The sequence below is a fragment of the Ambystoma mexicanum genome, chromosome 2p, assembly GCF_040938575.1.
Source record: "Ambystoma mexicanum isolate Mex_15411 chromosome 2p, UKY_AmexF1_1, whole genome shotgun sequence".
NCBI lineage: Eukaryota > Metazoa > Chordata > Amphibia > Caudata > Ambystomatidae > Ambystoma > Ambystoma mexicanum.
Genome location: NC_090923.1, coordinates 927,187,841 through 927,476,198, shown reverse-complemented (window position 1 = coordinate 927,476,198; position 288,358 = coordinate 927,187,841). Strand labels below are relative to the sequence as shown.

Below are 288,358 nucleotides of genomic sequence, written 5' to 3'. Positions count from 1 at the left end.
AGCGAACCTGGGGGCTCTGTGATCTGATCTGCGTCATTGACCCTCTGTGATCTGGGGAGAGGGCGGGGAAACAAAGGGACAGTAACTTCCTCTCGTGACCTGCATGAGGGGTTGCAAGAGGAAGTTACAGTGACTGACAGAAGTGCCAGCCAGCCACAGCGTTGATGAAACTGCAAGATCCAGTTTGAGTGATGCTAGGGCTGGTTGACACTTCTGTCAGTCACAGCTTGCCTGAATTGAAAATGGTGGGCACATCTCGCATCGCAGCTGCGGCCGTGGCGGAATACGGTTTCCTGCTGTGGCATGGTGGGACCAGGGGGCCCCATCAGGGCTCAGCTCAGCCCCACATTTTGGAAACTGCCGGGGCCTGGCCGCAGCTGGCCCCCGGCCCAATTAAAGCACTGTCACCCACTTTTATTCATCCACCTCCGCCACGTCCCCGGGAGCTGCCATGTTTTTTTCCTTTATCACTTCCAGCCCTTACCTGTGCCCTTCCCCGCTCCCCAAACTTGTAAGGCATCCTGCACCTCTTCCCCCATCCACATACCTGCTAGCCCAGAGTGTTCTGCTCTATTTGCTGCGCTCAAACCTATCTTTGGTGCCCGCCAAAAAAATTCAAAATGGACTTGGAGATTGGGCTCCCACAATAAACGCTGAACCTGTCTTCTAAGGGAAAAAGAAACTATTTGCACCCCAGAGGGAGCCCGGGGATGCAAATAGTGATCACCCCTCCTTTAGGAGTTCATACCAGACTGGAAATGGGCCTGCCCCGAGGCCCTCACTTTGCTCTGACATGCCTAGGTCCTGGCTGGCTAGTGACTGGGCTGGCGGGCTATTAACAGCCCAGTAAGCCCCTGTAAAGTGTGGGGCATACCTCTATTGTCAATTAGGTGGGTTCTTTCCATGGGGCCAGGTGCACATACATGTAGCTCTCCAGACATTGATGAGCAACCTCCAACAAGGCCGGCCTAAGCACGGTCAGCACCCCTGAGGGAGGGAGAGAGTGGGGGTGTCAAATTAAATATAGCACCACTGCAAATCTAGCAGCGGCGCTGTATTTATTAAGTGATTAACTCCCCGCTCCGAGCTGGAGCGAGGAGGTATTGCTTCAATAGCGCTGCGGCTGTCAAACCATCATGGGGCTGCCTTTCAAAGACTGTCCCATGACAACCATGCCCTATTGTGATAAAATGCACCCCGCTCTCGTTGAGAGCAGGGTGCATTTTATTTCAATAGGGCGCCTGCCGCGCCTTCAACCGCTGCGCCAGCTTGGGGGAGCTCATGAAAGATTCCCCCGAGCTGGCGTGGCGGGGGGCTAATGGCAGGGCGCCCAGGCGGTTGCCCGGGCGACCCCGCCCTAAGGCCGGCCCTGGCAACCTCCATGCATTTGTTTGAATTCTGGCTACAATCTTTCTTTTCATCGCCCTTACACACTCGATTAAATGAGTTTAGCTCTTGCCCTAGATATTACCCATTTAGTTGGGTAAAAGTATCATCTGTCATTAAGAATGCAATGAAGATATCCTGTAAAAGCTGAAACATTGGGCTGGTCCACGCGTACGTGCACAACAAAAACAGTCTGATAAATGTATATATCAACCTTAGATTCCGGCGAACTGCACCACAGGCTTACGTGTATACATTGCAGGCTGACCCAGAAAGAAAGAAAGAAAGAAAGAAAGAAAGAAAGAAAGAAAGAAAGAAAGAAAGAAAGAAAGAAAGAAAGAAAGAAAGAAAGAAAGAAAGAAAGAAAGAAAGAAAGACTACATAGCGATGGAAAATGAGAATAGGGAAATACATATTTTACCCTGTGCGACTCCAGGACTAAAAACGAATTTCTCTTCCAACATCTACGACAAAAAGCTTTAGGCATCCCCATTCAGGACCTTCATTATAAAGTACACCATGAGCTAGCTCAACCGATAGCAAACAGTTTCCTTATGTGTGACTGGCACACATTGACAAAAATGAACCAATCGGTAATTACCAATCAAGAGCGTGAAGGTGACAAGTAATTAACAAATTGGTTTGCATTTGTCATTTCTTATTCCCGTACTCTACACATGAACAATAACAATTCAACAAGTACGAAAATAGAGGTCCCTGTCACATGAGGATGCCCTTAGAAAGACAGCATCTTTTCCCGGCTGGTGTTGCCATGGCAACCGACCAACTAGAGCAGTCGTGTGGATTCATCGCGTTGACAGTTATTTTAATAATCTCCTAAATAATATTGAAAATAATAATTGCTATATCTGTTGAAATTGTTTATTTAACCATATTAGTTTTACTGTGTATTTCTAAATGTTTTGTTTCTGTTATACGTACAGCAAAATAATGCTAAAACACGTTAAAAATCAACATAAAACGACAGTGCATTAATATGATATGCCATGCTATGCTATGGCTCACGAGGACTCCCCCCTCATATATATGATGTGAAAAAGGGGTCGAATTGTTTTTTTTTAAAGTCTGTATTTTCGGGTGGCGCAGTAAACTCGGCGCAGTAATCACATAGATACTGTCTCACTATGCCATGTTCTGCTGCTTTATTTTACTTTCTGCCCATCATGACCCCACTAATCCTACAATCAGGGGTCAAGTCCTAAAAATTCAAGGGGGGGACTCATCAACAAATGCAATGGGATGTGACGTCGCCAGAAATTAGCATATCAAAGTGAAATATGCGCTTTCCATTAAATTAGCTTTGCATAACCACCCAAATTGACCAGGAAGAATGGCATTTGCCTTTCAGAAAATCAACACACACACAAAACCAAGACAGGATATTTTCTTCTAATAGCGTTTTTTGAAAACGTTGAAATGTGTGCATGTTTTAAACTCCAAGAACCAATACAAATGTTTTCCCTGGGACTTGCAGTACCGAAATGCGATATTTCACCTTTAGTTGTTTGTTATTTTCGAACAGGTTATATACTGCAGTGGTGAAGTGTCCGGCCTGCAAACCTGACGACTGTGGTTTGATCACTGAGGTCTGCTTCAATTCCTAAATTCAAAGAGGACATCAAATGTTTCTCTTTTAGCTGGGGGGGTCTGAGTCCACCCTCTGAATAAAGTGGGGGGACTCCGTCTCCCGCGTGTACCCTCGACTTGAGTCCTGCCTACAATTGATTAACACATCCTTTGGAGATGCATATGAGTCAACATCACAAGCTGGCATCAGCATACTTCTACTACTGAAGAAACACACCACTGAACAGTAAATGCAGGTGAAATACAGACCAGTCTGTGTTCCGTAGTAGAGGTCTCCAGGGTGATTTCCAATCAGGACTCCATACCAAGAAAGGCACTGAAACTACCTTCGAGAAAATGTGTGAAGAATTGCTCACAACCAACCAGGACCAATTCCAACTAACCTCCTTCATCTCGCCACTGTGCCTGATGCCCCAGAACACAGACTCAGAACAGTGGTGGCAAAGGACCAATGAATGTAATCTTTGTAGGCCTCCCAGCCCAGGACATCCACCTGAGCGGCTCCCATCCAAACCTTGTCGTGCGCAAGGACCACTGCCTTGTGCACAAGCCAGTCAGTGGATCCGCTCTGAGCTACCTAATCGTTCAGCCAGCTAACCACACTTCACTGCCAACAACAAACAGTTAACCATCCCAGCGTTATGCAAATACCCTGGTGGGAAACCCATTGAAGCTTAAAGATCTCTCCCAACCAGAACTTGGGCTTATAATTCTGAACCTGGAAATCAAGGAAGGTATATCCCTCCACATCCATGTAGCAGCAATATGTCTGCAACATGATATCCATCATATCCTCTTGTTCCCCGTCTTTGTGCTCGTTTTCCCCTCTTCTTGTTCTCCCAACTACTCACTTGGAAGCTGGCGTTTCTCTTTCACTGTGTTTTGAGATGCCTAATAACTGTGATATTGGGTTTCCTGTAAAGGTCCTGGTGACTGGGATTAAGTACTGAAAAGATCATTCTGGGTGTGATGGAAAGATGACGATGCGTAAGGGAGATTTGCAGGCTGGTTCAAAAAGAAATTACCAAGAGTAACTCTGAGTTACTCCTGGAGAGAGATTACTCCTGACTTGCGCTTCCCTTTCCAGGACAAATTCAGGTGTAATTCAGAGTAACTCAATGTAACGTCTTTCCAAATTGAATAGTTTCTCTCCAGGCGTACGTCAAGTGTAGATCAGGGCTCCTACCAACAACTTCATTGTGCATCTGGCCCTTTGGGTTGTTGCGTAAGTTGATGTTGAATTGGTGGAGAGATGTTCTTCATTCTTCTGGTTCTTTTTGTGTGGCTGAGCCATAGGCAGCTCTGTCGGTGATGGTGAAGAGCTTGATGGTAAAATGAACCTGAACATGGAGCCAGTCCAGTGGTCACTGCATAGAGAAGGAAGAGAGGGCTGTCTTCTCTCCTTAAGTGATAACTTTGAATCCGTCTCTTTTACAGTCAAAAGGTCAACATCCCGGTTTATGTTGAGAATAGTGGGGGCCAGGGGGACTGCGATTGCAGTGAGGAGGAATAGATGGATTTGTCATAGCAGTTTGGCAGTTTGTATAACTCAATTCTGTTTATTTTCCCTCTTAAACAGCATCATGTCTCATAACATCAATTCTCTCTTTTGTTGTTCATAGATAAATGTAATTCTTTTTATAATTTGTGAGTCATATCTTCCAATATGATCCTCATTTTGAACATAATAGGTGCCATCACATATCCACATGAATCATTTAAATCCATTCAAATTCATCATCTGCTGTAACCTCAGATCACGTCTTGCTTTGCATTTGTCATCAAATGTTTATATTTAAATGACCTCAGAGCCTATCCTCCTTTTACATATTTTACAATTATTGTATCCTCAATGATGTAATCCTCTTACCAATAATTGTATCCTTAAGTGTTGTATCTCCATCCTCGTTTACAGGTTTGCCAATTATTATATCCTCTATTCTGTAAGCCTCATTCCAATTGTTATAATCCTCAGTTATTTTGTCCTCAAGCTTTATATTTGTGTCCTCTCAATAATGTTCTCCTCAACATGTGTTTCACCACTGCCCTGTGGATCATCATGATGGTAAGTGTGTTCTTTTGATCAGCTAGATGGTTGGTGGTGCTCATTAAAGATGTACTCTTATATTTGTTTTTTTAGATATTATTATTTAATATTCTTCATTCTATAGCTAACAGGTGGAATGTCTGTTACACCAGCGTCTTCTCACCCGATTTACATGGTCAATTATTTGTGGATGGATTGACTTTGAACAGGAAAGCCTGATTCTGAGCAGTACTGAACGACATGATGTCATCAGATGTTGAAATCAGGGATGCAGAAGAGGACGGCATTTTCACCAGACATAGACACTACTCTAAAGTAATCCCACATTCACTCGTAATTCGGGTGAAAAGATGCTGGTGTTTCCTCTTGATGATGCACAGAGCAGTGGTGAAACAGATGTTTTTAACGATGAGGACAAATTACTCAGAATGATAATAATTGGAAATCGGACAAAAGAATAGAGGATACAATAATTGCCAAACTTGCAAAATGAATTTGAGGGTAACAAACCAAACCAAAACAAACATCATTAAGGACAAAATAATTGGTGAGAGAACAAAATAATTGAGGATACAATTATTGGACAACTTGGAGGATAGGATCGGAGGGCACGGAAATATAAACATTTCATGACAAATGCAAAGGAATACATGATCTGAGTTTATAGCACATGATGAATTGATTTAAATGATTCAAGAGGATATGGAATGACACCTATTATGTTCAAAAGGAGGATTAGATTGGAAAATGCGACTTGCAAATTATAAATAGAATGAAATTAATCTATGCACAAAAAGAAGAATGAATTGATGTTATGAGACATGATGCTGTTTAAGGGTGAAAATAAACAGAATTAAGTTAAACAAACTGGCGCCTTGTGTTTTATCCAATCATTAATAACAATAATTATAGAACTAAGTGGATGTAGTTCTTGGAAACATTTGACATTCATTCTAAAATTATAAGGGTAGCTCTAAAAGGCAGCGTACCTCTGCACAGTGAGAACATTATTTTTAGATTTGGGATGCAATGATCGCTGTTGGGTTGATTCTCAATGCTGTGGCTTTTTTAGTGTTGTTGCTGGGGTAAAGTAAGGTAAGTGGTCTCATATAGCGCCTTTCTGCCAATATTGTTGGGATATTGGGGAAGTCAGGAGTGGAGGGCTGTGGTGTTGGTGAGTGCAAGTCGGAAGCACCAATCATTCATTACCTGTGTGCCCATATGGATTCTTCTGTGCTTGGGTGGCTGAGATGCACGCAGGTGGCCCAGATGGGCCTGAGTTGTTTTGGTTAGTGAGGAGGGATGGCCCTAGGATTTGTGGGGCCCTCAGCAGCAAAAGATGTGTGAGGCCCCTTTATTCACAGAACATTATGTCACAAGATTAGTCATTAATATCCAGGGGGAATCAAATAAACTGACATTCAATATCTGAATTTTAACTGTTTATATTACGGTTGTACAATATCAGGAGTGAGGCTTATTTTGGAGTAGCTAACTGAGTGAGCTGAATCATTTGTAGAGATGGGTACCTCAAAAGAAAGTACTGTGACGAGGAAGAGCAGGTCAATAATTAATGAAGATCCCCATTAAGTAATCCGAACATACCTAATATGATTGCACTTTCCAAGGATGTAAGGGCAGGGATTGGCCTTGGGCCTGACAGGGCAAAGAGCGTTTGCTACATGATGTGTAATCGTGACAAAGCCTATTTATCTGAAAGGCACTGAGGCAGAGTAGGCAATTCTGCAGGTCTTCAAATGTCATCAATAGGGCTCAAGTCCAGAAAAAACTGTGGGGCTCCATTAACATACGCACAGGCACTGTAAAGCAAAATATGCACATTTAATTCAACTGGGCTTTCGTAATAGGACATTTTTAATAAAAATGAGCAGTCTTTCACAAAATTAATGAAAATCCAAAGGGTTTTTCTTAGAACACAGCTGGCAAAGTATAAAAGGTGACTGTACACCTTTTAAGCCAAAAATCTATGTAGAAATATGCTATTCTATGGAAAGAAAAATACCAATAAAGATGTATGCTTTAAAGACACTTTCAAATGGTTATGTGGGTTGGTGGGTTCAAATCCTGGTGGGCTTCACCTTGAGCAAACAAGCTTTTTTTTACCTACTGGTCTCAAAAACACCCGAGAGGGATAGAGTCGTACTGTGAAGAAATTGGACGAATGCTGTGAACCCATATGTAATCGCAACTTGTACCCAGAAAATCAGCACAGGGCCAGCTAGAACATCTTCAGACCAGCAACCTCTCTTCCGACATGCATGGACATGGTAAATCACCACAACACATTTGTCCTCTGATCCTTTCCCCTCCTAACACGACGTTTGGTTTTCAACAATAATCTATTTTATAAATCGGACTTCAAAAGTACACACATCATAATTATAATACTCCATAAATATATGAATCCTTATCCAAATATGAAAAACAAAAACAGCACAAATATTGTGTCATGTTCATCCCATCTTGAAGACTACAAATACCAGAATGCAATTCCACAAAATTATAAAAAATGGCCTGTAGGTTGTCTTTTAAGTTTCCATGGGGGGTTTTGAGCCTTCGCAATCCTGAGAACTTTGTTGATCGTCCTTATGAAATGCTCAGCATCCCTGTTTGCTTGGTGCCATCGAGGGTATGAGGTGGTCGGCCAAATACCTCACAAACTCTCTACTGTGGAACGGGGGCCATTGTCACTTTTTATGGATTTGGGTAGCCCGTGTGTCGCGAATATCTTCTGAAGTGCCAGCAGCATCTCTTCTGTGGCTGTTAAGGGGGTTACCTCCATTTCTGGATAGCGGGATTAATCGTCAATTGCCACGAGGAGATAGGTCCCTTCCTGTACAGAGCAGAAGTCATTACTAACTGCTTCTCATCGTGAATTGCCACTCAGGGCTGATTTGTTTGGTGCAGGTCTCAATGGTGCACCTGCTTTGCACGGGAGGCATGCCCACACAACTGCTTGCACACGGGCATCCACCTGTGGGAACCACACTCAGTTCTGTATTTGCGCCTTTGTTCTAATGATGCCTTGATGACCTTCATGTGCGAGGGTGACAATCCAGTCTTGTAAACCCAGTGGTACTAGGATGCCTGTGCCCCTGAGTAAGAGTCTTTCACTTGTGATGGACAATTTGTGGTGAACCGTGAACACCCTGGCCAGGAAGCTGCTGTAGTACAGTTGTGGTTGTTCTGCAGAAAAGAGTTCCACCCTCCTGCCAGAATCGCAATTCTTTACCAAGTCACAACATGGATCACTGTTTGTTGCTTCCACCATGTCAAATGGACTGTCTTTGGTTTCATTGCTTGTATGATTAGACAGATGTGCTCTTCTTGAGTCTCCCGGACTCTGTTTTTTGGCTGCTGTGGTGGCCTGGGAATGCCCGTACAGGAAATCTGTGGGATTGTCCACCCGTGCCTGGTAAATGATGTCAAAATCATATTGCTGTAACTGCAACAGCCACTTCCAAATCCTTGCCTGGGGTGAGGTGCCAATCAAGTGAACATGGGAATGTTCTGAACTTCCATCTGTACAGATACAGGTGAAAGTGCCTGCACCCCCACAGAACGGCGATGGCCTCTTTCTCGATGTGAGAGTAGCTTTGATCCCTGGGGGTCAGAGCCCAGGATACTTATGCCACTGATTGAACTTCACCTGTGGGGGAGTTTTGTACCAAAACAGCTCCAATCCAACAGGCCTCGCGTCCACGTACAGATCAGTTTGCAAACGAGTGTTGTAGTACACCATGTTGGTGCTGGAAGACAGGGACTCTATGATGCCCTGAACCACTTCTTGACAGGCTTTGCTTCAATCTGATTTAGCGGCTGATGTCAGGAATATGGTATCGGCGTGCATGATGAGGGCATGTGGAATTGCCTGTGGCTGGAGCCACCATGCAAAGGCTAACAAGCCTTGGAGATGCAGCACATTGGGGCTGCAGACTACAGTTCCCAGGAGGCTGAGTGTGGGCACGTGTGCGCTCATTGGACACTACTTAAAGCCTGTCCCCGTCTGTGCCGGTTGTTGATGACTGTGGTTCATGGTACGGGAATGCTTGGCAGTGCGAGCAGGACATGGAGACCCAGAATGGCGAGTGAAGACTCCGTTCTCAGGTGGCGGCTCTGCAGAGGTATGCCTGATGGCTCGTGTTTGGCAATAAAGTTGCTCTGCTTCAGCTATGCTACCTGTTCAATGCTGAATTTTTCCCACCTGCGAGTCCTTGTGAGGCTCCCAGGCTACAGTTAAGTACAATACATTGCTTCACCATGTTTTTTCAAAATCAAAACATGTACTCGTGTGGCAGTAAATACAAGTTAAACTATCAGCGGGTCTTAAGCACTGCCTGTTTGGCAGAGCAGGCTGCTTTATCACCTGCATACTTTGTATTCCTTTCATGCTTTATGTTTTTGTCATGCTTTGCCAAAAGGCTGTGAGTTCATTTTTCACCAGGGAATAATCCCTACTCTTTGTTCCCTTAACACTGCTGTGTGCTTACGCTTTTATGTATGTTGTATTGCATGTTCAGTGTTCGCGTGCAACAGCCTTCATGTTCAGAGTGTCTACATGTTTAAAGAATGCTGTACCAGTGTATCATGGCTTGATAATTATCATGTTTAATGTAGTGCATGTTTGTTAGGTATACAGGTCGGGAGCTAGGTAATGCGAATTAGGTTAGGTGGTCAGTCTGTATAGGAGGTTGAATTGCAGTGTGTCCGCAGTGTATTATGGTTTTTTTCCTAAACTTCCACCAACCTATCCAATAAAGGTACCCTAAACCTCTTTCCAGTTCTCATAAAATCCCCCAACCCATCCACAACCTCTCCCTAATCCATCTTCCCCTCATTGGCCGCCTTGTGGTTACCTATGTTTTCTACATCAGGAATCCGTGCCAAGCAAGGAAAGAGGGCCAGTTCTGTTCAGCTTCTGTGGTTCACAAGGGAGTGTTGATGCTCCTCTTCCATCTGGTGTCTGACACCCAACTTGGTCAGGGCTCGCAGTGGTTCTGAGATCGTGGGCAGGTTGTTAACAAATCTCCCACCGTATGTTGCCATCCTCAAGAAACTGCGCACTTCTGTGGGCGTTGTGGGTGGGATCGCTTCCTTGATGTCGGCAACCTTGGGGGCGTCTACAGACACTCCCCTTGCTGTTGAACACATAACTGAAAAATGTCAGCTCTTCATTGAGGAATTTGCACTTTTCGTTGTGGATGGTTAAGCCAGCTTTGTCTTACAGTTCGAGGACTGCTGCTAGTCGGTGCATGTGCTCTGCTCTGTCATTTGCATGGATGAAGTGTGGGGTGTAATCAAAGGCCCCAAAACAATGGAAATGAAGGGCCCACTAAAAAGGACCTGCTAGCATGTATAATTAAAACTTCACACTGAAAACGGGCCTATTAAGGCAGACAATAGGGTTTCTGCAAGTAACCCAAGGAAAGGGCCATGTGAAAAGGCCTATCAGTTATTACAAAAGGAATACCAGCATTTTAATTCCCAGTGGCAGAAGAAATGCAAAGGCCCCTTTCACATGAAAAACATGATTTTTAAACACTGACACCAAAACAGCTTTGCATGTGTGTTTGCAGTTCAAAGCAAAACATGAGAAAAATGTACCCCTGCTAACAAAAAGATGTCAGGAAAAAGTCATGCTGTGTGTTGACAAAAAGTAATGTATATTATGCTTCACATGCATAATACTGGCAAACACTTTGTTTCCCTAAGAAATATCCTGTAGGCCCAAAGCAGACCCTTTTGCTTGCTGTGGGACAAACGTCATAAAGCACTCCCCCACTGAAAGCCTGCCTTGCATCCCAGCTATTTAGAACTGCAATAAAATGTGGCATGCCTGTAAAGTGTTGAAAACCAGGTGTTCCCTAGACTTGCTGTATCTGAAGGCAGTTCTGTTCAGAGCAAATGGCTCTAGCTAGTGCATCCCAGGTATTTACGATCTGCAAACAACCAACTTCAAACAACAAGGAAACAAAGAGACAAATGGCCTGGGGGAAGCAGAGCCTCAATTTTCCCAACATGAAGATGTACTATTCATTTAAAAGGACTAGTATAACTTAGGCCTTTTCTCAGCTACAAAATGTCATATTTATTTGATTGAGAGGTCATTTTTTAGGTAATTTCCAGGTGATTTTGGTACTATAAAATGCATCCACTAGCGACTCAGGGAACTGTAATGGCCATCTAAAAGGGGTTTCTGGCTGATCTGAAAATGTTCCAAATTTGAGAGTTGGCGAACGAGTGCAGGGTAAAATTAGGAATATGGATAATAAATTGCATGTTCCTAACGATTATGCTTTTTGTAAAAACAGTGGAAAATTACCAAGTGGCCATGCAACATGGTGTGGACCTGGCTTTGTTTTATTAAATTCCCCCTGATTAGATAAATCGGAAAATATATATATGATGGCAGTTACTAGTAAAATTATCAAGTTTTGCTACATAACTAGTTTATACGAATAATTTGAAATGAGAACAAATGGGGATTGCAAATGGAAGCTGCCATATGGCTGCTCCAGGCTCCTAAGCTAATCTTTGGAGAGAGGATGGATTTGGGAGGAGAGGAGAGAGAAGGGTAACTGTCCAATCCTGTTTGTGAGAACTCTTGCAGGGTACTCCCCAATTGTCATGATGCCTACCTCCAAGGAGCCAGGTCCGACCCAGCGACCCCAGAGGCAGGCATCATTTTCCCCAGGGGAGTGCCCTTTGGACGCAGTCCTCGCGCCTTAGGCGCCAGGCTCATGTTGGACCTCTGTCCTGGCGCCTTAGGCGCCAGGCTCATAAAGCTAGACATGTGTTCAAGTGTTTTAATGTGCACTTACCTGATGCAGACCATGCTGCCACATCCAGGCCCTCTTGAGGCCTGAATGGAACTACTTTACCTGTGGGACTACTTTCCACCCGGGTGTGGTCGGGGAAGGATACACACTCGGGACTTCTTCCAAAGCTATTTAAAACACACCCGATCAGCAACTCACGCTTCGTGTTGTTCTGCTCCTCGCAGCTGGACGCTCACCGTGTCACCTCCTGCATCTGGACTTCAGCCACACTTGTCAGCATCCTGGGTCACCTGCAAAGGGAGACAAGAGACCTTACCAGCTAAATCTGCACCACGGAGACATCACCGACGATCCTGAAAGGGAAGACATTATTTTTAAAAGCATTTCGTTACGATCGCTGCAGCGCTGCATTTCACTCACCTTTCCTGGGTTCCTCCATCTTCAGCAGCGATCATCCGGATACACAGCCACTTCCCAGAGCCTAGAGAAAAAGACAAGAATAAGAGGTGAGAGAAGGAAGGGAATAAGACTTACCTGTTGGGTCATTCCCATTTCATTTCGGGTCTTGCCGCTTCCAGGCATTTTCCGGACCCCGGCCCCTATGGGGAAAAAAGACAAAGACATTGAATGAGCGTATGCAAAGACAGTTCCCGAGCGCTCATCCAGAACTAACCTGCCATTTACTGGAACTGGAACTGCACATTTCACTTCGGGTCGGTGCCATATCTCCGGCATTCCGAACCCCGGCCCCTAAGGGGAAAAAAGACATAAGCATTAGCGCTTGCTGCAAAAAGACAATGAACATTATTATTAAGCTTGGACTTTTGAACTTGCAACAGAACTTTTACAGAGCCTTACCTGAATAGTCAAGCTTACCTGAACTCCAATCAATCCTCAATTCAGTGAAGTAACTGGGTTTCAACGCGCCCCTGCATCAGAAGCAGGATGGAGAGCTCATCCTTCCTGACCCTAAGGTGAGACTTCACGGGGAATCGTGGAAGGGTATCGTGGAGGGTTGGAAGAGAGTGGGAGACGTGAGCATAACTCAGTCAGTAGGTAATACTCCCTTTTCACGCACAGGGGAATATTCCTGCGAGCCGGAGAAGCCAGAGTAGAGGGCCTTCCTGTCCATCTTCAGAGTCCGGCGCTTCACCATTGAAGAAGCATCAGCACTCGAAGCCAGACCTGCGCCTCCGTGGGAATCAGGTGAGCGTTACACCAATATTGTAAACTTGATGGTGAGAGCTGCTGAAATGTACTATCTGACAGCCGCAAGTAATCACCGAAAGAGATTGCATCTGGGAGGAGCTGTCGATTGCTAGGGAGGCCTAAAAAAGTGGACTGGACTCTATGGTGAAGAGCTGGGGACCATGCTTGAGAGTGGCGTGAGGAGACCCCTGCCCTGTCCTTCCAGAGCGTCCTGACATTCAGCTGGCTGTCCTGAACTTTAAACAGAGGTTTTCCATGTAAGTAGAATGTATCCCTTTGCAACCAAAAGGTGGGGACTGGGGGTCTGCTGCCTTAAATCCTTTCTCTTTATAGCGGGCTGGATGGGGATGAGGGGTTACTGTGTAGATCCTTAGCCTATTTAACTAAAAATATGAATGTAATGAATTCCCCTTGGCAGAACACCACAAGGTAATTTAAGTTAAAAAATTGAAATGAACAAAGCTCATTTCCCAGTGTGTGCTGAAAAATATAGACTGTAATTTAATGGGGTAATCCTATGTGTTCAGCTTCCCCAACACAGGCCTTTAAGTGGAGAGTGGTCTGAAATCCAAAATTCTCCAATCATCCCAATTTTTACAATCCAGACTTCCCCAACATAAACCAAAGAAGGGGAGGGGGTCTGAAAAACCCACTGCTAAATCACCCTGTGTTTATTTTGAGAAAAAAAGTGTGGGTGAAATCGGTATACAGTGATTATAACAAAATACAAATAATGAAAAACTTTAATAACAAAGAATAAATAATGAAACAATGTCGAGGTTTAGGTTAAACGTATATATGGGGGTGTGGTAAGGGTTGTAAAGGGTGTGGGGTTGTTGGGGGGGTAATAAAGCTAGGGAAACAGAGGGATGAAGGGGGGCACCCAAATTAAAAAAAGAGAAATAAAGTCGACATGTTTTAGTTATTTTTTATTCACAAAAAAAGTTTTTGTTATTAATGTATTCATTGTAAATGCATGGAGCCGTGAAATCATAATTTCAATATGAGTATGAGTCGGAATCATTTATATTGCGCACCTAACGAACCCAACCGTATCTGGGTGCAGTTGGAACAGTAAAAGGTATGCTAAAAAAATAGATGTCTAATAAAGGTTTCTACCAGGTTCCAAGTCCTGATGATAAGAGCTACCAACATTGTAGCCAACCTTCCAAGATTATTTAAACAAATAAGCATTTAGGGCTTTCCAGAGGAGATTGAGTGTTTTTAATGTCCAAATTTCCATTGGAAGCTTATTCCATAGCTTTGGGCCATAGACTGCAAACCTATGGACTCCCCTAGAAACGCAGTTTGGGGGGGAATTTGCAGACACAATTTGTTACAGGACTGCAACTGTCGTTGTGGTGTGTACTGAATTCTTTTGTCAGAAAGATAGCTGGGAGCGAGCTGGTTGGCACATTTGAATAGCATGCACAGAATTTTGAAGTCGTTGCGCTGCTTCACTGCAAGCCAGTGCAGATTGCGACACAGGCCTGATATTGTGGATGATTTTGAAACTCCAAATAGAAGTCTAACACCCACGTTCTAGGCTGTTTACAAACTCTGAATTTGAGTAATGGGAATGCTTGGCATCATGGCATTACAATAATCCAAACGTGAGTAACATATGTATTTGTCCAAATCTGTACACAAACCTGCTAGCCTTTTAAGCGTGCAGGAAAATTGAAATTGCACAGCATTGCATGCGTAATTGTTTTTGTTTTTGATCAGTTTAATTATTTCTTTAAGTTTAATTTCTAGAAAGTAAATAATTGTGATTTGTGTTCTTTTCAACCCACTTGTGTGATTTATTTATGTTGAGAGAAATTTATGTTGTGGCACGGATAAAGTGATGAATGACATTTTAGTGCAATTTTCTTAACATCTAATTCAAATAAATATAAATATATTTCCTGTACACCGGCCTGGTTCTTGGTAGCTCAGGGGGAGGGATCCAAGGGGCATGATATGATTTTTTGTTTTAGATTATTTTTTTGTACATTTTTTGCATGAATTGGAGATAGGGCTGAATAAAAGAACTGACATTAACCGTTTATTGTTTGACACTTCGCTTGAGGAGGAACTCCCTGTGTTGAGGGAGGGTGGCCTCTCAATAAACCGTTACAGAGTATGTCATAACTTATTTTTTTTATTTTTTATTTATTAGGTATTTATAATGCACCTATACAGCAAATGGTGCTTCAAGGTGCAACCAGACAAAAAGAGGGGGAGGCAGGGAAGAAGACAAACAAAAATTTCCTACTATGCCTTGTGACATTCAGATTGTGCAAGTGCAGTAACACGAAATGCAGGGAAGTGGGGAGGAGAGGGAAGTGCCAGTCAGAGCGGAATGCGCTAATGCTAAGGAGATAAAGGAGGTGCAGGTTGGAGGGGCGAGTGCGCAATTGGTGGGTAGGGGAGGAGGAAGGGAGGAAGAGGGCCCCTGGGCTAGGCGAGTGCCAAGGGAAGGCCAGGTGGACAAGTGCCAGTGGAATGTAGAGAGTGCAGGGGAAGGAAGGTCCACGCGCTAAGTGCGAAGGAAGGGGCTGGATGGGCTCATTAGGGGTGCAGGCCCAGCCAGGCTAGTGCAGAGGTAGGGGGGAGCCTGGTAGGTCAAATGCAGGTTAGGTGGGTCAGTGGAGACAAAGAGTTGGGGTAGACTCTTTGAGGTTGGCCTGGTGCCCTGTATGAATCAGACGGAACCAGGCAGCCAGTCAATGAGGGGGATATTAGCAGGGGAGGGGGAGAAGGAAGGAGGAAGATAAAAGGAGGTCCTTGAGAAGCTTCCGGAACTTAAGGAGATGCGGCTTGAGTCTGAGAGGGGCAGGGAGGCTATTCCAGAGGGTGGCGCCGGATGAATGAGATCTAACCCCTAGCCTCTGTTTGGAAAAGCATCTGATCTGCAGAGAAGACTGAAGGGCTCTAGCAGGGAGGTATTTAGGAAGAGAGAGTTGGATGTAGCGAATGCCTCTGAGGAGGTGCAGCTGGAAGTGGGACTTCTTGGCAAGGTCTGTGATGTGAGGAGAGAAGGAGAGAGAGAGAGGAGTCAAAGATGACATCAATGGTTTTTGCCTAAGACGAGGGTGAGGGGAAGGGTCACATGGAGGCCAGCCAGGGAGTATGAGGGAAGGAGGGACCTGGGGTCTCAATGAGAAGGATCTTAGTCTTACTGGCATTAAGGCATATATGGTTAGCAGCATAGCATGCCTGAATAGCAGTCAGACAGTAGGGAATGAGAGAAGAAGTAGAGGAGGCAGTTGAGGGAAGCTTGAAGGAGAGCTGCGTGTCGGCCGCATAACACTGGAAGTGAGGAGAGAAGGCAGAGAACAAATGGGCTAGAGGGGCAAGGTATATGTTGAAGAGCCATGGTGAGAGGATAGAGCCTTGAGGACGCCACAGGTGGAGAGTGTGATGAGGAGAGAAAAGGGCATAGTTGAACCTGGGATGGTCAGTCAGAGAGGAAGGAGTTCAACATGTCAAGTGCCAGGTTCGTGACGACACTGACATTTAGGACCCCCGGGAGACCCTGTAAGACTGTTTGTATTGTCTGCTGGAAAACTTCAGCCACAGAGGAGATGCCAAAATGTAACCTTTTGTATCTCCTCAGTCCCAGGTGCGCCGAGAACCTCATGATGTATCTCAAGCCTTTATGTAGTTTGAGCTGGTGGTAAACTGCGCTTAGGTCTGTCTTGAAGAAGCCATTGCAGACCTAAGTGAGGTCTGCAATGTCCTCATCCAGCATTGGGGTGATGTGTCTCTCCCGGATGATGGCAACGTTCAGGAGACGCATGTCAATGCATGTTCGGGTCTTCCGTGGTTGTTTGGGTTAACTGGTTATGACCATGGGGGAGACCCTGAGTGTGGGTCCTGTTACTTCCTCAATTATTTCGGCCTTTTCCAACTCGTGCAGTTCATTTACAAGCAAATCCCTCATATGGAACAGCGTTCTCTTGGGTTGCAGTGACTGGGGCTGCATGGTTGTGTCGATGTATAGCTTGACCACCCTATCTTTGAGACACCCGATCCCCTGAAGTAAGTTGGCGTGTTTTGCTAAAAGATTGTATAGGTAGTCAACATCCATGACATTGCAGGCACATTTTATTAGCCCCATGTCATCCACTGAACTCCAGCTGAGTAGGTACTCAATGCCGGCATCAACGACATATATCTTTGACTGGATCTTTGTGCCTCTCTTCTTGCTAAGTGACATGCAAAATCACCCTACCACAGTTAAGGGCTTCCTACTGCAGTATGCATACAGCCATGTGTTGGTGTTTGTCAGTGTCGGCTTGGATTAATCTGTCGTAGTGTGTCGAGGGTCATGACATTTTCTGAGGCTCCGGTGTCAATGGCCATCGTTACGTCTTGCTCAAACGATAGTATGCACCAGGGTCGTCTCTTCCTCTTTGCTTGCCTCCCTCCTTCCTTTAGCATGGATATCAGGTGGATCTTCCCTTTCCTTTTTCCTGGCTGCTGATTGCAATCGTCGCCATCGTTCTGTCGTCCTCGTTTTCAGATTCAGCCAAAGAGGAGTTGTACTCGGCCCTGGACTTGCTGTGCTTTGGCCTGTTTCTTTTTCTTTGATACCGTCCTCAGGGCTGGTGATGTTGCTTTGCTGGTTTACCAGAGGACCAACATACCTTGCATAGTTGTCAGGGCTTCCTCCTCCTGATCGCTTTGGCAACAGTGGCGACGCAGACACCCACACAGAGTCTATGCTCCTTAAAGATGGTGCTTGGTAAAGGCTGTTCAGAGAACCGCTTGTAGTGGTCTAGCGTTTCTCAAAATGGACACCTATTGTGGCTTCGCTACTCTTGGCCTTGGCGCTCCGTAGTTCGCTAGATTCCTTGCTTGCTACCCGTTCCTTACCTTGCTTCTTAATTCTACCTGCTTCCCCTCCTGGTTCTCACTTGTTCCGTCATCCTGCTCCATTTTGTCTGAACTCTGATTCCTGCTGCTCTGCTGCTGCCCCGTTCCTGCTTCCCTTGCTGCTAAGACCTCCTGGACCTTTTCCGCTAGTCTTGTTGCTTCTGCCCCCTGGAGTCTCCTCGCCCTCGCTACTTGCCGACCAGCTGGATACCATCTGCTGCACTCCGTCCTCCTACACGCTGGATACCATCATCTTCTTGAACTGCCCTCTGCTAATGGAGGACACAGGGTTTTCCGTCATTAGGGGTTTTTCCCCTTGGGATTTGCCCATAGGGTGCCCATTCCTCACATTATATTACCGGGGCAGTGGACGCCTTTTGAGGCATTTATCCACAATCACGTTTAGCAGACTCCTGAGACTTTTTTCAAGAGACTCTGCTTCACTCAGTTTAGTCTTGGGTTTGTTACTAACCTCACAGTGCCTGACAGTACATCACAGTAAGCAACACCCGGGAATAAAATGGAGAAACAAATGCAACAAGTCTTGGCTGCCTTGCAGGATTTGACCCAGGAGGTATAACACTTGAAAATAGAAAATGCCACATTGCATCAGATAGTAGCAGCAGGAGTAGCTCATGCTGAATTACACCCCGTAGCCTTTACCTCTGGGAAATTCGAAAGCAATCCTAAAAAGATTAAGGAGTTTCTGGAAGTGTGTGTGGTGCAATTTGCCGTCAAACCCTTGCTTTTTGCCACTGACAGATCTAGAGTTAGTTTCATGGTCTCCAATCTGGCAGGGGGTGATTTTGGCTTGGGCCACCCCTTTGGTGGTTACAAACAACCAAATACTGGGTTCATGCCCAGCTTTTGTGAACAGTCTGCAGGCCATGTTAAGTCGTCAGGAGTTAACCATCTTTTCCCAGGAACATCTCCTCGATATTCAACAAGGGTTCCAAGACGTTCTATTATACATAACCAGCTTCAAGCAAAGGGCATTGGAAACGGCTTGGCCAGATGATGCCCTGATAACCCTTTTGCATCTGGGTTTGTCATAAGAATTGAAGGATCAGGTTTCAAGGGTACCCAGACCTCCTAATTTACAGGAAATAATAGCCTTAGTCTTTCAGATTGATTTTCCCTTACAAGAGCGCTATGCAGAATGACAAAAGGGAAGGTCCTCTAAACACTTTGACACAGTTCACCCAAACATCCGACAAACACCAGAGGAAGAACCTATGTAGATTGGCACAGCCAGGGGCCCCTTGACCCCAGAAGAATGAAATTGCAGAAGACTATCTACCTTTGTATGTATTGACAATCATTTGGTAAGGGAATGTCCAGTAGCTCCGTCTAGACAAGTGAGCAATGATAAAAAGGATTCCTAAAGGGAACTAAGGGCTGAAGAGAATTAATTTGTTCCCAAGCTGTTAAACCACAAGACACTCTGATGATGGTACTAAGAGTAGAGCTATATTTCCAGGATCACCTTGCCTCCGATGTCCCTGCCCTCATAGATTGTGGAGCTGCTGGGAATTTCTTAGATGACCAATGGGCCTCAGAACATCAAGTCGGAAGAGAACCACCTCCCATTTTGATTTCGGTGGAAGGTGTGGAGGTACCCCCTTGTCTTCAGGGCCCACAAAAGAACGCACATCTGAATTCCAACTGCATATTTCCTCTCACACAGAATCCATCAGATTAGACCTGAAAAAGGCTGTACATTATCCCATAATAGTGGGTCTCCCTTGGCTCAGACAACACAATCCCTTCATTAAGTGGACGGATGGCACTTTTTTTGGGGATCGGAATACTATGTCCCACATTGTTTGGGTCAGGGAGCTATTGGATTCCACACTCACCTGGACATCAAGAAAGAAAGAACCATCTTGTCTCTGCAGGTACTACCCCCAGAATACCATCCCTATCAACAGGTACTTTCTGATGAAGAATTTAAGGAACTACCTCCTCATAGATCTGAGGATTGTGCAATCAATCTTCTACCAGATTCTCCAGTACCCTTTGTAAGGATGTATACTTTGTCTGAACCAGAGAAAGAAGCCTTGAAACAATATCTACAAAAAAACAATTGCAACCAATTGATTGCGGAATCTAAATCCCCTGCAGAAGCCTCAATGTTTTTAATTCCTAAGAAAGACACCAAGGAATTATGCCCATGCATAGACTACGATGGACTTAATAAGATCACTCTCAAGGACAAGTATCCACTTCCCTTAATACCTGACATCTTGGAGGCTGTATGGGGTGCTTCCATCTTCACGAAAATGGACCTTGGAAGCGCGTACCACCTGCTCTGGATTTGTAGTGGTGACTATTAGAAGACTGCCTTTTGTACCCCAATCGGCCACTACGAATACCACGTGATGCCCTTTGGTTTGGCCAATCCCCCAGCAGTTTTCCAGCGATGCATGAGTCACTTTTTGCAGATCTCACTCTGCACTCAGTAGTCATTTATCTGGCTGACATCCTGATTTTTTCCAGCAATCCTTAAGAACATCAACCCCACATTGCTGAAGTCCTCTCACATCTTTTACGGAATATCTTTATACCAAATTAGGTAAGTGCCAATTCCATCAGGCTTCAGTGAGTTATTTGGGGTTTAATCTCTCCTCATCAGGTGTTGCCATGGATCCTAGAAAGGTACAGGCCATTCTGGAATGCAAAAAACCTCATTCCATTCTGTGAAAGAAATCCAAAGATTTCTAGGCTTTTCAAACTTTTATCGCAAGTTCATACCTAACTTTTCTAATAATATTGTTCCCTTGACCGTCCCCCTTAAAAAAGGGGTGCCTTTTCATTGGAACAATGCTGCCACAGAGGCTTTCCAAGAATTGAAAGAACATTTCATACAGGCTCCCATTTTGCGATTGCCTGATCAGACCCTGGCGTTCATCCTAGAAACAGATGCCTCAAATTCCACAGTAGAAGCAGTCCTGAAACAAATATTTGAGGATGGTTGCGAACATCCAATTGCATTCATGTCAAAAACCTTGTCCCCTTCTGAACAACTACACAGTCCTAGAGAAGGAGGTTTTGGCTATCAAACAGGCCTGTATTGAGTGGCGTCATCTTCTCTTGAGATCAGGATACAAGGTCACAGTCAGAACTGACCACGTAATTTGAAGGTTCTTCAACAACAAGAATACCAAAATAGCCGACAGGCCCAGTGGGCTTACTTTTTTTGCTTCCTATGACCTTCGGTTTACCTTTCTACCAGGTGTGTAAAACCAAATTGCTGATGCTTTTTCACACATACACGTTGAAACTGAAAGGAAAATGCAGAAGGAGGAGCTACTACATAAAGCATCATTCTTATTCGTGATCTGCACATTTCTACAGAGGATCCGCCGTGTAACTGAAATTCCTGAAACCTCGGAACAGTAAGTCATAAAGAGGAATGACCTTCATGAAGAGCAAGGGTTGGTGTTTCATGGACAAGAGCTCTATGTACCCACTTCCTCTTGGCAACAGGAAGCTCTACGGATGTGTCATGATGCAAGAACAGCTGGTCATGGAGGAGTCTGCGTCGCATCGGAGAATGTCAATCGCCATTTCTGGTGGCCTGGTGTACAACGGGACATCTGAGATTACGTGGCTGCCTGTAACTGTCAAATGCACAGAGTTCATCACTTACCTCTAACAACACCTCCTCGTCCTCACCTATCCCACTAGAGCTGGTCTGTGTCTCCTTTCCTCTTCTCCTCCCTTGCGGTCTCATCTGCCTGTGGTAGAGGTAAGGTCTCCCTCAGAGGGAAGCCACTATGCCTGCCTACGGGGATTGGTGGGCTAGCGGCCTCTTCTCCAATAAATCTGGAAAGGGGAAAAAGCCTATTAAGGCAGAAAAAAAACCTTGCTGTCGTCATGAAGATATGACTGTGTTGGTGTGACTTAATTCCACCCAAATGTCCAGATGCAGGTGAAGGACTCCAGGATCGGAAGAGAAGGAGCGCTGAAGAAAGGAAGAAGCCTGGAAGTAGAAATTCTGTATAAGGTAACAGCCGGGTTCCCCTCGTTGAAATGATTGGAAAGTCTCTTGGAAGAAGAAGAGTGACAAGCAACCCTTGTGGTGCAATGGGAGGCCAGGCTGTGGGAAACCGGAAAGCAGCGAAAAGGGAAAGGAAAACAAAGAAGGAAGTGCCGCGCTAAGAGAGAAGTGCCTGGAACTAACAGCCAGAGACGGATGCCCCAGAAAGCAGCATACCTTGCAAGAATGGAGGAAAGAAAGTAGAAAGCAGGGAAGAAACCAACAGAATAGCAGCAGAACTGCAGAGAGCAAGAGAGCAACCAGAGCCGAGGGAGAATGGTGCCAAAAGGGGCAACAGAAGAGCAGAGCCAAGCAAGATAGAAAGCAAGAAAGCTCGGTGTCGAGCGAACAAGGAAAACTAGTGCCTTACCCAATAGACAAGAAAGCAGCTGGGTTGCAACAATCTGACCACTGGGTGAATAGTGAATAAATGCAGCCCAGCAGTGACAATGTTGGAAAGAAAACTAGACCCATAAGCACTTTAGGAAAAGAGTGTACTGTGCATATCAATGGAGCCGCGTTCTCCATCTGTTCCATAAGCACCACCGGGGGGAAAGTGTGACAGTAACATTTGTCAGCAAAGTAAGAATCCCGCAAACTCCCATTGGTACAGCCAGCCTTCCCTGCTGGCCCTTGGCAACACATAAGTACTGACTTTATTGCGGATTTACCCTTATCTAGTAACCAGACCACTGTAATGGTCACCATGGACTCTTTCGTCAAAATGGCCCATTTTACGTCACTACCACAGGTTCCCTCAGCTCAACACATGGCTACCTTTTTTCTCCATACCATTTTTCATCTTCACCAACATCTTGTCTGACTGAGGGCCACACTACACCTCCAACTTCTGAAAACACCTGTGCAAGTTGATAGGAGTGCAGAGGGCTCTGACCTCTGGATACCATCCGCAGTCTAATGGACAGGCCGAAAGGTTGAACCAACAATATCTGCACTGTTTTATCTCTGCTGCCCAGGATAATTGGGCTAAATTGCTTCCATATGCAGAGTTCACATATAACAATTCACTTCATACCGCTATTGGTATGAGACCTTATTTCTGCTCATACAGATTTCATCCAGTATGCATGCCTACGGTTATCCCTTCAGATTCTCAAGTACCACCTGTCAACGAACACATTGATAAGATTCAGGACGCCCAGGCTCCAGATCCACAAGCCTTACAAGAAGCCAGGGCTATCGGTAAACATCACGCTTATTGCAGACATCAGACAGCTCTGGAATTGAACGTAGGGGATTTGGTTTGGCTCTCCTCTCGCTACTTACACCACCATTTGGTGCCATCCAAATTATCACCATACTATTTCCAACCCTTCAAGATCCTTCAGCTGGTGGATAAGGTCACTTTTAGGGTTCAGCTACCCCTCTCTAGAATTCATGCAGTGTTTCATGTTTCCCAATTGAAACCACATGTCTCTGATCACTTTGGCAGACAGGACTCGAGACCTCCAGCTCCTCTTGACACCATCTCTGGACGCGAATACAATTTCGAAGAATTATGCGACTCGTGTTATTGCAGAGGTCACTTACAGTATCTTATGGAATAGAAGGGGTATGGACTTTCTGGCTGTACCTGGGAACCAGTCTCAGCAGTTCACACCCCACTCCTCATGTGCCGATTTCATAGATTCCACCCCTGGAAACCAGAGTCCCACAGAGGGGGCATACTGTCATGGCTTCGACCTCCTGGTTGCTTTGGCAGAAGTGGTGATGCAGACACCCACACAGAGTCTAAGGTCCTTCAAGATGGTGCTTGGTAAATGTTGTGCAGAGAACCGCTTGTATCGATCTAGCGTTTCTCAAAATGGACGCCTACTGCAGCGCACTGACATGGTTGGAGAACAGCAGACCGGGTGCATATGCAGAGATCAAGGTGGGTTCCTTGCGTCACTTCGATACTCTTGCCCTAGATGCTCCGTAGTTCCCTAGTATTCTTGCCTGCTACCTGTTCCTTGCCTTGATGCTTAGTTGTACCTGATTCCCCTCCTGGTTTTCACTCATTCCGTCATCATGCTCCAATCTGTCTGAACTCTGTCTCCCGCTGTCCTGCTGCTCCCCCGCTCCTGCTTCTCTTGCTGATCTGACTTTCCTGGACCCTTTCCGCTATTCTTGTTGCTCCGGCCCCCTGACGTCTTCTCTCCCTCTTCATTGCTACTTACCGACCAGCCAGATAACATCTGCTGCACTCCGTTCTCCTACACGCTGGATAACATCACCTTCTTGTACTGCCATCTGCTAACAGAGGACATGGGGTTTTCCCTAGGGCTTTTCCTGCTTGGGCTTTGCCCATAGGGTGCCCACTGCTCACATTATTTTAATGGGATAGTGGATGCCTTTTGAGGCATTGATCCACAATTATGTTTACCAGACTCCTGAGACTTTCACGAGAATCTGCTTCACTCAGGTTAATCTTGGGTTTGCTCCTAACCTCACAGTACGTCACAATAGTGGTTGAGGTGGCTGCATGCACTGTACGTGATGCCCTGTGCCGGGCAGTTTAGTTTTTCATGGCACGGCTAACCACACCACTCGCAGTCGTTTGGGCCTGGTATCCTTTGGCATCACATGGATGTTTGGCTCATCTCCCTGTCATCCCCCCTTGGCAGTGGGCGATTGGTGATTGATGCAATTGTGGGCGCTGGTGTAAATTGGATTTTCTGTGGAATGGTGTTCATGTGAACTGCCCTGGTGTTTGAGAGCTCATTCCGACAACCATATATACAGGCTAGAGGGATGCTATTTCCACTCAGTATAATTCTCTGTAGCTTCTCAGAGTGCATGTATTTGATGATATGGCACCTGATCTCCTTTTCAGCGTCCTCAAAGTTCATGACAGGGCTAACCAACGCAGTTGTGTGTGGTATGCATCAAGGGTCTCTGATTTGTTCTGTACCATTGTGCAGAATTTTAATATTTCGTAGTCTGGGATATGTTGGGGCATAAAATGATTGGTAAGGGCATCTTTTTCTACCTTGTACTCATCTGCATCCTGTCCATGTCGTAGTGAGTTGAAGATATGGAGTGTGTCATCTCCCATGTTCAACAGTAAGCGGGATCTTCTCTTCCTCAGCGCAGCTATGTCCCTGCAATCCATGGCCATCTTGAATTTCTGGATCCACAGTGCCCATCTGGGCCCAACAGATCATAGGTCCATCTATGGGTCAAACAGGGCCATCGCCATTCCCAGGCCACCCTGCCCACATGCTGGGGGATTGAGGCTGAATACTGGTGCCAGCCTGACTGGTGTGTATGGGTCTGGCATGACTGACATCTTCTAGATCACTGATCTGGGAAATTATACTCCAGTGACTCTTATATTCAATGTCTGGTGTGTGTTCCCATTTATTGTGCCTGTTGGGCTACTTCTGGCAATGTTATGGGGAGACACTGACTGTGGAATGCTGCAGCACCCTGTGAGACAGCTGCCTTGGTGCACACGTGAGCTTCAAGCTTCGTTTTCCACAAAGCTAAGATCAATCAAAATTGTTCTCCCTCAGCCACGTGGCCCATGTGCCCATTTGTTGCCAGTGTTATGTGGAGCATAACACTCCTGTTAGCTCTGCCCCATGTGTGTGTAGACCCAGAATGATGTCAGCCTGCAGGAGCACTGAAATAATGCACAGCCAGCCGGATCATTGCTAGCATGTGTGAGAAATATGTTAATCCGCATGGTGGGTGTACACTTACCTGGGCTTTTCAATTTTTGTTATATGAAATTGAAATATGGTAGATAAACCTCCGTAAATTCTTTCAGGCTAATTCCCACACATTTTTCTATGCTCACTGCATGACAAAAGAATAGACCCATGTACTCTGGGTGGACACAGCCTACAGGCGCCACCCGCCCCCTGTCATATTTAGTTGGGATATGGCAACCAGGATTACACCTGTCATCTCAGAAGGGGGAGGGCCAATCCTTTCTCCTTCCATGGTCAGCCTAATTAACTAACAAAGGCTCCATGGATCCGCCCTTTACCTTTGTTTAGGCTCTGCTGCTGGTGGCAGCTTTGCATACTAATCAGAGTTAAAGTAAAAAGGCCCATGTAGGGCCTGGCAGCAGAGTTTAACAAAGGCGACAGGAAACCCCAACAACCTTTCATATGCACTGTGTCAACCTGAAGCCAGATCCCACCTCTCAGTATCAAGGGCAGTGACCTGTCATGCCTGGGACTATACGTTACTACAAAAAAGGTAGACAGTATTTATCAACAATTGAACCTCAAAAACACTTAATTCACATTAATTCAAAATATTATTAAAATACTTCAAAAAAATCTCATATGAGAGATCACAATACAAACATTTTAAAATACTCATAAAACAAACACAATTGGAAAAGAGCTACCAAGACATTCTTCAATTTAAAGAAGTTGGATGTTGAATGCATCCACAGTATTGAAAAAACAACATTTGAGAAAAAAATTATAAATATACCTCTAAATGTTGTGGCGACCCTAAATTGGTGTCATCTTCAAACACTGACAGGGTAATTCACAGAATTTCGCAGAAAAGTGTCACAAGCGGTTGGCGCAGAGTGTCCGCGTGCGATTGTCTGCGCCAGGCGCGTGCGCCAAAACCGATTTCCGCGCACAGCGTATTCATGGATTTTAGGCTCCCAAACCAGCCGTGGCGCAGAGTATCGCAGCGACCCTGCAGCAGCGCCAGTAACGCCCCCAAGAACGCCCTTGCGCAAGGAAAAGCCATCAAAATCGCTAAATCATCGCAAAGGGCTGCGCTAACCCTGGACCAGTTTACAGGGCTGCCAAACAAGGAACGCAAAGCGGGTAACGTTCATATCAGGGGTACGCGGGAAGTTTTACATGCGATTAGCCAGGGTACGTGTATGACAGGGGTACGCGTGAAGTTTTACACGCGATTAGCCAGGGTACGTGTATTACAGGGGTACGCAGGAATTATCACACGCGATTTGGCTGGGTACGTGTATGACAGGGGTACGGGTGAAGTTTTACACGCGATTAGCCAGGGTACGTGTATTACAGGGGTATGCGGGAATTGTCACACGCGATTTGGCTGGGTACGTGTATTACAGGGGTGCGCGGGAATAATCCCACGTGATTTGGCTGGGTAAGTGTATTACAGGGGTGCGCGGGAATTATCACACGCAATTTGGCTGGGTATGTGTATTACAGGGGTGCGCGGGAAGTTACACACGCGATTAGGCTGGGTGGGTCCTCACAGGTGTTCCCTGTACACCCTCCACGGCCCCTGCAGGCAGCCCACAAAACAGGGGACTACCCTGCACACCTGCTCATGTCTCCCACCCCCCACCCCCCAGCAGTGTAGGGCACCCTCCACCAGGCCCCCACCCATGTCTCCCACCACCCCCACCCCCCAGCCACCATGGGCAGCCTCCGCCAGGCCCCCACTCATGTCTCCCACCACCCCCACCCCCCCAGCAGTGTGGGGCACCCTCCACCAGGCCCCCACCGATGTCTCCCACCACCCCCACCCCCCAGCCACCATGGGCAGCCCCCACCAGGCCCCCACTCATGTCTCCCACCCACCCCCACCCCCCAGCAGTGCAGGGGCAGCCTCCACCAGGCCCCCACTCATGTCTCCCACCCACCCCCACCCCCCAGCCACCATGGGCAGCCCCCACCAGGCTCCCACCCATGTCTACCACCACCCCCACCCCCCAGCCACCATGGGCAGCCCCCACCAGGCCCCCACTCATGTCTCCCACCCACCCCCACCCCCCAGCAGTGCAGGGGCAGCCTCCACCAGGCCCCCACTCATGTCTCCCACCCACCCCCACCCCCCAGCCACCATGGGCAGCCCCCAACAGGCTCCCACCCATGTCTACCACCACCCCCACCCCCCAGCCACCATGGGCAGCGCCCACCAGGCCCCCACTCATGTCTCCCACCCACCCCCAGCCACCATGGGCAGCCCCCACCAGGCTCCCACCCATGTCTACCACCACCCTACCCCCCAGCAGTGCAGGGGCAGCCTCCACCAGGCCCCCACTCATGTCTCCCACCCACCCCCACCCCCCAGCCACCATGGGCAGTCCCCACCAGGCTCCCACCCATGTCTCCCATCCACCCCCCCAGCCACCATGGGCAGCCCCCACCAGGCTCCCACCCATGTCTACCACCACCCCCACCCCCCAGCAGTGTGGGGCAGCCCCCACTAGGCTCCCACCCATGTCTCCCACTACCCCCACCCCCCAGCCACCATGGGCAGCCTCCACCAGGCCCCCACTCATGTCTCCCACCCACCCCCACCCCCCAGCAGTGCAGGGGCAGCCTCCACCAGGCCCCCACTCATGTCCCCCTGCACCCCCGCCCCCCAGCAGTGTGGGGCACCCTCCGCCAGGCCCCCACCCGTGTCTCCCACCACCACCACCCCCCAGCCACCATGGGCAGCCTCCACCAGGCCCCCACTCATGTCTCCCACCCACCCCCACCCCCCAGCAGTGCAGGGGCAGACTCCACCAGGCCCCCACTCATGTCTCCCACCCACCCCCACCCCCCAGCCACCATGGGCAGCCCCCACCAGGCTCCCACCCATGTCTACCACTGCCCCCACCCCCCAGCCACCATGGGCAGTCCCCACCAGGCTCCCACCCATGTCTCCCATCCACCCCCCCCAGCCACCATGGGCAGCCCCCACCAGGCTCCCACCCATGTCTACCACCACCCCCACCCCCCAGCAGTGTGGGGCAGCCCCCACTAGGCTCCCACCCATGTCTCCCACTACCCCCACCCCCCAGCCACCATGGGCAGCCTCCACCAGGCCCCCACTCATGTCTCCCACCCACCCCCACCCCCCAGCAGTGCAGGGGCAGCCTCCACCAGGCCCCCACTCATGTCCCCCTGCACCCCCACCCCCCAGCAGTGTGGGGCACCCTCCGCCAGGCCCCCACCCGTGTCTCCCACCACCACCACCCCCCAGCCACCATGGGCAGCCTCCACCAGGCCCCCACTCATGTCTCCCACCCACCCCCACCCCCCAGCAGTGCAGGGGCAGACTCCACCAGGCCCCCACTCATGTCTCCCACCCACCCCCACCCCCCAGCCACCATGGGCAGCCCCCACCAGGCTCCCACCCATGTCTACCACTGCCCCCACCCCCCAGCCACCATGGGCAGCCCCCACCAGGCCCCCACTCATGTCTCCCACCCACCCCCACCCCCCAGCCACCATGGGCAGCCCCCACCAGGCTCCCACCCATGTCTCCTACCACCCCCACCCCCCCAGCAGTGTGGGGCACCCTCCACCAGGCCCCCACCCATGTCTCCCACCACCCCCACCCCCCAGCCACCATGGGGAGCCTCCACCAGGCCCCCACTCATGTCTCCCACCCACCCCCACCCCCCAGCAGTGCAGGGGCAGCCTCCACCAGGTCCCCACTCATGTCGCCCTGCACCCCCACCCCCCAGCATCCAGGGGCACCCTCCACCAGGCTCCCACCCATGTCTACCACCACCCCCACCCCCCAGCCACCATGGGCAGCCCCCACCAGGCCCCCACTCATGTCTCTCACCCACCCCCACCCCCCAGCAGTGCAGGGGCAGCCTCCACCAGGCCCGCACTCATGTCTCCCACCCACCCCCACCCCCCAGCCACCATGGGCAGCCCCCACCAGGCTCCCACCCATGTCTACCACCACCCCCACCCCCTAGCCACCATGGGCAGCCCCCACCAGGCACCCACTCATGTCTCCCACACACCCCCACCCCCCAGCCACCATGGGCAGCCCCCACCAGGCTCCCACCCATGTCTACCACCACCCCCACCCCCCAGCAGTGCAGGGGCAGCCTCCACCAGGCCCCCACTCATGTCCCCCTGCACCCCCACCCCCAGCAGTGTGGGGCACCCTCCGCCAGGCCCCCACCCATGTCTCCCACCACCACCACCCCCCAGCCACCATGGGCAGCCTCCACCAGGCCCCCACTCATGTCTCCCACCCACCCCCACCCCCCAGCAGTGCAGGGGCAGACTCCACCAGGCCCCCACTCATGTCTCCCACCCACCCCCACCCCCCAGATACCATGGGCAGCCCCCACCAGGCTCCCACCCATGTCTACCACTGCCCCCACCCCCCAGCAGTGCAGGGGCAGCCTCCACCAGGCCCCCACTCATGTCTCCCACCCGCCCCCACCCCCCAGCCACCATGGGCAGCCCCCACCAGGCTCCCACCCATGTCTCCTACCACCCCCACCCCCCCAGCAGTGTGGGGCACCCTCCACCAGGCCCCCACCCATGTCTCCCACCACCCCCACCCCCCAGCCACCATGGGGAGCCTCCACCAGGCCCCCACTCATGTCTCCCACCCACCCCCACCCCCCAGCAGTGCAGGGGCAGCCTCCACCAGGTCCCCACTCATGTCCCCCTGCACCCCCACCCCCCAGCATCCAGGGGCACGCTCCACCAGGCTCCCACCCATGTCTACCACCACCCCCACCCCCCAGCCACCATGGGCAGCCCCCACCAGGCCCCCACTCATGTCTCCCACCCACCCCCACCCCCCAGCAGTGCAGGGGCAGCCTCCACCAGTCCCGCACTCATGTCTCCCACCCACCCCCACCCCCCAGCCACCATGGGCAGCCCCCACCAGGCTCCCACCCATGTCTACCACCACCCCCACCCCCTAGCCACCATGGGCAGCCCCCACCAGGCCCCCACTCATGTCTCCCACACACCCCCACCCCCCAGCCACCATGGGCAGCCCCCACCAGGCTCCCACCCATGTCTACCACCACCCCCACCCCCCAGCAGTGCAGGGGCAGCCTCCACCAGGCCCCCACTCATGTCTCCCACCCACCCCCACCCCCCAGCCACCATGGGCAGCCCCCACCAGGCTCCCACCCATGTCTCCCACCCACCCCCCCCCAGCCACCATGGGCAGCCCCCACCAGGCTCCCACCCATGTCTACCACCACCCCCACCCCCCCAGCAATGTGGGGCACCCTCCACCAGGCCCCCACCCATGTCTCCCACCACCCCCACCCCCCAGCCACCATGGGCAGCCTCCACCAGGCCCCCACTCATGTCTCCCACCCACCCCCACCCCCCAGCAGTGCAGGGGCAGCCTCCACCAGGCCCCCACTCATATCTCCCACCCACCCCCACCCCCCAGCCACCATGGGCAGCCCCCACCAGGCTCCCACCCATGTCTACCACCACCCCCACCCCCCAGCCACCATGGGCAGCCCCCACCAGGCCCCCACTCATGTCTCCCACCCACCCCCACCCCCCAGCAGTGCAGGGGCAGCCTCCACCAGGCCCCACTCATGTCTCCCACCCACCCCCACCCCCCAGCCACCATGGGCAGCCCCCACCAGGATCCCACCCATGTCTACCACCACCCCCACCCTCCAGAAGTGCAGGGGCAGCCTCCACCAGGCCCCCACTCATGTCTCCCACCCACCCCCACCCCCCAGCCACCATGGGCAGCCCCCACCAGGCTCCCACCCATGTCTCCCACCCACCCCCCCCCCAGCCACCATGGGCAGCCCCCACCAGGCTCCCACCCATGTCTACCACCACCCCCACCCCCCCAGCAGTGTGGGCAGCCCCCACCAGGCTCCCACCCATGTCTCCCACCACCCCCACCCCCAGCCACCATGGGCAGCCTCCACCAGGCCCCCAACCATGTCTCCCACCCACCCCCACCCCCCAGCAGTACAGGGGCAGCCTCCACCAGACCCCCACTCATGTCCCCCTGGACCCCCACCCCCCAGCATCCAGGGGCACCCTCCACCAGGCTCCCACCCATGTCTACCACCACCCCCACACCCTCAGCAGTGTGGGGCACCCTCCACCAGGCCCCCACCCATGTCTCCCACCACCCCCACCCCCAGCCACCATGGGCAGCCTCCACCAGGCCCCCACTCATGTCCCCCTGCACCCCCACCCCCCAGCATCCAGGGGCGCCCTCCACCAGGCTCCCACCCATGTCTACCACCACCCCACCCCCCAGCCACCATGGGCAGCCCCCACCAGGCCCCCACTCATGTCTCCCACCCACCCCCACCCCCCAGCAGTGCAGGGGCAGCCTCCACCAGGCCCCCACTCATGTCTCCCACCCACCCCCACCCCCCAGCCACCATGGGCAGCCCCAACCAGGCTCCCACCCATGTCTACCACCACCCCCACCCCCCAGCCACCATGGGCAGCCCCCACCAGGCTCCCACCCATGTCTACCACCACCCCCACCCCCCAGCAGTGCAGGGGCAGCCTCCACCAGGCCCCCACTCATATCTCCCACCCACCCCCACCCCCCAGCCACCATGGGCAGCCCCCACCAGGCTCCCACCCATGTCTCGCACCCACCCCCCCAGCCACCATGGGCAGCCCCCACCAGGCTCCCACAAATGTCTACCACCACCCCCACCCCCCAGCAGTGTGGGGCAGCCCCCACCAGGCTCCCACCCATGTCTCCCACCACCCCCACCCCCCAGCCACCATGGGCAGCCTCCACCAGGCCCCCACTCATGTCTCCTACCCACCCCCACCCCCCAGCAGTGCAGGGGCAGCCTCCACCAGGCCCCCACTCATGTCCCCCTGCACCCCCACCCCCCAGCATCCAGGGGCACCCTCCACCAGGCTCCCACCCATGTCTACCACCACCCACACCCCCAGCCACCATGGGCAGCCCCCACCAGGCCCCCACTCATGTCTCCCACCCACCCCCCAGCCACCATGGGCAGCCCCCACCAGGCTCCTACCCATGTCTACCACCACCCCCACCCCCCAGCAGTGCAGGGGCAGCCTCCACCAGGCCCCCACTCATGTCTCCCACCCACCCCCAACCCCCAGCCACCATGGGCAGCCCCCACCAGGCTCCCAACCATGTCTCCCACCACCCCCACCCCCCCCCACCCCCCCAGCAGTGTGGGGAACCCTCCACCAGGCTCCCACCATGTCTCCCACCACCCCCACCCCACAGCCACCATGGGCAGCCTCCACCAGGCCCCCACTCGTGTCTCCCACCCACCCCCACCCCCCAGCAGTGCAGGGGCAGCCTCCACCAGGCCCCCACTCATGTCCCCCTGCACCCCCACCCCCCAGCATCCAGGGGCACCCTCCACCAGGCTCCCACCCATGACTACCACCACCCCCACCCTCCAGCCACCATTGGCAGCCCCCACCAGGCCCCCACTCATGTCTCCCACCCACCCCCACCCCCCAGCAGTGCAGGGGCAGCCTCCACCAGGCCCCCACTCATGTCTCCCACCCACCCCCACCCCCCAGCCACCATGGGCAGCCCCCACCAGGCTCCCACCCATGTCTACCACCACCCCCACCCCCCAGACACCATGGGCAGCCCCCACCAGGCCCCCACTCATGTTTCCCACCCACCCCCACCCCCCAGCCACCATGGGCAGCCCCCGCCAGGCCCCCACTCATGTCTCCCACCCACCCCCACCCCCCAGCCACCATGGGCAGCCGCCACCAGGCTCCCACCCATGTCTACCACCACCCCCACCCCCCAGCAGTGCAGGGGCAGTCTCCACCAGGCCCCCACTCATGTCTCCCACCCGCCCCCACCCCCAGCCACCATGGGCAGCCCCCACCAGGCTCCCACCCATGTCTCCTACCACCCCCACCCCCCCAGCAGTGTGGGGCACCCTCCACCAGGCCCCCACCCATGTCTCCCACCACCCCCACCCCCCAGCCACCATGGGGAGCCTCCACCAGGCCCCCACTCATGTCTCCCACCCACCCCCACCCCCCAGCAGTGCAGGGGCAGCCTCCACCAGGCCCCCACTCATGTCCCCCTGCACCCCCACACCCCAGCATCCAGGGGCACCCTCCACCAGGCTCCCACCCATGTCTACCACCACCCCCACCCCCCAGCCACCATGGGCAGCCCCCACCACCAGGCCCCCACCAGGCCCCCACTCATGTCTCCCACCTACCCCCACCCCCCAGCAGTGCAGGGACAGCCTCCACCAGGCCCCCACTCATGTCTCCCACCCACCCCCACCCCCCACCCACCATGGGCAGCCCCCACCAGGCTCCCACCCATGTCTACCACCACCCCCACCCCCCAGCCACCATGGGCAGCCCCCACCAGGCCCCCACACATGTCTCCCACCCACCCCCACCCCCCAGCCACCATGGGCAGCCCCCACCAGGCTCCCACCCATGTCTACCACCACCCCCACCCCCCAGCAGTGCAGGGGCAGCCTCCACCAGGCCCCCACTCATGTCTCCCACCCACCCCCACCCCCCAGCCACCATGGGCAGCCCCCACCAGGCTCCCACCCATGTCTCCCACCCACCCCTCCCCAGCCACCATGGGCAGCCCCCACCAGGCTCTCACCCATGTCTACCACCCCCCCCCCAGCAATGTGGGGCACCCTCCACCAGGCCCCCACCCATGTCTCCCACCACCCCCACCCACCAGCCACCATGGGCAGCCTCCACCAGGCCCCCACTCATGTCTCCCACCCACCCCCACCCCCCAGCAGTGCAGGGGCAGCCTCCACCAGGCCCCCACTCATGTCTCCCACCCACCCCCACCCCCCAGCCACCATGGGCAGCCCCCACCAGGCTCCCACCCATGTCTACCACCACCCCCACCCTCCAGCCACCATGGGCAGCCCCCACCAGGCCCCCACTCATGTCTCCCACCCGCCCCCACCCCCCAGCAGTGCAGGGGCAGCCTCCACCAGGCCCCCACTCATGTCTCCCACCCACCCCCACCGCCCAGCCACCATGGGCAGCCCCCACCAGGCTCCCACCCATGTCTACCACCACCCCCACCCCCCAGCTACCATGGGCAGCCCCCACCAGGCCCCCACTCATGTCTCAAACCCACCCCCACCGCTCAGCCACTATTGGCAGCCCTCACCGGGATCGCACCCATGTCTACCACCACCCCCACCCCCCAGAAGTGCAGGGGCAGCCTCCACCAGGCCCCCACTCATGTCTCCCACCCACCCCCACCCCCCAGCCACCATGGGCAGCCCCCACCAGGTTCCCACCCATGTCTCCCACCCACCCCCCCAGCCACCATGGGCAGCCCCCACCATGCTCCCACCCATGTCTACCACCACCCCTACCCCCCCAGCAGTGTGGGCAGCCCCCACCAGGCTCCCACCCATGTCTCCCACCACCCCCACCCCCAGCCACCATGGGCAGCCTCCACCAGGCCCCCACTCATGTCCCCCTGCACCCCCACCCCCCAGCATCCAGGGGCACCCTCCACCAGGCTCCCACCCATGTCTACCACCACCCCACCCCCCAGCCACCATGGGCAGCCCCCCCAGGCCCCCACTCATGTCTCCCACCCACCCCCACCCCCCAGCAGTGCAGGGGCAGCCTCCACTCATGTCTCCCACCCACCCCCACCCCCCAGCCACCATGGGCAGCCCCAACCAGGCTCCCACCCATGTCTAACACCACCCCCACCCCCCAGCCACCATGGGCAGCCCCCACCAGGCTCCCACCCATGTCTACCACCACCCCCACCCCCCAGCCACCATGGGCAGCCCCCACCAGGCCCCCACTCATGTCTCCCACCCACCCACAGCCCCCAGCCACCATGGGCAGCCCCCACCAGGCCCCCACTCATGTCTACCACCACCCCCACCCCCCAGCAGTGCAGGGGCAGCCTCCACCAGGCCCCCACTCATGTCTCCCACCCACCCCCACCCCCCAGCCACCATGGGCAGCCCCCACCAGGCTCCCACCCATGTCTACCACCACCCCCACCCTCCAGCCACCATGGGCAGCCCCCACCAGGCCCCCACTCATGTCTCCCACCCGCCCCCGCCCCCCAGCAGTGCAGGGGCAGCCTCCACCAGGCCCCCACTCATGTCTCCCACCCACCCCCACCGCCCAGCCACCATGGGCAGCCCCCACCAGGCTCCCACCCATGTCTACCACCACCCCCACCCCCCAGCTACCATGGGCAGCCCCCACCAGGCCCCCACTCATGTCTCAAACCCACCCCCACCGCTCAGCCACTATTGGCAGCCCTCACCGGGATCGCACCCATGTCTACCACCACCCCCACCCCCCAGAAGTGCAGGGGCAGCCTCCACCAGGCCCCCACTCATGTCTCCCACCCACCCCCACCCCCCAGCCACCATGGGCAGCCCCCACCAGGTTCCCACCCATGTCTCCCACCCACCCCCCCAGCCACCATGGGCAGCCCCCACCATGCTCCCACCCATGTCTACCACCACCCCTACCCCCCCAGCAGTGTGGGCAGCCCCCACCAGGCTCCCACCCATGTCTCCCACCACCCCCACCCCCAGCCACCATGGGCAGCCTCCACCAGGCCCCCACTCATGTCCCCCTGCACCCCCACCCCCCAGCATCCAGGGGCACCCTCCACCAGGCTCCCACCCATGTCTACCACCACCCCACCCCCCAGCCACCATGGGCAGCCCCCCTAGGCCCCCACTCATGTCTCCCACCCACCCCCACCCCCCAGCAGTGCAGGGGCAGCCTCCACTCATGTCTCCCACCCACCCCCACCCCCCAGCCACCATGGGCAGCCCCAACCAGGCTCCCACCCATGTCTAACACCACCCCCACCCCCCAGCCACCATGGGCAGCCCCCACCAGGCTCCCACCCATGTCTACCACCACCCCCACCCCCCAGCCACCATGGGCAGCCCCCACCAGGCCCCCACTCATGTCTCCCACCCACCCACAGCCCCCAGCCACCATGGGCAGCCCCCACCAGGCTCCCACCCATGTCTACCACCACCCCCACCCACCAGCAGTGCAGGGCCAGCCCTGGTGAGCTGTCCCAGTGGGTCAACGCGGTCAACGAGCCATGCGAGAAGACGTGCAGACTCATCATGAAAAGACTGCAGGTCAGCTCGCATGGCCCGTTGACGCAACGCCACCCCACCCTGGACAGGCTCAACCTGGTGCATGATAGCCACATCCGCAGGGAGAGGAAGGCCTGGTGTTGTAAGCCAATCCCCTCCCTGAGAACGAGTCTGGAGGTAGGCATCCCCGCTGGTGCAAGATGATGCAGTGACAGGAGCAGGGACAGGATTGCACACAGGCACCTCCGCGGCGGCCTGTGCTGCCTCCTGTCCCTGATCCTGCACTGCACCACTAGCACCAGTGGAATCCCCACCTCCAGACCCCACCTCTGTCGCTTGCACGGCCTCCTCCTCCTCCAAACCCCCCACCAACCTGGATGACTCCGTGTCATCTTCCTCCGTTGGGCCCTGTGGGGTCCCAGCTGCCCCTTCTGCTGCCGAGGAGTCCAACTCCAACCTCTGCCTCTTGGACCTCCCCTCGGCAGCTGCGGCCTGGGACACGGCACCAGACTCCTCACTCCCCGACGAGATCAGAACCTGGGAGGGGATCCGGGCCTTGCGTCTCCGGCTGGTGGTGTGACCCCTGCCACTTTGCTCCACAGCACCTTCTCCGCCCTCTTCATCAGTTGACGCTGCAGACAGGGAGAAAGAAAACACAGGCATCAGGGCACTGTACAATGGGCTCATACACACATGACAGTCATACATGAGTGGCATTAGTAAACCTCAGACATGGCATCACAATCCCCAACACACATGTCATTTCAACTTGCACACATGAGCCATACCACAGCCATATTGCAACAGCCAGCACCATCCATTCACATACAACAGCATGAGCAGCCAAAGGTCATCCACACATCACATGCAACATAGGGAGTACACTACACATGCACACACACCACCAAACTTGCATGCATGTGTACACCTCCGCCAACTGTCGCAGTGTTCCGATCGACATCCATGTCACACCTGACAATCATTCCTCCACATCCTGTGCCATGCAAGCCCACACACACAAGCACCATCCATGTGTCACACATGAGACCCCTCGCATGTGTCACCCTCACGGCCCTGTACACCCCCCCTACTTGCCCACATAAAAATACATGTTCAACCTGCACACTCCTGGCACACCACACGCAGAGCTTACAATCAGTATGCATGTACACTTACCGCTCGACTCCAGACGGGTCTGCCTCTCAAGGACCTGAACGTGGAGCGCTGGGGATATGCGTTCCAGGAGCCTCATCTGCTCTTCCGACAAGTGGCCCCGGCGCCCCTTAGCATCCGCTGCCTTCAGGAGGCGCCGGGCCTTGTTGAGGGTCCTGGACCTGAAGTCCTCCCAGCGCTTCCTGACACGTTCGTAGTCGCGGACTGCCACCTCCTCCGCGTTGATGGCAGTCACGATGTCCATCCAGATCCGAGTCCGTCCTTCCTTGTCGGCGCGCAACCTTCCGAAGAGGGCATCATACTGCCCCAGGACATGCTCCACCAGGACACCAACTTCGGTGGCAGTGAAGCTGGTGCCCCTCTGCCTCCTTGGCCGGGGGTTGCCACTGGTGCCAGATGTTGCAGTGCCCGACATGGCAACCCCAGAGGCAGGAGTGGGTGGGCAACTGGGTCCTGGGGCTGGGCTGTGGGGCGATGGAAAAGCAGTCGGGAGTCTTCGGTTCCAGCAGGGGTGGTCACAGCAACAGCACCCCTGGCTGATGTGCAGGCAGCAAATGGCAGGGCACGTGGGCAGCAGGCAGTCAGGCAGCAGCAGATGGCAGGTGGGAGCGTGCTCAGGGCTCTGGGGGGGCAGTAATTCGGCCTTCTGGGCAGGAGCCTGGTCTTCCGTGTGTGAACGCGTGGCCAGCTTGATACGGAGTGATTTTGCACGTGAAAATCCAGCACGTCTGCGTGTAATTCGAGGAAAGGCCCTTAGCGCGTAAGTGCGTCAGCACACGTCTGTACATTTATTGGCCCAAAGGCCACCAGCGTATGCGCGTCTATGAAGTCACGTGCACGTTGAATATGGCACACGTTTGAAATGTTGCGTGTTAAAAAAATGAAAGACACGTCTGAGTGTCAAAGCGTGTAATTGGTGGAAATGGCCCTAGCGCGTACACGCGGAATTGACAAAGCGTGTAATTGGTGGAAATGGCCCTAGCGCGTACACGCGGAAGTGACGCTGGACGTGTGGGCCTGCATAAAAGGTACGTGTAGAACACCATTTCCTTGTACGTGCTTTTCGTGGAGAGCGAGTGGGTGAAATCTGTACTTCTTGTCGTTTCACACACGATTTACTTCACGGCGTTTCAAGTTCGTACTCCCTGTTACCTCTGACAGCTTTTTCTCTTTTTTCTCTTTTTCTGGTTTTCCTGGGCCTGTTCCCTCAAACAGCGTTCGCTTCTACTGTTGTCCTGTCTCCTCAGACAGCGTACAAATCTTCTTTTGGAGGGGGTGTTGCCAACGCGCACACGCGCTTCTTTTTCACGCTCTTTTTCCTGGCAGACGGTGAGTCACGCACGGATCTAACATCTGTGCTTGCCCCGTGTGTAGCCTACCCCTTCAGAGGTCATTCTAGGCTGCGTGTGACACGCATATGTTCATTCTTGTGTTACTGGGTGCCACAGCGTAGTGCAGGTTTTTTTTTCCGCACACGTGGTCTAGGAGGGGTTGCGTGCACGTCATCTCCCTTTTTTGGGCTTCCTGTGCGTTGCGTGACCCGTCATCTTTCCCCAGGGGTCACATTCAGCCTTGCTAGAGCACTAGGGTACAATTACCATCTGGTACCCAACCCCTTTGACCCCCAATTGCCCAGGACAATAGTTTACAGCCACTCCCATACGCACATTAACATCAGTGCCATGGTTGGGAGGCGAGGAATCCGTAAGGGTGGCAAAGGTGGACGAGCCACAAGTGGTGGCCGTGGTGGATCCGTTAGGGGACGTGTGTTAGGCGATCCTCAGCACATCAGGCCTCCCCACATCAGAACACTGCTCACATTCCCCAAACATCTCCACCCCAGCTTCGAGGCTCAAGGGATTCGGTGAACCCACAGAACCGAAGACACCGTACCTTCTTTGGTGTACGGGCTCGTTTACAGCCTTTCCTGCACTGGCAACTGCCTTGGAGGATGTATCGCAGAAGGAACGGCGTTACGTCATCACGTCGGTCACGTGATACAGTGTGGCGTTCCTCACGTGACCTTGGTGGACGTCACATGGCCCAGAGACGTCACATGACCCAGGGACACACAGTATAAAGAGCTGAGAGGCAGGACGATCATTGCTTCTCAGCTGGCTTCGGACCCTGTTTGGCGTTATTACTTGCTCCTTGCTACCTCGACCACGGAACTCTATCTTGGACTCTCTTGGACACCCCTTTGTACCTTTGCCTGGAACTGTTTACCTGTTGCCGGATTTTTGGACTGCACTTTGACTTGTCTTTGGATCATCCCTGAGTATCCTGCTGTTCTTCTACGCCCAAGTCAAGCCCTATCTACAGGTGGCCTACCTGGATCCACGCTTACCTGCGGTTCTACCACTCCAGGGACCGCTGTATCTTGTTGAGCCTCGAACCTCCCTATTAGGTTACCTGGGTCTCCCTTACACCAGATAGGTAAGACACTTTAGATTCTTTTGTTTACCTGCCTGTATTGTGATTGCCTGGTGCTTAACCTCATTCCTTCTTGACAGCAGCATCGGTGTTCCAGAGGCTCCGTGGATCTGGGAAGACATCTCTCACCTGTGGCCTCAAGGGTCGCACAGCGGGTTTCTATTTTGTTTCCCTGTGCGTCACTTGGGGACGGAGGTCTCATCGGTCTACACGACACTCAAGTCAGAACAGACTGAGAAGCCGTATAGTCGTGTTAGACGATGCAGGGATCCACGGACGAACCCATAACTGCTCTAGTTCAGGCAATTACAATACTAAGGGCAGATATGGCCGCCGCAAACACAGTGATCCATCAAAGGTTGGATACCATACAGAGCGTTCAGCATTCTCTTCCTGCAGACCCTGAGTTTGGAGATGGCAGCTCCTCCACTACGCCCCCTCCCTTGGCTGCTTCTACAGTCCCGACTCCAATAATCCTCCCAACTCCTTCCCCCCTGGCTGCTCCTGAACGTTACCAGGGTGATCCCAAGAAATTCAGAACCTTTGTTAACCAGTGCAAATTACATTTCTTATGCAGGCCGTTGGCCTTTCCCACGTCCACTGCTAAGGCCGCCTTCGCCCTTTCCCATTTAGCTGGAACAGCTGCCGCTTGGGCTAATCCCCTGTTAGAAAACAATAGCCCAGTTCTTTATGACTTTGAATTGTTGGTCCTAGAAATGTCCCGAGTATTCGATACTCGACACAAGGCACAGTCTAGGGATTTGGAGTTGTTAGAATTGACTCAGGGCAAAAGAACTCTGATAGATTACATCACCCGGTTCAATCAGCTAGTTGCGGAAACATCATGGCCAGAAAACAAGCGGGCGGTGGTCTTTTATAGGGGGTTGAGTAACACCCTGAAAGACGCTTTAGCAGTGATCCCTTCTATGCCTACTCAGTATCAGGAATTGGTTGATCTCGTCCTGCAGGTAGATGCACGCCGATCGGAGCGTAGAGCTGAATTGGGGGCCTCATCCTCTCCTACTCTTGTTAATACTCCCGCTTCCGGTACTGAAGAACCTATGCAAGTGGGAGGGGTACGCAGTCCTATTACAACATCTGAGAGGGAACGTAGAAGGGTATATAATGCATGCTTTTACTGTGGCACCACTGGACATTTCGTGAAAGAGTGTCCTCGACGTCCCAAGAAGAGTCAGGTTTTTCGGATGGCTCGACCTTAGAACCGGAGACCAGGTCGAGTTTCCCATCTTCTTCTCTGGGAACCCCTCTTGCCTTTGCTCGTGTTCAACCCATCTCCGTAAAGGCTACTTTATGTCCCTCTACTGGCCTTCTACATGCAGTCAATATCATTATTGATTCCGGTGCCACTGGTAATTACATAGATATTGATTTGGCCCATTCCCTCAATCTACCCTTAGTGGTAAAAACACGACCGGAACATGTCCAAGCCGTAGACGGCTCCGCATTGGTTTCTGGTCCTGTTAGACATCAAACTGCACCCCTCTTGTTGAACATACAAGACATACACACAGAAACCTTATGTTTTGATTTGATCACCGCACCTCAATTCGGTATCATACTAGGGATTCCCTGGTTACGTGAACATAACCCACTGATCAATTGGCAAGCAGGCACTGTACTCTTTGAGTCCGATATTTGTCAGAATTATTGTCTCCCGATCCATCAAGCCCCTGACACACCCTCTCGGGTCTTGGGGGCCTTAGCACAACTCACACTGACAGTTGACGATCCAGAAGTCATACAGTCCCATACTGTTGGGGGGTTGGTGTCTGGGATTCCGCCAGAATATCGGGCTTTCGAATCAGTTTTCGATCGAGGCTCGTCTGAGGTACTTCCTCCACATAGAACTTATGACTGCCCAATCGAATTGCTTCCTGATTCCACTGTTCCTTCGGGCAGGATCTACTCTTTGTCTCCTTCGGAGGAACTGGTGTTAAAAGAATATGTACAGAACGCCCTGCGTTTAGGACACATCCGCCCCTCCACTTCACCAGCGGCAAGTCCTATCTTCTTTGTACCCAAGAAGGAGGGGGATTTACGTCCTTGTGTGGATTATCGGCGTCTTAACGCGATCACCAAGAAGGATAGATATCCCATCCCGTTAATCACTCCACTCTTAGATCATTTAACACATGCTTCCATCTTTACCAAACTTGATCTACGCGGCGCATACAATTTGGTACGGGTTCGCGAGGGAGACGAGTGGAAAACTGCTTTCTGTACTCGTTACGGCTTGTACGAATATCTTGTCATGCCCTTTGGCTTATGTAACGCCCCGGCCACGTTCCAACGATTCATGAATGACATTTTCAGGGATATTCTGGATGTGTACATGGTTGTGTATTTGGACGACATCCTGATCTTCTCTCGTGATCTGGATGACCATGTAAAACACGTCCGAGAAGTATTAACCCGTTTGAGCAATCATTCCTTATTTGCCAAAACTGAGAAATGTCAGTTCCATAAGACATCTGTTGAGTTTTTGGGTTTCCACATCACCCCTGGGGCGTTATCCATGAACGAGTCTAAGGTCAAAGCAGTCTTGGATTGGCCAGTACCTCAAACACTCAAGTCCTTGCAGGCCTTTTTAGGATTCGCCAACTTTTATAGGCGTTTCATTTCTTCCTTTTCCACGATTGTAGCCCCACTCACGGCCCTGACTAGCCCTCGGGTACCATATCAGTGGCAGAGAGAACAGCAGGAGGCCTTTGAAACTTTGAAAACTGCCTTTACTACCGCACCGGTACTCCAACATCCCAATCCTGATCTCCCGTTCATAGTCGAGGCAGATGCCTCTTCCTTTGCCCTCGGGGCGGTATTGTCACAAACATGTCCTAATACAGGCAAATTACATCCAGTGGCATACCACTCCCGTAAGTTTTCCAGTACTGAGTCTCATTATACCGTTACGGAAAAAGAACTCTTGGCTGTCATGGACGCTTTCCGTGTTTGGCGTCATCATCTTCTGGGGGCTAAATATCCTATCACAGTATACTCCGATCATCGGAATCTACAGGATTTGGCCTCTCTGAAATGCATTAATAGCAGACAGGTCCGATGGCATCTTTTCTTTTCCTCTTTTGATTCCGTATTATGCACCGTCCTGGAACGGCACATGGGAAGGCGGATGCATTGTCACGTTCCCCGAGGGGGGGTTCAATTGCCTACATTCCCCGACACTGTTCTCGGAAAGAGTCATGTGATCTGTCTTTGTACTCCCTCATTGTCACTGATAGACTCGATTCGATCCTGGACTAGCGATCATTCTGACCAGTTGCGAGAATGGGACCCAGTGTTTTCTGATGGGTTACCGTTCGTACATGAACGCCTGTTCCTTCCCACACCTGACACACGGAATCTGGCCCTTGAGTGGTCTCATGACGCTCCCTTTAACGCTCACCCCGGACAGGAGCGCACTTTAGATCTTCTCAAGCGTTGGTGTTGGTGGCCTTCTATGAAGCGCGATGTAGAATGCTATGTTAGATCATGCGCAGTATGTGCTCAGGCTAAACATCAAAGGGGTCGACCAATAGGGTTGTTGCTTCCGCTTCCGGTACCTCCCAGGCCCTGGCATACGTTGACGATGGATTTCGTTACCGATCTCCCCAAATCGAAGGGCTTCGACTCCATCTGGGTGGTGGTGGACACGTTCACTAAAATGGCCCGTTTTGTTCCCTGCAAAGGTATCCCTTCGGCTCCTGTATTAGCGGATTTGTTTTTTGAACATGTGCTCATGCTATTCGGCCTTCCTTCGGTCATCATATCTGATCGAGGGTCACAGTTCACCTCTCGGTTTTGGAGATCCCTGACGAAGCTATTGGGCATTGATACCAGGTATTCTTCGGCCTATCATCCTGAGACCGATGGACAGACCGAAAGGACGAATCAATCTATGGAACAATATCTTCGTTGCCTTATATTGCAACATCAGACCTCTTGGTTGGCCGCTTTACGGCTTGCGGAGTTCGCATATAATAATGCGGCTCATTCAGCCACTGGTTATTCTCCTTTTTACGCCCTCTATGGCCAACATCCCAAGGTCTTGCCGGTCCCTGATGTTTCTGATTCTGCGAACCCTGCGGCCACGACATGTCTTAGGGATCTTTCTGCCTTACACGCTAGTACAGTGGTTCATCTCACTGAAGCAAAGGCTGCTATGAAGGCCCGTGTGGATGGCAAACGTCGGGCTGCTCCCCCTCTGGTGGTGGGTTCCAGGGTCTGGTTGTCTTCCCGTCATCTTCGCCTAGTGGGTTGTCGGAAGTTGCTACCTCGCTTTGTCGGTCCTTATGTGATATCGAAGGTTGTTAATCCGGTGGCTTTCCGTCTAGTGCTTCCCAGCTCTTGGCGCATCCATCCTGTGTTTCATGTCTCCCTCCTCAAACCATGTCCCGACTCTGTCCGTCTTCGTACCCCTGTTGCGCCGGTGTCCTTGTCCTCTCCTGATGTTTTTGAGGTGTCGGCCATTTTGGGCTCCAGGTGGTTTAGGGGGGGGATCCAGTATCTGGTAGATTGGAAGGGTTACGGCCCGGAGGAACGTTCATGGGTTTCCACCTCTGACCTGAACGCCCCTCGCTTGGTAGCCCGTTTCCATTTGGACCATCCATCTTGCCCACGGGGTCGTGGGCCGTTGGGGAGGGGCTATGTTAGGCGATCCTCAGCACATCAGGCCTCCCCACATCAGAACACTGCTCACATTCCCCAAACATCTCCACCCCAGCTTCGAGGCTCAAGGGATTCGGTGAACCCACAGAACCGAAGACACCGTACCTTCTTTGGTGTACGGGCTCGTTTACAGCCTTTCCTGCACTGGCAACTGCCTTGGAGGATGTATCGCAGAAGGAACGGCGTTACGTCATCACGTCGGTCACGTGATACAGTGTGGCGTTCCTCACGTGACCTTGGTGGACGTCACATGGCCCAGAGACGTCACATGACCCAGGGACACACAGTATAAAGAGCTGAGAGGCAGGACGATCATTGCTTCTCAGCTGGCTTCGGACCCTGTTTGGCGTTATTACTTGCTCCTTGCTACCTCGACCACGGAACTCTATCTTGGACTCTCTTGGACACCCCTTTGTACCTTTGCCTGGAACTGTTTACCTGTTGCTGGATTTTTGGACTGCACTTCGACTTGTCTTTGGATCATCCCTGAGTATCCTGCTGTTCTTCTACGCCCAAGTCAAGCCCTATCTACAGGTGGCCTACCTGGATCCACGCTTACCTGCGGTTCTACCACTCCAGGGACCGCTGTATCTTGTTGAGCCTCGAACCTCCCTATTAGGTTACCTGGGTCTCCCTTACACCAGATAGGTAAGACACTTTAGATTCTTTTGTTTACCTGCCTGTATTGTGATTGCCTGGTGCTTAACCTCATTCCTTCTTGACTGCAGCATCGGTGTTCCAGAGGCTCCGTGGATCTGGGAAGACATCTCTCACCTGTGGCCTCAAGGGTCGCACAGCGGGTTTCTATTTTGTTTCCCTGTGCGTCACTTGGGGACGGAGGTCTCATCGGTCTACACGACACTCAAGTCAGAACAACGTGGTCATTACTTGCAGGGTGACCCTGTCCCCCGATGTGTGGAGGACCAGTCAAGGGCACCCATAATCCCCCTCCCCTGCCCCCCCTGGTTGAGGCTGATGTGGCTGACACCATCCATGCTCAGCCCTTGTTGGACCAGCCCATTGTGGCACCAGACCTGGCTGACTCCATGGCTGACTTCCAGGTCAGCAGGCCTATGACACGTGCGCTGGTGCACGTTGATGTCATCAGGCCACGTGGATCAGGGGCAGCAAGGTCATCTGCTGCCCCAAGTAGGCAGGGTGGAGAGGCTGCAGGGGCAGCTGCGGCTCCATCCACCCCAGCTCTCACACACCCAGCCAGGACAGTGTCGGTCCTAGTCCATCCTGCTGACATTCCCCCTGACACCATTACACTTGAGCCAATGCCTGCACCAACTCCCATGCTGAGTGTGCAATCCCACACTCCTGATACAGAGTCCACCAGGGCTCCTGCCCCTCGTGTCCAGAGCAGCGTAGGACACTCAGGATCACCACCACCTTCCAAGCGGAAGAGGAAGAGTGCTCGTCCAACACAGGCTGATGCCCCAGACACGGCTACACAGTCCGGCCCGTCGAGGAAGCCCAGCTTCACGGATGCCGAACTGAATGCACTTGTCGAGTATGTGTCCGCACATGATAACGAAATGGTCATTGTTGCAGGATCCAAGACCACACTTGCACAACGCCAGGCACACTGGCAGACCGTTGCGGACAGACGTTGCGTAAGTGCCCTTGGAATCGTGAGGCGCACAGCCAATGATTGCTATAAGCGCTGGAATGACCTAAAGCGCAGGGCAAAGAATAAGCTGGCCTCAAGTCATGCCGCAACTCTAGTGACTGGAGGTGGGTCTCCAGTAGAAGACATGGAACTTACTCCACATGAGTCAGTCGCTGGGACCTACGTCACGGAGGAACAGATTCAAGGCGTGGGAGATCTGCCTGATTATGAGGCATCGTCCGGTGAGTGCACATGCATGTGTGTGTCATCCATGTGCATGGTGTGTGTGTGAGGGCTTCTGTTTGTGTGCCAGGTGAGGGTGTATGCGCCTGAGTCGTTTGGGTCACCCATGTGCTTCATGCAATACATTCTGCGCAGCAGCATTTGGCCATAGCAGTATCCCTTCTGCCAACAGTAGACATCTAGCCCAACAGCACGCCAGTTGCCCTTGAAGTGTCACCTTGCCACAACATTGTTGCTTATTTTTCTCTGTTCATTCAGGCAGATTGTTTGCATTGCACCACTTTTACTAGGCATTTCTCAGTCCTCTAGTCACATGTCTGACATGGCTTTGGTAAAGTGGAGTGACTTTATTACCTGGATATCATTTGTTTAGACATGTCCCTGAGCAATCGGACCATTTTGGACTGGCAGCTCCAGGTGAAAAATCAGACCTGTTTGAATTAGAAAAGCTATTACATGAGGGAACTGGACTGAATGAATGAGTGCTGCCCTCCTCTCCATCTTCACTCAATAGCAATGGTACATGCCATCTGTGTGATGGCATGTGTATTTCACCTGGCAATTACAGGCCAATGTGTGATGCCACTGCTACGCAGCATGCAAAAAATGTGTTCATCTTCCATCTTGGTGTCATCAGTGTGTGCCATTTGCCTACCCTTCATACGCACTGAGGGTGCATGCATGGGAGGGTTTTAGTCATGTGGGACATGTGTCAATCAAGTACTGGTTCTGTTGCTTCTCAGCCCTCATTGTGTGCCATGGTGCTAATGCCTGTTTCCATTTGTTTGCTTTTATGTCTTTGCAGGGGAAGACGCACCTGATACTGCTGGGGTTGTGGAGATGGTGCAGACCCAGGAGGGGTCTGAGGGCCGACCGACCACCAGTGAGGGACGTGGTGTGGTGGTGGGTGAGAACCCACAACTGCTGCAGGTCGTGCTCTCAAGGGGTGTCTCTGGCTGCACCTCCCCCGAGCTGTACTCAGGTGTTGATTCGGATGATGAGACCTACGTGCCGTCACAGGTGAGTGTTTCTGGGAGGGATTCTGTTCTGTCCGACCCACCTGCACCAGGGTCAGAACCCTCAATGGGGATGTCAGTGTTGGCAGCTACGCCTTTGGTGGTTACGGATGCAGGGTCACACTCCGCAACATCTTATCCTGTTCCTGGGCCAGCAGATCAGAAGGGGAATGCAGTCCTGCAGCCTCAGGCATTGCCGGCACAGCAAGACGCAGTTCGCCTTGCCCCAGACAGGTGTGGTGCCCGCCGACGTGGTGGCCGTACGCCACCTGGCAATACCGCATGGGAGCAATCCATTTACGGTATGGCAACCCAACAGGGAGCATCATCAGAGATGATGGCTTAGGCCATGGATAGGGTGGCCACTTCCATTGTCCCCCCCGAAGGGCTGATGGAGCGACTACAGCAGGCAACCGACTCCATCTGCCAGTCACACAGGGAGGACATGTTGGCGTCCAACAGGGACAGGCGGGCGGCACTGGCGACTCTGCAGGAAGCCATCTCCGTAGAGTCCCAGGGCCACAGGGAAGCCCTGAGGCTGGAACTCCTTCACCTCAGGACGACTCTTGTTGAGCTAGGGCCTTGCGTGGGCTGCCTCCCATAATGCCACCACCTCCGGATGCAGCTGCACAGGGTGAGAATAGCGACAGCAGTGATACTCCCACAATAGGGTAGCCGTGTGGGCCATGAGCCCATGGAGGTGTTTTTTTTTCGCAAGATCCACACATGTGGGTTTTGGTGTGCACCCTGTCCTCGGACCTCCTGGGTGGCCTCCCCAACCCCCCCCCCCGGCCCATTAATGGCCATTTTTGATTTTTTACTTTTTTTCTTTTATTTTTTTTGGGTTTTTTTTGGGACAGTGTGTTGCCTTGTGTGGCTCCCGTGGGCATACGCTGCATTGTGGCTGGGCACATGCAGGCTTGTCATGTATTTGGTTCAGATGCTTGGGTTTTTGTCACAGACACCCCTCCTGCTTCCCGTTTCCATGGGCTTGCAAAGGGTGTGCCCAAGTGACATTGACGTACATGGTGACATTGGACTCCCACTACATGTGTGGGTTGTCTAGTCAATACTGTGTATACATTCCTAGTGCATATTGCTGTTGTGTTGTACACTGCATGTTGCATTGATGTGTAACTCATCATCCATGTCTACCTCCTAATTTGCAGGTCCTTTCCTCATGTCTACACAAGGCCCTCCACTTTGGAGATGGAGTCCATGTTGGCAGCAGTGCACCTACAACTCTACATGGCGGCAACGCTGTACAGTTGGAAGTGGTGGGAGTGCAGGCATTTCCAGGTGGTGAGACTACTAATTCCTTACATTCGTAATGTCATGTTAATGGTAGTTTTGAGGGTCAGTAGCTGATAAGTGTTATTGCTACATACCTGCTCAAGTGTGTTGTTGGTACTGCATTACTGTGAGCATTTCAGGTGTCGCGAGTTTCAATTAGGGACACTGTACTTTGTGACACTTGTGTCATGTTGTGGGGATTACTTTGTTTACCCGCACATAGCATGACATGGCATGGTGTGTCGTGTGGCGGTGCTGGGGATGGGTTGGGTGACATGGCACTGTCCTCATGTTGCATTTTGCAAGTGGGTATTCATTTTAGCTGCATGAATGTGTTTTTTCACGAAACTGCATTGGTGGTGTCTGTGTAGGTAGGGATGCACACATTGTAACACTTCCAGGTGAACAATCTCAGGCTGATATGGTTTTGACGGTTGATTCTCCAGACATTCAGGATCAGTGTCACGTTGAGTCATCATTGATTGTCAGATGGTATGTGCCAGGGCAGTGTGCACTCCACAGGGGTGTGATTTCTATGTGAAGTAATTAGCCACTAGCTGTGTACGGGCTGCCTCCCCCGTGCCCTTTCCCCTCCCATGCGCAGCGGGCGTGCATGTGGTTGGGGATGTGGGGGCACCACCATGTCCACGGCCAGGCCCCGGCGTGTTGCAACGTTGTGCAGAACACATGCTGCCACTATGATCCTGCACACTACTGGGGGAGCGTATAACAGCTGCCCGCCAGAACGGTCAAGGGAGCGAAAGCGTGACTTAAGCACTCCGAATGTGCGCTCCACTATGCCCCGGGTTGCAATGTGGGCTGTGTTATATCTTACCTCGGGTGGCGTGGTGGGGTTCCGAATTGGCGTCATCATGTGGGGGCTGAGAGGGTAGGCACTGTCCCCTGTGGAGGTGGTGATGGGTATCATTGGTGGGGTTGTGACCTTGCTCAGTATCTGACATGCATGCATGTGCAGTGGCATTCATACTCACCAAGCAGCCATGTATTGCCATGCCGCCCAGCTTCTAGGTCCCGGTTTAGGGTGGACATTCGGTAAATGAAGCTGTCGTGGGTGGACCCGGGATAGTTGGCATATACTGAGGTGATGATTCCCTTGGCATTACATACTACCTGCACGTTGATGGAATGCCAATGCTTGCGGTTCCTATAGATGTGCTCAGATGCCCTGGGGGGACGTAGAGCTACATGGGTGCAGTCGATGGCACCTAGCACTTTGGGGAATCGTGCCACACCGTAAAAATCCAGGGCGGCAGCATGCCTTTCTGCAGGTGTTCTGGGCAGGTATATGTGCATGCGGACTGATGGGCGTGCAGTGATGATGTTCAAGACCTGGTGTAGGCAGCGTGACTGCGTGGCCTGTGACACCCCACCCACTATGGCACTTGTCCGCTGAAATGATCCAGTGGCTAAGAAGTGCAGTACATTGAGGACCTTCTCCAGGGGGCTGAGTGCTTGGGACCACAGGGTGGGTGATGTGAGGTCATCCTCCCACTCACTCACCAGGTCCAGTATTATGTGTGGTGGAAACCTGTACCTCCCATACACCTGGTCATCAGGCATCCCGAAAAGGCTGGTTCTGGGTGTGAAAATTCTGGCCCTGACTATCCTCCTCCTTCTCCTTTGGTAGCTCACGGCCACTGCTGCTAGGAACGGTATATTCATCCTGGCGTCTGAGCTTGTTAGTTTTTTGCGCGCAAATTTATGCGTCGCGGGTCGACGTATGCCTGCTTCCTACTGGCGTACGTGTTTCTTTGCGCGTGTTGTAGGCGAGCGTGTGAAACTTCCCGCGCACCCCTGAAATCCAGTACCCAGGCCAATAGCGTGTGGAAATTCCCGCGCACCCCGGAATACACGTGCGCTGATGTACTCGCGTGTGTAAGTGCCCGCGCACCCCTGAAATACACGTACATAGGCCAATCGTGTGTACGCGCACTTTTGTCCAATTACACGCGATGACACTCTGACGTGCAGTCTTTCCACGTGTGTTCCGTCATCACGTGCTATGAGGGAAACACCCGTGCGGGTCACGTCACAGACGCGCTTACGCGCTGAGGGCCTTTGGTCCAATAGAATCGCGTATGCGTGCTGACGCGCTTACGCGCTAAGGGCCTTTCCTCGAATTTCACGCTGACGTGCAGGATTTTCACGTGCCAAATCACTCCGTATCAAGCTGGCCACGCGAAAACACACGGAAGACCACGCTCCTGCCCAGAAGGCCGAATTACTGCCCCCCAGTGCCCCGAGCAGCCTCCCAAGTGCCATCTGCTGCTGCCTGCCTGCTGCCACCGTGCCCTGCCATTTGGTGCCTGCACATCAGCCATCTGCAGGGGTCCAGTTGCTGTGTCCACCCCTGCTGGAACAGAAGACTCCCGACTGGGATAACATCGCTCCACAGCCCAGCCCCAGGACCCAGTTGCCCACCCACTCCTGCCTCTGGGGTTGCCATGTCGGGCACTTCGACATCTGACACCAGTGGCAACCCCAGGCCAGAGGGGCAGAGGGGCACCAGCTTCACTGCCACCGAAGTTGGTGTCCTGGTGGAGCATGTCCTGGGGCAGTATGATGCCCTCTTTGGATCGTCCCGCGCCAGCAAGGAAGGACGGGAGAGGATCTGGGCCGACTGTGTGGTTGCCATCAACACGGAGGGGGTGGCAACCCGCAACGTCCAGAAGATCAAGAAGCGCTGGGAGGACTTGAGGTCCAGGACCCTCGTGAAGGCCCGGCGCCTCGTGGATGGGGGCCGGGGCCACATGAGTTCCATCCAGATGAGGGTCCTGGAACGCGTACGCCCAGCGCTCCACGCCCATCCTTGAGTCTGGAGTTGAGCGGTAAGTGGCCAAGCATTGCTGTGTGAGACAGGGCATGTTGCGGTGTGCTGGTTGTCTGATACTTGCCTGTATGTGTGACATAGGCCATGTACGCATGTATGTGTGCAGGGACATCATGGTAATGCATGTGCGACCAGTGATGTGTGAACCACATGGTCGTTGCATGTGTTTAAATGCGACATGGGGAGCCCTATGCAGATTTTACACATGAGAGCATGCCAGTCTCTGTTCCTGGACATGGGTGGGGGTGAGGGATGGGTGCTGATGCCAGGTACATATATGGTAGCCATGTCTGTGTGCCTGACCTGCGTGTCTGTGACTTGTGAATGCCATGGATGCATGACACATGTGTGTGACAATGCACAGATTCACTGATGCAGCCTAGTTATCCTTGTATCCGCTGTGTTTGGGGTGTATGAGGCCAGATGGATGTGACTGAGGTGAAGTGTGTGCATGTGATAGGCATAACCCATGATGCATGTGAGTTCCATATCATTGTATGTTTCAAGAGTCCATTGGACATGTATGGAAATGTCCATGGCATGCACCATGCCTGTTACTGTGTGTGTTTTGCCTGGACTGACCCATGTGTTGTGGAGGGACATGATGGAAGTGTACTTTGACAGTGGTACTCATCTGCTATTGCTTCCTGTCTAGGGGACCATTGTACAGTACCCTGATGCTTGTGTTCTATGTCTCCCTCTACGCAGCGGCTAGTGAAGAAGAGGGCAGAGACGGCGCTGTGGAGCAAGGCGGCGGGGATGCCCCCACGGCTGCAGCGAAAGGGGTGGGTGAGCCCCCACAGGGGCCTGCTACGGCGGAAGACGGTCAGGAGCCATCCAGGTTGGTGGTTTCCACAGAGGAGGAGGAGGCCGCCACTGAGGCACACATGGGGCCTGGTGGGGGCATCCCTGCTGGTGCAAGTGGTGCAGTCCAGGGGCAGGGGCAGGAGGCAGCACAGGTCACCGTGGAGGGGCCTGTGCATGTCGCTGTCCCTGACCCTGTGAGTGCACCACCATGCACCAGCAGGGATGCCCCGTCCCAGGCCCGTCCGCAGGTAGAGGGGCTGTGGACGAGGGGACCCGTGGCCGTATGGAGAAGGTCCTGATTGGGGTCGTGATGCGCGCGGGTGCAATTTGTGATGACGTGCGTGCTTCCCGGGCCCAATTGGGATCTTCCATGTTCGGGGGTTTCCTGCATGTGTCGGCCAATCTGGCGGCCCTCTCCTCCTCTGTGGAGGCTATACGCCGGTCGTTCTCCTTGCCGTTTTCCGGCCCAGATGCCACCAGGGCCCCCTGTGGACCTGCCCTGACCAATGCAGCCAGCTCGGTGGGGATCCCATCCCTGCCACAGTCGGGAGTCGGAGGTCCAGCAGGGGTGGACACCACAGCAACTGTACCCCAGCAGATGGAGGATGTGCCGGCATCATCAGGCAGGGCACGTGCACAACAGCGTCGGTGGATTCCATCAGCCTGGATGCCGTCATGCTGGCAGAGGCAGTTGCGTCGGAGGCAGCAGCAGAGTCAACGTGGGAGGCATCATGGCTCGGGGCCATCTACATCGGAGGGGCAGGCATCGGCCGGAGGGCAGGAGGACCCAGGACGGGAAGTGTCTTCCGTGTGGCTGCGGTTGGGCCAGCAGATAGGTGCGGAGTGGCGGCGGGCGGAAGAGGCGCGGCTCACGATGGTCAGGGCGGAGAACTCCATGCGGAGGGCCCTGAGGCGGGCCGAGTGCCTCGAGGCAATCCGCACGGGGTTGGAGGAGCAGATGGCGTCGTCCCTGCGGACCCTCGGGGCCATGGAACAGGACCGCCTCCGGGACATCGAAGAGGAGTTTGATGATGCCCTGGCCCAGAACACCACGGAGTGAGCTGCTGGACTTGCCCGCCGCCTTTGTATATAGTTCTTTAGTTTTAGGTTTCCTTTGTTTCTTCTTTTGATTTGGAGTCGACGGACACTGCTCCACTTTTTGTATATAGTTGCATTTTAGTTAGGGTTTTTTGTAGGTTTCCTTTGTTCAGTTGGGCTCATGGACCCTTGGATGTTTTGTACATAGTTCTTCATTGGATTGTTTTATTTTTTTGTTTTTATTTATTCACCATGGAGCAATGGTCTTTGCATTTATTTTTCTCTCTCGGATTGATTTTATTTTTAATGTGACTTTGGACAACATTTTTTTGGATTTGGATTTGTAGTTTTAATTTTTTTGACGGACATGCAGCTTATCTTTTTTTCATTGCCATTGTAGTTAGTTTCATTTCATTTGCATTCCATTTTTTTTAATACAATTTTGTTTTCATACTTCACTGTGTGGTATCATCTCATTGGTTTCATGCATGTCATGTTGGGTGTTTTCCCATTCAATTGCAACCATTGTGTGTGACGGACATGGGTTCATTTGCTTTATGAACATTGGGGGTGTAACATGTAATTTCCATTTCCATGTGGGTGAATGGGTTACTTGGTAAGGCTTTTTGGCTGTGGAGGCTGACCATAACGCACATGATTGGGGATTGTGAGGACCTGGGTGCAGGGGGACATGTCTGGGGGCCTGGTGGAGGGTGCCCTGCACTGCTGGGGGGTGGGGGTGGTGGGAGACATGAGTGGGGGCCTGGTGGAGGGTGCCCCCGGTGGCTGGGGGGTGGGGGTGATGGGAGACATGAGTTGGACATGAGTGGGGGCCTGGTGGAGGGTGCCCCTGCACTGCTGGGGGGTGGGGGTGGTGGGAGACATGAGTTGGACATGAGTGGGGGCCTGGTGGAGGGTGCCCTGCAATGCTGGGGGGTGGGGGTGGTGGGAGACATGAGTTGGACATGAGTGGAGGCCTGGTGGAGGGTGCCCTGCACTGCTGGGGGGTGGGGGTGGTGGGAGACATGAGTTAGACATGAGTGGGGGCCTGGTGGAGGGTGCCCCTGCACTGCTGGGGGGTGGGGGTGGTGGGAGACATGAGTTGGACATGAGTGGGGGCCTGGTGGAGGGTGCCCTGCAATGCTGGGGGGTGGGGGTGATGGGAGACATGAGTGGGGGCCTGGTGGAGGGTGCCCCTGGATGCTGGGGGGTGGGGGTGATAGGGGACATGAGTGGGGGCCTGGTGGAGGATGCCCCTGGATACTGGGGGGTGGGGGTGCAGGGGGACATGTGTGGGGGCCTGGTGGAGGGTGGCCCGCACTGCTGGGGGGTGGGGGTGGTGGGAGACATGAGTGGGGGCCTGGTGGAGGGTGCCTCTGGATGCTGGGGGGTGAGGGTGCAGGGGGAATATGAGTTGGACATGTCTAGGGGCCTGGTGGTGCTGCCCCTGCACTGCTGGGGGGCGGGGGTGGTGGTAGACATGAGTGGGGGCCTGGTGGAGGCTGCCCCTGCACTGCTGGGGGCCGGGGGTGATAGGGGACATGAGTGGGGGCCTGGTGGAGGGTGCCCTGCAATGCTGGGGGGTGGGGGTGATGGGGGACATGAGTGGGGGCCTGGTGGAGGGTGCCCTGCACTGCTGGGAGGTGGGGATGGTGGGAAACATGAGTGGGGGCCTGGTGGAGGGTGCCCTGGATGCTGGGGGGTGGGGGTGCAGGGGGACATGAGTGGGGGCCTGGTGGAGGTTGCCCCTGGATGCTGGGGGGTGGGGGTGATGGGAGACATGAGTGGGGGCCTGGTGGAGGGTGCCCTGGATGCTGGGGGGTGGGAGTGATGGGAGACATGAGTTGGACATGAGTGGGGGCCTGGTGGAGGGTGCCCCTGCACTGCTGGGGGTGGGGGTGGTGGGAGACATGAGTTGGACATGAGTGGGGGCCTGGTGGAGGGTGCCCTGCAATTCTGGGGGGTGGGGGTGATGGGAGACATGAGTGGGGGCCTGGTGGAGGGTGCCCCTGCACTGCTGGGGGGTGGAGGTGATGGGAGACATGAGTGGGGGCCTGGTGGAGGGTGCCCCTGGATGCTGGGGGGTGGGGGTGATGGGAGACATGAGTTGGACATGAGTGGGGGCCTCGTGGAGGGTGCCCCTGGATGCTGGGGGGTGGGGGTGCAGGGGGCCATGAGTGGGGGCCTGGTGGAGGGTGCCCCTGGATGCTGGGGGTGGGGGTGCAGGGGGACATGAGTGGGGGCCTGGTGGAGGGTGCCCCTGGATGCTGGGGGGTGGGGGTGATGGGAGACATGAGTGGGGGCCTGGTGGAGGGTGCCCCTGGATGCTGGGGGGTGGGGGTGATGGTAGACATGAGTTGGACATGAGTGGGGGCCTGGTGGAGGGTGCCCCTGCACTGCTGGGGGGTGGGGGTGGTGGGAGACATGAGTTGGACATGTGTGGGGGCCTGGTGGAGGGTGCCCTGCAATGCTGGGGGGTGGGGGTGATGGGAGACATGAGTGGGGGCCTGGTGGAGGGTGCCCCTGCACTGCTGGGGGGTGGGGGTGATGGGAGACATGAGTGGGGGCCTGGTGGTGCTGCCCCTGCACTGCTGGGGGGTGGGGGTGATAGGGGCCATGAGTGGGGGCCTGGTGGAGGGTGCCCCTGGATGCTGGGGGGTGGGGGTGATGGGAGACATGAGTGGGGGCCTGGTGGAGGGTGCCCCTGCACTGCTGGGGGGTGGGGGTGATGGGAGACATGAGTGGGGGCCTGGTGGTGCTGCCCCTGCACTGCTGGGGGGTGGGGGTGATGGGAGACATGAGTGGGGGCCTGGTGGAGGGTGCCCCTGGATGCTGGGGGGTGGGGGTGCAGGGGCCATGAGTGGGGGCCTGGTGGAGCGTGCCCCTGGATGCTGAGGGGTGGGGGTGCAGGGGGCCATGAGTGGGGGCCTGGTGGAGGGTGCCCCTGCACTGCTGGGGGGTGGGGGTGGTGGGAGACATGAGTTGGACATGAGTGGGGGCCTGGTGGAGGGTGCCCTGCAATGCTGGGGGGTGGGGTGATGGGAGACATGTGTGGGGGCCTGGTGGAGGGTGCCCCTGGATGCTGGGGGGTGGGGGTGATAGGGGACATGAGTGGGGGCCTGGTGGAGGGTGCCCCTGGATGCTGGAGGGTGGGGGTTCAGGGGGACATGTGTGGGGGCCTGGTGGAGGGTGCCCTGCACTGCTGGGGGGTGGGGGTGGTGGGAGACATGAGTGGGGGCCTGCTGGAGGGTGCCCCTGGATGCTGGGGGGTGAGGGTGCAGGGGGACATGAGTTGGACATGAGTGGGGGCCTGGTGGTGCTGCCCCTGCACTGCTAGGGGGTGGGGGTGGTGGTAGACATGAGTGGGGGCCTGGTGGAGGCTGCCCCTGCACTGCTGGGGGGTGGGGGTGATAGGGGACATGAGTGGGGGCCTGGTGGAGGGTGCCCTGCAATGCTGGGGGGTGGGGGTGATGGGAGACATGAGTGGGGGCCTGGTGGAGGGTGCCCCTGCACTGCTGGGGGGTGGGGGTGATGGGAGACATGAGTGGGGGCCTAGTGGAGGGTGCCCCTGGATGCTGGGGGGTGGGGGTTCAGGGGGACATGAGTGGGGGCCTGGTGGAGGGTGCCCCTTGATGCTGGGGGGTGGGGGTGATGGGAGACATTAGTGGGGGCCTGGTGGAGGGTGCCCCTGGATGCTGGGGGGTGGGGGTGATGGGAGACATGAGTTGGACATGAGTGGGATGAGTGGGGGCCTGGTGGAGGGTGTCCCTGCACTGCTGGGGGGTGGGGGTGGTGGTAGACATGAGTTGGACATGAGTGGGGGCCTGGTGGAGGGTGCCCTGCAATGCTGGGGGGTGGGGGTGATGGGAGACATGAGTGGGGGCCTGGTGGAGGGTGCCCCTGCACTGCTGGGGGGTGGGGGTGATGGGAGACATGAGTGGGGGCCTGGTGGTGCTGCCCCTGCACTGCTGGGGGATGGGGGGGATGGGAGACATGAGTGGGGGCCTGGTGGAGGGTGCCCCTGCACTGCTGGGGGGTGGGGGTGATGGGAGACATGAGTGGGGGCCTGGTGGTGCAGCCCCTGCACTGCTGGGGGATGGGGGGATGGGAGACATGAGTGGGGGCCTGGTGGAGGGTGCCCCTGGATGCTAGGGGGTGGGGGTGCAGGGGGCCATGAGTGGGGGCCTGGTGGAGGGTGCCCCTGGATGCTGGGGGGTGGGGGTGCAGGGGGACATGAGTGGGGGCCTGGTGGAGGGTGCCCCTGGATGCTGGGGGGTGGGGGTGATGGGAGACATGAGTTGGACATGAGTGGGGGCCTGGTGGAGGGTGCCCCTGCACTGCTGGGGGGTGGGGGTGGTGGGAGACATGAGTTGGACATGAGTGGGGGCCTGGTGGAGGGTGCCCTGCAATGCTGGGGGGTGGGGGTGATGGGGGACATGAGTGGGGGCCTGGTGGAGGGTGCCCCTGCACTGCTGGGGGGCGGGGGTGATGGGAGACATGAGTGGGGCCTGGTGGTGCTGCCCCTGCACTGCTGGGGGGTGGGGGTGATAGGGGCCATGAGTGGGGGCCTGGTGGAGGGTGCCCCTGGATGCCTGGGGGTGGGGGTGATGGGAGACATGAGTGGGGGCCTGGTGGAGGGTGCCCCTGCACTGCTGGGGGGTGGGGCTGATGGGAGACATGAGTGGGGGCCTGGTGGTGCTGCCCCTGCACTGCTGGGTGTTGGGGGGGATGGGAGACATGAGTGGGGGCCTGGTGGAGGGTGCCCCTGGATGCTGGGGGGTGGGGGTGCAGGGGGCCATGAGTGGGGGCCTGGTGGAGGGTGCCCCTGGATGCTGGGGGGTGGGGGTGATAGGGGACATGAGTGGGGGCCTGGTGGAGGGTGCCCCTGGATGCTGGGGGGTGGGGGTGCAGGGGGACATGTGTGGGGGCCTGGTGGAGGGTGCCCTGCACTGCTGGGGGGTGGGGTGGTGGGAGACATGAGTGGGGGCCTGGTGGAGGGTGCCCCTGGATGCTGGGGGGTGAGGGTGCAGGGGGACATGAGTTGGACATGAGTGGGGGCCTGGTGGTGCTGCCCCTGCACTGCTAGGGGGTGGGGGTGGTGGTAGACATGAGTGGGGCCTGGTGGAGGCTGCCCCTGCACTGCTGGGGGGTGGGGTGATAGGGGACATGAGTGGGGCCTGGTGGAGGGTGCCCCTGGATGCTGAGGGGTGGGGGTGATGGGAGACATTAGTGGGGGCCTGGTGGAGGGTGCCCCTGGATGCTGGGGGGTGGGGGTGATGGGAGACATGAGTTGGACATGAGTGGGATGAGTGGGGGCCTGGTGGAGGGTGTCCCTGCACTGCTGGGGGGTGGGGGTGGTGGTAGACATGAGTTGGACATGAGTGGGGGCCTGGTGGAGGGTGCCCTGCAATGCTGGGGGGTGGGGGTGATGGATGGGAGACATGAGTGGGGGCCTGGTGGAGGGTGCCCCTGCACTGCTGGGGGGTGGGGGTGATGGGAGACATGAGTGGGGGCCTGGTGGTGCTGCCCCTGCACTGCTGGGGGATGGGGGGGATGGGAGACATGAGTGGGGGCCTGGTGGAGGGTGCCCCTGGATGCTGGGGGGTGGGGGTGATGGGAGACATGAGTTGGACATGAGTGGGGGCCTGGTGGAGGGTGCCCCTGGATGCTGGGGGGTGGGGGTGCAGGGGGCCATGAGTGGGGGCCTGGTGGAGGGTGCCCCTGGATGCTGGGGGGTGGGGGTGCAGGGGGACATGAGTGGGGGCCTGGTGGAGGGTGCCCCTGGATGCTGGGGGTGGGGGTGATGGGAGACATGAGTGGGGGCCTGGTGGAGGGTGCCCCTGGATGCTGGGGGGTGGGGGTGATGGGAGACATGAGTTGGACATGAGTGGGGGCCTGGTGGAGGGTGCCCCTGCACTGCTGGGGGGTGGGGTGGGGGAGACATGAGTTGGACATGAGTGGGGGCCTGGTGGAGGGTGCCCTGCAATGCTGGGGGGTGGGGGTGATGGGGGACATGAGTGGGGGCCTGGTGGAGGGTGCCCCTGCACTGCTGGGGGGCGGGGGTGATGGGAGACATGAGTGGGGGCCTGGTGGTGCTGCCCCTGCACTGCTGGGGGTTGGGGGTGATAGGGGCCATGAGTGGGGGCCTGGTGGAGGGTGCCCCTGGATGCCTGGGGGTGGGGGTGATGGGAGACATGAGTGGGGGCCTGGTGGAGGGTGCCCCTGCACTGCTGGGGGGTGGGGCTGATGGGAGACATGAGTGGGGGCCTGGTGGTGCTGCCCCTGCACTGCTGGGGGTTGGGGGTGATGGGAGACATGAGTGGGGGCCTGGTGGAGGGTGCCCCTGGATGCTGGGGGGTGTGGGTGCAGGGGGCCATGAGTGGGGGCCTGGTGGAGGGTGCCCCTGGATGCTGGGGGGTGGGGGTGCAGGGGGCCATGAGTGGGGGCCTGGTGGAGGGTGCCCCTGGATGCTGGGGGGTGGGGGTGATGGGAGACATGAGTGGGGGCCTGGTGGAGGGTGCCCCTGGATGCTGGGGGGTGGGGTGATCGGAGACATGAGTTGGACATGCGTGGGGGCCTGGTGGAGGGTGCCCCTGCACTGCTGGGGGGTGGGGGTGGTGGGAGACATGAGTTGGACATGAGTGGGGGCCTGGTGGAGGGTGCCCTGCAATGCTGGGGGGTGGGGGTGATGGGAGACATGAGTGGGGGCCTGGTGAAGGGTGCCCCTGGATGCGGGGGGGTGGGGGTGATAGGGGACATGAGTGGGGGCCTGGTGGTGCTGCCCCTGCACTGCTGGGGGATGGGGGGGATGGGAGACATGAGTGGGGGCCTGGTGGAGGGTGCCCCTGGATGCTGGGGGGTGGGGGTGATGGGAGACATGAGTTGGACATGAGTGGGGGCCTGGTGGAGGGTGCCCCTGGATGTTGGGGGGTGGGGGTGCAGGGGGCCATGAGTGGGGGCCTGGTGGAGGGTGCCCCTGGATGCTGGGGGGTGGGGGTGCAGGGGGACATGAGTGGGGGCCTGGTGGAGGGTGCCCCTGGATGCTGGGGGGTGGGGTGATGGGAGACATGAGTGGGGGCCTGGTGGAGGGTGCCCCTGGATGCTGGGGGGTGGGGGTGATGGGAGACATGAGTTGGACATGAGTGGGGGCCTGGTGGAGGGTGCCCCTGCACTGCTGGGGGGTGGGGGTGGTGGGAGACATGAGTTGGACATGAGTGGGGGCCTGGTGGAGGGTGCCCTGCAATGCTGGGGGGTGGGGGTGATGGGGGACATGAGTGGGGGCCTGGTGGAGGGTGCCCCTGCACTGCTGGGGGGCGGGGGTGATGGGAGACATGAGTGGGGGCCTGGTGGTGCTGCCCCTGCACTGCTGGGGGGTGGGGGTGATAGGGGCCATGAGTGGGGGCCTGGTGGAGGGTGCCCCTGGATGCCTGGGGGTGGGGGTGATGGGAGACATGAGTGGGGGCCTGGTGGAGGGTGCCCCTGCACTGCTGGGGGGTGGGGCTGATGGGAGACATGAGTGGGGGCCTGGTGGTGCTGCCCCTGCACTGCTGGGGGTTGGGGGTGATGGGAGACATGAGTGGGGGCCTGGTGGAGGGTGCCCCTAGATGCTGGAGGGTGGGGGTGCAGGGGGCCATGAGTGGGGGCCTGGTGGAGGGTGCCCCTGGATGCTGAGGGGTGGGGGTGATGGGAGACATGAGTGGGGGCCTGGTGGACGGTGCCCCTGGATGCTGGGGGGTGGGGGTGATGGGAGACATGAGTTGGACATGCGTGGGGGCCTGGTGGAGGGTGCCCCTGCACTGCTGGGGGGTGGGGGTGGTGGGAGACATGAGTTGGACATGAGTGGGGGCCTGGTGGAGGGTGCCCTGCAATGCTGGGGGGTGGGGGTGATGGGAGACATGAGTGGGGGCCTGGTGGAGGGTGCCCCTGGATGCGGGGGGGGGGGGGGTGGGGGTGATAGGGGACATGAGTGGGGGCCTGGTGGATGGTGCCCCTGGATGCTGGGGGGTGGGGGTGCAGGGGGACATGTGTGGGGGCCTGGTGGAGGGTGCCCTGCACTGCTGGGGGGTGGGGGTGGTGGGAGACATGAGTGGGGGCCTGGTGGTGCTGCCCCTGCACTACTAGGGGGTGGGGGTGGTAGTAGACATGAGTGGGGGCGTGGGGGACTTGTATACCTCCAAGATGGGAGCTAACTGTTTTTCCGGTGCTATCGGGTACATGTCTGGTTTCTACCGAATGCATAGTCCTCAGAATACAACCAAGGAGAAGCCGGTGTGAATTTTTAGAATTTTCTCATTCCAAACTCCGAAGACCGGCTCGATGTTCTTTACTGTTTCGAACTGAACGCTAAGGTGAGAGAAATCGATCTCAATTTGAGAGTTGCTATGAATGGTAGTGGGGCATACTACAATTCCTGACGTGTGACTTATACATTGGGGTTCTCTTGTATACATCTTGCAGGGGCGCATCGCCGTGATACAACTAGCGGGTTGCAATAGCCCAAGGAATGCAAACTAGAAAATATCATTGCGCCGGATGGTGGATTTACGGATTGAATGAGATTTGGATCTGAATTAAAGAGAAAAAGGTATGAGATGTGACTGCATGACAAATCAATATATTATTACTCTCTGGGAGAGAAGTTGTAATGATAACACAGAATGAGTATTAGGAACTAGTTGTACAGAGGTAATGTTGTAATGTGAAGTAGCCCTCATCAGAGGCGTTAGTTAGATGCTTTATGACGAATTAGTACACCCGTATTCCCCATGTGAGAAGGTGTATCTATAAGAGAATGTGGGCATATGCAAATAGTTAACATACCTAGGTATAAATAGTGATAGCATGGTTTTTCATTGTAGCCTACGTCTGAGGCGTGATTTTGACGCACAATGACCACATGTCCGACCTAGAACTACCACAATAATCACGCAACCCCTGAAAGCTTTGCACAGTGTACATCAAGTCCCAGTACAGGAAACAACACCATACAGGTAAGATTGATGACTTATAGAATCAGAACCTTTTTAAACGTGATGCCCCATTTAGAATTAAAAACTAGAATTAAACAGGATGCAGTTGCTACATAGCCAATGCCTTATGAACTTTTTCACAATGAATAGGAAAAAGTCGTTAACCCCGTTTTGTGACATGTTCCATGACACGATCTGATAGTCCTTATGCAATTAATTTTCAGGTTCATACCGATCGACATTGAGAGTCCATTTTGATCTTGAGGTCACACCCAGTTCAGGATTATGAACCAAGAAGGAGCCACTGTACCAGCTAGAATTGGTAATTGATATACTGCTTGTAGCTATGACAACGTAAAATTGTCTTGAGAATTTGGAGCAAACAAAGCTCTTCCTAATTTTACAAGTTTTTTATCAACAGTTGTTCCTCGCAACCTGTGACTAACACTTCAATAGATGAAGACACCTGAATACTGTCCCATTGGAAGTTAATGTTTAGTGACCCCTCCTGATGAATGTCCCAGAACTACCTAGAGGACAGAAACATGTTGAGTTTATTAACTTAGTGTTTGAAGATGACACCAAATTAGGGTCGCCACAACATTTAGAAGTATACTTATTATTTTTTCCTCAAATGTTGTTTTTTCAATATTGTGGATGCATTCAACATCCAAATGTTTGTATTGTGATCTCCCATATGAGATTTGTATGAAGTATCTCAATAAAATTTTGAATTAACGTGAATTAAGTGCTTTTGAGGTCCAACTGTTGATAAATACTGTCTACCTTTTTTGTAGTAACGGTCTTACGCCCACAAAACCAAGGTAGACGATCACGGAACAGTGATCACTTTGAGTTTTCCTGTTTGTGTAAACATGGGACTATATGTTCACAGTAGGCAAACCCGCAGGTGCACCCCATGAGGAAGGTTCGAGAATGTGGTTGGCAGGAGAAAGGAAATCTGTGCTTGCTGCAGCTTCAAGGAAGTTCTGTCACTTTAATTAATCCGGAACCACAAAGAGCTCCATTAACTAGAGAGACCTTTCGACCCACAACAGACAGGAAGATGGGTGGGATTTAGTATTACATGTTTTCACCCCTTTACCTATTCTGTTGCTAAGCACTCTGGTTATGACCTCATGCATACAGAAGATTGTTTGTGGGAACCCAAGATTGGTTCACTAAGGTAGGCCTAACCTACACCAATCACTGTGGCACATTTGGCTTCAAAAGAATTCTGAGTCCCTCTTTTCGGTAGATCATCTGAAGACTTTGCAAGGAGTAGCAAGAAAAACTCAGCATTGGACCCTTGCTGAAGGTGCAGTCTGCCTTACATTTTCCGCCAGTGAAGGAAGGCCAGGACAGCCACAAGGGAAGCAAGATGCCTCCCCTAAACATCTCTCAGGGAACAGAGGGAGATAATGAATCTAGAGGATCCTACAGCAGCACCAACACTGGACCGGGACCCAGCCAGCACACAGCGTGCTAGGATCTGCAGCAAGCTTCCTAAGTGGGAAGTGCCAGAGAGTCTCTGAACCAAACTAAGGACAAGTCAGCTGCCTGCAACATTCTCCTCAGCTTTGGCCCATCCGACTTAAAGGATGATTTGAGCCCAGTGAAGAAGCTAGGCGGAGTGCATCGACACGCGTCTACCGACATCCATTTTAAAGGACATTTTCAAGGCAGTCGAGCCCCTTGAGCTGCAACCAACTTCACTGTTATATTTGTTACGCTCCAGTTGCTAATGCCAAACCGAAACGCCTCAACCAGTGCTTCAGACCTGCCGACCAGCATTGAGACAATGATTCCTGGGTCGCCGTGTAGGCCAACCTACAGCCGTCCATCCAGCCTCGCTCGCCAAACTGCCCGGCGCCTAATAATTGCAGCTGTCTCCCATCTTGAACTCTATTGCAGAAACTGCAAAGTGCCCTGACATCGACTCGACCCTGTCAAGCACCAAGAACTTCTACAAGCACAAGGTACATTGTGGTTCTGTCCCCCTGGACCTTCTCTGAAGGCCTCTAGTGACATTTTATGGCCCATTGCTCCCTTTTTGTTGAAGTCAAGTATCCTTAAACTATTGCGATTAATTACTTTACCGACTACCGTCCTGTCAGTATCCAGAGTGCCTCCCTTTTCCTTCTTGAAACTGTCTCTCCTATGCATTCCATACAGGGTGGGTTGTATTTCGTAGTGTGCTACAATTGTCTGTTGTGATAACAATAAAGTCGATATTTTTATACAACCTTGATTGGACAGTCCCTTTTATCGTTGGGTAATAATTGTATTTTCGCTGTATTGCAAATAACCAACGATCCACGACCTTGGGGACAAAAGCCTGCCGTTCAGTACACGTTACCAAAATTCGACATGGAGGTTCATAATTTGCTTGTGTTTCCAATCTGTTTGGATCTCTTCTGGGGTACTAGAGGTGTGAGTCTGATTGATGGTTTAGAAACCGATGTTATCCCTTTACCACTGGTGCCCGGAAAGTTGATTTGTCTGGTATGAATACAACAGTCCTAACTGTGAGGCCCCACAGGTCTGATGGGCTTCTGGGGAGGTGGGTGGGAGATGTTTGTCTCTAGAAGCACGTCACAGGGGGTTGGAAGCTGACAGCATGGCCTTGCTAAAACAGTTACAAAAAAAAGCCCTGTGGCTGTAAGCAGCCCATGCCTCCTTACTACTTATACTCACGGCAGCAGGTAGCTGTGTGGCCTTCAAGAGAGCGGGGCCTGGTGCCACAGAACAGACCGCCCATGCCTCGGGCCAGCTCTGTTAGTGTTGTGAGTGAGGTAGAGTGTCACTGGATGGTGTTCATTGGGGGAAGGAAGTGAACTATCCAGAATGTGTGGTTAGTTGGTGCACAGGAGAGGCCCCTATACACTGTATTTGCCAAGGCTTAGGCCAGGCCTTTTGGGTGCCAGCCTGTCAGACTACTGGTTAGTGTTACTACAATGTTAAATAGGGCTGGTGAGGACTGAGAGGGTTGTGGCGAGCTGCAAGTTACTGGCCCATGCTTTACTTATTATCTAATAATGCTTCAATCTCCAAGATGTCGAAAGAGATTCGGTAATGTAATCGTTTATAGTAATGGATGAATGTAATTAGACCTGTTTTTATTAATTCCAAAAAAATATGTTCTCTGAAAGTGTCTGTAATAATGTAAAGTTTAATGATCTCTTTAATATTAGCAATCCCAGCGTCTGTCGGCACGCTTCCTTCTCATCAAGGCCAATCAGAGAGTCCATGGGTAAGGCTCTGTCCAATGAGGAGCTCGGTGGGCGAGTCTTCTCGGAGCCGTGACGTCAGGGTCTGAGCCCTCGCTTGCTCTCTGCCAGGCACTTGCGAGGGATGCACCACCCGCACCCGCCCCAGGCAGCAGCAGCAACAGCAGCAGCAGCAGCAGCCGCCTCCAGCTCCAGCTCCATCCGCGCACTGCCTAACGGGCTCCGCCTCCAACCGTCCCTGAAATCTGTTCTCTCACTACCCCGAGCCTTCCCCCACCCTCCCCGGCAGAATCCCGACTCGCAGACCGCCCACAGCATCCTTCTTTGTACGTCCTGAGCATCCTGCCTCCGCCAACCCTTTGTTATTCCGACACAGGCAAACGGGCCTGGGAGACCCTTTTCCGGGAAGCCTGCATTCCCTCTTTGGGCTGAGTTTGAGGGCTTTAAGGGCAGCAGGGGGGAGTTGTGGTTGATCGGAGGCAGCGTGTGCCTCCTCCCTCCCCCTCCCTGGTCCCTCTCCCCTTCACCGGTGAGTGTGTGCATGTGTGTCTGAGAAAGATGATGGCAGGAGGCTCCGTGCACCAGAACGGCATCTTCTCCACCTCCGGCGGCAGCCCCCACCAGCAGCCCCAGCAGCCCCCGCACATGGACTCCGAGCCCCCCGACTCCAGGAAGAGGCCCCTGGAGACCCCCACCGAGGCCACAAGCACCAAGAGGACCAACACGGGCGGTGAGTCAGTGATGCTTCTGGGAGACGAGGCTGTGTCCCTGTTGAGAGGGCTGTGATCCTTTCTACGGGGTACCTGTTTTTTGTTGTTTGCTGGGTTGTCGTCGTCTGGTGTGGGGGTGCGGGGCCGCTTGTTGTTTAGGGGTATCTGGGTTGCTTCTCTGCAGCGGGCATATGTCATGCTTCTTTGTGGGGGTGGCATGGCCCGCTTCTTTGCTGAGAGATAGCTCTGGTTTTCTGTGTCTCGGGTTATCCTTCGTGTGGGGGGGGCTGTTCGGGGGAGGGGGGGGTATATGTATCAGTGATGGGAATCTGCATGCGAGGGTGCTGGGCTCCTAGCTTTCTATCAAGGGACCCCTTTCCATTGTAAACACATGTACAAAGAGAGGTGTCAGATCCCCCAAGAGGAAGAAGACAAAGGAGATAGCAGCGTATTGGGGTGACTGATTGGGGTAGTCGTGTCCCCGCTTCTCGTAACCCTTGAAGCCCCGAATAAAGAAGGGAATATGTATTTGGCAAGATTTCGCTGCGTGTGTCTCAGTGTTTGCATTAGCGTGGGTGCTGACAGCGGGGCCCGGCGCAAGGCCTGCACACTGGGGCCCGGGCGGCTGACCAGGGCCCATGGGACAGGTTCCCAGCAGCGGGGCCCGTGGCTTGGAGGGGGGGGGGCGTCTTCTGTTCGACTTTAGAGTTGTCCTCTTCCGGCAACCCAGTTATGGTGTTCTTCGGGGAGGACCATCTGGAGTCAGAGGCAGCGGTGGCTCCCCCACTTCCATTCCGCTCACGCACGGAGGCACGTGCTCCCGAAGCATGAATGTTGCAGGCGCATGACTGCGAAGGCATTGAGGGGGGGGGGGGGGCTCGCTGTGTCTGTTTGCCTTTGAATGTGTCATCTTCACGCCGGTGGCGATTAGCTTGTCATTGGAGGCGAGGGGGTATTGTTCTTTAGGCCACCGCGGACGCATAGATTGAACCCCGCCACTCACCACTTTTTGGGGTACACATATGTCATTGTGGCGCAGACAGTGGAGGACCCGGGCGACAATGGCAGGCACAGGTTTCCCACACCCTCGGTATATGCATGTTGTGTTTGGTATAACGGTACGGGCTCACTGCATGGTCAACCAGTGTGCATTTGGGACATGTATTTGTAATGGCAACCGGGCATTCATTACCCAGGCGGTACCGCAGTGGGTGTCTGGTGTGTTACCAGCATCCCAGCGTCTGGTGTGTTACCAGCATCCCGGAGTGGGGGGTCCTTCTCGCTGCGTTTTCGTTGTCTGTAAGGTGTGTCTGTGGTCCGTGTACTCCCGTGCTGTCCCGCCGTCCAATGGGGCCGGGGTTTGGGCTCAAACGCAGGTGTCAGCAGCGATACTATGATGGTGGGCCAGGCTGGCTCCGGGTGATGGCGCGCGGCCTCTGCCGAGGCTCGGGCGAGAGGCTGATGGGAAGCGGCTGACGCCGGGAAGGAAGCAACTGCGACACTGGCAGCCAGGGGTGATGATAACGCAGGACTAGATGGAGGCACGTGAATGCACACACACGCACGTACGATATGTGGCGGCGCAGGGCAATAGAAAGGGGCTGTAACGAGAATTGGGGGGGGGGGGGGTTGAGAGGGTCGTTCGGTGTAGGGGAATAGGGCCGAGGGATAAAGGGATGAGAATGGACGTCGGCATTGGTATACATCATGGATGCCAGTGGGATGCGAGAGGCGGCACGGATGGCGGCACGACACAGCCTGACTCTGGGAGATGTAGTGCGATGAACCTTGAGGAGTAGTAGGCTGCATAGCTGTAGGGATGGTGTGTGGAGAGGTCCGCTCCAACGTGTTTATTGTATTTATTGGGCAAGTATAAGGCGCTAGTACAACCGGACGGTGTTTCAAAGCGCCACTGAAACAAAGCTGCAGAAATGCAGGGGCCAGGTCGGGACGGTGCAGATGGGGAGTGAAAGATACGGCCGGAAGCTCAGGGGGTGCAGTGAAGCGACTGAGGGGCGCCTAAATGAGGTGGGGGCGATGCAGAATGGAGGCTGGTAAGGTGCACAAAGGAGTGGGGGGGAGATGCAGAACGGAGGCCACTGGAAGATGTCGGAGGAGCCCGGGGCCATGCAAAATAAAGACAGGGTCAGGAGCGTGGAAGGGGCGCTCGGGCGCTGCAGGAAGGAGTCGGAGAATGTGCAGGAAGTGGGGTGCGGAGAGAGATGCAGGATGCACGGAGTGACAGCCTCGCACAATGGCCCACTAGAATAGCTCCTGGCAGCAGGAAGCGCCGCCTTGCATTGTCCGGCACATTGCCTGCCGCGGCTGGGGGCGCGCTTGCCACAAACCCGCAGCACAGGCTCCCTGTCCCTTTGTCCACCTGTCCCCTGGCTGCTGCCCTCTGGGCTATGCCAAGGTTTCCCTGTCAGGGTCCTTTCCTTCTCCCTCCTTCTTCATATGAATAGATAATGCCCACGTCGTAATGAGCCCCCTAGAAGGCGCTGGCCATTAAACGTTGTATTTCGGGGTAAGGGGTGTGGGGGCTGCTTTTTTAATGTCGCTGGGAACCTTTGTTCTGGTCGTGCGGACCCCGCTGTGTACACGAGGGCCCCTCTGCGCTATTAATATGTAAAGGCTTTTGTTTTAGAAGGAAACTTGTACGATGCGTGTCTCGGGTTGAGCAGTCGGCGCAGTGGTTCACGTGCCTTGAATGTTAACGACCCCCGCATAGGCTTTGTCATTGCTTGAGCCCCGTATGTTTATCATGTCGAAACATATGATGCGTCTGTACATACACAACATGCATTTCTGCAAAACATGTAGCCACTTGCCGACTCCCATGTGCTGAATCGTGTGTTATGCAAAACACCTGGTTGAAATAATTGCATTTAAATTCTTAATTCTAAAAGTCTCTCTGGGGAGAAGGGATGTCTGTGCACAGAAGAGGGTGTCGTGTTCAGTACCATGTGATGCAGTGCAGAAATGCCGATCTCGCCCTCTCATTTTTAAACCCTATCCAGTATCGTTCGCCTTGTGCAGTTTTTATAGTTTTGTGGCACGTGCATATAAACGTCATTACGTTTTTTTGTTTGTGTAAATTGCATCAGTGTATGAAAATAGTGTATCTGAAGAAAAAAAAAACTACCGGGCTTCTATTTCAAGACTGCCCTGCGTATAGGGGCGAGTTATTAAGTGGGGAGACGGCCAATCTATTCAATGTCGGTGTTTCCGAAAGCTGAACTGGTCTTCTTGGCAAAACTGTTCACATGCCATTGCAGGGGAATTTAGAGGGTTTCGTTTAAAGGCCGAATAGATTGTGTGTGTGTGTGTGTGCTAGCCTGCATGCATCCCCTGTCTGCGGCGCCCTCCCCCCGCCCCCCTGCCCGTCACGCCGGCCAATATGGCTGGGAAAGTACGTCTGCTAGCCGCTGGGTCCATACAGGCGCTGTAGGGACCCTGCAGAGGTGCGCAAGCCGCTCGCTCGCGGCGGATTGGGTGGAAAGGGCTGCGCTGTGCTCGAGGCGAAGGAGCGGGAGCCCTGGTGCGTGCAGCGTGTCGACGGCACTGCCGCCAGGCGTACGTGGCTCGTGGGGCAGCCGCTGGGTGTGCAGGAAGAAAAAAAAGAGAGAGAGAGAGAGAAAAAAACCCACCTCCCATTGTCTTTGGCCCCCGTCTGACGGTGGCGAGGAGGGCTCCTTCATTATGTAGGTGCGAACTGCGGGCTTTTGTGACGATGACAACAATAGTCGATTTCACACCAGCTCCGAATACGCCGCAGTCGCTCCGCGTCTTCGCAGCCGGCGTCCACTGAGAGCCAGAGGGGTCGCCATGCCGTCCAGCCAGAGCCCAGCGGGCGAGCCAGCAGGTGCGTCCCTTTTCACTAGCGCGGCGCCCCGGGGGAGTGCTGCAGTAGTGCGGCGCGAGCGCGTTTCAGGACGCTCCCTGTGGGATCAAGGGGCGGGGGTGCGGGATTCCCCACCCGTTCCCCCCATTTTCCATCTATCGTTCTGTCCCGTCGTCAGCCAGCGCAGGATGGCAGCAGATGCGTTCCGGGGGGTGTTTTGGGTGTATTTGCTGCGAAACGTAGGGGTGCATCGAGGTTGAGTTTTCGTCTGTGAGAGGGGGTGTCGCATCCAACTCTACCCCCGTGCTCCCCAGGTGGGTGATCCCACCCCACCGAGTAGCCTCTCGTGAACTAGCCTCCAGTTTTTTACGCCCTAGTGGGCTTTCATTCAGTTGGCTGCTTTATATTCCAAACCAGCCCTATTTGTGAAGCAAAATGGTTGGCAGGTCTCTTTCTGAGACAAGCCTGACTTGCTTTGCACGATTGCATCCCCCTGGTATGCCACGATTTCCCGCCTCCACCGGCGCGAGTACAGCCCCCTCTTCGGAAGAATGATCACAATTTCAGGGTGAAGGGACAAAGAGTTACCAGTTGTCAAAAAAACAGGTCACCGGTAAGTCAACCAAGGTCCCCTTCCATATGACGGCTCTGCCTAATGTTTAGCGGAAAATTGTGCTTGAACTTTTTTCATATTCATTCATTTTCTATGGTGGGTCTGTCTAGGTTGTGTGTGTGTGTGTGTGCGTTGGAGCTGCCGAAGGAGCAGATTTGTGCGGCGTGACTGAAAAGAATTGACTGGAGCCAGCTGTCTTGGTTTCTGCTTAAACCGCAGTACCTGGTGACATCATCTCACAGTCCTCCGGCGGTCCACCACCGGGGTCTGCTGCCAGCAATGCCTACCAGAGCCCATCCAATCAGAACAATTCCTAGGAGGTCCTCTCACCGGACCTTGCCCTGGACTGGATTTCTATGGTTCGAGAGCAACCAAGATTGAAATTATTCCATATAGGGGTTACTAAAAGTAGTACTGGTTTTAGGAGAGATGATGCTCCGGGAAGAGAGGAGGTAGCTTTTTCTGTGAACTCCAGCTCTGGCCCATTGCTCCCCGGTGGTACTTCAATGATCTTATGACGCATGGTTTGACCTCAGTACTGACCTACGTGACGTGCCATTTTGGAATCTGATCTGCTGTACGTCCTCATGTCATTCGGAATCATGATGTGTTGATGTGACTCAATCCTGCTGCTTTTGTGGCACTGATATCAACAAAAAGCACTGCTAATTTCAGACCTGAGCGGTGGTACCCCACCGCAGCTACTCCAGTCGCCTGAGTCCATATCCTGCTCTGATGGACCTGGCTTGCTTCACGCCCTGATTCCCAGTGGAGTCAGACAGTGTTCTGCCATTGCAACTCTTTCCTCCCGCCCGGCAACATTTCCTGCTGTTCTGGTACTACCTCCCTCGCGTCACCATCCAGACCTCCAGCACCATTATGATCTCGGCCACTCTAGCCATGTCACTGAAAACTTGAAGCCTTTTATCCAAACGATCTTTGATTTGTTTTCAGACTTTTCTCATCACTTACTGCCAGCAGTTTAACAGTGTGCAGGCCTCAAAATGTGCACTCGTCACTTGCCATTTGCAAGTGTAGTTGACTTTTGGTGAGCAGGAAGTGGTGTAATATGTTCAGGTGGAGAACTGCGGGGTGGATTATTTTTTACGCTGGGCTAGTACCTTGTAGCTTGGCATTTTTACCCCTGCCCATAGGCCGGAGAACCGGGCTGCTGGGCAGTTGTGCTCCTGATGCGCTCTTTAAAACAGTGGAGATGTTTTGAAATGTGATGTCTTGTGTGTAAATCTCTTCCCAGAGGCCAGCATTGGCTTGGTCTGCATCTCCTGCTAGGCACTGTCCCTGGTGGGAACGCTTCAGACACTCTAGGGGCCATTCTGTCGAGCTGTGAAATAGCTTGCACACAATCTGGCCCCGCCAATGTAAGGGCACCGAGCTGCAACCCAGAAGAAAAGAAGAGGTCCAATACACCAGAAATGACTGTATTGTTGGACCAACGTGGCACGGATAGTTTGTCTAATGCTTAATCAAGATAGCCCTAAAATCATGGTGTCTAGCCTTACAAAACGGATATTATCTTTAGAGCTGTGTACAGAGGGGGATGTTTTTTAATCTGCACTCTGAGACTGAGTGGCTGGCTTCTAGTGGCTTCACTCTCCCCACCCTGCAGAAGCACATTTGAGTGGCCATGCTTCACACAGCCCTTGCCTGCCTAAGAACCCCTCTGTTTCAGCAGGCAGGGAGGCATTCGTTCCCTCGCCCTCTCTACGGATTCGACATGGTTTGTTTTAGACTGATGTTCTCAACGCGTCTTCCCAGTGTAAACCACATCCTGCATGGTAAAGGGTCAGCGTTGCTATTGTCTTTCAGGTACACCGGGAAAGACATTCTACCTAAGACCGGCCTGACAGAGATGCTACTTCACTTAGGGGGATAGTCACTCAAGCTGGGAGATCCAGCAGGGCTGCCACCTGAATTGGTTAATCATTGGAAATGGCCCCTCTGCTCATTCCTGGGTTTGTGTGTTGCGGCAGGGGTTAGTGTTGTTGCATCTGGCTGAACTGATTTTCCTGACAGTAGCCTGGGTATGGCCACATTGGGTCATCATTTCACTACTACGTTCACTGGGCCTCATTACACGGAAGGCTGTAAGGGTTAACGGTCACCGGTAATGGTACCGGTGACCGTTTACCCTTACCGCCTTACTACGAGGTCCCTTTGCGGATTGGAGACTTTAACGCCTACTTTTTATCAGGCGTTAAAAACCAACTCGCAAAGGGACCAGGGTGCTAATTACGGTACCGCAATTTGCGGTGCCGTAATTAGCACCTTCCCCATTCCCATTATGCCCTATGGGAATGGGGAAGGGCAATGGGGGAAGGGGGAATTACCGCCCCGCCAACCTTGGAATAGGGCGGTAATTCCCCTTTCCTCCAAGGCGGTGCCGGTATTTTACCGGCATGGAGCAAGGTGCTAATAGCATCTTGGTCCACCGCCTACCATGTAATGAGGCCCACTGTCTTTTGTTTCACTTTTCATAAAAGTGTAGGAGAAATTTTGTTGGTGCGATCCTCACCTCTGACATAGATGCCGATGCTTGTGCAAAAACTGGTTTGCCCCATATCTAAAAAACAAACAAAAAAAAAAAGACGTGTAAGGGCTGCTGTTTCACTGTCCACAGGCATGTAGCATCTCTCTAAACCCAACGTAACAAAATCCGAAACATGCACTCACCCGGCTACAGTGGAGGCTAGGCAGACCAGAGCTGTCTTGCTGGAACAAGCCCATGCAAGATTCATGGAGACGCATAACACCTGCGTTACGAGCCCATGGGATTTCCTCAGCCAATGGCGGACTGCCTTCACCTGTTTCAATATCCATTCATCTATGTGCGTTTGCGAGCGGCCTGGCTCGTAATCTCATGCCCTACAAGATGTTTGTGGTCCATTCATAGAGAGAATGTCATCTTGGGTGAGTTTTGACTCGCTCATTTGCTTAATTGATTTGTTGATTCAGCCGTTCACATGTCAATCTTTAGTAGGGCCATACACATAGCAGAATACACAATAGTGGTGTCATTCACTTAATGAAGTGCGCTAATACTGCGGGAGAGCATTATAATGGTCCGCCTCCTTGACACTGGTCTAGTTTAGCTGCAACCCCATCCTAACATCTGAGGCACTGTCCTGGATGACGTCCAGACTCACAGGATCATGCTAATGGTGACCATTTTCAACCAGCCATTTGGTACTGATTTAGTTGACTACAGGAGTATGAAAGGGCGAATTAGCTCAGCCAGGGCGTATGCCTGTGAGGTGCTGATTACTTGGTGAGAATTCCACCCATTGGGCGCTGCTAGATGTTCTAGTTGAGCAGAGTGATCTGGAATGAACATGCCTGTATTGCTTAGATGAGATGTCCTGGAGGGTTCCTAAAATGTGGCTTATACCAGAAGGCAAGTGGTGTGCTTGAACAGATTCACCGAGACACAAAGACTGATTGCTTCTCTGCTCATGGAGTCAAGCATACCTGCGTTTACCTCCATGTCAGATGAATTGGAATCGATAACTTGGCCATATTGATCCCTTGCGCTGTCTCCAGGCTGAGGTATGCGTGCAAATGAAAAGGGGATGGGGAATAACCTTCAGGCTGTCAATTACTCCTTTCTCACCAACTTGGTTTCCCTTCCTCATCTTCACTGACCTCCCACCATGTTGTGTTATCTTCAAACTGCTTTTTTAAATTTTTTTCCTTATATGATGACAGGGATAGGCTGCAAAACATGGGGCCTCTGTTCACTTTGCATCTTCAAATGCTTTTGGCACTGGGCTATCGTTTCATAGCTTTAGCCTCTCGTTCAAGAAAGTTGAAATGTTCCTGTATTGTCAGTGCATATCATATATGACGACATTCTCTATTGAGATTCATCTTGCAACATTTAAACTAGGGGTCTGGCATCTGCTGCACTCCAGATCTTTTGGACTGCAACTCCCCTGATCTTTAACCATTGACTTCGCTGGCTGGGGCTATCGGGAGTTGTAGTCCAAAATATCTTACTGATTGCAGTAAATGGCAAATCAAAGTTTCACTGTACATGCCTGGCCTTTGTGTGGCAGCATTGCACCAAATACGAAGTGCACATATGGTGACATGCCTATTTTTTATTGAAAGGAACAGAAATGATTTTGTCACTAGTCACCCTGGGGTGAGTGCATTTCTCTTAGATCAAGTATGTACCCTACGGAAGGTCTAGTGGGAGTTTTAGAAACAAAGCCACACAAATTAAAGAATGACTACTAGATGAGTGCAACACCGTCATGCACGTCCCCACGGTTCAAGATGCACTTATTTGAATGGAGAATAGGATCTGGATGGAAAAACGAAATATTTTTGGCATGTCCTTGGAAAAAGAGAATACACAAGGTAAACATTTTTATAGGATTTCCACTTCACCGTCCACACTTTTTAGCAACACCACTCTTTTGATGCAAATCCTACACATTGTATACCTGTGAAATCTCTCAGACATTAGACCACTCCTGGATTAATAACATATCCCCATTGCAGGATTCCTTCCAGCTAGGGTGTAGATCAGATCACAAAGAAATCCAAACTAATTTAGTACAAAATGAAGTATTTGGATGTGAGTTAAATCGATAACTGGCTTTTCCCCCAAAAATACAATTCCGAATTGCTATTCCATTGGCCCGGAGATTTCTTTTGCCAACTGGAGATATGTTGCATATACATTGTTTGATCAGGTATGGTGATGTTTCATCATGTCGGTCCTTGCGGTTATGGGCTAGGGTATGCAGCTGTCCTTGGATGGGAGGGACTGCCATGGACCCTAGTAAGTGGGCAGACTGAGGAGCCTGATCATGGAAAGTCACACAAAGGACTATTCATGCCTCTGGATTAGGCAGGTGTCATTCCAGCACTGCAAGAAGACGGTCGCTCCTCCCAGAGAAGCAGAGTGAGAAGCCACGAGCTACTGCAGATCTATTCAGCAATGTCCAATCAAGAGTTGATCCCATATATAGTGGGTACTCATCCAACCAATGGCCATGGGCCATCTCATTCATACAGGGGGTTTTCCCCGGGTGTAGTCTACCACTAACACGAACTGTCAATTGGCATTCATCCTCACCGGAGTTGTAATCTGAAGAGGCATATTAAGAGGTGTGACATTCCTCGCGGCTTGGCTGGTGGCATTTTCCATATTCCCACTTGCAGAGCATTGGGGTAATGATGAGACATTACATTCTGCTTAGTCCTAGTTGGTGACCATTCTGTCTAACCACTTTCTTCCCCACTTAATGATCTCTGTTGCTTGGAATGTGTGGGGTTTACCCCCGAATTTCATTCCATTGGTATAATACATTCAGGTCGCAGTCACACTTTTTTTTCACAAGGGGAAACCCAAGTCCAAACTGACATGCCGTAAGGCTTTCAGTTTAGAGGCCATGACCGACAAATGTTATGTCCTTGTTCCCGAAACAAATACATTATCGAGCATAAACATCTGCACTGCAGGGGTTTGACATGAGTGATTACCATCTCAAAAAAGGAAAATGTGTACACCTCTGAAAGGCAGCACCAAAATGGACATGCAAAGACAGGTCTTAGATTAAGGCAAATCCCTGACATAAATATTGCAGATCCCATGCAACAATTCAAGCCGTTCATCAGAACAACAGCAGCAACATATTCCAGAAGAACATAGCTGAGGATTAACTGGCTTTCGACATTCTAGGTCAGGGGTGTGCAACCTTTGGTCCCCTGATGTTTTTGACTACAATTCCCATCTGCCAAAGCCAGTGTAGCCAATGGAGAAGGATCATGGTGGTCGTAGTCAAAAACATCTGGCGATCCAAAGATTGCAGACACATATTCTAGATGCATCCAGCGGCTGTAGTGTATAATTCCTTTTATTTCAGAGTCTCATATAGTCTAGCTCAATACTATTATCTGTGTATTAGCTGAAGTTCACAGGTTCAATATTTCGTTCATCAGTAATTGATTACACGAGTGGCCATGACAATTGAATTGGGTAGTGATGACAGCTTCTTTATACAGTCCTAGGCCTTATCACGATCACTGGTTGTACATGCCTTACATTATTCAACACATTGATATGTACAATGCTAGTGGAAGAGCTATGCTCTATGATTTCTCCTGCTGGTAGCCATACAAGGCTAAACTACAGTCATCCAGAGCATGGAGGATAGCTTATGGGCAACATGTTTGTCTTAGAAGCAGACACAGGTTCGAATCCCGCCTCGGATATTATGTGCATAATAAAATATGACTGAATGTATTGGTGGAAAGGCAGATATATGAGGCACATGCACTTTAGGTGATATACTCTTTGGAACGTGCTCAGGAAAGTTTCATCACATCAGTGTATATAGGCCAACTTCATTGTACATTGACTTTACTTGCGTCATTAAGAATGGTTTTCAGTCTTAGCCCCCACAATGCCGCTCATGCAGAGGGACGAGAAGGACTTCAGTATAACCCAACGTGAACCCACGAAGCCATATATCCACTCTTGAAACACTTGATTCTTTTGAATGTTTGGAGAATATACGTTTCCCTAGGAGAAGATGAGTTATACATTCCCTCTATTTATTTCTTAGGTATTTAAAATTTGGCTATACAGAATGTGTTTCAAGGCGCAACAAGAATGGGGGAGGGGGTGGATAGGGGGTGACAAAAAAAAACGGCCCGACTAGGCCATGTGACATTCAGATCATGCAAATGCAGTAACACGAAGTCTGGGGGAGTAGGAGGGGAGTGGCAGTCAGGGTGGATGGTCCTATGGGTTAAGCGAGTGCCAGGGGAGGCCAGGTGGACAGAGCCAGCGGAATTGCATAGAGTGCAGGGGAAAGAAGGTCCACATGCTAAGTACGAGGTACAGGGATGGAAGGGCTCAAGGGGTGCAGGCCCAGCCAGGCTAGTGCAGGGGGTCCGGAAGGGCAAGTTTAGATTTGGGGGGGTCAAGGGAGACCAAGTGCAGAGGTAGACTGGATGAAGAGGGCCTGGTACCCTGTAAGAATCTGAAGGAACCAGGAAGCCAGTCAAGAGTCAGAGGGGGACATTAGCAGGGGAGGGAGAGAGGGACGGAGGAAGAGAAAAGGAGGGTCTTGAGAAGCTTCCAGAACTTAAGGAGATCTGGCTCAAGTCTGAGAAGGGCAGAGAGGCCATTCCAGAGGGGTAAGCCACTGCGGGGTCGAAATATCAAGCCCCTACTCTCAGCTTGGAAAAGCGTCTGATCTGCAGAGAGTTGGAGCTAGAAGACGGACAGGTTCTAGCATGGAGGTATTTAGGGAGAGAGAGTTGGAGGTGGTGGGGTCCCAGGCCGCAGAAAGCCTTGTGGATGATGCAGTGGGTCTTGAACTTGATCCTCACAGCAACCGGGAGCCAGTGGAGGAGTTAGGCAGATTGAGAAAGAGGCTGTTGCAATAGTCCAGCCTGGAGAGGACCAGAGCTCTAGGGACATTGAGTTTCTGGGGGAAGATGAGGAAAGGGAGAATGCCCCTGAGGAGGTGCAGCTGAAAGTGGTCCTTCTTGGCAAGGTCCATGATGTGAGGAGAGAAGGAGAGGGAGGAGTTGAAGATGATACCAAGGTTTTTTGCCTCATAGGAAGGGGATGGGAGAGGGCCCATGGAGGGCGGCCAAAGTGTACCATGGCAGGAGGGAGCTGGGGTCCCATTGAGAAGGATCTGTGTCTTACTGACATTAAGGCAGTGATCGCTAGCAGAGCACCATGCCTGAATAACAGACACAGAGTCAGGAATGAGAGAGGAAGAGGAGGGGTTAGAGGAGTGAAGCTTGCAGGAGAGCTGTGTGTCATCTGCATAACACCGGAAGTTAAGAGAGAAGGCAGCGATCAAATGGGCTAGAGCGGCAAGGTAGATGTTGAGCCAAGGCGAGAGGATAGAGTCCTGAGGGACACCACAAGAGGAGAGTGTGATGGAGGAGAGAAAAAGCCCCAGGTGAACCTGGGAAGGGCGGTCAGAGAGGAAGGAGGACAGTCCAGAGCCAGGTCCGTGATGCCTAGGGTATCATGGAGCCGATTGATAAGGGTGGCATGATTGATCATATCAAAAGCAGAGGAAAGGCCAAGAAGGATGAGAACAGAAGGAGAGTTGGAATCAAGATTAGAGAGCAAGTCTTCACGGGTGTTCACAAGTGCAGTTTCCGTGCCTCTGGCAGTTCTGAATCCAGACTCGTGGTCATGGAGACAACCAACAGATTCAGTGTGGTGGATAAGCTGGGAGATGGCGAGCTTCTCCATGAGTTTGCCCTGGAAGGGGATAATGGAGCTAGAGCCGCAGTAAGCCGGACAGGAAGGTTCAGCAGAAGGCTTTTTTTGAGGAGAGGGTGCACAAGGGAGTTCTTGAGGAGTAATGGGAAGGATCCAGCAGCAAACGAGTGATTGCAGAAATCAGCCAAGGCTGGAGCAAGGGAGACAATGTTGTCCTTGATAGTTCTAGAGGAGCAGCGGAGCACCTGTTTTGATGGGACTTTCATAGAGCCGACCTGTCTAGAAACCCCTATTGATATACGATTTTGTAGAATGGGATATTGCTTTGCTTCACACCTCTATCCACCAAAGACACTGGTCCTGAAATTCGAGCATTATTTTTATTGTCATGTCTTAGGGTGTATGTTCGATATCTAAAGGCAACCGGTTGTTATCATTATATGAAGAACTTTCGTTGATGGTAAATGCAGAAATACTTAAAGCAAATGATACATTTTTAAGTTGCAGAAATGGCACTCATATAGGTTGAAAATTGTGAAGAATGGAATGGGACACAGGCAACTAATTGGGAGGAGGGGAAAGAAGGTATTGCCAAGCTGTGTACATCAAGCAAGGAATCAAACAGGATACATGTGCAAACTTTATTTTTCTGGTTCACAATAACAAGTCATGTAATTAACAATACCTAACATAGAAAGGGTGGTTTGGATGCCCATCCTATTGTGACACTCAGAAGTCAGCCCTTTATGCAGCTCAAGACACCTATGGATGAACCTTCTCCTCAGTCGGAGAGTGTGTGTTTTGGTCTCAAAAGGCCATTAACTGCAGGAGAAACTACCAGACAAAAGTAAATGCCGAACCAAAATATTAGTGTGAACTGGTTAAGGATTTTAGGTCCCCATCCCTGTACATGTAGTCCAGGTTCCATGGCCGAGTGAAAAACAGTTCCTATGCGATTTTCTGCAAAACATGCTTTCTACCTAGGAGTAGAAATGTTGTGACTCTGCCACTTATCCATTCAAGCTAGATTGGCTTTAAAACCCCAGGTGGCGAATGAGGAGAGGAGGGCTGGGTGGTTAAAAAATTGCACCACCCAGTTATATTTGGCCTTATATCTGACATTGACTAAAGAGGCTGGATACAGAGGTTGTGCTGGTGCGCGGTGCGCATAAAGCTGTTAAGGTGGCGAATTTGCGGTTTCTTTCATTCAATTTGCTTTGGTCGGAATTTGAAAGGACTCTTGCACCTAACTAAATCATGCATGTTAATGACATCTTCCAAATCGGACTGAAACTGTTTTTTTGATATACCCCATCCTTGATTTCATTCAGTCTATAAATCAGCACTCTTCATAGAGAAATCCAATTGGATTTCATGGCTTCAATTTGAGAAATTCAATTACTAATTTTATATGAAGGACCCTTGCGGCCTCACTCCCACTTGTAAAAGCTTGAGTCAGTATTGGAATATATATTAAATACATTAACTTTGGAGGGAATGCCATTCTAGGTTCACTGTGCTACAGTTGTGGCAAAAATGTAAGGCTGTCTAATAGGTACCAATAAGTATGCAGCAATTACACCTTTACTAGATTAAAACAAGCATGTACAAATGTATTCTATAAAAAAAACATCTCATATATTCGGAATTGTGCTAGTTTATGTAGGCCCAGGATTTGTCCCAATGTTGAGGCAGATTGGACCTGTATATAATGGAGGCTATTCCAAAATGTAATTTTGCCGTCCAACACTAACCTATGCACCCAGTGCCCTGGTTCCTGCATTTTTCTAAACACATTATTATATAAAATCATATGCTGCCCCTTGGTGAAACTAGGACTGTGATATGGCTATGAATGTTCCCAGTTTTGTTGAAACCACTAGCTTTCAGTCTTTGCCAGACAAGGTTTATTTTGGTTCTTACCTGGACGGATGCTTGTATGTTGGTTCCTGTTTCTCCATGGTTGTCCTACACAGTTGTCATCAGAACATGGGGATTTGAGAGACTAGAGAGCTGTAGAAGATCATTCCCACCCGAATGATATATCAATGAGGGACCTGGTACTCAGCCCTGACTACCCAGGAACCGCAATCAAACCAAACAAAAAACGCCACGGCTGGAATACTTACGCAGAGGCCAGAAAGACCACCATTGTTCAAATCAAACAAATTATGAAAACTTAATTACAAGTAAATCAATGAGAGCATATATATTTACATCCTAAAATACATCTTTATTCATTACACAAACTTCTCAACAGATCACCTTACTTTAAAAATGTGGCATTTGGGAGTAGTGTGCATAAAGTTCAACAACAACACATTTCATCATTTTTACCACCATTAATTCTCGTGGAATGTTTTACAACAGAATAGTCTGTGGGTGGTTGAATGGATCATAAACGGCAATCAAGCATATAAAAGCGTTGACATGGTGTGTTTCGGCCTAACAAGAGCCAATTAATGGAATGCTCTCTTTAGTGTAGCGGCTTTCATCAGGACAGACTGCTTTTTTATTTTTATAACAATTACTGGGGTCACCCAGGTGTGAACTTGCAATCACAATTATGATCAATTAAAAAATCTGATCTATTCTATTTTTCTTTCTACATTTTTGGAAATTAATGATGTAGAGTCCAGGTATTGGCCAAAGGAAGGATTAGTCTGGCAACCATTATTTAAAGGGGAGTCCAACTTTCATATTTTCTATGTTGCACATGACGCCTCAGCCTCAAATATGTGTAACTAGGCTGACACCATCCTCAGGGGTTTAGTGATGATTTGAGGGGTGGGCTTTTTTCTGTAGTGCTTGCAATTCCCCCTATTCACTGGGGCGCACATATTCTGGTTAAATATGTGTTCCTAGTAACATAGTCTCGATTAAATCCGTTGGTTATTTAATAAAGCAATAGAGGGGTGGGAGGTGTTACCGGTCGCAGGGGCTTTAACCTAGCCCTGGGGGTATTTCCCGACCGGTAATCCCCCCACCCCCGGAGGGTTCTATTGCTATTAGTATCCCGGCATGTTGTACTGGGTTGCTAATAGTATTTTTTTACTCGAGTTGAGAAACGGCGTGTCAACCGTTTCTCAAATCGTGCAAAAAAGAGCAAAAATATGTGTCCGCCAGGGCCATTCTCCCTTTCCATGACGACCATTAGAAAGATGGGGAAAAAAGAAAACACAGAAAATGGCCACCACGGAAGTGGGCAAAGGGACTACACAGCGACATGATGAAGAAAGGTATGGATCTCCGAGGGATGCGATGCTGCGAGCAATGACTGGTGGGTATTTGTCAGACTGGTAGGAACCCGGTGAGGGCCAATCAGATCAATTGATACAATCTGATTGTCCCGCACCCAGTTGTACTCAGCCCCCCCCCTCTGGCAAGTAATTCAAATAAAACAACAAACATAAGACCATAACCCTCAGTGTAACATGCACACTTGTGTAAAGGCCATGCGGAAAAAGAGCAATTTGCATGTGGTAGAATCGAATCCGCGACTAGGTGTTGTCCAGACTTCAGTAGGGTGTGCTATGGCAGGAGGTGCCCTTGAGTGTCCACCCTCCTACATTGAGCGCCATGTAGTAGGCAGGCAAGATTTCCATGTAGACTAATTGCATGGCGATTCGACTCCTCAGCCGTGTGGAGGTACATGCTTTGGCACTCATGCCCACACTCTTGGATTACTTCACAGGGAACCAGTCCTGACCTGTGACCCCTTTTGCAGCCCGCTGTTCTGCCTGATCCACCCGCTTGCTTTCTATATCCTAAATGTGCTCTCAGCAAGTTCCACTTGATGCCGTGTTTCTATTGCCATTCTTTGGAACTTTTCGTGCAATGAAGATGGACATTTTGACTCCTCATCTAGAGGCACATTGGTCTAACAAAGCATCGCACAGGCCTGCCGTAGATGTGTAAAGGGATACATTACACATCTATGTACAATACACTGAACACACAAGTAAATGAAGTTCCAATCACTCACGATTTCTGTTGCCTGAATGAATGCGCCCAACCGGGCCTATTCACTATGGTCATCTAATGCATTTTACTTCTCCCTATATGACACATCTGAAGTGGGTGTAAACCAGGGCTGGACTGGGAACTAAAAGAGGCCATGGAAATAATTTTCAAAGTGGCCTCATATTACACATTTTCAGCAAGTTAACCATTTTCCTATGGGAACATTTGGAAATACCACACAAAAGAAACCCAGGATGCAGAGGGTTACCGGGACATCTCCAGAGTTTCCCATAGGCCAACCAGCCCCCTGCTCTGCAAGGGAAAAGAATCTGCTTATTGATGGCATTGTGATGGTCTGGGGTTGGCTCTTGATGCCCCCCATATGCAAACTGCCGCTACTTGATGCGTTCACCACAGCTCCACTTCTCAACCCACAGCACCTTCCAGGGAGCCCAAGTTATTCCTCCTGTAATGAGCGTCTCCTGTGTGTCTAGTCATATTGACGTTGGGTACTACGGTGTTCCGGCCATGCTTTGATCACACGCCATTTTGCTCCCTTTGATAACAGTTAGTTATATTTGTTGATAACAGTATGTTTATATCTGTGTGTGCATTTACTGAAACGTTGCAGGATATTTTTAAGGCAAACGATTCTCGGTGTGAGTGCTGCTGTGTTCGGCTTTCTGGCGGTGTAACAGTGTGCGCACACCAGTGTTAGATGCACAGGCAGTGTTACATTGAGCGCGTCAATGTTCCCTACTCACTAAATGCGGAACACTTCAGTTTTAAACAGACTGTTTTTCTAACATTGAGAGTGGAGCAGTGTTAGCACACTGACTGCAGATTTGTTCCTCCGTGTTTGATATGCGCTACTGTCTTCTCGACAGTGAGAACGCTTCACTGCTGTACAACTGTTACACAGTGACAGTAATACAGTGTTCTGTTGACTGTAAGACAGTGGGAATGCTCAACTGTGGGATGTGACAGTGACGTTTCTCCATTGTTCTATTGCCTGCCACAGTGAGGGCAATCCAGTGCCAAAGGTGGCTGCACCATTGTGCTAAGGACTTTTGTGTGTTTTGGAATTCCATGGTTCTGTTGGCTGTGACAGTGCTCAAGCGTTCTAATGCTGTGGTGGTGAGGATATGCACTGTTCTACTGCATATGACCCTGAGAGCATGCCAGAGTTCTAATGACCGTGTTAAAGCCCCCTGTTCACTGTGAGGAAACTCCAGTGTTATACCGGCTGTGACAGTAATAGTACTAGGCCATGACATGTCTGCTCTTGTGGGGCCTTTTGTCCCACGCGGTCGTTTCCACGTGATAGTGCAGGTCGTTGGCCACAATCCTCAGCTGCGACCGGCCACAATCTGTTAACTGATGAAATGAAAAGTCCCATGAAGTGAACTGTCTCGAACACCAATTCTCTTCAGCATTTTAATTAGTGACAGCTGAGGTGCAGCCTCTCCATAGGGCCAGAGTGCACGACAGAGGTAATGAGAGAGCTGAAGCCACAAGTGTAGCCGCAGCTGTTTTCTGGAGAGACACACTCAGCAGGCTTCTTGGAGGTGAACATTAAGTGACCATCCACTTCCTAGCTCCATTCGTCTCTTTTCTGGTGCTTTGTTAGCGCCACCAGAAGGGCTGGCCAGGTCTTCAATCCTCAGCTTGTGCTTCGAAACTCCATAGAAGGTGTGAAATGCCTCCAAGGGATCGAAATAAAGATGTGATGAGCAGGATCTTGAACCAGCACCTGGCTATCGGGCACCATCCAATAGGCAGGAGGCACTGCGGGGTAACAAGGAGTTAGTAAATGGCAAATCTAACTTCCACGAGATATGCACGGGATGTAACCTTTTGGCCATTATCTATGACTCATACTACCTCCACATCTGTTCTATGCAACTGTACACTCATAACCAAACAAATAAAAAGTAAAGGTCACATTGATCTGTCTATATGGCGCCACTTGGACGGGGGAGTCAGAAAGTAGTTATCTCTTGGTAGCTGGTTGTGCCAAGCTAACTAGGTTCTTTTGGGCTGCAAGCAGCTTAGGTTGAGTTTCTGTTAAATATTGAAGGCAATGGTGACAGCGAACGTTTGTCAGACCACTCCAAATCAAGCCGTAAAATAACGCATGGAGCATTTCTTTAAAAAACAAATTAGACAGGAAATGTCTTCAACCTCCCGCAGCCTCTGCAACTGCGACCCAAGGGGGAATGTATCGCATCATAGAAACATGCTTCATGTCTGCAAGTATTTGACTGCCTTTTTAGGCACAATAGGAAAAAACAAGGCTGATCTGTGCAGAGCCACCAGGCCACTTTCTAGGGCGTCTGGAGCAGGAAGTGTGCATGGAAAGTGCAGACAAAGAAACGTCTCTAGCAGATTCTGAAGGACACTTTTCAGGATTTGCAGCATCAGAAGCCACCATGGTAGGGAAGGTCAGCGGGTAAAGCACCCCGTGCAAATACGTCTGTGTAACCTATAGGTGACGAGTTGTAATCCTTTTAGAGTTCCCTTCTCTTGGAACCGTGCTGAATTGCTGTGAAATGGGCTCTATGTAAACAGTGTATGCTGATAAGCAGGGAGGCAAATGTTTGACTGCATCAAAAGCTTCAAGATCCACACACTTTGCATAGAGGTGCATATTCTCCTGTGGTATGTGTAGTGATGTAAAATAGCCCGTCTAAAATGATAACTTCAAAACAAATCTGTGCAGCGCTCGAGGTACTCCTGCAGTCATATTAATTATTCACTGCACATGGAAATGCAATAGGCCACGATGGACTATCGTACACAGCAGGGCCCTCAGAGGTCGTGCTGATGTTGAGATAGGCTTAAGCCTCAGAGGGTGTCTAGGCGATGCTCTGTCTTGCAACAAATAGAATTGCAGCAGAGAAAGGACAGATCTGTCCCCCAAATCCCAACACTAACCTCTGAATTCAAGCTCATGTGGAGAGAATCCGCTGCCTTTGAGTCACCATCACCCTCCAAGCAAGCCAACGGCCTCAATGGGCGTTATTCTGCTCACGCTAGTAGGAAATCGGAATACCTTTCCCATGAGAGCATTGCACAACATTGGCCCGACATAGTTATGGAAGATTGGCTCGCTGTCGTGACTACCGAGTTCCTGTCCTCAGCAAACTCAGCACATTAACGAACAGCAGGACTTCAGTAAGGTGCTGGTCAGATCCTATGAGTAGAGGGAGCCAAACAGCAGCACAACATAGAAACAACCCCAAAATTGCAACAATCCATTCTGGCATTCAGGGAAAAAAAACCCGATAGCTGTCCTCAAGCAAGAATTGAAGGCGTGTATCCCAGCCACCCCCGACAGCAATGCCATGGAAGTGGACGTGTGAAACATTGTCCTCCCACACTAGACCAACCACTGGCCACAAGAGCTGAAACCTAGACCGCAGCAATTCGGCCAACCTCTTGCATTTTGAAGAAGCAGGCAGGAGAAATATACCCTGCTCAACAAAAACTCTTAAACGAATACATTAAAAACCTGTTCCACCTCTTCAGAATCACCCTCCAAAACACCAGCACTTCACCTCCCTTTAAGTCCAACAGGCTCCTCGTGTGTCAACAGGGCATGTTGGTTGTGGCATAGGGAAGGAAAGGGACTGTTAGGAAGGAAGTAGTAGTGGGATCTTTGGCGCGCGGCCTCCGCACAACCATTATGTTTATATTTGCAGAGAAGGCACCACGCCTTGAGGCGATTTAGTTGCAATGATGCACCATGAAAAAAGCATACACTCAAATTCAGAACAGCAGCAACGTATATTTGCAGACATTTATTAAGTGACTATATTTTATATCTGGGAAGTGCTGGCCATATTAAAGGAGGGCACTAAATTCTCATTTTGTGACAAGTGTCTGAAGCAAAAGATATGAAATGGTGCAGGCCCCCATGACGTATAACGTAATAGAACAAACATGGACAGCATGTTTTCTGTATTTTGCCAGAAAATCTGTATGCCACTTTCAAAGCTCTCCACAGAGTGTTGAAAAACTCGTTATTCTACATACAATGTTTATAATGGCAAGAGAGCAAACGGCGGCAAACAAATAAATAACGAGACATGGAAGCATCAACAAGAGAACTCGGTGAACTGGTAGGATAGCGGCGTGAAGAGCGCCCATTTTGAAGGGCTTGGTGTAAGCTACAGGTTACAGCAGGGGCGTTGCTAGGGGGGGGGGCTGAGGGGGCTATAGCCCCTGATCTTTTGGTTGTAGCCCCGGATAGAATCTCAGGAGCTACAGCCAAAAGGCTAGCTAGCCCCCAGTCCCAACAGTTCCGACAGCAGCTTAGCCCCGGGTCTTTTCCAGACCTAGCAACTCCCCTGGGTTACAGCTTTAGATCCTGGCCTAGCCGAATCAGACCCCCTTGTGCAGTTAGATAGCGCGCGCCCTCGTTTCAGTTTAGGGCACGCTCATGGTGAATCGTCTGTTACTTGTGGACGTCTCAACCCACATCTTGCTGTGTGCATATGTGGAATGCATGATTTTGCGACCTACGCAATAGATGCGCAGAAATACATTCTGATGTTTCTGCAGCATTGAAACGGCCTGTGAGGGACAGGCAGCATGCAGCTTGGGGCCAGCACAACTCAATCCTGGCTCCCGCCTCTCCGACGGCTTCCTGAAACATGTGCTTCCTGTCCGGGAACAATCGCCGGAAGGGAAGCTCTCTCTATTTCAAGGGGGGCTGGCAGCTGCGTTTCTCTTTGCACCACGTCTCCCCCACCCCTCCTGCCTGGCCCAGGCCCTCGTCAATTGTTTTGTTCTGCCCTGAGTATTTTATGCAGCTCAAACATAGCCAATTGGTATAATAAGCGAAATAAGTTTTGTCACATTTTATTCACATGATCTTTCCATGAACTTTCTTTTCACTCAAATCCTGTGGCAGACGGTGCAACTTTATCTGTTCACACACAGTGGAGTAACTTTGCTGAAAATGTGGTGGGGGGGGAGGGGTGCATGACATTTAAATGAAAGGGGCCTCTGCCAAATGAGGGGAACAAAATGGTGTGACACAAAAGTTGTTGGGGGTGGCGGGGGGAAAACACCCATGCCCCCCTAAAACTATGCCCATGTTTGCAAAATACAATAGAGGTTTGTGTTCAGGGCTACACACATTGCATAGAGGAGCAGGTGTAGGACAGAAGTGGCTGTGTCTGATAATTATTAAAGTCTGTGAAATGAACACCTGTGTCCCCTTGCAGCTCCCTTCTGCCAACAGCCACTTGAACGTTCCACTGAGGGCTAAAAACTCAACCCTTTCGATTTTCTGATAGGCCGGCCATCTGCTGCCCCTCTGCTGGGGCCTGCACTCTCCACCTAACCCGAGGATGGCATTGACAGCACATTATTTTTATATTTTCCTGCTTCATATTAACCACCATGATATCTGGTGTCCAGTCACAGAACGCCCATAATATCACTTACACAGTTTAAATCCAGGGTTGACTTGAAGTAATTTCCCGTGCCTGCATGTTTGTTTTAACTACAGAGTAAAAACATAAATCTTGAATAAAAACTGATTTGGTTGTATACTATATCAATGTTTGTGCTGCACTGAGTGAGGTTAAGTGCTCGTCGTTCTAGGTGTTGGTTAATATTAGACTCTGAGTTCAGACACTAGGGGTTTATGCTTACCATAGAGAGACCAAATACTTAATGCACATAATGTATTAAGCTATTACGAGACATGTAATGTCACTGCAGGGACACAGGTGTACTGAGCTATCGCACAGTGAGTTTAAGTTCAGAATATCATTGCATATACAAACAAGCACTTGGGTGTCACAGTAAGAGAGTGCATGCCAATAAAATGAAAGGATTGTAGGCATCCCGCCTCTTCCTTCACAATTCGCCTCATAGACCCCCTTATAGGGGGTGTAGCCTTAACAATCGTGAAAGCAATTCTGGAGATAGCCCCCACCCACCCTTGCCCCAAAAACATGGAACATAAGAAACCTTGCAGCTGAGTCCCTATTTGTTTAGTCGAGTCTCTAGAATTGCTTTCCCGAACGTTAAGGCTACACGTATTATGGGAATAAATGGACCTTGAGGTAGAGGACTCCGTTTTGGCAGAGGTCACAGGGTCCACCATAGGAATACACTTTTGAAAGCCTCACCCTTAAGTTAGAAAGGGTTTAGGGGTGTTGTCTGTTTCTAGATTAAAGCGCAGAATCTCGAGAAACGGAGGTCCTTGGAGGAAATTGGTTGAGAGCACTTTAGACCATAAGATCAGTCTTCAGTCAGGCTTCCTTCTAAATTGAGGGTAATGTAAAGAGGCAACGTGCATATGACCACCCAGGTCAATAAAGCATAGAATCTATTGGATATGTTTAAAAGTTAAGGGGAACACCTTGCAGACAATATTGATACCCCGAGGTGTAGCAAATCTCTAAATCCACACAGAGCACCAGGGCAGCTGTCTAGACCCTACGACTATGTGTACTAGGCCAGACTAAGAAAACTCTATCACCATCTCAATGTTTATGGAAATATAAAAAAGAGTATGTCTTACCTGATACTTTGGTATTTTGTAAGCCTTTCAAAATTGTTAAGGAAAAGATTTGTAAAGGAAGAGAGTGAGGGATTAGGATTAACTGCAGAGCCAGAAGTGTATTGAACTGTCAAATCATTGCACAGAAGGACGCACAGACGGGAATCGAAGGAACATTGTGACGTCTCTGCATGGATACAATTTATTAAATGATCACAGGATGAAAAAGTTGGATTATGATGTCACTGTAGGCGGGGCGGGGGCAACGTCTACAGCACTGTGGCTGGAGAATATAGCAGGATTATGATGCAGGAGTAGAGACAAAAGTGTATTATGTGTTCACAAATATACATTGGACATGATTGGCCTGATCAGGTAGCAGCATTATGACATTACTGTAGTGACGATGTGTATTGGTCTTTTGCTGCAGCAGGTGAAAGGGGTATGATGTCACTGCAGGAGATGAGAGGGTTTTGATGAGAAGTGTATTTAACCCTCTCAGGAACAGATAGCTGGATTATGATGTCATCATGGAGACAGGGGTGCATTGGGTTGTTACAAGAAGAGAGATAGGAGGATTACGTTGCGGCAGGGGCAGAATAGTATTGAGTAGTCACAGATACAGGTAGCACGGTTATGATTCCACTGCAACTAGAGATGTCTTTTGAGCTCTTACAGAGGAGAGATAGGGGGATTGTGTCATTGTATGGATATAATGGCACTGAGTTGTCACAGGGAGAAAGCTGAGGTTTGTGCAGGGGTATAAATATGTTGGATTGTTTTAGGAAGAAACACAGGGAGACTATGATGTCACTTCTGGGGCAGTGGTGTATTTAGTTGCCATGGGAACAACCTGTTTATGATATCATTGTAAGGACAGAAGTGCATTGTGCTATGACAGAAAAGCTCACAGTGTTATGATGTCACTATAAGGACAGAGGTGTATTGAGCTGTCAAATGAAAATAGTGAAGTATGTTGCCATTGCAGAGACAGACAATGTGCAATTGAAGCAGGCGATTGGCTATAATGATTTCTCCATACTTCTCTTTTCTCAGTTAAATTATTTTTATTAATATTTTAATCAACATAAACTCGAGAATAAATAAATTGATTAGAGAGAAAATGTCATGCAACTTGTTCCAATAGTAGGGGAACACATGACATAAATCGTAGCCTCAGAAGAAATTATTGTCTATGAAACAATACTATAGAATTGAAAATATCCATTAAAATGGTTGAGACTTACAGGGGAAGACCGATAAGACAGACTCAGAAAGAAATAAGGAAAGAGACAGGCAAGGGGGGGGTTTCATACTCTGAAGCAAAACAAATATTTTACATTAAATAAGTGATAAAACACATTCCATTTGCTATAAAATTTAGGTAAATTCCTAGACCACAAAGCAGGCGATTTTATGGTACGAACCAATGGAATTCCACCAACGATTTTACATCAAGTTCTGCGCATTTTTCCAGTTGGTCGCAATAAGATGAAAGGCAACATAAACAAAAAGGTTAAACAAATCAGGTGAAGATATAGACGACATGAAAGGATTGTCTAAAACACCAATCATGAAATTACCTAGTGATAGTGGTTCTTGAAATGAGAATATATTTTGTAGGCAGTTCCAGATTTGTCCCTAAAAAGATAAGACATATTTACATTTAGAATGTGGGAATTCAGCAGAAGGGGTTTGGCAAGATTAGCAAACATTCTGCGTGGAGTTGGAAACGTTAGCAATCCTGACAGGTGTTGGGTAGGCTCAGTTAGCAGCAACAGACGTCAAAGCACAGTTCCCAAATGTGTTTAGGAATTTGTGAATTCCAGTCTCATTCCCATTACAAAGTAATTTTAGAGGTGGGATCATTTGTTTCTTTGGGTTGATTAAAGATGGAATATCAGTTAGAAGCATTAGTGGAGGGGGAACGCATTACAAATTCAATATATTTTGAGGGAGCATTTTGGCAATAAAAGGCAATAGCTTTAGTGACTAGGTTTACAAGAAATAAATAAGTATTGTAATGCATATCATTGAGATTGAATCGATAACACAGTTTTGGGGAAAGGTATAGGTGAATTATTATGGAAATAAATATGTAACTCGAAAGATTCCTGCAGAATACCATCTTTGCAAGACATCATGTTTGGGTTTAAACTGGAAGAATTTATTCATCTGTAGAAAGGCGGTGGTGGAATCTTGGACGAGGGACGAGCAAGATATTTGGCTACTCCCTGCATTTTTCAAGTAATGTAGAAGCACGTGTTTCTTAATACCAGGCAAAGAGGATGTTTGAAGGAAAGGAAATGAAATAGAGAGGGGGACAAGAGACTTTGATTCTAATTTCATCCAAGTAGGAGCATTTATCAAATGAGATTCATTAAATTGAAATAAAATGATTTGTAGTAATATAAAGGATTTCTGATATTTAAGAAAATCTGGAAATGTATCCCGAACATTGTCTTTATTAGTTTTAAGTTTATTAATGCAATTTTGGAAGTTGTATTATTTCATAAAAACATGTAGATAAGGTTGTCTTTTTTTTAAATGAATACAGATGATGATAATACTGGAATCATCGAAAAATAATAAAGAATTATAGGTCCTGTTTACTGAATAAAAAGTAATGTTATTGAGCACAGTTCATGACCCCCAAGTGCTCCATGATCTCCAGAGGTAGCAGGAACAATAAAAGTGCCCAGAGATACTCATAACATATTAAGTTAATTTAACACAGGCAGCTCCCCTGGCCCAGGTCTGAGATTATTTATAAAGTTGGACTGAAGGACTTTGAATTTTAAGACAACCACTAGAATCCTCCAGTCTGTATTTAGCATTTCTATTTGGGGGTTAAATCTGCATATGGTCTGGTAAGTACCTTTTAAGATGGCAGTAGTAGTGCTCTGCAGCCTCCACCAAAGACAATTCAAGGACTTGCCTTGTTCACGGGGTTATTTATTTATTTAATGTATTTATTTTTGACATTGTAGAGCGCAGCAAACCCAAAGGCACCAAGGCGCTAGTTACAGAAAGTGCAGCTTAAGAGATCAGAAAGGCAGGGTGCATGCGTACAATACAGGATATAGTCCTGAGACACACAATACATAATGATCAAATGATTAGGTAGAAACTGTGTTACAGGTCTTGTGAGAAGAGTCATGTTTTGAGGCATTTGCGCAAGGTCCAGAAGGAGGATTCAGCTTTAAAAGATGGTGGGAGGGTATTAGATTGTTTTGCGGCCACTACCAGGAAGCTATGACCCCCTGCTATTTCCAGTTTTAATCTTGGGATGGTGAGGAAGTGTTGGTGAGTGGCCCTGGTGGGTCTTATAAGTTGAGGTTTAGAGAATTTGCTTGTCGGATAAAGGGTGCAGTATTGGATAGGCATTTGTGCGTTAGTGTGAGGGTTTTGAACCAAATGCACTTGTGTATGGGCAGCCAGTGGACATCTCTTCTAGCAGGTGATATATGGTCTTTTTTGTGTTCGAAATTAGTCTGAAAGAGGGAGCAGAAAGAGAAGCAAACAGGACACTAGGAGATTAGATGGGGGCAACATGAGGATAGAAAAAGAAATGGAAGAGGGGGCAGAAACACAAGGAAGGAGCACAGAAGATGAGAAGAAAGAGAAAGGTGAACTCAGGATTGGAGAACTAGGGGGAAAAAGACTGAGACAACTGAGGAGTGAAGAAGAATGATGACACTCACACAAATGGAGAGAAAGGAATGTGGAGTCTAAGGATGGAGCCAGAGAGGTTGGAATAAGGGTGCTTGGGAGTGGAACAGGAGAATGCAAAGTAAGGGCCACTCAAGGTTTGGGAGGAGAAGAAGGGATTACAGGGATAATAATGGGGTGCAGAGTACAATTCTAGAAACAATTCTAAACAGATATTCTTCATAAAGGAAGTAACTGTTGTTCAGAATGCAGAATTTTGTTTAGGTTTTGTGGCAGATTATGTGATAACTGTAATGGCAGAAATGTGCAACTGCATAATAGTAACTCCCAATGTTGGACTCCGGTCCCACCAAGGGCATTCAACCAAACAGCGCTTTGGAACCATAATTATGGTGAAAGGAACTATACAAATGACAAAAATTATGATGATGATGATTCATGAAAAATGTCAGGATCACACCTGAAGATAGGATTATCATGCAAATATGTAAATGCACATAATTTGTAATCTTCAAAATGTATTAATTAAGGAAGCAGCAGTGAAAGAGGACCAATCAGACTGAGATCAGGAGCCGAGGCATGTATTGAATATATTGTGCTTGTATAAATTAAGATGGTTCTGTTAAATTATGAATTGTCTCTGTGGCGCTAAATGACACATGGAAATATTGCACACAGTGCTTCCAAATAACTCCTGGTGGCATGTTTCGCTTTTTTTTAATGCAATATGTATAAATAATTTGTTAAGAGGCCCTTCATATTCAGGTCCCATGGGCCTGCGTAACTTGGAAGCCCTTTATCAGTGGTGGGCGAGGCTCCCTAGGAGTCATGGATGGCCCGGATTGTGTGCCCTGCATACCACCTTCTCCAGTCAGTTGGTGTTGGGATACTGTAGATAAGTTCTGTGCCTGGGGCAGTTAAAATGAAGACCACCCGCCACCACCACATCTCTTCTCGACCAATACTGCAACATCACAAATGCCTCTTCAAAGGTTTGGCATGTATATTCTCAGAGGATGATCGTTTAACAGCTGCATGGCCTTGGGAACAGCCAAAATAAGCCCCCAACTCCATCGACTTATCAAGAAAAAGTCCTGCTCCCCTGAAGGCTGTAGTCTTCAAACTTTGGGGCTTTCCCCCCTAAGTGGGCTGGAGGATGTCCACGGGGCGCAAGGCTCTTTAAAAAGAGAAAACAGCAACTGTTTTTAACAGAAACTATAAGCAATTCTGGGATTTGGGGAGGTTGACCAATAGTATTTTACTGACGGGGAGTGGGCACACCATAACACATTTTTGAAAGCACTGCCTTGTAGCCAGTGCATCATTGGTAGTATCTGATTTAAATCATGATCTTACTGCACTACGGCACAGGATAGCCTGTGGGGCCTACGCATATTCTTTGACGGGTTATGTGATTGAAAGGGGGCTCCCCTGTATGAGACCACACAGAGCAGCAGGGCAGCTCTCTAGACCCTGGAACCATGTGGACTAGGCCATACCAAGGGACATCTCTAGCACGTGCTACCTTTGGATGGAATAAAAGCAACCTTTTCACAGAGTTCTTAGGGATCTGACCACAGAAGTGGGATTATGCAGGTTTATTACAAGAAAGTATTGATGAACTAACCCTTAATGTCTTAATAGAAATTAAACCGATATGACTGAAAGTATACATTTTTACATCGGAAAATCTTCAACAGTTGAGTGCCCCGCTACAGGGTGCAGTATAGATAAACAATAACAGTCGTATTTCCTCCTGGATGAGCTTGCCATGTTGATGCCGTCGTCATGGTTTCAGTGTAATGCCACTCGAGAGGTGAATAATGTCAACCTCAGTGAGACACTGAGTTTTCAAGTCAGAGACTAAGTCGCCTGTTAGCGGTGCAGATAACATGAGAGACCCAGCCCTACAAGACACATATTGGTAAGTAGGACTAAGTACTAGTTGAAGATGTATATTTGCTACTTCATTATTCCTATAATATCTTTTTGAGGACGACGTTTTACAGTATCCTTAACCTACCCAGCCTTACAGATAAGGGATGTGTCAGCCACTTTTACTCCCTAGAAATTGGCAAACACTCCAAAAAAATTAAAATAGGTAGTACAAATACTCCCAACAAAATATACGAAGCGTACACATTGGACCTTGTGCCCATGCTTTCACCCACACATGCTCCATGGATACGTTTGGAACAGTAGTGCCCCTAGTACCACAGGTGGAAACTAGTGGTATTACTGCCTGATTGGAAGAAGTAAACGTGTATCTTTTAATGTGTATGAATAAATAGGTGCAAAGGAAGAATTATTACAAAAACATCCGTTTTCCAGTTAGAACATATTTTTACTCGCTTTTAAAATACTCCCATTGGGAATTGCACTTATATTTTTACTCCCTAAAAAATCACTTTACGCCCTACTTCAAAAAATAGGGAGTAAAATACTCCCACTTCAGTCTTATCTGGAGTACTGAACCTACCCAATACCATCTCAGTGTTTTTCCCTTAAATTTTCCGTGCATGAGATACCTTGGTATCCCCTTTCTTTTCATCTGTTTGCACACTAGATGTTGTGCTTTACTTGCTCTCTGTGTTTGGATATTCTAATATTTTCCACCCACCACGCAGACCTTTATCCCTTCTCTATGCTTCCTCCACTGGTTTTACTAAGCATGTTGCCTTCTCCCTTGAGCCAACCTTCTGTGTTCCTTAGTTGAGCCTAATATCACTGTAGTGGGCTCAACTACATTAGCTTCAGGCTCCACTTAATAGACAATCCTGGCTACGCCTCTGCAGCTGAGCTGTTTTGGTTATCAAAGAAAGTTACTTTTTAGCCTCACTCACTCTTGTTCCTCATTCGATAGGAAGGACAGACTGGGCTACACGGTCAATGGTAAACTGAGCCTTTCTTCGCTGTCTGTTGATGTAGTGGCGCGTTCAGAACTGTCTCTGGTATGCTGGCGTTCGCTTATTTGAATTTTTTCAAATGTATTTATTTTAAATCTGGCTCTTTGCTCATTCTAGTCTCGAAGCTCACTTAAATTAATCTTAAATGCATGCACTGCCGAATCTATGAAAAGAGTTAGAGATGAGGCATGAGTCGCAAATATCTGATGTAAGTCTTCCGATGGTTCTTAGTTGGCCAACCGCGTTCAGGTTGGCTCTGTCCTATTTAAATGGGGACCTTGTGTCAGGTGGTGATCTGCCATAAGCCTCCTTTTCGTGCTTGCTTCATTTTTAGACAGAATACTCCTGTCCTCCTTTCTTTCTCTCTGTTCTCCTGGAGCCATATCTTAATTCCACCCCAGTTTTACAGCTATTTCGCCAGCTTGAAAAGACCTCTACACCTAGATGTTCTCCCCACTGCTCGCTCCCCGGCTTAACCTGTTGCCCTTCACCTCCCTGGTGCCTACCCTCAGTGAGGAGCTGTCCCAGATTAAAATCAAAAAAGCTCAAGAAACTTGTTGCCTAAGAGACATACCCAAGCCCTCGTTAGGCCCTGCCCACAAAAGAAATGTGTTTACCACGTGATCCTTAAAAATGCAAACCATGTGGGTGTTTATTGTATGGAAACGAAAGACAATACCAGTTTGTAATGACTTGGGACTCACCTCTCCAGTCATCCGTCTCTCCAACTTTCTCATATCCCTCCACCCGCTCCAGCTCTCTAATTTCTCACAGCCCTTCTGACTCTCTCATATCGCTTCCACTCTGCAGCTCCCCTTTTCACTCTTCTCCATCTTTCCAATTTCTCTTAGTATTCTACAGCTCTCCCATTTCTCCCGCCCTGCAAGTCCCCATTTGAGCTACCCTCTGTCATACATGTCAAAATGTGGCATGTCAGAAGATGCACCTCCAGTCCTGTTTTTTCTTGACCTTCATTCTGGGACTTGTATTTTTACTTCTTATATTAGAAATAAAGAACCACACGCCCACTCCATGGCCCAGAGTGTCTGGACTGAAGGCACATATCCAGAATGACATGAGGCGTTTTGGCATGTATATTCCAACTGCATAAGCCCGCTGTTATGAGCCTGACCTACTAGACCTTCATGGACAGAGGCTTGACATGCTACTTGGTGTGTCCCAGGACCCCAAAACTACCAGCCTTTCCGAGACTTTGGCCTTGCATGTTGCCTGCTCAGTTGTAAGGGCCAGTGGCCTGTCAGTTCTCATGACCCCCTCAAGCCTCTAGCGGGCCTTGCGGCCGGTCCATGGACCAGCTGTGACTTTCAGTGGTAGCTCTGCCGAGTGTATTTAGCTGAAAGGTTAAACAGCTTAATGGCTTGATCAGACTATGAACGAGGCGAAAGCACAATGGATTGGGCTAATCCCACTTTTAATTACATTCCGGCGCCCATCTGCCATGCTCCGCCCTGGCAATCGCAGGTGAAATGGAGAGCCCTTTCCAGAGCGGAGCCCCTCACCCTTGTCACTATCCAAGTCTGCAGTGGCCACCGTTCTGTAAATGGAACATCCTCAAGGACATGGAGACCCCTGGGACACAACGAGGAGAGGCGGTGAGGACCCTAAAATATACTGCATGCCAACACACACGCACACTCATCGGAAAAGAGGAGGAGGTTTTTATCCTTTATTTCCAATTGAATGTGGGATATTTAGGAGGTAGAAAATAAAACTAAGAAAGAAATCAGCTCTTTTTTATTACCCCCAAATTTATACAGTTTTCGCGTGTACACCGAATCTGGCCCGAAATGCAATGCGGCATAAACAGTCGAGCAAATGCATTTTACAGGGAGGTGCAAACTGTCTGGCAAACTCACTGTGTGAATTTACAGGTGGCGGAAAAAAGGTGATCTTAAACGCTGGCGCATCACCCGAATGGCATCATATGTATGAAGATATTGGCTGGTTGTGTTCACTTGAAAAATAAAGCTTTAAAAAAAAGAATAAGTGGCTGCAGCAAAACATGAGATAAAGAAACTAAGATTCATAAATGATACTGATCTCCAACCTTCTTCCAATATAATCCCAAACATTCTTTAATTAATGAAAGATGCATACCGGCTATCCCCTTGCAAGCATGTACACATGCTAATGAGGGAGTATACAGTATCCAATTGGACAATTGACACATTCCAGAAAAAAATACCAGGGAAATAATTTATGAGGAAGAGCCACAGGCAGAAAATGTAAACATGTTTGGAATAAAACGCAGTGCAAGTTGATATGTGTGAAGATAGAAACACTGATACCTATGCAGAGCCAAACACACATAGCACTGACTTTTTACTCTAGTCGCATGCAAAGAGAGTGGGTGAAATGTGGAGCAAGAACGAATGTGGCGAAAGAGCCAGACCATATCCATTACTCACACCAATAAGCCCACTGGTAACACTATGTAGAAAGAAGGACATGCCAAAAGGAACCCGTGCCCGGGTCTCGATTGCACTTCTGGGGACGCCGTGAAGCTCAGATAGTTGCTGTGGGGTACTGTAGTGAGGGGGATGACATAGAGGTAGCATTCGATGAAGGCGAGGGCACCCCAGAAAAGTCTGCCAATCTGGAAATGAAGTACCACACGGTCATAACAAAAATCAATACATATTGTGAACCAAATGAAGATCATTTATTATAATCCACCTATGCAGGGGACATGGCTTTATGAAAGCAGTGGAGTAACTTTGCTGAAAATGTTGGGGGGGGGACATGACATCTGAAGAAAAGGTGCCCCAGCCAAATGAATGGGGACAAAATGGTGTGCCATGACAGTTGGGGGGACAAACACCCCTGCCGCCCCCCTAAAAGTACGCCCATGTATCAAAGTACCCTGATTTTAGGAGGCATATACTTTGGGATCTGCGTGCTGTAGATAATAGCCTCATTATATTTGCGGTCCAACGTGGACACACACCATTATATTCAATGCTCCGATTTGTGCTGCCGTTGCCAGTTGATATCCAAGAATTCCTAGCAATTATTTCATCAGCTAGCGCAGGAGTAGACTGAGTCAGAGAATTGCAACACTGTGACTAATGTGGGCCAGTAGTGAGGACATAGTCCGGAACCTAGTAACTTAATTAACTCTATTCTAGTCCCAAAAAGGAACATGGAGAACGTACCAAAAGGGCAGCTAGAGGAAATTAAAACATACAACGGTTAAGTGGGGGAATCATGGATCTACTTAGTATTTCTCGCAAGGAGTCTCCCCGCCAGACCAGCCATTAGCATCTACAGAAGCACAGATTCTTTAGGATAAACGTGGGCGGCAACGATGTCAATACAACGTCAAGAATCTGCAGACCCGTTGAAAGAGTCTGAAGGCGATATTCACGCATTGACCGAGGAAATGAGGGGATGTGGAGTCCTGGGGGGGGGATAGAGTTAGAAGCAACCGAGCTAACACAAACCATGGAGCCAGGAAAGGCACAAACAGAGGAGGCAAACTAAACAGGGGTTCAGAACATGAGGGTGACGGGGGACCCTACCAGTCATGCACCCAGCACTGGTAACTGGCATTGAGCAATGCATCACACTGCAAGCGTTCACGCTGCACACGGCAACGTCATTATGCTGTTAAGCTTTTGTAATGCATAGCCTTAGGCACCAATGTCATGACGTACCACCTGGAAATGTGTTATGCATTCCTTATATGTGCTGTCTTTTGCAATGCCAAGATGTGATGTTCTCTTGCAAGGATGCCTATTGGATCGCTGAAATATATTATACATTGCCCAACTAGTGCTACAGCTCTGCAATGCACTCTTGGTCTTGACGTTGGACGGTGTGACCCTGTTTTAAATGAACACCTCTGTTACCTGTATTTCGAAATAGAGAAGGGTCACAAGCCCTGCCCACCCGCAAACCTTTGCATTCTCTGTCCGCCACCAGCCTGATGCAGATGCATTTAGAAGTGTGCTCTGGGAATCCACTTGTTCCCTGTTTCGTACAAGGACCCTCCAAGGCTTGCACAGCACCCTGGGAGTTCCCCCTCATATCGCAAATGGTACATGTTCATCTATTGTAGCAAACATACGTCAACTCTTTAAAGTTTCCGGACTGGTGTGAGGGTACATTTATTTTATATTATAAATTTTCTACACAATAGTAGCATTGGTATTCATGGTATCCAAAGCATGCGTATAGTGCTGCCTTCAGCAGGGATGATATTAATTTCATTTATTTACACTGCCATCACCCTCCTGTATACATTCTTGAACCTGGCCTTAATTAAGGCTTTCTGCCATTCTATTTTTTTGGCTTGAGTTTTGTCTATAGGAATCTCTATTGAGATATTGTAAAAAAAAAATAATAAAAGTGTTATCTGATATTTTTGTGATTGGACACAGGACTGTATGTGATGTGATATGATATGATATGTTATTTATAACAAGCTTAATACCCAGAGGTTTCTAAGCGCAGACGCGGGTTTCGAACCTGTGGTGCTCCGTATCATCTTGCTTCTAAGGCGAGGACGTTTCCCACGAACTATCCTCCCGATATGGGGATTATGGGGGATTATGGGAGCCTCTGTGCAGGGGTATTCATCTACCAAGTAAGAGCCACCTCCATGCTGACATGTGTGGGTGTTATGACTGCGGGAAAATCTCGGAAGAAGAGCTGCTTTTTAAAACCTAATTTAGAGTAGGAAAAGAAAAGCAAAGCACTGCGAGTGCAAGGTTGTGGGCCTGGCTATTGCTCTTCAAAGGATTGAGCTCTTTTTTGGTCTGTCATTAGTCCCCATGTTTCATTTGGAACAAGACTCCTGCCAGAGGTTCTACCAGAACTAGCCTCTATCAGCCTCCCTCTTGGGTGGCATTATAAGTTTAAAGTAAGATATGCTTTCTGGTGTCCGACTAACACAACAAGAGGCAGGGGGCCTGGTGTTCCTCTTAAACTGGAGGGCCTCTGTCATAAGCTATGCAGGGTTGCCCATCCCTTATCACAACTGGCCTTGAATCTATTTGTTCATTGCACTGCCCATAACTGTACCAACGAAAATGTCAACGACAATTACGGCACGACGCAGTGATCAGATGGATCACTTTTGCCCGCAAACCTCCTACCCCCGCCCCACTTACCTTTACTGTGGTGCACTAATGTGTGCGCCGCCAACTCCCTTGTGTCCCTGCGGCATCAGTTCCTCCCACTTACGTGGGGGCTGAGCTGATGCGGCTGGTTCCTTTTTTTGGTCTTTTTCCTGTCCCCCGCTTATTGTAATAGTAACTGGGGCGACAACCCAGCAACACCCGACTCCCGTTACTGCGGCCAAGGAGAGCAGGGGACATCCCCGGAACCCACGCTCTGCTTGGGTGCAGTAATTGGAGCCAGGATTTTTGAAGTGCGAAAAGACACAGCTTTCGTACTGCACCACATTGTAAAGTCGCAGTAATGGTACGATTCCCTGGTCTTCCGTCAGCAGGGAGAAGGAACAAAATCAACAGTTCCTTGCTCCTATGGGCGTGTTCTTATATTTCCTTGCTCATTAGCATGACCCCATCAAATCACACAAAATGCCCCACTTCTGGAACAAACTTCAGGTGCAGTGCCACCTATCTCAACACTAGGGAACAACAATAGTCCATGGGGTGTTGGTAGTGGAGAGGTTTCCCTCTCATGGTTCTGAGGCACTCATCGCCATCCCCTTCTTTCCCTGACTCCCTTTGGAATTATACAGGGTTCAATCACACGGAGCATACATGACATTATGTTGGTGATCGGAACAGGATAGCTGACGCAATTCTGCACCCCTGTTACGTTCTGCCGTACGATTAATTCATTGACTTAAATGTATGACGTTGGACATTATCAACATTGAAAACAGACTTTGTGACTGATAGCACTGTGCAGTGCCGGGCTGAGAAGAAAAGGCAAGTTTTGTTTTAAAAATAAAAATAATAACACCAATAGCACCCACATAGTTAACTACATGGGTGCTAATGGCGATTTGCCCCTCGGCGGCGGGCAGACCTTGTTGGTAACTACACTGCCATCCTTGTTAAGGGGCCCTCACTTCGCTCGGCCCTTAGCTTGGGTGGCAGGCCATTACCAACAGGTTCGGCCTGCCGCCTCTGGGCACAGAGGCGTTGCTAGGGTGGGCTGTGGGGGCTATAGGCCTCAGGTCTTTTGGTTGTAACCCCGGATAGAAGCTCAGGGGTTGCAACCAAAAAGGCTAGCTAGCCCCCAGTCCCAAAAGTCCCAAAATTAGCTTAGCCCCAGATCTTTTCCAGACCTAGCAACACCCCTGTCTGGGCGTATTACCTCATTAGATGTCCTGCTGAAATACTTGCAGAATGGAACAGCAATCATTTAGACCCTAAATTAGTGGGTGCCTTGTCCTCCAAGGGAGGTTGATAAAGTTGAAGCCCTGGCATTACAAACATCAGGACCATCTAAAACTCGGGAAGAAAGCCAGGGGAATATACATTCTGAATATAAGGGATTAATGCCCAAGAAAAGAAGATGTTGCCCATTTACTGGCAGCACAACCTTAAATCCTATGCATACAATTGGGAGAGAAATTGAAACTGAAGTGGTCAGCATGCAATTTCCTGAAGAAGAAAAATGGACTTTCTGCCTAATTTATGGGGGATTTTAGATATCAGAATGCCAAGGCACACAAACAAGGTTCATATCCTGCCATAATTGCAATGCAAAGGTGCACTGCTTGGGGCATATCTACAAGCCCACCAGTCTACAGCAAACAACAACAAAATATGCCCTAATAGAAAACTCTTTTTTCCATATAGATTACTTTTCCAAAGCATCGGGGTCAAACTTTTGGTTCAACTAATTATTTTTATGTCATTGATTATCTGGATGTACTCCAATGATCAGGGAGCCCCATGCGCCACAGTTTGGTGAAAATGCAAGGGGTTATACCGGGGTCTGGTCAGAGTCCTCTGAGGAGGACTCTCCTCGTGAGCTGTTTACTGCATAAGACCGACATTCCAAAATCATCACTGAAATACATGATTTACATACTAGGAGGAAAAGGTGTGAGTTGAAAACAGCACAGAAGGTACAAAAAATAAAGTAACACCAAAAGGGACACACTAACCAAAGGACATTCACACCAAATGTGTATCTCATTTATTTCCCCCCCTTGCTGAATATAAATCATCCACCACGTGAAGGACGTACAGCAGACATCCCACAAAAGCAGAAAATGATAGATCGCTCAAGGTCACAAGCCATTTCTCGAAACAAAGTAGGCTCGTGGAATGTATAAAGGGGAACCAGAGACGTACATTATGTTTACCGTGTGGTAAAATCTCCTGCCTCGCATGTTTCCCCATGAGAGATGTCTAGGTTGGTGGCTTCCCAATCCTTCAACTCTGCTTACGCTTTGTTATAGGAGCAAAGGCCTATTCCAGCACCTGGAAGGCAAGTATAACAGTACGTACCTTCAAGAAAGTCACAACACGTTTCCCCAAAGCGTACCGGTCATAATGATTCCATGTCATTTGATTTAATTTTATTGTTTTTTTTATGACTCGCCTAATACCGTATCTGAGTTCGGTTTCTAGGCGCGGAACCTGAGTGGTGGTACCCCATTGTGGCACTCTGAAAGCACCGCCTTGTCCCTAGGGGAGCATCCTCGTCAAACCCCCAGAGACAGTGCATTCCTTCCCTTAATCTTGATTCTGAACCTGCTCCTCCCGATCCCGGTCGTCCTAAAACCTCCTCCCCTCTCTCTTGTTTGCGTTCTCCTCTACTCCTCCCATCTCTTTCCAACTCTGCTCTCTATTGCTGGCACCAGCTCTGAGGAAGCACATATTCTGCTCCACTCAGCTAGTGGAGTACTGCCGACTTTTATTTGTTGAGTAGTAAGGTTATGAGGGAGACAAAGGTACTGATTGGCTGGTTGGTTTATTCCTGGGTTTTACTATTTCATATTGGCTCTAGATCCCCCCCATCCCCTTAACTCCATATGTGGGCAATTGTGGGATGCTGGAGTCAGGCCCCAGTGCAACCCTCCAAGTTGGTATCCGGCGGGAGGATTATGGTGGTGTTCTGTGCTGGCATTCCACCTACCTGCTTCATTGGTAACTACCTCTCCTTTCTCTTATCTTGCACAGTCGATTGAAAGCTGCAGTTTGCAGTTGTGCACCCCGCGTGAGCACTTGCTTTTTGTCTCTGGTTTGCGTTCCAGGCTGGGCTTTGTCCTTCTTGCACACGTAAGATTGGGACTCCCACGCCACACTTGGACCCTTGACCACAGTGAAAACTATGCTACATATGTTTCTTTCTATTAGATGCCTGTGTATGAGATGGCTGATCTGTCTATGGAGTCAGGGCACATGTGCGCTTAGTTACTTTGCCAGTGGTGGGAAGGGCAGGAGGAGCCCTGAGGGATCCTCAGTGTACTGCCTATAGGGATCACAAAACAAAGAGGGTGTCACCCTCTGTCCCGTAGAGTTCCCACATCTCCCACCACAGGCTCTGCCACAGTGAGTTTGTCACACTTCTTTATTGTGTACATTTTGCAGTTGAAGCATGCACCAGTTGAGGGGAGGGGCCGTTCATCCATAAAATGCCAAGAGGGCAAAGAAAGCATCAAAACGAGATTGCTTGGCTCCAGGTCCTCGCAATTTGCAATCTTTGGAAGCCACTATGGAGACTCTCCCTGTTTTCCAGTGTCCCATCTTCTTCACTAAAGACGCCTCGCTTAGGGCATATGGCTGCCCCCAACCACTGCCTGGCTGTCATCCCACAGGACAGTGGCTTTGAAGTGTGAAGCCCTGGTTAGCAGCCCTCTTCTCTAGCGTGAAGAGTTGCCCACATTGGAAAGAGCAGCTGCTGCGCCAAGGTGTGAGTGTTCAGACACCCGGCATACACAAGGTTGCCCACCACCACCACCACCTTCCTTGATGCATCCAGGTGGGCGCAGTGCGCGCCTCTCCAGCTTGCAGGACCCTATCACATGTTAGCTTGTCATCTTGTGATCTCTTCCAAAAGTGGAGCACAAGATGGTCAAGCCGACATCTTAAGTGCCGTGATTCCCAAGAGAATTGCATCACTTAACAAGAAATGAGAAAACATTTGAATGCTCCCAGATGTATACACCTGAAAGCATTTGCGCTTTTCTTCAGCTACAGAATTCCTCGCAATGTTCTGGGGAAAAGCAATTTCTGAGCGAGTTCCACTTATGAAAGACACTTTCGATCGTTTGAAGCTGTTGTCTCCCTACACCCATAGCTTATTTTAAGGAACCCCCTTACACCTGCATCTTTTTGTAGCTTTTGGGTTCTTGCTTAACACGTTCGTCTGGGAATGTACCTCGCCTTTGAACAGTTAATTTTTTGGTGTCTTTTGCAGGGTGTTTTAGCTAGCTTTTGCACCCATTAACTTCCTGAGCTTTGCCATTCTACCAAAACTGTGAGCCTTATTTCACCCTTATGATTGACGAGCTGAGCCGTGGATCTGAAGTGGGTTTGTTTTGCCCTCTCCCATAAACCCTTTATTCTGAGAGGGACTTGACTGGCAAGTGTTCACTGAAACAGCGCCGATGTGGACCCCTCCTTTACAATGAAGGCCGACAGAGGACCTCAAACCTGGAGCTCTAGCCGGAAGTACGGTCCTTCCACTAAAAACAATGTAAGCAGTGAGGCCACCTCCTTTTTTGTTTTTGGTTTCCAAAAATAGACAGGAGATGAACTTAGCTCTGGGGTTCTGTGAGCAAGCTGAGATTAGGCCCACCGTTCAGGGAAGGGCCATAGGGTTTCAGTGTGTCACAAACAAGGGCACCCCCTGTAACAGCACCGCTCACATATATATCAAGTAGTCTCTACTAGCAGATTTATTTCTCAGAAATGTATTTTTCTTTACTGCATCTTAAAACAATAAAGACCACATCTAGCATGTAATAGACCTGCGGTCTAAAGCAGCGGTCTTCAAACTGGGGGGCTAGCCTCCCTGGACGGGCCATAAAGGATGTCCAGTGGGTGTGCAAGGCTCTTCCAAAAGGGAGTATGGGGACTGCTTTTAATAGAATATATAAGTAGATATGGCATCTGGGGGTGCCCAGCAACAATATATTTTTCTTGTGGGGCTCGGCAAAATTTTTACTCAAGGGGGACCCGGAATAAAAAGGGTTGAATACCATTGGTCTAAGGTGCCCTTTGCGGCACGGCTGTCGGTGTCAATTGTGATGCAGTGCTCGGCTTTCTCCTCGTGCCTTCAATGAGAGAAAGGGAAGGAGGATTGGCCCAATAGGTGTGGGGTTTTCCATTTGTATCATATCCAAATGGATTTAAAACGCAGGTAGAGGCAGGCACGGAGAGCTGAAAGATACCCTGGATTTGTGGGATCTGATCAGTGTCCCACCAAAAAGGTCTACAAAAAAATGCTGATTACAAAAAAAACAGCGAGGTGCAGTGATCACATAGATTACTTTTGCCCACACCCCTACACCCTCCTCCCCTTTCCCTAGATTACTTTTGCCCGCATCCTACACCCTCCTCCCCTTTCCCTAGATTACTTTTGCCCGCATCCCTATACCCTCCTCCCCTTTCCCTAGATTACTTTTGCCCGCATCCCTATACCCTCCTCCCCTTTCCCTAGATTACTTTTGCCCGCATCCCTATACCCTCCTCCCCTTTCCCTAGATTACTTTTGCCTGCATCCCTACACCCTCCTCCCCTTTCCCCAGATTACTTTTGCCCGCATCCCTATACCCTCCTCCCCTTTCCAAAGATTACTTTTGCCCGCATCCCTACACCCTCCTCCCCTTTCCCTAGATTACTTTTGCCTGCATCCCTATACCCTCCTCCCCTTTCCCTAGATTACTTTTACCCGCATCCCTGTACCCTCCTCCCCTTTCCCTCCCTACTTACCTTTCAGTGGCACACTTGAGTGTGCCGCCTACTCCCCACTATCCCTGCAGTGTCATTTCCCTTGCACTAACGTGGGACGGGTCTCGCGCTGCAGGGTCACTTTTTCTTTTCTTTTTTTTCCCTTTTTCTTTTTTTACTTTTTTGCCTACACTATCCATGTAATGGCAGCGAGAGACGCCCCCACAAGCCCTGAGCCCATTACTCAAGGTGAGCGGGGGACACCCCTGCAACTCCCGCTCCCCTTTTTCGGTGTAATGGGATTCGGTATTTTGCAAAAAGCCAAATGAGCATTCCTGTGGAGGCACCATGCACTGTGAAGCCCAGCCTACCAACAACAGGTAGACAGGTCTCGCTCCAAGACGAGGCAGACAAAGAGCCCCTCTCTTTGGTGGAGAAGCAGACAGTGGCTCGTCTTCCTCGCCCATGGTGCATGCCTGAAAAAACTGCTTGCAGCGTGATTTCAGGCCGAAAGAACAGGCCCACGGGGAGCCACCTGCTTTTTATTATGTCCTAGGCTGTCCGGGTGTATGAGGACATGGTCTACATGTTGGATTGGTTACATGCGAAAGTGCTGGCGGTAAGAAAGCTGGCCGTGGCATTACAGCTTTACAGGGGGCCGATTTAACTAACTGTGGACCTCTGTTCCCCCAACCAGCTATATACTCGTATTATATTTATTTGTTTATAGTGGACTTAAGACACCCTCTGTGAAAAAGGAAATTCCGCATGTGCCATTTTTGATGGTGACATTCTAACGCCAGCAAAGTAGGCCGCCTCGCGTTACAGTCCTGAGTTCCACACTTACTGCCTGATATTTCATGAATTGTGCATGCAGAGGTCTTGAGCAAGGATCGTTTTCCATTTGGTATAATAGAAAGAAGTAGCAGGTCCAAAAGTACCTAGGGGTGTAGGCTTTTAGAAACTCCAGAACTGGAGGAACGCCTCATTCTTTTTTTTAATATTTACGTTTTATTAGATTTACAAACATAACAAATAAGAAAAAAAATACATAACAATTCCATGAAAGCAAAAACGATACAATCTTATATCACAGGAATCACCACAGTTAGAAAAAACATCATAATGCATTATGTAGAGCCTAGAAGACATTCTTATGAAAACATATCTAGGTTCCTTCCCCAAAACTGAACAAATAACTTCATCTTTTTATTTCTGAAAAGGATCATTCTCTCCATTCTGGCCACAGGTCTGAAGTCCATTCTACAAACTTAGGTCTTTCCACATCTTTCCACTTCCTTGGGATAACTTTCTTGGCAGAGTTAGAAGCCCTGTGGAACCAGCATCTTTGGGGAACGCCTCATCCTTGGTAAATGGTTCATTTGAGGTGTTTTCCATGCATCCAACATATGTGTGTTTGCTGCAAACAGTCACCGACCCATCTGACCAGGGGCAGCTGAAGATGGGTGGGATCCAATTTCAAAGCGATGCCTGGGTTCCCATTACTGTCCGCTGAGAAGTCGCGCCTCTGTATATCGGCAACAAAAAAGCTTTGATAAGGGATCATTTCAAAACCAAAGGGGCATTGGAAAGCGCTTTTTGGAGCAGAAGTAGTTTCCGTGTGTGCAGTTGTGTTCCCCTGAGGCACTTCTATGATCTCACAATCGATATATATATACACACACACACACACACACACACACACACACACTAAGGAGATGGAAGAAGTGAAGAACTATCTGTTTTGTCCTTGTACTTCACAAGATGTTCAACTTGTTCCTTTCTGTATTGCCTCCTAACGCAACGCAATTAAGAGAATGTGGCTTCCTCAGTGAATATATTCACGCCCACAGCCTCAGCTTGTGTCTTGATCCTGTGGCATAATCCTAAATAAAGCAGTGCAGGGTCTACGTGGCCTGCGGACTATCAGGAGACATGTTTATTGGCCATTGCACTGCAGGACAAAGGAAGGCAGCCAGTAAGGGAGCTGGCGCCCTAAGTGACTGCTTAAGAAGGCTGCTAAGCTTTCTTTGTCGCTGTCTCAGTGGGATCCCAGAAAAGGTGTGGGGGAAATTTCCATTGAAAAAGTTGAAAGGCCCTGGAACCGTCTCTGTCTCCGACCCATCGCATGCATGTAGTTTATCGATCGTCTGTAAATGTCGCTCACATGGTGGCAGTTTTTGGTTTCAGTTTCTTCAGTCCTGTTGCCCCTTCTGCCCCACCGCCAAGCTGGTTGCCGCCATCCCCGTGAGGCCAGAGCACCCCCGTGATCTACTTACTGCCCTGCTGGTGCTCCGCCAGTGCTCAGTAATCTGCCTTAAGAGTATTTCGGCTCAGGCCGGTGCTGAGCTAACCACCGAGGCCATAATGACTCGGAGGTTTATCCTAGGCCTGATATCGCGTTAAGTGGATTGGGTATCCTAAAGCCAGCAACGCTTAGAACAGCGGGCGTTACCGGGTGAAAGTGTTTGTGATACGTCTTGTGTGTTGCCACACAAGATTTTGGTGTTGGGGCATCTTGTGTACATTGAAATAGGACAGGGTATTCAATCTGCTGCTCTGCAGATGTATGGGGCAGTTGATTCTGACGCATAGACGCTGCCGCGAGGGCTGATGGGTGATCTGGAGAGCCCAAGGTCGCAGAACCTCTAGAAAGGGCGATGGTGGTTGGGCAGATGTATTCCAGGTGTATCAGATGTTATTTTAAGTTAGAAGGCGCGACGGTTGTGGAACGACAACAGTTCGGCGCACATTTCCTGTCCACACGGGTGTTTACCATTGCACTATGAAAGCGAAATCCGTGGCACATTCCGAATGTGGATGCTTTCAAGATGACGTCGAGTGCAGTGGTGTTGAGCAAATCCAGCTCTTCCAGCAGCGGGTGAGCCATGGGAGGAACCGCAGCTTGGGCTGCATTCTTACAAACCCCGTGGGGCCTCGTGTACACAGAAAAGCCGCAATCAGTGTCGCTGTTTCTGCTCCAAAGCGGAAATCACGAGACTTGTGAGTTACATGTGCATGGCAATGGGCAAGCGGCACTTGCAGATGGAAGGCCAGGGCCTGGAGCTGGGAACGACTTCGGGTCGCGGTCGCCTAAAAAGAGCTCCTGGTGGCAAATCAGCAAGGCCTGGGTGTGTCAATGCCCCCGAAAAGGGCAATGCTAGTATCCGAAAATACATTGCACCTAAAAGGGCCCGTGGCCGCCCTCACCGTGCCTTCTGCCAGATTCCGAAGTTACTTTTCTCCCACACCACGTGTGCATGACATTCTTACTAGCATGCATTGCTCGGTGGGTGCAGCGTTGAGGAAGAGTTGTTAGAAGCGCTCGCCCAGAAGCTGCAGTTTTTTCTATAATGTTTGTATTGCTCAGTAGGTTAAGTCAGGTACCTGCAAAGGGGGACCTGCCTGCTTAAGTGATCTTTTTACAAGGCCAGAGTGATGGTGCACATTAGAATTCTTGCACAGAATGGGTAGTGTTTTATAAGGAAAGGCATTACAAAGTGCGACAGTGACAGAAAGAGAGGCTCTTCTACAGTAAGATACGTATCACCCGTGTTTGCACATATTTAACCGGATTACCAAATGTGATAAATTGCCAATACTTTGTATAGTTTTTTCTTTACGGGCTGACCAGCAGGAAAGTATAAGCTATTTTGGGAACACTGCCGGTGGTATTTCTGAAGTTTGCATGTACAGATTTAAAATCCCTTCTCCTTTCTGGAAGATGCAAATGGATTGGGTAAAGGAGCAGATCCTACCGCTCCCAGGTCATGTGATGCACAGAAGAGGCACTCTTAACACTTCCTTGCATTTTATGGCAAAAAGGGTTGGTTCGAAGGCAGCCATCTTGGGTCCAGCTTGTGCCCTTTGCCGGCATAAATATTACCCCGATTAATGGCATCCCCAAAATTGTGATTTTTATTGCTCCAGATAACATTTTGAAAACACTACTATTTTCCATGCTCTTGACCATTAATGAACCACCATAAAATCGCATTGTAACATTGAGTCAATGCGGCTCGTGCTGCAGGGAATGCTTTGTTCTCAAAGTTCTGATGAAACCTTGTCTATTGGATAGCAGCCAGGCAGTGGTTCCTAGAAATTCTATTTCCTGATCCTCTTGATGAATTTTGCAATTCATCCTTATGTCTTGAGGTCCTGTGGTATGTGTGGATGCCTGAAGGACTAAAGCTGCATATCAGGCTTATGTTACTCATTGCTGCTGGTCTCGCCCTTTAGGCAGTTAGCCTTCTGGTTCAGAGAAAGAAGCACATTTTCAGGACAATTAACACCACTGCTAAACATTTGGCCTTTGTGCAAAGTAGGCATGCTACTGAGGACATTGGCCCAGGGCAATCAAGAACTCTCTGCCACCTGAGAGGGAATGTGATCTGATATATATACATTTAGCCTTTGAGGTTATCCAGCAACACAAAGGCTTGGACCCATGGAGAATATTGTCTCTATCATATAATGAGGCCAGGGTAAAACCCACTAAGGTATGGTTGAACCAGAAATAGGGGACCCCTGCCTCTCACATGCATCTCTACCCTTTGGAAATAATGCACAGTGACATTTAGAAGGATAACTCTTTTAAAGTTGCAGTGTTCCTGGTAACCCTGAGAAGGTTTTTTGCTCCTGATACTCGTATCTCCAAAGATTTTTCCTGTAGCTCCTTATCGATCGTACAACTTGTCTTGAACTTTCTCTTTCGTTAGGAGCTAAAATATTAATCTTCAGTGGCGTCACACATGGTTTATTTCTGCAAGCAAAGTAAATGACATGTCCTGTTAAATGGGTCAGGCAAAGTCAGGCACTTTACACTAAGTGCATACACCTGATGCCAGTTAGCTTTCCTCACACAAATAAAAGGCAACACCTAAAGACATAAGCATGAGCAGAACCTCTGGGACAATGGCACACCTACTGGAGCAGAGCAACAGACCAAGGGATGAGAGCAGCGGGCCGAAAAGCCCAAGGGTTCCCTGCTGGAGGTCGTTGCCTCTGACAGACCGCAAACGAAACGTGGAGGAGGCCAGATCCCATAAGTGAAGATTGCATTGTGCTCCAAGGACGCCAGCGACCCTCCCGTGTGAACGGTAGAGTTCAGGAGGCGAGGCCAAGTCTGTGGTACTAACCTTGACTCGTGAATTGCAAATAGCAAAAGAAGAAAGAAGCGCACACAGCCAGTGAGTTGAGAGACAAGTGGGTTTTAAAGCAAATGAAATAGCAACATCATATGATAAGTGAGGACTGTACGTGTGTGGATGAGATGCAAAGAAAATCAGACCTGTGAATGGACTTTAAAGTAACAAGCAACTGTGAGATCAGCGATACTAAGTAACGGACCGGTCCGGCTAAAGGAAGCAGCCCATTTGAAAGTCTCTGTGAAAGGTACACTGTTTGAAGTTATGAAGCAAACAGACAGTGAAAGCAAATTAAGTGAAAGTAACCTTGGCTACCCCCATACCGGGTACCAGGTCCGGGTTCCTTCAATGGGGAAATATTGGGCTGTTCCATCCCTGGAGGGCCCGGTATTTCCCCATTCAAGGAACCCGGACCCAGTACATCCCCATTCCCATTTCAGCCCTCATAGAGCTCAATGGTAATGGGGAGGATGCTAACAAAGGGCCCGTTAATGACGGGCCCGTTGTTAGCATCCTGGTCTGCTTGCGGGACCCGCTAAGGACACCTGGTTTTACCAGACGTCCTAAGCGGCTCCCGCGAGCAGACCTTGTAATGAGGTGGTAGAGGGTTAACGGGGCTGGCAGCTCTACCAGCGCCGTTAACCCTTTATCGCCAGGATCGTAATGACGCCCTATGTTTAGATTTTTGCCATGAGATTGAGTGCTGGGGAATTCTTTGTGGCTAAAACACATCCAACGCTAATCACGCAGAGCATGGATAGTGAAAAGCACCACTATTATTTACACATAAAGAAGTATCAAGAAGTATCGTAGATGTCTCTCACTAATGGTAATGATTTTAAGAAAGGCCTTGGGATTCCATTTCCTCCTAACAGTAGGTCCACCACTCCTTGGGGCTTGAATACCATCAGGACTTAGTGGACCCTCCCTTTGAACACATTCAAATGTACGATTAGAAAGTTCTACTTTTGAACAGTGCTTTTAAGGCTGGAATTCTAGATCCTAGAAAGATCACTGAGATTCTGATTTTCTTTTTGATTCTCTAAATAATCTGAGAAGTAGTTCTATATTCATAACTAAGCCGGTTTCTTATTTTCATCTCATATTTAATCTCTCCCTTTTGTCTTCTGTCTCCTAACCAGTGTGAAATATGAACAGAAGGGATGTTGGGGAAAACACGTTTTTCCCCTTAGACAGCAGACATTGGTTATTTTGTGGTATTTGTTGTTATGGCAAGGTAAAATGCAATCACTAAAACACAGAGAGGGTGGAAAATAGGTCTGTTGTGTTTGTAAAGGTCAAAGGAAGTAAGAAGGGTGTTTTTACTGAGAAAAGTATTCTGTGTCGGTTATTGTGTTTTTGTCAGAATGGTTGATAGGCACCCACCAAGGAAGGATTTGGGGACATTTCCTCCCTAAGGAGGTAAAAAGGGGGTAGGGTGAATTTTTTATAAGGATACCTATATCTAAAAAACTAAAGATGTTACAGACGTGAAAATTGGTATTTAGATTCTTCTTTGAAAATAGAGAAACAGTTGTTTTACTATTTCCCGAAAATCCAGTTAAGGGTGGTGGAACAGGGGGGTGAATTCATTTTGAAGGATAGCCTTATCTCACAAACCAAAGATGTTAGAAAAGTACAAATTAACGTTTTGAATCTTCATTATAAAGTACTTTTCTGAACTGCTTAAAATTGATAATGGAGAGTATCCCTTATTTGAGAGCAAAATTGTCACCCCTTCCGACCTAGACACAGTAGTCAATTCCCTAGCAGACCTCACATCCAAAATGTACCTTGGCATAAAGTGAGCGTGCCATTTTAACACCAAAGAACAGCATGGCTGCCATAATCAATAAGATACCTATTAATTGGAGGAGTCCAAATGGAGTACACATCTGTAAACTCAGTGTTTCAAAGTGACGACGCAGTCTACAACCCTGTTAAGTTCTTCAGCACATTAAATCCTCCTGGTCTTCCTGCACACAAACTTCTTCTCAAAGTGGGACCACCTGTGATATTATTGCGGAACCTCAACCCAACTAAACTCTGTAATGGCACCAGATTGCGAGTGAAAGCTATCCACAGAAATATGATTGAGGCTACGGTGCTAACCGGTTTTGACCAGAAGGAGTCTTTGTTCATACTACAAATACCACTTATACCTTCAGAATATCCATTTCAATTCAAAAGACTCCAGTTCCCCTTAAAGGTTTGTTTTTTCGCCATTACCATCAACACATGTTAGGGACAGACTTTAAAGGTAACAGGGATTGACCTGAGGGAAGACCGCTTCTCGCATGGGCAGTTTTACGTGCCCTGTTCCAGAGTGAGCTCACCTAGCTCTCTAGTAATCCTAGCACCTGAACGGAGAACCACTAATGTAGTTTACAAAGAAGTACTCAAATACTTTTTTTCTGTAGGTTGCTGTTTGTAATTACAACACGAAAACATTTCTGGACACACATCATTGGAACAACAGTCTTTGTTTTGTAGCCAATATGCCCCAACTAACGTCTGCAATGATCATTGCTTATTGCGTTAAGACATCAACCTGTTAATTATGTTTCATAGTGTTTGTACAAAAAACTAATAGGGTCTAACCCCCCCAAAAACACAGTCCATCTCTTTTGGTTATTTTTTAGTGATTGAGATGGACATACATCTGGAAGGCTTGTGCCTCAGATCAGGAAGTGCTGTTATCTTTACCATCTTTGAGTTCTGCTTTAGTATCCTTGAGATCTACTTGATCTACCCATCAAGGGGTGCTCAAAAATAGTAAAGCTATCGGCACTTCCAGCCCTGGTTCACATGCCTTCCAGACGTACTGTCCCAGCCAGATACTACACACATGCACTCATGGAGCATTTCAATTCCCATCTCCACTGACACTGGCACTGCCATCAATGGGGAACTTCCATTACCCTGTGTATCCACCAGTTACCTGTGATCTCACAGCTAGGGTTCATCCATTCCAGTCTACTAGCACTGAGATGAATACACTTACTACTCAAGGACACTTCCTGCTTATTTTCTACCTCTCGGGGCTCCCACCACTTTTAGAGATCTGATGATGATCTATTCTTCCCAAATCCACCCCATCCATAAGGTTCCATGTGATAACTTTGCCGCAAAAAGATATCGCCATACAAAGATATCACCATATTTTTGTAGCGAAATTCACAATGGACCCTGTGCGGGGGACACCCTCGCAACCCCGCTCCCACATAATATCCCCAATAAAAATATCGCCTATGGCGAACCAAACGGCCATATTTACGGCGATATTTTTGTTGGGGATATTATTACCTGATACCATCCATAAGCTCAAAGAGCTGTGGTACTGCATATCCCTTTCCATCTCACGGAGGCAGAAACACTCAGAAATGGGGCAAATGTACCCACTGTGGATTTAATGATAATAAAGGCCTACTCCTCTGGCTTCAGCACTGTCCGTATTTATTGAAGAATTCTCTGTTGTCACGATTGATGGAAGAAGGTTTGATGACTGTCCATACTTGAATAAAATGTAATTATATTTTATACCAGAAAGTCTTTGTATAAAGAGTGACAGTCTAGTGCTGGGAACAATGCTCTTGGAAAAATAAGGAATTACGTTACTTTGCTATTTTTACCTTAACCTTCCATACTTATTAAGAGGAACAAATACCTGCTATTGGAATGTTTTCTTTTCAGGGCAGTATTCTGATACAAGTATTGTTCCAAGGGATGGACATGGTATGACTGTTGGACAAGGTTCCTGGACATAAAATGCAAGGGATCTCATTGTCAAGAGGTTTGAAGGTCTTAGGAGGAAAGCCGTCTACCTATTCTTACCAGGCGATCTCAGTGGTAAAAATGTTAAATTGCAAACGGCTAGCCAGGCATAGAAAGTCACACCCCTCTCAATTATCCACATGCACACAGCACATAATTTCGTACTTGCAGAAAGTCAGTTATCACTCCTCAATGGCCAGTGGTGAGTGCACTTATTGAGTCGTTATTACTGTCGGGTTATTCCTCTGCCTCCAGTTATATAAAACTCAAGTTTCGAAGCTGAACAAATTCTAAAGATGTGTTTCACAGTAACGTATAGTATATTTTGTACATCTCATTATTTGTTTGATTTTTATTTACTACACACTTTTTTTTCTTCTAATCAATAATGAATATTGTATCAGAGATTCGTGCCAACACAAACACATTGGTGCATGTGCAAATGTTTCACCTAAACAGGCTTTGTCAAGGCTTTAACAAAATTGAACAACAATTACGATATATTTTTCTTGAATCCAATTTTCAAATAGTGAATACAACCTAAACAATTCTTTTCTAAGCTTAGTACAAGGTGAGAAAAGTGGGGAGAAAAGTGGAACACAAAAATGAAACATTATAAGAGGTGAGAAATATATATCATGGATTAGACTGAGACTGAGGTTGCGCTCGTCTTGATAGAAGGGACTTTTGCACAATATCTCCCCTCCCCTTATGACTCATACATCAATAGAGACTCCCGAGTGTCAGGATAATGAGGCGAATAGAGGTCCACATGATAATCCCAGGATACATTAGTTGTCCTCTTTTGGTGTCACTGATATGGCCCCTACCATGTTGAAAGATGTTAAAAACCTAGCTAATCTCCTTAATACCTATACAAAAATACAGACTGTTATACCACAAACGTCCTATCAGATTGCTCAACTACTGATGCTTACAATAGTTGCACTGGGCAGCTTACTTCAATAGTGAAATTTGTGGACCCATGCTTAGACCAGGTTGACCTTTGTCCTCTTGAAACTACCACCATGACTGGGGAGGATGGCCTTGTGGTAGAAAAACACAAAAAAACACTTAATACATGCTGCTGAACACCACACCACTGATAAAGCACTCGACTGAAGTCATTGACTTCATTGTTGAGCACAATATTGATATTTGTGCTATTACGGAGTCCTGGCTGCGTGAAGCAGCTGGGCCCACCTTGACTATGTCCCTTCCCCAGGAATATAGGATCTTAAGAGCCGATCGGTCACTCGGGAAAGGTGGGGACGTGGCCCTTATTTTCCATGAGTCTTTGAACATCTGCCTTATCAGCATTCTGGGCATCTCTGATTGCGAAACTTTGCATCCTAAATTGTTGATCAACCCAGACACCACGTTCAACATCCTCCTGATATATCGCCTTCCTTACAACGTGCCAGATTTTCTAATCCAAGTCAGTGATAGGATTTCATCATCATGGAAACCTCAGTCTAAAGTGCTTGAACTTGGGAATCTGAACTTGGGTTTTAATGACACTGATGACTCTTCAGCAAGATCGGTTCACGAAATCTTAGAGGGATTGGATTTCTCACAACACATTAAACAACCATCACATATTGGTGGCAGAATCCTAGATTGGGAGGCCTTTTATGGGTTAGTGTTGGACAACATTAAAGAGAATCCCTGCCCTTTGTCCGACCACTTTATTACTCTTTTTCAGCTTCCCAGGATTGCACCACCCCGAAAAAAGAGAAACTCCCCGGTGAAGACTGTCGAAATCTGCGTAAACAGACCCCCTCTTCCCAGGGTCAATTATTTGCCTCCATGTTAGACAATCTCTCCTGCTTTGATTTTGCTTCAAAACTAGCAGCAGCCTATGATAATATGATGTCCTTGACCATGAACAGCCTTGCACCTTTGAAACAAAGATTGGTAAATACGTAATTGTCTAAATTGTGGTATTCCTCAGATATCCATAAATTAAAATCTCTGTATTATAAGTCCCTCTCTCCTGAGGACAAGAACTGTTACACCTCGGCGGTAAAGGCTCATGAACTAGCTCTCTGTGAGGCTAAGACATTGTCCTATGATAAAAGAATCAAGGGGTCTCTTCAAACTCTAGGGAACTGTTTAAGATCCTAAGAGAATTGGAGTACCCTTGTCTGCCCTCCTCTTCATTTACAAAAGATGCCAATCGGTGTTTAGGCATTGTGAACTCTATGCGACTTAAGGTTGAGAACATCAAAAGTGACATCTCTGCTAATTTGAAATTCTTGATGGATAATACTCCTGAACTGAACACAGAAAGACCAATTGCTCATATACCCCATTGTGTCTTTTCTGAAGTGACTGATGTGGTAATCGTGGAGACGTTGGAAAAACTGAGGGTGACTAACTGTAAGGGAGCCATCTGCCCTGCGGCTATTGTTAATCTTGTGCTTGCCTCCTTGCCCCATTGACTACCAAATGTGATCATCTATCCTTTGCTGAAAGCTACGTTCCTACTACTATTAAACATGCTTGGATCTGCCCCTTGCAAAATAATTACTCATTGGATCCAAACAGATTACACTGATTACCAGGCTTCAAGAATCTGCTGCTTTTTCCTATGAAGCTTCGAGCTGAGTCTTGTCTTTCTTTTGTCCAATCAAACTGCCAGAGTTTATTGCTGAGGGATTTGTGCTGCCCTGTGGTGTTACACAGGGATCATGTATGTCCCCTATGCTTTTTAATATCTCCACTTTTCCCGTTTTTGAATTGGTGGAATCTAAAATGTAATTTATGCAAACTATGCAGATGACACCCCCTTATCGGTAATTATGCAGATGACTTCATGACCATCAATACCACCTATAATCTCATACATGTGTGGATGTTGTTTAATGGTTTAGTGCTTAACAACTCTAAATCTGAAATTGTGACTGTTGGCACTGCATACAAGATTGATAATTTGGACCCTACATATAAAACTTTTAAAATGGCTGAGTGCTCTTAAAACTTTAACTAAAGTCAAGACCCTGGGTGTTATCATGGATCAAAAGCTGTGTATGAAAGTTCATGTTAGTCACCTTGTCTCGTACTCCTCTTACTATCTTAAGCTCTTAGCCCTTTTCTTGACCTGAGTTGTTGTGCCACTCTGGCGCGTGCCATTATTGGGTCCCATCATGATTATTGTTCAAGCTTACTGCACGGCATAGGGCTTGGGGAACTTCATCGCCTTCAGGTTGTTGAGAACAATGCGGTTTGAATGGTCTGTTGTCGGTGCAAATCAGATCATGTGACTGTGGCAAGGAGGTCTTTGCACTGGCTTTCTATTGGGCAACAAATCATTTTTCATAGCCTTTGTATTACATGCTCCTGACTCTTTGGGAAGAGTCCTATCTACCTTTCCTCTCTGCTGGGATGCCTCCCAGCAAATTTCATCTTGAGGTCTAATAATTCTGGCCTCCTACCGAATCCAAAGGTTAAACTCTCTTTCCAAAAGCAGCCCCTCGCCTCAGGAATGCACTGCCCCGGACCTGATTTCTGGCTCTTCCCTGGTATCCTTTAAGCACAGCCTCAAGACCTTCTTGTTTGAGTAAATGGCCTCTCTTAGCAAACTCACCTCTGACAGCTAGTTATTTTGTGTTTCTTGTATGCATATCTTATTCTGTGCTTCCATGCCCAAGGGCCTTGTTCCAGCGTGATATAAATAAAATAAATACATTTGTCAACAATTGCCATGTCATTTATCTTGGCCCTAAATCTTTCGGATAGAATTTTAGACAAATTTGAACCACAAGTTCTAAATAATGGTTTATCCGTTGCACCACCAGTGAGAAATGATTATATTGACATTCAAATAGACATTTTCAAATTCATCAGAAAATTAAAAATAAAACCATTCCGTAAATTGAAACCCTGAATTTATTAACCATTATTGCATCCAAATATCAGTCCACTATCAATTGGCGATATTCACGATACGCAATTGATATTATCTTTGGAAGCAGATACTCAAACGTCGAGTATTGAAATCATTAAGGAATTGGGTATAGGAAGTACCACATTCATTGAAAGTAATCTCAAACCTGTGTCAAAATTCACACTGCAAATACAACAAGGCAATGTGATTGAAACCTTTCATCGGGCAGTCATTAAGGATATTCATCAAATAGTGTATCCTAAATCCAGTGACCATCATTACAGCAGATATCATTTGAACTATCAAGAAAATGTAGCCATGAAAAGACTTGGTACATATGATATTATAAAAGAAGCAGACTAAGGTGGCAATATTGTAATACTGAACAAAGTAGATTATATTAAAATGGGAAAAAAATCATTTAGCGACACCAGGATGTTATCAATTGACACATTTTGATTTCATTAAAAAAACGCTTAAAGAAGTCACTGAGCTCATTATCGAGTGGCATAGGACGTACATTCTAACTGATGAGAGATCATACTTAATACCAGACCAACCAAGAATCCCAACTATTTATTTCTTACATAATGTACATAAGATGTACCAAACTTTACCAGATGCCAAACCAATATTAAGCAGAATTGGCTGGGTGCAATCTGGACAGAATTGTATGGAGAGATGGCTATGTTTTGAACAACGTGGATGTAAAAACATTATATACCTCAATTGAGCATGATCTGGCATTAAATATTTTTACAAGGAAAAATGTGCATACTATTTCCTACGAACTGAAATGCTCAAATAATGTTTGACCTTCGCACAGAAACACAATGTATTTATATTTGGTGACATTCTATATAGTCAGACAAAAGGGATTGCCATGGGGGCAAGCTTTGCACCATTGTTGGCTATTTGGAATACCCACATGCTATAACGCACCTTCTCCTTTCAAGTAAGGTGGTAAAATTGATGTGTTAAATAGATGACATTTTGCTAATATGCAATGGCACCCAGGATGAGCTAACCCACTATAACCAATACCTTAATTATGATAAATTTGGTTTAGAATTGACATTGGAAAGCAGTAAAGAGCACATCCCTTTTTGGATTTAAATATTTACATCATTAACATCAAATACATACTCAGACATTTAGGTGAATGCAATTCTACATGCCAAAAGCTGTCATCGTAGCAAAACTGTAAATTATAAACCAGTGGGAGAATTCATCCGAGCAAAGAGGAATTGCATTGACACTATGTCAGTTGATCCAGTAAATATTTATAGATGGTGTTATTCACTGACTAGCTTTAGAAATGCCAGAAAAAGACAGACACAATGACACAAACACAATTGCTGACTGTGCGAGAACTCAAACTCCGGTTCGGAACATAAAGTAAGGATGTTTACTACATTACTGATGATAATTTTCAAATACAAAGAATTCTCCAAAAACATTGGCACATTTTGAATCTGGATGCAGATCTAAAAAACAATATTTCTGACAGACCTGAAATTGTGTATACCATAGTTCCCACATTAAAATCAAAATGATGTCCTAACTTCATGAAAAATAAAACCTGGGAGGTTGAAATTAGTATGCTTACAAAACAACCAGTGAGCAGATTTTATAAATGTCTTAATTGCACCATCTGCAAATATGCTCTTACAGGGATCAAAATTAAGATTGGATAAGCAGGAAATAAAAGCAGCTCCCATGACTAACCAGGAGCTACAACAGCATTTTGCAAATCTAGCTTCCACATAAGACACAAAAATATAGTTTTATACTATTTTGTTCAATCTAGAATGGAACTTTCCATGTGCAGGTTGTTTATTGTTCACACCTATTAGTCAACAGTCAACATGTTGTGCAAATTCAAGTACATTAAAGAAATAGGAATTTGAATGGTCTGATTCAAGAATAATTTGAGAAAGTTTATGCTACGAGCATTAGATGTGGGATACCAACATTTTATTTTTAAATTGTCCACATCTAAAACACTAGCATTACCAGGCACTATTTAGGTAGATCATTATCTAATATGTTTACATTTAAACCAAGTCACAAATTGGATAAAGAATGCTCTTATATTTGATTTGAAGACACTGAAAAAACAGTTGTAGGTATTAGGCAAGAAAGCCACCGAAATTAGGCAAATGATTAGAGATCTAGAATACTACGCCATTAAAGATTTGTTGAGCGAACACATCATAGACAAATGTATTCATGTTTTACAGGTCCATTACCTTTCATTTTAAGTATCTCAAGCTTATATATTCAGTAATAGCTCAGTTTACAACATTGAAGGACAATAGCTAACCTACTAGGAAAGATAAGATCTATGACATAAAAGAGGAGGATGTTATATATGATAAATGACATGGCAATTGTTGCCTAACCCATGTCATATATTTCTCCCCTCCAATAATGTTTTATTTTTGTCTTCCACTTTCCTCCACACTATTCTTTCCTTGTGCTAAACTTAGAAAATAATTGTTTAGGTTGCATTCACTATTTGAAAATTGGATTCAAAATTGAGAAAAAATATATCGTAATTGATGTTCAATTTTATTAAAGCCTTGACAAAGCCTGTTTAGGTGAAGTATTTGCACATGCGTCAATGTGTTTCTGATATAAGATTCATGATTGATGAGATGTACAAAATATACAAAATGTTATAATTCGGATAGAATGGAATAAAATTTCACTAATAAGGACATACATCTAGAGTTCTTCCTTTCAGTTATGGTTTACTCTGTGCACGTAACCTAGAATGTGAGAGTTTTGTATGCAATGTAGGGTTGTTAGGTGTTAACAGCTCACACTGTAGTTGGATACAGCGAGTTCAGGATACATAAAGATTATACTGCTAGAGAAATTGGTTACCATTTACTGTTAGGCAGGAGAGTAATTCATTACAAAGGAATTCTTCTCTGAAAGGGTTTAGGTGGCTTCTCTAAACCTATCCAATGCCATAGGATGTGGGATACCTTTAAGTTATGGATTGATTGCTACCCTGCAAAAACCCCTAAACTAAAATACATTGCTAATTCCAGCAGCTGCTTGAAGATAGTTTCTACCTTTTACCAGATGGTACTGGGGATGGTTTATTCTGGGGTCAACAAGGTTAGAATAAGGTGGGAAGGGAACACAGGGAGACAGATTTCCGATACTCAATAGAAATATATCTGTTCATACACACACAAAAGGTCTCACTAAGTGCCAGTCTTAAGCTAATTCATCTTAAGATCTGGAATAGGTCCTACGTCACCCCTGCCAAGTTGCTAGATTTTCTGTTATTGTTAGCTCTGCTTCCCTACAAGAATAATTTGAGAAAGTTTATGCTACGAGCATTCATAACAGAATGATAGCATAGTTGCAATTTTTACCCAAATAACGGCATCATGCACATTGCACGTGACATTGCGTTGTGGTGAAGAAATTACAATTATAAACAAAGTACCAAAATGGAATCCTTTAATGTCACTCTGAGCGTGCTGGGTTCTATCACAGGTTTTGGGAATTCCATGTTATTCCACAATGCTGGATAGCTTCTGTCTCTAGACTGAAGGACGTTGTGCAGTGCCCATTAACGCTGGACCTTTTGGGTAGCTTCCTGGAAGGGGTGGGGATCTTCAAAGTTTTCCCCAATGATGTCTGTAAATTGCTGACTCCCTTTTTCTGGCCAAGAGACAAATACTCATGTCTCGGGGAAACGGTGCTATGCCCCCTTCGTCAGCTTTGTTTGAGAATTTTATATGGTTACTTAAAATTGAAAGCAATTATTGTAATTTGCTCCCTGCAAAAAACAGTGCTCTCTGGTCTTCTTATCAAAAGGCTTTTGTGGGGCACGGGTCACATTGTTAATTGTATCCGTTATCCACTTGCTCTTGCATCACAAGTGGCAGCTGTATCGTGTATGTTTTGTGGGTCACGTATTATGTGAGAAAATGAGTTAAAAAAAGAAGCTGTGGAAAGCATGAGAAGGGGCAAAAGGAACCCGTCTTGTGCGAAGTACTGTAATTGTTCAACCAGGGGTAAACATTTCAAGTTGCAAGCTACTAGGCACCCATAAAATGCACTTGCCACCTAAATTATACATATACACACAGCGCACCATTTCTTACTCCACTTCCAATAGTTAATCATCACTAGTCAATGGCTAGTGGCGAGTGCAAATTGTGCACCCTCGTTTAACCTTGGTGGATTGTGTAGTTCCAGGAATATGTGAGTGTATGTTTTTATGTATTGGTAATTGTAAAGCATGAACCTAGCTTGGTAGCCACTAAATGCTTAGCAAAAGATGGGATGGTGTATAATCATATACATAGTTAAGGATGGGATGGTTTCATTCTGCTGTCATGCAAATAGTAGCTAGTAGGGTGAGACTTTATAACAGGTCAAGTAGCCCAGGGGGGATGACTAGTTCAAAAGTGATAGCCAATGAGGTGTTCGTTGGAAGGAGATGTAATTTCCGTTCCTTACTGAAGTGCAGGAGAGATTTGTTAAATCAGAGTTAAGAAAGCATCGTGTTCCAGGGCTGGGTAGGTAGCTTAAGAAGGCGTGTTTCTGGTTCTTTTATAGTGATGCTGGGGCTCTTTCTGTTATGTTATCCTCTCTAGATTGTTAGTTCTTCTGTCGGGTATTGCAGTCTGTTGATTGTTATGATCGTGCAGGTGATGCAGCTGACTTTGAAGATGCAGGCATGTATAGGAAGCCAGTAGAAGTAACTCCAAGTGGGAGTGATATTGTTGTCCTCATTTAGTCATGTGATGAGACTGGCAGTGGCATGCCAGAGACTCTTCAATGGAGCCAAGGATATATGAAATCATCTGCGACAGTCTTTGCCACCATCTAGATGGGTGGGGACAAAGACATGGTCTGTCATACTGATGTCTTCCTTTGTTGAGGAGGAAGAACTGATTATGGGCTGTCTCGGTCTTCTTGGCAATGAAGGTCTTAGAGTACGACTACTGTCTACAATTAATTTTAGGGACTTTGCCTTTCGTTTTGAAGGCATGAATCTGTCAAGCTTCATAACTCAGTGCTTCTTATCTGCAAGCCAGTTCTTGATTTGGTTTTGACTCAATCAGTATAAACTAGTGTCAGCAGCATACTAAATAATTTTGATTCCTTGGTTTTGGAGGAGTCATCTACATGTTCAAGGTGATGCAGGAAAGCATGGGGCTTACGTATGCCATGCATGCCACGGGGCATTGCTTGGATGTACAGACCCATCTTCTGAGTACAAAAATAGGGATACCCCTGGTGCTAATGTGGATAGGGGGTAAAGTACTGTTAACAAAAAAGAGGAAAATCCACATGGAGACCAATATTCATTTCATTGTCATAAATTCACAAAGAAAGTAAGACCCATCTTCTGGACAAACTGGTGATAGATCAAGCAATTCTAGGAGAAAAGGGGTCATGTTTGTTCATAATGCTTTTGTTACTGACGTGGATAGTTGCTGTCTCTGTACTTCATATTGGTATGGAACTGAACTGGTAGACAAGTAGTGTTAGTAAGTAGTAGTAGAAGCACTAAAAAGTAACAGTAGCAACCAGTTTTATAGTAATGAAAAAAGCTGCACAATACAAGCAACTCGGAACATAAACAATACATGATCACATAAACAACAAACGCAATCAAGCAATTCTCAGAGAAGGTGCCTGTTGTTGATTTTCTTTTTTTGCAGCTGGAGGGCTGTTGCTTTTCTTGACCATCTTCCCAGGTAAGGGTCTCCCCTGAGTGATCTATCTGTAGTTAGGGTATTTTTTGAGATCCAGGGTGGGTTTCTTCAGTAGTAGAAATTTCTGTCCTGTTTTCAGTGCACTGGAGAAGGTGCTTTGCCATTTTGAGTCATTGCCAATTTTTGGAAGGGATGTGAGTGCACATTTGGTGACGTATTTCATGGCGGCTGGATTTCATTTTTGTACATGGTGACTTGGGGAGTAGTGACGAAGATAGCCGGAAATTTTATGGTATGAATCTTTTCTAATAACCCAGTCTTGGAGCATTGATACCATGTCGGAGAATCTGGCACATTGAGATCGGATTGGTGAAACCACACTGTAGTCTGTGGAGGAAGAAAAGGAAAAGGGTTAAAGAGGAGTGAGACACAGATTATTAGTGAGTGGCTGCATTGGGGCACACAAGGGATTGACTCTTTAAAAAACCATATCTACTGTTATTGATAGTAATATAATGTTACATCAGCGTGTAGCCAACCAACTCCTTTCTGGTAATATCTAGCACTATTTAATGCTACTTTTCCTTAATACGTCCAAAACACTAACTCACCCTCTAATCCGAGCATGGTCTTTGACTGAGGGTTCATTGTGTACAGTATTACGTATTCTAACCCTAACGCAGACTCAAATACTAACATTTAGACTTAGGCCCGCATTACAACACCGGCGCTAAACCATGGCGCTGTTAGCACCATGGTTGGTGTCCGTGTTGTAACGAGTCCGCCATGGTGAAATGGGGAAATACCGCCCCATTTCAAGGTTTGCGGGGTGGTATTTCCCCATTTCACCATGGCCCTTCCCCATTTCCATTTTTGCCCCATAGGGCTCAATGGGAATGGGGAAGGCGGCAATTACGGTACCGCAAATTGCGGTACCGTAATTGCCTGCGAGGTCCCTTTGCGGGTCACTACTTTAACGGCTGGTCCAGACTAGCCGTTCAGGTCGGGTCCCGCAAAGGGACCTCGTAGTAAGGCGCTAAATGGTTAACGGCGCCACAGCCTTTTACGGCGCCGTTAACCACTTAGCGCCTGGGTCGTAATGAGGCCCTTAGTCTAACCGTAAGTCAAACTAACAAGCTATTGCAAACTCTCGCTTGTCACTCAAAAGTATTGTAATGCTCATGTTTTCCTTGCCTAATGGTACTTTGCTTGTGAGGGTTTTCTACGCTCTGCGATCTATTGGCAAACTTTGTTCCAACGTATCAAGGAGGTGGAGAATACTGAAAAGGCACATTAACACTTCTGGTAACGTTTCCTTATGCATCGCCATGTTTTTGCATTCCAGACAATATTACACCATGAACTTCAGGGGTCGAGTTAATTCCTCTAAGGTTGAGCAGAAAAATTAAGTTACTCGACCTAGAAGTCTAGGAGGATTTGAAAGATTTCTTAAGGCCTGTCTTGTTTGTCGAAGGACACCTGTTCACTCTGGGCAGTTACATAAATGGACAATACAGCTGATGGTTTACACACGTTATAGTTGCCCCTTTTACCAGCATTGCTCCTGGCAGGAAATACTATAAAACCCTTTTCAGTTATATAGTTCATCCATATGTATATATTGCCTGCAACGTTTCTTACTTATTTGGCCCTTAGCAAATATTTTGATTATCTAGAATGAACCCTTAAAGTGCTGAGGACGAGTATGCTTGTCCTATTTGCATAGAAATGCATATAGCTCAGCATTTAACCCTCATCAGATGTCTATTCAGGCTGTGCAGGCAAAAAATATTTTTAGTCGCACCTGCTAATCTGAAGTTTCTTTATTTATTTTAAGATATGTGAAGAAACCCCAGATAAGCTCAAAATCCTTCCTGGGTGGCATCAAGTAGTTGAAAGAATTGCAAAAAGGATCCAATGTCTTTAAGTATCATTGAACACAACGTGTAACGGGCATTAGGATTAAAAATGACAACAATACGGCAGATAGAATAATTACATGAATCAAGCTAAACGGGGCGGCTATCTAAGAACAGGCACACCTCATGAATGTGTTAAATTAATGGAATTGGAAGGGATCAGGGCAGGAAACTAGAAGAAAACCCTGAGGGCAATGTCAAATTTAGAATCTTACAGTCTCTTGCTAAGAGTATAACTTCAAACAGTATGCATAACATGGATAAATAAATCAACATACTTTCAATTAGACCCCAAGACATAGCATTAAAAAGTTGATAAGTGTGCTCTGTAAATCGCAGAGAGTGGCGTTAGTACTATACTAATCGTAAGGATTCTAATAACATCTTGCCAATCACTGATCACTCTGCTCAACCCAAATTGTCCCCGTCTTGAGCACCCCTGCTTCCCCTATCCATCCCACCGCCTCTGTTACCACTGCACGCTTAGTTGTAACACCCCGGGTGCGTCCCTTATGTACAGCGCTTCCGCTCTGTACTTGAGTTCCAGCTGAGTTTCGGCTTCATCAATTCCATTCATACATCTCACATTTAAGGCAGCAAACCGTGGTAAACTGTACGTTTTACTAGGACAATTTAATTAACATACTTTCTATACACCCCAGAACCAAGTAAGCATTCAGAGCATACAAATATTATAAAAGGGCTCCCTTGGTGCTGCTAAAATTGTGTTTGCACCTTTTATAGTTTGGTAAATGAAGAATTGGTTGACTGCATTGAATTTGTCAATTGAGTGATATGTCGGTGGTCCTGGCAGTTTGTTGTTGCAATGTTTGATGACTTTGAGGAGTAAAAGGGCTGTGTTCCGGACGGAGGCTTCTGCTTCCTTGTGGCGTGTAGCCGTGGGGTCTGTGTGAGGAAAGCGGTGAAGGATGCTGGGGCACTGATGCGGCCAACATTGTTCATACTTAAATGAAATGTAACCGTGCATGATATACTCACTTGTATGTGTTAGAGGGGTGAATGCAGGGACACTCGTGAAGTTGCCCACATATGTCCCGATCCTGCTCTCTGATTCTGGGTCACAAATATTTGAAAATGTGAAGGTGTGCAGCAAAAGTGTAACTTATTTTTATTTCTCTTTCTATGTTAAATTCAGAATTGCTATCTACTCATGCATAGGCTTATCACTCAATCATATATATACATCTCTATCGATACATCAGCCTACCTATATATCCTTTTGTCCCACTCCCCTCTCATTGTGTGCCCCTCTACCTATTTACCTATATACCTTTCAGCCTGCTTGCGGGGAAGTCTGTTTGAAAATCCAGCTCTCTTGAACTAGCTACTTCCCGGGCCCTTTGCTTTCTTATTTGTTGCCAATTGAAATGTTTATTAGACACCACAATGCAAATAGCTAGTCTTGTGTTTGAAGAATATGGCTCCTGGTGTGGAGAGCTGACAAATGCCTGGTCTTCTTTTGCAGAAGAAGGAGAGTACTTCCTGAAGGTGCTGATACCCAGCTATGCAGCGGGCTCCATAATTGGGAAGGGCGGACAGACCATAGTGCAGCTACAGAAAGAGACCTGTGCCAGCATCAAACTCTCCAAATCGAAGGACTTCTACCCAGGTAAGGGCCTTTTACAGCAGACGAAAAAGTGACACGGGGGGCACTTCTCACCAGGCCAGCCAGACTTCCGTCCCCAAGACGATGATTGTCTCAAAGTTCCCGAAACCATCTTCTTTGACACCTGCATGCTCCAGGGAACGGAGTATCAAATCCTCTATGTGGCTTCACAATGTATTGTTCCAGGTTGCAATCATTGGAAAAATCACCTTTATTTATCTGCTTTTCCTTTATTTGAAATCTCATGGCATGTAGATATTTTCTTCTGACATAATTAATGCAAATGTTTCCGGTACATCCCTATGTTCAACCACTTCGAGAAAATTAATATTTATACAAAAAAATAAAGTCAAAAAGAATTACACATTGTAACGCACTAAACAAACAGAGAAAGGATAACAAGTCAAGAGTTAAAGAATGTAAATTCCAGCGCAACAGGGGCGTTTATATAAATGTATTAAACAGTTACCAATACAATTATCCAGAATCAAAATGCAGGAGAATTGGGTTAAAAGCAGACATGCTTTATAAGAAATTAAGCAAATCAAAAGGGATACAAATAGTAACCTTGGAATACAAATCCCACAACTGTTTCACTTACAAACTTAATTGCACAATGCATTATTGAACCCACGTTTGAAACATACAAAGGGCTGCATTCTTTGTGAGCAGAGACCCCACACCAAGGAATGCTGCTTGTCTGTGTATGCACTCAGAAAAGTTGACATCACCCAAGAGTAGCACAAACGCCCCTCTTGCCACAGGTAAAGCCGAATACGACTACCCTTCCCCAGAAGTACAGATTTAAACACTACTTGGGGAAGGGGGAAGGCCCAGCCAGCCATGCCCATGCTCCAAAAGAAGGTGAAAGATAACCACCTAAATCGTACAAATCTAAAAGTTGGAAATCATCAAAACGAATAAATACACGTCTACTAGGTGGCCTCAGCAAGTAAGGGTTGCCACAAAGCGAGAGAGAGCTAGGAAGAGGCCAAAGGGATCCGGTATCGGCAGTTGGGGCTTCGTAAGGAATGCACCCTCCGCTTTCTGATGAATGCTGTACTCCCAATGTGGCCATTGCAGAATTCTTTTGCCATAAATCAGTCTAGTGTGGACTTGAAACTGCAGCTTTAGCTCTCATTGGCAAGGACATGCTCCCACTCTTCCACCTGATGCGATAGTCCCAAAGCAATACATTTCTAGTGTGTGTATGCAGGCCCACCCAAGAGCACATCAAAAAGGGAACCCCCCTGTATGGAGGAATGAGAGCTGGGGCTTTGACTCCAGCCTAGATGGCCAATCGGGTACAAACATACAATGTTTCAAACTTCATTCTTACCCCCTCGTTTTAAATTACATTAAATAATACCATGTATTACATATGTGACAATAAACACTGAGACACAAATTCATAATCAGGTAAACTAAACCACCAATAAACTATACAAAGACATGTAGCATATAAACAACACTTAAAACATAGAATGAAACATCATGCTGTAAATGCAGATGTCCTGTTTCATTTGCTGTCATTCATACACGCATATAATCGGGCCAGTTTATTAAAGCTTTAAAATGGACTGTGCAAGAGTTCATAGGTCTGCAGCTTCTGTGCAGACAGCACACAAAAGGCCATATGTTTGTTTCATTTACATCACGGGACATGAGAGGGTATGACAAACATGATTGCTGATAAAAGAAGTGTGAACAATGAGGCCCCCGCAACTCTTTATCTTACCCCCCCCAGGTGCATGTTGGGGATACGTAAGAATGCCCTGTTTTGTATGCAGAGATTCTGAAAGCAACATTGGGAATGCGGCAGGAATACCTGTCAGGGTCTGCTCAACAGAATATAACAAATCTGGCCCTCATACTTGAAGGCAACCACAACAGTGAATAACTATGCCGTCAACGCTTGTGTTTATTTCTGTGAGGTCCGCACTATTACAACTACACACAACTCCAAGTCTGACTGAGGTGGCACAAACAGGAGCTACATCAAGTACCCCAATCTCTTGAATGCCCTCACGTTGCAGTAATGCATTCCCAGGTCCGGCCTAGCTTTTTAACACATTGTGGATCATTCTTACATATAATGGAGCGCTCAAAATGTACTGTGCCACTGGGCTGTACTGCTTTCTGGCAGTGAAATAATGGCTATGTGGCCTGGAGACACTTAATCCAATCAGCTGGAGGATGGCTACCAATCACAAAGGTGCAGAGGTTGCCCAGCACAGATGTGAAAGCTAAGGTTGGGAGCCACAGGTGGAATGCTGTGAGGAGAAAATCAGGAAGTGGAATAACCTGAAATTCAGAATGCCCAGAACACGGGTGGGGACCCTAGCCAAGAAGCTGGCAAAAAGGTGGACGTTCAGACTTCCAGTCTATGCACAGGGACCCGGACCAATAAAGCATCTGCAGAGAGCCTCTCGGATTATTCAGTTCTTTAGATTCCAGGACCCATCTAAAATCATTCACTCTTTGTATTTGGGCCATTACCTTCATAGCTGCAGAAGTCTCTTCTCTCCTTGTTGAACCCCATTTCACGCTGGGTTCTCCTCTTTCCCTTGAGACTGCACTGTCACCAACTCTCTTGGCTCTCCTAAGAACAAAACCATGTATTTCAGTTCAGTGGCTCACAGGCTACAATGGGGTCCAGTGGTCACGGGAACAGCAGCAAACAGGCTGCCTGCTTCAGGATATGGAACCTTGTGCCCGCTTTCTAGAATTATAATTGCTTCAAGTGGTGTTGCTTATTGCACTTCTTCGTATGGTCCTTCATTCTGTGTATTGAGCGCCTATTGTTGTTTCTCGATTTTGGAGTTAGCTCTGATTGTAAGGCTTCTTACTTATTAAGGGTTACTGTTGGATTATCTGGTGAACGTATTAGTTCTACTCAATGCGCTGCGCGAGTAGACACATGGTTGAAAGCCAGTCTGTGCGTAACACCTACTTTGATCAATTACAGATCTAGAAATCTCCACCTTATGATTAAGCACCCAACTAATTGGAAGTCAATTTAGGAAACTACCCAACATTATACATAGGACTTTCTTTTTTTATTCCAGCCAGGAATGAAACAGTATTATCGAAAATGAGATGCTGATTACATTCAAGAAGTAGAGCAAAGCACATTTGCAGATCAATATTAGATTTAATCTCTGAGTTCCCATTCAGGCTCTGAGGAAACTCTAGAACGGAGTGAAACACGTGTTTCAAGGGTTTATCATTCTTGAAGTGTTTAACCTAACTTTAGACTAAGAGATTGCCTAAAACTATTTGATAATTATTGTATGACAAACAGAATAGTCTATATTGTGTGTTATGCTATGTTATGTTAAACACATGTCTAAAGTGCAAACCTTCACCAATAAGGGTATCATGGTGTTAAAAACTAGAGTGAGGATAGCCATAAGAAAACTAAAATAAAAATGTGTTCAGAGCTCGACAAAAAGATAAGTGGTCCTGGGTATCACGAAGAGCGAGATGGGGGGCGTTCCATAATTGGGCAGTAGCAACTGAAAAAGAGCGGCCCCCTATACGAGAATGCTGAAAGTGTGGTATTAGAATGCGAAATGCAGCAACAGATCGTAAAGAATGGGAAGGAACATAGGGGTGAAACTTAGCTTGGAAGTATTTCGGCCCTGTGCCATTATAGCATGATGGACAATACACAGGGCCTTACATTTAACACTCTTAGAAACAGACGCCAGTGAAGGGAAGAAAGGATAGGCTAAATAAACGCATGAAACGGTGTGCCAGTGGCCACTCTGACTGCCGTATTTTGCAAGATTTGAAGACATTGGACAATATAGACCGGTTGTGCCAGATAGAGTGAGTTACAATAGTCAAGAGAACCAGATACAATAAAAGATATCACAAGAGGACGAAAGTGTGCAGGGAAATAGAGAAGAATTTGCAAAGGATCCTAAGCCTAAAATTAACCGTCTGACAAACGGAACTCACTTGAGAATCCTTCGAAAGAAGGGAAGAAAGCTTGATTCACACGTTTTTTACAACTCTAATTGAATTACAAATGTAACATATTATTTTAATTGTGTGCACTTTCAATTATTCCTCTGCAACAAGTTAAGGCAGGTGCAGGTTAATCGAAATAATAAAAAATACCTCAGGTAGTGCCTTTACACTTTTTGGTGAAATCAGAGCGATTTAGCTATACCACCTTACACTGATAACCAATCAGTGATAGCCTAGTCCTGTTTCTAGCTCTTTGAACTATCGCTGAAGTGTCACTACGCTCATCCCCTAACTTCCATATTATGAATTGTGTGGCTAAATGAGTCACTACTGCCCACGGAGGGGTTACACTATGAGGTCTAAGGGGTCCCTCTTCCACGAATCTACCTGTAAATAGCCCCAGAGCACTGTCTCCTCTGTGAAGCTATGGACATGCCCTGGAGGAGCGTGGCACCCTCCACAATTAGGCACCTGACCAAGTCTGACAACTAGGGGCTGGCACTTAGTTTCCTCCGGCCTAGTTCAATGCCAAGGGAGCCTTGTACATTATATGGTTTATACCCGATCGATTCTGTGGCAGCTTCACTGCCTCCCCGTGCCAGGGCTAGTGCAGGAGGGCTTTTTAATGGAACTACGCTAAGCCCATGGTTGTGGTTCTGGGTCCCTTCTTTACTCCTTAATTCTGCTCTTGTACTGGGACTATGTGTAGAGTGGAGTGGAGCCCTAACCACTCTGGCCTCTCTTTGGCCTTCCTCACAGTGGAAAAGCACCCATCAGGCTGGAGCCAGACGCACTCCAGCTGCGGGTTGGTCTGGGGAAGGGTAGTGTGGCCCTAACCGGCATTATCCCAGCCCTCTGGGCTGGCCTGTTGCTCCCTGGTACATCTTGAGCAGTGCGGGCAGTGAGAGGTGGGTCCGCTGGGTGTAGCCGCTATCTTAATGTCTGATGTCACATGAAAACTGCTACTATAGGATAACGTTTTCTTCTTGTTATGAGCCATCCCTGCTGGAGCAAAAGAGAAGACGCTGGATGGACTCTGGGTTCGGCAGACTAAGTGGAGCAAAGTCACTGCAGAATCCTGTCACTCCTGATCTCCTTGTTAGGCCATTCCAGCGCAGGTTTGTTTATGACAGTACAGACAGTTCGGGACCAATTCTGCGCACACATCCTTCCATCTCCAGAGGTCGGGGGTTGGGCTCCATGTGCGCAGCCAGGGTGTTTATGACGCATGATGAGAGCTAATTGAAGCAGGAGAAAGGCGACAGTGGTTAAGCGGTTAATTGGAGAAAGCGAAGCAGGAGCAGATGCAGCCCCCCTTCTGTGCACACCCTCCCACATTTACTGGGACTTCTGGGGGTGAATGGGGCCCTCCATGCCAGCCGAAGCCTCTTACATGCTAATCGCCTCATTTACACCCATATTGTCTGTGGCCGCAGCTGTGGGAGAAGGACGAGCTGTGCTTCCTGGGTCATGATGACGCAAGCACCTGCCCCCGGCCATTGCCATGGCTGTGCTGAAGCAGGCCGTGTGTACCTAGTCAAATGTGTATAAAGGGCAGTTTCTAGGCAATATGGCACCCAAAACAAACCTCACTGCCATATTGCAAACTACATCCCTGCCGAAAAAAAGCACACTAACGTCATTCCAAGACCAGCGTGCATTTCCTGCTTCGGGTACACAGATTGCAACAGGTGGCGCATCCGCAATCCAAGGCGCAAAGACCTGGGAGGTGGCAAAATCACTCGTGCCTTCAGACTCTCCACTCAGTCAAGGGCCACCCTCCAGGCACTGCGACATACAACTTGCACTACCCTTCTAGTGGAAAGGAATGATGACCCACACGCGATGTCATGATCGAGCCAAGGGACAATTCAGCCTCTGGTGTGCACCACACACATGAGCACTAGTGCCTGTGACAGTACTGCAGTCCACTACCCTGGGAATGAGGCAAGCTTTTTGTGCAGTGTGTGATTGTGTATTTTGCGCAGAAAATCCCCTGACGTGCTCTCGCTCTCTCACCGGGAGCTCAGTCTTAGCTACCGTCACTTTTATATCTGAAGGTTTCCCATCAGCCCATTGTCAGACTCTCACCTACATTCCCCCCATTTTCAGCAGTACTCCTCCAACCCTCTTGTTTCTCACTCCCTCCTTCTAGGCTTTAATTCTACTATCACATAACTGTTTTTCTCTTGCCACTAACAGTCTCTTTTCCACTCAGCTTAATTCATTTCCTGATTCCCTCCCCTAACTCCCACCCTTTTCATTGTATATATTTTGCCATTCATCCCATTTCTCCCCGTTAATTTTTCTTCCTATTTTTCCTTTTTCTGTTTCTATCTCATCGGCCAACCCATCACTCACAACAAATACCCTCTTGTTTTCTTCCCGGCAGGACATTTTCCTAATCTGTGCCCTTGTTGATGTACATATTTCTCTGTCTACTGCCCGCTCTTTCCTTTTGCCTCCTACTGCACTTTTTTCATTCAAACAGCTCTCACCCATATGGCTTCCTTTTTACTTTATTCCACTCGTCCTCCCTTTTGTTTTTCATTCAATCCTGTGCTTTCCTTATTTCTTTCACGCCTTCTCCTTTATGTGGCACTTGTTCGCTCTCTCTCTTATTCTTTGTCTTTTCGCCCCTCTTTTTTTCGTCAGGGATGCTGTGATGAACATTTCATTTTGATAGAGGATTTGCAATACTCAGAGTGACATCCAATGACCCCTCCAAACGACCATTATCTCACTGTGCCCAAAAAAACAGATTTTTTCAAAGCTTTTATTTCTTTGTTAAATATATATTTCTATCTAATGTTATTAATCCGAAAGCACATTTCATTCCAGTGGCTAAACTGACAGATGGAGAACCAGACATTAGTTTTAGTTCTGGCTCACTCACTTCAGCAAATCAGGTAGTCTTTGGAAAATCACATTTTTGCTATAAAGGGGTTCTGCTTTTTCTGGCTGTCTCAGTATGTGCTGATGAGGTGAAAATTGCTGCATAGACTTTTATGTTGTGTAGTGTGATGTTATTGTATTCATTATCATGCGATAAGGACGCATCAGCAGGTTATTGCCCAAGGCAAAGCCGAGAGCCATAAGTTGGGGAAGGGTCATTATCCCAAGTGATAATTACCCCTCCCGAAGTCTCTAAAGCAGTTAGCACATGGTGGTAGTTGCAATACATGTTTTAGAGTTTTAGTGGTGAAGTAAAACATTTTACTTTAAAAGTGAGCAAAGTAAATCCACAAACTAAGTTAGTAAATTAAAAGTGGTTTTATTTTGTTGTATTTAAATAACACGGTTGTCTTCATAGTCAGCAATGGTCATTGGACCAGATTTTCCAAGATCCAGCAAAAAACGTCTCCCCTGGTCTGGGATCCAGGAAAACTATTTGTGCCCATCAACGCAAATGATCTGGTTTTGTTGCCGAGACTATGATTTGAATTCGGATCAGCGGGACCAAAGCTGAATGACTTAACCACTAGACTACAGGAACTATTGTTTAGAGCACTTGTGACTAAGGCTTTCAGGACTGTATACTGTATACACGTTTAAAATATGTGCACCTTTTCTAATTTGCTTGCAACATTACAGGAATCTCATCCTTTCTTTAATAATGTGTGAATTAATCACCTGAAATGTAAATGTTTAATTATGGTGGCCGGGGGGGGGGGGGGCTTCTGAAACAAATCGTGTGAGTTCCCTCTTACCTTAATTTACAAACCCTGTGCTTGCTCCTTACTGCCCACCCCTCCTAGCCCCCCACCACCGCCTGTGGCTGATGGGATCCCACAGTTAATCATTTCCATTTCCAGCATTGTTCATAGTTAAGTATTTTAATTGCAAATTGGTTAAACTTGAACAGGTTTAACATGAGCATGCATTAGATGCCATGTAAAAGTAAATGGTCTCTCTATAACCGTGGTCTTCACACTGTGGGGCTGGCCCCCTTGGCGGGGCCCGAAGGGTGTCCGGGGGACTAAGGCTCTTCCAAAGGGGAGTACAGTGACTGACTTTAATAGAAAATATAGGCAGAAATAACAGTTAAGGGGGGCCAGCAGCAATATTTTTACTCAGGGGGGGGTTCGGCGACAACATTTTCACTCAAAAGGGGGCTTGGCATGAAAAAGTTTGAATACCACTGCTTTGTGAAAGCATGTTCTAATGTTTTTACCTTTCTCGTTCATGATGCAGCAAAGAAAATGGCTGGCCTCTTAGAAAGGAAGTGACTTGTTGAACAAAACATTGACTGGAAATTGACTGCATTCTAAACATTCTGATTGGCTGGGAGCAGGTCAATAATCTCCATGTGCCAATAACACATTTAAATATTTAACACTGCACACACACTCATCCAGTGCAGAGCCCATTGACTACTCTTTGCTTTTGCACAGCACATGCAACTTCCACTTTTCCATTTCTGATTCTCCTTTGCCTCCTGTGCACCTTGACAGATCAAAACAGCTTCAGATCGCACTGACACTGGGGTCACCTCTATCAGAATGTGTACAGCACAGGCAGCAAGAAAGTCTTCCTTACACTTTTGACTGCTTTGTTTTGGGAAAGCTAATAAAGGACCTTGTCTTATGCAGATATTTATGCGGACAAGAGAAACATCCATATAAGCACATTTGCATAAGGATCATGCTCAATTAACATGCACAATGAGCAGCTGGTTGTTCTGCTTTGTCTGTTACCAGCAGCATCAGGACACTGTGAAAGGAGCATGGATTTCTTTTTTAAATCGCTGTCTATCATACAGCTTTTTGTCAGCTTAAAGCGCCTTAGCTTTGGAGCACTGTAGGTCTTCTAGGCATCAAGGGTCAGACTGCATGCAGCCAATAACAAAAGTTTAATATGACTAAACAGAAACATATAGTGATTGGAGACGCAAAGGAAAAGAAGTGCAAACGGAAATAAAAAGGCATCAAAGGACAAACACTTAAAAGCAAGGGAACAATCGCGAGAAATATACACGGGAAAAGGAAAATAGGACCTGCCAGATCTCCTTAAACTTGCAGAAGATTCCAGCAAAAAGGAGGCAGTGTCCTCCAAGTCTTCTTATTTATATTACTACAAAGTCACCTAAACCAGTAATGCTAAACGTGCCTGAATTGTAAAAGTCAGCACGCTGAACGCTCGCTGTGTCACGAAGACACAGAGAATGAGGGCATTAAAGGAACTACACTGATTTCAACGCTGACCAACTGATACATTCTTTCATGCCAGAAATGTGTTTAGACGATAAATACAGTGTTGTTCACAGTGTGTAAGTGTATGACTTATCATCATATGTAGTGGTACATCTGGGGTATGGTTTCTATAATCCACCATAAAAATTCATCACATTTACAGTCGACCTCCACAGAATGTTGCACAAGCGGAGCATTCATTTTTTTGCATTTGATTCTAGACCTAGGCTCCAAGATGCGCTTCTTGGTTGCCCTTAGGGTCTGGCCCACATATCTTAAGTGGCACGGCATTCTATGCAGTTGATAACTAGTGTTACAGTCAGCAAATGCCTTTAGCACTTGCTGCGCCCCCCAAAGCTGGTGTGCCCCGGGAAGCCGCCTGCTTGGCCCACCTCTAGAAACGGCCCTGTGTGTAACCATCAGCAGTGTACACAATTTCCTTGTGCATCCTTCTCCCTGCATGCCACGCTATCTGAACGTCATTGTGCATGTACATCACTCTTCCTGCACTTCGGTCTGCCTTTTCAGCACCGAGTTAAACTCTATGCCAAACTTGCCTTTAACTTAGGTCCTTGGAAGTGACCCAGCCGCATCCCAGATGCCTCATTTATCCACCAAATCACAAATCGGGCTCCCGATGGAGGAGGTTAGTATGACGTAAAGCATTGTGCTTGATCCACAAATGTCTTCACAACGCCGTCGCTGCATACTGAGATGCATCCCTGTGAGCCTCCTCAGACATAAAGATCAAGGTGCCCTTCTCTAGTGATCATTCTCTTTAAACGGGCCTCTTAGGGTTCTAGAAAATGTGGCATTTGGTGGCTCCAAAAGTGGAAAACTTTGTACTCCTCTTCTCATTTAACACAGTCGCCTCAGTTCAGAGCTCTTCTCAACACATATTTGTTATCTTTATAATCAGCAGGATGTGTGCCCAAGTCAGTGAACACTAGTGTCCAGATGTGCTTTAGTCTGCAGTATGTGCTTTAAGAATGGTCGCACTCTGTTCATCACTTTATCTGCACACCACTGACCTGGTACATCACTCTATGTGCAGATCATTTACACTGTACATCTACTTTGCTGTTAATGTACAACACTTTCCATATCCATCACTCTTGGTGAACATCATCACTCATCCTCTATATCCCTAATTTTAGCAGGGGTACAGGAGGAAAAGAAAATATTTATGGAAGAGACCCTCCTTGAGAGTGGTCCAGCGCTCTGAGATCACATGATATTAGGTACAAAATAGTCATCTATTCATTTGTGTTGTCCCTACAATAAATTCTATAAAGAACGTACTTGGGTTAGTGTCACTTTTTTATGAAGTAGCACATACAGTGCGACAGAGTAGCACATGCGCTCTGTGTACATTATGCAATGTATACAGCAATCTTCTTGCACATCAATCTCTCTATACATTACACTCCCTCTACATCATTCCCTGTATATCGCACACCCTCTGCATCACTCTCCCTGTACATTGCCCTCTCTCTGCATCACTCTCCGTGTACATCGCATTGCCGCTGCATCACTCTCCCACGTCATTGCTCCCCCAATTACAGGTGGCATTGAACCTCCTGTAGCTCAATCCTGTGGCTAGCACAGACCCCGGAATCACAGAAATGTACAATAGCAAAGACAGAGACAGAGAGACATTCGAGTCTACGGCGTTGTAGGGAGGAATATGAGCCGTCGGGTGCAGTGTAGATTCACATTTCTGTATATGCATGTCCCTGTAGATGGCTCTGGTGCAGTGTCTATGCACATTTCTGTATATGCATGTCCCTGTAGATAGCTCAGGTGCAGTGTAGAATCACATTTCTGTATATGCATGTCCCTGTAGATGGCTCTGGTGCAGTGTAGACACATTTCTGTATATGCATGTCCCTGTAGATGGCTCTGGTGCAGTGTAGACACATTTCTGTATATGCATGTCCCTGTAGATGGCTCTGGTGCAGTGTAGACACATTTCTGTATATGCATGTCCCTGTAGATGGCTCTGGTGCAGTGTAGACACATTTCTGTATATGCATGTCCCTGTAGATGGCTCTGGTGCAGTGTCTATGCACATTTCTGTATATGCATGTCCCTGTAGATAGCTCAGGTGCAGTGTAGAATCACATTTCTGTATATGCATGTCCCTGTAGATGGCTCTGGTGCAGTGTAGACACATTTCTGTATATGCATGTCCCTGTAGATGGCTCTGGTGCAGTGTAGACACATTTCTGTATATGCATGTCCCTGTAGATGGCTCTGGTGCAGTGTAGACACATTTCTGTATATGCATGTCCCTGTAGATGGCTCTGGTGCAGTGTAGACACATTTCTGTATATGCATGTCCCTGTAGATGGCTCTGGTGCAGTGTAGACACATTTCTGTATATGCATGTCCCTGTAGATGGCTCTGGTGCAGTGTCTATGCACATTTCTGTATATGCATGTCCCTGTAGATAGCTCAGGTGCAGTGTAGAATCACATTTCTGTATATGCATGTCCCTGTAGATGGCTCTGGTGCAGTGTAGACACATTTCTGTATATGCATGTCCCTGTAGATGGCTCTGGTGCAGTGTAGACACATTTCTGTATATGCATGTCCCTGTAGATGGCTCTGGTGCAGTGTAGACACATTTCTGTATATGCATGTCCCTGTAGATGGCTCTGGTGCAGTGTAGACACATTTCTGTATATGCATGTCCCTGTAGATGGCTCTGGTGCAGTGTCTATGCACATTTCTGTATATGCATGTCCCTGTAGATAGCTCAGGTGCAGTGTAGAATCACATTTCTGTATATGCATGTCCCTGTAGATGGCTCTGGTGCAGTGTAGACACATTTCTGTATATGCATGTCCCTGTAGATGGCTCTGGTGCAGTGTAGACACATTTCTGTATATGCATGTCCCTGTAGATGGCTCTGGTGCAGTGTAGACACATTTCTGTATATGCATGTCCCTGTAGATGGCTCTGGTGCAGTGTAGACACATTTCTGTATATGCATGTCCCTGTAGATGGCTCTGGTGCAGTGTAGACACATTTCTGTATATGCATGTCCCTGTAGATGGCTCTGGTGCAGTGTAGACACATTTCTGTATATGCATGTCCCTGTAGATGGCTCTGGTGCAGTGTAGACACATTTCTGTATATGCATGTCCCTGTAGATAGCTCTGGTGCAGTGTAGACACATTTCTGTATATGCATATCCCGTAGATAGCTCTGGTGCAGTGTAGATTCACATTTCTGTATATGCATGTCCCTGCAGATGGCTCTGGTGCAGTGTAGACACATTTCTGTATATGCATGTCCCTGTAGATAGCTCAGGTGCAGTGTAGAATCACATTTCTGTATATGCATGTCCCTGTAGATGGCTCTGGTGCAGTGTAGACACATTTCTGTATATGCATGTCCCTGTAGATGGCTCTGGTGCAGTGTAGACACATTTCTGTATATGCATGTCCCTGTAGATAGCTCTGGTGCAGTGTAGACACATTTCTGTATATGCATATCCCGTAGATAGCTCTGGTGCAGTGTAGATTCACATTTCTGTATATGCATGTCCCTGCAGATGGCTCTGGTGCAGTGTAGACACATTTGTGTATATGCATGTCCCTGTAGATAGCTCTAGTGCAGTGTAGATTCACATTTGTGTATATGCATGTCCCTGTAGATAGCTCTGGTGCAGTGTAGATAAACATTTCTGTATATGCATGTCCCTGTAGATAGCTCTGGTGCAGTGTAGATACACATTTCTGTATATGCATGTCCCTGTAGATAGCTCTGGTGCAGTGTAGATAAACATTTCTGTATATGCATGTCCCTGTAGATAGCTCTGGTGCAGTGTAGATACACATTTCTGTATATGCATGTCCCTGTACATCGCTCTGGTGCAGTGTAGATACCCATTTCTGTATATGCATGTCCCTGGGCCCTTGTACCAAATGCAGGTGCAGAAAGCTGGGAGGACATCTTACGCAAACACCCTTCATCCTCTGATATGAGGTGGCAGGGAGAACTGAGGAGTTGGTCCTCTATGATGCCCATGTTGGGCAGGGCAGAGGCAGCTCTTAGCTGATTTGGTTATGTGGTGGAGGCATGGGTGCCTCTCCTCTATAATCTGCTGTATTGGGAGGGCACATTTCTCACTTGAATTAAGCCGTGAGGCGAGAGGAGGTGGTGCTCGCCAACACCCAGCTAAGTGGACGTGGCAGCTTCTCAATATTAAGATGTGTTAGGGGTAAGGAGATGGCAGCAGTAGTTATTACACTATAGGGCAGAAGGTCTAGATGGAGAACTTGCAACCTTCCTCTTCTGTACATAGGTGAGAGTCCCTGTAGCCTTCCATTGCTCTCCAGTGATACACAGGGACATGTCTAATGTCTTGCCACACAGAGGTGAAAGCCATTTTACTCCCTCTGATTTCCTGTGACATACAGGGACATGGGAGACCCTGCCATCTTCATCTGCTGTCCTGGGATACACAGGAACGAGAGCCCTGCAGCCCTTACTCCTTTGGCAAACAGGGATGTGAGGGACCACGCTGCTTCCTCTTCTGTCCCCGAACAGTGTCAAGAACCCATTCATCCTTCCGCTGCTGTCCTGTGTCACACAGAGATGGGAAAGAGATGGGGTTTTCATTTGATGTCCTGTGATGCACAGAGATGGGACCCGAAACTACCTTCCTCGGCTGTCCTATGACAAACATAGACATGAGAGACCATGTATCCTTCCTCTGCTGCGCTATGATACACAGGGAGAACAGTCCCTTTACCCTCTCCTGTGACACACAGGGACTTGTGAGTGCCTGCAGACTTCCTCTGCTATCTTGTCTCCTGTAAACATCGGGGACACCCTGCAGACTCCCACTGCTGTCATGTAACACACAGGGACACAAGCTCATTCACCCTTTTTGTTTTTACTGCTGTCCTTTGGCACACAGGGACGCGAGAGACCCTGCAGTTTTCATCTGCTGTCCTGTGACACATATGCACGAGAACTGATGGAGCACTTGTCTACTTTCTGGAAATGGGGACTTGGGCGACCTGTATCCTTCCTCTGCTGCCCTATGATACAGAGGGAGAAAAGTCCCTGCGCCCACAGGGATGGAATCATATGATAGGTTATTTATAACGCGCTTAATACCCAGAGGTTTCTAACCTCGGACCCAGGGATCGAACCTGTGTTGCTCCGTGTCGTCTTGTTTCCAAGTCGAGCACGCTGCCGCTGAGCTATCCTCCTGGGACAAATCCCCTGCAACCTTCCTCTGCTGTCCTTTAACAGTGATGCAAGCCCATTCATCCTTCCACTAATGTCCAGTAACACAGTGATGCAAGCCCATTCATCCTTCCACTGATGTCCAGTAACACAGTGATGCAAGTGCATTCATCCTTCCTCTGCTGTCCAGTAACACAGTGATGCAAGCGCATTCATCCTTCCACTGCTGTCCTGTAACAGTGATGCAAGCCCATTCATCCTTCCACTGCTGTCCTGTAACACAGTGATGCAAGCCCATTCATCCTTCCACTGCTGTCCTGTAACACAATGATGCAAGCACATTCACCCTTCCACTGCTGTCCTGTGACAAACAGATGTGAGAGCCCCTGCATCCTTCCTCTGCTGTACTGTGATGCACGCAGACAAAAGTCTCTACTCCCTCCTCCGATGTCTTGTGACACACAAGGACAAGAACCTCGAAACCTTCACACCAGGGAGGTGGGAGACCCTGCAGCTATCTGCTCTCATGTGACACAGACAAACAGGCATATTAGAGACCCTGCATCCTTCCTCTGCTGCGCTATGATACGGATGTCCCCGCACCCTCCTGCTGTCGTGTGACATACAGGAACAAGAGACCATGTGAATGCATACCTGCCTAACCTCCGGAATTTTTCCGGACACTCTGGAATTTTAAGCATTTCTCTGGGTCTCCGAAAAAGTCCCTTGAATCTCAGGAATTTTGAGATTCTTTCCGGGTCCAGTCATATTCTGCACCTGATTCAGGTGGAGAATATGACCGGACCCGGAAACGGCGCGAAATGTTCGTGCCCACTGCCTGCACCACTATAATAATAGTGCTTTCAATCCATGTCATTGGATTGAAAGCAGTACTATTACGGCGGCGGCGCCACGTTCATTTTGCTTACTATAGCATTGAATGAATGATTTTTAGTGCTATAGTAAGCAAAATGAAGACGGCTGCGCTGCCGAAATAATGCTGCTTTCAATGCAATGACATGGATTGAAAGCACTATTATTTTGCCGGCGGCGCCGCCTTCATTTTGCTTACTATAGCATTGAATGAATTATTTGCAATGCTATAGTAAGCAAACTGAAGGCTACAACAACCGAGTTTACCTTTTTGACAGGTGGGCGGGGTGTGTGGGCGGAGCCGTGTTCAAATGGGCGGAGTCTTGTGTGGCTGTGGTCGGGGCATAAACCTCAGGAATTTTGATTTTCAAATTTAGGCAGCTATGTGTGAACGTCCTCCTGCAACACAGAGTGACACAACAGGCTCATCCAGACTACCACTGCTGTGGCAGACGGGTGTGCGAGACCCTGCACCCTTCCTCTGCTGCCCTATATTACACAGGGATCAACGTCCCTGCGCCCTCCACTGATGTTGTGTGGCACACTGGCTCGAGAGCCCTTCCTGTGCTGTCCTCCTGTCCTGTGTGACACAGGGACTGGTGGCCATTCTTCTCCCAGGCCGGCTCGTCTCTGCTCATTTGCCAATGATCTCTGAGGTCAGGGCAGGGGGATGATTGGAGGCAGCTGTAATCTGATAAGAGGGCAGCACTCCAGCACCTAATCCCTCCCGCCAGCCATTAATCGGGGAAAAAAGCTCTTGGTGTTGTCCGGGTAGCGTTAGTAGAGGGGGAATAAGCCGCTTTGCCCCTCTGGCTGCTCCCATTGGAGGATTAGAGGCTGCAGTCTGCGAGTTCTGAGGGATGGGTGCTCGTGGAAGAGGCGGTGGGCTCAGAGAGCCCGGTGCGTCACTATGACAACCGTGAGCTTTTCGTTCGGCGTTTTCTTAAACATGTTTGGCTGCAGACGTGAGAGCCCAGACCTTCTCCCCGTAAAAACGTGCCCGGCGCCGAATAACGATGGCTCCGTGAAGTCCTAGCTAATCTATTTGAGGGAAAGCCAGTCAGTGCTACTGCCCCCGAACAGGGCTGGCGCCTGCGCATTGCGTCTGGGCATTTGTAAAACACTACCGCAGTGCACATATGTCGTCAAAAAAGCCTGGCACTGCGCGGCTGTGTCTTTGAATAGGCCTAGCCCAGAGCGACTGCCTCTGATTAATGGCCCCGGGAATATTGACGGTGCTAGAGGAAATGCCCTGTGAAAGCACGCGTGAGTTGCGGCGACTAACCGCCCGCCCATCCGCCCGATCATTCAATCCTCGCACGCTACAAACGTAATCATATTAAAAAAAACACTTACACGTATAAAAGAATACACACAATAATAAGCACCACTCATTTAAAATCACGTCAATGTAGGTAATTTTGCATTATTTGGGTGTAGCTCCCAAACACATCAGTAGATTAGTAGTACATTAAGGCGTCGGCTGAAAATAACATAACACCGAGACAAGTGACGAGGGTGGACTGCGGGCTCTGTGGTTTACTCTAACCGTGCACGAGCATTAGTAGAAATTCCCCTCACGCCTACAGCAGGTACACGCACAAAAGGCACATCTCGTGCAGCAGCCGTTACTTTGCGGTCATTGGTAAAGTACATGCAATAGCAGTAGTGCAAGCCTCACCAAAACAGAACAGGTAAGTCCAATGGCCTTTGGTGAATTTTTGTTTTGAACTTCGGGGGTGGGGGTACATGTATGTTTCTAAAATGCGGGATCGCCCCCCGAATTTTTTTTAAATAATGGGTTAAAATGGTGCATTATAAAGCACTTTCAGTGAAATATTGGGTAAAAAGCCATACAGTATGCAAGCGATGCAATTTATAACGTAGCACATGCAAAAACCCAATAGATGCAAATCACAAACATTATGACTTTTCCCACATTTGCCAGTATGTAAAATATTTTGATGCTGGATGTGCGCATGCACAATATATGTCAGTATTGCCATATAAGGACTCCCAGACAGCAAAAAATGCTGTGCAACAAAAAAAAGTATTTCCAGACTGGCTATAGCAAGATAGGCCAGTGTACCAAGTAATCATACTTTTGTTTGTTTTTACCCATGATACACAAAGAATATATAGCTAGACTGGAGCCACCAATGTAAGACCGTCTAGCCACATATCAATCATGTTTGCTTTACCCTTTGTCAATTAAAAAGTAACAAATGCCATGCCACAGAAAGAAAGTAAATGCACACTGACTCCATAGTCCAAGTTAGCCATGAAATAACACTCATCATGTTTGATTTCCCCTTGATACAAAGTGATCTAGTTAAGTCATAGGCAGTAGCAGTGCAAGCTTCTGTAACTCAGAACAGGTAAGTCATATGCAGGAGCAATGGTTTGCTTCCCTCACTCATAAAGTAAGTGGAGCTAAAACAGCAACCTCAAAAGCAGCCCTCTTGCGTACATCGAATAGGCACAATTAAGGCAGCCATTGTGCAAGCTTCCCTCACAAGCCTTTTAAACATCGAAAATACTTGTTGCTACACAGTGGCACTGCACCTTTGATTAATCAATGTATGACCAGGTGGCCAATGTATGTGATGATGTTCAGTGCTTGCTTGACATGTTCTACTTATGTGTTGTGGCAATGTTTTCTGACGCTAGGTGCTGTCATTCCATGCCTATGATTCCCACCAAAGGTAGTGTGTGCTCTGCCAGACTATTTAAGTGAGAGGGGCCACAACAAACAATCACAAGGGCCAGTGTTACAGGGCGGGCAATGTTTAAGTCAGGATTGAGTACCTTTGTCAGAGCTCTATATGCGAGTCCAGGTCTAGAAGAATAGTGAGTGGCATATGCCCCTAGCACTACCACTAGAAGAGTTGTGTGTGGGTCCCAGTACTGCAATAGCCGGGGCTGAAACCAGAAGAGGTGCATTGAGTGAGTTATGTATGGGTCGCAGGGCTTTGTTAGAAGGGGGTGAGGCAGTTCAATCCAGCATTCCATTGGCACACTTGTTTGTGGATGTGGGGGCGGGAGGGGTCACAGGTCAGGATAATTGCACATGGGCAAAGCATGTCCGCATGATAGTGCTGGTGGTCGGGATTCAGGTTGGCTGTGAGGCTGCTGTGCCGGAGTTCCATTGCTAGAAAGCTGGAACTGGAGCAGGTCACAATAGTATATAGGCAGAGATGTGTGGTTTGTAGTAAAGCAGGGGGTGCTATAGACCACAGCTGAGGTGCGTTAGCTGAGCTGTGGGTGGATCCATGTTGGGGAAGCAAGGCATACATTCGTTGTCAAAAATTGATTAGCAGAGTTTGCTAATTAAAATGTTCTTGGATTAGCAAACAAACCCATTTGATTAGAAAAGTTGTACTCATATTTGTAATGTCACCAAACGTTATTTGTACCAAAGATATACAGCATTTTAGTGTACTTTTGAAGTAGTAAGACATTAGTGAGATGAGTCAAGTCTTGCAAATTGTTTTAAAATTTTGCTAAACTTGCAGGTCGAATAATTTAGTTTACCTACTCGACCTAAGAGAAATGCACTCGACACATGCTAATGGATGACAACAAATGTAAATGTGCTTTCTGTAAAATGGTTCATGTCACCACAAACCCAGTTTATGTTTGACACACTGCTGCCACCCAGAACAGAGGCCAGCCATGCACAGTGAAACTTTTATTTGACATTTACTGCAAACAAAGTAAATGTTAAATACAAGTTTCATACATCCCCTGCAAATGGTACTCACCCTTCATAAAATCTACTCGACTATGCAAGTGGGTAAGTAGACTTTCTGAACCCTAGATCAGTGTCTGTAAAATGTAAAAGGTTAGATGCATGAATGGACACAAATACAGTTTATACAGCTCTCTCCTGCAGGTGCTAATATATAATGCAATCAAAGCAAAGCAAGCTAGGGAGACTAACTACGTATGGTGTTGCAGTACATCTGTAGATGTACGGACTGGATGGAACTATTGGTCACTACTTTCCGTAAACAATCAGTTACATTTGTGTATTCAATATTCAAGAGGAAAGTAAGTAAAAGATTAAGCAGATTGGTTGGCATAGCAGACAGACAACTGGGAAAACTAGGTAGAATATTGTAGTTTGTGGCCAGCTCACTTTCAGGGTAGCTGGTACAAAGCAGCTATACCAACAGGGTGATAAAATACAACGTCAATATGTTTGGGATCAGGTCATGTGTTGAGCACCAGTTGCACAGATGTTTGAAACCAGCAGGTCACAATACTGGCTTTGCCATCAAAACCATTAGGCCCTGTGACCAGGTACATTTTCAAAAGTGTTCACTCGTCAATATGATGCATCTTACCCAACAAAATTAAATCTAGTTGACACTATGAGATTTAGATACACTAACCTAAACTTTACTGTAAAGCATGGAGACAATGCAGTGTTTTACAGTAGCAATATTGTAAGGATGCTCAATGTAAAAACCAGCCCTACAGATACTGGAGTATTGTCCAGTTTTACTCCCTAAAAAGAGGAAAATATTCCCCATAAATGTAAATTGGAAGTAAAACTACTCCCAACAAAATATAGGAAACAGACATGTAGAATCGTGTGCGCCCCCGTCTCCGCTTTCACCCACAGAGCTCAATGGATATGTTTGGACAAGTAGTGCATGTAATACAACAGGAAGAAACTGCTATTATAACTGCCTGACTGAAAGAAGTAAATCTGTATCTTTTAATGTGCATGAATAACTAACTAGCTGCAAAGAAATAATACAAAACCATTTCGAGTTTCGAGTTAAAGCATATCTTTGACGCTCATAAAAAATAGTCCCATTGAGAATTGAACTTACATTTTTACTCCCTAAAATATAATTTTACTCCCAACTTTAAACAATAGAGTAAAATACTCCCACTTCTAAATATTATCTGGAGCACTGGTAACACCACATCCTCCAACTTAATTAAATACCCCTACCCATCTCCCCCATCTATATTTTGGGGGAAATTCATTGTTTTCCATGCAAGGTTTTCTACCTCGCAGTAATGGGATTCAGTGTTTTGTAATGATACCCGAGGTGTGGGGGTGATTACTGCTCCACTCCCTCTCCATTTGCCCCTTTGAACTTGCAGTGAACAGAGAAAGGGGGTGTAGATTGCCCTGAGGGCAAGAGAAGAATGCAGGGTGAGCTGTGCTTTTTTCGAGCAGGGTGACTTAAATAGCTAGCTTTGCTACACAAGTGTCAATTTAATTATCAAACCTACAGAATTGCATAGCAAATTGCTATGCTACACTGCTCATTTTATGCCTTGCGGAAGCAGGATTTAGTTGACAAACTTTATTTGTTTTTTAGTGTTTTACTTGCATATTCCACTGTACTTTCTTTTCTAGAACACCAGGACCACACCTCTCTCTTTACCCTTTTCTCTCTCGGCTTCATGCACCACTACCCTTTTAGTACCACCTGCTATCTACTCATTATCCCATATGACTTTCTTCCTTTCTCCTGCCCCCCTCTTTTACCTCTCCCATCTATTTCAATCGTCCGCATTCCCCTGTTGCCCTTCCCATCTACCAACCCCTGTTTTCCCCTACTCTTTCCATTCCCTTATCCGAACCTCCTTCCTTCTCACCATTCTCTTTGTTCACTTCTACTCAGGCTTTTAACTGTTATTACATTATTATTATTATTATTATTATTATTATCCTCCATTTATTGCTTTTTCCATTCTCTTTCTCTCACACACTCCCTTCTCTATCGACCCCCACACTTATTTCCTTGGCTGCTCTTTCCCGCACCTCCTCCCCACAAGTATTTTTATGTTGAACACACTTGAGATGGTAGGCTTCATTCTTGTTGCTAAGGGGCATGAAAGCGTTGTCCTGGCAACGTACTTGGAGACCAAGACCACTTTAGAAAGGGAGGAAAATCATTTTCATTGAAGGCTGCGTGTTTTGCATTGTGTGTGTCTTTGTATACGCCTGCATATTTGTTTGTGTGGATTTATTAGTGGGTCAGGGCATTTCCTTTGTACAGCACACTCTGTGGCATGTCTGTTTGTACCCTTGTATGTACGCATATAACTTTATCTGGATGTGCGCGTGCAATGTTATTGAAATTTGTGTAGCTCCCATTTGACATTTCTATGACTTTATAGCATGCAAGTCTTGATATGATATGATATCATATTTTATTTGTATCGCTCTCGTACACAAGTGTTTCAGAGCGTGATAAGGCAAAGGATGGGCACAGGGGAGAACAAAACAATGATCTTAATAGGTCCAGTGACATTGAGAATGTGCAAGTGTATGGGAGAGGGAGAGGGGAAAAGTGCATGGAAGGGGGAGAGTGGAAAGTGCGGAGCAGAGGATAAACAGATAAATAATAATACATACAAATAAAATAGATAATGGAGAATAAACAGGGGTAGTGCAGCCAGCAAGTGACAAGTGCTGTGTTTACAGCAGCAGAACTGGCTGCGTTTGATAAGTGCATAAAAAGAAGAAAATGGGGTGTGGGGGACTGTGTGGGTACAGGTGCAAGGGGTGTCTGGGAGGCAGTGCAGAAGGGTGGCAGGGTGAGCAGGTACCTGGGCCAAGGAGACAGAGGGTGGCCAGGTGCACAGTGCCAAGAGAGGGCAGATCAGCAAGGGAGAGGGGGAGCAAAGGCAGATGCAAAGAGGTCTTGAGGAGCTTCCGGAACCGGAGATGGTTCTCCTCAAGTTTTAGAGTGGCAGGGAGGCTCCTCCAGAGGGAGGCCCCGGCCGAAGACAGAGATCTACCCCCGGCTCGTTTCTTAGAGAAACGGCTGAGGGAGTTAGAGGAGCGAAGAGCTCGAGAGGGTTGGTATTTGTGGAGGGATAGCTGAAGGTATTTTGGACCGAGGCCCCAGAAAGCCTTGTGGACAACGCAGAGGGTTTTAAATTTAATCCTTGCATCCACTGGGAGCCAATGGAGAGATTTCAGAGCTGGAGATATACAATCCCAGGGCTTGAGGCCAAGGACAAGTCTTGCAGTCCGGTTCTGAATTAGTTGCAGAGGGCAAAGAGTGGAGGCAGGTAGTTTTAGAAAGAGGCTGTTGCAGTAGTCCAACCTAGAGAGAACCAGAGCTTGGGAGACAGTGAGCTTCTGGGGGAAGGAGAGGAAAGGAAGAGTACTTGCTTGGGAGTGTTAAACAAGCTGCTGTGGTTTGCAACGAATTGGCCCTCGGTGCAGAAGGGAAGTGTAATAATCTATGCTAGAACCAATGAGTCAGTGTTGTGTGTGATCGACCCCATTAATTCTTCACAACTCTGTTGTGTCTGCTGCTGATGGCAATTTATGTATTATTTACCAGTCATTTTAATTTCTTCTAGTCCTACGCAGCCTCACCAGTTCCTTTTAAGAAGATCCCACCTCCCAGGCAAGAACTCTGCTTTTTGTTGTCGTTGTTATAACCCCTGCCCACTTGTGGGCATAAACCCTCACTAGGGTGTGCAAACCTCCTGGTACATACCCATACCTCAAGTATGTCACTTGCATGGAAGTGTGTGGCAGGATTCGGCAGTGGGGCAAAACACCATAGGACTAGGAGTGTGTGCCAATGAGTGATCAAGTCCTTGTCTCCTTGTCCCTTTTTATTCACCCCATTCCTTATTATGAAGTATAAACAAAAGGTACAGGCCAAGCACTTGCTGAATAAAAAAGAACATCCATGGACCAACTAAATCATATGCAAAAGATATACTATTATTGAATCTCTGCTAGAAAAGATACAAGATAATTCGCCTGAATACATACAGACTGTGAGAAGGCCTACCACAGAGCTGCAGAAACATGTAGTCAGCAATCAATATACAGTTGTTTACAGCTGCATGAGGAGCTGACCACGTGGCTGCCTTATAAATGTCAAGATATCTTCCTAAGCATCTGCCCAGAAAGCCAATGTTCTCTTTGTGGAAATGTCCCAAATTGAAAGCGTGCAATATCATCATCCAAGGACTAGGCTATGGAAATAGTGGCCCATATCCATCTGCTCAGTGACACCGATTCTGCCTATCGACCTTACCCAATAACACCATAAGTCACACAAACAAGATCATGCGTGCCGTTTTCTTTAAACGTATATGGGCTATTTTCTAGATTTTACATAACCAATGCAACACTCATCCTCACTGTAAGCTAGAGAAGGAAAAGGAGCAAAGAACAACATCCTGAGGGTAATGAAAAGCGCTGGGAAAACTGATCCCAATCATTGCTGAGATCAAGGAGCACCAGTTTAAGTGGATATGCAAAGTATATGTAAAGTGAATATTTTGTGTGTTTTGTGTACAATGATATGAGTCTACGGACAGATCAATTTTGGGAGAGACTTCTTTGTTCAAATCTAATATCAATTTCGTTTCTAAATTTGATAAAATCGTTTTTAAACATAAATAATGTTCAGTATTTTCAAGAATGATAGATTAATTACTTTATACAACTGTCCAAAAAAAGGGCTGTATTCAGATCAATTGTATTGTATGTATATTTCTTTGATCAACAACTTTGTTGTATGTGTAATAAGTTGCTATTTTGATAGATAAATAATTGTGAAAGGGTTTATATTTCGCCAGCATGGGGTCTGGCATGGATTCACATGCTCATGAATATTCCCCATCAGACACCTGCAGGCCCTCCCAAAAGAGTTCCAGAAGGGCACAGAAGAGGTCATGAAAAAAATCTCAGCCTTAGACAAGCGGATGGGGGAAGTGGAGGCAAGAACTGAGGAAGTGGAGGCGACCCTATGCGAGCACGGCCATGAGATCGGGGAGGGCGCGGAGAGAATTGCAGCACTCGAAGCCAGTGACGCTATGGAACTGAGGCAGGAAGATGCAGAAAATCGCTCACGTCGGAACAACATCCGCCTGAGAGGAATCCCGAGGTCAGTCTCAGACGCAGACCTGCCCCTCTACGTCAACAACCTGTTCCGCTTTATCCTAACCCTCCCAGACAAGTGCACCATACGAGAGCCAGGGCTAACACATCCACACCACCCGACGTCCTCGCCAGAGTCCAGTTCTACAAAGTGAAAGAACAAATTATGCGGGAAGCCAGGGTCTCCCCTCGGGTCCTCTTCAGGGATGCCTCCATCTCTCTATACCAGGACCTCGCCTTTATAACTCTGGCAAAAAGAAAGGCCCTACGACCCATTGCGGATTGGCTCAGGGAAAAGAAAACCCCCTACCACTGGGCATTCCCCACGGCCCTGGCGTTCACCTGGGAAGGTAAACCCCTTCTAATTCGAACTCTACAGGAGGGAGAGAGGCTCCTAAACCCAGCCCCGGAGGGCGATATTCACGTCCAGGACACACCAGCCCGGCCAGCTCGATCGAAGAACACTGATCTGCCCTGGACCAGAGTTGAAAGACCCCGCGGACCTCCATCCAAGAGCAAACCAAATGGCTAGAGTTGAAATCATAACCGTATCCAAAGATCAAGAGAACGAAACCACCATCCCATGGCCTACAGAAATGGGAAACGCACCAACACCATCGAAGGTAGTAAAAAATCTGGGAGTCCTAATGGACAACACTCTAACCCTGGAACCACAAATAAATGCAACAGTGAAGAAATGCTTTTTCCTCCTCCACACGGCAAGAAGAATTCTACCTTTCCTCTCCTTCACGCACAAAACACTCACTATCGTCGCCCTAATCATGTCAAAAATCGACTATGCAAACAGCCTCTACCTCGGAATACCAGATTACCTCTTGAAGAAACTGCAACGGATCCAAAATGCAGCAGCAAGACTACTCCTCAAACCATGCAGAAGAGACCACATCACTCCAGCCCTGAAAACACTACATTGGCTCCCAGTAAAACATCGCATCACCTTCAAAACAATGTGCATAACGCACAGGGCAATTAGTGGACAGGGAGCAGAATTCCTACAAAAGAAAATAACAGTCTACAAACCAACGAGACCCCTCCGATCAAGCAACAAAATCCGCCTGGAAGTCAAACCATACCTTAAGAAAAAACTTGGAGGCACCTCCTTCTACCACTTAGCCGCAAAAACCTGGAACAACATACCAAAAGAAATAAGAAACACTGAAGATCACCTAAAATTCAGGAAATCACTAAAAAAAACTGGCTCTTCAACACCACAGATTAAATCTGCAAACCAAAACCGAAAAAAGATTACTAAACCGGAAAGGACAAAGACACTCCCGACCCGAGAGGGTAACTCCCACGGCACCTGGACGGATGACACCGAATAGACTGGAACACAGGCGGCATCCACGGAAACAGAGTCAACTTACCCAGACAATCGGGCCAAGACTTTCACCCGCCCCTTAGTTACCACCAGGCACCACAGAGGTGTGGAATTGTCGAGATATTAGCAATCGCCACACTACCTGAGAGGTTGACATTGGCAGGTGCACTGGCCACAGGAGTATGAAGGGAGGATAAGGGGAGCTATAAGAGAGCATTTTAGAGGTGGGGGCCAGAGGAGTAAGGAACCTCATATGCCATTCGGACTGAGATCAGGACAGAGCCACATCAGGGGTGACTACACAAGCCGAGTGCCCCAACTCAGGATAGAGGCACAAACTAACCAACCCTACTAACCTTTCCCTCTCTGCATACACCTCTCAAACTCCAAACCAAACACAACCAAAACCTACAGCACAACAAACCGCACAAACTTCCCTACATTGCAACAACCAAACAAAACACTGGCACAACAGTACACGACGACTCCCGGCCGCAAACACCCCAGGCCCAGCCAACGGACCCACCGGGCTGAGGCCGCCAACAGCACATCACTGCTCCCTTGCACTTTTCCTGCTTCCTCCCACTTACTCAACCTCCCCTCCTCTTTAAGAGCCACCAGAGCGCCAGGGGACCACTCCGGTGGTGATAGTGCGCGGTACAAATGTCCTTTAACATTAACATTAACATCAGGTTGGGAATCCTCAGTAAAAAAGGAAAACTGTTTCATTTTCACTTTGAAAACTGTACTTCTCCTCTAAACCAATCACTGTCCTCTGGGTCATACTGCCCCCATCCAATGACAGTCCTCTCCCTAAGTCCCGCCTCTGGCAGCCATCCTCAGATTTTTACCACACGCTTCAGTGTTGGTAGTCCTCGAATTGTCTCTGAGCTATTTTGTACTTTTTTCCAAGTTGTATTTTTGTTTCATCTGAGCCCTTTTGCTCCTATCTACATTGGCCTGCAATGGGAATCCATTGTCGGTAATGTTGTGTGCCCTTCAAGGGCCGTTACATGGACCACATCGAGGATGGGAGTGAGATATGCATGAGTTTCTCCAAAAAAATTAAGAAAGACAGGTATAGCCGGCTGGCGGCATGGCTCAAGTCGAGCAAGGCCCCTGACCCCTGCTCAGAGCAGGGTCATGACTCACCCAGGAATGGTCCGGTCCAAGGAGCGGTCTCCCTCCAAGAGGAGGTCAAAGTCTTTTGAGGACACCCCATCCGTGGGGGTCCAAGATATGGCCAAGAACCGCAATGCTGATTCTGCCGGGTTCACTGCTGATGCGGGTACCAGGTCAGATAGACCGTGACAGCAATCCCCATCGCCGTCCACCACCTTAGCCAGCCTGCAAACGGGTTCCTCCTCAAAGAGGAAGTCCTCCAACCCGGCCAAGTTACGGGACAAATCAGAGAGAGAAACACAGGTTGAAGTTCAAATAAAAGAAAAAGCAACTTTGACATCATTGAACAATTATTTATTTATAAACAAAAACCGCTCTTCAAGATGCCACTGCTACTGCTATGAAGGCCATATCTATAGACTTCCAAGATCCCCAGAAGACAAAGCTGATGAATGATTTATTTTATCAATAGGAGGAAATTGCCAACTGTTGAAACAGAGGATATGAGGTATGGGAAATGGTTTGAAGCATCAAACATGAAATAGAAGAGAATGTCATTCCAGAGTCACTAACAGGTCTACGTTTTATAAGAACAACTAGAAAGTGAAACCGACAGAAGACGGTGGCCTTGGGATCAAGGGCCCCATAACTGCAGCAGAAAGAAAAGATATGCCATGGTAGCATCTCAAATTTCAAAAGGAGATGGAAAGCCTGAAAAATACAGTCTTGATTCAAAGGAATCCCAGTGAAGCAGGTGCCCACAGAGCTGATTACCAAAGGGGACTCCACCTGAAGGCTGGTGTTCCTCCTTTCATTCTACCTCTCTCATCTTCACTTCCCATGTCAATAGTTTTGGGGTACAAGGACCACTTACAGTATCACGTGATAGCTAAAGCTTAAAATTCACATGCACGTGTTGCATTGGAATGTGATTTGACTTCAAAATATGGAAGACTTGTTTCGATGATAAGCTAGAAACATCCCACATTATATACTATTGACGGAGCCCCACTTGAAAGATAATAAGCATCCTTTGAGATTTGCCTAACTAGGAGAATCAATGAGTGGTTCCAGTGACACTGTATAAAGCGAGGAACAGCAATAGGATTAGCAAATAAACAGCATCAGGGCGAGGTCCGTGGGTGGTGAAGGCAGGAGTCTTATAGGAGAACAGGGGCATACAATGTCAGCGAGTAGCTACTGTGCCCTAAATGCAAATTAGGGATTGCACAATCACGAGCACCATTCTATAAGAGGACATTAGAAAGTCCCTGTAGATGTAAGCTGATAAATACACCCGAAACATGGAGAATATTTATCTTTAATGTTACCTTCTAATCTGTTACCAGGCAGTATTATTATTATTAGACATTGCATGATGTGTGTTGTGGTCAGTTCAGTCACACACACACACACAAACACAGAGATAGTCTGCACACAGACTTCAAATATGTTTCTTTATGCTTAGTGTAGGCAATTACAGGCAAATGTAAAGTTTAAAAACACTGCATATAGTGTGCCATGTGTTAAGTTACATCTAGCACACCTAATTACACCTAGGTCCCCACACCCTCCACTCCCCACCCTACCTGGGATTCTGTGATCTGTTCCCCGGTGTTTCCTCCCCTGGTTGCTTGTAGTTTTCAGTTGCCTGCCCTCCCCTGTTAGTTCTCCACTCCCTTTTATTCTGCTTCCATCGCTGTGTTCTTCCCCCTATGATTGTAAAACAAGCAATTGCTTCCCGAAGCTAGCTCTCCGCTCAACAAACACCATAGTAAGAAAAATAACTTCATCCAGAGAAAAACACTATACATACTGTGATATTCACATCAAGTGCTTAGTGAAGCCACGTGCACAGATAGACTGTCACACCTCCACCATGAGCATCATGTTCTTAGAACAGTCGGACTATACATACAGTGGTAGCATGGGGGGGTATCATACTCGAATTGTAGGGTTACACGGGCATACTTGAAACACTGGTTTCCTTGCATCATAGACGTAAAGTAGGGAGATCCTGGGAAACTATAAACATTTCACCATTTGCATCAGATGCTCTACGTCACGCAGAAGCGTTGCTAGGCGGTGGTTTAGGGGGCTATAGCCCCTGGTCTTTTGCTTGTAGCCCCAGATAGAAGCTCAGGGGGTACAACCAAAAGGCTAGCTAGCCCCGAATCCTGACAGTGCCAACATTAACGTAGCCCCGGATCTTTTCCAGACCTAGCAACCCGCCTGACGTCACAGGGCATAGTCAGGCTGTATAGACTGCATCATTTGAACCAGGGACAAAGTAAGGCCAGCCACTGAAACGGGCAGTGACCACTTCATCCAGTGTTATGTGCAAAGTGGAGGCAAGCGGGTCTACTAATGACACTATTACTTGCATCATTTGCATATTGAAGACGCATAGGAAGAGACTGTAGTATCTGTATTGTGCATTATGTTGTGGGAGGAATCTACATTGCCACTAAACTCTGAACTCTTTGTGTGATTTTCTCACTGTGGGCTGGCATAAAGACTGCAGGTACTACAAGATTGGTATTTTAAACTTGGAAAAGCCAGAGACGGTCATTCTGCAAACACTGCATTTATGTGTATGTCAATTGCTCGGTGTAGATATAATTGCATGCAAAGTGCAGCCAGACATTTAGATGGATTATAAACAACTGTGTTATTTAAATCATGTGATTGGTTTATCCAGGTCCACAGACCGAAAACATTGTCCTAATTGTGTCAAGTGCTTGGGTAGGGAATCAGACCTGTGAACAGTGTGCCATGTACTTACTGTAGGCAGACTGTAAGTACAATAGTAGTCATATAATGTGCTTACGGTTGGCAGAAGTGCAGACTATAAACATGATTCTATTTTAGTAAGGTGCTTGGTACAGTCACACGCAGCCGGCTATAATCATTCCCCCTGTGCTTAGTCCATACCAGCAATCTGATGACAGGGAAGGGAGAAGCTCAGGCAATGACTAGGCATTCCAGTATATATATTTTGTACCTAATGCAGATACGGTAAAGACTACTATTTTTATTGTGTGTTTAGTGTAGGCAGTCACACAAAACAACTGCTTAGTTAAGTTACGTACAAGGCATGTTGTAAACACGTATGTGCTTCCAACTACAGATACAGATGGTAAACACTGCACTAATTGAAGCATGGGCTTTGGACAATTAGAATGACAATCTATAAACATCACTTTATCAATATTTCATTTAGACATACTGTAAACATTGCGCTATTTGTACAGTGTGCTTATTGTTGGCAGACACACAGACTGTGAACACTGTACTTATTGCATTGTGTCATTAGTCCATCCACAGACAGTATATGCTGTCCAGTTTGTACCATGTCTTTAGTGTCTACTGACAAGCACATATTGTGAACAATATTTGTATTTAATGCTTAGTGAAGACAAGCAGATGGACTGTAAATTTTGAATGTTTGTCTACGTGCTTCTTTCAGTGGACACATGAGACCATGTGCAAAGTGTGGTTAAACACAGACACTGGCTGTAAAGAAAGTGCTGTTTGTATTAAACAAACACTTAGCTCAATTATCCAGATTGTGAGCACTGTACTAGTGTAACATGCGCTTAGTGCAGCCAGACATAAAGATAGTCTGTCAATACTGAATTCTATATGTGATTTGCTTAATGCAGTGCATGGCAGACTATACATACTACACTACATTGTCCTGTGAATGTGCAGTCAAACACACAGACACGTTTTAAGCATGATCATATGCTTAGACTATGCAGACCATAAACAGATCTTTTTTTGTTATTGTGTGCTTAATCTGGCCAGATATAAAGCTAGACTGTATCCACTGTACAGTTCGCCTATTTGTTTAGTGTATGCAGGCTCTAAACGGTACTATTTGCATAGTGTGGTTTTAGTAGGCTGGCCTGTAAACTGGTTGCAAATTGCATAGTGGGGTTTTAGTAGGCTAGCTTGTAAACTGGTTGCAAACCATGCATTTTTTTATCATGCGCGATGTAGCTAGATATGCGGAAAGGTGAAAGGTCTGTAAGCACATCAGTGTTTGCATCACTGGCTTCTCCTGGGGTAAAATGCAAGCAAGCTTTTAAGAATGGCACCATTTGAGAAATGCCCTCTGCAGAGAGGGCACGCAGAGAGGGCACCCAAATTGAGGATTATGAAACTGCACTGGTTCAGCAAGTGTTTAGGGCAGCCAAACACACACACGCACATTGTAAACACTGTCTGATCTGTATTGTATGCATAGCGTGGAACGACATCTATATATTTGCAAGTATGCCGATGACACAACAAAGATGCTGCAATGTTAGTGAGAACAAACAGGGGTCGCCAGATTACCCCACTCCTATCACTCAAAAACCTGCTGTCCTGGTGAAATGGGTACCTTTGGGCTCACAGTTGGTAAGGCTGGCAGCACTATAAATACTTCGGTTAGGCAGCTTCACAGACAGTATAAACTCTGCACTATGTGTAGCTTGGTCTTAATTGAGACAGCTCCACAAACTGTAAACACTGCACTATCAGTGTCATGTGCTAAATTTAGAAAACTATGCACACTGTTACCATCGCACTATGTGTAGCATGCTCTCTAATTAGACACACGGTGGGGCCGGCAAACGCTATGGACACAGTAGCGCCAGCAGCCCCGTCTTGTTCTCGAGGGCTGGTTGTTTACATGAGCCAAGTTGAAAGTGAAAGATTCCAAGGAACGCGCCTCTTGCGGTTCTGCAGAGGGGCGGGGACTTGGGTTGTACCGTGGTCATGGGAGTCACGTTTCCGGATCACGAATCCATGAGCTCCAGCCCTGAGTGGAGTTACTGGGTTTTGTTTTTCTCGCTTTTTTTCTATCCTTTCAGGAAGCCAGGGCGCATGTCTTCTGTGATAGTCGGGGTCAGCGAATTACATCATTACCAGATCAGGGGCAGGGCCTTTCAGCTGCAGAGAAAGAAAAAGTCACAGGAAGCAGCAAGTCTAAGGAATAAACACAGGAAATGAAGAGGTCTAGAGAGGCGCACACAAAAGCAGCGAACCAGCAACACACGGCGTATATAGAAACACCCGGCATCAGCAAAAATAGCAAACATCCAGTTGCATTGGCAAAGAGACATGTGCCACATACTACTAAAGCACATAGATGCACAATTCTAGATATGCACACGTGCACCGATACACAAATACCAACTAGCTTATATTGCACACAATTCTCACTCGTGGATAATACTGTGAAAAAGAAGGGTTGTTGTAGTTTAGTTCTCCACTGGGTATCTTGCAAGATGTTTCTTTGGTTAATTTCACGCCTACGGTGTTTCGGTATCAATCCAGAGTGGGGGTATCCCCCTATGGACGTCCCTAAAATTCTTCTTAACCAAAATGTGTTAAACACAATTAATATTTCACAAAGGAGTCCATGGGAGGGAGAGGTCTCCTTGACTGTCTCCCATGAACATTGCCTGATTGGTCATGTAAGGCCCTATATGGCACTCATATGGGGTACTTATAACAAATGTACCCACTCAACTGGTAATTGGTATTTAAAAGGTTAAGGATGGTGGAAGGACAGATGTTGGGTGTTAGCATCAGTGTGATGGGTGTGGCACGGCATCACAAGTGAAATGCATGAAGACATATAGAAATGGGAGTTGCCATTGGTGGGGCAAGCCTTTAGGAACATCGTCAACGTTTTTGTTGGATTCAGTGGTCTGGGAAAGGAGACTCTATCCGTGGAAGATTTGCCCTGCTAAGAACATGCCTAACTGGTTGGGAGCATTCAGGGAGTAGTCTGGAAATGGAAAAGTAGAGGAGCCAAGAGCTAAATGAGAACTGTAGGATCGAGGTGGATGGAAGGCCATGTGTCCACCGAGTGACTGAAGAGAAAGTCAAGCAGGATTGGGGCAAGTAGGCATAAGAGGGTGGGTTGCCATTAAGGGGAAGCATTTACAATTGTGTATTAGTTAACTATTCAGATAGACTTGTTTGGCGATGAAGCCAGCTGGAGGCAATGTTTCGAGTCCTACCCATTAATGCAACACTTTTACTCATACAAGGCGTGTTTGGTCCATCAAATTATATTTCACAACATGCTCATTTTATTGACGTCAGAAAGATTGACAGGCTGAACTAGCTCTTCTGGATTTTTAAAGGGAATCTTGCAGACTGAGCAATGCTCTGCAGTAGGAAATCAACTCGTGGAGCTATCTCACTAGTGTACATGGATACTGTCACAGGTTTCCACCTGGGGTCAATGAGGATGCTTAGACTCAATGTCATGGTTTACTACCTTTTATTAACGGTTTATTATAAGATTGGACAACATAAAGTAGAAATGGGACTTTCCCCCCAAGCGCCACTAGTTGTCGGGAATGTTCTTCTCGGTGATGGGCTAGGGGATCTTCCTCTTGAGGAACCTTAATTTGCCCAATCCCTCTTCCACTGAATACTAATTATTATGTCATCTCGGCATCATAACACATTTCTCAGTTTAAGAAGGCCAAGAGGGGTTGCCGCACCCCTCTCCAGCATTGCAGTTTTTTTAGGTGATCTGAACGCTTCTTCTTCTTGGGCCAATCTAATAACGGTGCCCGTGCTTCCGTGAAACTCTGCGGGCGGGTGCCGCTCTGCCCGCCAGATCTGACCCTGGCAGGCAAGATGGCACCCGCCCACGAAGTCGTACTGTACCGGTCCGGTAACAGCGGTGCCGGTAGTGTTACCGGCACCATTGTTACCGGACCGGCACAGTAATAAATAGGCCCAATGTGTCTTAATTCATTTAAATTTAGCCGGCAATGTAATAATAAAAGCTGTTCTCTTGGCAAATTCTTTCTTTTCTTTGGTGCACTTTCTCAGTTATGAAAGACAATTTCAATGGAAGTTGCGTATTTTGTTTTGGGATTGGTTCAGTTACTGTGATGCCACTTCCCTAAGCATGTGTCAGTGCCCCAACTTTCTTTTTAGGACTTGAGCCCTGACCTTCTCCACCTCGTCCCTATCAGCTTTTCCCTACGTTTTGTTACCCCCTTTCCTGGTTACCACCTCCTGCTGTCGGGTTTTAACCTCTTCTATCACCATCTCATCTATGACGTCTGTGACGCCCATTATCTCTTTCAATTCACTCTGACCCTTTGAAATTCCGGCTTCCCACGGATGGTCTGACGGTCGACACTATGAATGACCGATGCCAAAGTCGGGAGACTTGGGATCCTCTCTGTATCTCTCCTATTCCCAGCATCCACTGACTCGAGGTGGCACCTGACCCCCTGAATTCCCATTTTGATGTTCTCCAGAATAAGACAGGGGACTTTGCCTTTGCTCCTTAAAGAGGAGGGTCTTAATTGACTTTTTAAGTTCTTGAGAGGATGAGGTTAAATGGTTTGGGAGGAGTCCAGTGAAGTAAATTGAGGGAAGGTTTTTGGGGGGTGGGATCAATGCTTGCTGGGAAGCTAGTTTTGGAATCTACGCGAGCCCTTGAGATTGCTTGGAAAACAAAGAGTTGCAGGCTTGTGACATCCTTCAAATGAGGGTGAGTTGATAGATATGCTTGTGAATGGGGGCAAGTCTTACGTTGATGGTATAAGGTCCCACAGTCTAGGCATGTAGGCCAACAAGGCTTTTCCCCACATTGTATCTTTTTTGAATTTCTACTGTTCTAGTCACCCCATGTCCTGACTTTGTGTGCTGTGTTGACTGCTATAGATGGTTAGATTGTCTGCAATGTAGGAGGTTGCATGCCTGATTTCAGATTTGTATATGACACAAGTGGCTTTTGAAGGAAATAAGCCAGGCGGATTCCCAGGACAAAGCAAACAGCCCAACCGGCCAGATACCCCCTTCCCAACCAGGCCTAGGTCTATTTAAGACAGTAGGGACTGAAGTGAACCTATTATCCACACCCAAATGGGTGGATGCTTACCTATACACATCTGCCAAATGTGGAAATTAAAAACCCATCAATTTAGCCTTGATAAAGACCCTGAGAGGTCAAAACACGTGTCGGCTGACTACCTATATATCTAAAGCATACAAAACCCACTGGAAACCAGAATCTGTATAGTATTTCTTTGAGCACAAGGTATCCGGGCCAAACTACCGCCTTGCCTTTGAAGGTGATGTGTGGTTGAAGGGGTAGAAAGTGAAGTTCAATTACTGTAGGTGTTATATGGTCATATATATGGAGTTCTTTGATGATGCAAGCAGCAAAATTGAGGACCATACTGAATGGTGGTAATGCATGATGGGTAGGCAAATGAGTAGGTTGTTTGATCGGTCCAGGTGAAATGGGCCCAGAGTTGTAGATCTGAATTGATGTCTTGTAGGAAGTCTTTTATTTTCTGCAGGAGGGATAGTTGGCACCATACTGTCTGATTGTTCTTTGCAATTTGTTTTTTGAAGGGGAAATTATTTTCTATGTGTAATACCCAGAGGCATTGGACAGGGTGTGAACTCTGGGGTGAAGTCTTCCAGGTTCATGATGGACTGTCAAGTTTGACAGTTCAAAGGGTCTTTGCTGTTGGTGCGAAGCCACAACATTCTGTCTTGGTGGAGTCCAGTTTGATGTATGCACTAGACATCCATGGCTTGATCAGAACGAGGCAGGCCCTGAGTTGTTGGACATAATTTGTGGATGATATTCTCAGGTAGAGCTGTGTATCATCCGTGTACTGGTTGGTTGCTGTGGATGTTTTGGCTGGTGAGGAGGGTTCCCAGAAACTCCATGTTGTGGTCAAATATCATGGGGAGATGATGGATCTGTGTTGGATTACACATGTAATGTGTAGATTGGGTGAGCCATATGAACAAACTGAAGGTGGGGTTCTTGGTAGGAGGTGGACCCGCAGAGGACATTCTGTCTGATTCCGATGCAATTGTGCAGTATTTTGATCAGGGCTTGATGTTCTACTATGTCAAATACTGCAGGAACATCGCAGTGTAACAGGAGGCATGGGTATCCAGTGTCCACTATGAAAGTGCATTGTCTACCACAAGGATGATGTCTCACTCGGAGCTGCATTTGATTTTGAATCTTGATAGACAGATCAATAGGAGGCCATTGACATAGATGTGTGCTTGGGTGGCTATAGAACATTTACAAATTTTGCCTAATATATTAATTTATTATTTATTTATTTGCTTATCTTTTCATTTGTATAGCGCACTAAGCCCCCAGCATTCGAGGCGCTCTTAAATGATCAGTTACTTGCAGGAACATAGCATCAGAGGTGAGAGGAGACAGAAAAACTGTAAATTAACGGTGAGGGGTCGGGGACAATCCGTAGGTAGACAAGTTTATACAAATAGGATAGTTTTCAGAGCTTTCCTTAAGGTCCAGTAGATGTGTCATAAATAATAAGTAATAAATTAAGATGTGTCATGTAGCAATAGTGGATGAGGTGATCAGGGTTCAGAGTTGGTTTCTTGTGTACATGGAGGATCTGTCTTGTTTGAGTGTGGTGAGGAAGGTTTCCTGAATGTAGGTTCTGTTGATGATTGTCGGTATAGGGTGGAGGGTTTCCATCTGGTGAATCTTGATGGTGGAGCTAGGAGAGACATCTGTGTTGGATGCTGCTTTCAGGGATGCTACAGTTCTTACATTAAGGGTGTTTTGAAGGTAGTCCTTGTCATGAGCAGGGCATTGTCTACACTGGTGTTGGTGTTAATTTTTTGGTGCAACTTGCTCATGTTATCAACAAAGATGTTTTTTTAATTACAGTGGATTTATCAATTGAATGTGGTATTTTCAGGTCAGGAAGTGGGTTGATGCACTGTGAACCATGCTTTTGTTGGCTTCCGCTGCAGTGTTCTGTTAGTAGGCGGCTTTTGCTTTGGCAAGCATTTGTCTGTGAATATTCTAGAGTTATATGAGTAGGGTAGGTTAGGTAGGGTTTTGGACTTGCACCAGGTTCTCTTTGGCTTCTGTATGACTCTTTTGCTGAGGATGAGTCGCCACATGTACTAGAGAGCAGATGGTGTGGGACTGATGGTTAGTTGTTTTACTGGGGTATGTATGTTTATGTTTGACTTCACAGTTTTGTTGAGTCCTTCCATTAGGGGATTGTAGTCCTTGTTGTGGTACACTGAAAATATGTTGCCAATGTTGATCTGATGTTCTGTGAATGGTCTGAAAGAAAAGTCTGTGAAGGGTCTGGTTGACTGCTTGAATGGTTTGGGTGTGATCAGTCAGAGTGATTTGTTAGATGGGATCTGACCGGGTGAGAGTTAGGGGTGTGTGGCATTGGAGGTTTAGTAAGGCTGAATGACAATGTGCAGGATGTGGACTAAGTGCACATATGTACAGACAGACACCTCCCAAATGGATTGTGGTTCCCTGTTCTATTTCAGAGGGTAGTGCAAAACGATACAAAATAAATGCTATGGAACTGTGTCAGACAGAGAGGGATGAAGAGATGCACTAATTCAGATATAACTACAAAGAGACACAGATTTGCAAAAAAACACAGAACCAGAATAGTGTATTGCTTTCTGTGTCGGAAGACAGTTACAATAATAGTTTTGACAAGACTGACCTACTTCTCGGGGGCATCAGGATCCTGGGGTACACACAATATGGCTATGCACAAAAGCAAATGGAATATGTAAAGAAATGTCAACATGGCCTGGGGTACATTCAGTGTAGCACAGCACATTAGGGATTTGACTAGAACATTCTCTGTGATCTTAACTGGCTTCGTGGGATTTAAGAAAAGGGTTTGGTGGAGAAATCGAAGAAGAAAAGAATTTTGAAACAAGGGAGTCGGCTGCAGTGCTTTTTAGCGTATCTGCAGAATTTCTGCTTTCCATATCACGTGTTTCTCTTCATTCCTTTGATCTCTTCTAGTCCTTTTTGCAGTGTATTTGGTGAAAGAGGGTCGGGGAGGAGGGCGCAGAAGGCTGGCTCAAAGTCTTAAGTGGTTTTCATAGGGGGAATACATTGATTTTGCAAAAACCTTCATCAACTGCAAGTGGATGAAACCCTTCTTTACACAATTTACGACTACTTTTATGACTTTTCGGGAGCCTTAATCAAGATGACTTGTGCAACGTAGAAAGAGGACTAGAGACACCGGTAAAGCCAGTTTAACTTCAGAAAAAGATGACTGGTTGGTTCAGTAACCTTTTGTTTCACTGCACCTCTACCACGTTCTCCCCATTCTGATATGTTGAGGGAGCATGCCTTAGAGTAAGAATTCAAATGAAAGCATGGCATTCCATGAATACACGTAAGAAAGAGGACTTGGCAGGGCACAATAGTCATAGTTATTAAGGTTCTATGGGTCAACACCCAGAAATCGGCAGTTAGAATAGTCTGTTACAAGGCGAAGCGGCGTCCACCGGAATGTCCAGCAATGTTTATCAAGGACACACTAATTTCCAGCATCAATGAAATTGACTATCTTGGAATTAGGTTTTCTTCATATTTCTCCACCCGTGAAATGTAATCAAGCCAATGGCGGGGTGGCTACAGCCATGGGCATGTTTAAAGCCAAACCAGTTGACATAGTTGTAAAACTATATAATGGTAAAGCGGGCTTGGCTGCAAAGTATGGCATGGAGCTGTGGGGTTATAGCAATGTTAATCTAATCCAGGTTGTGGAGAATGACGTTTTTAGAAGTTAGAGTGTTGGGACTAGCTTGTGCGGCCATCATTCTAAGGGCTCATCTTGAATTAGGCTGTGAGTTTATTAATGATATCATCTCGGCACAGTCTTTCTTTCATTATCTCAGATTATGGTGCAATGCCAAGGCTGAATTGACTCAAGAACGGATTAGATATCTAGTCCTCAAAGATTCAAACACTAGGATTCCCTGGTTGATGTATGTGAAAGCCAAGCTGGTGGAAGTAAATGCGGCTCAATGTTTTCATTCATCAGACATTCTGCCTGTTATTGTGCTCAGAGCTGTAAAAGGGAGGCTTCGCTCACAGATCATGGGGAAAAGGCATTCTTTGGAGATGACGAAGCCCTCGAATAGGAGGCATGCGATCATTGCAGCTCCTGGCCCTCAAGAGTATTTGTTACGGGCTGAGAACCCTTCCTGGTGCATCCCGATAACAAGGGCAAGTTTTAACGGTCTTCCCTTGAAAGCGTTGGTGGCATTCTGGAAATGTAACGATGATAATCAGTTGTGCCTCTTGTATAATGACCCAAGGGAGGATTTGACAAATGTTTTGTTATTTTGTCCGGTCTTCTCTAACCTAAGAGTGAAAACGCTGAGACCACATCTGCGTGAATTAGGGTTCTCACAGTATAAGCCTGCATTGTTTATTTGCTTTGGACTGACTCTCCTCGAGTGAGCTGGGCACTATTGTCATTTTTGAAGCATGCTTTGCACATAAGGAATGTTCTGCTCATCTATTCTCATCGTCTTTTAATGGTCTTATCTGGTTTACAAAATGTTGTAATTGTGTATTCGTATGTGTTGCTGTTTTTATGGAAATATTTTTGTAATTTCCAAAATACGCTTTCAATGAATGAGATATTAAGTAAACCATATACTTTCATTGTTAGAAATTACAATTGGACTAATATAACAGCAGCATAAGCACAGCATCTTTAAGTGAATCACATATGTTTTTAAACATTGAAGAAATTTAGGGGCCGATTCATGGAACAAACGTGCGCCGAAAATCTTTGCGCAAGCAGGCGCAAGCAGGCGCAAGCGGAAAAAAACAGGCGCACGCGCACGCGTGCGATTCATGGAAGTCCCTGCGCGTGTTTACCACGGGATGTGCGCCAAACCCGTGCATGGCGCACACGTCACTACAACATCCCAAAAGACGTGCGCGATGCGCACAGTGAAAGCGCACAACCTCGGCGCATACACCAGAAAGTGGGCGGAACACGGGGCGGAACGCGCGGAATGGGGAACAACTCGCGAAAACAAGGGCGTAACTGGGGATGTACTGCAGGGAAGCAGACGGAACGCCCACACGCACCCGAACCACACGTATTCATGGAATCGAATAGGGCAAAGCCACGCACAGCGAAAGACACGCACAAGCCGATACACGTCCGCCACACGAAGGCAGGCGGTAGCGTCCCTGCGCATTACAAAAGTGGCAACATACAGCAATTGTGCGAGCGGGGCACGTGTATTTCGGGGTTGCGCGGGAAGTTACACACGCGATTGAGCGGGATACGTGTATTCCGGGGGTTCGCGGGAAGTCACACGCGATCGGGCCTGGGGGAGCGGGCTACGTGTATTTCAGGGGTTCGCGTGAACTTTCTCACGCGATCGGGCCTGGGGGAGTGGGGTACGTGTATTTCAGGGGTTCGCGTGAACTTTCTCACGCGATCGTGCCTGGGGGAGCGGGGTACGTGTATTTCAGGGGTTCGCGTGAAGTTCCTCACGCGATCGGGCCTGGGGGAGCGTGGTACGTGTATTTCAGGGGTTCGCGTGAACTTACTCACGCGATCGGGCCTGGGGGAGCGGGCTACGTGTATTTCAGGGGTTCGCGTGAAGCTTCTCACGCGATCGGGCCTGGGGGAGCGGGGTACCACTCACCGTCTGCCTTGCGTGTAGTAGAACGCGTAGCCAACACCCGCTGTGAAGTAATAGCGTGTGAACCCCAACGGATGGAAAACACACGCACTGCACGAAAAGCACGTAAAGAACATAAAGGCACGCGGGATCTCCAAGCCCTGCCAGGGCAACCCCCGTGCGCAAAACGTCACAGACGCGCTTACGCTGTAAGGGCCTTTGGTCCAATGAAATCGCGTACGCGTGCTGACGCGCTTACGCGCTAAGGGCCTTTCCTCGAATTACACGCTGACGTGCAGATTTTTCACGTGCCAAATCACTCCGTATCAAGCTGGCCACGCGAAAACACACGGAAGACCACGCTCCTGCCCAGAAGGCCGAATCACTGCCCCCCAGTGCCCCGAGCAGCCTCCCACGTGCCATCTGCTGCTGCCTGCCTGCCTGCCTGCTGCCACCGTGCCCTGCCATTTGGTGCCTGCACATCAGCCATCTGCAGGGGTCCAGTTGCTGTGTCCACCCCTGCTGGTACAGAAGACTCCCGACTCGAATAACATCGCTCCACAGCCCAGCCCCAGGACCCAGTTGCCCACCCACTCCTGCCCCTGGGGTTGCCATGTCGGGCACATCCACATCTGACCCCAGTGGCAACCCCCGGCCAGAGGGGCAGAGGGGCACCAGCTTCACTGCCACCGAAGTTGGTGTCCTGGTGGAGCAAGTCCTGGGGCAGTATGATGCCCTCTTCGGATCGTCCCGCGCCAACAGGGAAGGACGGGATAGGATCTGGGCCGACTGTGTGGTTGCCATCAACGCGGAGGGGGTGGCAACCCGCACCATCCAGAAGGTCAAGAAGCGCTGGGAGGACTTGAGGTCCAGGACCCTCATGAAGGCCCGGCGCCTCGTGGAGGGGGGCCGGGGCCGCATGAGTTCCATCCAGTTGAGGGTCCTGGAACGCGCACACCCAGCGCTCCACGCCCAGGTCCTTGAGAGGGAGACCCGTCTGGAGTTGAGCGGTAAGTGGCCAAGCATTGCTGTGTGAGACAGGGCATGTTGCAGTGTGCTGGTTGTCTGATACTTGCCTGCATGTGTGACATAGGCCATGTACGCAGGTATGTGTGCAGGGACATCATGGGAATGCATGTGCGACCTGTAATGTGTGAACCGCACGGTTGTTGCATGTGTTTGAATGCGACATGGGGAGCCCTGTGCAGATTGCACACATGAGAGCATGGCAGTCTCTGTTCCTGGACATGGGTGGGGGCGAGGGATGGGTGCTGATGCCAGATACAGATGTGGTATCCATGTCTGTGTGCCTGACCTGCGTGTCTGTGTCTTGTGAGTGCCATGGATGCATGACACATGTCTGTGACAATGTACAGATTCACTGATGCAGCCTAGTCATCCTTGTATGCACTGTGATTGGGGTGTACGGGGCCAGATGGATGTGACTGAGGTGAAGTGTGTGCATGTGATAGGCATGACCCATGATGCATGTGAGTCCCATTACATTGTATGATTCGAGAGTCCATTGGACATGCATTGAAATGTCCATGGCACGCACCATGACTGTCACTGTGTGTGTTTTGCCTGGACTGACACATGTGTTGTGGTGTGACATGATGGAAGTGTACTTTGACAGTGGCACTCATCTGCTATTGCTTCCTGTCTAGGGGACCATTGTACAGTACCCTGATGCTTGTGTTCTATGTCTCCCTCTACGCAGCGGCTAGTGAAGGAGAGGGCGGAGACGGCGCTGTGGAGCAAGGCGGCGGGGATGCCCCCACGGCTGCAGCGGAAGGGGTGGGTGAGCCCCCACAGGGGCCTGCTACGGCGGTAGACGGCGAGGAGCCATCCAGGTTGGTGGTTTCCACAGAGAAGGAGGAGGCCGCCACTGAGGCGCACATGGGGCCTGGTGGGGGCATCCCTGCTGGTGCAAGTGGTGCAGTCCAGGGGCAGGGGCAGGAGGCAGCACAGGTCACCGTGGAGGGGCCTGTGCATGTCGCTGTCCCTGAACCTGTGGGTGCACCACCTTGCACCAGCAGGGATGCCCCGTCCCAGGCCCGTCCGCAGGTAGAGGGGATGTCCATGTCATCTGACTCCCCTCCACCTGCGGACGAGGGGACCCCTGGCCATGTGGAGAAGGTCCTGATTGGGGTCGCGATGCGCACGGCTGTGATTCGTGATGCCGTGCGTGCTTCCCAGGAGGAGCACGCACATCATCACGAAGAGCACCGTGCCGACGTGGCCCAATTGGGATCGGCCATGTTCGGGGGTTTCCTGCATGTGTCGGCCAATCTGGCGGCCCTCTCCTCCTCTGTGGAGACTATACGCCAGTCGTTCTCCTTGCCGTCTTCCGGCCCAGATGCCACCAGGGCCCCCTGTGGACCTGCCCTGACCAATGCAGCCAGCTCGGTGGGGATCCCATCCCTGCCACAGTCGGGAGTCAGAGGTCCAGCAGGGGTGGACAACACAGCAACTGGACCCCAGCAGATGGAGGATGTGACGGCATCTTCGGGCAGGGCACGTGCACGACGGCGTCGGTGGTTTCCATCATCCTGGATGCCGTCGTGCTGGCAGAGGCAGTGGCGTCGGAGGCAGCAGCAGGCTCGACGTGGGAGGCATCATGGCTCGGGGCCATCAAGATCAGAGGGGCAGGCATCGGCCGGAGGGCAGGAGAACCCTGGGATGGTAGTGTCTTCCGTGTGGGAGCAGTTGGTCCAGCGGATAGGTGCGGAGCGGCAGCGGGCGGAAGAGGAGCGGCTCACCATGGTCAGGGCGGAGTTCTCCATGCGTCGGGCTTTGAGGCGGGCTGAGTGCCTCGAGGAAGCTCGCAGGGAGTTTGAGGTGAACATGGGGTTATCCCTGCGAGACCTCGGGGCCAGGACAGAGTCCCGCCTCCAGGACATCGACATGGAGTTCGATGATGCCCTGGCCGGCAACATCACAGAGTGAGCCGCAGGACTTGCCCGCTGCCATTGTATATAGTTATATAGTTAGTGGTAGGTTTCCTTTAAATTATTTTTTTTTTTATTTGGTTGCGATTGGACAATGCGCCACTTTTTTGTATATAGTTCAGTTTTTAGTTAGTTGACATAGTTAGGTTTCATTTGGTTGGGCTCATGGACCCGGGATTGTCTTGTAAATAGTTCTTCTATGGATTGTTTGATTTTTTGGATTTTTTTCATGGACATTCATCTTCTTTTTGTTGTTTTGCTTTGTGGTTTTTCTAATTTCATTTCCATTCTAGTTGATTTTCAATACATTTTTATTTTCATCCGTCAATGTGTCGTATCATCTCATTACTTTCATGCATGTCATGTTGGGTGTTTTAACATTCACTTGCAGCCATTGTGTGTGACAGACATGTGTTCATTTGCATTATTTACATTGGGTGTGTAACATGTAATTGCCTTTGATATGTGGGTGGATGTGATAGTTGGTTGGGCCTTTTGGCAGGGGAGGATGGCCATTACGGACATGATTGGGGATTGTTGGGACCCAGGTGCAGGGGGGCATGGATGGGACATGGGCGAGGGCCTGGTGGAGGGTGCCCCGCAATGCTGGGGGGTGGGGGTGGTGGGGGCCATGAGTTGGACATGGGTGGGGGCCTGCTGGCAGGTGCCCCACAGTGCTGGGGGGTGGGGGTGGTGGGGGACATGAGTTGGACATGGGTGGGGGCCTGCTGGCAGGTGCCCCACAGTGCTGGGGGGTGGGGGTGGTGGGGGACATGAGTTGGACATGGGTGGGGGCCTGCTGGCAGGTGCCCCACAGTGCTGGGGGGTGGGGGTGGTGAGGGACATGAGTTGGACATGGGTGGGGGCCTGCTGGCAGGTGCCCCACAGTGCTGGGGGGTGGGGGTGGTGGGGGACATGAGTTGGACATGGGTGGGGGCCTGCTGGCAGGTGCCCCACAGTGCTGGGGGGTGGGGGTGGTGGGGGACTTGAGTTGGACATGGGTGGGGGCCTGCTGGCAGGTGCCCCACAGTGCTGGGGGGTGGGGGTGGTGGGGGACATGAGTTGGACATGGGTGGGGGCCTGCTGGCAGGTGCCCCACAGTGCTGGGGGGTGGGGGTGGTGGGGGACATGAGTTGGACATGGGTGGGGGCCTGCTGGCAGGTGCCCCACAGTGCTGGGGGGTGGGGGTGGTGGGGGACATGAGTTGGACATGGGTGGGGGCCTGCTGGCCGGTGCCCCACAGTGCTGGCGGGTGGGGGTGGTGGGGGACATGAGTTGGTGTTCATTAGTTCAAGGAGACATGTGCCTTTGCTGGGGGGCATGCCCATGTTGGGTGGGCTGCCTGCGGGACATGACCAGGGATGCAGGGTAGTCCCCTGTGGTGTGGGCTGCCTGCAGGGGCCGTGGAGGGTGTACAGGGAACACCTGGGAGGACCCACACTGTCAAATCACATGTAGGACTCCCCGGCACCCCTGAAATGCACGTACCCTGCTGAAATCGCGTGTAAAACTTCCCGCGCACCCCTGAAATACACGCGCCCAGGCTATTCGCGTGTGGAACTTCCCGCGCACCCCTGAAATACACGTACCCTGCTGAAATCGCGTGTAAAACTTCCCGCGCACCCCTGAAATACACGCGCCCAGGCTATTCGCGTGTGGAACTTCCCGCGCACCCCTGAAATACACGTACCCTGCTGAAATTGCGTGTAAAACTTCCCGCGCACCCCTGAAATACATGCGCCCAGGCTATTCGCGTGTGGAACTTCCCGCGCACCCCTGAAATACACGCGCCCAGGCTATTCGCGTGTGGAACTTCCCGCGCACCCCTGAAATACACGTACCCTGCTGAAATCGCGTGTAAAACTTCCCGCGCACCCCTGAAATACACGCGCCCAGGCTATTCGCGTGTGGAACTTCCCGAGCACCCCTGAAATACACGTACCCTGCTGAAATCGCGTGTAAAACTTCCCGCGCACCCCTGAAATACACGCGCCCAGGCTATTCGCGTGTGGAACTTCCCGCGCACCCCTGAAATACACGTACCCTGCTGAAATCGAGTGTAAAACTTCCCGCGCACCCCTGAAATACACGCGCCCAGGCTATTCGCGTGTGGAACTTCCCGCGCACCCCTGAAATACACGTACCCTGCTGAAATCGCGTGTAAAACTTCCCGCGCACCCCTGAAATACATGCGCCCAGGCTATTCGCGTGTGGAACTTCCCGCGCACCCCTGAAATACACGTACCCTGCTGAAATCGCGTGTAAAACTTCCCGCGCACCCCTGAAATACACGCGCCCAGGCTATTCGCGTGTGGAACTTCCCGCGCACCCCTGAAATACACGCGCCCAGGCTATTCGCGTGTGGAACTTCCCGCGCACCCCTGAAATACACGTACCCTGCTGAAATCGCGTGTAAAACTTCCCGCGCACCCCTGAAATACACGCGCCCAGGCTATTCGCGTGTGGAACTTCCCGCGCACCCCTGAAATACACGTACCCTGCTGAAATCGCGTGTAAAACTTCCCGCGCACCCCTGAAATACACGCGCCCAGGCTATTCGCGTGTGGAACTTCCCGCGCACCCCTGAAATACACGTACCCTGCTGAAATCGCGTGTAAAACTTCCCGCGCACCCCTGAAATACACGGGCCCAGGCTATTCGCGTGTGGAACTTCCCGCGCACCCCTGAAATACACGCGCCCAGGCTATTCGCGTGTGGAACTTCCCGCGCACCCCTGAAATACACGTACCCTGCTGAAATCGCGTGTAAAACTTCCCGCGCACCCCTGAAATACACGCGCCCAGGCTATTCGCGTGTGGAACTTCCCGCGCACCCCTGAAATACACGTACCCTGCTGAAATCGCGTGTAAAACTTCCCGCGCACCCCTGAAATACACGCGCCCAGGCTATTCGCGTGTGGAACTTCCCGCGCACCCCTGAAATACACGTACCCTGCTGAAATCGCGTGTAAAACTTCCCGCGCACCCCTGAAATACACGGGCCCAGGCTATTCGCGTGTGGAACTTCCCGCGCACCCCTGAAATACACGCGCCCAGGCTATTCGCGTGTGGAACTTCCCGCGCACCCCTGAAATACACGTACCCTGCTGAAATCGCGTGTAAAACTTCCCGCGCACCCCTGAAATACACGCGCCCAGGCTATTCGCGTGTGGAACTTCACGCGAACCCCTGAAATACACGTAGCCCGCTCCCCCAGGCCCGATCGCGTGAGAAACTTCACGCGAACCCCTGAAATACACGTAGCCCGCTCCCCCAGGCCCGATCGCGTGAGAAACTTCACGCGAACCCCTGAAATACACGTTGCCCGCTCCCCCAGGCCCGATCGCGTGAAAAAGTTCACGCGAACCCCTGAAATACACGTAGCCCGCTCCCCCAGGCCCGATCGCGTGAAAAAGTTCACGCGAACCCCTGAAATACACGTAGCCCGCTCCCCCAGGCCCGATCGCGTGGAAAAGTTCACGCGAACCCCTGTAATACACGTAGCCCGCTCCCCCAGGCCCGATCGCGTGAAAAAGTTCACGCGAACCCCTGTAATACACGTAGCCCGCTCCCCCAGGCCCGATCGCGTGGAAAAGTTCACGCGAACCCCTGAAATACACGTAGCACGCTCCCCCAGGCCCGATCGCGTGAGAAACTTCACGTGAACCCCTGAAATACACGTAGCCCGCTTGCCGTGCTGGTACAGGGTTAGCGCAGCCCTTTGCGCTGGATTGGGGATTTTGATGGCTTTTCTCTGCGCGGAAGGCGTTCTTGGGGGCGTAACTGGCGCTGCTGCAAGGTCGCTGCGCCACTGTGCGCCACGGCTGGTTTTGGTGGCTGGAATCCATGAATACGCTGTGCGCGGAAATGGGTTTTGGCGCACGCGGCTGGCGCAGGGATTCGCACGCGCACACTGTGCGCCAGCCGCGTGCGCCACTTGTGCGCTGAATTCTATGAATTACCCCCTTAATGAGGTAACATGACAATGGACCTTTAATAATGTTTTATCAATATTGTATATTCATTAATGAGAACCTAACAAAAATAAAAACACATTGGGCCTCATTACAACCCTGCCGGTCCTGTAACAACGGTGCCGGTTGGCTTACCGGCACCGTTGTTACCGGACTCGCAGAGTACAAGTTTGGAGGCCGGATAGCCTCCCGCCCGCCAGGTCTGACCTGGTTAGCGGAACGGCACACGCTCGCAGACTTTGACGGTAGCATCAGCACCATTATGAATGCTGCCGGTGCTAACGTCCTACCCATTCCCATTGAGTTCTATGGGACTCGAATGGGAATGGGGAGTTATATTTTCAGACGCCAGGCGCCGGGAAAAAACCACAACTCTGGTGGTGGCAGCCTGCCGTTTTTACCGGCACGGCTACCGCCAGAGTTATGAGGCCCATTTTCTCTTAATTTCTTCGATTGCTTTAGTGCTAAATTGAATTGAAACTGAATCGCTTTACATTCAACCTTTGAAAATATATTTGGACATAGTGAATAATAAAACAAATAGGTGGTATAATGCCAATAGAAGGTACTTAAATATATTTCAAAATAACCTACTTATTGGAGTACATTTTTGACATATATTTCTTAAGTATTAATATCGATATAACCTTAATGATTTTCGTATTTTGTTTCTATTCTTTATTTTTTTTATATAAAAATGCATATCTATAGATGATCCTATTGGAACAACCAAGCTGCTATGATCTAAAAGGCCCTGAAGAATACTGAACCTATTGTCTTTACCTAAAACTAAGGCAGAATGAAACACATGCAAGCCAGGAGTTTGGAGAATTATTTTCATTAGTATCTAATATATTGTGAATTGCTCGTAAAAATTATGTTCGTAACCATAAAATGGTAAAGGTTTCCAATTCAGAATATTGTATTTTTACTACACAAACTTCTTTAATTGTCTGGATTTGTTTTGAGAGCTTGGGAGTTTTTTTCTTTACTAATCAGTATGTTTTTAATTGCTCATAAACATTTTGTCAATGATCAAAAAACGTTAAAAGTTAGTCATTCAGAATTGTGTATTATAACTAAAGAAATAGGTTTACTTCATGGCATTGGATATATAAACGAGGAATGGGAGTATCCCTAGAAATGCTGAATTATTTATATCCATTGTAAAGCAGTCATTAGTTTTGGATTTACATGGATAGTACAATAAAATAAAATTGCATCTTAATACTTAATTATACCTTGATGTTGCTTAAGTCTATGCTCAATTGTTGCATATAAATAAGGTTTATAATTAAGTAAAACTATTCATATGGCTTGACTCATTCATCATATTGGTTACTTCCTAGGTACGAGTGGTTGGGTGCCAGAGTCCAAGGGCCTCATTACGATCCAGGCGGTAAGGGGTTAACAGCGCCGTAAAAGGTGGCAGCGCCTTACCGCCTAATTATGAGCTCCCTTTGCGGGTCCCGACCTTAACGGCTGGTTTTTACCAGCCGTTAAGGATTGGACCCGCAAAGGGATCTTGGAGGTATTTACGGTACCACAATTTGTGGTACCGTAACTACCGCCTTCCCCATTTCCATTGAGCCTCATGGGGGCGGGAATGGGGAAGGGCCAATGGAGAATGGGGAATTACCGCCCCGATAACCTTGGAATGGGGCGGTAATTCCGCCATTCACCATGGCGCAATCGGTAAAATACCGGCGCCATGGTTGGCTAGTAGCGCCATGGTTACCATGGTTACCACCTGGGTCGTAATGACCCCCCAAGAATTCTACTCCACGTTTCCACACAGTTAGACACTAGAAACTGAATCTGTGAGACAGACGAATACAGAGACATATAAATAACACATTCTCTGACAACCAATCCCAGACATTCACAGAAGAAGAAATTGACACACTAACACAGAGATACAGCGCTCCAAAAATAGGCATACACAAATGCAGAGATACACAACCAGATGCATGTATTCTCACACTTTGAATATTTGCAGTGCTGCTGATGATCGATTCTATTTAGAGTATAATGCCCACCACAGTGGTACCATATGTTATTGACCCACCAGCCTGAATTAATTGAGAGAAGAAATGGCCTTTAACAATGGTTTTAGTGCCAATACCAACTGGTGCAGCCTGCCAGCACAGGTGCTAGCACCAATAGCATTTACAGCATTCTCAGAAAAATTCAGAAAACAAACCCGCACATGATCAAATGCTTCCAAGAGGAAAAATTAAAACCAACTTGGCAGAAATTAAAAAGAAGGGGAGCTCCAAACCCTAACCCACTTTATACTTAAATAGCCGCCCAGCGGCACCTGAACAGAAAGAGGGCAGCCATTAGAGGCTCATCCAGACAAGCAGCAGCAGCACTGAGCATGCACAGTATAATAAGTAAAAGAAATAAAAAGCCAATGAGACGTCTCTGGAAAATTTAGAAAGTGAGAATACATCTGATAATAGAGCCAGGTTCTAGGTTTTCTGATTAGTTCAGACACAATCACTGTTTGGTACAGGCTAGCAGTATTGTAGTCCACAATTAAACTACTAGGATTCGTTTTCAAAGTGGTCAAGTTTTCCCACATTGATAAAAGGTAGAGCACAAGAGCACACTCTGAGCGAGGCAAAGCACACAAGGAAACAGCAGTTCCAAGATGGCAGTTTAACACGAGAAAGAAGACAGCAAAACCGAAGGGGATCACAAGTAGTGAAGTTTCCTTGACCTTTTTGACAAGGAACCGTTACTTCCATGAAACCATGAGAATAGAAAGCTTAAGACCAGGAAACCAGTGTGTCTGAGGTACCCAGGGCCCTCCGGCATCGATAATCAAGGTGGGGAGAATCGCCAGCTGCTGTGGTACTGTCCTTCTCTCCATCAACAAAGCAGCATCAGTGAAATCAACAATGCCAGTGAGTTGGTGAAACAGATCCAAGACAGGTCTGTGTTGAAGCCAAGGTTGCAAGCAGCAACATTGTATGGAAACGATGGAACGAACATGTGATGACCAACGCGAGTACAGTTGAACTGCAGATGAATGATTGAACTTTGAAACCAGGATATACAATACCTTTGACAGAGTGGTCAGGCACCGCGTGCGTGCTTAATCGAAGGTCTCTGTAAGGTGTCCAGCTGAGAGTTGACAAAAGTGAAAGAGTGCCAAAGGATTGTGAATCGAAGTGTTCCTGCAATGGGTCAAGTAAAATCCTATGCACAATTGAAAGTCTTCAATGTTGATACAATAAAGAAAATTGATGGCAAAGTAGACAAAGTTGATCCGAGCATGACGGAGGGAGATCAATTAGAAGCTTTGTTAAAGACAGTTTGTGTTACAATAGATAAATTGGTTCGAGCCAGGCAGAGGGAGGCTGTTTGAAGATTTTGTGTTAGAACGGATCTGAGGCAGAGGGTGATCCAGGGTGAACTGTGAATCACCCGAGAAATTGGATATGTGGAAATTCTAAGAAATTTGTGTATATGTGAACATACAAACTTTATGTTAAAGTGGATCTGAGCCCGGTGGAGGGAGATCTGAGGAGAACAGTAAATCACCTGAGGAAAGTGTTCATAGGAGAATCCTGAAAGTAAAGGAACTTTATTCTTTGTTTGTTACATCAGGCCCTCTGAAAGAAGAGACTTTGAACGGCAAAGAGACTTTGGCACAGAAGGCCATGATGTTGGAATCTTGAACTGCCCCCTCATGCTAGAGAAGCCAGAGACTGTCCTAAGCTCGAGTTTGCCGCCTTATTCCTTGCTGAAAATGTGGGGAAGGGAAGCCAACGGCTTGAATATCCTCACATATCATTTCTTGAAGACTTTTATTTTGCATAACATTGTTTCCCACACTATTTGTATTTAGAGGTAAGGATTGGCAATAGATTTCTTAGTATAGGCCCTTTTATTTTGACAAGACACCACTAGGACTGTGTTATTATTATTTCATGGTCTTAGCCTGTTCCCATCTTTAGATTGACGATTAGATGGGCATTTCTCAAACCCAATTGAAGTTCAATAAACACCCTTGAACTGTGGTCACTTGTGTCTCTCTTACTGTTGATACCATGCCTTCCTTATATTAATAAGATCGCTATGATATAGGACGCTGCCTTATCCTATAATATAGGATATTGCCCTGTGTCTAATGCACAGTCTGTAATGGCTGCGGAACCTGCCGGATACAGCCAGTAAGATCTTTGCAATTTGAGAGACAACTCTGCAAATCAAGGTCTGCATCTGTAAGATCTGTTCAATCTTACTAGTATCTCTATTGTCTAAGTCCTAACCCTAATGGCTATAAAACATGCATAACCTAATACATAAGCCTGAAAGACCTGTGTCATTTCAAATATGTCCTAATAACTGAGCATGTAAACTATTTTTAGCCTTCATGAGTAATAGCTGTGCAGTCCAAGGCCTCAACCTGTAACATCTGTATAATCTGAAAGTTGCATAGACATTTTTCTATATTACATACAACATAATGTCGTTTTTTTAAGTGCACATATGGTTTACATCAAACCATGTATACTGCTTTATCACAATTTTACAAAACAATTAGTTGAAATTCGTTCACTTTCTTTTTTTAAATCCTCAAATTTCATTCTATCTTTGTCTTTTTTAAGTGTATACTTTCCAGAAATGTACTCCATAAATACAGGAGTACATTGCACAATAGAATGATCTATAAAACGTCTCTCAATAACCAAATTTGTAAAAATTCTGACGTTACGTGATCTTCCTCCTAGCCTCATTCCAGAATGCAACAGTTGCTAAATTTAGGCTCATTTTCAGGCCCCCAACCCCTAACACCACGCCCCGAATTCTTACCTTCGAAGCTCTTTATGCTATAAACGAATTTCCCAAATAAATTCTGTCTTGAGTCTTCCATACCCGGACAGTCAGTGAATAGGTCTTTTAAAGTCACAATCTTATCAGCTTTTTCACATAACCTGCAATGGCGAAGATTTCTTTCAACATGATTCCCAACCCCTACTACTTCGTAGGTCTCCAACTCATTTAACCTAAATCCCATCAATGAACAATAGGTCCATGTATCCGGGAAGAATTTTAAGTAAAGTTCAATGTACATACTGAGTGAATAATGCTTATAACATTCTTTTGCCATCACCAGATTCGCTATTTCTGTTATATTGTTTCCCCAAACCCATAATTGGGCCTTTTTCCTCAAAAGATTTTTTTGCCGTTTTTATCCTGTAATGATCATCAATGTCATGTGAAGCACTGTCTAGCATATAACTGCAAAGCCCTCAACTATAATCAGTTGCTCGAGAGGTAGATATGTGCATGAATTCATGCTGTAGCTTCACCTTTTAGTGCGGCATCCGCATAGCTGATTCGATCCCACGCCCGATTCGGTTGTCATACCAACAATCAGACCTGGCAAATCACACAACACCCTGCATCCAACACATACAGCAGTTAATTATAATGCCGCTGTAATAGTCACATCTTCTAAAATGTGTCAATGTATGGTAGGTATCATTTCAACGCAATGTAATGTTTATCGTGTATGTTCATACTGGTTTATAGTTAATATTTCGAAATTCATAATTTCGAATGCAAAAATGTCGAAAAAATAATACTGAAAAAAAAAATGTCGAATGTCTATTTTTTGTTCTTTTTTGTTTGAAATGGGGGGGTTCCCCAAAACTTGCGAAACCCAAAAAAAACATGTAATTTAAAAAAATTATAAATTCATACTATGGTCTGCTAATCTCCCAGACAATTTAAATATGTTTGATGCCATAATGGCAGTTAGGTTGCATACAAACATCACACAAAATAACAAAGGTAACCCGAGAGACAGCTCTGCTGTCTGAGGCCTGAGCTTGTAGAATCTGTGTGATCTGAGTACATAGCTATGGGTTCTGAGTCTTGAGTCTGTGTGACAGCCGTCACACAGACGGCTGTCACACAGCCGTCAAGCGTGTGTAGTTTGAAACAAACCTTTTTTAAGGTACACATATCTGCATCAAGTTAGCCATTGTTTTCACCTTGCCCCTCATCTCATGTCTACTGTATTCCGAATAAATGCGCAGACTGCAGCTCTTGCGATCATGTGTCAAAGCCTTGAAAGAGAGAGGACAATGGAACTACAGTGCTCGGTGAAACTGGCTGCTTTTCTGTGGGCATCGAGGGTGCGCAAATCCCCCACATCCCACCGCAGGTGAGTCTTCCGTATTATCCTCCCCTGCACGGTCCTTTCCTCATGCACCAGCAAGCCAGGCTCTCAGCAGCAGTGCGGCATCCCATTTCCAATGGAATCCATTTGGAAGAGCAGTCGCCATGGATACCAGCCTGAGATATTAGGCTCGTTTTCTGGCCTAGTCCTAGCACGGATCGTTGCCTGGTGTTTTTCTTTTTCTATTTTATATAGTGATGTGTTCTGAGGAGGAAAGGGGACGTATATTCTTTCCGTCTGGCAGAGTGTCGTATTTGGTCGGCCATGGGCTCAGAAAAGGGTTTGTTTCCCATTTCTTTTGTGATAGTACATGGATAAAGGGGTGCTAGTAACCATAGAAACTGCACTGCGACAAGCTCCGTATAGGCCCTCTAAGGCCTAAGCTTAATTGGAGCAGCGGGTGGGAGGGAGGCTAGGATAGCAGAGGGGATGGGAGGGGGCGAGGACTGCAGGTTACGGGGGCTGAAAGAGAAATTGTGCGTGTTGCCGCAGTAGCGCAGACAGGAATGGCGATGTGGTGGAGATCCTCCCCAATTGCAAGATTTTTGGGCTTCACGGCGGCCATTTTTTATAACGCTGTACGGTGAGAGAAATGCTAGACTTAGAGACAGAGAACACACCTTTCAGTATGTCTGCTTGCAAAAGGTAAACTCCATCAGGACGAGCTCTACCTGTCATGCACACCGTTGCTCAAACCACCATACTCACGCGAAGCCACCACACTCACTACCACGTGGCATAGGGCAATATGTCATGGAATGATGTTTAGCGCTCACAATAAAAAGGGACATTGCAATGATAGCCTCCTGAAAAGACAATCATGGGCTCTGTGCAAGCAGTAATGCCACATCTTTCCAACTGCCCAACTTCATATCTACAACATTTTAACAGGGGTGCAATTTAGGTCTGGTGTTATTGTTTTTTGACCCAGTATCAGTCATAACTGGCTATTGAAAATGTAGACTATAATCATTTTCTCAAACCTTCTCCAACACCGGCACTATAATGCAGCAGGAAACCAAAAATTGCATGTGGGCCTCATGCCCCTGAAGGTGGCACTAAAGAGTAGCTGATCTAAGTGCCTGCACCTAGAGGTGCTTCTAGCTAGGACTCCGGCTCGGTCTGCCATCCAGTGAAGATTATGTTACCGGTTACACTCCCAGATACCAAAAGCAGCTGCTCATTCAATACCCTGGAGCTGGAAGAGGAAGTGGAGGAGCTTCGCCTCATGGTTGGCGTTGCTGATGGCACTTCTGATGGTGTGTGTGATCTGACTCCCCTTGCAGGCGCAGCGGTGGTGGTGGTGGTGGGTGTGCCGGTGGATGGTGGACACTGGTGTTGATTTCTCCATTGCTCCCGGGTTCTCCCCGGGTTGCTGCGATAGATGGCACCTTGGTTTCGCTGAAGAGGAGTGGCTGGTGTAGAACCCGCTTTGTCTTCCCTTGACAGCCATGGACTTAGGGTTCACTGCTGTCCCGGGAGGGTTCTGCTGCTTTCCCTGGAGGATTGTGCCAGCCGGCTGCGCTGTGTCTGCACTTGTGTAAGTACTGTGGCTTAGTAGTCTGCTGTGGGGGCTGTTCTTGCCTCCCTGCTAAATCCCAGCAGTGTTGCGCTGCCGTTGCTGGTGGGATTGCTGTGCCTTTTGTGGCGCCTTTAGCCTCGCTGTTACTGGTTGTGAATCTCCTCTTCTCCCGCCATTCCCTGTGTGCTTAGAGGTGCTGCCTATGATGCCTTGCCACGTGAAGTTGGTGGTGAGGCGTGCACGGTGTCACCTAGTTGGCATTTGGTCTCTGACTGAGGTGTGCTTTTGGCTGCCTTTGGACATTCCAGACTCCTAGAACTGGTTGGGGACTGAATTGGTGGTGCCGGAGACCGCAGGCACTAACTGATGTTGGTTGCCGGCCCTTCTGGTGAGAAGTCCTGTTTTTCCTTCTCTTGCTTCTGGCTGCTGAGACTGTCTTTACTGTTTCCACAGGCTCCTATTTATATCACCTAATGTTCTATGTTCATCTTCCTTCTACAATTTAGTTTATTATTTTAAATTCCATTTGCCTGGCTGCCATGTTGCTAGGTGTTCATTTCCACAGTTCATTGGACTATCATATCGTTTCTTGCTTTGTGGTTTATTTTTTGTCTTCTCTTGCTTGTTCTTATTCTGTGTTATATCATTCATCATTGCTTATTTTGTACCACTTCATTATTTTTTGTACAGCGCTTTGGCTAAAGCGCTTTAGAAATGTAATAAACATACCCTCTCCGCTTGAGCAATTTGTCTATGGTGGGGGGCATTGGATTGGAATACAGGTACCCCTTCCCCCAACTCCATTTCTTTTTTGCATACATATCTGACTAGGTTGAGGGAATGAGCACCCTGCCGGTAATTCTTTGCACCTCTTACTTTGGCATGGAATGAATGATCATGCCTGTCAACTTCCCACACTGTGGTGGTTTTTTGCATGTAATTGTAGTGAGACGATTAAAGTATGTCCCTTCAGATTATCTGGGCTCTGTTGATGGATAGTCATTGGTGACCCCTCCAACTTTTAACATGGTCTCTCTTTATGACTGTGGTGCACAATACATTGGATGCTCCCTCAGGCCAGCCTCTTTCTTACTGAAAAACCTTTTTTGAAAAGCTCACAATTTCGACTGAATTACCTCTTAGTCCTTCAAAGAATCTAGGGTTTTTGCGTTGGGCATAGTTGGGCAAATGTAATCTTCTCAAAAGCATATTTCGCTTTAGGTAAAATGTAATCTGCAGTACTTTAAGTGAGATGAAATGGATATGGGGTCTGTAATGTGTCACAAAAGGTGAGTAGGCTAAGAAGCGTGGGGGTCCCCTGAATCATTGGTCTACAACCTGCAGCACTCCAGATGTTTTGGATTATGACTTTCATGATACCTCACCATTGAATACGCTGGTTAGCACTGATGGGCGTTCTAGTGCCAAACATCTGGTGAGCCAAAAGTTGCTGAACCCAAGTGTAAACATAGTTAGCCTTTATGATGAGACAGTTAACCTTTATGATGTTACTGACTCATAGCTTGGAGCCTGTTTAGGACCCGGGCCTTTGCACATTCGGTATTCCAAGTGTTTGGTTAATAAATCCTGCGCTGTATCAGCAAGACTACAAGTAAGTGCATAGACCAGCATAGACCAGCACTGCAAGCTGAACCTGCCTGCATGGGGAATAGAAGAGTCCAGTCTTTATACAGCACCTTTATTCATGTAGTGGTTACTGTGCTATGCACATCCAGTGTTACCCGATGATAAGTTTACTAAACACAGCGATATAGGGGAATTTTCCCCGGATCACACAAATAGTGGTGATTAAGGAAGCCAGGCCTGAAACAGAGCCTTTCTGGGTCCGAATTCCTTCTCGTACAACAGTCCGACATAGAAAATGAATTCCCAGGGCAAGAAAAGCGATTTCCGGGCCTCTCTCCCATATTTATAAAATCCATTGAATACAAATACTTGACACTACTTTTCTTCTGTATCCTGAAGATAGGATGTGACATATCATTGAGTTCTTTTTTATTTTTGGGTAGGTGTTCTCTACTTTTTGGTGCACATTTTGGGCTTGGGTTTCTTTTACTGCTTTTCTAGTTACTTGTCATTCCAACATACAGCAGCAGTTCCATGTGTTCTGAAGCAAGAACAGGCTCACATTGAGAATGGGCTGCAACACAGTGCAAACATGCAGTACACGAATTCCAGAGGTAACGCATAGGGGCAGTCTGTGCCTTTCAGGAAATAATATATGCCTGAAAAGTATCTTCAAGTCAATGCCTGTGCTAAGGGGCTGAGCTGAGTGTTGTTTTCACAGATTGTGCTAGCGAAGTCAAAGGGGGATCAATCTTTGGCCGTGCACTGCTAGTGGCTTCTCCTATGAAATCGGGAAGCAAGCTCTGAGGGCTTATAGCAGATTTGTGGGCCAGGATGCAGCTTGCATAAATGTCATGGGCCACTCACACCCAGGCCTTCAACCAGAGAGACTGACAAATTCTAGACCACTTCCATGACTCTTAAGGGGCTTCTGCATATACTCCAGTTTGGGGTGGCTGCCGTGCTTGCAATTGGGACCCTCCAATGATACGCACAAATAATGCCTCTCCTGCTCTCGCATGCTCTCCGCACTACCTCTCAGCACCCATTCGCACATTCACATGCCAGCTCGACATGGGTGGATAGCAGGGACTTGGCCGCCCCTACATACCTTCGAATTGGCTAAAATGCACACACACATTCTAAACCTCTCTGACAACTCTCCTATACTTGGACTTCTGTCCCCCAATGGCGTTGAACCTACAGTGCTTTGGGACCATACCAATGGTGAAAGGTGCTATACAAAGGACAATTATATTACATTACATATTTCACTTCACTTCACCAAAGCAACGAAACACCAGTTGCTTTGTGTGCTTTGAAGTCACAAGGCTCTGGCATCAGGTGCCACATCAAGTGTGTTATGGGGTGAAATATTGCTCCTGAATGCCAGAAATAAAGAGGCCAGAGTGATTTACAAATGCCCATTGAAATATAAGGCCAGCCCAAAAATGGTGACGTCAGACTAGAGGCCTATTGAACCAAAAACAAGCCTAAATCACCAAGGAAAGAAAGTGGGCTGAAATCAAAAGTTCAAAGATGGGTGCAATGCATTTCAGCAAGGAAAAGAAAGACATGTGGCTGATAATGTCATTTTACTCAATTCACAAAGAGCTGCACATATACTTAAAGAGACAGTAGTGCGTACATTATCTTCAATGTAATGCCAGATGGTGCTCCAGGCAGCTAAAGTGAAACCGAGCTCATCCCATTTACAAGAAATAAAATGATTTCTTTTTCGTTTTTCCCTTATCCAAATGACAGTATGCAGAGAGAAGTGCTTGCTAGACTTTCAAAGTTTGAACATGGTTTTCTCATATAATTGCCCTATACATATGGACAATCCAGAAGTGATACTCATGTATTTTGAAACTGTGAAATTAAAGAAACTTGGTACATATGGGTAAGCCCCAGGTGCCTTACAAGATGTCATGTAAATTTCATTGAGTGGGAGTTTAAAATGCCATTGCTTGCAGGGTACATGAGCCGGTCATTTCTCCAAACATGAAACTTAACCTCCAAGACCTTTCCTATGATGCCCTGAAGAAAGGGCCTGGGTGTCAACCATCAATCATGGCCATTTCTTAAAAATATAGAAAGAAATACACTGCTTAGATGTAAACCATGGTAAGGACTGATAAGACCATGCCAGTTCTTTCAGCAGAAGTGATCTTGAGGTCACGATTTCCATAAAATGTCCATTAGAGTTGCTATCAGCCCTTGAAGGGGGAGGCAGGCATGTATGAGCCAGGCTCTAAAGAAAAATAAAGCAAATAAAGAAAAAACTGCAGTTTAAGTTGATGGAAAAATACATATTATTGCATAAAAAGGGCAGTGTAGATGGCACAATGGTCATTTCAGACTTTTATTAAAGGTGACAGTAACCCCTTTGAACCATGCTAAAACGATTTTTGTGTGATAAACATAACTAAAGTTATTTGTGAAAATGTGATGTGGACCTTCCCTTGATTACGAGAGATTTGAAATTTGGTGTGAGGGTGAAGGAGGATATAACATGGAAACTATGAAGTGGCATATTTTCACTGATATGGGTCCTGAGTAAATGAAGAAAAAACATACATCTGCATAGGAAGGGCATGCCGACTTCTGTTTAGCATCATCTGATTTGCCTTAAAATGTAGTTCTGAAAAATATATTCATACATGTAAAGATTTGAATATTCAGGGTACTTGCCATGTTGATAGATTTTTAGAGTTTTAAAAATGCTGAGCCCACTGTCAAATTGGGATGATGAAGCTGTCTCCTGCCACACCTGTCCTGACTCACTCGCCCCATCTCCTTGTCCTATTGGCAAACAGGTGGGAGGTGGGTAGAGAAAATCAACCAATCCCTTTCACAGGAATTATGACAAGTTTTAAAGTCATTTGCCCTGTAAGTAGACACGTTTGCATTAGTACTGGGCTGTTTCCACTTATTCTGGGAGGCAACCTGCTTTTGAACTCTTGCGAGAAACATCCCAGCGTAGAGGCCTAAATCTTGCATTGGAGACAGGAACCAGGAGACATAGAAGCTGACTGGGACCACTTGGAGGATTCAATCCTTGACTGACACCCTTGCTGTCCAAGTGGTGCCCTGCTGTTCCCTGAGGCCCATTCCAAGGCCTCTCCTGTAAGTAAAACTGTCCCCAAAGCCATAGATTGTGTAGGCCCCTGCATTTTTGTAGTATTGTTCTAGCTATTTCCCCATAGCGAACTATCCTGTTTGCCTGTGTAGATCCTTGGCGTATTCAATTAAAGTATATCAATTAATTCCCCTATAGAAATCACGGGCTGTGTTTATTGGCATTCGAAACCAACAAGATCATCCCAGTGTGTTTTGAGCAAAAGAATGAATCCCAAAACCCTGTTTCCACATGTGCGTGCAGGGTACATAACTTAAATTCCGCTTTGATCCCCTTCATTTTAAACCTGAAGGGTGAAGCATGGTGGTGCCTTTTCATGTGCAGGGTGCAAAAGAATCGCCCCCTTCTTCCCATTGTGCTCTGACCAAAACCACAAAGCCCTCCCTGTTCTATTTAGGTGTGGCAAAATGAATTTCGCATTGCTTTTCTTTCCCTCATATTGCATCTGTGATTAGAATGCCAAAAACGAGTTTCCCATTGTGTTCCCACTCTCTGCCACTGGCCTTCAATTCAGAGGGGTCAGGTCTAATTGATGTTTGGACGGTGGGGGTTGCTCGGAGAAAAGCATTATAACAAAATCTCCAATCACTGTGTGTCTTGAATTGTTCTTTTTCTGTATTGGTGGGTGATTTAAAAAGGAATAATTCTGACTGCATGTCTCAGTGTTATCTCTTTGTTGGTGCCTTTGCAGAAGTCATTTTTGTTCTTGTGTTGCCACAGCAGTGGTGGCTGTCGTTAATCTCTTCGTCAAATTTGCTTTAAATAAATGAATATATCTATATTCTTAATACACAAAAGCCTGGTTCCTAGTCCATTGTGGCACTGGGTATTTGTTTGGGTTGGGTGTGAGACGGTTTGGAGGACTTACCAAATTGAACCTTAACAAACCTAATAGTGCTTTAATGGGCACCACGTTCATTGGGGGGGAAAGGTTGCTCTCTGAGTTGAGTGTGACTGTGTAATAAACTGCGACAGTGTAGACCAGAGGCCTGGTGAGTGTCACAAATCGCAATAATGTCCAACATGTGTAAAGTCCAATTAAGTATTCGTGGATTGTGGGTGTTTGCCTTGCAGACAGTTGCAAGCCCTTTGCAGAAGTGGGCGTTGTCACTTGCTGTCTGTTACTCGTCATGGCTGTCTAATCACCCAATGGCTAGTCTGTGTGGGGTTTGAAGGAGTTCTGCTAGTTGAGTTGTCTCTGATTGCTTGAGCTCAGTTCGTCAGCAGAGGGGTAAAGGTTTCGGGTTCCAGTCTGCTGAACTGGAGGACGTGAGTGGGAGCGCTTACCCTTGTGCCAAGTGGCAATGTTGTATGCGGTCTAAAAACTGAACACAGACACACTTCCACAAGCAGGAGGCACTGGCAGTGCTCTGCGATGCAAGTCTGTAAGCTCTGGGCGGACTTTCACTCCAGGCCTCATGATTAACCTCACCATGTGGTTCCACGAGCCCCGTGCCAGATCTGTGGGCAGATGTCGCCATCTGCCGTTGGCCATCGTTGCAGGAATGGAATGCTATAATGGAGAAAGAGGAAATGTCACCATGGTGCATAAAATCAATGAAAGGCTAAACATTAAGGCGAATTCCCCTACAGAGGACTGGCAACAATGGAGCAACATATCCTGGTGCCTGGGGGATGAGGCAGCAGGTTCGCTCTTCACTTTCACTGCTCCGTCCACTCACCCTCCAATGCACTGCGCTTTGCACCACAGCAAAGGGGGCGGTTAGGGGCAAGGACAAGGGAATAGGTGTGTGGCCTCAATCCCCGGATAACCACCCTGCTCGATTTCTTATGGGCCTTCAAAGGTTGCCGCTGATGGAGTTCTACAGCCAACAGCTGATATTCCCCACACAACACCCCCACCCCCACCCCTAGCATGTCAAGTGCACCAGGGACCCGTGCAGACATCGCAAGTCTAGGTTTTGTTTATTTTTAGAATCTTACTGCCGAGCAGAGGGTCTGCAGCAGCACCATAGGCGAGCAGTGGGTGTGCAGCAGCACCATATGCGAGCAGTGGCTGTGCAGTAGAACCATAGACAAGCAGTGGGTCTGCAGCTGCACCATAGGCAAGCAGTGGGTCTGCAGCAGAGGCACCATAGAGGAGCAGTGGGTCTGCAGCAGCAGCACCATAGGCGAGCAGTGGGCCTGCAGCATCACCATAGGCGAGCAGTGGGCCTGCAGCAGCACCATAGGCGAGCAGTGGGTCTGCAGCAGAGACACCATAGGCGAGCAGTGGGTCTGCAGCAGAGGCACCATAGGCGAGTAGTGGGTCTGCCGCAGCAGCACCATAAGCAGGCAGTGGGTCTGCATCAGAGGCACCATAGGGGAGCAGTGGGCCTGCAGCAGAGGCACCATAGGGGAGCAGTGGGTCTGCAGCATCACCATAAACGAGCAGTGGGTCTGCATCAGAGGCACCATAGGGGAGCAGTGGGCCTGCAGCAGAGACACCATAGGCGAGCAGTGGGCCTGCAGCATCACCATAGGCGAGCAGTGGGCCTGCAGCATCACCATAGGCGAGCAGTGGGTCTACAGCAGAGACACCATAGGCGAGCAGTGGGTCTGCAGCAGAGGCACCATAGGCGAGTAGTGGGTCTGCAGCAGCAGCACCATAGGCGAGCAGTGGGTCTGCAGCAGAGGCACCATAGGCGAGCAGTGGGTCTGCAGCAGAGACACCATAGGCGAGCAGTGGGTCTGCAGCAGAGGCACCATAGGCGAGCAGTGGGTCTGCAGCCAAGGCACCATAGGCGAGTAGTGGATCTGCAGCAGCAGCACCATATGCGGGCAGTGGGTCTGCAGTAGCAGCACCATATGCGAGCAGTGGGTCTGCAGCAGAGGCACCATAGGGGAGCAGTGGGTCTGCAGCATCACCATAAACGAGCAGTGGGTCTGCAGCAGAGGCACCATAGGCAAGCAGTGGGCCTGCAGCAACACCATAGGCGACTAGTGGGCCTGCAGCATCACCAGAGACGAGCAGTGGGTCTGCAGCAGAGGCACCATAGGGGAGCAGTGGGTCTGCAGCATCACCATAGGCGAGTAGTGGGTCTGCAGCAGAGGCACCATAGGCGAGTAGTGGGTCTGCAGCAGAGGCACCATAGGGGAGCAGTGGGTCTGCAGCAGCAGCACCATAGGCGAGCAGTGGGTCTGCAGCAGAGGCACCATAGGCGAGTAGTGGGTCTGCAGCAGAGGCACCATAGGGGAGCAGTGGGTCTGCAGCAGAGGCACCATAGGCGAGTAGTGGGTCTGCAGTTGACGCATTATATGTTTGCAGAGGTTTTTGTTTAATATTTGATCTTTGAAGAGATCAATTGTCGAAGTATTAAGTGTTACCAAACCCGGGTGTGGATGCTGCAGCCTACGGAAATCTGGATGAAATGTAGGCAGGAACTGCGAGTATCTAGGGAGAGGGGTTTATGGGGGGGATTGTTTCTAGTGTGAAAATGTGGGATTAGCAGGTCCACATTTCCCACAGCATGATTCGAAATAGTGTGGGCCCATCCCCATATGCCCTGGCACTGTTAAGACCATCACCCAATCGCTAGATGAATACCCTTAAACCACAGGTTTTTTGAAATTAGCGCTAATATTTACACAACCACACCTTTTAATACAGTCGCAAAATGCAATGGTAAAGGGGGTGTAGGAAAAGGCTGAAAATATGACATGCTCATTCAGGGTAGCCGAATAACCAGGAGGGGAAGGCTTCGCACACTGCATTGTAGCAGGGAAGTGTGGGCCTTACAGGCAAGAGAATAGTTCACTTACTTTGCGGTGAGCATGAACCCGGGACGATGTTACTTAGCCCAAGTCGAGGGTACGTGCGGGTGGACCACGTCCCCTGGGGTATTTTAGAAGCTGTGTGCAAAACAAGACTTTGGGCCTCATCACGAGTCTGGCGGTAACCCTTAAATGTGGCGGTAGTGCTCATACCTTTAAGGGTCCACCAGATCATGGCCTTGGCGAATTTCCTCCCAGCTCTCAGCTGGAGAGAAGTCTGTGGCAAATTTGCCGATTTTCAGCACTATTACCGCCAGTGGGAAATCTGCCGGCATTAATAGCGTGAAATTTCCCCATTGGGCCCAATGGGGAATGAGGAATTCCCGAGTGGGCCCAATGGGGAATGGGCACTAACCGTTCCGCCAAACCCGTGATCCGGCGCTAATAGCGCCGGGGGTTTGGCGGAAGGGCTAATAGCGCCGGTGGTAATACCGCTGGCGTTACTGCCCAACTCATAATGAGGCCCTTTGCCTTATTCCAATCATGATTTTAAGCACACCTGGGGATTCAAACCACGGTCGCCAGGTTTACAGGTCAGGCCCTTCCCCACTACACCATACAACCTGGCGAAAAGCAACCAAGGTGAAATGTCACATTTCAAGACTGCACTCTCTAGGGCGGACATTGGCATTGATTCTTCGGGTTTAAAATGTGCTCACTTTAAAAAATGTTCAAACCCTATTAAATGAAGAAATTCTCCCTTGGTTTTTCGTGCATGTTGATTTTATGCAAGGCAAATGTCCATTTGTCCTGTGCAATTTGTATGGATATGCAAAGCCAATTGAATGAAATTTGAATATTTCACCTCGATATGCGTAATTATGGTGAGTCACATCCCATTGCGTAGGTTAATGTGTCGCCCCACTTTTTTTTTTAGGATTTGACCTCGGCCTTCTATGCAACCACTTTGTTTTACATGTGGTTTATTTTTTTTTTTTTTTTTTTTGTATTTGTAAAGCGCACTGCAGCCCAAAGGCATCGAGGCGCTGTTGCAAACAGGTGACTTGGTTACAGGTGTGAAGGATTGCTCGTCGGTTACAGCGAGCAGAAACCTAAGCAAAATGCAAGAAAACCGATACATGGAGAAGTTGCATAACTCACAATACACAGCCTCGCATAGAGTTTACAGTGCACGAGTACATGGATAGACAGGAGGTGGGAGGCAACATGCAATTCTGAAGCCCCTTTATACATACAGTGTTTTAATGGCTTTCCTGAAGGGTATGTGAGATTCAATGTTCCTTAGGTGCAGAGGAAGGGAGTTCCATTGAGTCGCAGCGATGAAAGGGAAGCTAGAACTGGTTCGTGATCAATTCAGTATGTCAGACTGGACCAGTTACTGGTACAGGTAACAAGTGGGGCAATGCAGTGGGTTTAGGCTGCGTCACTTGGAAACAATCCATGCCATGCTTGCCTTACTTAAGGTGGTATCTGCTGGCGTAGCAGAGAGGAGAATATTACCCGAGTGAGACTGGAGGTAGCAGCATTTGAGGGGTCTTGCGGGTCTCCCTCGTGCAGTGTCCGGGCATTCTCCCACTTGGGATCCCAAATCCCACCAAGAACCTGCAGTGGTAATCCAAAGCCAGATCCACAGCTGGGCCGAACCACTCTAAACATAGACTGTCTACCACTTCCAGTGGGGGACCTCTCATGATGGATGGGTGGGAATTTGTAGTATGCAATATTTATTCTACTTCTACCCACATGCACTAGAAAGAGAGTGTTGTTTTTTGTTCTATCAGTTGTCAGGGAGAAGTAGTAAACGCTAGGCTGTTGATAGTGACTTGCACTATGAATAGTATTTGTTTCTGATTCTTAGGCTGCGTGGAAATAGAAAATATATATTTCGAGTACTTTTTTATATAATAAAAAAAACACACTCTTTTTAAAGGACAAATCTTGAGGCCTTCCATAGTATGACAAAATTCCCTTCCCCAAAGGGCCATCCTGGGTGAATTTATTGAAGCAAAAAAATAAAAGTGTCGGTGAGTCAGTCATACTTGAATCTCGCAAACAATTCAGCTGATTTGGCTTTTAACCCAATAAGTTTACACTGCAAGTAATGGAACTGGAGATTTTTTTCCTGGTATCGGGAAACTGGCAAAAATGGTCTCTCTGGAAAGTAAACCAAATCCGGCAAATTAAAACCACATGCCTATGCCAGCAAACATTGCACCCCCTTTTCACAATGTTCGCAAGAAATCTCTGTCCTCGGAAGATCTCTGGTCCACTGTATCTTTGGTTTGTATTTAAACCCATTAATGTGCCATTTACCTTAAATGGCTGCAGACACAATAGTGAGTGTGTGATCTGAAGCATCTACTGACCCTTAAAAGGTGTAAATGGATTTATTTAGGCTCACATTACTTTGCATACTGGTAATTGTAGACTTTCATTGAGGGTGGGGAGATAAGGACAATAATCATACTCATTGCCCAACATGGCACCAACACTATTTATATATTGTCAGGTGTGTTTGTTGTGTGATTTATGAATGTTTCAAGTCATCTGTATAAAGCAGAATAATTTTCTTTTAGCCAGTGCATTTTTTACACTTTTTACAAGCCTACCTCTTGCTTGCCTAATACCATGATTAGCCCCGCCCCCAATGCTTGGTGTTGTTTAGCAGGGTGTTGTCCAATTTCTGGCCTATGGTGTCTTTTGGGAGATGGACTGGCGTTGGAGAGGCTGCTGGTGTGCAGACAGTCCTCCTGTCTCTCTGTGTTAGTTCTCTGGTAATCCTCTCGATGTGGCACATTAAGTTGTGTTACTTTTGCAGTAAAATTGCATGTGTATTCATAGTACAATAGTTTGGTGGGTAGGGCGATGTGTATTTTCCTGCGCTATCACACACCTGCGACTTTCGTGCAGCAATGGAATGTGCCGTGCACGCGCGTCTGTGGTGTTTCTGCGGCAATGCTCTGCTGGCAACGGGCAGAGTGAAACGTTCATAGTGATTCTGTGGTTTGACGGAGCGCAGTGTGGTCTTTTTGTGAATGTGCTGTGGATTTGGAACAGTGAGCTGCTAAATGAGAGTTGGGCTGTGGGTTTGGCCCTGTGGAATGTTATCTTTGTGGTGATGCTGTGGCTTGTGAATGAGACGTCTGTTCTGTTTCTGTTGTACTACTGTGGGTTTCCCACCCCAGCTGATTGTTATCCGTGCGGTAATGTGGGTTTGTATAAAGGCCCCCCACCCCCACATTTACATGTGCCTTTAGATCTAGCAGCGTTTACTGAAGTCACGGTCGGAGCTTTTCAGAAGAGGCGTCTTTTCGCCAGGGCCTTTGCACAGCTGTCCTTCCCTTCACACCGTCGCCAACAGCACTGCACCGCCTGAGAGCTACCATTGAACTATTGCCTGGCGCTGAGGTCTAGGAAGGGGTGGTGCGGGCGGGGTCAGTCGGGGCAAGGCTGAGGCCCAGTGTCTTTCACTCTGACATGTAATCCCATGATTGCTGCGGGGGGCGGGGGGCAGAAGAGCATTTACACCTCTTCTCGAGCAGCTGCCTGACCTCTTTTGCAGGCCTATAGCGCGCAACCCTGTCCTGTGTGTCCAAGCACTTTGATAGTCGCTGTCATTGTTCCCCAACTCGCTGGTGCTCAGGGTATGTATTCCCGGAGCCCGAAGAAGGATGGGCTGGGTTGAAACCTATGACCCTTGCGGTTGCCACATCGCAGGGATTCAGCACTAAGCGGTCCTGGGGGGCGTGGCCACCGTCTGAAGGGCAATACAAGCCAAACAGCACGGATGTGTTAAGTAAGACAGGCATTTTTGTACTGCCCTGGCTGTTCGTCCTATTTTTCGGGATTGGTCCAATTAGATGGCTTCATGGGGAGTGCCAGTGCTGGAAATGGCCAAAATGTGATCCGCATCAGGTGCAGTTTGGGAAGTTCCATATCGGGCAGCGCTTCCTCAACTTGTTGGGGATTTGGACCTCGGGTCTACACCGATCGGAGCTCCGGCAAAACACCCTTTGCTGTCTTGTTCCGGCCCCATTCCTTCCTTGGGCGGTACTGTCTATGTGGCCCCAGCCTGCCCCACACAGTGCATAGACTACCCTTGAAAAATGGTGTATTTTTAATATTACCCATAGTTTATTTACGAGGTTGCATAGAATGAGAAATGAAATGAGTGAGAGGGGAGGGCCATGCCCTCCTACACCACTGACTGGCAGAGCCAATCGTTTTGGCTTCTGTGTTTGAAATAATAACGTGCCAGGCACTGCCATAATGTTGCTACATGGCCATTAAATGGCCATAAGATGGCAACAGCTGATAAATGTTGTTGACACCTTATGGCCAGGTAGCAACATTATGGCAGTGCCTAGCAAATGATTATTCCAAACCCAGAAGCCAAAAACTGCTGGCTCTGCCAATGCTGTGCCTCGCGAGTTAGTGGTGGAGGAGGGCATGCCCCCCCCTCACACCTTTCATATCAAAGGCTGCTAACATACCATCTTCCAGTGTCAATAGTTTTGCTTTTATAGGTTGCATGGAAGCACCACTTAATAGTCAAAACTAATGATAATGACTTGTTATTTATTAAGTGCCTTAAGCCAAGCCGCTTTACAGAGAACATATTTACATACATTTATCATCCCAACCGAAGTTGGTACTCATTAATCAACCTCGGAAGGATGAAAGGCTGAGTTGGCCTTGCCGGGATTCGAACCTGCGACCTGCAGATTACACATAGATCGCAGCAGCGAGAGCTCAACCCGCTGAGCTATCTTCCCTGCTAAGTAAAAATCGTGATATGCTATGTTATCCAATGCTTATACTGCACCCATCACCACTGGTGTAGTCTTACGGCACCTGGAATTGTCCAAAGGTGGCCTATTGCGACCCTGCATGACACTTTTTGATTGCACCTAAGGTGCACACATACACAATGGAAAGCAGATGGTTAGGTTTTTTACGTATGAACCTGTAATTTAACCCTAAATTGTTATTGCAGCTTCCCACATACCATGTGATTCTCAGAGTTGCCATTTGCCTCCTTGGTATCTGAGCACCTTAATCTAGTTCTGGATTTTAAGTCAACACCGCTGCCCATGCTGGGACTTGAGGTTTTACTTTTTCTATTGAAAGTGTAGGCCTTTAAGCCTCAACCTGCCAAGCGATTTTCACTAAAAAGCCAGAAAGTAACAATGCTGCTTCTGGTGTCCTAGGAGGAGATGGCAACTCATTACCCTGGGCAAACTGCTCTGTCTAGCCAGTGGCCCTGTAGCCCCCACAATGGAACTTAGAAACACACACGGCCTTAGGAACAGGCAGACCACTAGTGTTGAGTTTTGTTTGAAAACATGGCACATTCTTTCTAAATTCCGAGTTTCATCACCATAGCCTAAAATAAGAACAAGGGCACATGTTGCTGTCAAGATGGGTTGGCAGATTTGGAGTTCACAACCGGGAAAAAAATAGTTCCCCCTTTCCCCTTTTTATGGTGACCTTTCCTGCATTTAGAATGTAAGAATGTATCATTAGAGTCTCTGTGAATTGTTAATGGGAACACTGAAACGGAACGTTGACAGTCAATAGGATTATCTTAAGTATTCAGTGAAATTCTTCTCTGCCTTCAGGGCATGGGTTAAAGAGGGCAGATGGAAGGAACATATGGGAAAGTAGGACAGCAGGGCGAGTCTGGGAGGAGGAAGTGCATTAGCAAAGAGGCACGAGGCAAAATGTTACAGGGGATTGGTCCATAGCAAGCCTGCCATCGGATTCAACCCAGGCTGCTGTGACATGCGCCTCTACCTTCTGTAGGAAGTGGGGAGGGGGCAGGAAGTTTGGGGAGTCCCAGCAAAATCCAAGAAGGTGGAACCCCTCTCTGGACTCTACCTCTCTTCCGGACTAATCTAACTCCACATGGTTCCCCTGTCGGCCTTCTTCAAGAGGACTCCAGTAACCAGCACTCTAGTGTCATGCCAGGACTGTCTTGGAAGCATCGATTCCCAGGGGACCTCGCGGGGAGGGTTGCACATGGTTGCTGTGTGTACAACCACCCAGACAGCTGACACACGCCAATCGCTACCATGAATTGGTCACCTCACCAAATTGACAGTAATATGACATGCTAATGCGTGTGGCTTTAGAATTAAAAATAGATTCATGTGCCACCAAGGTGCTAGGGTACACAATTATAAGAATTTTGAACCAGAGGTGCAGATGATTAAATCGCCACCTCTGTCTGTTGGAGCCTGTTCCAGCTGCTGTTCAGGAATGAACATGTGACCTTTGTATCAGCCCTGCTGCCACTACATGGCAGTGGCTGGAGATGTCAGAAGGCACAGCAAAGTTACATGGGCTCACTATGTTTTTGGCATGGAGCATTATGAATGAGGGTGTCTGGTTACAGAATTACCTGCATCCTTTTACAGCTACACATCTAAGTTCAGGCTATCCCATCTTCACCAGGTGGCACCCTGTCAGAATCCTCCCATCAGGTGCCCAAGCACTAACCCAAAAGGCCATGTATTGGCATTGTATATCCAGTTACTGACACAAGGTGTCAGGGTCTGGCCATCGAGTTAGAGCCATGGGTGAGCCAAGTGAAGGAACATAGGGGAGAGGGTCAGAAGAGGAGGGCACATAGGGACAGCTATTAGTCTCACATGACCATGGGCACTCATGATATACCAAGGAGCGGTCTCATGCCCTGCTACAAGAATCACATTCTTAAATCCATCGTCATATGTGGCTATTTTTTTAAATTTTATTGTTACAGTACACAGGGAACCTTTCACATATGTGGCTGTGGAATGCCAACATTGGGCCTCATTACACGGATGGCGGTGAACCATGGCGCTATTAGCGCCATGGTTCATGCCGGTAAAATACCGGACCCGCCTTGGTGGAAAGGGGAATTACTGCCCTATTCCAAGGTTGGCGGGGCGGTAATTCCCCCTTCCACCATTGCCCTTCCCCTTTTTTGCCCCATAGGGCTCTATGGGAATGGGGAAGGCGCTAATTACGGTACCGCAAATTGCGGTACCGTAATTAGCTCCCTGGTCCCTTTGCGGGTTGGTTTTTAACACCTGCAAAAAGCAGGCGTTAAATTCCCCAACCCGCAAAGGGACCTCGTAGTAAGGCGGTAAGGATTTACGGGTACCGGTAAAATACCGGTACCGGTAAACCCTTACCGCCATCCGTGTAATGAGGCCCAGTCCTACATAGAACCATCAGATGCCAAGATAGTGAGATGAGAACCCCAGGCGCTTTCATAACAGGTCAGATATTGTCAACACAAGTAAATGAAGCCCTCCAGATAAACAGAATGCCTCTCTGTTCTTCTTCCTAAAATAAGGCAACTATTCCCAACAAAGAAACCATGGAGTGATGGACAGGTACGCGTGTGGTAGGGCCAGAGGCACCAGGAGCACATGCCACACACAGGAGTTCTAGTGTTGTGTTATCTGATATTATAAGAGCAACAACATAATTGTATTAATTGTAATTACTGCGAACAAAGAAAGTGTTCAAATATGTTTTCATAATGGAAATGCATCTTAATTGTCTTAAAATACCATGTTCAAAAATGAGAACTCGTTTTTTTATTCCCTGAACAATGGTTTTATTCCCACCTTTCAGAAACGGGGCCTAAAATATTTCTCTGTTCCTGCCAGATCGTATCTGGAACTCTGGTTTTAATACTTGCACAAAGTTGCAGATAGTGCAAATACCCAGATGTTGACATCAAAAGTCAAGCTGTTCACACAACATGCTAGACACTGCCACAAATGGTGTATAGCAGTGCAAATACATGCTAAGATAATTCCATTATATGTGAGGTATTGTCACTATACATCCTGGTATTTCCCATAACATGGCAGGAATTACCAATGCATGCTACGGTCACGTGACCTAATTCCTTTGCAAGTGACAGGTGCATCTTGTCCTAGATTCATACTCTACTGGTCTAGCCCTCTGCCTGTATCCTAAGGGTGAACGTATATCTGAATTCTGGAATCTTTCTACCCCTGCTACCCCAGAGTGCATGCTTACCTGGATGAATGATCGCCATTATGGCTTCTGTAGAGCACCAGGATAGCTCCCTGGCAGGAGCATACACTGGGCTGGGCAGTGTTCGCACTGAGGGCATTTGAATCGTCTGATGCGTACAGTAGCGTAGGTCTTCTGCACTTGACCGAAGAAGTATCTCAAGGTGGACTTCAGGTAGTGCCACCTACGGGGCTCCAAAATGTAAAACGTTCCCAAATTTCGAGGACTTGAGTTAGAATACTAAATTATACCCCACACATTTCGAGTAAAAGGATTAGCATATCTCCAGCACTTTTCTTTTGTTATGTTCAAAGAATGTATAGAGCACAGCAAAGACCCGAGGGCATCTTGGCGCTGGAGAACTACTAATCACAGAGAAGTGGCCATCTGCTGAAAGGACCAAAAATGCCACGTGCTAGACAAATAAGTGAGTCTTGCGTTTTTTCCTAAAGGAAAGGTGGTCAGCTACGGGAGAGAGTTCCAAAGGGCAGAAGCAGCCCCAGAAAATTCCCGGCCACTAACAGTGCTCCTGACCACTCAAGGAACACGCGGGAGCAGACGGTCAGATGAGCAAAGATTACGAGATGGAAGGTACTTAACAAACTTTTCCTTCAAGTACACAACGCCTGAACCAAAAAACGGCCCGTGCACAATGCAGAGGGATTTAAATTTGACTCTCGCTTCCACCGAGAGCCAATGAAAGTCACATAATACCTGGGAAGTGTGGGATAATTTGGTCAGGCAGGACGCAGAGTACTGTAGGACCTGTAGACGTTGAATCACACATTTGGGCTGAGACAAGAACAGCGCATTGCAGTAGTCCAGAGTGCCAGGTATGGTAACAACAACCACCTGGCACCTCAGACTCTCAGGAATGTAGGGGAGAGTTTTCCTCAAGGTTTTAAATTTAAAGAAACCCATGCTACACCTGGCACTGACCTCCGGAACCATGGAGAGTGAACAAGAGATTTTCACTCCGAGGTTCTTGATGATCGAAACCTGGCTCGGCAAGGGGCCCCAGTAGGCAGGGCAAAAATCATTGGTCCATAGGCGAGACTCAGTAGGGGGTTTGCTCAAAATCATAATTTCTGTCTTGTCGGAATTTAACTTGAGCCAATATGCATTCATCCAGTTCCCAATGGCCGTGAGACAATTTCTCAAACGAGGTAACACAGAATCGTAGTTACGATCATTCCGGAGGATCAACCTTGTGTCATCTGCATAAACATAGAGGCCACTGCCATGGGCATTAATTAGTTTAACCAGAGGAAGGAAATAGACGTTTAACAACAGAGGGGACATTGCCAAGCCTTGCGGGACCCCACATGTCACAGTGGTAGGGGTGGCGGAGAAAAGGGGGAAGGGTAAGAATGTGCATTCTGTCCTGCAGGAACGACCTAAACCAGTCGATCGCAGCTCCACCAATCCTTCGGGCATTGACATACTATGGCGTGGTTAATCGTGTCAAATCTTGCAGAAAGATCCAACAAAATAAGAAGCCATATGCCACCCCGATCAAGGATCATAGGCAAGTCATCTAAAACAGAGAGCAGTGCAGATTCTGTGCCCATCAGAGGGCGAAAGACAGACTGAAAGACATCTAGAACATTAGATTGTTCCAGAAAAGCCCTCAGCTGAGGAGTAACTATTGCCTCTAGCACATTGATAGGAAAGCCCAGGAAGGAGATCGGACAAAAATTAGCCAGCACAGCAGGATCAAGGATGTTTTTTTTCTTTTTTTTAAAGGAGGATAGCACAGCGGCAGCGTGCGCGTCTTGGAAGCAAGACAACACAAAGCAACAACAGGTTCGATCCTCGGGTCCGCGCTTAGAAACCTCTGAGTGTTTAAGCGCGTTATAAATACGTAACTAAGACAAAGAAAAAACACAATTACACAACTAAGAAAAACTAACAATTCCCGTAACAGCGCCTCGATGCCTGCGGGCTGTGTGAGCGCTTTATAAATGTAAAAAATAAATAAAATAAAATAAAATAAATAAAAAAATAAAATAAATAAAATAAAGAGGGCGGTACCATAGCATACTTAAGTACAGGGGAGGATAAACCCTGTAGACAGAGAGAACTCCACAGTCCCAGTAAGAGTCGAGGCAAGTTCCTCTACACACTTTTAATCATCTTTAAAGGTACAGGATCTCCCGGGGAAGATTTAATTTGCGTTACAATCTTAAGGACCTCCGTCTCAGTGGCCGTGGAGAAAACCAAAAAAGAGGAGGTTGTCCCGGACAAAGCTGGGGTTCGGACAGCATACTGCGCCATAGGATCCACAGGGGAGGCAGAAATATTTGCACGAATCATATTTTATTTGTTTTGAATGACAAAAGAATCACACAAAGGCTGCATGCAGGTATATGTAGGCTGCACTTAAAAAGAAATATGCTCATGTTCATACTGATTCCCCTGGGGGCACTAGTGAAAGTTGTTCTCTAAAATCTCTTCATATGATGCCTCTCACATGTCTATCGCTTGTCTCATAACTGCACTACCTACCCCATGGCATGCCCTGGACTGAACTCCAAGACCTGGGTATGTACTCAACAAGTGAAACACTGTAATGATAATTATTTGTCTGCCACCTGCCTTCATGGGCTACTCAATCTTCCTTGGAGGAAGGTCTAAAGAATGGAAACAGAATATTGTTACGGGAGGATAGCTCAGTGGCAACGTGTTCGCCTTGGAAGCAAGACGACATGAAGCAACACAGGTTCGAACCCCGGGTCTTTGATTAGAAACCTCTGGGAATTTAAGTGCGTTATAAATATGCAATGAAGACAAAAAAATAACAATTACGCAACTAAAAACAAACAATTCCTGTAACATCGCCTCGATGCCCGCGGGCTGTGTGAGCGCTTTAAAAATGCTATTAAATAGAATAAAATATACATTAGTGGAAGGAAGAGATGTGGTGGGAAGGGAATGCTATCGAGGTATTCACGTTCCTGACAGGAATAAGCAATGCATCAGACTCAATGGGGAGAATCTGGAGTGTAAGGGCTAAAATAAGATTTAAGTGGTGCTCCCAGGAGTTACCTTAAAACATATTGGGCCTCATTACGACTTTGGAGGTAGCCGGGTCTGGGTTCCCTGGATGGGGAATTACCGGGCCATTCCGAGTTTGGAGGGCCCGGTAATTCCTCCTACAGGGAACCCGGGCCCGGACCTTCCCCATTCCCATTTGAGCCCCCATAGGGCTCAATGGGAATGGTTGCAGGGAGCTAACAACGGGTCGATTATGACCGGCCCGTTGTTAGCTCCCTGGTCCCCTCGCAGGACCCAGTGTGAACACCTGGTCTTACCAGGCGTCCTTACCGGGTCCCGCGAGGGAGCCTCGTAATCTTGCGGAATGGGTTTAACGGGTCCGCCTCCATTAGCGGCACCCGTTAACCCATTCCGCAAAGGTTGTAATGAGGCCCATTGTCTCGTCGAAAGGGTAGTGCATTCATAGGACAATATAGAGCAAAGGTGGTGGAAACAATAGCATTGAATTGCTGGCAAGTAGCTCAGCGAGTTAAGGGATCACATCAACTCATGTAGACGATTCCTCTCGACTGATCGCTCCATCACCCTTGTGAGAGCACTAGTGTTAACCAGACTAGACTATTGCAACACACTATATACCGGCACCTCATCCTATAACATCAACAAGCTCCAGGTACTGCAAAACAATGCCATCAGAGCAGCGCTTGACATTCTCAGATCAGCACACATCTCGGAAACCAGACTAAAACTTGATTGGCTACCCATTCAACAGCGCATCTGGTTTAAAACGCTGGCACTGACCCACAAATGCCTGCACCATGTAGCACCTCTCTACCTGGCCGACAAAATATCTCAAACGCAATCGGCCAGACCTACGAGAGCAGCATACAAGCACCTCCTTGCCACCCCCAAAGACAAGCCTCAAAAAGCAGGTGGCAGCAGCTTCCCATCGATGGCCAGTTAACTTTGGAATACCTTACCCATTCACCTGAGAGCCTAGGATTCTTTTTGGATCTTGCGCAAACAGCTCAAAACACACCTTTTCACACACCAACTGCACATCAAACTGATTTCTCTAGTGTCCAATACACCAACTACACCCCACCAATCTGATGCTTGTTGTGACATAGGGGGATATATAAAAAACGCCACGTGTAAATAATATTGTAAATTTGAGTGTACTATTGTAATCTCTGTAACAACTGTGTTCCCCTTTTATGTAAGCAAGCACACGGAGATAGGGGGATTTGTAAAAAACCTCCACTTGTGTAAATAATATTGTAAATTAGAGTGTACTATTGTAATCCCTGTAACTAATGTGATCCTTTCTATGTAAGCAAGCACACAGATGCCTTAGGGCTTGGCACGCTATACAAGCAACAAACATAAACTAAATAAATAAATATGTAAAGGCTGCAGGACAAAGGTCTATCACAGAAGGTCCTGCATGCTTCAAAGGTCCATAAGTTATGTAAGACTACATTACATAATAAACAGAGCTTTAAGTGGGCTAGGGCTAGCCGGGACAGGCTCAGAAATATGCTTCTGAGGCAGGACCCTCCCGGGGTTCCCTAATGTCCCCTGGCAGCCCCAGCTGCTAGAGGACTCAGCTTTTGTTTATCGTTCCAGCGCCCTCAACTTTTCAGTCTTAGGTGCTGCTGCCCCTCACTAGGCATTCCAAAGCGCAGCACCGACATTAAGGCTGAAAACATGTGGTTGCTGTTCCCCACCAGACATCTCTTTGTTTAATTAATGCAGAAAGCAGCACCCTCTTGGGGGAGGGAGGGCAGGGAGGGGGGAGGGGGCTGATCTCAGCAAAGGGCTGCCTCACAGGGGTGCCTGTAGCCCATTAAGCCAGAGCTCATCTATGGGGTGTGGCCTAATGATCCGGGAGGCAACCACCCCCGCCCCCCCCCCCCGTTGAGCCGCAGCTCATGTTCCCTTGCCACACCAATTAATACAGCTCCTAGAAGCGAGAGGAACCTGTCATGGAGAGCTATATGAGAATGTGATATGATTGTTTCCGATTAGTAATAAATTCAGGGGCCTGTAAGAGGCATAGATGGAGGGGCAAAACACAAGCAAAAGAAAATACTTAAAAATAACGAAGGGCAAAGCCAGAAACAAGGGCAAAGCCAGAGACCGAGTAGGTACAGTCAGTGTACTTTTCAAGCCATCACAGCATGGGCCGTCCGAGTCAGAATGTATTTTGACATCCAAAACTACAAATACCAGAATTCATTTTGGGAAAGGCAACCATCACTGAGCCCGTGAAGCTGGGGGCTCAGTGATCATTGCGTTTTCCAAATGGATTCGGCTTTGTGCACTTTCTGCTCAGTCACAGGTTCTTTGACCCTCGTTAAACTGGGGGCTCACCTCAGCGGCCTCCTCTGCTCTCTGTGAGCACATGCACTCTGTGACATAGGTAAGGGGGTGGAGCCAGAAGAGCGCTCCCAATGTACTGTGTGCGGCTCTGCCCGTCACTCCCTACTGTAGTGCGGAAAGCGCTTTTTTCCCCCTTTTTTCTTTCAAAAGCCCTTTAGTTTGTAATGGGTTATTGGGCGCTGGGGCTGGACGGATCCCGAGATCCATCTACCCATCTGATGCCGGATCTTGGATCCAGTGAGAGCCAGCCCATTGGCCAGCGCGGCGGTTAGTTAAGAACAGTCAGTAAATGAGCAGACTGAATGACCATGGCAGTACCGCCTCCATTTGTGAATAGTGTTATGATACCTCCCCACATCACTATCTCCAAGTATGCATGGTGGTAAAGGGATCTGACCATGACGTGAATTGTGGAAACCGGACAATGTAAAATGCTGTTTTGCGTTGCTATTGATCACTTTTTCGCAGGATGCCCACTCAGTGACGCCATAGACATAAGTACATTACTTATGAATGCATAAAAGCACAGAGAAGCAATTATCTGACAGGCCAATACCAAGCCTGCTGTGAACACGGCCGCCTCTCGGTGCATTTGGTCCCTGGGTGCTTTGTTCTTGTTCGCTTCTCCCGCTGTCAGTTTAAGATCATTTGAATGAATTTACATCGTTGTCCCCGCCTCCCCCGCTAAGAGTCATTCTCACCCTAACCTCGTCAGGAGGAGGCAGGCTTCAGACCCCCCCAGGAGTCTGGTGAAGAATCAGAGGTCACTTTCACCTTCCAGAGAACAGGCTTAATTTGTAAAGCTATTTCCAACGTTTGCCGCCGAACCTGCGGCTTTGTTTTCGGTGTGCTTTTCTCGTCGGCGTCGGGCGGCCTGCGAGAGCCTGATCTGTCAGCCGCGGCAGCTGCGCCATTGTGGCAGGACAGCTGGAGCGGGGCCTTCTGGGACACGCTTTCGCCTGCGAGGAAGAGACGCTCTGCCGCACGTTTTCCCTTTCCGCTTTCTCAATTGTGAAAGGCAAAAAGAAAACCTCCCAGTCCCACAAACCACGCAAATCCCCATTTAGCTGAACCAAGCCTAGCCTTCCGCGTGATCTGGAAGGCCACCCCGCCCCGTGAACACCAGATGCATTTGTGAGGCCGTAGGAAGGGGAGCAAACCGGATATTTGTTCTGGCTGTCAAAGATGCTGCCTTGGGATCATGGAGACCTTCAAGTAGCCTTTTGCCCACACTTCCACCCTCAAATGACGAGTTTCCTGTTAACTTATTTCTGATTGGCTCTAGATGGGCCACATCCTTATTTATGCCCGTCTGCTACTGGAGCTGCTCTGGATGCCTGCCTGGGCAAGACATGCTGGCGATCTGGGTCATACTCTGCTTGAGATGATCCTTTCTATGGTCAACTACGTATGCCAGGAGAACTGTGCCACGCGCTGCCTATCAGCTATTCTCTCACAGGAATAAATACCTACCGAAAAGTCACTTCCCCCTTCAGAGCTCCCAGAGTCTAGTGCAGTGGCCCTGGGCACAGATCACTTGTCTCTACCATAGATTCACAGTAGCAGCACCTGGAGGGAGGCCTCGTCTTTGCTTCTAAAAGTCTTCATTCTGTTCGTGTAATTTTGCTCGACCAGAATTCTACCAGTTTTTAAATGTAAATGGAGGGGGTAGAGGTGTAGGCTGTTGTGGGGGCTATCGGGCTGCACGTGACGCCCGCCCCTATCCCCCCCGTAATAAAAAATAATTCCTTTTCGGATTCTGGTCTAGCAAAAGTGCAAGACCAACTTGAAGAGTTTAAAAACCTTTCTTTCAAAACGCCTCTGGAAGCTCCTTTGTGGAGGCATATGTTGTCCACTTTTATAGATCTCATCTGGAGTGTGGGTTCCCCATTCTGAGTATTTTATCAGCTGTTTCGACCTCAAGGGATTATTATGTTCAGTTCTGTCCTCCACACCAGGAGCACTCGGTTTAGTTCTAGAAGCCAGGTCTCCCAAATGGAAAAGATTGTTCAGATTGAAGCCAGATCTGGACAAAAGCCTTAGGACGGAAAGAGTTAACAATGTAAACATACTTTTACCGGAAAAACAAAGTACGTGCCTGGAGGATATGACCAAGACATTTTTATTAAGCAATGCATCCTGAGCTGGGGGCGGGGGGGTTACCTGGTCAAGTAAGCCCCAAGGGCCTCGGTCCTGGCCGGGGAAGATGTTAGCCTCAGGCCTTACTGTGTGGTAAAGCCCCCGTTCTGAGTCTCCTGATTGGCTGGGAGGCCGCCACCCTCGACGAGTACTCATTTATAAACTGAATTAGCACAGTACCAGGTCTGCATTTTTTGTCTTAAGTCTAGAGGTGATGATATGGGCCTAAGGGTAGGAAAAGCCCTGGATAACCTAGCAGCAGAAATGATGAAGACAAAACCAGTACATTATTCTAAATAAATCCTAGCTCTGGGATAGTAGTTCAACAGTGCGCAGAAATCAGTGGTAAATCCAAGACTTTATATGTTGTGCATTTGAGGCAGGAGTGGCTACTGACTTTATCAACCTGGATTCCCTTATCTGCCATTACATTACATATTTTATCTATGTTTATGCCCACTTCCATAGGGCCTCCCCTACACAGACCTGTCCATTTAGAAGATCCTAGAAATGACTAACTTCCAGTGCTCACCACAGGGTACAGTATGCAGTGTGAAGTATGCTGCGATAGAGCTAGTAATGAATAGGGTATTATATCCCTGCAAGCATGGTCTTACTAATTAGGTCTGAGTGTCATATGTTGAAGTAGAGTCTTGTTCATTGAGTGCACGACTCACACCTTGGACTGCAGGCTCAATTATGGACATTAGCGATAGCACAATTGGATTAATAAACAACCAAGCAAATAAATAAAGAAGTCTCAAACCTAGAAATTATCATTTAATGCTAAAATTACTCCAGAATTCCATTCATGTGGACCCTTGGGTGCATGTGTTGGATCACTACATCTTTTTACTTTGAGGCAATTTGAAAGGAATGTCCTGGTCGACCTCTCCATAGACAAGCCATTTTTGTGGCTTGGAAGTCAGACTGACATTGTCGCTGCAGCTGAATGTGCACGATTAATAGTGAAATGGAACCAACCATTGTTTTGGATTCAGCAGTATTGTTGGATCCTGTCAAGCGATTCCACAATCTTCCTCAGAAGGTTATAATGGGTGATTTAGCCCCCCAACTCGAGGTCTGCTGTATTGCTCCATTCCTGTAGTCCATTATTGGGCTCCTTGGTTGGTGATGTCCCCGCCATACTTTGACAAATAAGAAAACTGGTAGGCATGCTTAATTCAGGAGGTGGTGAGATGTTATCTTTGGTAGGGAAACGGGACGTTCATCATCTGTCCTCCAGCAGCTCACTGTAGGTCGCTGTCTCTTTTCTCACAGAGCCACAGATTAGGGAAATATTCAGCAGCTCACATTAGATCAGTGATCCAATTGACTCCAAAGGAGACTCCAATCAGGAAACGAGTTCACGCCAAGAAGATGATAGTGGCCTGTCCTCCCAACAAATCCTAGAACAAGACACCCCCTGCAGCTCATATGAGAGTGGCGTGTCTTCTCGGGCTCTCGCTGCTCCCTAAACCTCACACCAAGTGTATAATAGCAACCTCTCTTCTCAAGTAGCCTCTCAGATCAATATGTTGCGTGACTGCTCACCACGCATTTGATAGTAATCCATCTTCCCAAAGATCTCTATATCAGGGCTTTGCATACAATTCCCATCAGGTTAACAATAGTGGCCAATATTCTCGAGCCACATCCGGATGTTCGCTGGCAGCAGATACCTTCTGGTTATATTGGCATCCTGCGAAAAACAAGGGGGGTCCTGGGAGTCCCTCTGCCACACATTAGTCCAGGTTACGAGAGACTTACCCATAGTCTTTGGCTCACTATCTTTCACAGAGGAGAAATATCCAAAACATATCAGTATTTGTCCTGCCCTGGGCAGTCCAGCACCGAAATGCTAGGCAATTCTCCTCTGAACAAAAGTACCAACAGCAACCCCAGACACGTCTTTCGGCCTGGGTGGACCTCATCAGTAGGGTGGAGCTGTGCCTCTCTAAGAATAGTGAGCAAGGGGCCCACGTCTGGATTCCCCTAGTAACTTTGGGTGAGACCCAAAGTTACTTAATGTAAATATTGGCATCCTTACATTAAGCATTGCATAGGTTGCGCAGCAGCTTTCAGTTTGATAGAGGTTGGTATGACTGTGTACACTCATTGTTCACCACTGTCCTATCAACACTGTCATTGTTGTGTTGCTCTGTTCTCCTCCCATATCGGCCTCCCTGTACTAATCTTTTGTCTCCTCTTTCCGCAGGTACCACGGAGCGGGTGTGTCTTGTGCAAGGTACAGCCGAAGCCCTGAACGCTGTGCACTGCTTTATCGCAGAGAAGGTGCGGGAGATCCCACAGTCTGTGGTGAAGCCAGATTCCCTCAACCTCCTGCAACCACAGACCACCATGAACCCTGACCGTGCCAAACAAGTAAGCAGAGTCTCCCGCTGTGTGCAGTTTGCATGTCATGTCATCTCTGTGATTATATATTAAGGACACAAGAAGCGGTACATACATGTTTGGGGCGAGGATTCAATAAGGTATCAGATACTAGTCTGGTACATCAGACCATTCAGGATTAAGGCCTCAGGTCTGGTTTTAGGCAATTCCTTTGCCCAAGTACTATAGGTTGAGTTTTTGTCTATAAAGGATGTCCCAAATGCTACAGTGATATTAACTTGTGATGTTATATTACAAAGCTTGTATGCTGTGCCGATTCACCTCCGTAGTGGTCTCAGAATGCCAAGGCTTGTCTGGAAATTGGCGTATTATACCTCAGATAGGGGTATTCAGACCATATTCTGTGGCGGAGAGTAGGTATAGATAAAACAAACTGGGATTCAAGTAGAGGCGAGTAAGGTTAAAGGGAGAAGGACAATATTTGTGACAGTATGGGTACATGATATTCCAGCCAACATTATCATACGCAACTGGAGTGCAGAACATTGTGAGGGTAAACTCAAAAGTATCCGAAGGATCAAGAAGTATATACTATAAGGCAGTCTTCGAAAAAATACATGCATATAAAAAACTAGCTGTGCTCATCCATGTGTGGTGCGTGGACCATGCTTCCTGTGTTTCCCACAAAAGAGACCACACAGGAATCAATGCCCACAGTAGACTGCCCACACGGAAGAGGGTGGCGTGTAATACACAGGTAAGTGGGTCAGGCAGAAGGTGGGCCGGCAGAGCGAGGAATGGGGAAAATGTAAGTGGGCAGGCAGGGCAAGCAGGCACTGCGTGGCTGTTAGAGAGGAACTGGGGTTTGGATGGGAGGTCGTGGTCTGGTCAGGATGGGAACGGGGGCACATGAAAAAGGGCTTTTGGACGGTGAACCCCTAGATGAGACAGAATTCTTGGTCGTCTGTTGATGGAATCGATGTTTCACCAATGGCTGCCTTGTAAGGAGACATAGATGCAGGACTGAAGTCTCTGCACTGGATTTTCCACAAAGCCTTCTTGGGCCTGGGGCCTCAATACCTTCAACTCTCTCTTCCTAAATATCTTCTTTCTCAAGCTCTTCGCTCATCCACCTCCTACTCCCTCAGGGTCAGTCGCTTCTCCAAGCAACGAGTTGGTGGTAGATCTTTCTTCGGGTGGCACCTCTCTCTGAAACAGCCTCTCTGAAACTTGAGGAGAATCATCTCTGGTTCCAGAAGCACCTCAAGACCTTCCTCTTTGCTTCTGCATTCTCTCCTCCTCTCCCCTGCTGATCGCCTGGTTTGAAACTGCACTGGTTACCTGGCTACCCTCTGATCTCAGGCCCAGGTCCCCTCCTCGCCAGTTGCACACGTGCACTGCCCCCCTGGTAACCCTTGCACGCAGGGGCTGTGTCTGTATCCCTACAGCCCCCTACCAGCACTTGACACCTAATGTCTGCACTTAACCTTGCACTTGCCACCAGCAGGCCAAACGGTTTATTTATTGTTTTATTTATTTGTTCTGTTATCTTATGTACTGCACTGCGCCCTCCCTCTTCCTCCCTGCACTTTCTCTCTCCCCCCTCCCCTGCACTTGCACAATCTCAATGTCACCTGACATAGTAAGATCGTTGGCTGTCCTCCCTATGTTGCCTCGCCCTTGCCTCGTCGCGCCTTGAAACACTTGTGTATAGGTGCGTTATAAATGCCATATCATATATCATAGATAAGTATGCTGTAAGCCAGGCATCTGCAACCTTTGGCTCGCCAGATGTTTTGGACTGTGCCTTCCATGAGTCCACTCCATTATGCATGCTGCATAGTGCTGATTGGCTTGTATTCCAAAACACCTGGAGAGCCAAAGACTGCAGACCTGCTTGCTATAAGTGCACTCATGGTTCTTGGCTCTGTCGGTCATACATCCAAAATAATAATACTGTTCATTTAAAAATGTCCCAGACAGCCTAAAAGTGGGTTAAATCACCCCACTCTCACAGAAGCCCTCTCATGACCCAGCCTGCCGATCAACCATAGTATTTAACCTATCCATGGAACCACTTGGTGAGCTGGTGCGCAACATGAACCTTAAGCTTCATCTGTTTGCTGAGGACGCTCCGCTACACCTCAAGATCAGGATGGAACAAGACATCATCAACCTAGCGGCAAACCTAGGGGAAATGAGACTGGATGTCCTTGCATTAGCTGAAACCCAACCATAGAATATGGAATTCCTTTGATGTCTTCTGCACACTTCAGCCCCCACAGCCAACACTGGATAACAGCCCTTGCAGACTTAAGATTGCTAGAACTCTAGTTGCAAACACCAACTCACTGCGTTTTGTGCTTTGCAACAGACCCCGCCTAGACCTTAACACCAAAAAGTACAAGGGGCTCAATTTTAAGTGAGACTGCCGAGAAACATCAGAGAACTCATCCCAAAGCCGGACTTGCACACAGTGATACAGGCAACAGTCTTTTGCAGACTGGCAAACAAAACACCCTCCTGACGACTCCAGAGAAGCACAGGCATAGGCCATTTATTGTGCCACAGCCAGTGTTTGCTGGCAGGCAATCACTGTTTCAATCACGTCACTCCTGTTTTCACCGCACTACACTGACTCCCAGTTGAAGCGCAATGTGTTTTTAAAACAGACTGTGTAACATACAAAGCTCTGCAGCATTTGGAGCTACAAAACCCACAGATTTGAGAATAAACTGCAAAAGTTCAAAGGCATTTGACGAAAATCTCTTTTTCTGAGAAAAATATTGTTATTTAATTTCAGTACCAGCCAATGAGGAGTCTCAGAACGGGGTCTTTACCACACCGGGAAAGACCCCACTCCGAGCCTCCTCAGAGCAGGAGGCCGCCATCTTCCTTCGCCGGATAGCAGGTAAGTGCACTCCTCCCAGGTTTCCAGCCCCTTCCTCCACTGCTCCTCATGTCCACATCTTCAACCCTCCCTCCCTCACCCCAGTTACTTTTTCCTGCCTTTTCTCTCTTCGGTGCCGGAAACACTAGTGCACACGGTACTTCCTGGGCGCGCGAAAGCCCACCATTGAAATGGAGAAAGGACTTCGCCCTGAACTATGGTGGGCATTTTTTTGTAGTTTTTTCTCAATTAGAAAAATGGTTAAAACACTGTTCCTCAACTCGAGAAAAATAAACTATTACTCTGGTACAATGTGCCGGGGTACTAATAGCAATAGAACCCTCGTAGTGAGAGCATTACTGGTCTTGTATTAACCCCAGGGCTATCGCTAAGGTCCTCACTTTGCTTGGGCCTGTAACTGACGCCCTGGGGCGTAACCAGACAGGTAATGCGCACTCTACCTCCACAGGCTCTATTGCATAAGTAGAATTTCTGTAAGCAGCAGTGTGAAAAGATTGTGAAAATGAATGTGATTGTGAATGTAAACACTTGGTCATATTTAGAACACTGTGAAAAGCTTCTGAGTTGTTCCAACATTAACCACAGAGGAAGTGGGTGGCCTTTGATGATAATAGCCCGCCAGCCTGATCCCTAGTAGGTCAGAGCCAAGTGAGGGTCCCCACAAGGGCTCGGGCTGTTATCACCGAAACCTGCCCGTTCACCTGGTGGTTAAACTATTAGAACCTCTCTGCCAACATCCACTGTGTTAATATTCTTTCGGGATTCTTCTTTTATTTATTTTTTTAATGTATGGGCCATCGACTGTGTCTCTAGCACATGCCAACTTCCCAAGAAAAAATTAAAACTAAAATGACAGCCTGTTAAACAGAAAATGTACATCGGCCCATTTTTGTTTCGATGGTGGCCAGTGAGGGGGTGAAACGAGGCATCAGAGCGGGAGGCAGCTGAAGCATGTAACGAGGGGGAATGGAATTTCAGGGCATGGGGAGAGGGTCTGAGGCACGGAAAGTGGAGTGAAAAATCATGGCGACTGGGGATGTGGCACAGTAGACAGGAAGGAAATGTGGGATTATACCAGCAGGCCAAGAGCTCATTCCCAGCCTACTGGTTGGCTGGAGCCACTCCACCACTCCCCCAGGTGACAATGTTGTTTTACCATCATTTCACAATCCCAATAAAGAATGAAAGGAAATAACCAGAGGTGGAATTGGGCCAGAGCAAGACAGAGCACAGTTCTGTGGATGCCTGTTGCCCAAACCCCTAGCCTGACCGTGTCCAAGATCTGCTCCCAACCTGGGGCTGCCTCTGTCACAGATAAACAGTGCTTGAGAAGATTTATTCGTGGTAAGATAGGAAACAGCCCCAGAATCACTATCTTTCCACTTGAGTATATATCTTGTGCTTTACAGACATTTTTCTGTTAGTGTGAGTATTGTGACAAATAAAATGAACAGAGAGCACCGCTCGTTTCGAAGAGTTTCATGCTTGAATCACTATCACAGACCTATTTCACAAATTAAATTGTGTGGTCATTCTTATGTTCTCAAAATGCTCTTGGCTTTAATGCAAATCACCAGGTCAAAGTCCCACCTGCAGGGCCCCCCTCCTCTGCACTGGATTTGGTTCCTTGAGGAGATTGGTGGTGATTGACCTGGGCTAGAGATTTGCCCCTGATCCCCATCCACTCCCTTTTCCTCTTTGCACCCGCACAAATACAGAGAGAGTGAGTGCCCGGGGTAGATTGTGGCTATTTCCAGCACTGCAAACAACCCATCTACTTCCACTGAGCAAGCAACTACAGTCAAACTACAGACAAACGTGATGTTGAAAATGGTTTAGGCAAACACACAACCAAATGTCATAGACCAGCTACAATTAGCATCTCAAGAAAGTGGCTACTTCTATGCTTTTATCTTTGTAGGGGGCAGTTTCTTGGAGAAGGACAGCACTCCCCCACTGTCTCACTTCTTAATGGAACTCTGCTACCATCACATATCTCTATGCGTCAAATGAATAGTGGGTTATTCCTTGGTGAGAACAGCCTGAACCTTAAAGACAAACCCATGTCCAGTGATCATTGAATAGGTCAAGTGCAGCAGCCAGTTAGATTAATCTGACAACAGGTTGCATCTATCAGTACCAGCCAGCGTTCACCTTTTTTTTTTGTTTGCGATTTAAATTTTTATTCCAACATTACAATATACAAACGTCATAGTAAACACAGAAATATAGTATCTAGGCAAATAATTAACAGTGTATATAAAAACCAATTCTGCAAATGAAAGAAATTGATAAGAAAGGAAAACAAAAAGGCAAAAGAAAGAAAGTCAGAAACCAAGAAAGGACAAAGAACCAGAAAGCATTGGGTTAGCCAATGGAACCATCAATGCAAAATCAATGAAACGTTGAACATAAATTACAAGAAATAATTAACACAGCAAGAGCATTTTCAGCTACAAAGACATCACATTGTGTACAAAAAATGAAATTCAACCGTAGACCTCCAGGAACCTGTTCCAAATGTACCAGAATTTTTCAATATCATCCGCATTCTTGTAAATTGCCTTCTCATAAGTTGAAACAGTCAAAGGTTCATCCACCCATTCATCGATGTTAAAGGAGTTGTTCAACTTCCATGATCTCAATATCATCCTCTTAGCTTTCATACTGGCAGGGAGTATCCAAGTCTCCTGCCCAAAAGAGATATCATCAATCACAGATATGTCCCCTAGAACCAGCAAGGTAGCTGAGAGGGGAATCGTACAAGTCAAAACCAGTCCCAACCTCTCACATATGTACTCGCAGAATTTCTTCGTTTTAGGACAAAACCATATCAGATGACCGAGGGGACCTCTGGCACCCTTGCACTTCCAACAGAGTTCATTGTCCATGAGTTGTCTCTTAAACAACCTGACTGGTGTCCAGTAGGACCTAAAGAGCAATTTTGTTTGCGATGCTCTAAGACCCCAATCCAGACTCACCAATCGGGTATTCTCACAGCAGGGCTGCCAACAGACATCGTCAATTTCTTCTCCTAACTCCTCTGCCCAGATCACTGGCAGCCTCGAATCTTCCTTCCTGAATGATTTTAGAAATCTGTGCATCGTAGCAGCAGGATGAGCAGCGCTTCCACACAACTGCAACATAGACCAGGCAATATTTGGTTCCAACAAATCATCACCACCAAGGCAAACATTGACAATGCCTTTCAATTTTCTGTACTCAGAAAATGAACAACCAGCCATATCGTGAGTTCGACACAGCTGTGCGTACGGGATCCAATTTCATCCATCTATTAGATCACAGACGTACTTTATTCCCACCAGGAACCAACCTGGCCTGAAAAAAAACCTTCCCTTGACATTTCAGGGAAGGATTCAGCCAAATGGAGGCATCCATATGCAGGTAGGGATCTGCGTTCATGCGCTTTGAGATATCACACCAGCAATCTTGTAGAAAACCGGTCAAAGGGTTTTCTCCCTTCGAGTTATTTCTCTTTGAAGTCAGCAGAGCTCTGGGTTCCACCTGTGATATAGCGCCACATTCCCACGTCACACACTGTGAACATTCGTCATTCGGATCAAGGAATTTACAGAGATGTCGGGTTGAAAATGAAAGATGGTATTCACTGAGGTTGGGTAAATTCATCCCACCGTTTTTCAGTGGGAGTTGTAATTTCCAAATAGCTAATCTTGATAGCTTTCTCTTCCAAATAAACTTTTGCATAAGTTTGTCTATTGTTCTGAAAATATGACCAGGAACTTTGATAGGCAACATAGATAGAAGATAGTTCACTTGAGGAGCCAGGTTCATTTTTATGCAATTAATTTTTCCCCACATGGACAGATGTAAGAGCCCCCACCTGTCTATGTCAGACTGTCATTTTTGGATGAGCAGTCCAAAGTTCAACACTGGCAATTTCACCACATCCGCACCAATCCAGATGCCCAATTATTTGATTCGATCACTACACCATCTGAATTGGAAATGTGCACAAGCACTATGTAGACACAGATTATTGAGTGGTAAATTTCAGACTTGCCCCAATTGATTTTATAGCCAGATACAACTGAAATTTCTTGAATGTCATGCATCAAGTGGGGTATGCCATTAACTGGATCCTGGATTGCGACCAATAGATCGTCAGCCTACAACCAAATCAAATTATTACGGTTGCTACCAATTATTGGTTTAAGGTTCACATCCGCTCTCAGACAGAGCGCCAACAGTTCCATAGACAGGATAAACAACAGCGGAGAGAGAGGACAACCCTGTCTCGTGCCCCTGTGGAGTGTAAATGCATCAGAAATGAGACCATTGGTGAGCACACTAGCCGATGGGCATCTCTACAGAAGCTGTACCCACTGCTGATATTTTTCACCAAAGCGCATCCTCTTCAGGCAAGAGAACAAGAAGGCCCACTCCACCCGATCAAATGCCTTCTCAGCGTCTAAAGAAATGGCAGCAGTGGCTACCCTCTGTCTATGACCATTTTAAATAGACAGCAGTAGATGGCGCATATTATCAGCCACAGCCCTACCTGTAACAAATCCGACCTGGTTTTTGTGAATTAGAGTTGTAATCACTGGTTCCAGTCGCATTGCCAGCATTTTCGCAAGCATTTTACAATCACAATTAATCAGGCTAATCGGCCTGTAGTTTTCACACCTTGTGGGACACTTGTATTTTTTCTTTAGAACAGTTATTAATGCATGCCGCATAGTTCCAGGCAACAATCCTGAATCGAAGGCCTCCTTGTATACATCACACAAGAGTTGTATAGCAGACTCTGGTAGGATTCTGTAAAACTCGCCTGGAAGGCCATCCATACCTGGTGATTTACCCCCTGTAAGTTTTGAAATAGACAATTTTATATCTTCCACCATAAATTCTTCTTCAAGACTTGCCGGTTGAGCGTCTGAGAGTTGGAGTATGTCATAAGAGTCAAGGAAATTTACAATACCCGTCTCATCACAGCTCAGGTCTGATTCATAAAGCTTTGTATAAAAGTCACGAAACAATTTGTTTATTCCTCTCTGCTTAGTCTCCATTCCACCGTTTTGATTTGCAATAGCTGAAATGAAACGATTACCCTCCTCTACATTCAGTCTGTATGCCAGCAACTTTCCAGCCTTTTCACCATTTTCAAAATAATGTATTTTTTGTCTGAATAGGGCATAGTCCACTTGACTTGATATTATTTTATTTAGTTCAAACTTGGCTCTCCTCAGCATTCTCACACACACCGCTTGATGCAATGGCCTCTTGCGCCTCTCTTTAAAAGAAAATGAACATATACTTTCATTGCATTCACCCTCATGCTCCTTTGCTGCCCTGCTTTCACCATATCCCACCTAAGCAGCCACAGTAATGTAATTGGGGCTCATTGTTTGGAAAGAGCTCCTTTTCTTACATTCTAACATGCCCATTGAGTGCGGCTCCTAGCACATGGAGTTTGCCAAACATGGATTTCTGGGTCTCCATCAGCATGTGCTTGTTTGTTCAGGGTGATAATGTGTGTGATTTGTAGATCCTCTCCCTCACAGATCTGGTCTTCTACAATTAAGCTGACAATACGCAACTCATTGTAAAAGTCGGACCCCAACTATCAAGTTCCTCTTAAGCTTCCTGTCTGCTCGATGTTAACATCTGGAAGAACAATAATCTATTAAAAGTAAACCCAGTAAATCAAAGATCCTTATTGTCGGTTCCGCTTTTATCCTGGGTGGTCTTCTTTTTGACCTGCCAAATTGGGCAGGTATCCTTTATTGTAATTGATTATTTATAACGCGCTTAATACCCAGAGGTTTCTAACCACGGACCCGGGGATCGAACCTGTGTTGCTCAGTGTCATTTTGTTGCTTTCAAGGCGAGCACGTAACCCCTGACCTATCCTCCTTTTAGCAGCTGCACAGATGATCCCCTGCGGTCTAGCGAAGACGGTATATTGTTTAGGATTCCTCAAATTACAACAATGGTGCAAACAGGTTTCTGGCAACTTAACTTAAAACCTTAAAAAGGATTCTGCCTCTACTGAAATAGGAACACAAAATGCTTGCCATTCCCCTTGTTAATCTCCTGGTGGCACCGGGAAGTCAGGCACCCGTAAATCACTCGAATGATAGTCTCTATCTCCGCTCACCTCTGGGCTCAATAACCGGTATTACAGCAGCTCCCAAATGCTGCTGCTCTCGCCATTCCGGTAACCAATGGTGGTGACTCTATTACTGCTTAACTTAGACCACAAAACCGGCTCCCAGTCTCAGAGTGGGTGAAGTTTAAAACCTTACCCATGGCACACTCGGCCTGCTAAGAACGGAGACCCACCATTATCTGTGACAAACTCCTAAGTATGGGTCTCAGTGATTGACCCCAAGTGTTACAGATCACGTTTCAGCAAAAGATACTTTTTGGCTCCTTGTCTTTGGCTCACTCACATCACGGAAATTCTGTCTTTTCAAGCTTTACAATGGGCCTCATTAGGACCTGCCATTCTGGAAACAAGGGTGCTGGTAAACTCACTGGCACCCTTGTTTCCGGACCGGCATATTACAGGTCCGCCTGCCGGAGCTGCTGTTCCCGACAGGTCTGACCCTGTCGGTTACAGCAGCCGCGGTAGGCAGACGGGTCATGGAAGCACCAGAATTGTTGGCAACAGTGCCGGTGCTTCCGTGTCCCCACTCCCATAGAGTCCTGTGGGACTATATGGGAATAGGGACTTACATTTTACCAGCGCCTGACATTCTTGGCCCGCCGGAGTTGTAATCTCCTGGTGGCACCGGGAAGTCAGGCACCCGTAAATCTTTACGGGTCTGGCGGCAACCCACCGGTAGCACCGGCAGGGTTACTGCCAGGCCCATAATGAGGCCCAATGTCTACCACTTCACCACCGAGTTCAGGCTAGAGCCTATCCTAACTGTATGCAATTCAGTATTTATGCAGTTACCTCAACCCAGCGCTAGGAAGCCACCTATACCGTGACTGTGCCATACAAATGTCCAAAAATAACATGCAGTAATGACCTCACACACCGATGCTGGTCTCGGTAAACCTTGGGCTGGCTGCGAGGTACCGCATGCCGCTGGTGCCTTTATGGCCGCACAAAAACTCGGGGAAGGATCTAGCGTGTACAGGTGTTTCATGCTTGTGCCAATGCAAGGAACACACAATGTAAGACACCTGGGGCTACTCACTTCGTTCCCCTGAGCCAAACCTTTGCTTTAATGCCAGTTTTGGGAGTGATTAGAAAAGGGCTGAATGCCAGTATGAAGCACTTTGTAAAAGATTAGACTTTTTACATCATCTTGTCTACGTAAGAGCATGTCTCAGCTATATAAAAAGAGCTCTGGTTGTTTTATTTATTTATTTATCCTATACTTTGTCCATAAAGCTTTAATAATTTTAAAGTTTTGCATTCCCCTATATTTCTGCCTTATGGGTTTGTGTGCCCTCTTTCCTCCCACTAATCAGTTCTCTCGTATATTTTACTGGGGTGTGTTGGGGGGCATCCTGCCTCGGATCCCCGTCCAGCTGATTGATGACGGGAACACAGCTGGACAATGCAGATCAGGCGCAGGGCTAGAACTGCCCGTTCAGAGATCAATGATTTCAATTAGATTAGTTGTGGGTAACGAATAGCGATTAAATGAGTTGCCCGGACAGTTGTACTTATGTAGAAATCACCTTGGGGACCAATGAGCCGATACAGACTCTGGGAGAAAGAAAAAGCACTACGCTATTGACGCTGCAAAGCAATAAAAAAAGGCACAAATGAAATTGTGCTACACAGGGAGCTCCTTGGAAGGTGCTTGGAAGCTGAGATAAATCTGTGCTGACAGAAGGGAAATTGCTCTAGCCCTGGATGGAGAAACCCAATTCCCGGCTGGAGGGGATGGGGGAGGGGAAGGCCAGCATATTACTTATGTCTCAGCTGTATTTTAAACCTGCCATTAATCCCACGGAATGTTCTATCTGGTCGGCCGCCAAAAATCGAACCAATTTATAAAAGTGCAAAGTCGGAGTGCGGGTGGGGGATAATGGGGCTTTGGCGACCGGGAGGAGGAAACCTTCTGGTGGAACGGGGGCGCGTGCCGTCCGTCACGAGGTGACACGGTGGCTCTGTACACAGCTGGCTCAGACATGTTTAGAAGGTAGACGGCAGATGCAGGACATGTTCAGCCTTAGCAGGTATCATGCGCAGGGTGTATAGATATGAGCTCCTATAGGGCTCCGATATTGCTTCTGTGCTCGGCCTTAGGGGAAAGATACTAACAATTTCATGTGGGCCTGTTTATGCCAGAAACGTCTTCCATAAGGCATTATTGGCATAACACTTCCACGGCATGCACCAAAAAGCATTATGGACATGGTCCCATCAAACAGTACAAGAGTGACATCTCCCTAACCCGGGCAACATACGAACGACGCCCGCCCTCATAAAGTTCTCACCTGCCTCCAACACCTCACATTACTGTACCACTCTGGAAGTACTCGAGTCTGTCTTTTATGTTCATATTTCTCTGCCACAGGCTGGTTGAGGCCTAATCAAAGGCAGGTGCACTCCTGTGCAGTGGCGTATATAGGCTTTCTGCTGCCATAGGCCCAACCAAGTGCATGTGCCCCTCCACAACTTTACTCTACCTCTTTTCCAGACTCTGCACCTTCACCATACTCTGCCCTACTTGGCCAAACTAAACCCCTTCACCACATGTTCTCCACATTTGGCTTCATAACAACGTAAGCACGTTTTAAAGGCTGATTGGATTAGAAACGTATTGTTACATTATTCATTGAAGCCTGTTACCTCTATGTTCTGCTAGCAGTGATGTATTCTTTTATTTACTTTCTTTCTCATTCACATGCACGCTTTGGAACTTATTATTCTAATTCTAAGAATGTAGCACTGAAGTCATGTAGCCAGAGAAGTCTGCTACTTTGCCTCCTATTCTCAAAATGCGGATGTTTCTTCCTTGGTGCCTAACACCTTGAGTTAGGCATTTGTGGGTCAGACTTTCCATTTCTTGGTGCTCTGCATCTCCTGAGATTTCTGTTTTCCAGTGCTACGTGCTTCCTCGAGATTTATTTTATTTATTGGCTATTTATATGGCGCTTATGCAACAAGACAGTGTTTCATAGCGCCACAATGCACATGGGAAGGGAACAAGGGAGCAAAGAAACTAAGAAATTGACAATAAATACAGAGAAAACAGAAGCAGTCGTACTAGGCCTTGTGACATTTGTAGCACGCAAGTGCAGTTAAAGAAAAAGGGAAAAAAAGGAGAAGGTGAGGTGGGGGGAAGTTCGAATTAGGGTCTGCTAGGGGAGGAAGTGCCAGATGTGCCATTGGGGAGGCAGCAGGTAAGTGCATGGCGAGGGGAAGAGGACAGTTTACCGCCCAACAGGTAAGTGCATGGGAGGTGCACAGAGCGATTGAGCAGAAGGCCAGGACCCTATTGGACCTTTGAGGGGCCAAGCCTCCAATCTCGACGAGAGAGGGTATGGTTACTACAGGAAGGGAGAGGGAAGGAGGGGAAGAAGAGAAAGGTCTTGAGTTGTTTGCAGAACTTGAGGTTGTCCGGTTCAAGACAGAGAGAGGGAGTCTGCTCCATTGTAGTGAGACAGCCGAGGACAGAGACCTGCCCCCAGCTCTCTGCTTGGAGAAGCGTTTGATCAGCAGAGAGTTGGAGCCCGAAGATTGAAGGGATTTGGAATGAGAGTATTTAGTGAGGGGGAGTCACAGGTAGCGTGGTTCCAGGCCCCAGACAGCCTTATGGATGATGCAAGGGGTATTGAATTTGATCCTTGCAGCAACTGGGAGCCAGTGGAGAGATTTTAGAGCTGGATACAGTCCCATGGCTTGAGGCCAAGGATAAGTCTCACAGCCCTATTCTGGATTAGTTGAGGAAGAAAGAGCAATGAGAGAGGCAGAGTGATGAAGAAGCTGTCACAGTAGTCTAGCCTGGAGAGGGCCAGAGCTCTAGAGACATTGAGCTTCTGGGGGAAGGTCAGGAAAGGGAGAATGCCTCTAAGGAGGTGAAGTTGAAAGTGGGCCTTCTTGGCAAGGTCCAAGATATGAGGAGTAAAGGAAAAGGAGGAGCCGAATATGACCCCAAGGTTTATGGTCTCAGTGGAAGGAGAAGGAGCTGAGCCATATAGGACAGCAAGAGTGCCAGAGGGAAATGGGGAGCAGGTGTCCCGATAGGAAGAATCTCAGTCTTACTGGCATTAAAACGGAGATCACTGTAGGAGAACCAAGACTGAATAGCAGACAAGCAGTCAGGGATGATAGCGTGGGAAGAGGAGCTTGAATAAGAACTGTGAGTCATCTGCATAACAATGGAAATGAGGAGAGAAGGCAGAGATCAGGTGATCAAGAGGTGCAAGGTAGATGATGAAAAGCTAAGGCGAGAGGATAGAGCCCTGGGGAACACCACATGTAGAGAGAGTGATCGAGGAGGAGAATGAGCTCAGAAGCACCTGAGAAGGGCGGTCAGTGATGAAGGAGGTCAACTAATACAGTACCCGGTCTGAGATACCAAGAGTATCTTGGAGCCGCTTTATGAAGATAGACTGGATGACTAGGCCAAAGGCGGAAGAGAGGTCAAGGAGAATGAGAACAGCAGGAGAGTTAGGGTCAAGATTTGCAAACAGTTCCTCACAGGTATTCAGGAGAGCAGTTTCCCTGCGTCTGGATGCTCGGAATCCAGATTGATGGTCATGTAAACAATCAACTAGCTCAGTGTGTTGGGTCAATTGGGGGATGACCAACTTCTCCAGGAGTTTCCCAGGGAAGGGTGTGGTAGAGATAGGGTGATAGTTGGCCGGACATTAGGGGTCGACTGAAGGCTTTTTTAGGAGGAGGTGCACAAGGAAGTGCTTGAGAGAAGAGTGGAAAGGAGCCGCTGCTATGGAGTGGTTGCAGAAGTCAGAAAGAGCCAGAGCAGGGAGGAGATGTTGCCCTTAATGGTTCTAATAGAACAGGGAGACACCTGTTTGGATGAGACCTTCATAGAGCAGAGTTCTAGAGATCTCACCCATTGTGATAGTTGAGAAATAGGAGAGAGTGGGTGGGAGTGAAAGAGAGGCCAAGGGAGGCAGTGGAAAGGGGGAGGAATGGAGGGGAGGGGAAGGGAGGGGAGAAGAGAGAGAGGTCAGAATGTCTGGTTTTTGAGGTGAAATGGGTGGCCAGTGTAGTACAGAGGGCCTTCGAAGTTAGAGGTGAGCTGGAGCCTGCAGATGGATTGGCTAGTTCCATACAGATTGTGAAGAGTGCAGCCATGTTGTTAGAGGCTCCAGAGATACGACCTTGGAAGTGGGCCCTCTTCTTGGAAAGGATATAGAGACGGTATTGCCTTTGGAGTACTCGGCACTTACATTTCAGAGCGTCTAGGTCAGAGTCATACCAACTGTTACACTTGAAGGCAGGTTTCAGGCGGATCCTCTTGACAGGGGCAAGAATGTCAAGAGTGTTGTTGATAGCAAGATGAAGATTGGCAAGGACAGGGTCGGAGGGAGAATCAAGAGGTGGAGGAAGGAGGAGGGATGAAGGTGAAGGCAAATGCAGAAGCTGACACTCGTTTCATCGGACAGATGACCGCGAAGGAGGCTGGCAACGCTGGTAGAGCTTCGTCAAGGGGCCGGGAGCTCCCTGATGAGGAGAGAGTGATCAGACCAGGAGAGCAGAGTAGTGAGAGGGTTGGAGAGCAGGAGAACAGCAGAGATGAAGGCATCAGGAGTGTGTCTGCCAGAAAGGGTGGGGCCGGAGGGGAGAATAGTGAGGGAGAGAGAGGTACAGGGATCACAGAAGAGAGAAGAGGCAGAAACTGTGGAATCAAGGTGGATGTTGAAGTCTACAAGGAGGAGGAGTTTAAAAGTAGAGGTCAGAAGAAAGGAGGTGAAGTCAGCCAATTCTGTGAAGTAGACAGACACAGGGACAGGGTGCCTGTAGATAGTGTCAAGGGTGATAGAGAGGTTCAGAGAGACACAGAGCTTGCAGACAAGACTTTCAAAGGAGGAGTAGGGCTGGGTGGGTATGGGAGAAGTAGGGACCCACTCAGGGAAGATCAGGGTCACTCCACCACCAGATCAGTTGGGCCAAGGTTTAGAGAGGATCTTGTAGCTTTCGGTGAGAAGGGCTTCAAAAGCAGTGACTAAGCTAGCACTGAACCAAGTCTCAGTGAGAGCAAGGACGTCAAGATCAAAGTCTTCTGGGAGGAGGCAGTTGTCAGAAGAATGTTTGACAGCAGAACGAGCAATCAGAGTGGCTAAGTGAAGCCAGTCACCACCTTTGAAGTTTTTCTGAAGAGGAGTACAGTGAGGTGGTACACCATTCGGAGGAGAAGGAGGTGCAGAGAGAGAGAGAGAGGAAGGAGGAGTAGCAGGAAAAGGAAGAAGATGAGGGCCGGCAGGCGCCGGTTGAAGAAAAGATTTGGTTGAGGACCCTGGGCCATGACAGTGCCATTGTGATAGACATTAATGATGCACCTAGAGGATGAGAAGTATGCCAAGAGTACTTCCAATCTAGTGCCACCATTAAGGGGTGAAGAGGAAAAAGAGGAGAGGGGAGAGATCAGATGTGAGGTCCATAGGTCAGGAGAGGGGACAGAGAACAGGATATCCGTGATAATCTGTCTGGAAGTAGCACTAACGTAGGTGTCAGCAATAGGTAGGCCAGGATTAGAGGCCAAGATATTTTCAAAACTTTTTTTTTTCCAGACTTCGTGAGAGAGGAGGATAGGTGATAGAGTAGCAGTTAGAGTAGATGGGTGAGATGGAGAGTGCCATAGAGGGGAAGGAAAAGGAGGGATAGTTTAAGGGACGGCACTATGCACAGGCAAACTCACCCGGCGGCCTAGCAGCTGATGGAGGCAGAAAGGATGCACAGATGTAACACACCCAATGTACCCAATTATCCTATGTACTGGATGCATCAGCCTTGAGTGCCACCCAGATCTCCAGCATCATGCGTGAGATCTCAGGATGTTTCTACCCTGGCCGGCGGACGCTTTGTGTCTCATCTCCTTCTCTTGCTCTCCAGAGACTTCAAAACTTCTCTTCTCTAGCATCTTTGTCTGGTCAACCACCAAACAACATCAGCTTCCATTCACTTCACATCTTCGAACCCTGCTTTTCCAGTCTGCCCTTCACTCTTTCATCTGATCTTTTCCCTTTTCCTCTAGGAACTGAAGTCAAAGACTCAATGTCCTTTTTATGATAAAGAGAATATATACAAGAATACAACAGTGCATTCTGGGATTTGAAGTGAGACTAAAAGCAATCTAAGAAAAAAAGTAAATACAACAATTCAACTCTTCCTTCCAGGATCTGAGGTGAAAGAGCCAAAGCGTTCAGTGAATGAAAAAGGAAGTTCACGCAAGAACACAACAATGCATTCTGGGTTTTGAATTCTAAGTCCCAGCAAGTGTGTATAACAAACAAACGTTGCATTCTAGAGACTGGAGTAACGTCCTATGGAAATCAGTGAGTGAAAAAAAGATAGTACAAATAAGTGGAAAGTGTATCCGGGAACTGGAGTACAATTTACCAAGACATTACATGAGATATTTGAAAACAAAACTAATATTATTTAAGCTGTACTTCGTGGTTTCAGTATAATTAACAACACTCCAGTTTCAAGCAATACTGACAGTGTGCATTGTGTATGTGCATGTATATTGATTATTAAATTGTTGCAAGACTGTCACCGCGCTTGAAACTAGTCCACACATTGAAATTGATATGATGTTTTTCTCTTCTTTATACAGTTGTCCGGTACTGCAACAATAGTATAGCCAGGTATATCAATTTCAATGTGTGGACCTTATTGTTTTGAATGGAATAATTTGATGACTTGTTGCCTAATATAGTTTTATGGATGATGAATACTAGTTTCAAGCACGGTGACAGTCTTGCAACAATTTAATAATTTTTGTCATTATAGGTAGAATGTTTTGTGGAGGATTCTCAGATTGTGAGACTCCCACAGCTAGATGATATATAACTGACAATTATAATAACAAAATAGGCTGGGTGAATAGCGCACAGGATTTAGTATCAATCCACTGCAATTTAATAGGTGCATTGTATATTGCTTTCAGGTCTGTACATTGACACCTCAGCATTACCAGCTATGTCCTTTATCTCACCGTCTGCGATATTATTTTGCCAAGAATAAAAGTTGCTCGCAAAGTTCTGGGCAAAGTAATAATGCCAGGGTTGATGGAGATCTGACCATACAAAGTGCTCAACCACATCACCAAACCCACTGTTCCTGTAGCGTGCACACCTCCTACTACCACTGTATGGCCCCTAAGGTGACCCTGTTGCATATGAGGACTTAATTTACAGTGTTGTTGTATAGCTACGGATACTCTGGGCTAGCGTGCGTGCTGGAGAACACTGGGTAATCCATTCCAGGGTCCAAGGCAGCTGTAATCCCTTTGATTGACCTGTCTAAGCAGGCTGACCCAAGGCCTGATGGGAGGTGGGCTTACATGCCTTTATCCTTCAAATTAAGATGGAGCCCCAGATCTGTACTTGCTATAAACTATGAACAGATGTGTATCCTTGCAACTCGCTCTTTCTGTCCAGCTCCCCATCTGTGGCTCTCCCCCTCTGTGTGTGTGTGTGTGTGTGTGTTTCTCTGTGTCCATGTGAAAAGAACTTGAAGAGTAGCTACATGTGTAACCCACACTCGCTTATGTCACCGGAACCATTTCCATCCACTCACAAAGAGAAGTGGGCCAAAAACCTCTTTGAGGCATCATTGGCTCCTGTATACCTATAGCTGGGCCAGCTCAAGCTATCCCTCCAAGCTGCTGAGGGTGAAAGATTTACAGTCACGTGTACAATATTTAGGAAATGAGGATCAGTCAGGTCGATGTGTATTAATAAGATCATTGTAGTAACTAAGATCAGCAAAGATAATCTGGAGGAAAATACAATTAAGAATGTTTAAAAAAAATAGTCATAAGCATATTCTTATGTGAATTCCTGACATCCACAGTAAAAGGGGGTGTCAGTTGGTCTCCAGGCTAGTCTCGAGGAGGATACACAGGGCCAGAGTATCTTCTCAGTGTCCTATTGGGTCTTTTAGGCAGCACCCTGGTCAGAAGTCACAAAACGCTGTCCCGTGAACTTGACCAGCCTTAAGGTTTGAGTTGGCCTCAATGGCTGAGGTGAGCTAGAAGTACTCATAGAGCACAGACCGTGCTTGTGCGACCTGCTTGAAGGCATTAGCAGGGATGGTCTCCACAGCCTCATTTACACCTGACAGAGCTGACCAGGGAAGACCTCTGGGAGAAGCAGAAACGCCTTGAGTGTGGGACATGGCATCTCCAGGGGATTGCGCGTCTGCGAGGCGGTTCTTCGTTCCCTAAAACAAGCTTTTAAAGGAAACTCCCTTTGAAAGGATAAAGGAATTCGCAGTCCAGAACATCTGGAGAGCCGCAGGTTGCAGATTCCTGTGTTGGTGGGATGGTTCCCTGGCAAGGGTAGTTCCACAGCTCTGATGAGCATTGCAAGAACAGGAAAAAACAGGGCAAGTTGAGGCTTAATTAAGCCATAGAAAACATTGTTGTCATCCCTAATCGTAGGGGTATAGTGGTACATGGGGAAAAAATTCTTTGATTGGCTGGATGTCATTGCCCTAACTAGAGAATAGAGTTTGGGAAGTCCAAAATGGACGCTAGATCGTGAGATGTTCTGCCAAATGGCAACCACTCAACAGGTACGAAGTTGCTTAGAGAGGAAAAAAAATCTCTCGTGGTGATGGCTCGAGCACCTTATCACTGACATGGATGGTGTAAGGGCATTGGGATTTGCAAGTATGTATTTTATTAACCCAAATGTCTCAAAATACTTTTCATATGGGTGGTTGTCTGAATTAAAACTAATATTAAAAGAATTAATTGAAACAGCAAAAACAGAAATTCTTTTTTTAGAAAAACACAGTCACTTGTTCTGCACTGGAGGTGCTAGAAACCCATTTAGTATTGGGTTGTGGTCTTTAGTGTCTTTGTATCTCCTCTTTGTTTTGGAGATATCCTAGAGTGTTGTGGAGGGGCCACAACAGGTTAGGTCGACCTGTTTCGATGGTTATGGACGATTGAAAACCATCTTCTTCAGGACATTGGATTTCTTCATGTGGTGACACAATCACTTGCTGTACTCGTGGGTAGGACAGCATACACAGCATGCACAGGCTACACAGATTCCTGTATTTGAAAAACATAATGAAACATTGCAAAAGAGGACGTAAGTAACCTCTAATTGCAATGTTGCATACCAAAAATACCAGAACATTCACAATCATGTCTCGATGGCTGTTTGGCTATATGCAAAGTGCACATGCTCTTAATTTTTGGGGCATGACCACATAATAGTGACTCGAGAGAACCTGTCGAACCATTGGCCCGAATCACCGAGGTAGTGGGGGTGCTCAGAAGAAGGGGAGTAGGTGGGGGTGGGGGCGGGTAGCAGGTGGCAGGGGAGGGGGATTTTAAAACAGGGGAGGTAGCTAGACCTCCACTCATCGATGGTGTCATGTCCAGTGATGGTACAATCAGGGCTTTGGTTGAGGGGTCTGGGATGGAGAGGAGCCATCCTACCTGGATGTAGTCAGGACAGCATGTTTGCAGAGCTGTTAATGCTGCGGCGTTGACTCTATCTGAGAATTGAATTAAAAGCGCGTTATAGCGGGCGGCTATATAACTTGAAAAAAGGGAAGGAAGAAAGGAGGACCGAGCACGACTATGCTGCAAGAATCGGGGCTCTTACCGGTTCTGCGGGCTGCGCTGGCAAGGATTGTGTACAGGAACATCCAACAAACGAATGCAGAAGAGGCTCAAAGAGTAAAAGTTTCTTCCGCATGTGACGCATACTGGAAGGCGTGGCTGGAGAGGTAGCTTAGTCCAATGACAAGTCGGAACTAGGGGGTGTGTACATGCGCGTGCGCCGTGGCTTGGTCCAATGGCTGTAGATCTAGCCGGGGGGGTGTGAGATTACGGAATGGACCTCTGGAGGGCGGGGTCTATGGGTACGAAAACCAAAGCTCCGGTGTCGCGGGGAGCAACTAACGATACTAATGAAGCCGGGGACGTAAGATAGCCGGCATCAATGAGAGTGCGTGCGAAAACGCAAAAAGGCACAAGTGGGAAAGGGGCCTGCAAAAAGTGGTTGCATCCAGGAAAAACCCAAGAGAGGGTCGTGGAGGAGGGGGGAGTTTGTGGGTGAGGGTGGGAAAAAGTAATTGGGGAAAGAGTGGGGAAAGCAGGAGGGAGGAGGAATGGCCCTCTCCCACGGGTGTGTAGGATGGCATGCCTGGCAATGCTTTGTTCTACACAAGAGCAGGATACTCATAAAGGTTTTCGGCAAATCACTGTGTAGAAAAAAGATGCATAATGTCTAGTGGATTAGTGCTAAAAGCTGCAGGCACGTAACGATTGGGAGGGAGAAAGATTCTGCATGGGGTTAGTGCTGCAGACTGCAGGCACGTAACTTGGATGGAAAAAAGGCACAGCATGTATGATACAAACATGTGGACGGGAACACACACCATACAGTACATTATTGCTTCAATTTGCATGTATGATAAGAACACTCGTGGGTTGGTGCTGAAGATTACAGGCACGTTACCTGGATGAAAAAACGACACAGCATGTATCATTGGAAAACAGGTGGAAGAGAACACACAACATACAGTACATTGTTGCTTCAATTCACATCTCATGGGACTAAAGTAGTCCGTGCAGAGTGTAATGTATGCTGCACATGAATGCAAACACTCAAAAGCAAAAATTAGAATGCAGAGATTAGTGATGTAGCACTGCGAGCTCCTGCCACTGCATTGCTTCGTTCAGGCCTTGATTGTGTGTGTTCAGGCGGAAAATCCACTTCTGTTCTTATGTAAACAACATGGCGTGGTAGTTGCCCCCCCTGCTTCGGCCATTTGATCTTTTCAAGGATAGTCCATTTGAAAGATTCGGCTGTGTGACCACCTGCCAAAAAATGGGGGACCATTGGTGCTGTTAGTTTCTTTGTTCTTATACATGATCTGTGTTCAGTCATACGTTTTTTGACTTCCCTGGCCATCATTCCAATGTACCATAAATTGCATGGACAGGTGATCATATACACAACTCCTCTTGTGTTGCAATTTGTAAAGACTTTTTGGACCCATGGAGTTGCCCACCCGATGTCAATGCTAGTGCTACGAACAGTTTGTGTGCACATGGAACATTGTCCACACGGACTGTGGCCCATAGGCTGGGCTAGGTTCCCAAGGACATTCTGCGTGCCTTGTGCTGTGTCAGCTTCTGGAGGTATTGTGTTGACAAGGGTGTCTCTCAGGTTTCGTCTTCTTTTGAGTGTGAACCGCGGTTTTCCTATACTGGATGTGCCTGTATTGAGGATTGGCCATATGGATTTGATCCCTTTCTTTATTTTGTTAAAAGCAGGAGAGTAGCTGAATACTGCTGTAATAGTTCTATCTTCTGTTGGCTTTTGATGTTGCTCAAATGTACACGAACGAGGTATATGTTTGGCCCTTTTGTAAGTGTTGTGTATGATCTTCTTCGAATACCCACATTGGGCCAGATGGTTTTTAAGGATTTTTACTTGATTCATGTACTCGTCGGTTCTACTGCATAGGCGTCTATAGCGCAGAAATTGGCCAAACATAAGATTGTCCTTCAACGATTGTGGATGGTAACTGGAATACATCAATAAAGTGTTTTTATCAGTGTCTTTTCGATATACTTTCGAGATAAGACCTCCTTCAAAAGCTGTAACAAATAGGTCTAGGAAATGTGTATGTTCCGTGTCCTTTTCCATCGTAAACCGGAGGTGAATATTCTGTCTGTTGATCCAATCATGGAAGGCCTTGATGTCTTCTTCGGTGCCTCTGAAGATGACAAAAATGTTGTCAATGCAGCGACACCAGGTTAGCAGTTTATCCTGAAATGGATTGGTCACTGGGTAAATATGCCGGATTTCAAAAGAGTTGACGTATAGATTTGCCAAACTGGGTGCGAAAGTCGCACCCATGGTAGTGCCTGAGACTTGTTGGAAACATTGATCATTAAACAAGAAGAAATTCTTTGTTAATGCTATCTTGGCCAGGGATAGGATGAAACTCGATGGTACCCCATGTAGATCGATGCCTGAATCTAATAGGTCCTTAAGCATTTCCAGGGTTTCTTGTTGAGGAATTCTGGTGTAGAGTGATTCTATGTCGATGGTGACTAACCAGTCTAGTTCAGGGTTGAAAGGCAGAGAGTCAAGGAGGATAAGCATGGCTGTAGAGTCTTTCACATATGGTTTCATTTTAGGAATCTCATCTTTGATAAAGAAATCTACATATTGACTGAGAGGTTTGAGGATGGATTGTATTCCTGAAACAATTGGGCAGCCCGGTATGGGAAGGATGCCTTTGTGTATTTTCGTTAAGGCATATAGAGCTGGAGTCCTTGGATGTTTTTGTATCAGGAAAGATGCTTCTCTCAGGCTCACATAGCCTTCTGCTTCTCCTTCTTCTATAAGGGGTGCTAGTAGAACCTGAAGGCAGCTGTTGGATCATTCCAGAGGGGTTGTTAGCTAGTATTGTCATTTATTAAAGCTTCGACCATCCTAGTGTAGTCTACTGTGTTTTGAATGATGATCGCGCCTCCCTTATCTGCCGGTTTTATGGTTATGTTTTCATTTTTTGCCAAAGATGTTAGTGCTTCCAGTTGGGCTTTGGTGCAGTTGTTGTGTACGAACGGGATATTCGCTTCTATTTCAGTCAGTTTTTTCATCAAAGCTTGTTCAAATGTAATTGATTCCGCCATGTCACACGCGTAAGAAGCTTTTACTCTTTGAGCCTCTTCCACATTCGTTTGTTGGATGTTCCTGTACATAGCCCTTGCGGGCGCAGCCCGCAGAACTGGTAAGAGCCCCGATTCTTCCAGCATAGTCATGCTCGGTCCTCCTTTCTTCCTTCCCTTTTTTCAAGTTATATAGCCGCCCGCTATAACGCGCTAGTCATTCAATTCTCAGATAGAGTCAACGCTGCAGCATTAACAGCTCTGCAAACATGCTGTCCTGACTACATCCAGGTAGGATGGCTCCTCTCCATCCCAGACCCCTCAACCACAGCCCTGATTGTACCATCACTGGACATGACACCATCGATGAGTGGTGGTCTAGCTACCTCCCCTGTTTTAAAATCCCCCTCCCCTGCCACCTGCTACCCGCCTCCACCCCCGCCCACTCCCCTTCTTCTGAGCACCCCCACCACCTCGGTGATTCGGGCCAATGGTTCGACAGGTTCTCTCGAGCCACTATTATGTGGTCATGCTCCAAAAATTAAGAGCACATGCACCTTGCATATAGCCAAAAAGCCATCGAGACATGATTGTGAATGTTCTGGTATTTTTGGTATGCAGCATTGCAATTAGAGGTTACTTACGTCCTCTTTTGCAATGTTTCATTATGTTTCTCAAATACAGGATTCTGTGTAGCCTGTGCATGCTGTGTATGCTGTCCTACCCACGAGTACAGCAAGTGATTGTGTCACCACATGAAGAAATCCAATGTCCTGAAGAAGATGGTTTTCAATCGTCCATAACCATCGAAACAGGTCGACCTAACCTGTTGTGGCCCCTCCACAACACTCTAGGATATCTCCAAAACAAAGAGGAGATACAAAGACACTAAAGACCACAACCCAATACTATATGGGTTTCTAGCACCTCCAGTGCAGAACAAGTGACTGTGTTTTTCTAAAAAAAGAATTTCTGTTTTTGCTGTTTCAATTAATTCTTTTAATATTAGTTTTAATTCAGACAACCACCCACATGAAAAGGATTTTGAGACATTTGGGTTAATAAAATACATACTTGCAAATCCCAATGCCCTTACACCATCCATGTCAGTGATAAGGTGCTCGAGCCATCACCACGAGAGATTTTTTTCCCTCTCTAAGCAACTTCGTACCTGTTGAGTGGTTGCCATTTGGGAGAACATCTCCCGATCTAGCATCCATTTTGGACTTCCCAAACTCTATTCTCTAGTTAGGGCAATGACATCCAGCCAATCAAAGAATTTTTTCCCCCTTTAACCGTCCTTTGTGTACGAGTATTGCAAGAAGCCACAGGGAAGAGTCTTTGCAGGAGTTGAGAAGATTGTGCTGCGGCAGGGCTTGCAGCATTAGCAATCTTCCTTTCCCCATCGATCACTATTTCAGGCAATGGGTAGCTCAGTATTTCGTACACATGGGTTTGTCTGGGCTGCAAAGTCAGATGGGTGATGAAGTTGGGGTCACCACTTGCCAGTGGGCAGCAAAATAGTGCTGCTGTCTAGTTCCCACAGTGTCCTGCACATAGTTCCGCCCTGCTGATATGGTCGAGTCATCGTGTGCCCCGCCACATGGTGAGTGGCACAGTTATGGTAAGACTAACCAGGGATCCTGGAGGTACGAGCAGGGGAGTGAGAGATGTGGGACATTGCTGGGGTATCAAGTGTCGTGCTCTCTGTGGCTTGCCATCTCCCTCTGTCTCCTTGCCCGTCTCTATATCAGTGTGTCTGTCTCCCGGCGGTTTGATGAAGAGAGCCTTGGGGGCTTGAAAGCTAGCCGACATACATGTGTTAGTGTAATAATGGGGTCATCTCTCAGCAAGAACCAGGCTCGGACTGGCCTATTGGGCAATAGGCCCCTGGCCAAACCAAAAACACAAAATGCTGGCGTGGGTCCACTTTTTGACCAATTTGGGCCAGTTTGAGTTAATTCACTCTGCGGCTAGTCGTTTTGACCAGTGTTGCTGATTAAATATTCTTTACCTTGCACAATTTGCATCACACTTTATCAAAAATCTCCCCCTTGGGTACTATTCAAACAGTATCACAAAAGGAATTAATAGCCATTTGCAATTGTAGGCCACTTTTTCCTTGGTGCCCGAGACAGTTTTATGGCCCAGTCCGACCCTGGCAAGAACATGTGGTGTTTTTGATATTTAAAAAAGCTCTTCTGTTTATTTCTCTCTCTGTTTCTTTCCCGCTCTCTCTCCTTCTCCCACTATGTCTTAGTTAGGTCGCATTTTTCTCTAGGTCTCTGGAGAGCAGAGTAGCCGCTGTTAACACAGCTGCCTGGGAGCTCAACCCTTCAGGCGCGGCCTGACCCCTATCTGTGACCCTTTCCTGTGGTCACTTCCTGCTCTCGGCTCTGTCGCCCTTCCTACTGTTCCCTTCTCCACACCACCTCACTGTTCTATTTTTGCTCCATTTCGTCAAGGTCCACATCACTGCCAAAGGCCGCCCGTCACACCCACCTATATCCACCCCCCCAACCCCCACTCATTCTTGTATTTTTATTTTCATAGTGTTTACAGGCACCTGTCCCATTTTAGCCGTTCCTAGACTTTGCCATTCGTTTCATCTTTTAAGTGCACGCCGTTCCAAATCAAGTACACAAGCACGGCAAAGGTCTTCCTCTACCTCGGGCAGCCCTTCCCCTTGTGCAAGACCCGGGCCTACATGTCCTCCGTGCTCTCTCTCTCTCTCTCTGTGCTGTGGACTTCCCATAAGGCCTCGGGGCACGTCCAGCACTCTTCATGAACACTATTCACTGAATACAAGGAGAGGGGCAACAAAAACACCGTGGGACCCAACCAACCGATGCACAGCCTGTGAGCCTTATTCAAAGTGGCCTAAAAAGTGTCACCTTTCTGATGCCCCCAAAAACACACAGATAACTTGACACGCTGAAGCCCTTGCTGGAAGCGTCTCTGGGGATGGAACACATCATTTTCGTAAAGAAAGCATTTCTCTGCAGGCAGGATCCCACCGTCCAGCTAAGGAGAGGGTTGTCTAACTCACTCCAGACCTGCATAGCTGGATCCATGCTGGGTTTTCAGGATACCCCTCATTAAATATTCATGATATACATTTGCATACAATGATTCTAAATGTATGTGCGTTTTTCCTCATGAATATTAATAAGGGATATTCTGAAACTCGTCAGGGTTCCGGCCCTCGAGGTCCAGAGTTGAACAATCCTGTGCTAAGCACTCCATGCCAGTGGCACCTTTCAGAAGAAACTCCTAGCAACTCTAGATGTGCAATCCCCCCACACAAGGGATGCACTTCCCTGCCCCTGTGCCTGCACACCTAGCACGTTTCCAGATCACCCGCCAAATAGGTACCTGACTCCGGGTTATATCCAGCGTAGGAGTGCACTTCATGCCTGAAGACCTGAACGTCCCCAATAAGGATAAGGCTATCTCACCAGAGGTTGGGGGTGGGGGGGGGTGGTGCATGCGCCTCTTCCAGCTGAAGCAGCCTGTAGGGAATTCCTGGAACGGAGAGATTCACATGCAGAGCCAGCCGCCAGGATAACTCAGTGAGTTGGGCGCTCACACCAGACCTCTGTGTTTAGCCTGCGGGGCACAGTACCATTGAACAGAACAATGTTAACCTCAAGCCTTACAGCTGCACGAACCACTATCTCAACATGTAATATTATTAGTCATGGATATTATCCCTCATTTCTTTCTCATTTGACAGTGACATCATCTAGAGATGATGAAAATACGGAGGGCACCATGCCAACCTATTCGTACCAAAGAAGGAAACCACTTACATTGCCAGCTGCACCCCCGACCTCTAAATTACCACAGCTTCACTGATGGCTTGTAGTGAGTTTGGACGTGTAGACAAGGACTTGCACAAGTTCACTCAACATTCATGACTTCCTGCTACCTCTGTTCTTCCTCCCTGCACATTGCAGTTTGCTTTTCATCACACGCCCTGTCCATTCCTCTTCTCAAAGGCAGGAACCTCTGCCATAGTTGCATGAGAACTAACAGAAGGAAGGGGCCCGGAATCCACTGACTAGAAATATTGCTCCTTCATATAGCTCTTCGCACCGGATTCCCCCGGCTTCGAAGTGCTGTAATAAACGTTGGTATTAAAATCAACTCTTCTCTGCCCCGGGAGGAGGAAGGGCTGAATCGGCGGGATTCCAACCTGTGACTTCTGGTTGTATACTGATGTCAAAGTCAAGTGCCTAACTCGCTGAGCTATCTTGTGTGTGCCAGACTAAAAAAAAAAAAGCTGAGTGGCACTTTTTTCACTCGCAGGAGCTCTCACTTGCAAATATAGCCATCCCTCCAACCCACCCTCCATAGAGCTGTGTTATGTTGGTGAGATTGGAACAGAAAGGGGGGTTTTGTTTCCATTCTAAATTGTTTTTACACGTGTGACTACTGGCAGGGTGACACAATGACCCGAGGCAAGGAAGCAGCCACCTCCTGCCGCTGCAGGGGGAGTTGCCCTGATGGTCGCGTGTCACAGCTATGAATTCGGTACAAGTTAAAAGAATAAAGAAAGGTCCATAGCGAGGATGAAGGGGCAGGGTGGGTGGCTGGCACACCAAATCCGACTCTGATCAGATCTTGATTTTAGGGGGCAGAAGGAAGCAAGATTAGGGGCAGCCAGGAAGGGGGGGCAACGGATGCAGATGGGTTCGGGTGAGATAGCTCTTTGTGGCTGTTCCGGAAACCGTGAATACTGGAGCCTTGTGCCCAGCAAGTGATTGGCGTTCTCTCAACTAACCCCTCTTTGGATGCTGGTGGCGGTGGCAGAGGGGGCGGCGCGCTGAGACAGGCCGGAAGCCGCATGTGTTTGGGGGGGTTTGAAAGCAGCCATCTTGCTTTGTTTTCCTCATCTCCCCTTCCTCCCAGCTGCCTCCCCCTTGCACCCCACCTTCATGCTCTCTTTTTTAGTCTGTTTGTTATTCCCAGGCACCGGGGAATCACACTCAACTAGGCCCATCAACTCCTTTTGGCAACAATTATGCAGCACAACTCGTGCAATGGGTAGCGCCAAGTAAGCAAAGTCTAATTGCCACCCAGGGGTGGAAGTGGAAAATAGGAACTAGTGGTACTCTGGCTGCATCCAAAAAGGAGGGAGTGTGATGGTCAGACAGATGCCCGGGGGGGGGGGGAGTGTCGAGTAGGGGGGATGGGTGGTGACCAGGACTACAAACTTTGGCTCAAATAGTTGGATTTGAAGTTCTACAGTAATAATGTCTTAGAGTTTACTTACAAAAAACAAATTGCATTATAGAGCCATATGCCAGTATGTAAATCCTTTTAGCAACATGTTATGCCAAAAGAATGTCACTGTGGATTTATTTTTCACATCCTGAATGGTAAACTATAAGTCCCAGAATGCAAGATAATGCCAACCTGAAAAATATTGTTAACTCCACTGGACTTTCAGTGATTTAAGACATGCAACAAAAGTAGTTGTGTAATAAACAAAGATAGATATGCAGATTTGTCACTTCCAGCGGTTCTGTGTGAATATACCAATTTCCCCTTTTATCTACATGTACACCCCCCCAAACTACTCCCAACACCTGTTAGCCTCTCACCCTCACCCCTGTATAGTGTTTCGGTAACATTTTTTTTCCGTAGCGTCACTGGATACCACTTCCAGCACGCTGTATTCATGATGTTGAAAACATTTGATTAGTGACTTAAAGCAACTTTATTTTTTGCTCTTTTTTTCAAGATAGTAGACATCATGGATGCAAACAAGTCTTTAAATGTGTGCTTTGTTTTGCCCACTATCACAGATTTGCAAGGTAACTGTGCTTTGCGAGCTCTTTGAGTTGTAAATGTTCCGTCATGCATATGCATGCACATGAAAGACTCTGCCACTGATAAAATAAATGTGTTTGCAGCCTAAGCACCGTAACAACCTGCAGAGCCACGGACGCTTTGTGTGTGTGTCTGCCTAGCTGTGACTTTGGAAATTGACAGTGCTTGAATGTCCGGCCCGAGCCGATTCTATCTTTGGCTCAGGAGAAAGACAAAGACCCTCATTAGGAGGCTGGTGGTAATCCCGTAACACTGATTCTGCCGCCTGATATCCGGATGCCACTGGGATATCACAAGTGGTGGCGGTATGGTAAATCCCCATTCCATGAAGTCCCATACCTAACGGTGCCGGTGCTTCAGTGAGACATGCCGATAGGGTCCTGATTTCCCTGCAGGTCAGGCCTGCCGGGGTATCCTTGGCCCCTACCGACATGCTCAAAGTATGGGAGTACGGAAAGGGTGCTGGTAGGTTGCTACCGGCACCCTTCTTTCCGGACTGCCATATTCGTAATGAGGCCCAAAGCGTCCTTCTTGAGCCTTTGAGCTAAATGTACGCTGTGTAAAAATTAAAAGAGCTAGTGGTTCGATATACCAATGCTTTATATTACTCTTCCATCTGCGTTTCCACCTACCCCCCCCCCTTCCGTTCCTGCAATCCTGAATGGGACGTTTTCATTCTGTGTTATTACAATAAATACAATCTCTACAACTCCATCTGCGCATTGGAGATAAGATGGCACCTCCACCTGACCCAAAATGAAGCTCTTTGTTGCTCGTTCTGGGGCCCTGTGCTCGTCAGTGTAGAAGTGTCCGAAAGGGTCCCTTTTCTCTGCAAGTGCTGTGTTTAAATATGTATGAAGTTGTGCAACATGCAAGACAAAACTGCCACTGTCAGTCCCCTAACCGTGTATGCATGTTCTTACCCACAGGTTAATAAACACGAGCTACTACTCCACACCGCAACACCCACATAGATGTTTACATTCACCCTACACACAGTTAGAGCTGCCAATATGCAACTGAGATACACAATTACTATGGCCCAACTGTGCCTCGTAGTATACCAAACACAACTAACACTACCTTTCCTTTATTCCTTTGTTTCCCTTGGTGCTACTCTTCTGTACACATGACATGTATCCTAAATTGCTTACATGATGTATTCACATACAAGCATGTAACTCCTTAGCGTCTGACTTACATGTACAATACGCAATGTTGTATAATATGTTCCTAAATTGGTCACCACTCACACCTTTGCGTTGGTATGAATATTGATGTAAAGCTGCAATGATTACATAACGCCACCTCTATATTGTAACAATGTACAAATGTCACATTCTAAACCAACATGACCTGCATCACTGTTGGTTTCTACAAAACACTTCTCTTGGGTGTCACTGCTTGGGTGTTATCGAACTAATGCATACAACCGCACAGTATATGTGCAAATGCCACAGCCTTGAAAAAGACCCAGGAGGGTCGAAACACGTGTTGGTTGAACTGTGTAATATAATCACCCCGATACTAAGCATCAAGACTCCACTGAAATTATTTCACAATCAGATAATACTAGCCATCAAATATTTTCGCTAACCTAGCGCCTGTGTGACTGAGGTTCATACCCAATTCTGTCCAAACCAGCTTCGAGACGAAGGGCACTGTCTCTCAAAAACTGGCAGCAGGGTCCCCTTTATACTTGTACATATGATCAGCGCTGTGAGCGACTCGTTCTAGTGCCTTGCTTCACTTCATTATATATATACATAGCCATTCATCCACACCAGGCTAGCTGGCAGCAGGCAGATGTGCTGTGCCACATGCCTCTTATGTGTTTAGGCTGCAGCTAAAGCCACCTACGTGATTACAAAGATAGCTCCTTGATGCGTCTGTTTGGGCGAAGCAGTGAGCTGGGCTCGATAATACCCTCCCCCCTCATCTCCCCCCTGTAGCCTCGGCCTGGATAGCCTTTCACCCCTCCACCTCACTCTGACTCGCCCGCCTCGCACCATCTGGCCGGTTCCCTCTTTATTTCTCGTTTCTAGTAATCCGTTGTCTGCACTTTTCTTTTTACAGCCTCTCTCTGCAGCCTCCCCAGGCGCTCGTGCCCTATTACTGTACTGCGTGTCTCCCGTTCGTGCGCCATTTCCTTTGTCTATCCACTCGGTCTCTTCTTCCCTGTGTACCCTGTTCGCCTCTCCCACCATCTCACGCTTTCCTTGCCTCTCTATCTCTTTCCTTACTCCCACCCCGAGGATCCCAGCTCTCGCCTTCTTTGCGTCCCTTGTCCCTCCGTCTTCCCCAATCCCTGTGTTATGCTCTTTCGCCCAGTTGCCCTCTCTGAGGTCCCCTCTCCTCCGTCTCCCTCATTCGTTCGGCACGCCCCTCTGTCTCACCTTCCCTTAATCCTGCACCCCCTCCCCCGTGTCTCTTATTCTTTTTTTTAATTATTATTCTTTTTTTATTTAACGTGCACTAGCCAAATACAATTTTTACTTTTTACACATAAATCATTCAACAGTTTCCTTAAAATTACAATGACAGTACATTCCTAAAATGTGAAAGAAAATTAAACATATACAACATTAAAATCTAACCTACTAAAGAGTTCATAAACCGCTACAAAAGAAAAGAAAAAAAATAGCTCTCTTCCTTCTGTGCTTACTCTCATTCCTCCTGTCTCTTCTCTGTCTCCTCCCTTCTGTCTAGCCACCCCTTTTCATAAACGATTCAAACGGGCCAAAAGGGGCATACATTGCTTTAGGAAAACCAGGCCGAAAAAAAAATGCTTTATACAAAAGTGCTAGATAATTTGAGTGTATTTTATCCCCACTCTCCTCCTGTTATTCTCACTGTCTGACCTTCTTTCTCTCCCCCACTCTTCTATGTCGCATTCCCTGCTGTCGTATGTTCTCACTCATCCCCAGTGTTCCTCATTCCTTCTCACTCTCTTTCCTCTGTCTCTACTGCCGCCTGTTGACCATTCTGGGTTACGGATTCTTTCTGTATCTCTCTTCCCCTTCCTTCCAACTCCAGCCCTCATTCCCTCTCTCCCGTTTCGTCTTCTTGCTGCCCTCCCTTTTCCTCCTTGGCTCTCGCCAGATGCACAGGTCTTCTCTTCCTTCATCCCAACCCCCACCCCGCCCCACGCTCCCTCCCTCTTCCCCACTCCACCTCCTCGCCCCTCCTCCCTTGTCCTGCATCTTCCAGGATCCTTCAGGCAGGCTGACCCTGTTTGCAGGCTGTCATCCCTCAGTGAAGCACGCCTCGGCCAGTCGCCATGGTGATAGCGGGGAAGAAAAGCACGCATCAGGACTATGAAATGTAGGATGGAGGGGGTAGGCGGAGAAGGAGGGGGCAGTGGATCGGTGCAGTGAAGAGAGACACACTGGGTCAAAGGGCATAGGTTAGGGGTTAAAGAAATGGGAAGAAAAGCGAATCAAGGGAATATTATGGTGCACGTTTTTTTTTCTGTGATAGGGCTTAAAATGTTAAGATCCGACCAGTACTACTCAAGCCCCGCAGGGCCGGGACAGTGTCAGTCACCAGTTTGATGGCGTTTAAGGAGTCCAGTTGTGTTACGAAGTGCAGGGTGTTTTCACGGAAGCAGAGTTTTTGTGTGGCAGCCGATTTTACTACAGTGGCTAGTTAGAATGGTGCGATTTAAGGAGGTCGGAGGGACTACAATACAGGCTAGGTGTGCAGTCAGTTTGTATGAATGCCTTCTTGGCAAGGCCGGGCCCACATTCCGAAAAGTGACCCGCAAACGTTCGTGGGTCTCTGACCCAAATGCATAGCTCTCAACTCACCCGCTTTTGGCGGGTGTCACCCGCCTTGAAAGCAGATGAATCACCCGCCAAGTCCTTCATACGCCCATTCACTTCTATGGGCCTCTCACCCGCCAAAAAGAAAATCGGGTGTTTTCACCCGCCTTGCTGACAAAAAAGGTTGAGAGCCATGCCAAATGTCCAGTAAACTAGGAATACTTGCAGGCCACGTTTTGGCCTGGAAAGCAGACACCGGACCCTTTGGGACACCGACGGTTCCATGTGATAAAATCGCGGCAAAAATTGCCGTGATTACAAAATATCGCGGCAAAAATGCAGTGGTTTTTGCGCCGCAATCCATGTAAAGGATGCGGGGCCACTCCCGCAACCCCCGGACCCATTATATCATTTAATGGGAGCGGGGGACACCCCCGCAGCCCCCGCTCCCTTTAAATGGTATAATGGTGCATACCTTTACCTGTCATTTACCGCAACATTTTTGCCGCGATTTTATTACCTGATACCCTCCAAAGCAGCCCTGTGATCTTGGCTACTCGTCCTCACAAGGAGTGAAGTGCTGTATGTGTATGGGAATGAAGTGCCGTGCCTTCTACAGAGCTGGCAACTGACAGGCGCAATGAAACTCAAAAACCCTCGCGGCTGCCAAGGTGTCGGGGACACCCGCGAGCAGGGCAGGCGCAGAAAGATGCTCACACATCACTAAAGGGCTGGTCCTTTTAAAGGGCACGTGTGCCTTTCATCTGCCACAATGACTTTACTGAAATCTGCTTCTGCCAAACAATCAGAGCTCTGCCCTCCTCAGATCTTTCAAAGTTTGCAGACTTTGCAGCCCAGAATAAGAAAGTATAGCCGTGCTGCCTAATCGCCAACAAAAGAGAGAGAGGGCAGTTAGGGTGCCTTCGAGTCAAGCGCACCAGTGACTGGTTGGGCTGGGCTGAAAATATTACACATTTCTGAAAATAAACCATGCACTGGACAGACAGATATGCGCGTGTTTATAACTGGGTTACTTGTAAATCCAGGTCGTTGTTTGCTGCATCTCTACATACGTGCATTACCGATGTTTCAATTGGTCAAGAAAGGCACTGATAGGGAACACCCAGTTTTGCCCAAGATCACAAGGCACGTCATTGCAAGGTAGCACTTCTGAATGCCTAGTAAAGGGCCAATGCAGTACACACTTGCAGTCTGTAATGCAAATGAGATGAAGTGTTTGTCAAGCTAAGCCCGAATCCATCAACGAAGGGGCTGTCACCTGTCTGGCAAATACACGTCACGTCCCTACATTATTAAACACTATCACAAAAAGGTCAAAGTGAAATGTGCTTGCCACTAATTCGAATGCAGTTGTCCCGAATGTGTCGTGTTCACAGCACATGCGTGCTTTTAGTGAGGTGGGCGGAGCTATGCAAATTGAGTACATTTTTTGGAATGCAGGCCATGGGGGGGGGGGGGGGTGTTGGCAACGCACAAGTGACCATCGAGTCCACTGTGAAAAGTTGTCATCTAGTCACTCATGCCCGTGCAGCTAATATTATCCCAGGCATTGCCACGAGGAAGGCATAAGTGGCAGTTGTCCATTTTTGAAGATTTGCGATGTTAGGGGCTTGACCATCCCCAGAAACCATGTTCCCTATCGCCTTAAATCGGACTCCCGTATAACGCCAAACCCACCCAATTGCAGTTATTATGTAAGCGCTTTCTCAAACCAAGCGACAAAAAAGGTTCAGAAACGCTGCTACCAGTAGGTCGCAGCTTATGAAGTAGTTTCCGGGACATCGGGATCCCGGGACGCGAAGTGCATTGTGGGGCTAGCCATTGCTCTGACACTTGCCGTCTTCAATTCATTGGCAGTGCCTGGACTGCGTGCACCACCTGGGCGCGGCTGGGAGCTGAGAAACGTGACAAGTGGAACATGGCCTGCCAGGGGCTTGAAGCATACTTGCACAATCTGTGAACTTTCAAATAAACTCCTTCCTCCCCACATAGTCCCCCTTTACCACTTCCGCCAATCTTGGCTGAGAAGTGGAATTCATCAATACTGGGTAAACTTGACATGATCACCAGTCAGACACATTATCTCAAAGTTGCACCCTAGTTACTACCTATTTTTTTCTGTCACACAAAGTAATCGGTACTTCCCGCTGTTATTATTTTGCCTCCATCCCTCCTGTTTGGTGCCTGAGCCAACTGTTTTCTCAAAGACCTGCTCTGTCCACTACAGAAAGCCCCACCGAATATCCCAAAAGTCTCTCAACAGCAGCCTGTCCCATTGAAGGCTCAGGTCTCAGGTCTCCCTGGCGGAGCTCTCCGTGGTGCTGAAAGGTACTGTTCCTGGGCCCAGGTAGCGCATAGGCTTCTTCTCCATCTATACACGCATTCGTCGGTTGAGTGCCTGCTTCCAAGAACATGTTTTTATATCTTTTGTGGGAACTGGCATACCACCCAATTCAAAGTCTTTTTAAGAGCTTACAGATATTTCTTAAGCAACCATAATGAGATTACGCGGTGGGGGGAAGAGGGGAGGGGTCGTGGGACGCTTTGCTACCGGGAAGTTTCAGCTAGGGAGCTGCTTCTGATTTGGGGTCAGAATGCCCACCCCCCAGGTTATTTCAACAGGCCCAGCAAAGGTTCTGGAACAGTCAGCGATTTGCAGCCGAACATGTAGCCCATGGGCCGGACCAATGGTCAGATCACTGAGTATGGGCTAATGAAGGGTTGCGGATGGGCCAAAAGGGCCGTAAGTGGGAGGGCAGGTGGTCGTTTGTGTGTGATGGGCAGTAGGGGGTCTTGGTCGTTATTGTATTTGTGCAGTTTGTTGCTAATGTGCCGTCCGCCTGGTTTGAAGGTTAGGAAAGGGGGGTTGGAATGTGGTGGGAGCAGCGCACAAGGGAGGAGAAGACATGCTTTGGCCAGGGGCATGGGCAGTTAAAGGAATGGTTGGGTGAAACTTTGGGGTTATTGTGCGTTAAGGGGGGTGGTTAGTGCTGTTCGGACAGACAGGCGAGCATGGGGGTTCAGGAATGGGAAGGACTGGAGGCAGTGAAGAAGGGCGCGTGTCGGCTCGTCGAGATGATAGGACAAGAGTCAAAAACATGTTGGGAATTTGAGCGCAGAGGGAACATTTGAAGGGTGGGAATAAGAGAGGCAGGATGGACGGGTGCCTACCAAGGTTAATCACTTGCTTAGTCTGCAAGGCTGATGGACCTGGTTAGCGAATGTTTGTAAGCTTGGGCCTGTCACATTAAAGCCACCGTATCCACTGAAAATGAGTCTTTGTTTTTTTGTAGAGTTTAGCCTAAAGGCTTCGGTCCACACCATCTGTAAACATCTAAACATTCATTCCTGTAGGAACTCCTGCAAAGTCCCTTATCTAATTAACCCCTTTACCTTTGGGTCCATGTTGGGGGAGGCTAATTTCAACAGCTTGACTTGACTTGCATGTCCAGCCCAGAGACCTTATGCCTCACTCATTCGGAGTGAGTTTCGAATGTCAGATGGAAAATGTCTCTCTTGGCACACCTTGGAATGTTTTGTGTGTTAATGCAATGCTACCATCAGTCAACTAAACAAGGTCTTTATTCCATGTTTCACTAAAGCAATGCCATATTCCAGGAAATATCCAGCTGGGGCAATGCTTCTCCGCCAGATCAATGTTTCACCTGAGGGTGGACGTTTTTTTTTTTTGTACCGGTAAAATAAACATAGTTGCCAACATGACCCCTTCCAATCTGTAGGTGCTTATCCAGTCCTGTTTTTTCTTTGCATTCTGGAACTTGTCTTGTAGTCCGAGTTTATAATGGGAAAAGTGGAACTACAAATCCCAGAATGCAAATAAAAAAAACAGGATTGGATAAGCACCTACAGATTGGAATGGGTCATGTTGGCAACTATGATTAAAGATGGGCAGAATACAAGGATAGATAAGATATGGTGTGCTAAATGATGGAGAGAAGGGCAAAGCGATAGTTAACCAATTGTATTTACAATAGAATAACCATTTGTCAAGGGTGGCACCAGTGGGGTTCATCAGAAAAGCAATTAATAGTCATTCAGCTATTGGAAAGCAAAGCATGAATAAACTAGCATTTGCAGAGGTATGGGGTAGACATTTGCCAGGCGCTGCCATGGTGGTACTAACTGGCCATATGGTGGCAGCGGCTAGAAAATGGTGTGAGTACATGGACATATGATTCAGTGTCTGGCAAGTGCCTATTTAATACCTATACACAAATCAAAAGAGTTGAGTTTGCCAGTGCATTGTTTAACAAGACTTGCCAGGAACAGCTGCCAGTATACAATACTGATTAGAACTCCAGTGGCTGAAGGTAGACCTGGTTAAGATATTTTTTACACCAGTAGTACATTTACAATTGCAATTGAGCAATTCACTTTCAGAAGACTGCTGCGAAATAACACTGGCAGGCCCTTTACAGCACACAGTTTGATGTTACTGCTTGGTAGAGCTCGAACAAATAGACCCACCAGGAACATGCACTCTGGGTGGGGAGTGGCAAGTAGTGGGTGGCATTGGCCATACAGAATTAGCATGGACATGAGCAGTCATTGGGCTGGTAAAAATACCAAACACTCACAAGCTACTTGTCCTTCCTCACATCCTATTACCCACATATCCTTACTCCATTGTAGTCATTTTAGCTTAGAGCTGGATCTTAAGTGCTACTGAATAGCCAAAACTAAACATGGAAACATCTTCTGGGCTTTGTAGGCCACAATAGTTTTAGACCGTGCATCACCCCTTGTGGGCATGCTCTATTTAAAGATCCCTGGTGGATAGTTGATTGGGAGATTGAAACAAGCGCAAAGGAGTCAAGGCAATTCATGTCACAAAGACATAGAAACAGCTCTGGAAGTAGGCCCTTTAGAAGAAGTGTCCCATAAAATGTATTCCCTTTGGTCTTTGGCATTGTGCTTTGTAAAATGCAGCATTTGACATTATTTCTAAGAAATAAATCTTGTGTAGAGAATCATTGGTGGAAATTGAAGAAAACATGATCCGGGCTGCCACGTAGAAGCCGTGGGTTGGGGTGGGGGTGGGGGTGGGGATCGGGAGGAGGGTGTTCAGAGTGATGGGGGATGAGGTGGAGTCATTGCAGACAAGTGATAGACTTCAAAAAGTGCAAAAAAGCACAGTGCTAAAGTAAAACATAGTTTTATAGCGATTACGTGAAATATGCACATATCACACCGTAAACCAACCTGACCATATTCAAACATATATAGTAACATGTCAAACAAATAGAGCATGGTTGTAACTTTATTTTTCCCCTCGTCAATTCACCAGCATGCCAACAACGTGAGCTGAAAAAGTCTCTGTATCTACAACTGTGTTATCAAAAAGAAAACCAACAGAGTGTAGGAAAGGCAGCATCTGATCATCTGAATGTATTCACCGTTTCACACAAGATTAAGCCTTAGCAGGGGCGTTGCTAGGGGGGGGCTAAGGGGGCTATAGCCCCTGATCTTTTGGTTGTAGCCCCGGATAGAATCTCAGGAGCTACAGCCAAAAGACTAGCTAGCCCCCAGTCCCAACAGTTCCGTCATTAGCTTAGCCCCGGGTCTTTTCCAGACCTAGCAACTCCCCTGAGCCTTAGTGTTGGGATGGTGGGATCCCAGGCCCGAGGAGCCCAAATCCTGGCTTACCGTCACAAGCGAAGCAAGAACGGCGAGGAAGGCTTTGGGCACTTAATGCCCAGAAATTCCATTCACCACAGGTGATGCAACCTTTAGGACTCCTTGTCGGCCGAAGCCAAGCCCTGGCCCATAAACCAGTCCACCACTTATTGTGGCATCCCCGTTGCTGTGCACAGCCATGGACATATTGCTGCACTGGGTACGCCGCTTTGGACGTGTGGGCATGCAACATGATGATGGGCCTGGTGCCGGGACACTATGGGATCTAGAACAGGGTTGCGCCAGTGTCTGGCCCATGGATGGATGGAGCAGCAAGTTGGGGGAAGACGACAAGCAGTCCCCAATGGAGTGGCCCATCGCACACAGATGTTCCGCGTGGCCCAGCCGGGCAAGAGCGAAGATTACAAGCAAATACCTAGGCAATAATGCTCAGAATTGGCATGGAATCCTCACTAGCGCCCTGGTAGGGGGAGCCAGCCAATCAGGTGGCTAGCGTGGGCTTGAATTGACGATGAAAGCCCGCGTTCCATGCCACCTGATGGCTGGTTTCCCTGCTGCGATCTCTCCAACATTCCACCCCTCTGCCCCCTGGTCACCATTTTTTCATTTTTTTTTTCACCCTCCCACTTACCTGTTTTCAGCTGCGGTGAGCTCCTTCCTCCTGGCTGACGGAGGCCGCCATGGAAAAGAAAGAGGGACTCCGTACGGAGTCCCACTTCCCTTTCCATGGTGGCCATCTTGGAATACTATTTTCTTTACGCGTTTGCGATGCTGTGAGGTGTCCCATTCGCGGCAGGAAACACTTTAAATGAGTCCCGTCCCAGCATTTGGGATGGCTGCTAATAGCCTTCTGTACCCGCACCACAGGCAACGCCAAGGGTTAACAGCCCGGGCTCACGTTAACTGCCCTTGCTTCGCTCTGGCCATTAACTGGGTCCCTGTCCCGTTACCCCCGGTGTTGCCCGAGGAACGGGTAAATAACGCCACATTCTTGAATGGCTGGACCAATAGGAACGTTCTAAAAGGGTCCTAATTCAGCTTTATACACCTTTCCCCATTCTCAGTCTCCGCTCGCTTCTCGCTTCGCACTGCCGTGCCTGCAGTAATCTATCATTAATCATGCCTAAATGGAAAACAATGAAAAACAGATCTGAGCTTTTCTGAGCTCGGAAGACTTTCTTCTAGTGCTGGAAACAGCTGATCCCCGTGCATGCTGTTTTTCATGCTGGATAGGCAAGGTGGTTTGGTTTACTGGATCCATAGAAACCGTATTTCTGGAATTACGAATGAGTGGGAATGCGTCACCATTGCACCATTGTAGCGAACAACCTCATACCTCTCTATATGCGGGCGAGCTACCCTCTACTTCTACATGGATAGAAGTTTGGCTTCCGCTCCTGACACTGACCCCTTTTCCGAAACATTGATTATTAGGATACATTGCCTAGAAATGCAACCCAAGAGTAAGGAAGTACCAGAGCCTACACAATGCTGATGGAGGCCAGAAAGAGAATCATTTAAGGCCTTTGCTGATTAATCTTCATTGGCTCCCAGCCAAGTTACGGGAAGATGTCAAGGACGCTTTTATGGGATCTTTGTGATATTAATGAAAACCATAACACCGAATCACATCGAAAGGCAGAAAACATCCTCCCCCAAATATTTTAGGACTGGTGCCATTATATAATCAAACTCCAGACATAGAGTATTCAGGGAAAGTGTTGAATAGTGCTTTAAAAAAATATATCGAATCGCTTCCAATGTGATTCGGTGTTGTGGTTTTCGCTAATATCACTGGATACCATTTTTATGGTACGCTGAGCAGTTAACAACACAGATCCAATGTACCTATGGGAGAGACTCCTATTTTGGATGTGACCAGGCTGTGAAATCAGAACAGATAACAGCATTCATGTCAAGAATGTGGTGTTTGGGATGAGAAAGAGGGCAATTTTTGGAGAATATCGATCTCATTTCAAGGAGCCCAAGTGAAAGCACCCGTTTAACTTATTTAAGAATAGGAAAGCTACTGTCATTTCAGGGAAAAACTCAAAGCACTCTCTAATTTGAAATCTCACTTTTAATGTTGTTTCATAATAGTTTATTGGGGTGGGAAGGTGGTGGGGATTCGCTGGTTGACTGAACGAAGCTGCCAACACCTTTCATCAACAATGGCCATTTTGGAGGCCAATTTATCGACGGCTCTTCTGGTGGTAGCTGTGACTCCTACCCATCTTCGCTGAGCAGAGTGGGAGAACCTGGCACTCCTTTGAGTTAATGTAGGCAGCAGCTTAACAGAGCAGGGATTGCTACCACCTCATTGTCTCAGGCCTTGGAGAAGTCAACGAGATTCCTTCTGATTGGCTGTGCTTGAATCGCTTTGGGATCTCTGATGCTTTGGAGGAGAGAGGCTGCCCTCACAAGACCTATACTTGTGGATTGCCACTCAGTTTGCCACTAGGCATTCTTCTAGCCGTGCATGTAATCTGCCTGGCAGAAGCACTTCTTGCAGGTGGATTGCAGCCTCTTGGCATCCGTTGGTGGGCCACGTCTTTACTCTGGCAGATATGCCACGTCTCGGCTGGGAACAGAGCAGAGACATGGTTGCCTCCAGCAGTCCTTTCCATGCAAGGGCTAAGTGTGGAAAAAGCCCCTCTGAAAGTAGAAGTGTGTCGAAAAGTAGCATGTAACTGCTGGTTGGCCTCAATTCTCCTGAAGTTAGACCAAAGGTGAGAAATCCAGGGCACTTCCGGATTAACTCGCCACAGCTGAAGAATGACAATTGTTGTTAGCTATTGCTGATAAAAATAAGAAACAAACATTAGCACATGGAAATCATTATTGACCTCCTCTCACCCAATCAGAATGTTCAGAGTGCAGTCAATAACTACCGGCATTCTCTTTTCAGAAGCACACAGGGAAACAACAATGTCATTTTCATGCAGGATTTTGTTTCAACAAGGCACTTCCTCTCTGAGAGGACCTTTCTTGGCTGCAACATGCTAATTAACACACCAATGAGAGAGAAAAACCTAGGAACATTCTTTACTTCTCTTATAGAGAAACCTTTTACTATAACATGACACCTCATGCATGCTCGTATTAAACCTGTTCCAGTTCAACTAAGTTCAACTAAGTTGCAATTAAAATACTTAACTTGACGCCACAATACCACAAAAAGAGACCAGGGGCAAATTAAAGACACAGGGGTTTGGCCCCACAACAAGCAACGGACACTCTGAAACTAGGGAACCCGAGTGTCACTTCAAACTCTCCTCATGTATTTGTACTACTCAGTCCATGTACCAAATAGGTACTGAGTAAAAGCGTATTTCAATGGATATTGATGCATACAATTTTATTTAACAACAATACATTCTTCAATACATCTTAAAAACGGCATACAAAAACATCATCATAAAACATGAACAGTGCATTGCATTGATGAGACATTTCCTTAACATCACACATCCTCTAAAACCTAATCATCCCTCGTGTAAACATTACAATTTTAAAAAACCTGCCATCAGATAAAAAGTCTGGTATAGGTCGAAACTCACTATAAAGTGCAAAATACAAAATTGACAATGGTAATAAAGTGCAAAAAAACGTTGGTTGTGGAACAGAGGGCCATTGTTAACAAAGGTCACCTCTAAACCTCATGAATGTTGCTGACTAAGTAAATCCTTTCATCACTGAAAGGCAACAAACACAAATCAATATATAATTACAAACACTGCTGCATAGTGCAGTGCCAAGAAACCCAACATGTTTTGATCTTCTATATCTTTTAAACAAACTATCCGAGAACTTCTTCAGGGGACCAACACACTCAAAAAGAGAAGCATGTCATGGTGTGACATTGAAAAAAAGCAATTCCACAATCGATGCTTTGCGTCCAAAGTCCTTTATGTTATTCCAAGTGTTCTCAACATGGTCAAATTTGAGCGTCTTCTAAGTCGACAACAATTGTGTGTCTCCTAGGCATGAATGCTTGTAGAAAAACAGTAGCGTTCTATCGTTGATAGAATGGCTTCAAGGTCTCGGCTGTATTACGATGCACATTTGAATTACCAAAACGGTAGTGTAGGGGTTCGGAAGCGCGTGTTAGTACACGGTATTGGTCTGGTATCGCTTCTTCCCGATGTCACTTCCTCTCAATGGGACCTGTCACCTCATTCTGTCTGCCAACCATGCTATTTAAATGCTACAAAACAAAACCACATTTAATTTACTATTTCAGTTTGTCTATTTATTTTACTCTTAAAGCAGCATTGCTTCTACCACTATGTGCTAATTGCCTTATAGACCTCGGGAGGGGTCATTATCTCTTGGGATAATGACCCCTCCCCAACTTATGGCCGTGGACTTTGCCTCTGGCCATAACTTGGTGGCTGGTCATTATCCCGTGATAGCAACCCTCCCTCCGTCTATAAGGCTATAAAAATAGCTTTAGCTCCAGAACAATAACTATACAATATAAACTCTGTCTTATTGATAACTTGCAGTCTTTTGTTCGATATTCGTTTGTTGTGTTCTGAATAAAATAATTGGATACAAGTTGGTAATGATGGGGTAGAAGAGTGATTGTTTTTGTTTTTCTGAAGTGATGACCTGCTGGGATCTTCCCTCGCTGCCAGGGCTTTGAATAATTACAAAAAGTTAAAGAAATACAGCACTGCCCTGAGGGTAAGTGCACTCCAAACCGAGCTTTAAAAAATAAAAAGACTAAAGAAACGGGGTTTGAGGACTCCAGGTTCCACCAGGTCACCCGCAATACTTGCAAAGCATTACAGATCTGCCAGGGTTGCTCAGGAATATGTAATGTCAGGGCTCAGAATAATCATGTTCTAAAACTATTCCGATTAGACGGGAGAAGAAGACCAAGATGGAAAATCTTGGTTGTACAACTTTTCAAGTAAGATGAATCATCTTCATAATTTGTCCTTACAATTAGCAATTGCTTGGGGCTGTGGCTATGCTGGAGACGAGACGATCAAGTTACTTTCCTGTAACAATGGTCTTGGAGCCCGGGTCGGCCTGAAGATAAGTATGCACGCTGCCTCGCCTCTTAGAACGGCAAGATTTCTTTTAAATTATTTAACAAGAGTTGGGGTTTATATAACCCTCTTAAGAACAGGGCATCCTAGCAGTGAGGATGTCGCTTGACAAGAGGCTTTGCTAGGGGAGATGCCGAGGGGGCAATAGCGCCGGGTATTTTGGTTGTAGCCCCGGATAGAAGCTCAGGAGCTGCAAACAAAAGGCTAGCTAAGCCCCAATTCCTGACAGTCCCAACATCAGTAGAGCCACAGGTCTTTTCTAGACCCAACAACACCCCGGGGCTTGACACTTGCCCTTTCCTAAGACCCATCTCTTTAATGTATGATGATCTAGCAAGGGCTTGGCGCACTCCTTTGCAGTGATGATCCATGCTAAGCTGTGATTTAGGTTACATTGGTGTGCTATGGCAATGATCTCTCTCATTCACTCACTTGGGCAAGCAATCATTGAATGTCCGAGAATGTCACTTCTTCAAGCCGGAGAATTGTTGCACAGCATGTGAGTTTTGTAATGATGAACTCAATGGTTAACTATGTTACTGGAAAGTAAACCTTTCGTAATACCTGCTACTCCATGGCTATTAATACATTTTAGTAACGTATTCTTTTTATTTGTTCCTTACAGGCAAAGTTGATTGTGCCCAACAGCACAGCTGGGCTGATCATTGGCAAGGGCGGCGCCACAGTGAAAGCTGTTATGGAGCAATCGGGTGCCTGGGTGCAGCTGTCTCAAAAGCCAGAGGGCATAAACCTGCAAGAGCGTGTAGTGACCATCAGCGGTGAGCCCGAGCAGATCCACAAGGCTGTTGACATAATTGTTCAGAAGATACAGGAGGATCCTCAGAGCAGCAGCTGCCTCAACATCAGTTACGCCAATGTGGCTGGCCCTGTGGCCAATTCCAACCCTACTGGATCACCATATGCCAACTCCACCGATGTGATGCCTGCTGCGGCTGCTGCTGCTTCCGCCTCTGGGCTGCTAGGACATACAGGCTTGGCTGGAATGGGTGCTTTCCCAGCTGCGTTGCCTGGATTCACCGGAAACGATCTCCTGGCAATCAGTACGGCACTCAACACTTTGGCCAGTTATGGATACAACACCAACTCTATGGGGTTAGGGATCAACTCTGCAGCCGCATCCGGTGTCCTCGCTGCTGTGGCAGCTGGTGCAAACCCAGCAGCCGCAGCCGCGGCAAATCTCCTTGCATCATATGCCAACGACGCCTCTACTAGTGCTGCTGCTGCTGCTCAAGGAAACCCCATGGGGGCCTTTACCCTTGGCTCTCTCGCTGCAGCCACCGGAGCCAATGGTTACCTGGGTGCCACCTCCCCCCTGATGGCCAGCTCCCTATTGGCAACGGAAAAGCTTGCAGAGAGTGCTAAGGATATGGTGGAAATTGCTGTCCCAGAGAATCTGGTGGGGGCCATTTTGGGGAAAGGTGGAAAGACTTTGGTGGAGTACCAGGAGTTGACGGGTGCTCGTATTCAAATCTCAAAAAAAGGGGAGTTTATCCCAGGCACCAGGAACCGGAAGGTCACCATCACAGGTTCACCGGCATCTACGCAGGCAGCACAATATCTCATCAGCCAGCGGGTGACCTATGAGCAAGGGGTCCGTGCCACAAACCCACAGAAAGTGGGGTAAAGAAATAAACCCTGGCCAGGAGGTTTACCCCTTGTTGGAAGCTAAAGTGTGGAGTCATGAGGGGTGGGCTGGGAGTGCCCAGCAGGAACACATCTCAAGACAGAATTAAAAGAAAAACAAATTATCACTTGCTTAATATATGGTTTGCCAATGAACCCGTTGACAATGTGTGATATGTATATATTGCAATTTTTGTTAATTTTAATAGAAAACAAAAAAACAAGTATGTTTCCCCCCTTTATTTCCCCTTACCTTTTTTCGGGTGTCTGTTCTCTTGCAATCTGTGCTTAACTTGCGCCCCCTCCTCCTGAAGGGGGAGAACAGTAGGACGGTCTATGCCTGCTTGGGGATTTTACCTTCTACCTGGGCTCTGTTTTGGGTTTGGTGGTCTAGGCGGGAGGGTAGATGAGGGTAGCATAATTTCCGATGAAGTAAGAGCAAGCTCAGGAGCCGGCGTGAAATCATTCGAAAATGGCATGTGGGAAGGAAGTGTGGACCTCCGGGATCTCACAGATTCAGTCTCCCTCCCAGTCAGCCACTGTCATGTACACATTCCGACCAAACACCTTCAACGTCATCATGTTAACTCAGGGGGAGAGCTAATTAGCAGCTTGTGGAAGAGAGGAGCAAGGTGCACCTGAACAATATTAACACATTTAAACGTGCTACAAACAAGAGAAGAGAACACAACCTCTTAGTAGCAATGAAGCACCCCTGCACTAAAACTTCTCTACCACTCAATACCTACTCCATCACTTAGTTAACCAAATGTGGTTTACTCTTTCATGAGCTTGCCCCCTGTTCTAGTTTTGAATAGTCAGAGCAAGTCTATTGGCAGTAAGACAAATTCACTTGCTTTCCCTATCTCAAACAAGAAAAATCTGATCTAAAAGGATTCCTCTAGGATTATACCTGTCTCTGGGATCTGCAGATCCCTACAATTTCCTCTAATGCAGACTTGGTCAATAATGTCCCTTAAGACATCTATGGCTTTCTCTGACTTGTTTCATTGTACATTTTGCACTATGTGATATGTGGACAGTGTCTGGGGAGCGCCCAGTCGCGTCTCTCGGATTACCAGGGGACATAGATGTGGTTTCTGGGCCAAGGGCATTCTCCCTTGGTGATAAGAGAGTGATAAAAATGATTGTGGCATGATACCCAGCCAAAGTTCCCTCCCACAGGGCCGATTTATCCACTGTGATGACAGATTTTTGTCATTGGTAAGAGCTGCTGGGAGACCCCTTCCTCGTGCAGCTCTGGCCACTTCCTGCTTCCTTATTTGAAGAGACGTCCTCTTATGTCCTAGGCCATTTCCTGTGACAAACCTGTGGCACTAAAGCCAATGTCCCTAGAAAACTGATTATGACACTGGAGGGCACTTGTGACATTATAAGTCACTTCCTGGGACCGTTTAGGCCACTTGATGGCATCTTCGGCTGCTTCCTGTGACTTTGCATACCACTTCCCGTGGAAATATGAAATGAGCATTCCATTGGGATGTGGTTTTGTCACTTTCTTGGGATATCTTCTCTTCTTAAAGTAGTAGTATTATCTGTTCCTTATATTAACCCAGTTTGCCACTTTGGAAACCAGAACCCACAGTTACAATTGTTGTCATAGGAAACTTTTTCTGGAAAATCATATAGCATTAAAACCTTCTAATTTCCAAAATACAATTTCTGTCTCGGACTGAGCTGAAACAATCCTTTCACTTGAGTTGGCAATGGATTAAGCCAATATACTCTATGTGGTGTTATGGCGTGTAGCTGGGTGGCACACTTCTGGCATTGGGTTTACAAACGCAGTGCCTTTTGGAACCCCTACATCTAATTTTGCAATTTTCAATTGGGAAATCATACATTTGTCCGGGATTTAAAAAAAGACCCCTTGTATGCTCACATACATGACCCCACCCTCTGTTGGAATCCTTCACTATTGCTTCAAGGATACCCAAGGAACGGAAGTGAATTTGCCTGGGTGCCCTGACACTTCTCATCCTGGATTTTTACGAGGAAGGGGAGGGAATTTCATGAACAAAACCTAAAATTCACAAGCATTTTTTGAAGGAAATTAAACTTGATTCACTCCTGGACTTTCAGGAGTTGCACATTTTTCCGACAGCGATTGATACTTGAGCCTGATGTGGCAGAAATACCAGATCAGTATTATCCTTTTAGGAGAACCTTTCTTTCGGGAAGGGATGGGAGCTAGTAATGAAGGGTTCAGGGGTATTCTTAATAATGCACTTGTTGATACATAATTATCCAATAACTATGTTCTTTGGTAAGTGCGTTTCTTTATCTTGAGAAATGATCCTAGGCTAGCTGTACACTCACAAGGTCTGCCCATGTAGACACTGGGACACGGTGCTGTTTTGCAAATCCTTTGGTTTTGCTATTGGGAGACTCTGGGCTCTAAAAGGCACAGGCTCTGTCCGGATGCAGAGCCTGTCTATCACCAGAAGTGGTCACAATACATTAGAATCTGTACCGGGGAGAGCTCGGTCCAGATGCGGAGCCTGCCTATCACCAGAAGTGGTCACAATACATTAGAATCTGTACCGGGGAGTGCTCTGTCCGGATGAGGAGCCTGCCTATCACCAGAAGTGGTCACAATACATTAGAATCTGTACCGGGGAGAGCTTGGTCCAGATGCAGAGCCTGCCTATCACCAGAAGTGGTCACAATACATTAGAATCTGTACCGGGGAGTGCTCTGTCCGGATGAGGAGCCTGCCTATCACCAGAAGTGGTCACAATACATTAGAATCTGTACTGGGGAGAGCTCGGTCCAGATGCGGAGCCTGCCTATCACCAGAAGTGGTCACAATACATTAGAATCTGTACCGGGGAGTGCTCGGTCCAGATGCGGAGCCTGCCTATCACCAGAAGTGGTCACAATACATTAGAATCAGAACCGGGGGAGTAAAAAACACAAGGGAGAATTAGGGCAGAGCCTTATTGTGTGTGGCTCGCCTGCTAAAAGGGGTCTGAAAGAAGGTAGCATCAAATATCGGGTCCAGGTTTTCCTTTTTGGGCGCAGACCAAATGCGTCACACTTACAGGCTTTGGCCAAAAATGCATTTAGCTGGGAACAGAAAAACACTTTTAATACCGGACTACTGCCCAGAGTCACTTTCCAGGGAGCCTAAATCCCTTTTCTACTACTTCATTTATTTGTGCTTATATAGTGCGTATCGCCAAAGCTGAGAAATCCAGCTAAACCCTCACATCTAAGAAGCTGAAGGACAGCACGAAGACACTGGGACTGCACAGATTTCTCCCAGTCAACGCAACTTGTCGTCTTGAAATGCATAGTGCAGAGATAAGAAACTGGATGCATTTTAAAGTCAGGTAAAAAAAAAGTCTCCCGATGACCTCAAAGTCACACACTTTCCAATGTATTTGTGGGCCTGTTATCTGTCAGCGTAGACTTGCTAACAGTGATCAACACCTTCTCATTGACGTCATTGTCACTCCTTTGCTCTGTAGTCCAGGGAAGCACTGGGGGCTCCAAGAACCAAAATATCCATGCATGCATGCAAGCACTTGTGCTTGTAGGTCTGAGGTATTTGCTGGTTCATATGGAACTTCTGCAGTGACTTGGAATACTCTCTTCTTGGCTCTTTCAGATCTCATCTATGGTAGGGGTGAGCACAAGCAGACACTGCAATACTCCAGTGCCCCCGTTAGGAATCTAATTAGGACACCTTTCTCAAAACTTCCCTGCTTTCACGTGTTCACCGATATGTTAATAGCTTCCCGTAATAAGGCTTGTGTGAATAACTGTTTCCCCCGGAAACTGATGTCCTTTTGGGCCACTGAGCCTCCTTTACCGCTTCATTCTTTAAATTGGCCCTGGAGGATAAATGGCTAGTCAATTGCTCTGTGGCTTCTCTCTAACTCTTCTTCCCTCCCAACACAAGCCTTCATGAAGTTGTGTGTCTATAGGCTTTCGAAAGTACTCTTTCTAGACCACACGCATGTCCTCTCCCACTATGCAGCCCAAAGCTCCGGACAACCCTGCCTGTTATTCGAATAGCTAAGATAGCTCGGGTAAATGTCCTGATTTCTCTGGCTCTGGCGATTCAGTCTCCTTTGAGAAGCCTTTTGCCTTAAGGCGCTTGGTGCACCTAATCTTACATTAAGAAAATTAACAGAAACCCTCAGAGAGCATTGGCCTTTTTTCGAGGCAACCGTGCTCTCACAGGTGCACGTGACCAGTGCTCCACTTTGTGGGCACATACAGCAAATTACAATAATTGTCCGTGGAGGTCATTGGGCGTGCATGCAGTACTATTTGAATCCTTTTGCCTGATTCATTCCCCCAGTGTAATGACAGCAAATCAAAAGGAATTGAAGCCAGTGGTCCCTCACTAGTTTGGGCTTTTCTCCCATGCTTCCATTTTGTGGAAAGCACTGCTAATAAATATATGACATGGAGTTAATATGAATATAGATTGTTCACTAATATATGTATTCCACTGTAGATGCCACCACCAGATCCCCATTTAGGAGTCCCTGAAGATGCTCAACAGCAAGAAATTAGAACACCCTAAGGTGGAATTGTAATATCCTGCCCAGTCCACCATGTGAGGCTGATCTAGTCCTGCACGGCTTGATCCGACATGGTCGAGACCAGGACACGCAAAGTGCAATAACGGAGTCTAAATTTGCATCTGTAGGGAGGTGTAGCTTCTGTAGTTACATGGCCAGTCTCACATGATGCCATTTGCTAGTATGAAATAGTATTTCTAGCAACTATTACAGGTCCAGAAAAAGAGCATCATTACCAGACTGGCATAGTTAAGCAGTGCAGCTGTCCAACTTGGACCAGGCAACCCCAACAATAGGAGATTCCCCCTGACAGTCGGAAGTGTAATTGCCTTTTAGGAAGCCCCTTAAGGAACAAACTAGGAATACCTAACATATTTAAAGAAGGAGGTATGCAGTTAGAATCCTCCTACTTTGCTGCAGCCCCATCCCGTTCCCTGTACCCCTTCCCCCCTCTGATTCAAAAGATTATCTTGAAGGGATCAGAAATGTGAAACAGTATCAAATATAAGCAATATAGCAGCATGTTTGCACTGAGCATTAATTACACAAATAGGTGAGTTGCTTTGTATGGTTGGGGGAGGGCTTAGATCTTAAAGCAGCAGTGCAAAATTGAAGCACCCTATGTTTCCCCTGCACCTGCAGTGTGCATTTAAGCCCAAGACCATTGGTTTGCATTGTAACCAACAGCTGAGTTTAAGGACACACCCCACAGGAAAAGAGGGATCTTCCAAAATAATTAGTCTTTTGGATTGCAGATTATGCCTCATTGATCGTGTAACATTTGCTAATATGTCAGCCACATTTTGTGATACTGGTACAAATCCAGTGCTAGCTTGTCTTGTCTGCTTTCTTCATTCACCAGGCCTCTTGTATTGAAAACCAAAATAAGTGTGTCAGCCATCTTGCGTAGCCAGTCATGTCTGATGCCTAGCGATCTTACCTGGTCACCCATATTTATCAGTCGGCTATCTTGAATAGCCATTTGTTACATCATCCATCTTCTGTTGCCCACCATCTTACATAGAAATTCATTTGGATAGCCACTAATCTTGCCTGGTCACCCATATTGCCTAATCAAACAGCTTTGAAAAGTCAGTCATATTGGGTAGACTTCCATCTTAAACAGTCAGTTATATTGGGCTAACACACTTCTTGGATGGGCAGTCATGTTTGGTTAACCTGCATGTGCCTGCCATCCATATTTGGTTTGGCAGACATTTTAATGTTGGACCTGTCACAACTTCATCAGTCATATGTGGTTGGCCATCTTATTTACCCAACCATATTGGACAGCCATTGGTCTTCCATTGTAAGCCTGGCCTGCTATTCAACCATCTAACATTGTCAGACATCTGACAAAACCGACAGCTTGCTTGTGGTGGATGAAATATGAATCAAACGCTCAGGCATATGAAACTGCACTGGGACGTAGCCCCAACCAAACCATCAGCACTTCTGGGAAGATGGTATGTCCTGCTTTTTAATCTTGTCCCCTCTCCATGCGACCAGGCAGCCTGACTAACTGCACTTGTCCTGTTGCTCTGCTGTTTATAAGAGCTCTGCTCAGAAGTAATTCAAATATATACAAATGCTGCTTGGAAAAATCCTGAATTTACATATCAAAACTTGCAAGGGAATAAGCAAGCGAAAGAAATAGACAGCAAAAAGAAAAAAAAAGGAAATATTTTGTGCCAAAATACATGTACCAGCTTTGGTTTTATTCTTTTTGTGTTTTTTAAAACAAAAACATAAAAAGACAAATCAAAGAAGGCTCACCGTATATCAACCCATACAAGTGCCAAACATAATTTATAGAGAAAGTGTAACCGTGAGACGAGAAATATTGCATTTTTAGAGAGTTTACAGTTCAAGACTACTGAAAAAAAATATTTAGAAAAAAGAAAAAAGATAGCACTATAGGATGTCTAAGAATCATCAACGTTTGTTAGAAGCTTTTTTAAAAATAGTACAATTTGTATTGTGTGATGTCGGACATGAATTCTGCATGTCGTGTTTGCATGTTCTTATAGCTGAGAAGTGGTGGGGTTGGAGGCGGGGTATAACTGTGCTCCTCGTAGCCAATAGCGATGCCAGCTGGATTCACAAAGCACTTTTTTGTAGTATTTCAAGGTAGAACTCTTTTATTGTTCCTGTTTTTCTGACCACCCTTATTTCAATCCCCACACCCCTTTATTTCCCCCCTACCCTGCCTTCAGTATCCGACACAGCCAGTTCGGCGTGAAATGCCTTTCACAGGTGGCCTGGCACAGCTTGGGGAGTGGGGGTGCTGCCTCGACAATTGCCTTGAGTCATTCGGGGGTCTAATGTAATTGTGGAAAGGGTTGGGTCTGGCGTCTTGGTTGGTGCTTGGCCCTGTGTGTGTTCCCAGACATTGGGGCTGCAAGGTGAGGTTTGTAATATGTAATTCGGTGCAAAGCACTCTGTGTAGCGCTTTTGTGGCTGTCTTGGGTTGCTGGATGGTGAAGTTAAGCCTGTGTTCTCCTCTGTTCTTCTTAATTTCAGCAAGAGTGGAGATTGTATAGAGAAATGCAACACGTTAGTGTTAAATATAGTCTTTTTGACACAGTTCACCAGGGTTGAGATTCTTAATTTGTGAACTGGACTCTCCTAAATGGTGCTGCTTTCACACCAATGTAAGATAAAATCCTGGATCAACCACTAAAGAGTTAATCTTCTGTCCACCTTCAGGACCTCTCTCTGACATTGATTGGATAGCTTAAAGCGTGTGATTTCAAATGGGAATGTGGTTGATGGTGCCCGGGTCATCTCAATTACTTGGGTCAGCAAACATTGGCTCACTCGTTGTTTTGGACTACACGTCCCATCAGTCCTATCCAGCATAGTCAATGGTGGAGGATCATGTCAGTTGTAGTCCAAAACATCTAGAGAGCCACAGGGTGCAGACCTCTGCACTAGAGATTTAGATTCTGACATCTGCTTCCCATAGACTTTACTCAACAGCTACCAGCCCATAATGACATCCTAAACCTTTATATGAGGTCCAAATCTGAGTTGGTGACAAGAAAGCAGAAGCCTACCTTACCCACTCTACTAAGAAGTACTAACATCTGGAGGAAAAAAAGAGAACACAGGTTTGGCTTCAGGTGCACTTTTCTCTGTGCAGGGCTGTGAAGTTGCTGAAGGCGGAAAAGGCACTGTTTTTTAACCAGTTTACCAAAGTCATTAACGTCAAACCGGATGTAGCTGAATGAGACAGAAGTTTGCGCTTCAAAATATTGTTGGCGTAGAGTAGAGTGCATGTTCAACAGTCTCTAGTTTGGTTGTGTTCGTCTGACAATCTCTGTACATTTAGGTATGAAGATGGCCTCCACCATCCGGAACAGGAGCCAACCTGCAGCTTCCTTGCTTGTAAAGCTTTTATTTTTAGGGTCATTTAGCTGGTAAGATCCAATGGTGGTGTTTTGGTGATTTCTGATAGGTGTGCTCTCACGTTGACTAATGTCTATAGAGTAAAGTCCCCCGTGTCAGAGAGCTGCCCTGGTACTGACTGCTGGTGAAGCATATAATCTAGCTTTTGATTTCTTGGTGCTCAGACCTAACAAGAATGCTGTTAGATGACCCAATGCTATTCTATAGACCATATGATCAGGGCGCTCTATTGGAATGTCATGTTACTATAGGGCAGTCGAGGCCTCCAACAAACAAATGGTAAAGATGTGGAAATGGCACGCTGATGTCTGGTGGCAGAGACACTGAGGATTTGCATAAAGGGAGGGTCTCTGCTGGTGCTCAACATCAGAGCCATAGCTGGGGTTTGCGAATACCCTGATTATTGCTCTTGGCCATGCCACACAGCAAAAATGGCACCAGGTGGCTGAATCTGGGAGAATGAGATTCAATTAGCGTTAGACTTTCTTGAATCAATGTCCCAACTCTGGGGTTCCACCTTTGGCCACTGGCCGATCCCACTCCACGTGGAATGCGATGCCTGATATGCGAGGGAGAGTATAGAAGCATAGGTGAACGGAATGGCGTCCCAAAGGAGGCCCAGGACCCAACTTCAGAAAGTGGGGGTGGTCTTCAAGCTAGGTCGCACCTACTGGGACTTGGAGCAATGAATCTTCTAGGGTGGCCGAGTTCAGCTTTTATTGATGGACCGCCCTTTGTAGTTTGGTTTCTTTTAACATTCCCTCTCTCTTCATTGGGTCCTCATAGCTGAGCTGAATCCATCCATTTGGAATAGTTGTGAAGGCCGTCATTGTCTCCTCTGAGCATTGGCGCCTTTGCGTCAGTGTATTTTGTATGGCATAGTTCATAGATGTGATATGAAAGAGGAATATATATGTATTTTTAGACTGCTGTTGATTTTTTTCTGCATTTGTCACTTATTCACTTAGAGTGGCACTGACAGAAACATTTTTAGGAGAAAAAATTGTTTTCGACTAATCGTGTGTTGGCGGTCCTGGAACTGGTGCTTTCATCAGTGCAGTCAGTGGTGGGAATATCCCTCTTTCGTACAATAAAAGATTATGTTGTGCCATATACAGGCTCAGGGGTCCAAACATGCTTTACTGACCACACAGAGCTCATGAAGCTGTTGGAAAAATTATACAGAAGGTGTCCAGAGAAGCACATCGCTATGTTCCCTTGGTACCCTGTGTCAGCCTAGGAGCATTGCCAAATACTTCTCTGTACATCGCAATATTATGAACAGAACTCTTTCCACGGACCAAGAAATATCTGCAAGGCTTTGATTGTCCTTCTGTTTATCATTGAGCCTTCCTTGATATTTCTTTAGCCATTCCAGTTGACATTGAAGCCCAGCAGAGAACATGGCCACGTCATCAAGCAATGATGCCCATCGCTGTGCCCCCTCATGATGGTCAAGTGCATGGCGGAGGACTTCGCCGCACAGTCTCACCTGACTCAGTCTGACCAATCACGTGCCTCAGTCTTCATGCACCATTGTACAAAGCGTTGCATTGCATGGCAGAACATACATTATCCTCTCTGTGTTATGGTGTGTATAGATATCTAGCTACAGCATCTGGCATGATCACACATTGGAGGAGGTCTCGCTACCATTGGGTCATGTGCCGTTCCGCCTTTCTCTAGCATTTTACCATGTCACCGTCTTTCAGTCCTGGCTAGCACTTGCCGACCAGCCACTTCGCTCCTCAGCCTGTTGCACCTACTGTGTATTCCCCCCACCTACCCTTCCACCTTTGTGCCAAGTGGAGAAAGCTCATTTCAGGCTTATCAGTTTGGTTTTTAATTTTTTTTCCCCTCCTGTTCTTAATGTGTGTCTGGACATCCATGCGGCAAAAAAAACCATAAAATGTGAGTTGTCAAAAAAACACTAGATTTGAAACCATTTTAAAAACAGTAATTCAGTCGGCGTGGGAACTAGGCTGAACGGCCGGCTATACCTCTGGACTGTTTTTATCCTCACCACCCTCATCTCAGCATCAAGGGACATGATTGGTTGTTGCACCATAAACGGACACAGCCATTGGTCACCCTCAAACGTTGCTCCATCCACTGGGAAATCCATCTAGAGTTGTCTAGAATCACACTACTCCTGGACGGCCATCTTGTCAACTGTCTTCTGAACTTTGACCTTATGACCTCCACCATCATTGAACTTTTAACCTCCCTTCTGTGTCCATAAAACCTGTGTTTTGGGATTTTTCCATCATTCATATCAAACAAAAGAAAAAAATCTCTATATATGATGTGCAATTCTTACACTTAGAAAATAGTGTTGACATTTTGCCTGAGAGAATTGTCTGACTCACCACCTTCCATTATTTCATTGTAAATTTCCTCATTTTTGTTATACTGTTGGGGCAAAATCCACATTTTTCTGTTCAACATCTAAAGACTTGTTTCATAAAAGTGTTGGCTGTTGAGTTGCAAGTTCAGCTAATCGCTTCCCCTATCCATTCCTAAACGATTACAAGGGACATTCACATGAAAAAAAAATACAAAGTCGGTATTAAGGCTTTCGAGGGGGTGTGAACAAAGTCCCTAATCCCTGACATTAGTAGAAACTACCAGAATCTTTTGTTGAATAATGTTGCCTCTGTTGAGCAGGAGTGCAGAATGCCCATATTAGCAAGGGGTACGTGTTAGATATTGAACATAAGATTTTTTTTTAAAACTCCCTAAGCATACTTCTGAAAATGTTCAGTGTATTACTTTCTGCTGGGAGTGTATGGTATCTAAAATAGGAATTTTGAATTCCTGACAGGCCTATGGGAAGGGCATCTGGGATGGGGTCGCGTATTTTTAACGAGCAGCTGACAACAGCTGCGGGCCTGCCGTCATTTCAGAGGCACAGTCTATTGGGAGATCTTTGGGGAATTCACCCACTTTTCTTATAGCGAAGCCTGCCCCTGGCTACAATTTAATTGCTAATGGCGTTGACATCTGGCCAAATTTTTCATCCATAGTTTACCATGTTTGGACACATAGCTTATTTCGCCTAGTAAGAATCCTTTAAAGTATGAAAAACCTGGCGCTATTAGTAAGCACTGTGTGTGCAAGAACCATTTTAGATATCCAGATCTGGTTCTAAGAATACAATGTCATTTTTGGGCTACTAGCTAGCTGGAGAAGCACTGGAATTCTTAAACAGCCAACATATTGTATGGAACTGTCTCATCTATTCATTTAAAAACACTTTAAAAAACAAAATATAACTATTTATTTTAACATTTGGAAAAAGGGAATGACTGGAATATGTTTTATTGCTAGTTTTTTAAAGAAAATTAATAATTTCCATTTTCATGATGGAGTAGTGGTATATTTAATGTTTTGATAGCTTTGTCTGTAAAGTAAATTGTGTATTAACTTGTGGCTAGCAAAGTCAGCATTCTAGTGCTAAGATAATTAACTCATCTTTCTATCATGATAAATGTTCATTTCAGCATTGCTCTCGTCTTCCGTTGTCTTTTCTTTGCATTATTCACAACACTTAACTCATTACTAATGGAGTGAGACCGTGGCCATCATGAGAAGAAAACACCCTCTGCTGCTCTTTAGAATGTCGAATACAATTTGAACTGCACAGTATCTCGGCCATTTTAGAATTGTGTCTGCGCCTTGTGTCAGCCATCATAGATCAGTCTCTGTACTGTATGTCAGACATATTAGATCGGACGTTGCCCTTTCGTGTTGGCCCTCATGGTTCAGACTGTACTTTGCACGTGGTGTTGGCCTTCATGAATCACACTATATACTGTGTGTTGGGCATTTTCGATAATACTCAGCACTTTATGTTGACCACCCCCTTTTATTTTGGGCATCTAAGATTAGATTCTGCATTTCCTGACCACCATTTTAGATCGGATTCTGCTCTTTGTGTCTACCGTTTTGGCTCCCTCTGCATTGTGTGTCAGCTCTGTTGGATGCATGTTTGCCATGGTAGCTTTCACACCCTGTCAAAGGAAAGAAGAGGTAAGGACTCTAGTCACCTACTGGGTGTTTTTTTTCTCCAGTTAATCAGGAATGATAATGTCACCCTCATCCAATTCTATACCGTCTCTGTTGAGCTGGGTTATGAATTTTAAGACAATCCTTTTAGTGTGGCATAGCTAGGAAAAGCCAGTTAAACATTTTCTTTTATTGTGTTGCATGATGATTTTCAAAGGTACAGCATCAATAATTCTACACGCCAATGTGATAATTGATGAAGACCTTCAAAGATTTCGACTCGGAGACAGGTAACACTGGTAATTTCCTTTGCAATATAATGAACCCATGCTGAAACGAAGATGTCCATTTGTTGTTTCATTCTAATTGTTATATCATCTCACGTGCTGCAGGATAGGAGGATGCAACTAGCAAAGTATACAGGACATTAGGCATTTACAGGAAATCGGCACTGGGCAAATGAACCAAAACTTCAAACGGGCCAGTGCAGTATGGATTGTTTAGAGCCACCTTCCCTAATAAGGTGAATAACAGCTGGGCTCAGCAAGGGCTGGTATGTCATGTCAATTTGCAGCTGCTGCTTTGGTTCAACTTTGAAACTTACCTCGAGCTTCAGGGTTGCCTGTTGGTCTTCGGTACAACACCACAGTCAACCGCCAGCATAATCTTGATCAAATGAGTGCACTTTACTGCTCTCTCACTGCGATGACAGGGTCTCACATTGATGCCAACAATCATCCTGGAAAAGATACCAACATTTGAGCAGGAGATGAAAGGTGCTACCCAATAGATAAGTCTGACCTCAAGTGATACCGAATGTTTGTTACTCAACTGTGCCTTAGGCCATCACCAAAATCAATTTTCGCCCCGGTTTGGGAATATCTTGTCCTGGAACAGTACTTGGTTAGAGCTTATAGTCTTTGTTTCTGAAGTCTGTATTGTCCCAGTAATTGAATCCAGGTTGTCTTTGGAAGCCGCAGCCATCAGTCATCGAATGTCCCTTGCTTTTGCATGGCAATGTCATCATCTCTTCCTAAAGCCCTGGCAGAGTCTAGTGTTGGGCCGCCGCGTACACTGCAAGCTGACATGTAGGAGGTGCTTCGGGTATGTGGGCCTGACCAAACAGCGCCAACCAGTCTTGCCACCATTCATACTAACATATGTAAGATGGACTTGACAGAACCTTTACTGGGAATGTCCTTTCACCCTCGGAGGACCTCCGACTAACGTGACGGAGACAGATTGAAATCAATTGCAGTGCAATTCATTAACGAGTGCACTGCTCTCCAGCCTTTACAAACAAAGAGAATGCAAGTGCCTTTTTATTTGAAGACAGTGCTTCAGCATAAAGCATAATTATGTGTTTAGCATTACGTTTTGGCAGCTTGTGTTTGTGAAGAGAGGCAGAACACCTGCTATTAGTGTGACATTTGTTTGGCGGACAGAGTTAGTTCCCTTACAAAAATTGGGATCCTTGGTGAGGAGAGTAGTGCAATTAGTAGGAGTGTGTAGTTGCTAAAAGCCCTTCTCAGTGACCACCACTAGTACTTTTTTTTAAAAGCAATGTGCAGTGAAGTAAAGTTACATTCTAATTTAAAGGGCTAGGGCAGTAACGTGTGATAATACATTGTGTTTTTCTTTGAATCCACTGTCTAGCAACGTGTAATTGTGTGTATGTTTCTTACTTATGTCCTGCATAGTTAAATACTTCAGTTGTTCTTTAACTTTAACGGACTGTCCATGACAGTACTGTCAGGTATGCAGTTCTGAAAGAGACAATTTAATGAAGTGATTCTACTGCAAGTTTGTGGTACCATTTGCCTGACTGAGTCAGTAGTCTGCTTTTGCTCCGGATGTATTCCTGTCTATTCTCTATGTGCAGATGAGGTCAGGTCCCTGTCCATTAAACAGGTCTTTGTTCCGGGGTAAATTTGATGCCTGGAGCATTTCAGACTTGCACAATACTTTACTAAAACAACATACAAAGCTTTGCACTTGAATAACTATGGAGACGTCTTGAACATCTCAGTGAAGATCATGTGCAAATAAAGATTTGCTCAAGGGATTTTAAGGATGGTCCAGCCATCTCCAGATTTGCTCTCATGTAATCTTGATCCAGAATTCTGCTGGTGCCCAAGGTTGCTGCTTTTGCTGTTGGTGCCTGAGCTCCGGATGTCGATCTGTATTCTCAATATAACATCCATACAGTCTTCAGGTGCCTCTCAATGTTCTATGTTGTATCTGTCTGTGCTCCATGGGTCTGTCAGGCTTTGCGTCACTGAGCATTGTCCCAGGAAAGGTGTAAGGAACTCATGGTGGCAAGAGTAAAGACAGACACAAGTGATCACAGTTCAAGGGTGTTTATTAAACTGTATGAATGTGTGAGAAAAACGCCTAATCTAAACCTAACTATAAGATGGGAGCAAGCTACGACTGTCAAATAATAATAAGTGGTGTCTGGCCAAATAAAAGGGCCTATACGAAAAAAAAAAGATTGCCAATCCTTACTCAAAATACAAGGAGAGTGAGGGATAGTGCTAGCAAGAAAGAAAGAAAGAAAGAAGTGTTCACAAATGATAAGTCATAATGTTATAGCCAGGGGTCTTGCCCACATTTAGAGTACGGGACAAGGCAGGACTCCTGAGCGTTGCACTCTCTCCAGCTTTCCCAGCATTATACTACAGTTCCATTCTCGGGTATCAAGATCTTCAGTGCTTAAGTCTCTTTTCTACTAAAAAGTCTCTTGCCTTCGGAGGACCTGATGTGTTCAGAATTATAAAACAAAAAGTTCCTTTCCGTCTGTACGTTGGGGGATAGTTTTTCAGCCCTGGGTCCCCCTCATCTGGGCTCAGATTCCTCTTAATAGCAGCCTCCCTCTGTCAGGTTCACTACGGCTTTTATTCACAAGATTTCTCCTTTTGCAAAGACAAATCTTAATGTCTTTTTTAAACAATCCACTGTGGACTTCCCTCCGTTGGGTTCACTCTTGTCAACACAATGTTCTTTGGGGCATCATGCTTCACCCCATTCCGTCGGTATCCCTGCATCGGGTTCCCTCTTGCCAAACACAGCGTTCCTTCTCTTTTCTCACTATGGAGGATTCGTCTTCCTTAGCTTCCCAATTACATGCTGGTCAAAGACTTTCGACTGTACAGAGGGTTTGGCTAGACCCCTGTATGACCACTTTGATCTTCTCCGTGCAACTCTCCTCGGGCCTTCTGGTATGAGTAGTTTCAACAATAGGGGAATCAACCAGAGTCTTTCGAGTGAGCACCCGCGTGGTGGCGGACCCCTCTGCAGCTGGTTTTTCCCTTAATTATCCATTCACAACTTTCGTTCAACTCAGTTTGGTTTCTTATCGGTTCTCCCTTCGACTCACCAGCTGTGATGAACCGCTTGGATTTTCTTGTTTCTGGAGTCGAGGACGGTACCACAGTAGCAAACGTCCCTCCCTTCCTTAATTATCAGTGTAGGAGGCCTCTCTGTACCGTTTACATCTGCTGCAACACATGTTGGCTATTGTTCGCGGTCTTAGGATTCCTTTCACAGAGACTTTGTGCGTCTGGGTGGAAGAGGGCAAGGTCGCTTCTCTCCTTGTTGCCCCTTCGGTTCTCGCTGCTTTTCTCCTCCTCTTGAACTGCCACCCTGGGTTAGCTGTCTCGTCATGTGGTTTGCCTTGCTCATAGTGTGCTCTTGTGCTACACCTTTTATCCCTATGGGGAAGGGAAAGGGCTGTCAGATGTGTGTGGTTCTGGTCAAATGCCTGACCCATGTGTTGGGACATGTCAGGTAAATGGCCCTCATATTAGTCTGTCGTCTTTCGTGGTGTAAGAAAGTGTTTGTGTCGAAAAGGGTGGAGGGGGTAGAGTGTCTGAGTATCTGACATGGTAGTATGGGGGAAAAGGTGTAATAAGGGGGATAATGAATCTCGCCCGTCGGTGTCCCACATTCACTCCCCGACGACCCCCCCTTCCAGGTGATCCTCCCGCACTGGTCCACTCCCAGGAACTGGATCCAATAGCGATGGCTGTGTCCTGGCCACTGGGATGACAGATCCCCAGGGACTAGTCAGGGAGACACCTTCAGGGTTCTCACATACCCTTCCTCCATGCGATGTAGCCACATTTGTTTCACAGGGGAACCGGGAAAGAAAATCTACATTTCCCTGGTATTTTCATTTTCGGTGTTCCACAGTGAAACAATAGGGTTTTAGGTCTAGAAACCATCACATGACACGAGGGTTGGAATCTTTGCTTTGGCTAATCCAAACTAGGGGTGAGTGATCTGTAATGAGTTTGAACTTTTGTCCTAATAGGTAGTATCTAAAATGTATAAAGGCCCACTTGATGGCCAGGGCCTCTAGTTCCAACACAGAGTAATTATTTTCACGTGGGAACAGCTTGCGACTAGTAAATAATATGGGGTGTTCCAATCCATTGCAAACCTGGGACAGGACGGCTCCTAACCCTGTAAAGGAGGCCTCCATCTATAACACAAACTCCTTAGAGTAATCGACTACCTTCAGGATTGGGTTCTGGCGCAGTCTGTTTCAAGGTGTTATAACATATCTCACCCTCGTCATTCCAAGGATGTTTCTGGGGTTTGGCTTTCATAAGTATATCTGTCAGCTGTGCTGTTTTGGGGATAAACCTATGGTAATATCCTATTAACCTGAGAAAATCTCTAATATCTCTTTTAGTCTTGGGAGTTGGTGTATCTAAGATGGCTTTTACTTTCTCATGTTGGAGCTGTACATTCCCATTCCCTACGAAGAAGCCAAGGTATTTTACGGTTGACTGGGTCAATCTGCACTTAAATGAATTAGCAGTTAGGCCAGTGTTTCCGAGGACTTTCATGATGGTATAAAGATGGAAGAGATGGTCCACCCAAGTCTTACTATAAATGATGATATCATATCAGCCACTCTAAAACCTGAGGAGAACCATTTCCGGTTCCGGAAGCACCTCAAGACCTTCCTCTTTGTATCTGCCTTTGCACCCCCTCTCCCTTGCTGATCTGCTCTCTCTTGGCACTGTCAATCTGGCCACCCTCCGTCCCTTTGGCCGAGTTACCTGCTCACCCTGCCACCCTTTTGCACTGCCTCCCGGCCACCCCTTGCACTGGGAACTGTATCTGTACCCATTCAGTCCCCCATTCCCCCATTGTCTTCTTTTATGCACTTATCAGACTTACCCAGTTCTGCTGCCATAAACACAGCACTTGCCACTTGCTGGCTGCACTACCCCTGTTTATTGCTCCATTATATGTTTTATGTGTATTATTATTATTTATCTGTTTATCCTCTGCTCTGCACTTTCCACTCTCCCCCTTCCATGCACTTTTCCCCTTTCCCATGCACTTGCACAATCTCAAAGTCACTGGGCCTAGTAAGATCATTCTTTTGTTCTCCCCTGTTCCCCTCCCTTGCCTTGTCATGCTCTGAAACACTTGTGTACGAGCGCGGTACAAATAAAATATCATATCATATATCATATCGTCAATATATGCTCCACAGAAAAATCGGAATTGGGTTGTAGGATTTGACCCATGAGGCGTTGGAAAGTGTCTGGCGCTCCATGCAAGCCAAAAGGAAGGACTTTGAATTGGAGCAGTCCTAGAGGCTTTGAAAACACGTTCTTTTACTTATCTGGCCCATATACAGGGACATGCCAGTACCCTTTGGTTAAATATAGGGTATATAGAAAGGTGGCTGCTGCAAATTTATCGATTAGGTCATGGATGGTGGCATGGGATAGGCATCAAAGTCCGAAATTGCATTGCCTTGACGGAAATCTATGCAGAATCTCCAGGAACGGTCATGTTCAGTGGCCAACATGATAGGAGAGGACCATGGATTTGAAAAATTCTCGATAATATTGGCTTTGAACATTTAGTTTACTTCCTCAATCACTATCTGTTTACAGGCTTCTGGGAGTCTATAGGGTTTTAAATGAACCACTTTACCTCTAGGCGTTCTGATATAGTGGTATGTGCCTTTTATCCTTCCTGTTTTTTTCTGAGAATACATCGGGAAAGGAGACAACTACCTCTTTTAGATCTTCTTGTTGTTGGATAGATAGCTCAGGAGGAATTAAGTCAAAGTTATCGATTTCCTCAGGACCCAGACAGGATAGTACTTTGGCATGGGTATCTGACGGGTTCTCTTTCTATTCTTTCAAGAGATTTACGTGATACAAATGGACCTTCTGTTTTCTGTCCAGTTGGGCTACTTTATAAGTACAGGTTCCCATTCATTCTCCTATCTCATAAGGTTTGTGCCACTTGGAGACAAGTTTTTTTTCTGAGGTGGGTAAGAGGACCAGTATTTTTTGTCCTATAGAGAATGATCTTAAGTTCACTTTTTTGTCATAAGTGGATTTTTGTTGGCTCTCAGCCTTTCCCATATGAGTATAAACTAAATATCGAACCAATTTAATATGTTCTCACATTCTGGTGGTGGTTTGCGAGATGGGAATGGGGGCCTCCTCTCATTCTTCCCAGGTTTCTCAGAGCATGTCCTGGGCATCTTGGGGATTCCTACCATAGAGTAGTTCAAAAGGAGAGAAACATGTGGAAGCCTGAGGGGTTTTCTCTACTGCAAATAGTGCCCATGGAATCATTCAGTCCCAGTCTTGCCCGTCCTTATCTACCAATTTTTGTAAAATTAACTTCAGGGTTTTATTGAATCTTTCTACCAAGACATGGTTTGGGGATGGTAAGCAGAAGTTCACAAGGTGGTAATGTGGAGCAGCTCTTTGACTTCGGCCATAAGCTTACTCATAACATTCGAACCCTGCTCTGTTAGTATTTCCTTGGGAAAGCCGACCCTGGAGAAATACGGTAGAAAGTGCTTAAGGATCTGTTGGGTGATATTATTTTGCATTGGGAATGCTTCGCGATATCGGGTTGCATAATCCACAATCACAAGGACATATTTATTGCCTAGTGTGGATGTCTCTAGAGGTGCAATTATATCCATAACGATTCTTGAAAATTGGACTTCCACAATGGACAACAGATTTAGAGGGGCAGGTAATGGGATGTGTGTGCTGGTCTTTTGACATATTTCGTACGTTTTGTATGAAGATCTTTATATCGGTGTGGATACCTGCACAGTAAAACCTCCCACTAATATGCGCCTAGGTTTTAGATTATCCTAAATGCCCCCCGGTAAGATGGGAATGCACGATCTCTAGCACAACCTTATGGTGGCTCATATGGTCTTTCCTCTTCTGTAATGGCTTAGCAGGCGAAGAACGATGGTCTGGAGGGTTGCCCCGAGCAATGCCAGTGGTTAGGATTCAGTCTAAACCTCCCAGCCATCACCTCTTTGTTTTTGCTTTGTCACCCCGAGTGAGACGGGTATGCACAGACGTGGGTCCTGTGCCTGCTGGGCCTAGAGACCCAAGCTACTCCTCACTGATGAGCCCCAACAAGGGCGAAACATGTTTGGGGATGCTTGTGGTCTCGTGCAGAAGGGATGTGACCTAGCCGTTCGGGCTGGACTGCCCCTTTTGGGGTGGGGCCAAGCCTGATTTGCATATGGTCTTTCCTCTTCTGTAATGGCTTGGCAGGCGAAGAAGGATGGTCTGGAGGGTTGCCCAGAGCAATGCCAGTGGTTAGGATTCAGTCTAAACCTCCCAGCCATCACCTCTTTGTTTTTGCTTTGTCACCCCGAGTGGGACGGGTATGCCCAGACGTGGGTCCTGTGCCTGCTGGGCCTAGAGACCCAAGCTACTCCTCACTGATGAGCCCCAACAAGGGCGAAACATGTTTGGGGATGCTTGTGGTCTCGTGCAGAAGGGATGTGACCTAGCAGTTCGGGCTGGACTGCCCCTTTTGGGGTGGGCCCAAGCCTGATTTGCATATGGTCTTTCCTTTTCTGTAATGGCTTGGCAGGCGAAGAACGATGGTCTGGAGGGTTGCCCCGAGCAATGCCAGTGGTTAGTATTCAGTCTAAACCTCCCAGCCATCACCTCTTTGGTTTTGGTTTGTCACCCCGAGTGGGACGGGTATGCCCAGACGTGGGTCCCATGCCTGCTGGGCCTAGAGACCCAAGCTACTCCTCACTGATGAGCCCCAACAAGGACAAAACATGTTTGGGGATGCTTGTGGTCTCGTGCAGAAGGGATGTGACCTAGCAGTTTGGGCTGGACTGCCCCTTTTGGGGTGGGGCCAAGCATGATTTGCATATGGCCTTTCCTCTTCTGTAATGGCTTGGCAGGCGAATAACGATGGTCTGGAGGGTTGCCCTGAGCAATGCCAGTGGTTAGGATTCAGTCTAAACCTCCCAGCCATCACCTCTTTGTTTTTGCTTTGTCACCCCGAGTGGGACGGGTATGCCCAGACGTGGGTCCCGTGCCTGCTGGGCCTAGAGACCCAAGCTAATCCTCACTGATGAGCCCCAACAAGGGCGAAACAAGTTTGGGGATGCTTGTGGTCTCGTGCAGAAGGGATGTGACCTAGCAGTTCGGGCTGGACTGCCCCTTTTGGGGTGGGGCCAAGCCTGATTTGCATATGGTCTTTCCTCTTCTGTAATGGCTTGGCAGGCGAAGAACGATGGTCTGGAGGGTTGCCCCGAGCAATGCCAGTGGTTAGGATTCAGTCTAAACCTCCCAGCCATCACCTCTTTGTTTTTGCTTTGTCACCCCGAGTGGGATGGGTATGCCCAGACGTGGGTCCCGTGCCTGCTGGGCCTAGAGACCCAAGCTACTCCTCACTGATGAGCCCCAACAAGGGCGAAACATGTTTGGGGATGCTTGTGGTCTCGTGCAGAAGGGATGTGACCTAGCAGTTCGGGCTGGACTGCCCCTTTTGGGGTGGGGCCAAGCCTGATTTGCATATGGTCTTTCCTCTTCTGTAATGGCTTGGCAGGCGAAGAACGATGGTCTGGAGGGTTGCCCCGAGCAATGCCAGTGGTTAGTATTCAGTCTAAACCTCACAGCCATCACCTCTTTGTTTTTGGTTTGTCACCCCGAGTGGGACGGGTATGCCCAGACGTGGGTCCCATGCCTGCTGGGCCTAGAGACCCAAGCTACTCCTCACTGATGAGCCCCAACAAGGGCAAAACATGTTTGGGGATGCTTGTGGTCTCGTGCAGAAGGGATGTGACCTAGCAGTTCGGGCTGGACTGCCCCTTTTGGGGTGGGGCCAAGCATGATTTGCATATGGTCTTTCCTCTTCTGTAATGGCTTGGCAGGCGAATAACGATGGTCTGGAGGGTTGCCCTCAGCAATGCCAGTGGTTAGGATTCAGTCTAAACCTCCCAGCCATCACCTCTTTGTTTTTGCTTTGTCACTCCGAGTGGGACGGGTATGCCCAGACGTGGGTCCTCTGCCTGCTGGGCCTAGAGACCAAAGCTACTCCTCACTGATGAGCCCCAACAAGGGCGAAACAAGTTTGGGGATGCTTGTGGTCTCGTGCAGAAGGGATGTGACCTAGCAGTTCGGGCTGGACTGCCCCTTTTGGGGTGGGGCCAAGCCTGATTTGCATATGGTCTTTCCTCTTCTGTAATGGCTTGGCAGGCGAATAACGATGGTCTGGAGGGTTGCCCTCAGCAATGCCAGTGGTTAGGATTCAGTCTAAACCTCCCAGCCATCACCTCTTTGTTTTTGCTTTGTCACTCCGAGTGGGACGGGTATGCCCAGACGTGGGTCCTCTGCCTGCTGGGCCTAGAGACCCAAGCTACTCCTCACTGATGAGCCCCAACAAGGGCGAAACAAGTTTGGGGATGCTTGTGGTCTCGTGCAGAAGGGATGTGACCTAGCAGTTCGGGCTGGACTGCCCCTTTTGGGGTGGGGCCAAGCCTGATTTGCATATGGTCTTTCCTCTTCTGTAATGGCTTGGCAGGCGAAGAAGGATGGTCTGGAGGGTTGCCCCGAGCAATGCCAGTGGTTAGGATTCAGTCTAAACCTCCCAGCCATCACCTCTTTGTTTTTGCTTTGTCACCCCGAGTGGGATGGGTATGCCCAGACGTGGGTCCCGTGCCTGCTGGGCCTAGAGACCCAAGCTACCCCTCACTGATGAGCCTCAACAAGGGCGAAACATGTTTGGGGATGCTTGTGGTCTCGTGCAGAAGGGATGTGACCTAGCAGTTCGGGGTGGACTGCCCCTTTTGGGGTGGGGCCAAGCCTGATTTGCATATGGTCTTTCCTCTTCTGTAATGACTTAGCAGGCGAAGAACGATGGTCTGGAGTGTTGCCCCGAGCAATGCCAGTGGTTAGGATTCAGTCTAAACCTCCCAGCCATCACCTCTTTGTTTTTGCTTTGTCACCCCGAGTGGGACGGGTATGCCCAGACGTGGGTCCCGTGCCTGCTGGGCCTAGAGACCCAAGCTACTCCTCACTGATGAGCCCCAACAAGGGCGAAACATGTTTGGGGATGCTTGTGGTCTTGTGCAGAAGGGATGTGACCTAGCAGTTCGGGCTGGACTGCCCCTTTTGGGGTGGGGCCAAGCCTGATTTGCATATGGTCTTTCCTCTTCTGTAATGGCTTGGCAGGTGAAGAACGATGGTCTGGAGGGTTGCCCCGAGCAATGCCAGTGGTTAGGATTCAGTCTAAACCTCCCAGCCATCACCTCTTTGTTTTTGGCTCTTGGGTATTACCATCTGTGTTTTTACTTAACCCTCTGTAGACATCTCTCATCTATAAAGCAGTACCTGTTTTAAAAAGAAAAAACACCTTCCCTTTTCTAAGCCTACTCCTTCCAGAACTACTTGTAGAAAGCGAGAGATGGATCATTACGGTGTGTGAAGGTTAGGTCGGGATAGATGGTAGGCTCTAATCCCTTCCTTTCTTAAATGTTAAGAGATTTATCAGCTTCCCCAAAAATTAAGTTACCTCTTTCTGTTTTATCCAGTTCACTTTCTTTAAACTGAGGAAATGGAGCTCTTTCCAAAATTCGCTGGGCATTTTGATCTCCACGACATGCTTCAAAAGGGATCTGACCATGATTCTGTAATAGAAACTTCACATCTCCCCAGAAGTCAGGATCAATAACACCTGCTAAAACGTCTATCCTGAATTTCCAAGCTAGGCCAGATTTTGGGGCCAATCTTATGTAGCACCACAGAGGGGGTATCAAAACCAAGTCTGTATGAATCATATTTTTCACCACCTTATTCGCCTGATCACCTTATGATATTTGAACTGTACGTTTTATACATAACATGTATTACATCCCTGCGCTCCAATATTGTAACATATGCATAATGTAACTAAGCCTGTTTCAAGTAACAGTGCCACAATGCCCCTGGGCTGTCTGTGCGCTATATAAATGTATAAAATAAAATGAATTCCTCTTTTCCCAGGGGGGATAATAGCTTCCCTACTGCTACAGATATCAAAACCTGTTGATTCCTTGGTGGCGATATAAGGGTTAGAAGCTCTCTGACTAAGTTTTAGAAATTGTAGGGTTCCCCAAATACTTTCAATTGAGTCACATCCCACTCTGACACCATATGTACAGAACACGTGGAAACAGTAAAGACAGACACAAGTGATCACAGTTCGAGGGTGTTTATTAAACTGAATGAATGGGTGAGGAGAAAAATGCCTAATCTAAACCTAAATGTAAGATGGAGCAAGCTCCGACCATCAAATAATAATAAGGCAGTCTTAGTGGTGTCTTGTCAAATAAAAGGGCCTATACTAAAAAATAACTATTGCCAATCCTTACACTAAATACAAAAAGAGTGTGGGATAGTGTTTACAAGAAAGAAAGAAGTTTTCACAAATGATAAGTCAGGATGTTATTCCCAGGGTTCTCCTTTCCCCACGTTTTGAGCATGGGATAAAGCAGGACTCCTGAGCGTAGCACACTCGAGCTTTACCTGCATGAGACTACAGTTCCGTTCTCAGGTGTCAGGATCTTCGGTAGTTAAGTCTCTTTTGTACAAAAAAAGTCTCTTGCCTTCAAGGACCTGATGTGTTCAAAATTATGAAACAAAAATATCCTTTCCCTCTCTATGCTGAAGTGATGGTTTTTCACCGCTGCACCCCTCTCTTCTGTGCTTAGATCCCTCTCAATAGAAGCCTCCCTCTGTCGGGTTCACTACGGCTTTTATACACAAGCTTTCTCCTTTTGCATTAAAAAATCTTAATGTCTTTTTTAAACAATCCACTGTGGATGTCCCTGCGACGGGTTCACTCTTGTCAACACAACGTTCTTAGCTGCATCATGTTTTGCCCTGTTCAGCTGTTATTCGTCCATCGGGTTCACTCTTGGCAAACACACAGTTCCTTCTCCTTTCTCACTATGCACGATTCATCTCCCTTAGCTTCCCAAATACATGCTGGTCAAAGACTTTCAACTGTACAGGGGGTTTTGCTAGACCCGCGTAGGACCACTTTGACCTTCTCCTTATGGTTCCCCTAGGATCTTCTGGTATCGGTAGTTTCAGCAATAGGGGAATCAACCATATTCTATCGAGCGAGCAGCCACGTGGTGTCAGACTTCTCTGCAGCTGGATTTCCCCTTAATTTGCCATTCGCAACTTTGGTTCAACACAGTTTGGTTTCTTATCGGTTCTCCCTTCGACTCTCCGGCTATGATGGACCGCTTGGCTTGTCTTGAATCTGGAGTCACGGACAGTACCACGGTAGCAAGCGCGTCTCCCTTCCTTGATTATCAGTGTACGAGGGCTTTTTATACTGTTTACATTTGCTGCAACACGCATTGACTATTGTTCGCGGTCTTAGGATTTCTTTCACAGAGGCTTTGTATGTCTGGGTCGAAGAGGGCAAGGTCGCTTCTCTCCTTGTCGCCCCTTCGGTTCTTGATGCTTTTCTCCGCCTCTTGAACTGCCGCCCTGGGTTAGCTGTCTCGACATGTGTTTTGCCTTGCTTGTAGTGTACTCTCGTGCTCCACGTTTTATCCCTGTGGGGAAGGGAAAGGGCCGTCAGGTGTGTGTGGTTCTGTTCAATTACCTGACTTTGCCTGACCCTTGAGTTGGGACATGTCAGGTAAATGGCTCTCTTATTGTTCTGTAGCCTTTCATAGTGTTTGTGTCAGAAAAGGGTGTGGGGGATAGAGTGTCTGAGTATCCTATGTGGTAGGATGGGGAAAAGGTGTAATAAGAAGGGGGATACCGCGTCTCACTTGTCAGTGGCACACCTCCACTCCCTGAGGACCCCCCATCCAGGTGATCCTCCCTCACTGGTCCACCATCAGGAACTGGATCCAATAGTGATGGCCGTGTCCTGGCCACCTTGATGACAGATCCCCAGGGACTATTCAGGGAGATGTCTTCAGGTTTCTTACACAGGGGAGAGCAAGAAGGATTGAGGGGGTGTTAACACAGGAAGAGAGGATTCATGCATCATACACTGACAGGTGTGGGGAGCTCTAAGCTGTGCAGGAGGGGAGGGAGTGTGCGGGAAAGCCTGAGAGTAGGAGTAGATCCGTGTGCATTGTTTTGGCGATGAGTGTCCCAGTTTTGTAGCCAACACAATGGGCCAGAAGACCAGTGGAATGAAAGCTGCATCCTTCTGTATAGCACCAGACCTAACATCTGAGAGGATGTACTGAGCCATCAGTCTCAGGAATCAAAATGTGTGCTGGTTCGAAAGTTCCTGTATCAAAACGATAATGGTGTTCACAACCAGTAATTCCATTGTCAAACACTCACCTTTGTTCTGTTCTACATCCCTAGCTCCTTTTTGAGATCTGCACTCCCTTTAACCAGACCTCAAACGATCCTAGCATTTAAGAGTTGGTAAGAGCACAATGTTTTCTAAATAGGCTGTAGTGAGGTCAATTTGTCAATGCGAACTTGAACGGCTGTTGCCGTCCAACAGGGCAAACCTGCCGCCTCCACTCATCTGACAACCCTACAAACCATGGAGGCTGCGTAGGACTGGATGCAAGTAAATGCATACAGGAACTGGGGGACAGAGGCAGGTAAGTCTGTAGCACCTTGAATGTTCAGTACCTTCTCGTCTGGTGGCTGCTAACTGCCAGTCTATAATACTGTACAGACACTGCCATTTTAAAGTGATTCTGTGAAATACCTCTGGGTTGGATTCAGTATATGTAAACTGTATAAATATCAGCTATTCCAATGACCGTACTGTTGCTTTGTTTTCTTTAGAATGCCTGGCTATGTATCAGGGGAGTTGCTAGGTCTGGAAAAGACCCGGGGCTACGCTGATGTCGGAACTGTTGGGACTGGGGGCTAGCTAGTATTTTGGCTGTAGCTCCTGAGATTCTATCTGGGGCTACAACCAAAAGATCAGGGGCTATAGCCCCCTTACCCCCCCCTAGCAACGCCCCTGCTGTGTATTAGTGGGAGAGTTATTCTGCAAGTGTATTGGTGGTTGTCTTTTGCATGAGTATCATTCTCAATAGCACATTATACCTAAAGAGGCGGCAGAGGAAACCATTACTTCCAATGATAAAGTTAGGGTGCATTGATTGCTGGAAGCCCGTGGAACATCATGATGGACACCTTTGCTATAGCTGCATGCTTCTGGATTCATATATTGCGTACTTGTGTTCTCAGGCCATCAAGAGTCTGTCCCTTACATATGCCAGGGGCGAAGTCCAGAGTGTCTCGGATAGCTTACACATTCACATAACACAGACCTTTGAGAAATAACAGAAGACACCCTTCAAGTCTGCACCTGCTCTGCACTGATTCCAGCCAAGAGACCCACGGCACTCCCACGATCAACACGAATTGAGGCAATGACATGGCTGCACAATAGACACATGGACTGTGCATGCCAGTTGCAGGCATGCAGGAAGCAAACTACCCATCCTTCAGCAGAAGACAACGGCCATAATAGTATGTATTTGGCAATTTCCACCGATCCTGTCCACCCTTGTAATGTAACCCTGAAAGAAAGTTCCGACAATCCAGCCTCTCTAAAGCCTAGTCCCCCACCCTTGCATAGTTCCCAGCGACAGCCCTTTCTGCTTACAGGATCTCATCAATTGCCTCTCTCATCTTCATTTTTCACTCCCCTGATGGATAATAGTTATGCTTCTCTTCCCCACACACGTGTGTCTGGAAGTTGGCAGCATCATAAGTAATTGTCAGATCCCTGGATGCCCATCCCAACTCGGATACACACCGTCCTCGTAACTAGACCTTCCAGATGGACAGGGCACAAAAATTGTCCACACCTCCTCCTTTCCCTTTAAAATACCTATCCAGCGGGATCCAACAAGCATCACTCATCTCTCCCCTTCTCTTCATAACCTACTTCATCTACCTGGCGACCGCAATCCTATTGTTTGGGCGCACCTCGTTTCAACTGAAAACGTGTCCTATTTAAGGTTAATATCATGCCAGGTAACCCACCCTTCTTTGCTTCACCCCTACCCGCTAGCGTCCACCTGGCTGTAGACTACCCCTAAACGCCTGGAGCTCAGTGTGGCAAAGTCTTCATCTTCAGCCATTTCTCCAGTGTCACCTTGTCCTCACATTAACCACCGGCCCCTTGGATGCATTTAGTGATGAAATCCTGCTTCTTCCCTCTCTAGATCATTAGATGCTTCTTCATGTACATATCCTGTTCCAAAAAGGCGCTAATGCTACCAAGCTATGGTCCACCAAGGCGGCACCTTGGCCTCTCAATCTGCCCTTTAAGTGACCTAAGATGAATACAAAGAATTGAAGCCACCCCCATCCAAGGGACCAAATGCCTATCACTGTATGGTCCCAGTGGCAAACATAATTGGCTTCAGAGAGCACTCCCTCACCCAACGGGCATCAACATAGTTTTTCCATAGAAAACTCTGCTAAAGGTTCCTCAACAACAAAACGTTGCTTTTCACCAGTCCTCTTTTTTTCTATGAGTCACCCTTTCTGCGCAGAGCACATAACTGGAAGGAAGCACTTGCTTCCTCGTGCCAGCGTTTGCAGCAAGAGATGCATGCTGCACATCTCAGGAGCCTAGGAAGCAATACTCTCCATATCCAGGAGGAAATTACTCACAGGCTGGTTGGTAACAACTCTGAGGCTGCTCCACCAGGTGGGAGAGCTCCTGGGCACACACCCTCAGAGCATGAAGCTTGAATGAAGCCATGATTTTTCAGGGGCTGCAGTAAGGGGAGAACAGAAACAGGATGAGTAAGAGGTAGGAGTAATAATAAGAAATAGGAGATATCAAGGTAACATTTACCTGGTTACGTTTAGGTTCCTAGCTGATAGGACAGACCCTCTAACCATGAGAAGAAAAAATGAGGCAAGTCTATCTTGGAGGTACAAGTAGGGACTTGAGCAATAAATAAGGAAAAAAATGAAATACCTAACATAGAACAGGAAATGCGCAAAGTCTGGATTCTCTGCATTATAGACTGCTGTAATAATTCTGTCGGCTTCACTCTTTTTATGAGCTCACCTTCCATCCCAGCAACGCATTATGCGCTCAGCGGTTTTGAGGAAAGGACCTCACCTGTAAGAGGATTCAATCCAGCACTACAGCTAAGTCAATGCCTACTCTGGGATACTGAATGGAAACCCTTATTGATATATCTTTATGTCCAGTTCATGAGTTCTGGATGACTACCCCTATATAACACCCCTCTCTTGGAACCCCCCTTACCCCACTGAGGCAAGAAGTAGTTCTGTTTTGCAAGTTTAAACGGTTTATTTGAGAATGTAAACAATATATATATATATCACACTTTATAATAAATTAATAATTAATATCACACTTCAGAACATGAGCAGTTAACAACAATGGATAATGTTCTACCAATAAACTGATTTGATTACCCAGGAGTAGTATAAAGGATGAGGTAGCACACTTGGGAATAGGAACAGAAGAATAAGGTGGTGGAGAATGCTTTATCTAGTTTCAGATGGATGCAATGTTGAATGAAAATGCAATACAGAAAATACTCAATATGATTTCAACAAAACAATGTAATCACTTTTCTCTGGCAATCCACTTCCCCCCTTATGCAATGTAAGGAAATGAAGAGGATAGCACACAGTTCTTAGAAATGCAATCAAATGTAATTCAGTTCACCCAAGCAAGCTTAGACTACAGAAGTTTGAAACACAGGCCCAAAATGCTTTTATATGTGCTGGCAATGAAGTGAGGAATATGCTGAAAATGGTTTTAATTCCCTTCAGGAGGTTCAGGGTGAGTGGTATCTAGTTAATATGAGTTCAGGCCCACTTTAGCAATGATTCAGAGATGGTGATTAAGAGGCAAACAAATTTTTAGCAAGGAAAGAGATGACTGCTGATGGTTACACGTGGCTGAATTTTTAACCAAATCGCAAATCGCGGCAAAATTCGCAAAAGCGTGAATCACGATTACAGCAAAGTCGGTTCTAGGTTCGTTGAAAAGCTGAGATTCTAAGCTTTCAGAGGAAAGTTAAATCAAGTTCCTAGCCCAAACGGTTACTGAGTTATGAACGATTTTGTGAAGGTTGTTTTTCGGATTTGAAATTTTAAAAGTTCAAAGCGACAGGTTACAGCTTGCAGCTAGAAAATGACAGGTGACAGCTTTTAAAAATGACAGGTGACAACTTCTAGGAGGCAGTTCTGGTTAGATTAAAATAGTTTGGATTAGAGTATTTTAACTAAGAGATTGGTTCTGCACAGTTCTGCTAGGTACTCACAATATATTTTAGAAATATGCCTCGCCACGGATCTGGTCAGGTTTTGGACTGGACTCCGGTTCTGGTCTCGGCACTTCACAGTGATCTGGGTCAGCTCTGCTCTGCTGGTCTAGCCTCTCTGGATTCTGGATACTGCTCTGCTTTCTGGGTACTGGTACAGGTTCTGGAGATTGATGGATTTGAAGTCTGGATCTCTGGATGTGAAGTCATCGGTCAGCATGCTCCGCAGCAAATGGAATTGAATCTCTCTACCTGTCCCAGCAGTCTCTTTTTATGTGTTTTGAAAGTGGGTGGAGAGGCTAGCTTTCTAGGCCCAACCCCTTCAGAGTTCTGATAGGTTGGAGAATTCTTTGCGTTCTCACTGGAGAGCAGGATTGTGTGTCAGAATGATGTCATTTAATGGCTTGCAGAAAGGATACTCCCCTGTCACATTACACACAAATCTATATTTGACCTAAAGATACATTTCATAGATACACAGTGGTTTGAAATTACATGCACCCATCACGTATCACATGAGGTATGCTCTGTTCAAACTCTGCTCTTCCTGGGGGCTTGCATTCAGAAATGGCAACATTTTGCATTTTTTAGTGGGTTTTGCAACATCGGATTTTCATTAAAATTTATACACATATACACAGGCTGTCCATACCTACTCCAGTAAATTCCCATATGTCTATCTTAAACACAGAGTATGTGGTGTCAATAAATAGCGGGGTTTTGCCCCAGAACATCACACAAATTCCCAACGCGTCTTAAAACGTGCACCGAAAAATCACAAGAATTATGGTATCATTTAAATAATTTTGACAAGTCCGCGTTGTGAGTTATACATCTTTCTTAGAATCATATTCTGGCCAACAGGGGTGTGTGTTTTCAGGTCACATGGTATAGAAACCAGTTTATCCAGTTTCTGCCAAGCTCAGAGACCCTGCCCCTCCCAGCTTCTGCCAAGAGGAAGCTGTTTTACGGTCCCCCCAATAAACCATCTGCCTGAGTCAAGGCAGGGCTTTGTTCAAAAGGAAGCCATTTACGACCACCCTAATAAACCATCTGCCTGGGCCCTTTCTTTAGTTTCTTGCAATCCCCTGGTAATTCAATCAGAGAGTGTGTGACCTCCTTTTGGCAGGAGCAACAGAATGCAGCCAGGCCTGGGAATGCATTTGTTGGGCAAGCCCCCACTCCTGTCGGGGGTAGCTGTCTGGCAGAATTCCAGTTTCCTTAAGCCAGGTTTCAGGTAAAATGTCACTTTTTGTTCCCCAGTTTAAGTCAAGACAATTTTTACATATGCAACTAGAATGCTGATTCTAAGTTCAAAACTATGACATTTTAACAGTTACAAACTATGTGACACTCAAAAGTAGGTCACTCAGTTAATTTAAACATTTTCGATTTTTGGTAGTTTTAAATCCAGTTTCAGTTAGGCTGCTGCAGACCTGCAGAGCTCAGCCAGTCTTGTTATAAACCTTCAAGTCACTTCAGAATATAACTTACATTGTATCCACCTCTCAGTAAGTCTTTCTTTGGCCTGCTTTGGGTTCATTTATTCAGTGCGACACAAAAGTCTGGTGGTTTTAAAACGCCAGCTTTCTGATAGTGGTGAGTACTGGTAATGCAACCATTTTTGGGATTTAAGAAAATGAATTCCCCACAGTTCTAGGTTGCTTTTGGCAATCAGCATTGCCATTCCCAATGGTTTCAGGCTACTGTGTGGGTAGTCCAATGGTGGTTTTAGGCAGTGCCCTTCTGTGCCCATAACATTGGCAAAAATAGGTGGCAGCCTATTCTTCAAGCATTTCCCTGGGCATTTTCTGGGAAGCTCTGGCCATCAAGATGTTTTCAATGCCAGTAATGCACAGGTTTTTTTTTTTTTTTTTTTTTGTAGGGCTCGGATGCATGGGTAAAAACATCCCACAAGCCCCCCCTTTTGCGATGGCCATTCTGTTTCACTGATGGAACTCGCAAGATCTGGGATGTTCTCCTCATCTTCTTCCAATAGATGGCACAGTTCAGCATCTTTTTCTCCATCCGGTCGGATCGATCGGTTCTCCTCGCCGGTCCTGATGGGAAGATTGGACGGTACCCCGGGCCCCTCGGGTCTCTGCTCCCGGTCTCCGGATCGTCCTCCTTGGCCAGTCTCCAGGTTTTCTTTCTCCTAGGATGACAAAGGAAGAGCGGCAATACCTATTCATGGACATTTCACCCCCACCATTGATATAGTGGGGTGGCATATATATTTTAGAACTCAACAGATATGAACATGCACATTTTTTAAAATTAAGAGACAGGAACACATAAACTTGAGAAACACAGAATTTGATAGGCTATATGTAGGATATTTTAGGGTTGGAATTGAATTACTCTGGAGCGGTACCCTCTGGGATTGCAGAGGACTCCTCCAGTTGCTGCAAAGTGTGCCTCGGATGGCAACACTTCAACTGGTTTATGTGGACCCACTTGTCTTCCCCCTCTGCCAAACCGCCTTTGGGGATGCGGATCTTGTAGGCCACAGGGGAGATCTTGTCTATAATTTCAAACGGTCCCTTCCATGTAGGCAAAATTTTTCGCTGTTTGGCCTGGTTCCTTTGGAAATTGTATAAATAGACCCGGTCCCCCACCTGATGTTCCTTCCTGGAAGTTTTCAGGTCATAGTGGGTCTTCATACTCTCAGCTGATCTTTCTAGATTCCGCTGAGCATAGGCAAAAGCATGTTGAAGGTGTTTCCTTAAATTCTCCACATACTCATGAGTTGTGGAGGCATTTATCAACATTTGCTCTTGGGTTCTGTAGAGAAAATGCTGAGGAAGCACCATCTTGCGTCCAGTCATCAACTCAAATGGTGACATTTTGGTTGCAGATGAAGGGGTAGATCTGATGGCCATTAGGACCAGAGGTAATCGGATATCCCAACTTGGCCCAGAATCTGCCACAAACTTTTTTAAGATGCTCACAATTGTCCGGTTGTAGCGTTCCACTGCTCCAGAAGAAGCTGGCCTGTAAGCAATGTGTAGCTTTCTCGTGACCCCCAGTATCTCCCACATCTTTGTCATCACTTCACTGGTGAAGTGGCTACCTCTGTCTGACTCAATCCTTTGAGGTAGACCAAAACGGGAAAAGATGTGGTTAATCATCAAGGCAGCTGCCGTTTCTGCCTTGCAGTTTGGGGCTGGGAGACATTCCACCCACTTGGTAAACAAGCATGTCACAGTCAACATGTACTTATTCCCCCTAGCGGAGCGAATCACGGGGCCTACAAAGTCGATTTGTAAATCTGACCATGGGAGTGTCATTCCCCTCTTTTGGAGAGGCGCCCGGTGTGTGAGGGATGTTGGCTGAAATTGTGCACACACAAGACAACCCTTCAAATATTGGTTGAGGTCCTGGCCCATGTGTGGCCAGTATGCAACCTCTCTTAAGATTTCCAGTGTTGTGTGAAACCCCCTATGACCGGCGGTGGCCGCATCATGGGCGTGACTTAACATCAGGCTTCGGAATGAGGTAGGAACCACCCACTGATCGTGGCCAGCTTTGGATTTCCTTA

At 47.7% G+C, this 288,358-nt stretch overlaps 1 protein-coding gene across 3 annotated transcripts; it reads left to right on the top strand.

The window, feature by feature from the left end:
• Positions 1–66,205: 66,205 nt before the first annotated feature.
• On the top strand, positions 66,206–266,736 carry LOC138566921 (RNA-binding protein Nova-2-like). Of its 3 annotated transcripts, none has more exons than XM_069644657.1 (4): positions 66,206–66,824; positions 129,314–129,457; positions 210,424–210,590; positions 254,240–266,736. In XM_069644657.1, exons 1-4 carry the CDS (start codon positions 66,653–66,655, stop codon positions 255,257–255,259), a joined length of 1,503 nt encoding a protein of 500 aa, XP_069500758.1. In that variant the 5' UTR covers positions 66,206–66,652; the 3' UTR covers positions 255,260–266,736. The 3 variants fall into 3 exon arrangements, with proteins under 3 accessions (XP_069500758.1, XP_069500759.1, XP_069500760.1); XM_069644658.1 differs by lacking the exon at positions 66,206–66,824 and adding an exon at positions 67,851–67,878; XM_069644659.1 differs by lacking the exon at positions 66,206–66,824 and adding an exon at positions 70,245–70,669.
• The last annotated feature ends 21,622 nt before the right edge of the window (positions 266,737–288,358 follow it).

Coding starts and splice junctions, on each gene's coding strand:
- LOC138566921 (XM_069644657.1), top strand. CDS start 66,653: ATGATGGCAGGAGGCTCCGTGCACCAGAACGGCATCTTCTCCACCTCC. Junction 66,825..129,313: donor CAAGAGGACCAACACGGGCG/GTGAGTCAGTGA, acceptor CTTCTTTTGCAG/AAGAAGGAGAGTACTTCCTG. Junction 129,458..210,423: donor ATCGAAGGACTTCTACCCAG/GTAAGGGCCTTT, acceptor CTCTTTCCGCAG/GTACCACGGAGCGGGTGTGT.